We start from the raw sequence: 224100 nt of genomic DNA, 5'->3' as shown, positions 1-224100 counted from the left end.
TTTATCCCTTTGGCCCTTATCTCTCCAGCTATCTCTGCTCCCGCCGTTTCTGGCAGGGTGGGGAAGTGTGCTCTGTCACTAGGCAACTTGGTTAGGCAACTTCCATCACAGCTAGATGTACCTGTAAGTAGGAACCCTTTAGTTCTGAGTTAATTGTTAAGGGTGGATCTAAAACTAGAGATAAGACTTTGGAAAAGAGAAAGTTAAGCTCAATTAGCACATCCGCCAGGCCTTCTCAAATAGTCTGGATGCTTAAGTCTGTTCTTAGAGAATCTGTGAGGTATCTCAGATAAGATACTTTGGTACATCTGGGGATGGTCCTGGCCGGATGCTACTAATGACGATAATTACAGAAAGGCTGTATAAGTTACTGGATCCTGGATCCGTTACTGCACAGAAGGTTATCTAAATATTCCATTAGTAGGTGGGAAATTGTGCCCAGTGAATGATGGAAAAGCTACAATAGCACATGAGAAATTTATAACAGGAAACGGCTGATAATCAAAAGCCAATATCACCAAGGTTCCTTGAGCCTTGACCTCAACCCCTGGAAGAGTTCTTAACTCCTCCAGGTATAGCTTTGTCGTATCAGCTAAATTCTTACTTCATATATTTTTTTTGGCCTTTGGGGGAGGCCAAGGAAAAGTTAGAAATGAAAAGAATTGTTGCCAGAGACTGAGAATGTAGCTTGATCGGTAAAGAACTTTCCTGGCATGCACAGGGCCCTAGTTCAAAATCCAGTACTTCACAAACCTGGTGTGATGGTGCACACCTGTAATCCCATTGGGAAAGTGGAGGGAGAAGGGTGAGAAATTCAAGGTCATCTTCAGCTACAAAGTAATTTGATAAAAAACAACAACAACAACAACAACAAAAAACAAAACAAAAACAAAAAACCCCACCATATATATATATATATATATATATATATATATATATATATATATATATATATATATAGTGAGGTATACCAGTAGTCCCAACACTCAGGAAGCTGAGGTTGGAGAGTCATCTGAGCTCAGGAATTAGGAATTTTGAAATCAGCCTGAGTAGCAAGACTTCATCTCAAAAAATGAGAAAAGAGGGCTGGAGAGGCCTCAGAAGTTAAGAGCACTGGCTGCTCTTCCAGAGGCTCTGAGTTCAATTCCCAGCAACCACATGGTGGCTCAAAACCATCTATAATGGGATCTGATGCCCTCTTCTGTCATTCAGGCATACATGCAGACAGAACACTTGTGTATATAACAAACAATAAATCTTTTTCAAAAGTGAGAAAAGAAAACAATTAGTTTATTCCTGAAATGCAACACAATAAGGCTATTACATAAGAAATCCATCTTTCTCTTAAGATCTCTTGGAATGAGCAAGGTGAAAAATTAAGGGATGAATCACGATAATTCTTTTAAAGTATTTATAATGTATTTGCTTACGTGGAGTCATAATCCTGCTATACAGCCCAGTCTGGCTTCAAGCTCCTCATACTCCTGTGTCTACCAAGGTCTCCCGGCCACCACTGCAGAGCTAGGAATACAGACCTGTACTGCCACATCCAGCCTGCCCAGATTCTTAATCCCCAAGAAGTCCTTGATTATAGAATGAATGGGGAGGGGCGCGGATTTCCCAGTCCCGGAGGACAACTCTGCCCTGAAGTTTTTGGGCAGCCCTTAGAAAATTGCATTTCTAAAGATTATCCTGAAGGTGGCGCCCCTACTGCTGAACTGGAAAAACTGGACTAATTTGGAAATTGGATGTCCCCCAGGGAAAGTGGAGGTATCGCAGTTTAGACAGGTGGACTGGACCATTTCATCAGCCCCTGGAAGAAAGCGGAACATTTCCCACATCTAATAGCACTGTCAGCCCCTCAAAAGTCACCTTAAAATTTATTTGAAACCCTCATTGCCTCAGATCCGAAACAACATTGGTTTAAATACTACACTCCAGTCCCATGTAGTGCTGCTGCAAACCAGTCATCTCCAGCACTGAGATGTGGAGATATGAGAACCTGGGGCTCTAGAGCATCCTTGAGTGCATAGGAAGTTTGAAGCCAGCCTGAGCTGCCTGAGACCCTGTCTCAAAAAACACACATCAACATTTCCAAACAAGCATCCAAAGCCAGCCTGGAGTCCTTCCATGATCGAGTTTAGGAGCTCTTCGGCCTTGGGCATGGTGGTGCATGACTTTAATCCCAGCACCAAGAAGACAGACAGGTGGAGCTCTGTGAGTTCAAGGCCAGCCTGATTTACAAAGTAAGTTCCAGGAGAGCCTCAGCTACATAATGAGAATCTGCCTGAAAGATACAAAAAACAGCCAGGTGGTAGTGGTGCACACCTTTAATCCCAGCACTTGGGAGGCAGAGCCAGGCGGATCTCTGTGAGTTCGAGGCCAGCCTGGTTTACGGAGCGAGATCCAGGACAGGCACCAAAACTACAGAGAGAAACCCTGTCTTGAAAACAACAACAACAAAAAAGATACAAACAAACAAAACACCCTTTCTGATCCAAATGTGCTCTGAGTGTTTCCGGGCAATAGATGTGCTATTACCTTCAGAAGAAGGGCTGCAGGCAGGGCCAGATTGAGGAGTCGGTGACATCCGGTCACATTTTTGTCACCCTGGGTTACTTGGAGCATCTCTTAGCAGCGTGGTCAGCTAGGTGGCAGAGCTGCAGGCTATTTGAAGGATTCCATTCATTCATCTGCCCACTGCTCTGATCAAGAGATTCTGTCTGGGCAAACAGGTTGAGGCAGGTCCAGAAGTCAGCCTTGGGAGCTTCGCCGCTGGAACCCCAGACTGGTTTTCTACACTTGGAGAATGTGGGTGTGGTATGTGCCTGGTGTGGTGTGGTTGAGGGGTATGTGCCTGGTGTGGTATGTGTGGTATGTGCCTGGTGTGGTGTGGTTGAGGGGTATGTGCCTGGTGTGGTGTGGTTGAGGGGTATGTGCCTGGTGTGTGTGTGGTATGTGCCTGGTGTGGTGTGGTTGAGGGGTATGTGTCTGGTGTGGTGTGTGTTGAGGGGTATGTGCCTGGTGTGGTGTGTGTTCAGGGGTATGTGCCTGGTGTGGTGTGTGTGGTATGTGTCTGGTGTGGTATGTGTTGAGGGGTATGTGTCTGGTGTGGTATGTGCAGTGTATGGTAGATGTGTGTTTTACATTAGGTCCAGCCTGGCCATTCCTGGCCTAGGGCAATTTACTTTGTGCACACTTGCATGTGTGTGTCTTTATGCGGGAGAGTGGTAAGGTGTGAATATGTGAAGTGTATGTATGATATATGTGTGCTGTATGGTGTTGTATGTGGGATGAGGGGAGGGAGAAGTGGTAGGAGTGTGGCATGCAGATAGTCTGTGTGTGAGATGTGTGCATGTATGTGGTGGAGGTATGTATATGTGGGAATGTGTGATGTTCCTGGTGTGTGGAATATGTGGTATGTAAGTGGTGTGTCTGTGGGAAGGGTGTGGATGTGGTATGTGTGTAATTTTTGGAGTATGTGGGGTGCATATTGATAGGTGTGTGGTGTGGTGTTGTGTGTTACATGTTTTTTGGTGTATGTGTGAGGTATGATATGCATGTGGTATGTACATGGTATGTGTGTGGTATGTATGTATGTGGGAGACATGTGGGAGGGTCAGAGAATATGTGACTGGTATGTGTGTATGTGTAGTGTGTATGTGGAGAATGTAATAGGGCATGTACCTAATGTGCTATGAACATGGTGTGTGTGTGTGATGTGTGGTTTTTGTGTATGTCTGTGTACTTGTATATAGCATGTGCCTGGTGTGGTAAGTGTGTTGTTTGTGGTTTGCACGTACGCTTGTGTGTCTGTGTGTGTGATGTGCGTGGTGTGTGACGTGGACTGTTGGGAAATGCACACTGCAGGGTAGAGCACAGCCTTGCCTGCAGTCTCAGTTCGTGGACACGCTAGCTGAGACAGAAGAGACCTGCGCCTCCCTAGTCCCCAGCTTCCTGTCTGTTACAGGAAATGAAGAGAATCCTGTGTGCCCCCAGCAGCAGCAGCTGGCATGCGCAGGGCCCATTTCCTGCCTTACCTTCTCTCCCCTAAAACAGAACATATATTTTATGATCAACTGATGTATGCACATTCAGTAATGTCAATAACTGTTAAATAAAATTCTGATTTCCTCAGATGTTAGCTTTACAGCTTCGTGGCTGAGAAAGTGGCATTTGGGCAAGTGGGGTGGCCGTAAAATGGCCCCGATTATCCAATTATCCAAGGTAGCTTTAGTTAAGCAGGAAATAAAAATAGTCTGCTCTCCTATTGTTCCTTGTAAATGACCCACTAGAAAGACCAAATGGTTGTTGTTTTTCTTTTCTTTTCTTTTCTTTTTTTTTTTTTGGTTTTACAAGGCAGGGTTTCTCTATATTACAGTCAGTCCTAGCTGTCCTGGAAGTTGCTTTGTAGACCAGGCTGGCCTTGAACTCATTGAGATCTGCCTGCCTCCCCACCGCCTGGCCCAAATGGGGTTTTCAAAATCAGTGCTTCCTTCACTCTCTGTTAGCCAGTCCCACCAGAGAGCAAGGAAGGCCAAGAGGAGCAGCTTAATAATGGAAGCCTGGTCAGAAGAAAACGGTGTGGGATGTGATGCACGTGTTTGTCATACCTGCACTCAGGAAACCGAAGCAGGAAGATTAGGAATTCAAAGCTGGTCGGTAGTGGCACATGCCTTTAATCCCAGCACTCAGGAGGCAGAGGCAGGTGAATCTCTGTGAGTTTGAGTCTAGCCTGGGCTACAAAGTGAGTTCCAGGACAGGCTCCAAAGCTATACAGAGAAACCCTGTCTTGAAAAACCAAAAAAAAAAAAAAAAAAAAAAAAGATTAGGAGTTCAAGGTCCTTGTCAACATAGCAAGTTTGAGGCTAGCCTGGACTAACTGGAAACTTCTTGTCTCAAAAAAAGAAAAGAAATCACCGGGCTGGAGAAATGGCTCACTCAGTTAAGTGCTGGCCACAGAAGCATGAGGACCTGAGTTCAATTCCCAGCACCAGCATAAATAATTGAGCACAGAGGCTGGAGAGATGGCTCAGTGGTTAAGAGCATTGGCTGCTCTTTCAGAGGACATAGGTTCAAGTCCAAGCATCCACATGGCAGCTGGCAACCATCTGTAATTCCAGACCCGGGGATTTGGCACCCTAGCCGGACAGTGGTGGCGCACGCCTTTAATCCCAGCACTTGGGAGGCAGAGGCAGGCGGATCTCTGTGAGTTCAAGGCCAGCCTGGTCTACAGAGTGAGATCCAGCCAGCCAGAGCTACACAGAGAAACCCTGTCTTGAAAAACCAAAAAAAAAAAAAGCTGAGCACAGAGCACTGGGGAGGCAGAGTTAGGAGGATCCCTGGGACTCCCTAGGCAGCCAGTCTACTCAAAACACCTTCTCTAAAAATAAGAAGGAGCCAGGTATGGTGGTATACTCCCAGGTGTGGTAGTGTACTCCTTTAATCCTACCTAGCATTGGAAGGCAGAAGCACTCCTCTCTGGGAGTTCGAAGCCAGCCTGGGCTACATTGCTAGTTCGAGGCCAGCCTGGGCTACATAGTAAGACCCTGTCTTTTGTTTTCTTGTTTGTTTGTGACAGGATTGCTCTACATCGAGCTGTCCTGGAACTCATTATCTAGGCTCACAGAGACCTACCTGCCTCTGCTTCCAGACTCCTGAGATTAAAGGCATATCACCATCCCCAGCTGATCCTGTTTTTAAACATAAATAAGATGGAGAGATTGAGGAAGACATCTGATATGGACCTCTGACCTCTACACACATATATATGCACATATTTTATGCACATACTATCACATACAGCACACATATACACACACATTCACACATTAATTTTTTATTTATTTTACATACCAACCACAGTTCCCCCTCCTCCCAATCCCCTCCCCCTCCTCTCCCTGACCCACCCCCATCCACTTCTCCAAAAGGGTAAGGGCCTCCCATGGGGAGTCAACAAAGCCTGGTACATTCAGTTGAGGCAGATCCAAGGCCCTCCCCCCTGCCTGGCCTCTTTACTTTAATTGCAGGTTGTGGTGTTGGAAGATCTTCCTGCTTATAAGGCAGACACTTTACTGATATCCCTGACTTTGTGGTTGCATTATCCAAAGGGGGATGTGTATGTGGGACAGGGCGCGGGGAGGGGGTGGGCAGGCCGTGGGGAGGGGGTGGGCAGGCCGTGGGGAGGGGGTGGGCAGCGCAGCTTTTAGGCTGCAGAGACTGATCAGCAGACACGGCGTTTGCTGCCAAGCCTGATGACTTGAGTTTGATCCCCAGGGCCTGTGGTAGGAAAGAACCAACTCCTGCATGTCGTTTTCTGATCTCCACATGTGCACTGTAGCAATTGCACTCATACATATACATACATAATAAATAAGTGTAAGAAAGATTGTTTCAGCGGGGCGGTGGTGGAACACGCCTTTTATCCCAACCCTCCAGGAGGGAGAGACGGTGGAGGTCTGTGAGTTAGAGGCCAGCCTGGTCCACAGAGTGAGGTTCTTCAGTTTTTGTTGTTCATTTGTTTGTTGTAGACAATTTCTCACCATGTAGCCCTGGCTGTCCTGGAATTCTCTATGTAAACCAGGCGGGCTTTGAACTCACAGAAATCTACCTGTTTCTCCCTCCCGAATGTTAAAGGAATGTAACACCCTACCCTGTGACATAGTGAGTTCTATTCCAATCAGGTACCAAAGGTTGGGCCAGGCATGGTGGCACACACCCTTAATTCCAGCACCCTATTTGTAGAGGTAGGTAGATGTCTGAGTTTGAAGCTAGCCTGGTCAACAGAGCCAGTTCCAAGACAGCTAAGGCTACAAAGAGAAACTTTCTTGAAAAACAACAAACAAAAATTGTTTTAGAGAAAGAAAAAAGGCTGGGTGGTAGTGGCTCACACCTTTAATCTCAGAACTTGGGAGGCAGAGGCAAGCAAATTGCTGTGAGTTTGAGGCCAGCCTGGTCTACAGAGTGAGTTCCACTACATGCTTCAAAGCTACACAGAGAAACCCTGTTTTTAAAAAAGAAAAGAAAAGAAAAGCATTTGGCACTAAAAATAAATAAATAAAAGACCCATGTCAACAATATAAATAAATTTAAAAAATCAATTTTTGAAAAAAAAAAAAAGAGCTAGTCAAGAACAAACCTAAGCTAAAGGCCAAGCTTTCATAATTAATACTAAGTCTTTGTGTCATTATATGGGAGCTAGCTGTCAGGACAGAGAACGCTCCTTAGAATGCACTGAATCATGAGTACCATTGTCTGGGATCACATCTTGGTTGGACACAAATGGTGGGTGACTGAGCAGATTATTTCACATCTGTGCTTTGAAAGAACAATCAGACTGCAACCCTCAGAACCAGGGAGGCTACATAGCAGGGGGGACCCCAGGATGACTGTGGCTTATAATAAGCTTTGGTTTTACTCAATCACTGGGCAAGCCTCAGTGAAACATTTCACTATTAGGATATAAATTTGTACTGTATCAAGCTGATAATAGAAAAGTAAATAAATAAATAAAAATGAAAAAAAAAGATTCATATACAAAAAAAAAAGAAAAGAAAAGAAAAAGGTGTGGTATGTATGTGTCTGTCTGTCTGTCTGTGTGATACTGGGGCTTCACACACATCAGATAGGCAAACCCTCTACTCCTGGGCTATATCCTCAGAAAATTAAAAAAAAAAAAAAAAAGACTTTAAACAAAGATAGAGATGAAACTTGTGAGGTGGAGGCAGGAGAATAGAAGGTTCAAAGCCAATCTTGGCTTCCTATAAATTTTAAGGCCTGAGCTACATAAGTTCTTGTCTCAAGAGAAACAAAACCAAGCTGGGGAGTTGGGGGGTGGGGTGGGGTGCTTGTTAGATCTTTAAAAAAAGTTTGTTGGGCTGGAGAGATGGCTCAGAGGTTAAGAGCACTGGTTGTTCTTCCGGGGGTCCTGAGATCAATTCCCAGCAACCACATGGTGGCTCACAACCATCTGTAGTGAGATCTGGTGCCCTCTTCTGGCTTGCAAGAATCTTTAAAAAAAAAATTGTTTATTTATTTTATGGATATGGATATTTTGCCTGCATGTATGCTTGTGGAGCATGTGTGTGCCTGGTGCCCGCAGAGGCCCGAAGATACCCTGGGATTGGAGCTACAGACAATTGCAAGGCACAGTGTGGGTATTGGGAAGTGAACCTGGGTCCCTGGAAGAGCAGCCAGTGCTCTTACACAGTGAGCTGACTCTCTAGACCCTCACTCCCATTTATTTGTTTGTTTGTTTATGTTTGTTTGTTTTGAGATGGTCTCTCACCAACTTGGGATATGGCCAGATAGCTGGCCAGTCAGTCAGTTCCAGAAGTCCTCCTATCTACCCCACTTGGCTTTTTAGCTGGATTTTGGGGGATTTGAACTCAGGTCCTCACGCTTGCATGGTAAGCACTTTGCCATCTGTGGTGGTCTGAATGAGCAGTCTCCCTCATAGCCGGAAGTATTTGAAAGCTGGTCCCCAACTAATGATGTTGTTTTTTTGGGGGGAGGTATGGAATCTTCAGGAGGTGCAGCCCTGCTGGAGGAACTACATCACTGGGGTGGGCTTTGAGGGTTTATAGCCATGTCCCGATTCCAGATCCTTCTCTCAGCTTCCCATGTGTGGTTGGAATCTGCACATTCTCAGCTCTCTGTTCCAGTCAGTCACTGCTGCCACGCCTCCCCCACTGTTAGGGACACTCCTGAAAACTTGAGCCAAACAAAACTTTCTTCCTCAAGTTACTTCTGGTCCCAGTGTTTTGCCATAGCAACAGGAAGAGACTAATATACCATCTCCAAGAGGCGTCTCCATGGCCCACACTTATTTTTGTAATTGTTCTTTATTTACATATAATTAATATAATACAAAATTCACTTACTTATACATTTGCCGTGCTGGGATTGAACCAAAGCCTTCTCATGCTTGGAAAACAGGCTACCACTGAGCCACACCCCCAACCCCAAATTCACCCTTTTAAATAGACATATAACTCAGTAGGTGCTTAATATACTGACAAGGTTATGTAACTGTGAACTCTGTGTAATTAAGGAACGTTTTCATCACCACAAAAGGCAACCTGGGAATCACTGCCAGTCCTCAGTCCCCACCCTCCCCTCTCCTGTTTTTGTTTTTAATTTATTGTTTTTATTTTATGTGTAGGGCACTTTGCCTGCATGCACGTCTGTGCACCACTTGAGTGCCTGGTGCCCATAGAGGCCAGAAGAGGGCGTCAGATCCCCTGGAACTGGAGTTTCAGATAGATAGATGTGAGCTGCCATGTAGGTGCTGGGAATTGAACCTGGGTCCTCTGGAAGAGCAGCCAGTGCCCTAACCACTGAGCCATTCATCTACCTGCCTCCCCTGTCTTTTGGTTCTTTCTCTTTCTTTTGGTTTTTTGAGACAGGGTTTCTCTATGTAGTTTTGGTTCCTGTGCTGGATCTCAGCTGTAGACCAGGCTGGCCTCGAGAGAGATCTGCCTGCCTCTGTCTCCCAATGCTGGTATTAAAGGCGTTGAGGATCAAGTACTTTTAATCTGAGTCATCTTTCCAGCCAGGTAAGTTTTGTTTGTTTGTTAGATTTATTTTCATTTATTTTTTGATGTTTTGAGACATGGTCTATTTACGTAGCCCCAACTGTCCTGGAACTCACTATGTAGATCAGGTTGGCCTCAAACTCAGTGAGGTCTTCTTGCCTCTGCCTCCTGAATTCTGGGATCAAAGACATGCACTAAAACACCTGGCTTGAGATTTGTTTTAAATTATGTCTATATGTGTGCACATCTATGTGCAGGTGTGTGCAAATGCTGGGACTGGAGTTAGATGCAGTTGTGAGCTGCCTATTATGGGTTCTGGGAATGGAAATTCAGGTCCTCTGCAAGAGCAGCTGTATTTTAATTATTATTTTTTTTTTTAACAGAGTTTCTCTGGGTAGCCCTGGCTGTCCTGAAATTCACTCTGTGTTAAACTAGGCTGGCCTTGATGACCTGGAGCTCACAGAGAGTCCCCTGCCTCACAGAGATCTGTGATTAAAGGAGTGTGCCACCGCCATCGGTGGTTTTTTGTTTGTTTGTTTGTTTGTTTTTCCATTTAACCGACAATCCTAGTTTGCAGAGCTGAGAAGTCACGCCATGCAGCATCTGTGGCAATGAGTCCAATCATGTTGTCTTCCATCCTTTCCCGAGTCTGCTAACACACACACACACACACACACACACACACACACACACACACACACACCAAAAAAGCAAAAAACAAAAAACAAAACTGTAAGCCGGGCAGTTGTGGCCCACACCTTTAATCCCAGCACTCAGGAGGCAGAGGCAGGCGGATCTCTGTGAGTTCGAGGCCAGCCTGGTCTACAAAGCGAGTTCCAGGAAAGGCACAAAGCTACACAGGTTTCCTGTCTCGAAAAACAAACAAACAAACAAAAAATTGTAATAATTGTTACTAATTATCCACTAACCTTGGTAAATGATCACTAGGTTTCCAGGTCCCTGCTAGGTTCTTTCTAGGCTTTCTTTCATTTTCTCCTCAAACCAGCCCTATTTTCTACTTCACACACAAGAAAAATGAAACCGATAAGCCTTCTCTGGGGCTGGGGACTAATTGTGAGGTCCAAATTCCTTTGTTTGCTTTTGAGTCAAGGGCTTCTTCCTCTGTGGCCCCTGAGGGCCGGGAAGTCTCGCTTCAACCTCCTGAGTCCTGGGTTACAGGTGTGAACCACCGTGCTTGGCTGGTGATTCACTTTGGAGTAGCAGGGACAAAGTCCTGTGTTCAAACCCCAACACTGAAGAAAGATAAAAAGAAAAGGTCTGGGGGTGGGGAGGAGATAAGAAAGGAGAGGAAGATGGGGAAGGGGAAAGGAAAGAAGAAAGGCCGGGCGGAGTGGCTCAAGCCTTTAGTCCTAGTCCTTGAGAGGCAGAGGTAGGAGGATCACATGGTCAAAGCCAGCCTGGGCTACATGAGACCTGTCCAAATAAGTAAATAAATAAAGTTAGCCAGACGTTGGTGGCTCACTCAGGAGGCAGAGGCAGGAGGATCTCTGTGAGTTTGAGGTCAGCCTGGTCTACAGAGTGAGTTCCAGGACGGCCAGGGCTGCACAGAGAAATCCTGTCTTGAAAAATAATAAACAAACAAACAACTAAATAAAATAAAATAAAATAAAATAAAATAAAATAAAATAAAAACAAGGTGCAGGCAGGGTTCAGTAAAGCAAAGCCTGGCAAAAAATGGGGCCCAGAACTTATCACACTTCACTGTCACCACATTTATTTCTTTGTTGTTTATTTATTTTTCTATGCACCTCAGGATTTTGCTATGTACCTCAGGCTGGCCTGGGCCATGTGATCCTCCTGCCTCAGCCTCCAAATGCTGAGATTACAGGTATGAGCCACAACGCTGGGATTAACAACATCTTTTTTTTGTTTGTTTTGTTGTTTTGTTTTTCCAGACAGGGTTTTTCTGTGTAGCCCTGGCTGTTCTGGAACTTACTATGTAGACCAGGCTGGCCTTGAACTCACAGAGATCCACCTGCCTCTGCCTCCTGAGTACTGGGATTAAAGGCCACCACTGCCTGCTTTATCAACGAATTTTGTTTTTTGTTTTCTTTTTTTGTGTTTTTCGAGACAGGGTTTCTTTGTGTAGTTTTGGAGCCTGTCCTAGATCTCACTCTGTAGCCCAGGCTGGCCTTGAACTCACAGAGATCTGCCTGGCTCTGCCTCCCAAGTGCTGGGATTAAAGGCGTGCGCCACCACCGCCCGGCTATCAATGACTTTTGAAAGGTTGTTGATATCACATCAGTGCTGATTTCAAAGCCTGGTGTTACTATTCACTGTGGGACACCTGCCCAGAGAGCCACTTGGAGATGAGATAAACAATTTTGTAGTGCTCTGCTCTATCACTAGTATGCACTACACACTTAGTAGATGGTTGAGTTTTGTTTTGTTTGAGGGTTTTTTTGTTTTGTTTTGTTTTGCTTTTGGTTTCAGCACTTGGGACCAAACCCAGGGCCTTGTGAAGGTTAACACAAACATTCTAGCCAGGCAGTGGTGGTGCACCAGGCTGGCAGATCTCTGTGAGTTAGAGGCCAGCCTGGTCTACAGAGCGAGTTCCAGGACAGCTAAGGCTACACAGAGAAACCCTGTCTTGAGAAAACAAAACACAACAAAAACAAAGGATAAACATTCTACCACAAAGCATTTTGTGAGCTAGGTTCTCCTTTTGCAAGCGGTGTCTTAGTTAAGGTTCTACTGCTGTGATGAACCGCCATGACCAAAAGCAACTTGGGGAGGAAAGCGTTTGTTTGGCTTACATGTCCTGAATCACAGTCCATCGAGGGAAGCCAAGACAGGAGCACAAACCTGGCAGGAACCTGGAGACAGGAGCTGATGCAGAAGCCATGGAGGGGTGTGGTTTACTGGCTTGCTCTCCCATGGCTTGCTCAGTCTGCTTTCTTTCTTTTTTGTCTGTTTTTTTGTTTGTTTGTTTGTTTGCTTTTTTTTTTTTTTTTTTTTTTTTTTTTTTGGTTTGGGTGCTAGTATGCACTGTGTGACACCTACCCAGAAATCACTATGAGGGTGAGATAAACATCTTTACAGTGCTCAGCCCTAACACTGGTGTGCAGGACACACAGGGTGTCTCCATGGAGCCCTGACTGCCCTAGGAACTTGCTCTGCAGACCTGGCTGGCCTTGAACTCACAGAGATTGGCCTGTTCTGCCTCCCAAGTGCTGGGATTAAAGGCGTGCACCCCCACTACTTGGCCTGCTTTCTTATAGAACCCAGCACCCACAGGCCAAGGGTGGCACCACCCACAATAGGCTGGGCCCTTCCTCTTCAATCACTGCTTAAGGAAATGCCTATTGCTGGGTGGTGGTGGCACACTCCTTTAAACTCAAAACTCAGGAGGCAGAGGCAGGCCGATCTCTGTGGTTTTGAGGACAATCTGGTCTACGAAGTGAGTTCCAGGACAGGCTTCAAAGCTACACAGAGAAACTCTGTCTCAAAACACCCCCGCCCCCCAAAAAAAGAAAGAAAAAAAAAGAGAGAAAGCCCCGGGGGGGGGGGGGGGCACACGCCTTTAATCCCAGCACTCAGGAGGCAGAGGCAGGTGGATCTCTGTGAGTTCGAGGCCAACCTGGGCTACAGAGTGAGTTCCAAGACAGGCTCCAAAGCTCCACAGAGAAACCCTATCTCAAAAAACTGAAAAGAGAGAGAGAGAGAGAGAGAGAGAGAGAGAGAGAGAGAGAGAGAGAGAGGAAAGAAAGAAAGAAAGAAAGAAAGAAAGAAAGAAAGGAAGGAAGGAAGGAAGGAAGGAAGGAAGGAAGGAAGGAAGGAAGGAAGGAAGGAAGAAAGAAAAGGAAGAAAGAAAATGCCTGCCTACATCCCAGTCTTCAGGAGGCGTTTCTTCAACTGATGTTCCCTACTTGTATAAAACTAGTCAGCACACCCAGGCTGTCCTCAAACTCTTGCATTAGCCCAGAATAGCCTTAAACATGCAGTGACATTTCTGCTCAACATCCAGAGTTCTGGGATTATAGGTGTGAGCCACCATGTCTGGCAAAAATCTTGATGGAATACTAGGCAACTGTAAAATTCTAGAAGGGTTTGGTCGAGTCACGTACACAAAGCACTGGGCAAAATTAGGTATCCTCTGAAATATTGCGTATGTAAATAAGCCACAAAAGACCCTGGGCCTCTCGAGCCCGTGGATTGAAATGAGGTCACTTAACCTTGTCCCCAAATTTCATTGCTTCACTGCCCCCACCTGTTCATACAGTCCTCTGCAAATTTGTCAAATGTCTGTGCTTGTGGTCGGACAGATAGCTCGGTGAGCAAAGTTACTAAGTTACTACACAGATCGGAGGACCTGAGTTTGAGTCTTAGCATCCAAGTAGAAAGCTGGGCACACACACACACACACACACACACACACACACACACACACACACCTGCACTTGATGGTCAGAGTTCTTTTTTTTTTTTTTTTTTTTGGTTTTTTGAGACAGGGTTTCTCTGTGTAGCTTTGCGCCTTTCCTGGAACTCACTTGGTAGCCCAGGCTGGCCTCGAACTCACAAAGATCCGCCTGGCTCTGCCTCCCGAGTGCTGGGATTAAAGGCGTGCGCCACCACCGCCCGGCCAGAGTTCTTTTTTTTTTTAAGATTTACTTATGTATACAGTGTTCTGCCTGCTTGTGTCCCTGCACGCCAGAACATGGCACCAGATCTCATTACAGGTGGTTGTGAGCCACCGTGCGGTTGCCGGGAATTGAACTCAGGACCTCTGGAAGAGCAGTCAGTGCTCTTCACCGCTGAGCCGTCTCTCCAGCCTGAGTTACTCTTTTCTTAAACCTTTATCCTTTCAAGGCCTCCTGGTGAGGTGACCCATCCACTTGGCTCATCAGGGACTGAGGAATTTTCTGAAACTCAGGACCTGGTACTCAACTGAGGAGGTCCTTAGCAGGACTGGGGTGAGGAAGCCACTGTCACACACCACCGTGCTGGGGACAGTAGAACGTGTAGATGCTCAGCTAGGGTTTTGTGTTCTCAGATGGAGCCAAACTATATTCCTCACCAGACAGGTTCTGGTGGATTGCTCGGAGTTCTGAGTGAGCTGGGTATGGTGGTTTAAATTAGGGGAACTTTTTTTTTATTCCCGGTGACAGAGAAGTGAGAAAACCAGTCAGACTTTGAAAAGCAATTGGAGCATGGGGTGGAAGGAGAGAGAGACGCTGGTTTGGGAAACGTGAGTATGAGGGGTGGCGACGGGAGCTGTCACGGGAGCGGACAAGAGGACCCAGAGATCTAGACGGAGTCCTGAGGTCAATGCCAGTTGAGGCAACACGCAGCAGAGAGTCCACACAGGAAACCCAGATCAGTGGCCCAAAGCACAGAAGGAAGTCTGCGATACGGGGTTCGTCTTTTTGAGCTAGGGTCTCATGTCGTCCAGACTGGCCTCAGACTTGCTATGTAACCGAGAATGGCTTTGAACTTTGTGATCCTTCTGCCTCCAGCTCCCCAGGGCTGGGATTACAGGTGGATGCCTGGACACCATGCCCGCTTCACGTGGTTCTGGGACTGGACCCACAGCTTCATGCACGCTAGACAAGCTCTCTGCCAGTTGAGCTGCATCCCCGGACCTCTTCCCCTTCTTAGTTTCTGTGTTTGTTTTGATGCTGGCCAAGCGCTCTACCACCGAGCTGTTCCCCCAGCCACTTCCCCTTGGTCCAGCCCTCAAAATGCAAGTGGCTCCCCACTGTCCACATGAGGTGTCCTCTCTCTCTCTCTCTCTCTCTCTCCCTCCCTCCCTCTCTCTCTCTGCATTCTCTATTATAATGGTTCCACTCAGCACTGAGATGGCTAAGTGATTATTAAGAGCATGAGCTGCTCTGGCAGAGGAACTGAGTTTGGTTCTCAGCGCCCATGTTGGGTGGCGACAACTGTCTATGTCCTGTCCCAAGAGGGTCTGATGCCTGTGGCCTCCTACAGCACCTGCATCCACATGGACACATCCATATACAGACACACATACATCATTAAAAAGAATAATAAAGACAAATGCTTGGGGCTGGAGAGGTGACTCAGAGGTTAAGAGCACTGGCGGCTCCTCTTCCAGAGGTCCTGAGTTCAATTCCCAACAACCACATGGTGGCTCACAATCATCTGTAATGAGGTCTGGTGCCCTCTTCTGGCCTGCATGCATACATGCAGGTAGAACACTATACATAATAAATAAATAAATCTTAAAAAGAAAAAAAAAGGTAAATGCTTTAAAATAGTTCAATTAGTCTACCTGATCACTGTTTTTTATATTTAGTTTTTGAGACAGGATCTTACTCTGTAGCTCTGGCTGCTCTAGAACTCTCTATGTAGACCAGGCTGGCTGCCCTCTACTTCAGAGAGATTCACTTGCCTCTGTCTTCCAAGTGGTGGGATTAAAGGCAAATGTTAAGGTAGAGAATAGGACAACTTCCACTTTTTTCTTTCTTTCATTTTATTTATTTATTTATTTTTGAGGCAAGGTTTCTCTGTATAGCCCTAGCTGTCCTGGAACTTACTCTGTAGATCAGACTGGCCTGGAACTCACAGATCTACCTGCCTCCACCTCCTGAGTGCCCAGATTAGAGGAGTGTGCCATCACCACTTGGTGTACTTATAAGACCACTTTTTTTTTTTTGAGCTGAAGATCAAACCCAGGGCCTTGTGCTTGCTAGGCAAGCATTCTACCATTGAGCTAAATCCCCAACCCTTATAAGACAACTTTTAATAGTTATTTCTTTCATTCAACCAGGTGGGGTGTGGGGATTGAACTCAGATTATCTGGTCTGCATCAAGTGCTTTCCCTGCTAAGCCTTCTGGCTGACTCTCAAGCTGTCGTAGTAAGAGTCACGCAGGATCACAGCCGCATACGGTAGCGTGGGAGGAATCACTCACCCATCCCTCCAGGTGCTGGAGCCTCGGCGGTCATCATAACCACCACCGGTGCTACTTGCTGTCTTTCTGTTTGTGTTTTCTTGTTTTTGTTTTTTGTTGCTGTGGTATATGTGGATATGTGTGGATATGTGGTTGTGTGGATATGGATGTCAGAGACCCACATTAGGTATCTTCCTCCATCCCTCTTCATCTTTTTTTTTTTTTCCTTCAAGGGTTTCTCTCTGTAGCCCTGGCTGTCTTGGAACTCACTCTGTAGACCAGGCTGGCCTCGAACTCACAGAGATCCGCCTGGCTCTGCCTCCCGAGTGAGTGCTGGGAATAAAGGTGTGCACTACCACTACCTGGAGCCCCTGACTTTCTGAGCCTTAACTGTAGGCCTGCAATACCTTACCCAAGTCAAGACATGCCTGCTTCTGTCTGTCCCGTCCCTACAATCTCAGGCTTAAGGAACCTTACCTTCCTTCGGCTTTAAACAGTTTTGGTTACTTTTTATTTATTTGTGGATGTCAGAGGGGAAGAGACATGTATGGAGGTGAGGACAACCTGTGAGAGTTGGTTTTCTCCTTCCAACATGTGGATCTCAAGAATCAAACTCCGGTCATCAGACTTGAGGAGAAGCTCCTTGTCCACTGAACCATGCTCCTCTCCCTTTGCCTGTCTGTCTTTGTGATACTGGCGATTAACCCCCGGACCTCACACACGCTGGCTAAGAGCTCTAGCACTGCGCTATGTCCCAAGCACTTGTTTTTGGACAGGGTTTCAGTTAGCCGAGGTTGCCCCTACACTTACTATACACCCAAGGCTGCCCTTGATCCTTCACTTCCGACCTCTTGAACGCCAGGATTACCAGTGTGCACCACCACACCTGGCTGGGTCTTTGGATTTATAAAGACCCTATCTTGGGTCTGGCTAGATGGCCCAGTGGTTAAGAGCACCATCTGTCTGTTCTTCCAGAGGGCCCAAGTTCAATTCGAAGCACCCGCCTGGGGGCTCACATCTGTGACTCCAGTTCCAGAGGATCCAAAGCCACCTTCTGGCCTCCTTAGGTGTCAGGCATGTATACAGTGCACAGGCATATCTATAGGCAAATACCTATATACAAAATTAATTTTGTTTCGTTTTTCAAGATAGCGTTTCTCTGTGTAGCCCTGGCTGTCCTGGAACTAGCTCTGTAGACCAGGCTGGCCTCGAACTCACAGAGATCCACCTGCCTCTGCCTCCCAAGTGCTGGGATCAAAAGTGTGCACCACTACTCCTGGCAATAAATAACATTTTACGAAGGATCACATCTCTATGTGCTGATTTGCTCCATTTTCAGATGACCAGAGGCTTGCCGACGTTGAGCCACAGTGCAGAGCAGGGGTCCCCGGGTCTACATCACAGCACAAGGAGCCCTGATGACTGCAGCTCATGACCTAGTGGACCCCACATCCCACAGCCAGCTATGTACCGGGAGGTCGGACAGAGCCCTGCTGCAGCTCTCAAAGGGAGCCTTGCTCTCTCTGCACGTCCACCCTGCTCTTTCTCGGGATCCGAACGCAGCTTGAAAGTCTGGTGTTCACCCACTGCCAAGTTTATCCTGTGTTCTACTTAGCCATGAAGGGCTGGTAATATTCCCTTCCCCAAGAGCATGTGTGTAAAAGAACAGGCCTGAGCACGTCCCAGAGAAGCACAGGAAAGTGCAACCTCAAGCTCTTTTAACTCCCATCTCGCTACCACTCCCCCCCCTTTTTTTTTTTTAAGATTTATTAATTTATTATGTATACAGTATTCTGCCTGCATGTGTCCCTGCAGGCCTGAAGAGGACACCAGATCTCATTACAAGTGGTTGTGAGCTACCATGTGGTTACTGGGAATTGAACTCTGGACCTCTGGAAGAGCAGTCAGCGCTCTTAACCACTGAGCCATCTCTCCAGCCCTCAGGTGACCTTTCTAAAGTTTATGTGTATGTGTATTTTGTGAATGTAAGCTGAATGTGTGTGTGTGGTGTGTGCACATGGTGCTCACCTGCAGAGGCCAGAAGAGGGCATCAGATCTCCTGGAACTAGAATTAAAGCCGCAGTGAGCTGCCCAATACGGGTGTTGGAAACCTGACTTTGATTCCTCTGGAAGCGCAGGAAGCACTCTTGTTTGTTTGTTTTTGAGACAGGGTTTCTCTGTGTAGCTTTGGTGCCTGTCCTGGATCTCACTCTGTAGACCAGGCTGGCCTCGAACTTGCAGAGATCCACCTGGCTCTGCCTCCCAAGCTGAGATTAAAGTGTGCCACCAGTGCCCGGCTCAGGAAGCACTTTTAACTGATGAGCCATCTTTCCAGCTCCCTTTACAAGATCTTGACAGACAGGCAGGAACAAATCTTCCTAGCACACAAGTGAATTGTGTTCTTCTGGTTCCCTTTGCCACAAGAAGAACTCTCCCAATTCTCAAGCCACATGGTCATGAATTTAGGAGTGTCAAAAAGGATGTATGGGACCATCAAAGAATAGACCTAGAAAGTGAGAGGATTTGTCTTATAAGAGTACTTAACTAGCCCGGGGGTGGAGGCGTGGCACACCCCTTTAATTCCAGCACTTGAGAGGCAGAGAGAGGCAGGCAGATATCCTTGAGTTCAAGGCCAGCCTTGTTCAGAGTTCCAGGACAGCCAGTGCTGTTATACAGAGAACCCAGGTCTTGAACTCCCCTTTCTCCCCCAAAAATTACACTGCTGGGCAGTGATGGTGCATATCTTTAATCCCAGCACTCAGGAAGCAGAGGCAGGTGAATCTCTGAGTTCAAGACCAGCCTGGTCTATTGAGTGAGTTCCAGGACAGCCAGAGTGACACAGAGAAACCCTGTCTCGAAAAACCAACAAGGGAAACAACAACAAAACAAACACTGGCTGCTCTTCCACAGGACCAGGATTTGGTTCCCAGCACCCACATGGTGGCCCGCCATCTGTCACTCCAGTTCCGGGGCATCCAATGGCCTTTTGGCTTCTTCAGGCACAGTTCACAGACACACAGACAGACAGACAGACACACACACACACAGTTAAAGTGGTCTTGTGCAGAGGAAGCTTTAATAAGCGAGTGGACAATACTCACCCATGAGGCTGAGATGTAGTGTAATTGGTAGAGTACTTGTATAACATGCAAAAGTCCCTGACTCCCGACTCCAGCAACATATAAACTGGGCATGGCGACTCACACCTGTAATCTCAGCACTCAGGAGGGGGAGGCAGCAGGATCAGATCTTCAAGGTCATCCTTCCTTGGCTACATAATGACTTTGAGGCCAACTTGTGCTAATTACATGAGAAGAAACATACACAGAGAGAAAGAGAGAGAGAGCACAAGAGAGAGAGAGAGAGAGAGAGACAGAGACAGAGACAGAGACAGACAGAGAGACAGAGAGACAGAGAGAGAGAGAACTGACCTGTGGATCTGAGGTCATGAATGAACAAAGTAACACAAAGTAACCATCAGGGCAGCGACTGATGGGCTCCTCGTGGGGTTGTCCTCTAGAAGGACTTGCCTATTGTCCGGGCTGAGTCAGTTTCAGGAGGAATCATTATGATACCGCCTGTGAAGAGGTTTCCTCCTACCAGCCTGATATATAGGCCAGCAGCACACCTGCCTATTTCAACAATATGGTGACTTCTTCCTCTCTCTCTCTCTCTCTCTCTCTCTCTCTCTCTCTCTCTCTCTCTCTCTCTCTCTCTGAGATAGGGTCTTAGTCCCCTGGGTGTTGGGATTAAAGGTGTACACTGTCCGGAGAGATGGCTCAACACGTAAGAACACTGGCTGCTTTTCTACAGGACTGGGTTCAATTCCTCGAACCTGTATCAAGGGTTCCTACACTTCTTCTAGCCTTCACTGGGTATTGTATACACATGCATGGGGTATGCAGACATACATACAGGCAAAACACTCACATTCACTTAAAAAGAGAAAAGCGCCGGGCGGTGGTGGTGCACACCTTTAATCCCAGCACTCGGGAGGGAGGCAGAGGCAGGCGGATCTCTGTGAGTTTGAGACCAGCCTGGTCTACAGAGTGAGTTCCAGGAAAGGCACAAAGCTACACAGAGAAACCCTGTCTCGAAAAACCAAAAAGAGAGAAAGAGAGAGGAAGAGAGAGAGAGAGGAAGAGAGAGAGAGAGGAGAGAGAGAGAGAGAGAGAGAGAGAGAGAGAGAGAGAGAGAGAGAGAGAGAGAAGCATGCATTACCATGCCTGAAGCCTTTTCGGATTTTATTTATTTATTTTTAATGTTGTCTGTGTGAGGTCTGGGAAGGCCAGAAGAGGGTGTTGGATCCCTGGAGGCGGAGTTACAGGCAGTTGTGAGTCACTAAACTGGGAGCTGGGAACTAAACTCTGGTCCTCTGGGAGAGCAGCAAGTGCTTTTAACCACTGGGCAGTCTCTCCAGAGGCCCCTAACCACGCCCCCTCCACACACGGTACCTTATACATTGTAGCACCCCTAGGAGTCTGACCTTATAGTGACCCTACATGAGAGCCACTGACTTCATGGTGTATGCCTATAACCGGAAGTGGTTGGCGTTCTTTGTCTGTGCTGGGACTCAGGTTCAGACTGGTGGCCCGCTGCTTCTCCGGAACATTAGGCGGATGGAAGTCAACAGTTTCAGAGGCTGGATTCCATTTAGACTCAGAACACACAATTCTAAAGCTCTCTGCATCCTCCTTATGAATTCCTTTCCCGATTCAATGAGCCAGAGCCACTTCTCTGTGGCTGGCACCTAAAAAGTCTAGGTAATGCCAAACATCTCTCTCAGTGGTCCATTAGTATGTTTATAAAGGTTTGGTAAATACATTTTCTTCGCTGTTAGCTTGCAAACTCTGAAAAGCTGTCTCCATTTCTAATAGAATATCCTTGCCTTGCCTACAGTATGGGGAACAGTATAGGTCAAAGGTTACAAAGTTGTAGAGTCTGGGCTGTACCCAGAAAGTACATATTCGGATCAATCTGCAGGGTTGATGTTTTCTGTTGTCTGACTCAATACAGGCCACAGTCTGAAAGTCCAGGATGCTGAGGTCGCAGACCATTTGAATTTGCACCAGACTGGACAGTACTGTGTGACCTTGATGAAAAGAAAAAAAGTCCCAACATTGGCACACGTCTATTCCCAGCGTTAGGGAATAGGCTAAGGCAGGAGGAAGAGCAGTTTCAGGCCAGCCTGTGCTACATCATGACTCTGCTTCAGAAAAACAAAACAAAATAATAAAAAAAGAACTATGGTGTTATATGCCTGTGAGGTAGCAGGAGGAGGGTCAGGAGTTCAAGGACACCTTTAGCTGCATAGCCAGTTTGAGGCCAGCGTAATATTTGGCCTCAAAATAAGTCAATATTTAAGAATATGTTTCTATTATCTTAAAAAAAAAAAAAAACCTGCGCTGGGCGGTGGTGGATCTCTATGCGTTCGAGGCCAGCCTGGTCTACAGGGCAAGATCCAGGACAAGCATCTGAACTACACAGAGAAACCCTGTCTCAAAAAAACATAAACAAAACGGGGCTGGAGAGATAGCTCAGAAGTTAAGATCACTGGCTGTTCTTCCAGAGGTCCTAAGTTCAATTCCCACCAACCACATGGTGGCTCACAACTATCTATAATGAGATTTGGTGCCCTCTTCTGGCCTGCAGGCATACACCCAGGCAGAACATTGTATACATAAAAAAATAAATAAATAAACAAAACAATTTTTTTTTTTTTTTGCTGGGTGGTGGTGGCGCCTGCCCTTGATCCCAACACTCAGGAGGCAGAGGCAGGTAGATCTCAGTATATTTGAGGCCATCCTGGTCTACAAAGCTAGTTCCAGGACAGCCAGGGATACAGAGAAACCCTGTCTCAACCACCCCGTCCAAAAAAGCTTGACATTTAGTTATTTATTTGTGTATGTGTGTTGGCATGTGTATCACAGCCTGAGTGTGTGTCACAGCCTGTGTGTGTCACAGCTTGTGTGTAGAAGTCAGAGGAAAACTTTTGGGAGTTGGAGCTAGATCTCTCTCTTTTATTATTATTATTGTTGTTTTGTTTTGTTTTTTTTTGTTTTTGTTTTTTGAGACAGGGTTTCTCTGTGTAGCTTTGAACCTTTCCTGGAACTTGCTTTTTAGACCAGGCTGTCCTCGAACTCACAGAGACCCACCTGGCTCTGCCTCCCGAGTGCTGTGATTAAAGGCATGCACCACCACCGCCCAGCACTATTATTATTATTTTTGAGACAGGGTCTCTCTGTGTAGCCCTCTGCTTCCTGAGTGCTGGGATTAAAGGCTTGCCACACTGCACAGCAGGTTGTCTTCCTATACCGTGTGAGTTCCAAGGATTGAACACAGGTCAACAGGTGTGGTGGCGGGACCTTTACCCACGAGGCATCTTGTCTGCCCTCTATTAAATAACAGTATTCTCTCTCTTTCTCTACACACACACACACACACACACACACACACACACACATTTTTTTCCATGACTGGGCATGATGGCACGTGTGTCATCCCAGAGTCCAGTTTGATGCCAGGCTAGGCCACTTTAACTAAAAACAAACATGTTTCAGATAAAATCTCCATATGATCTTGAAAAATATAGAAGATAGGGACAGGCATGGAGGGACCTGGGAGACTGAATCAGGAGGATCACAAGTTTGAAGCCCACCAATGCAGGGTGTGGTGACACATGCCTTTAATCCCAGCACTCAGGAGGCAGAAGCTGGTGGATTTCTGTGAGTTCGAGGCCAGCCAGGACTGCATAGTGAGACTCTGCCTTACTAAAACACTCGCCCTTACTAAGGAGGACCTGAAGATCTGCCTATTTTGGGCCTGCATTCCTGTAGCTGCACTCTTTAAACAAAACTCTGGCATTTGTTTGCCAAAGAACAAAGAACTCATGTTGCTCACTTTCTTTCTTTTTGTTTTATTTATTTATTTTTTTGGGGGGAGACTGGGTTTCTCTGTGTAGCTTTGGAGCCTTTCCTGAAACTCACTCTGTAGCCCAGGTTGGCCTCAAACTGACGGAGATCCGCCTGCCTCTGCCTCCCGAGTGCCGGGATTAAAGGCGTGCGCCACCACCGCCGCCCGGCCATGTTCCTCACTTTCTTTACTTTTGTTACTTATGAGGTAAAGTTTACCACACTCAGAGATCAGCAGAAGTAAAGTGAATAAATAATAAATGAATTGGCAATTAGCACTTGCTTTTTAATTTTCACTTAACTTCTATTCACCTAACTATACTGTAATAAGCCATTTAGCGGACTGAGTTCTATTAATTATTTTTCTCCAAATTACTTTTTCAGTTCTCACATCTATCAACAAACACTCATACAGGTTCCTAAAACCTTTCTCTTTTTCCCAGAGGCGACCCCCGACCACATAGGCCTGGACCACCTCAATTTGGTCACTTGGAGGTGCAGGTGCCTGAAATTCCATCAGTGTGACCTGCTCCCTGGGCCAAATTGTGACTGGTGATTTGTCAGGTAGGCATTATTTCCAGGTAACACAAACACACAACTTGGTGAAGCCAATTATAGACAAGACGCCATCCGCCCTCTCGCAAGTTCTCGCTGAGGTGTGGAAGTTCCTAGCTGGGAAGTGGGAAAGGTGCGGGGAGCCTGCAAGGAGCCACGTTCTGGAATTTAACCCTGGCTTTCAGGGTGGGGACTCGGAGAAAGTCTGAGATCCACCCTGGGGGTGTGGCTCCCGGCGTGCAATCCTGGAACAACTTCAGGACCCTCCAGATCCGAGCCCTTGGGCGCTTTCAATCTGGACCGGCTCATCTCCAGCTCCTGTCCCCGCGTGGCTGGGCTTTGCGCGGCGACTGCCCTCCGACTGTAAGTCGCGCCCTTCCGCGACACCTCTCTCCGCGCTTTCTGCATCCATTTCCCCGAAAGGACCGGTGACTTGGGGGGTAACTCCCTGTTTGGAAACCCGGCTCCGAGAGAGACACTTGTAGAGGCCTCCCTGAGCTCCAGCCGGGGGTGGGTGTCCCAGGAGGAGACCCCCCCAAAGCTAGGGGACACCCCACGCCACCCTTCGCCCCTGCGCCGCCGCCGCCCGGCCGCGCAGGGGCGCCCCCGGGGGCCTCCCCGCCCCCGCCGCGCCGCTCCCGCGCTCCCCCTAGCGGCCGCCGCGCCGCCTCGCTCCGTCCCAGGCTCGTCGGGCGGCGCAGCTCACGTGACCGCGCTCCGGGCCTGCGGCCGCTGTCGGTTCCCCCAGTCACCGAGCGAGAGGGAAGAAACAAGATGGCGGCTGCAGGCGATCCGGAGAGGGGCCCCGGCAATTCGGACTGAGCCTTCTCTCTCCACCCCGCCGCTGCCGGGCCGCGCCCCTCCCGCCCGGGCCCCGGCGCCCTCCCCTCCCCCTCGGCCCCGGCGCCCCCCGGCGCCCCTCCCCCCCACTCCTTCCGCTCCCCCCCCCCCCCCAAGCCGCGGCTCCGACATGAGGGGCCGGCGGGGCAGGCCGCCCAAGCAGCCCGCGGCTCCGGCTGCGGAGCGCTGCGCCCCGGCCCCGCCGCCGCCGCCGCCGCCGCCGCCACCACCGCCACCGCCGCCGCCGCCACCGCCGCCGCCGCCGCCGCCGCCCGCGTCCGGACCCATCGGGGGGCTGCGCTCGCGGCACCGCGGCAGCAGTCGGGGCAGGTGGGCCGCCGCCCAGGCTGAGGTGGCGCCCAAGACGCGGCTGAGCTCGCCCAGGGGGGGCGGCCGCAGGAAGCCGCCGCCGCCGCCACCGCCGGCCTCCGCCAGCAGCGCCAGCGGCCCGGGCCGGGGGGGCCGAGGAGGCGGGGGCGGCAGGACGGGGGGCGGGGGCGGCCACCTGGCCCGGACCACCCCGGCCCGCCGCGCCGTCAACAAAGTGGTGTACGATGATCACGAGAGCGAGGACGACGACGAGGAGGAGGACATGGTCTCGGAGGAGGACGAGGAGGAGGAAGAGGACGGCGACGCCGAGGAGACCCAGGATTCCGAGGACGAGGAGGAAGATGACATGGAGGAGGACGACGATGACTCCGATTATCCGGAGGAGATGGAAGACGACGACGACGACGCCAGTTACTGCACGGAAAGCAGCTTCAGGAGCCACAGCACATACAGCAGCACTCCAGGTACCCACCCAGGCCGCCTGGAGACTCCTTCCCCACCTCCTCCCCTCCCCCTGGCTTGCTCCCTCTCGAGTGCAGTGCATCCTGCTTTCCAGCTCCCCCCACCACCACTCCGGCCTGCCCCCCACGCGGAGGCCACGGCGCGTCTAGTGACAAAAAAAAAAAAAAAGACAAAACAAAACTAGATTTGCAAGAGGAAAGAGGCGCATTGTTCAAAATGGAGATTGCATTGTTGCAGTTTGCAGGCCACACACTCGTTCGCTCTCCTTCTCCCCCCCTCCCTCTCCTCTTCAAAATTTGTGCCAAGTGCGGTGTCTGCACCAGGCAGGATTGAAACTTTGGCACACACGTATCCATTGAGTTCGTTTTTCTCCCCTTGTTTTGGTATGAGTATTTTATTTATTATTTTGCAATGAAAGAAGCCTTCTGCTTTGCAAACCGTTGCGTGTCTAATGCGTTTTCTTGTAGATTTGGAAAAATGACCTGTTCCTTAGAAGAGAGAGTTTGGATATTGTGGTAACACGCATAGATGGGCTTCCCTTCCTACCCTTAGTCATAGAGTTTGAAAACTGTTTTGGAGGTTAGCAGGGAGCTTCCTCTGGTCCTGTGCGTTTGTTTGTGTTCTTCGAGTGCTCCTGGGCGCGTGCAACAGTTGCTGGTAAATGGTTGATTAAAGAGCAGACCAGAAAACCAGACCAAATTTGCCAAATTTGGCAAGTCTTCCGATTCAGAAATCGCTTTGGTTAAGTTCCAAATAAAAGTATAACACCAAAGGGCCGTGTGTCCTAACCAGCTTGGTCTTGGCTTTGCGTGGGAGACGCAGTGTCGCGGCACCTGTTGCAGAAGATGTGTAGTTGATCATCTAGGCGTAATTGCTGAAGATGAACATTTTGAAGTCACACAGTGTAGAAATGTCAGCTTGCATCCGACAGAACTTTCTCTTGTTAGTCTATTTCTGAGGGAAAAAGCCCTTCCTGGACGTGTAGTGGGTTTCTCCGTGGTGGCTTCTCGAACGTTTTCTCACCTAGTTTCTTGAGATTGGCCCTGAGATGTGTCTTGTTTAAATAAAACGCACACAAAACAGTTGCTTCTTTGTATTAAGTGAATAGTTATGGGGGGGGGGGGGCGGGGGAGCCTGTAACTTGTAGCAACAGACTGTCAGGTGATTGATTCCTTTATATTTCTATTTACCTAGATTAACAAAATTAAAATCTAATTTTAAGGACATTTACCAAGTAAAAAGTTAAAGAGGACATATGATGGTCTTTCTTATGAGAGCCTGCCATACCATTTTCAGAGAAGACTAGGGTAGTTGAAGTGGTTAAATTTAAATGTTTCCATTTTTAAAAAATAATTGCTTAAATTCTTAACTGCTACAAGTATGAGAATTAAACCAGATTAGATTGTGTTAACGTCAAGTGAAAAAAGCTAATTTCGTTTGCCTGACTCTAAGAACAAGTTGCTTAGCTGAGGGGGCTTGGAGGAGAGCCTTGGAGGGAGACTGTCTTTTAGCAAGTTTAATTTCTTGCCAATTTAGTGCATCTTTTATAGTAATAGATGTTACTTTAAGAAATTACAAGTTGGGCATCTTTGTACCAAGAGCTCCGAATTGAACCGAAGACTGACATACAGCAGTGGAGGAAGTTGGTTTTGAGTTAGAACTGAGGCATTTTGGCAGAACACTTGAGCTAACTTTTAACTCCCTGAAGCCCTGACAGACAGTACTGATGAACTCCTGGGCATATGCTGAATTAAATTGCAGGGTGTGGTTAGGGGGGTCCTTTTTAAACAAACTATTATGTATCTATCTGGGACAGGTCCTCTCTAAATAGCCCTAGCTGTCCTAGTACTCACTATATAGACCAGACTGGCCTCGAACTCACAGACACCCACCTGCCTCTCTGCTTCTCAAGTGCCTAGCAAGCTTGTGTACTTAATTTCAAAGACATTTCTCTTCCAGTGACACTTGTAACCTACCTTGGTGTACACTTGTCCTATATTTATGTGAATTAATAACTTATAAGAGTAAGCTTTGATCTTAAACATTCTGCAGCTCCTAATTGACATGCATATGGCAGATATGCATGAAAGACTGATTGAGGAAGTTGTTAGTGAGAAATTTGATAATTCTGTAGTAGGTGCCATAAGTTAAATGATCAGGTTTTAAGAAACTAAAGTTGGTGTGATTAAATTTTGATGAACACTTCAACTAGTAACTTTCTAACAGCAGAGTATACCTAAAAAAAATTTTTTTTTTAAATAGATGTGGGGTTTGTTGTTGTTGTTTAAATTATGTGTCTGTGTGAGGGTATGTGCAGGTCAGATCCCTTGTCGCTGGAGTTTCAGATGGTCCCAGAGCCATCTGGCATGTGTGCTAGGAACCGAACTCAGGTCTTCTGGAAGAGCAGTAAGTGCTCCTAAGGTTGAGCCGTCTCTACTGTTTTAAACTGTTCTTTCTTCTCCTTTCTCTATTGGCTGTGGAGTTAGCTTTAGTGTTTAGTCTTTTGAAACAAATTACTTCTTCAGATGATGATAAAAGAATGCTACATTTTGTGTTTCCGACTTCCAGGGTATGTCCACTTGTTTGCAGTGAGTATCCATGGCAGCAGTGAGTTGTTTATTGTGCCATTAGTTTTATTCTTGGTACACCTAGGAGGAGACTTCAGGTCAGTGTGTATGTGTATGTCTTGGTTAAGATATACTTAAGCCACTCTGGGACAGCCAGGGCTGCACAGAGAAACCCTGTCTGGAAAAACAAAAAGATACACCGAGGGCAGGTCCAGTTGGGTGTGGTGATGCACACCTTTAGTTAGTCCCATAACTCTGGAGGCAGAGGCAGGAGGATCTTTATGAGTCCAGTCTGGTCTATATAACAACTCTAGCCCAGCCAGGACTACTACATAGAGAGAGACCTGTTTCAAAAAAGAGCAAGTCCAAATAGAAAAGTTGGGGGATGCGTATTGTATAGTCAAGGAAGGCTAAAGAGTTTAGTTGCTTGTTTTAGATTTTTATTGTATGTGAATTGGTGTTTTGTCTGCATGTATTTCTGTGAGGGTGTCCTGTCTCCTGGAACTGGAGTTATAGACAGTAGTGAGCTGCCATGTGGGTGCTGGGACTTAAACCCGGTCCTCTGGGACTTAAACCCAGCCAGTGCTCTTAACCACTGAGCCGTCTCCCCAGCCCTCGTTAGGTTAGTTTCTGTCGTTAGAACGTTGGCTTGAGTATTACTGGCATATTAGATTCCTGGTAAAGGAGCTGCGGATGTAGTTCAGCTGGTACAGTGCTTGCTTAGCATGCTTGAGGCCCTGGCTTCAGTTTCCAGCACACAGACGCCTGTCATCCCAGCGCTCTGGAGGTGCAGACAGGAAGAAGAGAAGTTCGTGGTCATCTTTAGCTACAAAGTGGTATACACAGTCTGGCTGACATCAGATCTTAACTAACTAAATAGTATGCAAGTAGATACCACTAAATAAATTACTTCAGAAGTAAGTTCTTAGTATAACAAGTAATTCATTGACCTATTTATTGAGTACACTGTAAGTAATGTAACTGTTGATGCATGCAGATTGTCTTATTAAGGTTACTATTGCTGTGATGAACCGCCATGACCAAAAGCAACTTGGGGAGGAAAGAGTTTGTTTGGCTTACATGTCCTGAATCACAGTCCATCGAGGGAAGTCAAGACGGGAGAACAAACCTGGCTGGAACCTGGAGGCAGGAGCTGATGCAGAAGCCATGGAGGAGTGTGGTTTATTGGCTTGCTCTCCCATGGCTTGCTCAGTCTGCTTTCTTACAGAACCTAAGACCATCAAGCCAGGGGTAGCCCCACCCACAATGGGCTGCCTCCTCCCCCAATAGATCACTGATTAAGAAAATTCTCTACATACTTGATGACTTATAGCTTGCTCTTTTGGAGGCATTTTCTCCATTGATATTCCCTCCTGTTACCTGATTCCAGCTTGTGTCAAGTTGACATAAAACTAACCTGTACACAGATACTATTAAAGTTACAGATTTTAAAAGTTTACTATTTATTTATTTTGCAGGAGGGCAGGTTTGGACTCAGGGTTTCTCTGTGTAGCCCTGGCTCTCCTGGAACTTGCTCTGTAGACCAGGCTGGCCTCAAACTCAGAGATACCCTCATGAGTGCTGGGATTAAAGGCATGCCCTATTGTGCCAGCTTTAAAAGTTTATTTTGTTTAGCCAGGCGGTGGTGGCACATGCATTCAGTTCTCAGGAGGCAGAGGCAGGCAAATCTCTGAGTTGGAGACCAGCCTGATCTACAGAGCAAGTTCCAGGACAGCCAGGGGTACATGGAAAAACCCTGTCTCAAACAAACAAACAAACAAACAAACAAACAAACAACTCAAAAGTGTCCCCCCCCACCCCACCCCCACCCCCCCCACCCCACCCCCGGGTTTTTCGAGACAGGGTTTCTCTGTGTAGCTTTGCACCTTTCCTGGAACTCTGTAGACCAGGCTGACCTCAAACTGGAAGAGATCTGCCTGGCTCTGCCTCCCAAGTGCTGGGATTAAAGGCGTGTGCCACCACTGCCCAGCTCAAAAGTTTATTTTACTGGGGAAATTTCCTTTTGTGACAGCAGTTTATTTCAGGCTAGCCTGGAACTCATTGCCATCCTCCTGCTTCAGTCTCTCAAGTACTGGGATTAAGGTGTGAGCCATCACACTCTGCTGATTGCTTTCTTTTCATTGGGCAAAAAAGATTTTCTCCACAGGTCAAATACTACTGTAGAGATGTTGATTATAATGCAAACTTGAAATCATCTCATTTTTGCTTGGGGCCTTTGGTTGACGAAAGCGTTTATCAGGGGTTTTTGTTGTTGTTTTATTGGTAAAAGTTTGAGTTAGGGGCCTGGAGATATGGCCCAGTCTTTATTTCTATAGCCCAGTGTTTGTTGCTCTAGAAGAGGTCCCAGGTTACATTCCCAGCACCCACATGGTGGTTCACAACTCCAGTTCCAGAGAATCCATTGCCCTCTTCTGATCTCCTAGGGCATCCGGCACCCACATGGTGTGTGTACGCTACACACATACAGGCAGAAACAGTCATACATAGAAAATAAATAAACCTTAAAGTACATGTGTAAAAAACCTACATAGTTTGTCTAGTAGGCATACTTTCCTGGTGTATTGAGAAAGAGTGTATAGAAAAATCTTCCTTGTTCTACTTTTCCACCCCCTCAAGGACCTGCTTTGTGGTACTGGGGTTTGAACCTAGGTAGGCAAATGTTATACAAATGTACATACAAAACATACCTGGCCTTTTTATCTTTTTTTTTTTTTTTTTTTTTTTTTTTTTTTTTTTTTTTTTTGAGACAGGGTTTCTCTATGTAGCCCTGGCTGTCCTGGAACTTGCTCTGTAGGTAGACCAGGCTGGCCTTGAACTCACAGATCCACCTGCCTCTGCCTCTCAGGTTTAAAGGTGTGCTCCATCACCACCCAGCACCTTTTTAATCTTTGTTTGTTTGTTTTTTGTTTTTTCGAAACAGGGTTTCTCTGTATAGTTTTGGTGCCTGTCCTTGATCTCACTCTGTAGACCAGGCTGACCTCGAACTCACAGAGATCCACTTGGCTCTGCCTCCAAAGTGCTAGGATTAAAGGCATGCGCCATCACCGCCCGGCTCCTTGTTATCTTTTTAAGACAGGGTTTTGTTAAGTTGCCTTGAATTTGGCAAACTTTTTTGCCTTAACTTACCAAGTAGCTCTGAACTACCAAGCCAAACAGAAAATCAAATTTTTCTCCCCCTTCCTTTTCAATCATGACCTCACTTTGTATCCCCTGGCTGGCCTGGAGCTAATTCACTGTGTGACCAGACTGGCCTTGAATTTGTGGTGATCCTCCTGTCTCAGTCTCTCCAGTATTGGGATTACAAGCATGTGCTACCATGTCGTGCTAAGAAAGTGCATTTTCTATAGACGTTTGGTAGAGTTTGGTAGCACTTTGAAATTTAACATATCTGATATAAACAAAAGATTTGTATGGTGCTTGAGACAGAATGTGAGACTTCTGGGACTATTTAGCTATGTTTTTAAAATTTGGCATCTTTTACTACTTCAGAACAAAATCCTAGTATCCTGGGAGCCTTAATGATTTATGTCCTCTGAGGCTTCTGACAGCAGAGATTGGTGGTAGAGATGCTCTGAATGAGCTGGAGATTCCCCACAAATAGTGTAGTATTCCACTGGCTGTATTTATCCTTCAGTGTTACCCCAGTGTCTTTTCAGTGGATCAGTCCCCTGGTTGAGGGGTGGTTGGTATAGGCAGAAGCTTCCTGCATGGGCTTGTCGATTGTAAGAAGGGTGGCAGAGGAGGGAGCAGCCGGATCTCAGCACTGATAGTAAAGTGTGGGCAGTGGCAAGAGATGTTTAGCAAGAGCTGGAGTTGATGAATAGGAAGTCAACTGTGCAGCTGCATTTGATACCCGTGCTGGGCAGTTCCCTGGAGAAGCACGCTGTGGCCAGTACTTTCTTCCCTTGCTTGTTGAATTGGGAAGTAGTTTTTCCTCCTCTGGAACACCGAGCGGATGTGCTATATTCTCATCAGCAGTACCCAGTGTTCAAGCCTGAACTGGTATCACATCAGGTCACAGAAATGTACCATAGGCCACTGGTGTCGCCCTTTCCCCTGCAATGAGAGGTGCACCCGAAAGGTGGCCTGAAGCATTCTGTCTCTTTCTCACAGATCTGTGTTACATGCTTCTTTCTCTGTCCCTGGGATCAATCAGAAAATATGGGAATAGTGGGGTATGACCTCAGTGATATGCTAGACTTCTGTTCTGCGGGATTCACAAGGATGGCTAGGAGGAAAGTGGGATCTGGGTGAGTTTTGTAGCCCTGAATGGCAGCTTAGTCCAGGAGTTTCTTGGCCTTCACTTGTAAATGTAGAGAGTTAAAGCACTAGGCGTGTCTCTGGAAGAAAGCAGTATGGTCAGGGATGAAATTAGACCTGTTCTGACCACCAGCGCCTGTGGAGGTTCAACTTGAGAATTACAGAAAAGGAGGGCCAGGAGAGTCACTCCAGTTAGGCAGCATGCTCTGTTGAGTAGTGAGCGGGGAGTAGGTCCTGTGTCTGTGATCACGAGTAGGTCTGTGTGTGCTTTACACTTGCCTGCTCCTCTGGTCCCTGCCCACAGGCATATTTGGAAATGGGGCTGTGCGTGTACACATGAGCAGCAGAATCTGGGAGTCTGAAGCCAGGAGCTTGGTCCCTTTTGTTAGGCCCTCCTTTTCTCACGCTTGACCCTGTTCTCGCTGTGACTGTGATTTGCAGGGGACATTAAGTTTGACAGAGTGTAATACTGATGGGCAGCAGTATTCCAGTGACAGACAGGCCAGGCACAGCTTGGTCCACTCTGCTTAGACTCATAACCCCCTTGCTATCACTCATTATTTCGATTTCTCTTGCTCATCGTGGTCTGTTTTCTTCACCTGCTTAGAGTAGTTAAAATTTCAGCTTCATTAAAAAATCAGTTATTTCTTTGATGTGTGTGGGTGTTTTGTCTGCATGTTTGTCTGTTCATCACGTGAGTGCTGAGTGCCCTCAGAAGCTGCAAGAGGGTGTCAGGTCCCATGAGACTGGTGGGACAGATGTGAGACACTGTGTGGATGCTGGGAATTGAACCTGGGTCCTCTTAACTGTTGAGACATCTCCAGCTCTATCAGCTGCATAGTTTAGCATGATCCCCATTGTAGGTTTTTTTTTTTTTTAATGTTTTTGGTTATTTGAAGAAATGCCTCAGGAGACAGATTTCTGTTCTTTAAGCTCCCAATCCCCACCCCAGACCAGGTCTCAACTATGTAGCTCTGGCTATACTGGAACTATGTAGACCAGGCTGGCCTTAAACTTACCTGCCTTTGCGTCTGCCCCTGCCTCCCCAGTGCTGGGATTAAAGGCCAGAGGTCACTATACCCAGCTGTCTGGTCATTTTTGTTTTGCTCTTCAGTTTATATATATATTTTTAAAGATATATTTGGGTGTTTTGCCTGCATGTATATATGTGTTCCTGGTACATGCTTGGTGCCTAAGTAGGTCAGAAGAAGGTATTGTGGATGATTATGAGCTTCCGTATGGGTGCTGGGAACTGAACCTGTGGGTCCTCTGTAAGAGCAGCAACTCTTAACTCTTGAGCTACCTCTCCAGCCCCCATGATGATGATGATGATGTTGATGATGACGATGACGATGATGATGATGATGATGTTTTGAGACAGTCTCATTTTGTAGCCCAGTCTGACCTGGAACTCACATCAGTCCTTTCACTTCCGTCTCCCTACTGCTAGGATTGTAAGTAGGAGCTACCACGCCCAGTGTGGAAATGAAACCATACAGCAAGAGTGATGCCCGTTATGCAGAGGCATGCCCGTAATCCTAGAATGGCCATGACCCATGCGGCTTGGCTCTTGGAACCCTGGCCAGGGACCACAGGGGAATGAAGAAAAGACAGAGGTACAATGAAGCTGGGATCAGGTGGGTTTTTTCCTAACTGCTGAAACCTGGAAGGACCCTCAGCATGCTCATTAGGTATAGCATGGGGAGAGGGGTTACTAGTCTCCATTAGGAGGTGTGTGTGGCCAGCAGTCTCAGACTGTAAACGCCCAGGTGGAGGAAGCTGCAGTTGCTATTCTTTGCACACAATGATCAATCATAAACACTTATATTTGAACTTCTGAGAACTTTGCCATTCCTCTTGAGCCTGGTCTATATGGGTAATGGCTTTGCCAATTTCCCATGAGTCTGTTGGCCTTGCAGTCCTTCACAGGCTGAACTCATAACAAAATATACATTCACTTAGGGTTTCCTCCACTGCCTGCACAGAACTTGAAGTCTGAGGCAGGAGGATCATGAGTTCAAGGCTAGCCTGGGTACATAGTAAGATTGTCTAAAAAGAAAGAAAAAAAGGAAGCTAGTACTCGGGAGGTGGAAGCGGGAGTATCAAAAGGAAGGAAAGAAAATTTACATTACTAAATTAATTGTGTTGTTTTACATTTATTTATTTTGCATAGGGTGAGGGGTGCAGATGTGCCACAGGTTTGTAATAGGGTCAGAGAACAGCTTGCAGGAGTCCATCTGTCCATCTACCATGTAAGTTTAAGAACTCAATTAGGTCCTCAGATCATCAGTCTTGGCTGCAAGCACCATAATCTACTGAGCTATCTGGCTGGCCCTAATTATGTTACTTGGTTTCTTTTTTTTTTTTTTTTCTTTTTTTGTTTTTTTGAGATAGAGTTTCTCTGTGTAGTTTTGGTGCCTGTCCTGGATCTGGGATCTGTAAACCAGGCTGGCCTCGAACTCACAGAGATCCACCTGGCTCTACCTCCCGAGTGCTGGGATTAAAGGCACGTGCCACCACCATCTGGCATGTTACTTGTTTTCTTCGCTGTTCCATACATTTTTCTGTTGTGTTGTTTTGCTGCGTAGCATTGAAATATTTTTGATTGACAATGAATACTCAAAATAGTAATAGTAATAGCTAACATTTAATGGATCTTGACTAATTTGATGAATGATTTTAAGCAATATTGATGAAATATTTTAGGTTTTCTTTTTTATGCATGCTGGGTAAGTACTCTATCTCTGAGCATCAGCTCTGTTCCTCCCCCCCCCCCATTTTTTCCCCTGAGGCAAGATTTCATTCATGATGTAGCCCAGGCTGGCTGGCTTTGAACATTCCATACAGAGGGAAGGGACACATAGGCCAGGCATGGTTTGGGACTTGTTATTCTAGCACATGGGAGACTGAGGCAGGAAGATTGTGAGTTGAAGGCCAGCCTGAACTACCTAGTGAAACAGTGTCTTAAAACAAAAAGATTGAATCCTGTATTATGTGGCCTTTTTCATTTAACACAATGTTTTAAAAACTCATATTTTATAGCATGTACAGTATTTGAATAAAACTGTGTTTTGTATGGGTATATCAAGCTTTGCTTGTCCATATCATGAGTCCATAGACATTTGAATTATTTCCATTTTGACTGTTGTAAATAATTTGCTGTGGAATTTATGTGATGTGTGTTGTCTGGCATATATCTTCATTTTTGGGGCGGGGTATATATACCTGGGGGGGGGTAGGTATATCTCTGTTCGAGGCCAGCCTGGTCTACAGAGGGAGTTCCAGGACAGGTTCCCAAGCTGCACAGAGAAACCCTGTCTAGTATCTCACCCCCCCCAAATCACATTTTTATATTATTTGTTGCTATTTTGTTTATTTGTTTAGAGAGAGAGTGAGTGTGTGTAGAGGTCACAGGACAATTTGCTCTCTGCTCATACTGGAAGTCCTGGGGATCGAACTCAGGCCATCAGGCTTGCTTGGCAAGCACTTTTATTCATGTGTTCACTCCTTAGTTCCCTGAAATTAGCCACAGTAGTTTGTTTCTTTTTCTTTTCTTTTCTTTTCTTTTTTTTTTTTTTTAAGATTTATTTATTTATTATGTATACAATGTTCTGCCTACATGTTTGCCTGCAGGCCAGAAGAGAGCACCAGACCTCATTATAGATGGTTGTGTGAGTCACCATGTCGTTGGTGGGAATTGAACTTAGGTCCTCTGGAAGAGCAGCCAGTGCCCTTAACCTCTGAGCCATCTCTCCAGCCCCCTTGTTTCATTTTTTTTTTTTTTTAACTTTATGCTTGTTTTGCCTACATGTATGACTGCACCATGTGCATGGTTGGAGCTTGTGGAAGGCAGAGAATGTCAGGTCCCCTGGAACTGGAGTTAATAGGTGGATGTGAGCTGCCATGTAGATGCTGGGAATTGAACCTGGGTCTTCTGCAAGAGCAGTAAGCAGTCTCAACCAATGAGCTGTATCTTCAGCCACTTCCCCCCCCTCAGAGGCAGTAGGCCGTTGCAGGTGATCAGGAGCCATTGGGTCATTTGCTGTCATCGGCTGTAGGAAGTTTTCTTGGGCTCGCTGCCTCTGTTGGGTCAGTGACCGTTGTCCTTTTGTTTGCCCAGTGTGTGCTGCCTGGGTAGCCCAGGTAGCCTGGCTGTGGTTCCCCTTCACTGAGACTGTTAGCCAAGCGTTCTTTATATGAGATGATGATGCTGTTGTATTATTCTTGTTTCATATATTTTGGTGTTTTGCCTGCATGTTTGTCTGCATATATATGTGTGAGCATGTTGGATCCCCTGGAACTGGAGTTACAGTTTGTTCTGAGCTGCCCTGTGGTTGCCAGAAATTGAACCTGGGTCCTCTGGAGAACAGCCAGTGCTCTTAACAGCTGAGCCATCTTTCCAGCCTGGTGTTGTATCTCTTGCAGTATTATCTTTAGGATACTTATAAGGGTTCTTGGTGGTCAGGAAAGAGGTAGCTAGTTAACAGTGTTAGAAAATTTGACACAAATTTTATCAAGTCCTGATAAAATAAACCTGGAAGTCTGTCTGTCTGTCTGTCTGTCTCTCTCTCTCTCTCTCTCTCTCTCACACACACACACACTTTAGACTTGGTTGAAAAGTTAACTTGATAACTCAGATTTCCTGTGTTGTAACAGTTACTGTATGAACTGAATTTTGAACTACTTACTTAACTGTCTTAGGGTGTTCTCTCTTAATTAGTTAACTAATCATTTCATTCCTTGTTATCTTGGTGGGTCCTTTTATGACCTAGTGATGAAGTTGCTCCCTACATCTGCTAGGAAAGTTACTGTTAGGCTTCTTTTTTCCTGGCCATGGCTGTGTCCTGTGGTTCCCACACTTGAGAGACAGCCAACAAGTGGCGGCGCACACACACTGTGGGCCTGTAGTAGATGCAGCTTCTGTGTGCCCAGAAGTGCAGTTTCCTGCTCAGTCCTGCGTGGTCTCACTGCCTCCTGCCAGGTCTGTTCACAGTGTATTCTGTTATGGAACCTAGAAAGAATTCCAGAATTTGTTTTTTCTAGACAAGGCTTCTCTCTGCAGCCCTGGCTGTCCTGATCTCTTTCTATAGACCAGACTGGCCTCAAACTCACAGATCCACCTGCCTCTGCCTCCTGAGTGCTGGGATTAAAGGTGTGAGCCACTGCTGCCCCAGCTAGAAATATGCATATTAATTGTTCTGCATTTCTTTCGTCCTTTTCCCTTCTGGTTCTTACATGGCTACATACAGATTTGTTTAAAGAAACAATCAAACATTAAAAATAGCTAATAAAAATGTAGCCCTGCCTGTCTGACATCACAGTTGCTTCTCATAATTCTTAAAGTTCTAGTTGGTAACTTTAACTATGGCCATGTTTAGCTTTCAAATCATTATTTAATAACATTTTTAAAATTTGGTTTTGTGTTTAACTTTTTTGAACACTAATATGTGTGTGAGTCACCTGTACCGGGGCTGGGGTGTGCGATGTGAGTGCAGCATGTCAGAATCAGTTCTCTCCTCCGCCGTGGGCTCCAGCTGGGCTTCGGCCTGAGCTCAGCAGACTCGGTGGCAGCGCCTTCACCACTGAGCTGCCCTGCCAGCCCCCGAAGACACATGTCAAAAGTGCATTTGCTGTATCTTCAGATATGCATCAGGGTGTTGATTCGGCATTGCCAGGTAACCCTTGGCAACCTTAGGGTCTGCCTTTTTCCTTTTTGACCCCTTGTCTGTACTGGCATGAGTAGCTTGAGATGTGATTCTGCCCTGTCCTGGGCAGCCTCACAGTGGACACAGGAGCCAGGACCATAAACTGCATGTGTATAGGGTCATCGAATGTATGTGAAGACAGGAAGCACTTTTTATCTTTATTAATGCCTGATTGCATTTGCTATTGATATTTAGCTGTCTTTTGTTTGTTTGTTTGTTTGTTTGTTTGAGACAGAGTTTCTCTGTGTGGCTTTGGAGCCTTTAGCCCAGGCTGGCCTCGAACTCACAGAGATCCTCCTGCCTCTGCCTCCTGAATGCTGGGACTAAAGGCATGCGCCACTACCGACCAGTAGTTGTCTTTTACAAAAGCAGTTTTGAGGGAGTCAAAGAGATAGATAGTTCAGCCAGTAAAAGCCCAATGATGTGAGTTAGATCCTTGGAACTCACATAGTAGGAGGAGAGAACAGACACCCACAAATTGTCTTCTGACTTCCACATGCACGTGTGCGAATGTACACACACACACACACACACACACACACACATTTCCCCAGTGCTGGGGATAGAGCCAGGGGCCTGGTGTTTGCTGCGCTGGTACTCTGCCACTGAGTGTAGGTCCTTAGGCCCTGTCATTTTGTAGCTCAGGCTGGCTTTAACTCAGGGTTTTTCTGCCTCTGCCTCCTGAGTACTGGTACTACAGGCTTGTGCCGACACACCTGGTGTCACCATCAAAATCTAGTAAATACTGATGTTTCATGGTATTTGCTTCAGACCTCTGTTATCTTTAAGGATGAAGAAAATTACAGATTGTTTACCTTTCTCTCTCTGCTTCTCCAGAGGTAGAAGTCCTTGTGAAGTTGGTGTATATTGTTCCCATCCTCAATTTTATACTTGTGCTATGTATGTTTGTATATGAGTGTTTTATGTTTTTATATTAGCATGGTCTGTTGTATTGGTGTTTAGCCTTTTCAGTTTTTAAAAAATTGTTACGGGGGCTGGAGAGATGGCTCAGAGATGAAGAGCACTGGTTGCTCTTCCAGAGGACCTGAGTTCAATTCCCGTCAACCACATGGTGGCTCACCACCATCTGTAATAAGATCTGGTGCCCTCTTCTGTCATGCAGGCATACATGCGGGCAGAATATTGTATACATTTTTATTAAGTATACATCTTATTTAAAAAAAAATAAGAAAGAAAGAAAAAAATTGTTACTTATCATGTTAATAGACCTGACCTAATTCATTTAGTCTCCTGCCTTGTGTCCTGGGGATTAGAACACACAGCCTCTTTTACATACTAAGCACATGCTTGACCACTCCCCCACTTCCCGCCCCACCAGCATATTTATTTGGGATAGTATGTTTCCATGTAGCTCTGACTGGCCTCCCAGAGATCTACCTGCCTCAGCCTCCCAAGTACTGGGATTAAAGGAATGCATCATCACACCCAACCTTCATTTAGTATTTTAAATCTATATTAAAGGTGCACAGAATGGATTTTAGCCTGGTTTTGAGAACATAGAAGGTTATAGTTGAACTTCAGTTACTGTAGTGATCCCTAGGTGTATTTCTAGATCAGAATTGTCCAATAGACAGTTGTGATGGTAGGAATGTTCTGTGTGTATTGTCTGAAATGGTAGCCACTAGCCACGTGCAGCTCTTACAAACTTAAAATGATAGCTCTTGGTGACATTTTGGTTCATGTCTCTTTTTTTGTTTGCTTGTTTTCTTTTTTCTTTTTTGGACACAGACTGTTCCTGGCTGTCCTGGAACTCCTGTGTAGATCAGGCTGGCCTTGAACTCATAGAGAGTCACCTGCCTCTACCTTCCAAATGCTAGGATTATAATCATGCGCCACCACCGCCACTGCCTAGCTTCTTAATCCTTTGTGCTATTTCTCAAAGGCAAGTTCATTGACAATGGACTCAGGTGGTTGGTTTTGACAACGGGGAGGAAGTTCACTGAGTAGTGAAGCAGTTAGATTCAGGGGAAGGTGCAGTGATGGGATGTCGGCACAGCTCTGGTACCTGCTGGTACCCTGGATAAAGCACTTCGCCTCCGTGAGCATCTTTGAAAGGCAGTAATAACAGCAACTATTCGTTGAGCGTGTGTGAGGATAAAATGTGATAATGGTTAAAAAGTGCCTCGAAAGTACTCTGAAAGCTAGCTGCTGCTTTTATATTATTCCTGGCATGAAGAGCCAGGGAACGGTGCAAATGGAATGCACTTGCACATAGCCCTGTGAGTAATAGTCCTGTATTGAATTGGGACACGGTTCCAGATCTGGTGGTGAGTTCTTGTAAAATCTTTTGAATTTGTTTCATAATTTTTGTTTTTGTTTTTCCTAGATGGGGTTTCACTATGTAGCTCTGGCTGTACTGGAACTTGATTTGTAGACCTGGCTGGCCTTGAACTCACAGAGATCCGCCTGCCTCTGCCTCCCAAGTGCTAGGATTAAAGGCATATGCCACCACTGTTTTGGTTTTTTGAGACAGGGTCTGTAGCTCTGGCCTAAAACTATATGTAGACCAGGCTGGCCTCAAATTCACAGAAACCTGCCTGGCTCTTCCTAAGTGTTGGGATTAAAGGCATGTGTCACCACAACCAGTTCTTTCATAAATCTCAAAAGATGACTGTCACAGGATTTGTTTTTGTTTTTGTTTTTTCCCCTGAGACACGGTTTCTCTTTGTAGACCAGGCTGGCCTCAAACTCTCAGAGATCCATCTGCCTCTGCCTCCCAGGTGCTGGGATTTTAAAGACATGTACCACCATACTCGGTGTACATCACAGTTTTTAAAAATTACATCATTCATGGCTTGCATATGTGTAACAACTGGCTAAAATTTAGGTTTTATTAGGCAGGAGAGATGGCTCAGCAGTTAAGAGCACTAGCTGCTCTTACAGAAGACCCAGGTTCAATCCCCAGTATCCATATGGCAGCCCACACCTGTCTGTAACTCTAGCTCCAAGGAATCCAACACCCTTTTCTGGCCTCTGGGCAACAGGCATGAACTTGGTGCACAGATATACCTCTAGGCCAAAGAGCTGTACATATAAACTAATAGAAAAAGAATTAGATTTTATTACTTATTTATTTTTGGTTTTTGAAAACAGGATTTCTCTATGTAGCCCTGGCTGTCCTGGAACTCCTGTGTAGACCAGACTGACTTCAAACTCAAGAGATTGGCCTACTTCTGTCCCCAAGTGCTGGGATTGAAGGTGTGTGTGCAACCACCCCCCGGCTGATTTTATTGATTGAAAAGCAGCGTCACGCAGGAAATGTGCCTTCCTCATCACTGTCCCAGCGCTGACATCCTTCTTTGAGATGTCCCTTAGCGAGCTTCCTGCCATGTTCTCCATGTACTTAGAATGGTTTTTATGGCATCTAGAAGTCGGAAAAGACCAGAAATAGTCCTTTCAGAATTAACAAGATAAAACTTTGATAGTACTGGAAAGTTAACAGTGACTTCTGGATTTCCTCTTGGCATGACCTCTGTATCTCCACTCTGTCACTACCAGATAATGCTAAGTTGTTGTAGTAAAGTCATAACAAATGAGACAGGACTGCACAGTGAGGAAACCAAAGTGCACATGCATAAGGAGGTGAACCGCCCCAGAGAGACCGCTCAGGAGTTGTGGCACCGCACGCACCACGGGGGGGGGGGGGGGGGGGGGGGGGCTTGAGTGGCGCCCTGGAAAGTGCTTCTGCCAGCAAAGCAGCACCAATTTAAAAATGTAAAGGTGGCCAGGCGGTGGCCAGGCGGTGGTGGCGCACGCCTTTATTCCCAGCACTCGGGAGGCAGAGGCAGGCGGATCTCTGTGAGTTCGAGGCCAGCCTGGGCTACCGAGTCCCAGGAAAGGCGCAAAGCTACACAGAGAAACCCTGTCTCGAAAAACCAAAAAAAAAAAAAAATAATAAATAAATAAAATAAAAAAATGTAAAGGTGAGGCTTTGTTTTTTTAACTAAAAAGGAGAATTTAAGTGAAGTTTGTGACCTTGGTGCAGATTTCTAAAACTCAGGCATATGGGAGGACTCCATGCAACAGTTTGAATAGAGAGGAGACAGTCTCTTTTTCAGGGAATCCAAATTCAAATTCTGCGCCCCCCACCCCTCCCGAGCTTCAGGCTCATTTAAAGCATCTGTACGCACGCACGCACGCACGCACGCACGCACGCACGCACGGCCACATGGCCTCCTATCAGGACACCGTTGGGGTGGTCAGCACTCTGCAGTTTCCTCCTCAGGGACTGGAGGGGACTCAGGAGCAGCGGTCTGCCACACTTTCTCTTTTGCAGGCTTTGTCCAGGCCTCAGCTTCCTGTGCATGCTCCGCTGCAAGAGATCCTCCTGAGGCTGCCTTTAACTTTTCTTCCTTAGCTTCTAGTCATCCCGCCTTTCTACTTGTTTCTCTAGTAGTTTTCAAACTTGGGCTGCACTTCAGAATGAACTGAGCAGAAGGGTAAAATACAGACACTTCTCCTCAGGATCTAGGCACTTGGGCTGCATTTGGCAACTTTTTTTTGAGACAGGGTCCTGCCCTCTAACCCAGGCTGGCCTGGGTGATTTTGTTGCATCTCCCCGCAGTTATAGGAAGGAGTGATTGAAGGCAGCTTTTCGATGGCAAGGCCGGAACCCTTATTTCCTAGGTGGGGGTGGGGCAAGAGACTGTGAACCTGACACACTATAGGTGCCGGTTACATTTATTTTGTTTGGTTTTGAGACAGGGTTTCTCTTGCCTGGGCTGTCCTGGACCTCACTGTGTAGACCAGGCTGGCCTCAAACTCACAGAGATCCGCCTCTACCTCCCAAATGCTGGGATTAAAGGTGTGTCCTCCCAGCGGGGTACTCTGTAGTCAGGCTGCCTTCAAGTCTGCCCCACTCTGAGATTATAGGTGTGAACCACCACAGCATTGGAATCTTTGAATTTAGTGTAATCTTTATTTGCATTTACATAAGCTCACCCGTAGTCATTAATAGCAGCGTTACCTGACTCATTCCCCTCTCTGCTTCCTCCCCCTTCCTTTTTTGAGAAAAGGCTGGCCTCACAAGAGCTGCGGTGGTCTTCCTACCCAGGCCTTCCAAGTGCTGGGGGGCCTGTGAGCTGACTCACTCACACTCCCCCTTTTCTTTGAAAACAGAGACAGAAGTGTAGAGGTATCTCAAAGTATAAAGTGTTTAAGTCGCTCATCTTTTTTCATCCCTAGTCTCCCCTGAAGGAACTCCTTTAAAAAGACGCCGCCCCATGGCCAGGGCATCCTTGAGCCCTCCCTTTATCCCCTGCATCTCTGCTCATTGTTCTGGAGCCACGGCTGCTTCCCCGCAGCATTCTAAGGTAGAGAGAATTCCAAGGGGAAGCAGCGTGAGGCCTGGGTTCCACCCCCGGCACCAACAAAGGGAAAGACGTTAGTTTTGATCCTTTTTCCTCTGCCAGTGCCGCCGTTTGCCGGGGTCTTCTGGGGTCTTCTGCCAGGCACGCGCTCACCACTGAGCAGCATTTCCAGCTGCTTTGTTTCACCACATAGATGCATGTAGATGCTTCCTAATTGATACAGATTGAAGTTAAAAAGAAAAAATACAAATCATAGGCTGTTGAATGAAGTGGTTTTTGTGCTCCATTGTGTGTGTGTGTATATCTACTGTGGGATAGATTCAGTAGGCAAAGAGAATTTCTTGATTTTTGCCATGTTGCCTTTTTTGGAGAAAAAAAAAAAAAGAACTCTGCCCAACGTTGTGGTGTGCTCCTTTAATCCCAGTACTCGGGAGGCAGAGGCAGGTGGGTCTTTGAGTTCCAGGCCAGCCTGGGCTATATCAAGAGAGACCCTGCCTCAAACCATGAGTTCTTTTAATGTTCTGGCCAGGATGTTTGGTATATGTATAGGTAGTTTGTGCTTCCAGCTAGACCATGGGCAGTCTGGGGGCTTGCTTTACACAGTGTTTGTTACGTGGGGATTAAACTACAGATCTACTGCCTCAGTTATCCTGTATTCCAAAGAAGCGGAGGGACAAAATAAGGGAATTTATTTACAGTTTTGGCCAAATGGAGGAGGGGGAAGAAATCTAATCTCCTTCCTACAGTGCCAGTGGCCTGTTCAGAATCTGTAGAATCCAGGAGACAAAGGCAGGACGTAATGTAAATGTAACTGTGGGCTAGAATGATTTGTTTTTTCCTGGGTGGGGGAGGGAACTGGGTCTACAACGGCTCCGAAGGGTTTATTTAAATCTCTTCTGAGTAAAATAGGGTCTTACAAGTCTCCATTTTGAAAGAGAAAAGAGCATTTTGTGAGAAGGAAGGTCCCGCCCCGTACCTTGCTGGCGGAATTCTTTGTCCCTAGGTCTACTCCTTTAATAGGTGGAGGTGAAGCGTTTGCTGTCTGTCTTCCTAGGAATTTTGCAAGTAAAAAAAGTTAATTGTCTGAATGAAGGTCAAGAGTTAGTCTTTCAAGACTATTCTCCTGCCCTGCCCTCTCTTGCTGATTGATCACTGCTACAGACTAGATTTTAGCTTCAGGGACTTGAAGAAAACAGTTTTCGTTTATTGTTTTTGTTTTTTTCCTTTTTCTGAGACAAGGTTTCTTTGTGTAGCTTTGGGACCTGTCCTGGAACTGTAGACCAGGCTGGCCTCAAAGTCACAGAGATCCACCTGCCTGTCTCCCGAGTGCTGGGACTAAAGGCGTGCACCACTGCCCATCGAAGAAAACATTTTTAATTTCGTATCTGGATATCTGCCTGTTGTGTACACCATATGAAGAGAAGAAGAAGAAAACGTGGGAGAGTTCCACCACGTGAGTCCTGGGATCTAACTTGGCGGCAGGCGCCTTCACCTCACTAGCCTCTCAGCATCAGGGATATATCTCCTTTCTGTTCTTTTTCTAAGATTTACTTATTTTTATTTTATGTGTATGAGTGTTTGCATGTATGTATGTGCACCATGTATATGCCTGGTCCCCACAGAGTCCAGAAGAGGGTGTCAGATCCCCTGGAACTGGAGGTACAGATGGTTGTGAGTCAACATGTGGGTTATAGAAATTGAACCCAGGTCCTCTGGAAGAGCAGCTATTGTTCTCAACCACTTAGCCATCTCTCCAGCCCCTTCAGGGACTTTCTAACAGACATGTTCAATAAGCAGCTGAGGAACATAGAATTTGCTCAAGAAGCCATTCTCTAGATGTGCTAACTTAGGGGGAAGCAGATGAGTACCAAGTCACACTGAGGACATGGTAGGACTAACTCATTCATTCTGATGCTTACTACACGGTGGTTCTGAACGGTGGCCTCTGACACTTGGATCTCTGTCCTCCTAGTTGTCAGCCTCCTTAGGTGTGTTGGCATGGGGGGAACTGCCTTCTCTTTATGAATGGCCTGCAACCTTGTCTGGCCAACAGGGACCAGATTTCCTTTTATAGAAAGTGATGGCTCTGTTCTTACCTTAAAAATCTGTTCTCCAGATACTTGGAGGTTGGAGTTACATTGTAAACCTTGAAAACCCTTTTTGTTTGTCTTCTCTGGTGCTTCCTTTTCTCGAGGACCTTGTACCACTTTGGTTTGCAGGTAGAAACCTAGGGAAGGTGCTATAGAGCAGTTATAAGTAACTTAGTGTCATGGTTAATAAAACTTAGTTATACAGGAATGAATTTAATCAATTTCATTAACATTACTTTTCTTTTTTTTTGGTTTTTCGAGACAGGGTCTCTCTGTGTAGCTTTGCGCCTTTTCCTGGAACTCACTTGGTAGTCCAGGCTGGCCTCGAACTCACAGATATCCGCCTGGCTCTGCCTCCCAGTGCTGGGATTAAAGGTGTGCGCCACCACCGCCTGGCCAACATTACTTTTCAAAATTAGAAACTTACCATTCCACAGATCCCAGAAATTAAGTGTACACACAGTTTAGAAGTAACTTTTTTCTTTCTTTCTGTCTTTCTCTCTCTCTTTTTTTTTTTTTTTTTTGAGACAGGGTTTCTCTATATAACCCTGGCTGTCCTGGAACTTACTTTGTAGACCAGGCTGTCCTCGAACTTAGAGATCCGCCTGCCTCTGCCTTCTGAATGCTGGGATTAAAGGTGTGTACCATTGCTGCCCTGCAACTTGTTCCTTTTTAACAAGTGTTTCTGAGGTCAGAGGACAACTTTGGAGTTCATCAGATTTGTTTGACAAGCATCTTTACATCTCTTGCTTGTACTGCTTATTTACAAAGTAGGGCTGATTGTCATACCTCAGACTTATTTAAAGTGTTAAATGCTATATGTGAACATGTTACAGACCTAAGTTCTTGGTGTGTTTGTGTGTGTGCATGTGTGCGTGCCCAAGTACACAGAATATGTATGTATGTATATACCCAATGTGTGTGTGCAACACAGAATGTGTTTACATATATAGATAGACAGACAGATCTAGTGCGTGGTCTGTGTGTGTGTACACAGAATGTGTGTTTATACATAGATAGAGACAACAGAGAGCTAGATCTAGGGCATGGTCTGTGTGCGTGTGTGGATGGATGGGTGGACAGATGCAGTGCTTGGCCTGTGTGCACTTAATTGGTTGATTAAAAATTACAGCTCTCTGTGGCCTTCCCAGCCAAGACAGCTTTCTCCTCTCTAGTGCTGGAATTTTTCTGTTCTTTTGCCTCCGTTTCCCCACCTGTCCTAAGCCTGTACTTGACCAGCCCCCTGCAGGCAGTGCTGTCGAAGGGGGCACACTGGGAATTATTTGTTGGTTGTGAGGTGTCTGGCTGATTCAGTCTGAGATCTGCTGCCCCACCCTCCCAGTGCTGGTCACTTTATATGAAGGTAGCTAATTTTTTTTTTTTATTATTTATATTTTGTCAGATTCTTACCAACACATTTCAAAAGGCCAGGTACCTGTAGCTAATTCTTAGGTAGTTGAGTACACTTTAAAGGGTTGAGTGGAAGCTAGGAGTGGAGGTGCACACCTTCCATCCCCGTTTCGGACAGCAGAGCTACACCGAGAAACCTTGTCTTGAAAAACACAAAAGCAGGCAGGCAGGCAGGCAGGCAAGACAGACAGACAGACAGATAGATGGGAAACTTTGGATTTAGATTTTTTTTGTATACTTAACAATCAGAACTAAATTATTGTGTTAGGTATGATGACTTACACTTGTAATTCCAGCCATAAATGGACTATATAGCTCCAGGCTAGCCTGGGGTACAGAGTAGGGCTGTCATAAAAATTAAAGAACTAAGTCATTGAGCTTTATTTCATTGTTGTTATTGTTATTATTATTGAAACTGTGTCTCACTATTTAGACCAGGCTGTCCTGGAATTCACAGAGCTTCACCGCATCCTCTGCCTCCTCCTGAGTACTGGGATTAAAAGCAGCATGTGCTTTCACACGGGCTGGTGTTATTTTTGCTATTTTAATAATTCTGGGGATGAGCTGGGTGGTGGTGGTGCATGCCTTTAATCCCAGCAATCAGGATGCAAAAGCAGGTGGATGAGTTCTAGGACAGCCAGACTGTTACACAAAGAAACCCTGTCTCAAAAAAACAAAACCAAAAAAAATTCTGGGGATGAGCCCCAGCCTAGGCATGTTAAATGCCTACCACTGAGCCATACCCTTTAACTCTGATCTTGACATTAGTATGACTTGAATATTGTACAAAGTCTGATGGCATGTTTGTAGGAGCAAGGTGCCGTATTAACCTATAATGATATTATGTCTTTATTTACAGGTAGGCGAAAACCAAGAGTACATCGGCCTCGCTCCCCAATATTAGAAGAAAAAGACATCCCACCCCTTGAATTTCCGAAGTCCTCCGAGGATTTAATGGTGCCTAATGAGCATATAATGAACGTCATTGCCATTTACGAGGTCGTGCGGAACTTTGGCAGTGTGTTGAGGTTGTCCCCTTTTTGCTTTGAGGACTTCTGCGCAGCTCTGGTCAGCCAAGAGCAGTGCACACTCATGGCCGAGATGCACGTGGCGCTTCTCAAAGCGGTTCTGCGCGAAGAGGATACATCCAACACCACCTTCGGCCCTGCCGATCTGAAAGACAGTGTCAACTCCACCCTGTATTTCATCGACGGGATGACGTGGCCAGAGGTCCTGCGGGTGTACTGTGAGAGTGATAAGGAGTACCATCATGTTCTTCCTTACCAGGAGGCAGAGGACTATCCATATGGACCAGTGGAGAACAAAATCAAAGTTCTGCAGTTTCTAGTTGATCAGTTCCTGACGACCAATATTGCTCGGGAGGAGCTGATGTCTGAAGGGGTGATCCAGTACGATGACCATTGTAGGGTCTGTCACAAACTGGGAGATTTACTGTGCTGTGAGACATGCTCAGCTGTATACCATTTAGAATGTGTGAAGCCACCTCTTGAAGAGGTGCCGGAGGACGAGTGGCAGTGTGAGGTCTGTGTCGCACACAAGGTGCCTGGTGTGACTGACTGTGTTGCTGAAGTCCAAAAGAATAAACCGTATGTTCGACATGAGCCTATTGGGTATGACAGAAGCCGGAGGAAATACTGGTTCTTAAACCGAAGACTCATAATGTAAGTAAATCTGGCCGTCATTTTTGTACTTATTTACAGGGAAAGTGTTTTCCTTCATGATTGCTATAACAGTTGTTGATGTGGAAAACTTGTAATTTAATAATGAATTGTAGTTAAAAACTTTTGAGATGGAAGGAGTATAAGCAGTAACCTGGTATTTTAGAAATTGGGAATCGAGCTGAGTTCTTGAGAGCTGTAGACTGCACACCGTTCATTTCAGCATGCAGAGAAAGAACCAGTGTCCTGGGTGTGATTCTGCGAGCCTTCCTGCGGCCACTGACAGCTTCGCACCGGACTTGTGTGAGGCCTGCAGCCGCCTCTTCAGTTTGCCCACGTGGCAGTTGCATGGATCAGCTGAGCAAACCTGCCCAAGCCTGGGCATTGATTATTGGTTGCAATCCCCCAGGAGATCCCAACACATGGAGGATCAGAGTCTGAGTCTTGTGGTTTCAAGAAACAATTTGGAGTTAGGCTTGTGGGGCACGTGGATCATAAGTTCCAGGCCTGCTCTGCTCTACAGAGTGCATTCAAGGCTAGCCTGGGCAATTTAGCAAGCCCCTGTCTGAAAATAAAAGTGAGAAGAGGCTGAGGATCTAGCTCAGTGTAAAGTGTTTGCCCAGCATATGTGAGATTTTGTGTTTAGTCTCAGGACCACAGAAGTGAACAACGGAAAAGAAGCTTCCGGCATCAGGGGGCAAGTGGGGTCATGGAGCACTATGCTTAGCCTGGTCAGAAAGTCAGGCAGTGTTGAATTCTGGACTGCATATTGAGTTAGAAACCTAGGAGAGGACGTGGACCACCTGGTACTTTGAGCTTTTACAGTTTTGAGGCTTTCTTCCAGTTCTGAGAATTAGGTCAAGAGAAGATGGATGAGATGAATTTCAGGGTGCTGTGTGAGGGAGAGGGATGCTCTCTGAGATCTGACACTTGATTCATTGTGTAGTTTATTGGTTTAGTTTGCTGGAAACCTGTGGGATTGTCTCCAGATTGTGTAGATGTCCAGGGATGGGCCACTTGTGTGGGTCAGGTCCTGTGGTGCTGACAGTGTCTGCTGGCCTCCCTCTCCTGAGCCCTGCTGGACTTGTCCTGTGCTATCACTTTATTGAACACTGGGCTGTTTTTGTCTTTGATTTTTCTTGTCTTTCCTCACCAGTTTTCCTCTTTGAGGTGTGTGTGTGTGGGGGGGGGGGGTTGGTTTTTTTGAGACAGGGTTTCTCTGTGTCGCTTTGCTCCTTTCCTGGAACTCGCTTTGGAGACCAGGCTGGCCTCGAACTCTGAGTTCGTCTTTTTAAGAAGGTTCTTTTTGGTTGTTTTGTTATGTTTTGAAACAAGTTATTGCTGTTTGTGGCAAGCTGGCTGGAACTTGAGATCCTCCTGCCTCAGCCTCATGAATGGTGGGGTTATGAGCCATCGTGCCAGGTGTTCTTCAGCATAGTTTTTTGTTTTGTTTTGTTTTTCAAGACAGGGTTTCTCTGTGTAGCTTTTGGAGCCTGTCCTGGAACTTACTCTGTAGCCCAGGCTGGCCTTTGCCTCCCAAGTGCTGGGATTAAAAGGCATGTGCCACCACCGCCCAGCAGCATAGTATTTTAATTAGTTTTTTTTTTTTTTTTGACATTTATTTATTTGTGTGGAGGGCAGGCAGTCTGTATGCCACACAGTGCCTGTGTGGAGGTTAGAGAACATCTTCTGGGAGTTGGCTGCTTGCTCCTACCGTTTGGGTCCTGGGAATCGAGCTGAGGTTGTCAGAGTTGGTGACGAGCAGCTTTTCCTACTGAGCCTCAGGCTGGCCCCTTGCTTGGCCTTGTAGATGTTGGTTTTCACAGCCTGTCTGTTCCTGAGCAACTCTTTCTGTATAGAGACTAAAGGTGTCCCGTGCGTATTGAGATACAGCTTGATGTCTTTGAGGCTAACAATCAGTGGCCTAGGTCTTCTTTAGATTTGGAAACCTGTGAATAGTAGCTAATTACTTAGATAAAAATAATTCAAAGCCACATTTATTGAGCACCCAATGTGTACTTCACATTGGATGTCCTGAGCATTTTATATATATACAGTTCTTAAATTAATCTTTACAACAATGCTGTAATATAGGTCTGTACCTGCCTGTAACTTACAGATGTGAGACTAAAGCTAAGGGAAATTAGGTAACTTGCCCCCAACACTAAATAGCTGTTAGCAGGTGGAACCTCAAGTTGTTTATAAGAATGTTTTTAATATTGGTTAGAGTAGACCCATTTTGACAGCTCACAGCTACCTGTAACTCAAGCTCTAAGGGAGCTGATACTTCTAGTCTCTGCAGGCATTGAAAACACACACACACACACACACACACACACACACACACACACACACACACAGAGACAGAGAGAGAGACAGAGACAGAGACAGAGAGAGAATTAAAAATAATAAGAACAAATATGTTTTCAAAAGGAAGTTTTTCTAACTGTGCTGCAGTCTAGCTTCCAAACATCACTTTGAAAAGCCTGCAAGTTGAATTATTTTAGCCTTTAAAACCAATACCATGGGGCTGGAGAGATGACTGGTTCAGCAGTTAGGGGCTCGCACTGACTGCTCTTCAGAGGACCAGCACCCTGCCTGTAGCTCTAGTTCCAAGGAGTCTGACGCCCTCTTCTGGCCTCTTTCGGCACTGCATACAAGTGATATAAAGTCCCATATTCAGGCAAAACACTCATCCATACACATTTTAAAAAAAAAGTCTTAAAAAAACAAAACAAAACAAAATGAAAACACACATAACTGGTTTTTGTTCTGTGTGCACAGAGTGTGTCTGAGAGCTTTTCTATTTAGAAATAAAGATGCTTTTAGAAAGCACCAACTAAAATTTAACATTATTGCTTTTAGTTAGTAACTTAAGCAGATACACTCAGATAAAGCAGATAAAATAAGACTTAAAGGAAAGGACTTACCAGTTTGAAAGTGAATATGCATGAGCTTTGGAAACCACAGGCCTGAAGGATTTAAATTACACTTTTAAGCACTTGTGGATTAATCAGTCACACATTATTGATAAAGTTAAATAGTCTCTTAGTGGAACAGCAAATTTGTTCATTTAACTCTGGTTTGGAAATAATGTTTTATAACATTGTATTTAAATATTGGTTTTTATCAGCTCTCATGTCTCAGATTTAATTTCTTGGTGCATAGGCAACGCGCACAAAATTTAATGATCACTTAAACAAATGTGGATTGTTCTTTTAGGTTTTGGGTTTTTGTTTTTTTATTTTGAAAAAATTAGATTTACTTATTTTCATGTGTATAGGTGTTTGCCTGTATGTGTGTGTATCGTGTGTGTGTGTGTGTGTGTGTGTGTGTGTGTGCTTGATGCCTGAATAGGCCAGAAGAAGGCATCAAGATCCCTTGGTGTTTGAGTTAGCTGCCATGTGGATGCTGGGGATGGGACTCTGTTCCTCTGTAAGAGCAATCAGTGCTCTTAAGGTACCGAGGTGTCTTTTTAGCTCTTGTTTTGTATTTTTGAAACAGGATTTTCCTAGGTAGACCATGGTGCTCACAGAGATCATTGTACTTCTGCCTTCAGAAGGTCTGGATCAAAGGCATGCACCACGAACCTGACGAACAATGTTTTTAATGCTCTGATGTTTTGAGTATTTTTTGTGTAACATCAGTGAGGAATCTTGAAATGTTATAGTGATACTAAATGTTTGTGTCAACAATTAGAAGCTAACCTAGAAGAATTTTGCATCATTTATGAAAGTTCGATTAACATACTTTCAGGTTAAGTGTCCTCATGGTAGAATGTATGGAGCAGCTTGGGAAGGGGTCAGGGTCATGTAAACTCTTCAGTCAACTCACTCTAAGTGGAGGGTAGGCATATGTTTTCCCCTGGAAGCCCAGAAACTGAAAATTGGAGAGGCCCTGTTGCTCATAGTAGAGGAAGTTAGTTATCTGAAACAAAGCCTGTCAGTGAGCAGTATTTTTTAATTATAGTATTAGCAATTCATAGAAGTTTTCCCATCATTGCATTTACTTAGTGAGCATTAAAATATGTTAATTGTATAGATTAGTGGCATGTACAATGAGAGAGCAATTCTGTATGAATGTATACCAGCAGATGCCATGTCCAGACTAGATTTTAGGAAACTCCTAATCATCCTCCCAATTCTGTTCCCTGCTTATTAGCTGAAGTAGTCATTTATTTGTTTGTTTGTTTTCGAGATAAGGTTTCTCTGTGTTGTGTAGCCTTGGCATCCTGGATCACACTCTATAAACCAGCCTGACATTGAACTCAGAGATCTGCATGTCCACCACCACCTCCCCGTCTTTTTAAAACTTTCTTTAAAAAAAAAATTAAAGCTTTCTTTCCCCCTTGAGATAGTGTCTCTCGTAACCTAGGCTGGCCTTGAACTCTGTATAAGGCTGAAGATGACCTTGAACTCCTGATCCTTTTTTTGTTTTTGTTTGAGACAGAATTTCTTTGTGTAGCACTGGCTGCCCTGGAACTCATTCTGTAGACCAGGCTGGCGAAGTCATAGAGATCTGTCTACCTCTGTCTACTAAGTGCTGAGATTAAAGGCATGCACCACTACCTAGTTTATGTGTTATTTTTAAGGACTTGATTATTTTACATGTGTGGGTGCTTTGCCTAGATTTGTGAAAGTGCATTTTGTGTGTGCTTGAGGCCTGCAGAGGTCAGAAGAGGGTGTCGGGTCCCCTAGTACTGGAATTACAGGTGGTTATGAGCCACCATGTGAGTGCTGGAGATGGAAATGGGGTTCTCTGCAAGAGCACTCAGTGCTCTTGACCACTGAACCATCTCTCCAGCCCCTTATTTTATTATTGTAAGTTTCTGTGTGTATGGCTGCAGGTGCCCATGGAGGCCAGAGGTGTCTGAATGCCTGAAGCTAGATTTTTAGGCAGTTGTGAGCCATCCACCATGGGTGCTGGGAACCAATCTCAGACCCTCTGCAAAGATAGAGTGCACTTTTAACTTCTGAGCCATCTCTCCGGCCCCCTTTACCTGTTCTATCTAATCCAGGTAGTTCCACAGCAGTACATTGTTGGAAGAACTGTCAGGGTTTTCAGTGAAGACAGAGGAGGGTTGCTTCTTACTCAAGATCCCACAGCTTGGGGTAGAGTCAGGATGGAACCCAGAGGTTCTGGCTAGAGGACGATGGCTCCTGACCTGGTGGGTGCTGGTTCTGTCAGAGGACAGTCACCGTGACAACTCTAGTGGGAATGAAGTCAGTTCTGAAGGCGGGAAGTCAGATCTCAAGGTGTCAGCAAGGCTCTGGGAAAGAGACTCCTTTCTCAGCCTTCCTAGCTTCCGGCGCCCAGGTGGTCCTTGGTTGTTGCCAGCTTAAGTGGACTCCCTTTCTCTATCAAGTGCCCAGGATTTTTCTCTAGCCTCTTGCCCATAGTCAATTATTCCAAAGCCTCGTATTTTAGGATGTTTTACAGAACTAAGATTTGGGCATCTGCTTGGGCTGCTGTGACAAAACACTATAAACAGGACTTTACTGAACGGCTCAGCATCCTGCATCCCGAAGCCTGAAACCCCGAAAGCCAGACTTGGCTCCGTCTGAAGGCTCTCGGAGACTGCCTTGTGCCTCTCTAGCCTTGCACAGACCTGTCACTCTGCACTGTTTCCTACCTCACCTCCATTCCTCCTGTAGAGTCACTGGTCAGTAGAGTCCAGGATGATTCTCTCAAACCCTGTAGGGAAATACATTTTCCAAACAAGGTCACTCCCAGGTTTTAGGTGGACCTGCATTTGGGGGCCAGTATTCAGCCCATTAAAGGGTTTCTTACTCTTCTATGGATTTGTTGAGAGAAGAAACTAGAAACTTACCTGTGAGTCACTTTCAAATTACTGTTGAGCTTCCTAAGTCAGTCCCACTTTCTGTGTAGTCTAGGGAGGTGTCAAGCTGTAATATGTATATTTGCTCATGGTTTTACTTAGGCAAGAACTGTTTTCTTCTCCCTGTCTTCTTCTGTCATCCTGTGAAGTGTGGGGACACTTGGAAGTGAGCACCCTTATGGTAGCTGGGCCAGTTCCAGTGAGCTGGGAGAACTCACCGGCCTTGGAGGAACAAAGCTTCCACCAAAGCCAGGTAGACTCATTGTGGATCAATGCCTTTTTTTTTTTTTTTTTTTTTAGTTTTTTGAGACAAGGTTTCTCTGTGTAGTTTTGGTGCCTGTCCTGGATCTCACTCTGTAGACCAGGCTAGGCTTGAACTCACAGAGATCTGTCTCTGCCTCCTGAGTCCTGGGATTAAAGGCGTGCGCCACTACCGCCGCTGGGCAGATCAATGCTTATTTATATGGGAGGGAGGTCACTCTTGTCACACTCGGAAAGAGGTTTTGATTAGATAGACTGTCAGTAACCCCAGAGCACCCGTGTGAACAGACAGCATCAGCAGTCTGTGTTAGAGTATTTTACCGCTATGTTTGTGATGAATTTACTCTGCTTCCAGAAAAAAAAAGCTAAGTCAGTGAGAATATTATGTTTTTTTTGATGAGCAGAATAAAAGATACTTGCCAGCACCCCGTTTTTTAGAGAGTCTTAACAGTTCCTGGAGAAATGACCAGGGAGTGAGGATGAGGACCGGGAGGGGTTTGCGCATGCGTGGCTGAAAAGAGGAAGTGGAGTAAAAGTGTAGATGCTGTGAGTATTTGAAGGCTTTGTGCGGAGGAGGTGTTAGATAGAGTTCACATACTGCTAGCAGACAGACGCAGAGCTAACTGGTGGTGGAATTACTGCAGCTTTGAGTAATTGCATTATAAGTAAAAACTTTCTAAAAGTGGTGGCACGCACCCTTTAATCCCAGCTCTCAGGAGGCAGAGGCAGGTGGATCTCTAAGTTCGAGACCAGCCTGGTCTACAGAGAGAGTGTCCAGACAGCCAGGACTACACAGAGAAATCCTGTCTCAACAAACCAACAACTGTCACTGAAAGCAGCTGAGTGTAGAGTAGACTTCTGCCTGAAGCAGTTCGTGTGTTATAGAGGGGGATTCCACAGAGACCAGAAGAGAGTGCACAGAGCTGTCAGTTGTTAGGGACCCTTTCAGGAGGTGGTGGCTTACTTGAGGAAATTGACAGAATGGGAGCTGGAGAGATGCACAGTGGCTAAGAGCACTTGCTGCACCTCTAACAGAGGGCAAACTTGGCTTCCTAGCGCCAGGTACTCAGAGCCTCCTGTGTCTCCAGCTCCAGGGGATGGGATGCAGTCTTCTGGCCTTCACAGGTGTGTACACACACACACACACACACACACACACACACACACACACACACTACATAAATGAAATCTAAGGAAATGGACAAAATGTCCACTTAGTTAAGTTTCTTTCTATTATACCATCTTATTTTCATAATTGTTTACCGCTCTAGTTGTCAGTGTGAACCTGGGAGAGTGGAGCCTAGAAATGAGGCGACTAAACTCGCATGCAGTAGCCAGCTTTATTCAGAGAATTAGACAATTTATTCTCTTGAAGGTTAAGAGTCACATGAGTAAAGTATCTAATCACAAGGATAAGCCTCATGGTGGCCCATAACAAAAACATGTTTTCCCAAAGGGGCTTATAAACAAATGACAGTAGTCAGTTGTAATTAATAATCTGAAGTAAACTCACTCCTACCCAGTACACCTGGGAGGGTCACAAAAGCACATTCCAAGAACAATTCTACACCCTCACAAGAACCCATTCTTGGACTGTGTTCTGACACATAATGAAGCCTTATACTACTCCCCAAGTGTGCTTTCTATCCCCTAAACTTAATTCTTTAAAAAATTACATCTATTTATTTTGTATTTGTATCTGTCTGTCTGTCTGTCTGTCTGTCTCTGTCTCTTTCTTTCTCGTGTGTGTGTGTGTGTGTGTGTGTGTGTGTGTGTGTTTTCAGAATATAACTTGGAAGAGTTTATTCTCCTTCACCATGTGGATTCGTGGGATTGAACTCAGGTCATCATCATGCTTGGGGGACAAGTGTCTTTAACATCTAGGGCATCCTTTTTTTTTTTTAAGATTTATTTTTAATTATGTGTTTGTGTGTATCTGTATGGGTACGTGTACAGGAGTTCAGTGCCCGTGGAAGCCAGAAGAGGGCATCAGATCCCCTGAAACTGGAGGAGAACCAAGTGATTGTGAGCCACCTGGTGGTATGTTCCGGGACCCAAACACAGGTCCCCTGCATGAGCAGTGCGTGCTCTGGCTGCTGAGCCGTTGTCTTTAGCACCGCCCCTAAAATAGGTTTTATGTAGAGTATTTTTCTTGCTTATTGAGACATGTAGATGCAAGCCACATAGCTCTTGTCAGTTGGGATATGTTTTGAGAAAAGCATCATAGCTAAGTTGGTCTTCATTGGTGTGAATGTCATAGAATGCACTCTCTAAGATGATGTCACTGGGGTGCACCCTTGTATAGGGTCTCCATTGTCTGTGTTCCCTCAGTGGACTTGAAATGCCATCTTGTGAATGACTGCTTCTGAATAAAGAATAAACACTTAAATACCTATAAGGATTCGGAGTGCAGCCCAGTTGGTAGAGAGCATGCTTATCATGCCTGAAGCCTTGGGTTCTCTCCCCAGTGTTGATTAAACCAGGCACAGTGGTGCACGCTTGCAATTCTGGTGCTCAGGAGTGGAAACAGGGAATTCGGGGAGCGGGGGGGGGGGGGGGGGGGAGGGAGGGAGAGAGAGAGAGAGAGAGAGAGAGAGAGAGAGAGAGAGAGAGAGAGAGAACACGAGAACCAGCTAGCTTCATAACAAGAAAGCTTTAAGATTGAAATTTTAGAAAACAGGGACTGGAGAGATGGCTCAGCAGTTAAGAGCACTGGCTGCTCTTCCAGAGGTCCTGAGTTCAATTCCCAGCACCCACATGGTGGTTCCCAACTGTCTGTAACTTCAGTTCCAGGGGATCTAACACCTTCACACCAATGCATATAAAATATAAATTTTTAAAAATTTAGAAAATAAAAGATATGGGTTATTTATAACTTTAGATAGTCAGAGCTTATGTTGGAGCTCATTAAGCACGTGGCACTGTTAATTTTTGACATGGCATTGTGTTTAAGAACTTTTGTTTGGTTTTGTCTTGTTTCTCCTGGAACAGTCTCTCTGTGTAGCATTGGCTGTTCTGGAACTCGCTCTGTAGACCAGGCTGGCCTCAAACCCAGAGATCCGCCTGCCTCTGCTGGGATTAAAGGTGTGCACCACCACTGCCCGGTGTCTTTAAGAGCTTTTAATAATCTTTCTGCTGTCGTAAGAACTCAGGGGACTCAGTCCCTGTCCATCTTTGCAGCTGCTCCTGGTTGAGGGCTGTGCTGCACCTAAGACAGGAAGATGGTGGCTGCAAAGAAGGTAAAAGGCTCTGGGGTCGATCAGTTCTGGGCTCCACATTGTTAGAAAAAGTAGAAAGTCCGTGCTGGGACAGACAGACTCGGAAGCTGATCAGATAGGCAAAGCCAAGTTGGTTATCCTTGCCATCAGCTGCTCAGCTGTGAGGAAATCTGAAATAGAGAATACTATGCCATGTTGGCCAAAACTGGTGCCCATCACTACAATGGCAATAATATTGAATTGGGCACAGCATATAGAAAATACTACAGAGTATAGTGTGCACACTGGTTATCATTGACCAAATGATTCTGATTACTAGAAACATGCCCAAACGACCTGGTGAAAAGTAAACCAGGCCGAGTGGCAGTGGTGCACGCCTTTAATCCCAGCACTCGGGAGGCAGAGACAGGCAGATCTCTTGTGAGTTCACTTTAGTGAAACTTTGCCAGAGCTCACTTAAAAAAAGAAAAAAAAATCTGGGCGTTGGTGGCGCATGCTTTTAGTCCCAGCACTCAAGGCACGGGCAGGCGGATCTCTATGAGTTCAAGGTTAGCCTGGTCTACAGAGTGAGTTCCAGGACAGCCAGGAGAAACCCTGCTTGGTGGGTAGTGGGGGAACTTAGTAGAAGTATCTATTGGAGCAAAATGAAGAGTAGATTTTTAAAAGTTTTGTGTTTATGACAAATAAAAACCAAAAAGAAAAAAGTGTGTGGGGGAGCTGGGGCGATGGCTCAGTATGAAACACTTGTTGCCTAAGCTGGAGGCCCTGACCTGAGTTCAGATCTCAGCACCCAAGAGCCATGGGCGACTCTTTGTGCCGTAACCTGCGCACTGTGGGCAATGCCAAGAAATCACTGGGGCTCCAGGTTCGGTGCAAGCTCCTGTCTCAGCGGATAAGGTGGAGCTTATGGCGCAGAGTGCTTAACGTTCACCCAGCCTCTGCACACACACAAGAGGATGCACATGCTTGCACCCCTGTTTGCACCTATGCCAAAAGAAGGAAAAATGGTGTGCATGTCGAAAAATGTTTGGTAATTGATCTATGATTAACATATTCCCTTCAGAATTACTGAATGATACATTTCTGAAATTCCTCTATGTTTCTTCTGCCTTTATAATAATAATAATAATATTTTAATACCTTCAAGTCCTATAGTGGCCTGATGGCAGAGGCTGTTTCCTGACCATATAAGTAAGGCACATAGGTGGCTTGGAGAGAGTTTGTCACTGCCATGCCATCTATCTCAAGAGACCGAGCCCATTCCGAGCCAGATCTTTTACAGTTAGTGACCTTGAGCTCTCTACACTGATTGACATTCCTAGACCCAGGTCTGTGTGTGTCTGTCTGTCTGTTCGTCTGTCCATGTGGGTGTATGCACATATTTGTGTTGATGTCCTCCTCTGTTGCTCTCTACCTTTTCTCTCACTGAATTTGGAGCTTGCCATTTAGTAAGATAGGCTAGCTAGCAAGCCCTATGTACCACTTCCCTCCACCCGAGAGGCTCTAGACCTACCACACCTGGCCTAGAATCTCAGACATGTGTAGGTGTGTACACATGCTCATGGAAGCCTAGGGATGATGTCAGGAATCTTCCTTCATCTCTGTCCGCTTTACTCTTTGAAATATCATCTCAGTCAAATCCGGAGGGCAGTGATAGAGTTAGCTTCTAGTCTCCTTAGCCAGTTCATGTCAAGGCTCCCTTTCACTTTTTGGGCTAAAGTTACAGTCAGGCCACCATACCCATCGGAACTCTCTGGTTTGTGAGTCAGGTACTTTAATAACTAATCCACCTCCCAACCCCTAGGTCTTTTCATAGAGCTCAATTCTTTCAGGTCTATCACTTTCCAATTGAGCACACAAGAAAATATGATTCTTGTGTACCTCATGTATACTCCTGAGTTCCTTTTGAATGGGAGAAGAAACTTCATGAGGTATAATCCTCTTTTTTGGGGGTGGTGTTTATCAGGTGTTTTGTTTGTTTTTAATTTTTTGTGACAGTCTCATATAGCCCAGACTGGCCTCAAACTCATGTATATAAAGCTGGCTCTACCTCCCAAGTGCTGGTATAACAGGTGTGTCCCACCACTGCCAGCATTATGGGATGCATTCTTTTTTTTTTTTTTCCTCAGAACTGAGGACTGAACCCAGGGCCTTGCGCTTGCTAGGCAAGCGTTCTACCACTGAGCTAAATCCCCAACCCCATGGGATGCATTCTTTTTGTTTGTTTGTTTGTTTTTTGTTTTTTGAGACAGGGTTTCTCTGTGTAGCTTTGGTGCCTGTCCTGGAACTTGCTCTGTAGACCAGGCTGGCCTTGAACTCACAGAGATCCGCCTAGCTCTGCCTCCAAAGTGCTTGAATTAAAGGCATGTGGCCAGGATGCATACCACTTGCTTGAGGTGGTAATGTGCTTTGTTTTTTTAGTTAGTGACCATCTCCATTGAAGTTTCCAGTTTCGTTAGATGTGATGGAACCTCAGGAAAGTTGGCAGGAAAGGAAATTGTCTCCTCTCATTTGAGCTTTGATTGTCTTTAAGAAGAAAGAAGAGCCAGGTGTTCATACACACCCTCAGTCCTAATACTGGGAGCCAGAGGCAGTGAGTTCGGTTAGCCTGATCTACCTGGCAAATTACAGGTCAATCAGGAATACATGGTTTGACCTTGTTTTAAAAATAAGTTGGGCCTGGAGAGATGGCTCAGCAGTTCAGAGCACTTGCTGCTTTTTCAGAGGACCCAAGTTCAGTTCTCAGCATCCACGTGGCGGCTCACAGCAGTCAGTAGCTCCAGTTCCAGGAGATCCAGTATCCTCTTCTATCCTCTTTGGACACGGCATGGATGTGGTACAGTTACACACTGTCTTAGTTTGGGTTTCTTTTGCTGTTAAGAGACACCATGACCACGGCAGTTCTTATAAAGGAAATGTTTAGTTAATTGAGGGGCTCTCTTACCGTTTCAGAGGTTCAGTCAGTTATTGTCATGGCAGGGAGCATGGTGGCGTGTAGGCAGAGGTGGTGCTGGAACTGAGAGTGCTACATCTTGCAGGCAACAGGAAATCAACTGACTCACTGGGAGTATATGAAACCTCAAAGCCCGCCCCCACATTGACACACTTCCTCCTATGACACACAAGGCCACACCCACTCCAACAAAGCCACGCCTCCTAATAGTGCCATTCCCTATGATATTATGGGATTATGGAGGACAATTACATTCAAACTAACACACACACAGAGGCAACAGATACATAAAATAAAAATAATAAAATCTTCTCTGAAAAGAAAAAGGAGATGGATGATTCACTGTTGTTGAATCTGGGATGATTCCTACAAGGCCCTGGATTTAGTAAAGCCCCCATCATGGTGGCAGTGCTTCTAGACCGTGCAACAGTATGAGTGTGCTTTCTCTTGTGATTTCCCAAGCTTTAGACTTCTGAAGGCTCAGGGTTAGGAGTCTCAGCAGGCTGCTGCAGTAGACTTGTTTGAGGTCTGGGTGGTCCTTGGCCAAGCCCTCGGAGCTCGGCTCTAGATGTTAGCATCATGTTTCTGTTACCTGTTTAGGTGTTTACAAGTGACCTCTCTACTCACTAATACTGAAAATTGTTTGTTCCAAGGAGCAAGAGCTCAGAAATCCAAGTAATTAGAGACTGTTTAGATGAAACAAGAGAACTCAAGCTTCAGCATTAGTCTTCATGTCACACAGTTGAACTTGTTGGGTAGATGTTTATTGGGTAAGTGCTATCTTGTCTAATGTTTTCCCCTCGCTGATTTCACAACAGAGAAGAAGACACAGAAAATGAAAATGAAAAGAAAGTTTGGTACTACAGTACAAAGGTCCAGCTTGCAGAATTAATAGACTGTCTAGACAAAGATTACTGGGAAGCAGAACTGTGCAAGGTTCTAGAAGAGACTCGAGAAGAGATGCACCAGCACATGGACATAACGGAAGACCTGACCAACAAAGCTCGGGGCAGCAACAAATCCTTTCTAGCGGCAGCTAACGGTGAGGCCTGTTCTTGCTTGATTGTTGTGAAATTTGAGACAAGCTCTTGTATGCTTTGCTTTGACTCTATATGTCATTTTTTTTTCTACAGTGATCCTATCCATGCTAACACAAATTAGGGTGCTGTGTTTTATTTCTTGCCTTAGTCTCATGACTAAGTACCTCCTACCCCCCAAAATAATTTATTTCTTGTTTATAACTCAGGCTGGGTTCAATTATTATATAGCCCAAGTTGGCCTTGAATTAATGATTCTTCTGCCTCAGCCATCAGAATGTTGGGACTGTGAGGGGTATTCCACCTTTTTTAGCTCATTTATACCCTCCTCACTCTGTTCCCTCCATACTGTAGACAACTTTAGAGAACATTTTATTTATTTTAGCCAGATAACCCTCACCCCCACACAGAACCACACGGACACACTTGTTATTTCTGTGTCCTTGGCTTTAGACAGCATCTTTTAGACAACTATCTTGAGTGCCCCCAAAAGGTGCCTTCAGCTTGTTAGTGCCAGGGATCGTAAGCTAGACAGGTGCTCTGTTACTGAGGGGCGCCCTCAGTGCCTTGTAGAGGTTTTCTGATTCTGGAAAATGGTCTAGATAACCATAGTTTAAGAAACAAGACAAGTGAAGGTGGAGAACCCTGAAGGAAGGAAATACAGACAGGGACTCCCGAGAGGAGCATTGTGTTCCTTTGTCTTTGTAAACTTGGCTTGTTTCCCGTGAGGATTTGGGTTAGTAATTCTGAAACTGCTTTTCCATGGCCATCCTTAACCAACCACTGGATTCTCTGTGAAGAACATAGCCGGTTTCTCAGTACGAGAAATTATAAAACAAGCCTGGGAACAGTGATGCAGTGAACCAAAGACACATCATATCCACCTTCATCCGGGTACTGCCTTCTTCTGGGTAGATATAGGAATCATATGGATATGGATTAGGGTGCAGGCATTTCCTATTGTTATGAGACCCAGATTGTATGGCTTCCAAGTATCTTCTAATCATAAAAAGAACAAAGATTTGGGTATAGTGACACACGCCTTAATTCCAGCACTTGGGACACAGAGGCAAGTAAATCTCAATGAGTTCAAGGCCATCCTGGTCTACAGAGTGAGTTCCATGACAGTCAGAACTGCACCGTGAGAATCTCTGAGGGGGAAAAAAAGAAAAAAGAAATAGGATTCCTAGGAGAGATGGTCGATTATAGAGCATGGGCAGAAAGAATAGAGGTTACCTGGAAAATCTTGAAATGTTGGATTGTAGGGATGTGTTGAATTGGTGGGTGGATACGACATGTGAAGTGGACAAAGAACTCTGAAGAAAGTTCTCAAAGGTCAAATAATGGAACAGTTTAATGATATTTCGAGAGTGGTGTGGTGGCACATGCCTGTAATCCCAGCTTTTGGTGGGTAAAGGTGGGCGGAGTTCAAGGGCAGGGCCTGGAGAGATGGCTCAGGGTGAAGAGCGAATGTTGTTCTTGCAGAGGATCCGGGTTCATTCCCAGAACCCTCATTGTGGTTTACAACCATTCACAACTCCAGTTCTGATGCTCTCTTCTGACCTCTTAAGGGCACCGAGCACACGTGGTGTACATACATGCAGGCAAAACACACAGACACACATGAAATAAAATGAGTAAATTTTTGTTGTTATTTTTTCAAGATAGGGTTTCTCTGTGTAGCTCTGGCTGTCCTAAACTTGCTCCATAGACTAGGCTGGCCTCAAACTCAGAGATTTGCCTGTCTCTGCCTATAATAGGCATGCATCACCATCTTTTAAAATGAATAAATTAAAAAAAAAAAAAGTTAAGCCAGCCTCAGACACAGTACTGAGTTTGAATCTGGTCTGGGCTTCATGATATTCTGCCTTAAGCAAGCAAACAAACAAGAAAAGGTACTTCAATTGGTAGATGTGATAGCACATCCTAGCTACTCAGGATGCTGAGGCAGGAGAATTATAAATCTCAGCCCAGTCTGGGCCTCATAATAATCCATCCCAAAGGATGTATTTTATCATAACACAAAGACTCTGGCTAGTATCCATGTGTCCATACTGTGTTCCCTTATGCTGGTACCATGCCAGGCTGTCACCCTGACCGAGTTGGAAGAGGGGATGCCCTTAGTTAGGCCCTTAGTGGCTTTCCGAGTAGTTATGAGGCCTGAGAAAGTGTTTCCATATGGCCCTTTCTGTTAGTTTTACACTGGAGGAAGCAGGCTCAGGGAGCAGAGTCACCTCAGGTCTATACTGGCTTCCAGGTCTGTTTTTGATCATTGCACTGTGCTGTATAGACTGAGTCTGTGTGAGTTTAGAGTGTCTGTCTCATGGCAGTGAATGTGACAGTGATGTCCAACAAGTCTCACTTAATTTATTTAACTTTATTTTATGTGCATTGGTGTGAAGGTTTCAGATCCCCTGGAACTGGAGTTAGACAGTTGTGAGTTCCCAAGTGGATGCTGGGAATTGAGCCTGAGGCCTCTGGAAGAGCAAACAGTGCTCCTAACTGCTGAGCCATCTCTCTAGCTTCCCAGGACTCAGTTTTGTTTTTTTGTTTGTTTGTTTTGTTTTGTTGTTTTGGGACAAGGTCTCACTATGTAGCCCTGGCTGTCCCGGAACCTGCTGTATTGACCAAGTTGGCTTTGTACTAGAGATCCACCTGCCTCTGACCACTGAGTGCTTGGACTAAAGGTGTGCACCACCAAGTCCAGCAAACTTTAAAATTCCTAAGCGGCATTTGTTACTAATTTTATATTTGATTATGGGAAGAAAACAATTATATCTGTTTTTCATTATAGAAGAAATTTTGGACTCCTTAAGAATCAAAAGAGGGGAAGATATTGACTGTGACCCGAGCCCGGAAGAAACGGAAAAAGACAAGAGTGAGGTTGAAGCTGACAACTCTAAGGATGCTGAGAAGAGCAAGGAGGAGTCGGAGGACCAGTCCCTTGAGAAGGACAGGGATGACAAAGTCCTGGGTGAAGAGCCTGGGCAAGGAAAACCTGAGGGTAAAAGAATTACTTGGTTTAAAAGAAATAGTTTACTAGTGCTGTTTGTTTGAAACCTCCAATTTTACTTACAAAATAGAAATGGAAATTTTTAGGGCAAACAGCTATTTTTGATTTCTAAAGATATTTAAGAGAGTCTCTCCCTTGTAACATCATAGCCATTGGATGAGTTTTATGTATTGATGGATTTGCAATAATGTAATACTTATATTCCCTAAGAAGTTGGCATCCTTTGAAATCTGTTGATGAAAAATTACTTTTTTATACCAGAATATACACTTTGGTATGTGATCAAATATGTTCTTAAAAGACTACTAAAACATTCTTAATATCTCACTCTTTGTCTTTGGATGACCCATTGCAAAGCTATCTATCGCAGAGTATGAATTGCTTTAAAATGGCCATCAAAGAGAAGCAGGTTTTTTGGTGATTGATGATTTTTAGTAGTTGATTAAATGTGGCCACTTGTCCAAAAGCAATTTTAAAGCATATCTTTAAAGTTTTGTTGTGCGTTTTGCTGTAGAGCCAACAGAAGTTGGGGATAGAGGTAACTCTGTGCCAGCAAATCTTGGGGACAACACAACTAATGCCTCTCCAGAAGAGACTAGTCCCTGTGAAGGGAGGAGCCCCGAGGGCTGTCTCTCAGAAACCCATGAGAGCAGCAACATGGCAGAGAAGAAGGTGGCATCTGAGCTCCCCCCGGATGTACCAGGTACAGAGGGCAGTGTACCAATGCCTCTGTAATGGGGGGAACCCTTCCCTTTGCAGTAAAAGCTGCATGTCACCTAGAACCCGAAAGTCTGCATTCATCCATGCTGCTTGCTCACAGTGCCATTCCTGATTGCTGAACTCTCACCTAACGTTGATGTTTGGCAGATGGTCTTGCAGTTAGTGCCTGGAACTCCCTTAGTCCTCATGCCTGTGTCTGTAGATGACGTGTATGCCTGGTCACCCGAGCCTCCTGGCAGAGATGTGGTTTGAGTTACTCACATAGTGATGCCTGTCTCCATGTTGAGTGACATGGCCCTTCTGGCTCTGTATTATATATACTAACACATTAATTTTCTGTTTGCATGTGCTCATGTAGTGCTACATGTCAGATCATAATATTAGCAGAGACTCCATCATCACCAACATTTTTACAAGGTGCATTGATATGTTAACCAATAATTCTAACTTTAACCTTTTTAACATGGAAATTTTACTTGGAGTAAGTTGTCATACTAAGAATGTGTAATTAATGACTTTTTGCTTTTCAAGAAATCCAAAGTTATTTTTATTACAGCAACGTGTGTGTGTGTGTGTGTGTGTGTGTGTGTGTGTGTGTGTGTGTGTGTATCACATACATATATAAGTCAGATGGTTAAAATCAGAAAATAAACATCAGTAATATCACCAAAAAGTAAGTCATAGTTGGAGGAAATCCTTAAAGGTTCTTTTCTATATATATATAAAAATATTGCTGTTTCTAAGTTTCCAGTTCTGTTATTGCTTTGTGTTAGTTGTGCCGACTGTGTTAGAAGAACTGCTGTTTAGAAGATGTGCAGTCTAGGTCTTGTGCCCATAAATCAATGCCATTCAACCCTTTAAGGGCCCTCAGGTTTCTGATTGGAATGTGAAGGATTTTAGTAGCTTTGCTGACAACTCCACTGAAAGCTTAGGTTGTGTGCAGGCTCGACATGAACCCCAGATGTCGGTAGAACATCTGACACAGTGGACACTGTCGGGAGACTGGGCTCATTAAGCGGTAGGAACCCTGGAAACCATAGTCCAGTGAAGCCCAGCACTTGCCTGCTGTGGTGGTTCATCCTGTAGTGTCAGTGCTGGGGAGGTAGGCAGAAACTCACGGCCTTGGAGTGAGCTCCAGGCTGGTCAGGTTACGAAGTGAGACCCTGCATCAAAACACAAAAAGTTAAGAAAAAAAAAATCCTTTAGCCCAGAAAACTCTAGGTTTTTAGCAGTTGGAAATCTAATATTCCTCAAGTATGTGGGGCACTGAACTGGAGAGCCAGTACGGGTTAGGCTTGCGGGAATGTGAAGTCCGTCACAGAAGGAGATGCTAGAGTGGGGTACTGAATATTAACAACAACTTTTCTAAAATTAGAATTGTTTAGAAAATAGAGCTGTCGGCGAGACAGGTAGTATTTCCCAGGGAGTGTTTCCTCAAGGGGCTAAAGGCACAGAGGTCTGTGATTTCATTCTACAACTGAGTACTTGTAGGTTTTGGTCAGGTTTATTCTCATTTTCACATATTCAGGGCTAAAAGTTTTGAAGGTTGAGTAAAACAAACTTGCATGTTTGTTACTTTTTAATTAGTCTTTGTGCCTTTAGATTGATCAGTACTTAATGTAAATCTTAGATGTACTCGGGCTTCAGGTGGACATAGCCGACCTGTTTTTAACCAACTTTGGTGGCGTTTGATCTGTTAGATCCTCTAGTCTAGTCTTTGTATGCTGTTTTACATTATCTTACACTTGTTTATTGTGTGTGGGCAAGTGTGGGTGAACACGTGCACATGCACACACACACACACACCCATGTAATGCCGAATGTAGAGATCCAAGGACAACTTGCTGGAGTCTGTTTTCTCCTGCCTGGGGATCGAACGCAGGTCCTCAGGCTTGGCAGCAAGCACCTTTACCTTCTGAGCCATCTTGCCAGGCTTCACTTTTTGTTTTCATCAAGTAGTTAATATCATAATAAGTTTCAGGCTCAGTGTCTGGTGGGAATACATCCATGACCAAAGTGGAGTGGAGTCCTTGATGACTGCATTCTGGGGAGCAGCAGTAGATCTAGTAGTGCCCTTCTGACCTCCAGGGAGGATGCCCTGCTGCTGTATGCTGTGGCTCTGCTTCTCCTTGTTCTTACTTGTCCAGCAAGTAATTGTATTACTGTTCTGGGCCTTGGGAGGACTCTGTATGTTTTGCGAAGCCCTCAAACTAATCCTTTTCTCACTGTTGACACTCCCTCTGGTCAGCGGATGAGATTTGGGGTTGTTAAGAGATTTGGGGTTGGAGAATTACTCCAGGCAGATTTAAAATAGCAGCCCTGTAGGGAACATCTCACTCAGTTTTCTTTTCTAAACTTACAGATATATTTAGACACAGCATTTCTTGATTAAAGCATTTTGATACAATAATACTATCAGATTGGGTGGAGAGATGTTCTGGGTGGGCTAGATTTGGAGTAGTAGGTGATGGGTGCTTACAAAGCAGACACAGGGAACAGGCCTGCCAGGGATACTGACTGCTCTGCCTTCTAATATCCTCACCGCACTGGCTTTTTGTTTGTTCTTCTAATTTTTATGGTTCTCTTATTTCATGTGTACAAATATTCTGCCTGCACGTATGTCTGTGTATCATAAGTGTGCCTGGTACCCTAGGAGGTCAGAAGAGGATATCCGAACTGGAGTTTCAGCTGGTTGTGAGCCACCATTTGGGTGTGGGAATTGATAAGAGGATCAAGTGCTCTTAAGAGCTGAGCTGCCTTCCCAGCCTCTGATTTTCCTTTAAGAAGAGATAAAAGGGGGAAAATGTGAATCATACATACAATATAATTTTTAATATCTAATTTTGTTTGTTGAGACAGGGTCTTACTATGTCGTCTTTATGACCTGGAACTTGCTATGTATAGACCAGACTGCTCTTATTCACAAAGATCTGTCCACCTCTAGCTCCCAAGAGCTAGAATTAAAGGCATGGATCTCCATGTCTAGCTGGTATCTGATTTAAAAAAATTTTTTATTCTTTTTTTTAAATTTGTTTATTCATGTATTTTTATGTAAGTTGCATGTGTGCCTGCATGACAGAAGAGGGATCAGATCTCATTACAGATGGTTGTGAGCTACCATGTGGTTTCTGAGAATTGAACTCAGGACCTCTGGAAGAGCAGTCAGTGCTCTTAACCTCTGAGCCATCTCTCCAGTCCCCTTATTCTTAATAAAATACCAGAAAAGCAAAAATACCCAATGTTGTGTAGAGCGTCATTGTATGTTGTCACCCTATTGTATAGATGTACCACGATTACTTTATCGTTTTTATTGGTTGTCATTTAGTGATTTATGTCCTTTTATGTATATCTGCAAGTGCCTGTGTGGGTGCCTTGTGAACTCAGGCCAGAAGGGATAAGAGCCGAAACTGCAGGCCCATGCCAGCCATCTTGTGGGTGGTGAGAACCAAACTCAGATCCTCTGCAAGAACAAGTGGACTTAAGTGCTGTGTCCTCTCTCCAGCTTCTTTCTGATGGTAGTTATTTAAATAGTTCCAGTGTGGGGCCATCGTAAGTAAAGTCCCCGAGGTTTACCAAAGGGCTTGTGCAAGTTGTCCTAACAGTGTGAGAGCTCTGGTTACTGTACATCATTGCCGTTAAGTGGTGCTAACACTGTCCATCATTCTTTGCCTGTGGGGCAAGAGCAGAGGGGAACCTTCCAGTTGGCATGTGGGGGGATTGTATTGTGGTTTGTACCTGTAGTTACCAGGTGACTGGGGACAGTGTGTGTGTGTGTGTGTGTGTGTGTGTGTGTGTGTGTGTGTGTGTGTGTACACACAGGTCATTTGGTTCTCCTCTTTAATGAAGCGCCTGTCATTTTCTTTGTACACTTTCTGTTTGTGTGTGCTTTGTTGGAGAGCATAAGTCTTTTTCCTTAAGGCTGTCTTCACTAAAGCAAAAGTTCCTGTTGTTTGTTTGAATGTCCAATATATAGTCCTTGATTAAGTACAGCTTCGTTATGATTCTTTTTTCATCTGTTACTGTATCCAATTTTGTAATATTTTGGATAGGGTTTTGTATCTACTTTCATAATTGAGATTAGCTTATATTTTCTTCTGATGTTCTTATCTATCTCTAGTAACAAGATTATTTTATCTTCATCAAATTAATCTTGGGGGCTGGTGAGATGGCTCAGTGCATAAAAGCACTTGCCATACAAACTTAAGTTCAAGTCCAGGAACCTCTGGTGGAAAGCAGTAACCAGCTCTTGAAAGTTGTCATCTGAACTCAACATGTGTCCTGCGGCACATACATGCCTACACATGCACCCCGCACACACTAATAATCAATGCAGTTTAACAGTCATAGTAACCTTGAGCTGGAGAGACGATTCATCCATTGAAAGAACCTGAGTTCTTGCCCCAGAATCTATAAATCTATAAATGATGGCGGATAATCTCAGTGCTGGGAAGACTGGCCAGTCAGTCTAGCCTACTTCCAGAGTCCCATGCCAATGAGAAACTATTTCAGAGATCACATTGGGGCTGGTGAAGATGGCTTGGTGGTTCTTGCTGGGCAAGGCTGGCCTGACCAGATGAGTTCCTTCTCCAGAACTCACATAGAGGCAGGTGGCTCTGTGACGTTATTCTCTGTCTTTGCACCCAGCTACTGCATGCTTTTCTCTGGCTTATTAAACTCTGGTCTTCCTTATTTCTTCCCTTTTATTTTTCTTTGCTTCTGAAGTCGGGGCTCTGATGGCCTCCTGTGTCTGCTGTCAGTGCGTCTGTCCGTCCCTCTGGAGGACTAGCTGCAGCTACTGTGCTTTGGCTGTTCTGTCGCCCAGAACTAATCAGGGTGTGATGGGTGTGGGGCCCAGGGCCTGTGGTCAGAGGCAAACACTTTGCCGCTGAGTTATATTCCCAGTGTGAGTTTGACATTGATTATGTCTCATTTACGATTGGTGAAAACACATGCCTTTGTTGTTGGGTACAGCATAAGACAGTTAAGTCCAATTTTTGAATTGTATTGTTCTAATTGAAGTCTCTTCTTTTCCTTCATTGTAAGATGTTTAAAATTATTTGCAACTCTTTGCTATGAAAGTGCCTTACTGTCTGGTTGGTTTGTGTGGTGGTACAGGGGATTGAGCCCAGGAGCTTATGCCAGGCAAGCGCTTACCACTGAGCTACCCCAAGCTTCTCTCTTCATTTTTTTCAGTTCATTTTTACCAGGTGCATCCAAATTTTTATATTTTCTTTTGAATTAATATTTTAATCATTTTGAAGTTTATTATATTTAAAAATATTTTCAAGCTATACTACCTTTCTTCTGGTTGGCATTTCTTTTCTATAGTAGAAAGGTTTTTTTTGAAGTTTTTTTTGAGTGAGTGAGTGAGTGTGTGTTGATGTGAGTGCAGTGCCCATGGAAACCAAAAGAGGGCATCAGATCTCTGAAACCAGAGGTAGCGGCAGTTGTCAGCCCACTGATGTGGATGCTGAGGACTAGACTCAGGTCCTCTGCAAGAGCAGTGCGTGGGCCAAGCCTGAGCTGGTCTGAAGGCCCTGCAGTGGAAAAACTGAAACATGAAAATGCGTTTATCTACTTATTCACTTATTGATTGGCTGTGGGGGCAGAGGTGCCATGCCTGTTAGTAGAGACTTGTGGAGGGCAGAGGACAACTTGTGGGAGTTTGTTTTCTCCCTCTACCATGTGGTTCCTGGGGATGGAACTCATATAGTTAGGCTGGACAGGAAGCACCTTTACCAGCTGAGCCCGCTTGCCAGGCCTTAATACGAAATTTTAATCCCAAAATGCAACCATTTTCAAGATTTTTCCTTGGCATAACATCTCAACAGAGAGCAGTGTCACTTTCAGGGAGTTTGGTAAAAGGAAAAATGACAGATTTAGCCTGAAAAACAAAGGATTCGAATATTAAAGTAGACAAATGCTATGCTAACCACCATATTGGATGCAGTCAGAGATCCACAATATTTCATGTGGTTCAGATGAAAGAAGGCGAGACTTCAAAGTTGGGTGGTGGTGTTTGGAAAGACAGCATTATTTGTACTTACCATAAGCATCTGGATTTAGTGTCTGGAATTTGGCAAGTATCAGTAGCAGATAATAATGACATCATTTCTGTAAGGCCTTTTTCTGTTATGGTTTGATTTGGGTGGGGGTTGAGACAGGGTCTCTCTGTGTAGCTCTGGCTATCCTGGAACTTGCTCTGTAGACCAGGCTGGCCTCAAACTTAGAGAGATCCGCCTGCCTCTGCCTCCGTAAGTGCTGGGATTAAAGGTGTGTGCCACCACCGCCTGGCTGCTCTTTCTGTTCTGCTAGGTTGTTTGTTTTGAGCCTAAGTTGGCCTGCCACTCAGACAGTCTTCCTGTCTCAGCCTGTTGGGATTTCAAGTGTGAGCACAGCTTCAGTTTGCTTTCTTTCGGCTAGAATGAAGTGGTCATATTTCCATATGTTTAAAGGCAACTTTCATTCTTTTGTGATTATTCCTCTGTCCTCTGTTCTCTGTGCTATGGTCCCCATCACATTGGGTTCAGTCAGAGGTCTAAAGCATTTCATGGGGGCACTGTTTCCTTACCATTACCATAGTTCATGTAGTTGGTGTGACCCAATGTCAGTCGCTTTCACTTAGTGTGATGGAAAGAGTACCTTATCGGGACAAAGAATGCTGACAGACTTGCTTTCTGAATTCCTTGGCTGTCTTTTTTTCCTGGTACCAACTTCTGTACTGTTAGGAATTGAACTGCTAGTGATGCTGTGAATTACTCAGAACAAGTGAGCACACTTAGAAAACCTTAGGTAAAGAATCTCTTTAATTCCATTTCTAATAGAGATCTTTGAAAACTCTTGAAATGTGAGAATATAAGCTTCATGTTTTGGGTGCTTTTCTCTCAAAACCACTCCTTCCATATCTGATGTGCCCTGAGTTGTGTGCAGTAGTTGGGTTGGTTGTTTTTCTTTGGCTCTAGACTATTGGAAGTTATCTGCTTTGTGCCGGGGATGATAAAGAGCCTGTGAGCTGATGGACAGGGTTTTAAAGGAGGTGTAGGGCAGTGCTCACCAGTGTCTTCTCACACAGGGCCCTTCATAGTCCTCCATGATCAGCTTTGCTGTGTAACGTGCAGCAGCGTGATGAAGTCCTGCAACCATCAAGTGCTTTGCTGACGTTTAGATTTTGTTGTGATTTTCAGTGTAAAAATCAGATATTTTATTTTTCTAGAAGACTCTAACAAGACATGTGACAGCAGTAACACTAGTGCTACCACTGCCTCCATCCAGCCTAATCTGGAAACCAGTAACAGCAGCAGTGAACTCACTTCCTCCCAGAGTGACTCTGCTAAGGCAGCCGATGACCCTGACCTTGGAGAGAGAGACTCCCACACACCTGTCTCTGGTCAAGAAGAGATAGGTAAGAGCACGCTCATCCACTCAGGGGAGAGTTTTTTCTTTTTCTTTTTTTTTTTTCTTTAAACATTTTCAATTTTTTAAATAAAAGTTAGTGGGTTAGAAAGAATTAGTGTTTTGTTTTGTTTTTGTTTTTATTTTTAATTAACACGAGCTCACTGCTTTTGCTTTACAAAAAATCCTGTAAGAGGAGAAAAATAGAAGCCTTTTTATTCTCCTGAAATATACCCACCATCAGTATTTTGTATTTTCCATTATGTTCATATCTGTATGTTGACAATTTTTTTGGTTTTCTTTCTTTTTTTCTTTTTCTTTTTTTTTTTTTAATATATAAATGGGATCATTCTGCATGTGTTATTCTGCATCTTGTTTTGTTTTTTCCTTTCCCCGCTCAGTGACACATGGTAGGGACTCTTCTGTTAGAGTTAAACCATTGTTTTTAGCTGCTGCACGGTGTTTGGCCATCACCACGGTGGTGCTTTCTACCGGCCTCCACAAGTGTCTCTGTATTCTGCAAGTGTTTCTGGCAGTGTAGGAAACAGTGAGGAGATGACTGGCTGGGCAAATGGTAGGTACCTCTTCCAGATAATGGTAGCTGTTGCTTAATTAATCACCCAAAGGGGACAACCCTACTAATTTCCAAACTTGTATGTTTCCCTATTTGCACACCTAAATTTAATACCATTTATCTTTTTTGCCAGTGGTAAGAAGGTATTTCATGGGAATAAGTGCATATCTTTGCTTATGAATGTGGTTGCTTCTTTTCATGTGTTTAATAATCTGTGTTTTGATGATTCCTGTTTTAGCTCACATTTTCCTATAGAATTTTGATATATTTGCATAAATTTTTGGATTGCCTTTGTATTATGGTCATTAATATCTGCTTCATATATGTGCTTATATATTACTTTCTTGTGCTTAATTCTCTACTGTCTGAAATTTTTACATTATTATGTCGTTAAATTTCATCTCTTTCTGCAGGGTTTTCTCTGTATGTTGTGGGTTTTTTGTTTGTTTTTAAGGAAGACAATCTTATGAAAATAAATATATTTACAGTAATTTCTCATAAGTCTGTAGCACTGTTTTAAATTTATCTTGAGTATAATTTCAAATATGACATAAGGTTGGAGATGTGTTTTACTTAGGACTTTTTCAATTGTAAGTGACCAGACCATCTTCAAATAGTTTAAATGTAGAGGGAATTTAATTAGCTTATAAAATTGGGAAGTCCAGCTTCTCCTGACTCGTAAGTGGGCCCAGAGGTTTAACAACCGCTCTGTCTCTCTTTCTGTCTCTCTCTCCCCCCCTCTCTCTCTTTCAACCAACTTAAATTTGTGTGATAATACCATTCTCTCCTAATACAGACAGGCTTTTTCCAAGTTGCAGGTAAGATGGCACCAGCAATTTGTTTTCATGTCTTTCCAAGGTCTGTGGCCCAAAGGCAAAGCCCTTACTCCTGCTCCAAATCAAAAGTCTTTGAGGAAGGAATTTGAGTGGCTTATCTTGGATCATATTGTTCCACACCTGTGGCCAGGGCAGGCAAGGTATTATTGATGGCTCCACAAAAGTATATGATTGAAATGGGGAAGGAATGATTTTCCAAAGAGCGAGGGCTGGTTCAAAGATAGGAGCAAGCAGGTAGCTGCAGTTCCATCCTTTGGTACGTCAGCACAGCACGCTCACTCATGTCTGTTCCCATAGATCCATTCACAATGCCTCTGCCTCACGTGGTGCATAGATCTCATCCTCACCTGCAAATTTCCAAAAACCCTTGGCCCACAATTGTACCCGATAGCTGTAATTATATTTTAGGCCCCGTCTAAGATTTCTGTGTGCTGTGCATTAAGTTTGACAGGTTTGAGTGTATCTTATCTTAGTTTATAACCCATATGAAATTCTGACTTTAGCTGTTTGCACATTATTGTCCTGATTATGGAGGGTCTATTTTGGCAGATTTGGGATGGTGAAAACAGATGAGAAGTGAAAAGCATATGAGAGGTTCTGGGGGCCATTCTCTAGTTTCTGCTGGCTGTTACACAGTAGGGATTGTTGGGATTGCTGTTGGCTGAACAATCATACACAGCAGCCTGGCAGAGTTGGAGCGTTCTCTGCCCACACTCCCTATGTCTGTATAACATTCCCTTATCATTTGTCGGCATTCCCACTGGTACCTAATACGCAGGAACTTGCTTCAAGCTCCATGGACAGGAGCCCTTCTGCTTTGTCATTTTGTTTGGTGGTCCAGTAGCCTTTGCCCTTTGCCTATGCTCACCAGAGGGCCTGGTTTAGAGCAGATGTTTGTTTTGTCACCAGGCTGCCTGTCTAGATTGACTTCTTAATGACAACAGAGTGTGTTCCATGAGGACCTTCAGCGCTGACCCTTGCAGATGAAGTTGTTCCTTGCTTGTATTTTTGCTAAACTAGCTTTTGCAGAAGGTTGATTCTGAGCAGCATTGAATTGCAGCCGTACACTGAGGGGCTTCTTTCAGAAAGCCCTTGCTCTTCTTTCTCTGTTTTCAGCAAGTTCAGCCTAAACCAGACAGTATCTGTAAAGTCTATTGCAGGATATAATAAGTGGTCCCAAGAGTTCAGCGCCTTGGCGTTAAAGCTTCAGCACATGGAGGCTAAGAGCAGATATCACTGTCCTGGATTACTGGCTTTTCAGCCTGGCCTGGCAAGATACTCAGCCCTTGATCTATCTCGACTTACTCAGTGGTGTGTTTTGTAGGCCAAGTCTTAAAATACTTGTTGGATTATTGAGGATTTACTGCTATTGACAGAAATCTACCTTGCTTAAAACATAGATGAAATTTTATTAATGGCGTTGACAGGAACGTACGTCTAGGGCTGATGAAAGTCCCAGGTGTACTGTCAGGGTCAGGAAGCTAAGAAGGTTAGCAAGACGTCTTCCTCAACTTCCTCTTGTCATATCTGCTCCGGAGTGTTGGGGGATTTTTGTTCCCTGCAAGCGGCAGTCTTTCTACTGTAGAGGTGAAAGTTACAGCCCCTAATTTACACTCTTCCTGCTTACTAATAGAAAAACCAGAATGGTCGGGTGAGGGTTCAGCCCAGTGCAAGAACATGTGCTCCGCATGTGCAAGGCTCTCGATTCAGTCCCGTGGAAGAGAGGAGAAGCCAAATTTAAAAGCCAAAAAATGGAGTAGGATGATAACGGGCTGGTAGAGTTAGCTAATGGGCTGGTGGAGTGTTCTGTCTGGTTCTGTCTGGGTGCTGTAGTTGCTTCCAGTGGCAGGACCCTTGACCTATTATCCTGTTACTGCTACACAGTTAACGTGGGCAGAACATCCCCTCCAGAGAGGAGGACAGGTAGGGAACAGATTGAGCCAGCCAGTGGTAAATACTCCCTTGAAATGAACAGCTAGTTTCTCCATCTGCATGTGTCTCTACTTGCCTAAAATACCAATATATATAATACGATAAATTCCCATCCTTGGACTTACCAATGCTACACTGTTTAATTTCTTTTTTTAAGCTTTAAATTAAAAATCAGGTCTTGTTCAATTTTCTGGCCAATGGAAAATGTACAATGATGAATGACTGGGTATGTATGTTCATTATCCAATGTGAAATTTGCGCATATAGAAAGCAGAAATTGTTTCTGGACATTCAGTCCATCACCGTCAAAAATGAAGTCATAAAGCAGATGTTGATAGATCCTTATTATGTTAAAAAAAATAATTGTTGTAATGAGTTTTCACAAATAATTATGTAACTTCTCTTAAAGAAAAATTCAGTTGGCACTTTTAAAATTCAAGACTATTACTACTTAAATGGGAAATTTTTCTAAAACTAACTATCCTTTTAATACACAAATCCACATTAGTTATACAAGGCATCATTTTTGTATGCATTTGAGTTGTTATGTTTGTTACTTGCAAGTTTTTGGAGGCCACTCCTCTCCAGTAGATGAGTTTCAAAACAGGTAACACTGTTTTCGGCAGAATAATGAATGACACACAGCATTTTTACTTTTGATGTTTCCTCTTGAGGAAAGCATTCAAGAATTGATGACATTTGCTTTGCCTATGGAAGGACTTAATCTGCTTAGTGTTCTTGGACATGAAATATATATGGTATGTAAGTGTTGAATAAGTAAGGCACCCTTAGTTGCTTCCTCCCTGTCAGCAATCACTGTGACGTTTTCATTTGCTCACAGGTGATTTCAGATTGGAGAAGTCTAACGGAGAGATGGCCGAGTCCCCTGGAGCTGGCCGAGGGACGACCGCTTCCACCCGCATCATCACCAGATTGCGGAACCCAGATAGCAAACTCAGTCAGCTGAAGAGTCAGCAGGTGGCAGCCGCAGCCCATGAAGCAAATAAACTGTTTAAGGAGGGCAAAGAGGTGTGTTGTGTTGAAGACAGAGTTCTGTGCACTGTGCATAATTAGAGCTGTGGACAGGAGAGGTGAGGTGGTTCAGAGGTGCAGAGCACTGGCTGCTCTTGCAGTGGTCACCTCCCAACTGGTAACTCCAGCTCCAAGGGATCTGAGCTGATGCCTGTGGCCTCCAAGGCACCTGCACTCATGTGCCAACACTCAGTCAAACACACATTAAACAAATAATTAGAACGGGAATGCACCCTAAAGTCTTTAGAAAAGGAACAGGAAATTTATTGACCTAGTTTTGAATTGTGTTTCCTTCCTTCCTTCCTTCCTTCCTTCCTTCCTTCCTTCCTTCCTTCCTTCCTTCCTTCCTTCCTTCCTTCCTTCCTTCCTTCCTTCCTTCCTTCCTGTTTTTGTTTTTCGAGACAGGGTTCTGTGTAGCTTTGCGCCTTTCCTGGCTCTTGCTCTGTAGACGAGGCTGGCCTCGAACTCACAGAGATCCGCCTGCCTCTGCCTCCTGAGTGCTGGGATTAAAAGCATGCACCAACACCGCCCAGCTGTGTTTTCTTTCTTGTAGTGGGTACCAAGAGCAAAACTGTTAGTCTTGTATTATGGCAAATAAATTTATACACCAAAATTTAGTTCATTTATTAGAAATTCAGTAGTGAGCAGATGATGTTAGAGTCAGCTTTATTTCATACAATTCTTTGTTAGTTCCCCCCTCCCCCCTTTTTAAAATAATGTCTTACTGTGTAGCTCTGGCTGACCTGGACCTTGGTACATAGACAAGGCTGGCCTCAAATTCAGGCAGAGACCCACCTGCCTCTGCCTTCCCAGTGCTGGGATTAAAGGCGTGCACCACCATGACCACCTGTAGCCCATTTCCTGTGACCACTTGAGAAGAACCGTTGTCTCTTGTAGCTCTTGGTAGAGCAGAGTGAGCTGTCTGCATGATCGAAACTGACACTGAACATCTCTACTCATGATCAGCTGTGGCACAGAATGATGATAGCTGTGTCTCTCGGGTGATTATTTACTGGGTAGTTAAGCAGGAGTGAAACCATTAAAGAAGCAGAAACAGGGAAGAGTGTAGCCAGTTTGAGGCAAGCCCGTACTACTGTTGAGTACCAGGCCAACTCGTGCTGTATAACAAGACCCTGTCTAAACTCCTGATACCTCCTCCCATCACCTCTACATTAGCGGAGAAAAATAAACAGTATTGATTTTATGGTCCACTGAAAGACTGAGCCTGGCTTCTTGGAAACAGTAATTTAAAGACCTCAAGCCCCATAGCAACTAAAGTTGGTATAATGAAAAGAGCAGCAGTAGAGGATTTTGAGCCATTTATTTTTTTAGAGATCATTGTGTGTAGTACTCTCCTATTCTGTTAAACTATGTGTTAGAATTTGATAGACTGAGCCGGGCGGTGGTGGTGCACACCTTTGATCCCAGCACTCAGGAGGCAGAGGCAGGCGGATCTCAGTGAGTTTGAGGCTAGCCTGGTCTACAAAGTGAGACCCAGGACAGCCAGGGCTGTTACACAGAGAAACCCGGGGGTGGGATGGGATGGGAGTTTGATAGACTGGTAGCATGCACTAAGATTCATGACCATTCCCAGTGGTGTCTAACCTAGTCCTCAAGGCCTCTCTTCTTTCTGCAGTCAAGTCTTCCTTATTTAGTTATAAATGACCAGCTTTTGCTTTTATTTGTTTGTTTTTTGAAGCAAGGTTTCTCTGTGTAGCCCTTTGTAGACTAGGTTGGCCTCAAACTCAAAAATATATGTGTGTACCAAACGCCCAGATTAATGAGGGGTGTCAAAAGACAGCTTTGTGGAGTTAATTCTCTCATTCCACCATTTTGTGGTATCCGGGGATTAAAGCTGGGTCACGAGACTTGTGTGGCAAGTGTCTTTACTTACTGTTCCCTGCTCTGAGACAGTTTTGCTGTGTAGCCCTGCCTGAGGCTTGAATTCAGTCTTCCTGCCTCAGCCTTCTGAGTGTTGGCACTATAGACACCCAGCCCAGCTCCAACTTTACTTTCAATTTAGCTGCTTTTTTTTTCCTTTTCTTCTTTTTAAGTAACCACACACACACACACACACACACACACACACACACACACACACACACACACACGTTTTTTTTTCAACTTCAACCTCTTGGTCATAAGATGTCTATTGTTAGGAACAATTGATTACAATTATTGAAAGAGAGTTGGTCAGTCAAAATTTTCGTCTTTGGCACAAATACAGCTTTTTTTCCCTCATCAGGTGCTGGTAGTTAACTCCCAAGGAGAAGTTTCACGGTTGAGCACCAAAAAGGAAGTGGTCATGAAAGGGAGCATCAACAATTATTTTAAGCTGGGACAAGAAGGGAAGTATCGCGTCTATCACAATCAGTACTCTACCAACTCCTTTGCCCTGAATAAGCACCAGCACAGGGAAGACCATGACAAGAGGAGGCACCTGGCACATAAATTCTGTCTCACTCCAGCCGGGGAGTTCAAATGGAATGGATCTGTTCATGGCTCCAAAGTCCTTACCATATCTACGCTGAGACTCACCATCACGCAGCTAGAAAGCAACATCCCTTCATCCTTTCTTCATCCCAATTGGGCTTCACACAGGTAAAGGAAACTACAGTTCTTCTGTTGCTGTAAAAATGCTAATTACCTAAAAATGGATCCAAGGATAACTTTGGGTATCAGAATTTTATCCCTGGAGTCAAGTGGAGACCAAAGGTAAAGAATATTGTAGGTCAAGGAATTGAGAGGACTGAGTGATGGCTGGAGTTACTCCTGGTGGATAAAATCTCCAGTTCTCTGAGCTAGGCACCCCCAGTGTGCCTGTGTACATATTCCTGCCACGTAGACCACTTTCTCATTGGAGCTGTGAAGCTGAGTCATGGTAGACTATGGGTATCGTGTTTTCAGTTAAGAACAGTGGAATGAAATGATTTTTCCCTTCTGCAATGCAGGGCTAATTGGATCAAGGCCGTTCAGATGTGTAGTAAACCCAGAGAGTTTGCATTGGCTCTTGCAATTTTGGAGTGTGCTGTTAAGCCTGTTGTGATGCTGCCAATATGGCGGGAGTCTTTAGGACACACCAGGTGAGTGAATTCTGAGCTTTGGGATTGATGGGTATTGGATACTTCTGAAATGCTAGATGATTAATGATCATGGAAAAGCCCAAGAGGTCACAGTAAAGACTAACTATCTCTTCCCAACCTCCATTAATTCCCAGAATGCAAGACTGTAATGAAGATGAAATGAGATCAAATATACTTTTTAGTATTTTAAAATTTTATTTATTTATTATGTGTATATGTGTGTGGACTTGTGCATGCCATGGGTATGAATAGATGGAGAGAAGTTTATTCTTGACAGGTGACTTTACCCCCGAGCCATCTTGTCAGTTCCACATGCGTATTAAAAGATATTACAAGTGAAAACATTTTTGACAGAATGAAAGAGTGTGTGTCTCTATGTCTGTGTCTGCTTTGCTTAGATGTGTGTTTGTTCATCATGTGGATTCCTGGTGTCTGCAGAGGCCAGAAGAGGATGTTAGAACCCCCTGGAGCTGGATTTACAGATTGTTAGCTTTGTGGGTTCTGGGAACCAAACCAGGGTCTTTGCAAGAGCAGCCATTGCTCTTAACTGCTGAGCCATCTCCAGCCACAAGAAGTCACAATTTTGAAGCATTTATTGCAGAATGTTGCCAACACTATGCTAAGGATCAGGCTTCTTTGTACACTTACTTGTCTGCCCAAAGACCACATAGCTACCAAGCAGACTCAGAGGTGTGTACTCGAGCAAGCAGAGCAAGCAGCAGAAGTCTGGGCAAGAGCACTCGCCGCCCTTCAGGGGACTCAGGTTCACTGCCCAGCACACACACCTCCAGTTGAGGTGGCACACACCTGGAAGCCCACTGCTAGGAGTCAGATATTTGGGAAATAGACCAATTATGAAGGCTCTCTGACCTGCCAGTCTAGCTGAAACAATGGTTCGTTGAGAGGCCCTGTCCTTAAAAAACAAATAAGGTGTTAGATCCCTTGTGTCTGCCTCCAGCCTCCAGATGCATGTACATGCCCAAGCATACCTGAGTCCACAGACACACACACCTTAGAAAATAAACAAAAAGTTTTAAAAATTATTACAAGGACTGGACTATATGCACAAGACTTTTCCCAGAATTTGAAGCTATAAATAAATAAACATATGTATGTATTTATGTAGTTAATGCAAGTTGCGGTTGCATATTCCTTTAACTCCAGCACTGAGGCTGAGGTAAGAGGGTCACAAGTTGCAGGATGCTGTCTAAACAAACAAACAATCAAAAGTAGTGTTGCAAATGTGTCTCACTTACTTAGTAACCTTTGAACCCCGAAGAGTCAATCTAACTCTCTGCCCTCCTGCTGGGTCACTCCAGTGGTAGAACCCCTCATTTTCAAAACAGGAATGTGTAAGTAAATAAAACACATTTAAAGCTCAGTATAGTGGCTCATATCTGTAATGGGAGCACTTGGGGAAGCAGGGTCACCTTGAGTTTGAGGCCTGGACTACAGAAACAAGGCTGTCCCCAAACCAAGCAATTAAAACCAAAAAAGTGCCAGGCAGTGGTGCCACACACCCTTAATCCCAGCACTTGGGAGGCAGAGGCAGGTGGATCTCTGAGTTTGAGGCCAGCCTGGGCTACAAAACAAAAACAAAAAGCAAAAGAGAAGTAGAATAAGTCTCTGGGTGATGTCAGTTTTTGTCCTGTTACTATAAAATTTCACTTGTGTGTTTTGGGGGTAGAATTTGGTAAGAAATTGAAAGTTTTATATAGAAAAACACTGTACTAAACTAAAGTACTAAAACTCTGTAAGTTAGGACACACTGAATTGGGTGTACTCTCCATGCTTGTGGGGTGGAGGTAGGCAGAGTTTTGTGAATTTGAGGCCATCCTGGTCTACACAGCAAGGTCCAGGCCAGTGAAGGCTACATGGTAAGACCCTGTCTGGGACGTGGGGATCAGGGATTTGGGGGAAAGGCCGGAAAGTCTCTGTGCTCAGATGTTGAAAGTCATCACTGCTGTAGTTTCATGAGTGCAGTGATCTTGCTGTGTCTAGAAGATGCTGTTCGGGTCTAGTCCTCCCCGACCTCTAGTACTTAGCATCTTTCTTGCCCTCTTTTGTGCTGGGGAAGTGAATCGATACAGATGTGCCATTTGTGACTGAGCAGTGCACAGACATGTGTTCTCTGTATGTGACCAGCTATGAATGTCTGAGTTAACTGCCCTATCCACTGCACAGAAATACTTCTCTGGTAAGGTCTGAGAGCTCACCCTGATGGCCTACACACTCAGGCACTCATAATCCAAACACACATGTATGTGTACACACACACGCACACAACTGAATAAAATACTCTTTTAACATCTTGGGTCTAGTGAGTAGAGGCTCCTGCCAACCCTGATGACCTGAGCTTAGTAAGATCCTAGCTCAGAAAGTGACAAGTCAGCCATGGTGCCACATGCTTCAATCTCAGTACTTGGGACATGGAGGCAGGTAGATCAGGAATACAAGGACAGTTTTAGCCTGAAACTTGAGGCCGTCGTGGGATATATAAGATCCCCTCTCAGGAAGCAAACAACAAAAACAGGGTTTGAAATGATGGCTTCGTAGTTAAGAGCACTGGTTGCTCTTCCAGAAGACTTGAGTTCAGTTCCTAGCACTCAGGTGATGACTAACAACTGTCTCTAACTCCAGGGACCCGGTGTATTCTTCTGGCCTCTGTGGGTCCCTGCAGATGTTAAGTGCATATAAACAAACACATGCTCTCACACCAAAGATCACATTAAGTAAGTAATAAAATAAATAAATATTCATTAAAAAATAGGTATTAGGGCCGGGCGGTGGTGGCGCATGCCTTTAATCCCAGCACTCGGGAGGCAGAGCCAGGCAGATCTCTGTGAGTTCCCGGCCAGCCTGGTCTACAGAGTGAGTTCCAGGAAAGGCGCAAAGCTACACAGGGAAACTCTGTCTCGAAAAAACCAAAACAAACAAACAAAAACAAACAAACAAACAAAGAATAGGTATTAGATTGAGGTGCACAAGCCTTGAATTTAATCTCTTACATAGTAGAGGGTGGAGAATTAAGATCGAGGCCAGCCTGAGCTACATGTAGCTACGAATACATAAACCTTGTCTCAAAAAATATAACAAAACATTGAAGCTGTCAACACTTCTTGGTCAGAAGCAGCAGTACAGTTCACTCAGAGAGTTCTCATATACGCCTTAAGACATTGGCAGCTCCGCCGTGGAGCTGCATGTCATTGAGCAAAGAGGACATGTTTCCTGAGCCAAAGATCAAATTGATGAAGATTAAAAACAACTAAACCAAACCACAATGCTAATAGAAGAAAGACAAAATATGAATTAATTTGTATTTTTGTTCTGATACTTTTCTCTTTAAACAGAACCTCCAGGTGCCATGGAGGAGGAAATTGGACACACATATTTAAAATTCTAAGTGGAAAACCATTATTGTAATCAAATTCAAAAGAGAGATGGAAAATAGAGGGGAAATCTTTGCACCACAAATGGAAATGTCCTCACTTGACAAAGACCTTTTATAAAGGCAAAGGACTAATAGTCCAGCACATGTGAGACAAAGGACTGGACAGGCGTTGTGCAGGAAATCCACGTGAAAGGCTAGCAGACAGGGAATGGTGACTTCTCTCCTAATTAGCAGTCAGGGGAATGGTCCTGTCTCCCTCCCAGTTTGGCTCCTCAGCTCCAAAGGGATGGGCAGCAGTTGGTTTGTGATTGGCAACAGGCCGGGGTGTGCCTTGTGCTCACTTCATTTCGTCAGCATTTCAAGTACAGGAGCTTGTGCTCTCCGCCATCCCATCACTGAGGAGGACGGTGGAGGGCTACTCCCTATGTTCAGGATGAAAGACACACAGTGTTGTGTGTTATAGCTGCAGTAATACCGCAGCACAGAGTCATGGGCACTACCTGGGATTAGGGTGTGGAGCTGACAGTTCATTCTCATGTCTGGCTCTCAGGTGACTATGCAGAGGTGAAAGGAAAATCTGTCAGCCCAGCGTAGTGTAGAATGACAGCTGGCTCACATGGTCCCATCCTGATGGGGCTCTCTTGAGTGTCCAGGGCTTTCTGCCCGACAGACAGGACTGAACTTGTATAGCTGCCTTCCCCCATACAGACTTGGGTGGTGGTGGCCAGAACAATAGAATTTTACTTAGGGTCAGCACACATCACAATGAACTATACCAAAGCAAAGTGAAGCTTTTGTATTTGGTGGTGAGAAAGGATCTGTTGGCTGTGGACTGAAACCGAGGGTGCAAGCTGGCGCCTGGTCACTGTCAGCAGAGGGATCTGCTTTGTCAAAGTGATGGCTCAGTGTCTGAGCTGGAGCTGGCCCTCTGAAATGCAAACGGACGCAGTGGAAACTGCTGGTGGCGGCCTCCCCTGCTCCTGTGCCTGAGGCTGTGTCTCGCTGTGGCTGTAACCCTGCTTTACTCCCTAGTTCTGAGACGGGGAACAGGCATCCCCTGGCACCCTGCCCAGCAATTTGTGAGGACCCTAGAGAGCAGTGTATGAAAGTGTAGGCTGAGGTTGATAAGAAAGAACGGCAGCAAGCCTTCTTAGTATAGTGGGAAGAAGAGTGACTGCCTGCTTCCTTGTTGGTTCCTTTGAGATGGCAGGCACCTCAGTGGATAACCCAGCCCTGTGTGCCCTCAAACTCAAGATTCAAGATACTGCTTTAGCCTCCCGTGTGCTGAGATAAAGGGCTTCTGCTACTGCACATGAATTTTATTAATTACAAAATTGTGTTGTGATATGGAAAAACTTAGTGGTACAGTGCTTGCCTAGAATACCCAAGGCCCTGTGCTTTAATCCCCAGCACCTAAAGCGGAAAAAAGTGTCTGGCCTGAAAGGTCTCCTAATGTTTGTATTTGCTGGTTAAAAGTCAGAGTCTGAGTTGTTTGTGTGGTGTCAGTTCTATTAGAGTGGGTTCCTCATGGGTGTCCGTAGTGGTGGCTTGTGCATGAGACATTACAAGAATAAAACACTAGTGTTTCTTTAGGGACCTGTTTGGAAAGGCTATTCCTTTCTATTGTTTGTTTTCTGCTCTGAGCTCTCCTCTTAGGGAATGCTACACCTACTTATTTTTGTCTGTTGGGAGTGTCTAGGTGTAGGGTTCTAACTAAGCACTCTCTGGTTTTCTTCCTAGTTTTCAGCATTACATTCATATCTTTTTTTGTTTTTCAAAATTAAATGTAATTTTTTGTAATCCGTGTATTCTCAGGTTACATAGGATGACATCAATTGAAAGGGAAGAAAAAGAGAAGGTTAAAAAGAAGGAGAAGAAACAGGAGGAGGAGGAGACCATGCAGCAGGCCACCTGGGTGAAATACACGTTTCCAGTGAAGCATCAGGTAACTGGCACTGGGGTCTGCCCCGTGTGTGCCGTCTCTGCGGGTGTATGCGGAGTTGGCAATGCCCTCGTTCACTTTACCTTGTCACAGTCTTCAATTAACAAGGTGGTGTGAGCACATCTTGTCATTTTGTGAGCTTGGTTTCTCTTAGGATTTGAGACCAGTTTGTTGAAACTAGTTATAAAAATAAAAACATTGTTAAATTTAGTAGGAGTGTTGTGTTCTTACATAAATCTTTAGATTCCTACTGGAAACTGCTTGCTAAATGTAATGAATTTGCCTGATTCTTTTGATGATTGTGCTTTTATCTATTTCTGTGAGTGTCAGAGCACATGCACATAGGGAGGTCACAGCCTAATTGGCAGGAGTTGGTTCTCCTGTTCTCACCCAGTGGGTCCTGGGCATGGAACTCGGGACACCAGGCAGGTGTGCCTGCGCATGCCTCCCACTCTGCCACCTCTGTTCCAGCTTGCTTAATTCTTAGCCTGTGTGCGGCAAGTACATGAATACCTTGTTTAACCGTTGTGATTTTATTTCTCCAGGTTTGGAAACAAAAAGGAGAGGAGTACAGAGTGACAGGGTACGGCGGCTGGAGCTGGATTAGTAAAACACACGTTTATAGGTTTCTTCCCAAATTACCAGGCAATACCAATGTGAACTACAGGAAGCCCCTGGTAGGAGGTGAGTAGGCTACTGGGTAGTACATACAGCTGATAGGAGATCCTTAACGTTCCCAGTGCTGATGGTTGGCTTGTTGATAGAACCACTTCTAATTGGTATTAGTTCTTAGAATTTCAAAGCATGTTGATCTTATTTCAGATAAATGTATCCTTATGAAATTTTTAATAGCATGTGGAAAATACTGTTGTGATTTACTAATTTACAAGTTCTAAATTTTTTTATTTAAGGTTATTTATATTTTATGTTTATGAGTGTTTGCCTTCGTGTATCTATGTGTGACACATACATGGCCCACAGAAGCCACAAAGAGGACATTCAGTCCCCTGGCCCTGAAGTTAGAGATGGCTGTGGGTGTTGGGAACTGAACCCAGGTCCTCTGCAAAACTCACAAATGCTGTTAACCAGCTAAGCTAGCTCTTTAGCCCCAGAAACTCTAAAGATTTTTAAATTACCTTTATAAGGCTTTGATATGTAGGATTTTAGTTAAAGAAAAAATGAGAGAAAATAATTTTTTTAAATATTCAGCCATGTAATTTTTTTCAAAATCTGGATTCTTTTGGTTCCACCTGCCCCAAGACCTTATATTCAGCACTAGTTGACATTTTCAGTACTATTACACCTAGAAACCTAGAAGGGAAGTGAACAGAGACTTCCATGACAGATGAGAACATTTGGAGTCATAGAACTCAAAAATGCCTCCCTTTTGTGTATATTGTGTCTTGAGTGCCCCTCAGGACTTGACATCAACTTAAATGTAAGAAGGTATATGGTACTTCATTTGGGTTTGGTTTTTAATTAGACATAATGAAATATGCTTATTGGATAGTACTTGGTGGTTTTCTATAAACGCGCTATCTTCAGTTCTTCGATTAGGAGGCTGTCGTGCTCTAGTGGTGGCTCAGAGGTTAAGAGCACTTGTAGAGAACCAGAGTTTGGTTCCTAGAACCCACATTCGGTAGCTTACGAACCCCTGTAACTGCAGGGATCTTGATTTCCTCTCTTAACCTCTTCAGGCATCTGCACACAGATATGTGTAAAGACACACAGACACACATAAATAAGAATAAAAATAAGCTGGGTGGTGGTCACACATGCCTTGAATTCCAGCAGAGGAATTCCAGAATTCAGAGGCAGAGGCAGGCAGATCTCTGAGTTTGAGGCCAGCCTGGTCTACAGAGTGAATTCCATGACAGCCAGAGCTACAAACCTGTCTTGAAAAACAAAAACAAACAAAAAACAAAAATGAAACTTATTTTAAAAATTCTAATATTAAGACCATCTATGGCCATACATGTGATTCTTTTTAGCCAAAAATAATACAGATGAAAATAAGGATGAATCAGATAAAAGAAAAAGTCCACGAAGTCCAAAAAAAATGAAGACAGAATGTGATTCTGAGAAAGGTGAGGCAAAAGATGCAGAAGCTGCAGCCGGAGCAGATGAAAGTGCAATGGAACTATCTAAGGTGTCTGAGAAGAAGGACCAAGGTAAGCAGGGTCCAGTGTGGTGGGGCGGGTGATGAGAGTGCCATGGAGCAGGTTCATCAGCAAGGTACCGCACCGTCTCCTAAGAGCGTAAATGGTGTAGTGGGTTATTCACCTCAGTAAGCTGTCAGGGCTGTCGTTGTTCACAGACTTGGTAAGCATTTATGACAATTTGAGGACATTTTCATCATGCCAAAGAAAGTTGCTTTCTGATCCCAACCCATCAGTATATTCTTAGTGGATTTGTCTGTTTTAGACATTTCATTTGAATGAAATTAGGCAGTCTCTTGACCTCCTTTAATCCAGTGTGATGTTTTCAAGGTTCATCCACATTGCAGTGTATTTCAAAGAATACTCCACTATATTGGTAGGGCCACAATGCATCTGCCCAGTCATTGATCAGTGAGTAATTGGGCTGTTTCTGCTTTCTAACTGTTATGAACACTAACACTTTCAGTTTTAGGATTTGTTTCTTGTTTGTTTTGTTTTTTGAGAAAGAGACTCACTGTGTAACTCTGATTGGCCTGGAACTCATTATGTAGAACAGGCTGGCCTGGAATATACAGAAATCTTCCTACTTCTGCCTCCTGAGTGCTGGGATTAAAGGCGCCACCATAACCAGCTAATTTTTTGATTTTTTTTTAAACATTAATTAATTTATTTATTTGTTTTGTGGGTTCCAGGGATCAAACTCAGAACCTCACATACACTTGATAGCAAAGCCTTTACCCTTGAGCCATCTCACCAGTTTTCTGTCCCAAGTACTTCTGTAGGCCCAGGGTTTTACTTCCTAGTGGTATACCCAGGAGTGGAGTTGTTAGATTGTATGGGAGCATGGGAACATGATATGTTAGCTTTTGAGAAAGCTTAGGGCCAGTGAGACATATAAACAAAAAGTGTTTTAAACATTTTTTTTTAAACACATAAACAAACTTGGGAGATGGCCCACTGGATAACGGGCTTGGTGCTTAAGCATGAGGACTAGGAGTTTGTATTCCCAGAGTCCACACACATGCTGGTTGGGCATTGGTGGCCTGCTTGAAATGACTGCACTTGAAGATAGAGCCTCGCTAGCTAAACCAGCTGTATTGTTGAGCCCTGGGTTCAAAGAATAAAACTGAGACATACTGGAAAAGACACACATACACAGGAACGTAAACAAACAGAGATGCATGAAACAAAAGCATAGGCTTGGCATGATGATTCGCACCTATAATCCTAGTACTTAGGTGACTGAGGCAGAAGATTGACTTGAGTCTGAGCTAGCAGGGGCTACTGAGTGAGACTCTGTCCACAAAAACAAAACAAAAACAAAGTTTCTGGCTTGATTGCTAACTGACTCCATGACACACTTTATGGATCACATGTCATTTCTCCACAAATCCAGAAAAGTCTTGACTTTTCTGCTTAAATCAAACACTAATTTTGAAGTGTTTATAAGTAATAAAACTGGAAGGAAATTTTTAACAAATGAAAAAAACACAAATAAGTCATCTGTAATTGTAGCACTCAGGAGGCCGAATCTGAAGAACCATTGCAAACACAGGCCTGATCTACACAGTGAGTTCCAGACCAGCCCTATCTGGGGGGAACTGGGGAACACACACACACACACACACACACACACACACACACACACACACACACACGTATGTGAAAGAAATAAACGGAAGTTTTAAATTCATAGTAGCCTGATAGCACATGTGCTAGAAGTGGTTTTTGTTCAGGTTAGTTTGCTATGTGGCCCAGGATGTCCTCAGACTCGTGCTATTCCTGCCTCTGCCTCCTCCCAGTGCTGGTGACGTATCTCCAGCTCAGCACAGCTGAAACTAACTGTACCTGTAGACATAATATACTCAATAGCCTGTCATAGGCTAAGTCATTTTCCCACTATAGAATCCTGTCAATTTAGGTAGCAAAAAATAGAATCATATAGTATTTGAAATGTATCTATTTTTTAACCCCATTTAAAGTTTAGTAGTGTCCATGACCTTCCTGTATATATGAAAATAGCAATAGTAGATACTTTTTAAAATGAGAATTCTTCATGAGTAAAATTCCTTCAGAATAAAAATTACATTTTTATCAATGTCTTTAATTCACAGATGTCAAAGAAGTTTTAGATTCTGATAATGACAAATCGTTGAAGGAAGAACCAATGGAGATAGATGATACTGTCAGAACAGAGTCCCATATAAACTGTCAGGAGCATACTCAAGTGGATGTGGTCAATGTCAGTGAAGGGTTCCATCTAAGGACTAGTTACAAAAAAAAAACAAAATCTTCTAAGCTGGACGGGCTCCTGGAAAGGCGGATTCGACAGTTCACACTGGAAGAGAAGCAGCGCCTTGAAAAGTTGAAACTGGAGAGTGGGGTGAAGGGAGTAGGCAAGCCCCTCACCAGTGCTCTGAAAAGCCCCTCTGAATCAGCAGTAACTGCAAAGGCCAGCGAAGGGTGTCAGGGTGACTGGCTCAGACAGGAACAAAGCCCCAGTCCGAGCCAGGCTAGCCCTGGGGACTCGGGACAGAGGTGCTCACAAAGTGATCCTAGTCTGAGCACAAACAAACTCTACCAAAAAGATCAAGTGTCAGATGATGCCTCTGTTCAGAGTTCGGGGCCAAACTGTCAGAGACTGAACTCTGCTGAAAGTGCCCTAGATGCCAGTATCTCTGAGCCTGCCAGTAAGGGATTGGCACTAAGTCAAACTAAAACCCAAGGAAGTGACTTTATCATTGACGACGGTAAACCAACCAGTGCAGAGGATGTTGGCACTTTGACCTCTAAGAGCAAAAAGCCACTCCCACAGGAAGATAGCAGCACAACCGTGCCTTCTTCCAAGAGTACTGTACCAGCATCAGTACCTAAAAGTACCAGTGACAGAGATGCCCGGCCCTTCCCCAAAGCAATGGACTTTGGTGGGAAACCAGGTTGTGACTCTGAATATAATAGCACTTTGGAAAACAGTTCTGATACCACGTCTATTCAAGATAGCAGTGAAGAAGATATGATTGTTCAGAATAGCAATGAGTGTATCTCTGAGCAGTTGATAACTCCAGACCAAGGCATGGAGAGTTCGGAGCCGTCAAAATGTGAGTTAGTTCCTAAATCCACTGAAAATTGTGAAGATAAACTACAGGGTAAGGTAACTGAAGCAAATGGTAAAAAAACAGGTCAGCACCAAAAGCTAGATGAGAGACCAGTTAACAAATGCACTGACCAAATAAGTCTAAAACATACCACTGACAGAAAGAATAATGACAATCGAGAGTCTGAAAAGAAAGGACATAAGGCAAATAAATTTCAGATAAATGGCAAAGACAGTAAAGCTAAGGGGTTCCTGAAGGGGCAGTGCCTGAAGGACGGCTCTGAAGGTAAAGTTGTGAGCGGTCCTGCTGAACCAAAGGTCAATAATATCAGTAAAGTCATCCCTGGGAACATCAAGTCACTGGCTGTTAAGGAATCTGCCGTGAAGCCATTTGTTAACGGTGACATCATCATGGAAGATTTCAATGAACAAAACACTTCTGAAACCAACTCACATTCGCTGAGTTCTTTAGATGCCAAAGGTAATCACCAAGACAGCCTCCATACCCTACCGTCTACCAAAGAGTCAGACAGTACCCAGGTAACCATACGCCCAGCCACTTGTCCAGAAAGCAACTCATTTAATCAGGTGGAAGATATGGAAACAGAGAGTCCAGAGGTTAAGAAGGTTACCCCATCTCCTGTTACTTCTGAAGAGATGTCTAACCTTAGTAATGACTTCATGGATGAAAATGGTCTGCCCTCCAGCAAAGACGAGAATGTCAATGGAGAATCCAAAAGGAAAACAATCATCACAGAAGTCACCACGATGACATCCACAGTTGCTACAGAGTCAAAAACTGTCATTAAGGTAGCAAAGGGGGACAAGCAAACTGTGGTTTCTTCCACAGAAAATTGTGCCAGATCCACTGTCACAACTACCACCACCACTGTGACAAAGCTCTCCACACCTTGCCCAGACACTGGAATGGACACCATCTCTGTAAAGGAGCAAAGCAAAACTGTGGTGACCACGACAGTGACGGACTCCCTGACCACTGCAGGAAGCACGCTGGTGACCTCTATGACCGTGAGCAAAGAATACTCCACAAGAGACAAGGTGAAACTGATGAAGTTCTCAAGACCCAAGAAGACCCGTTCAGGAACAGCCCTGCCGTCCTATAGGAAGTTTGTTACCAAGAGCAGCAAAAAGAGCATTTTCGTGCTGCCCAATGATGACTTGAAAAAGCTGGCCAGAAAAGGAGGGATCCGGGAAGTCCCTTACTTTAATTATAATGCAAAACCTGCCCTGGACATATGGCCATATCCTTCTCCTAGACCAACCTTTGGTATCACGTGGAGGTATGTACTTTATATGTTATTTGGGGGAGGGGGAACTAAAGTTTTTTGAAGTCTCATTTTGAAGTAAAATGAGCTCCCAGAAGAGAGGGAAGCATATGTGTAGTGGCCAGGTTAGTGATGGAAAAGATACAGAAAGCTGCTAGCTCTGCCAGCGGGTGGTACTAACATTTACCCAGCAGCCATGGACTTAACGAGAACGTAAGGGATTCTTTTAACATTCATTTCCATTTTAACTTCATGAGCCAAGAGGAACACGCCAAGCTTATTCTCATATCTACCTTTTCAAGTTATTGCATGTTGTTTGCTCTATACCAAGACAGCCACAGAGTTGGATGATCACTTCCTGGGATTCATAAAAACATGCCTGTAAATTCTTAAAGCCTGTCATGTCAGCCCTTCCTAGTAAAATTTATTTGCATGTTAAATGTTTTGGAGTTCTTTATTATTTATGTAAGAAAAGATAGACTGTAATTTCCTTAGGAACTGTCTTAAAATGCAGAAATAGTCTTATTTAAGAATGCTGGGCCTCCATGTTTGCAGAACACATTGTAAGTTCATAGTATTGGCAGTTGTTAATTCATGTTCATTTTTCACTGGGAAGGAGGCCTAGAAGTTCTCCTGTAGACATAGAGTAATTGCCTGTGACCACAGAGGCCAGGTTAAGCCCAGTACCTGATTTTCTTGACCCCAAGCAGCACTTTATGTGCTGTGTGCGTTTCACGTGCTTGTCTGTGTTCTGTCCCTTTTCATGTCTCTGTCTCTACCTTCCACCCTTGTTGAGAGGGATGAACATAGGCATTAAGAACATCAGGCTTGGAAAGCAGCATGGTCTAGGCTACATTTGGTTTTCCATGGTCATTCCAGCAGTTTACTGAGCAGGGCATCATCTCTCTTAAGACTTCATTTCAGGGTGTCTTAAGTATTTCCAGATTCCGTTACTGCCATCCTTCTTTATGTCCTTTATATTATAGTCAGCTAGGTAGTGTCAGAAAAGACCACAAAACCGGTGTAAATGCAAATTCTCTCTAAAGGAATTCATTTACTGTGGTGACCACTCATCATTTGTATGAGCACGTTTTTTATACCTCATCATTGATTTGAAGTAAGATGTCATCACTCCATGGCACATGCACTAGAGACAGCTGAAAAGTCCACTTTCTCTGCAGGGCCTGCAATGAAGGATTTGCAGAATCCTGCAGGGAATCAAGGAACTCTTCATTGCAGTTCATGGAGTGTAGGATTGCTCTGCACTTTTCTGCTTTCTTCATTGAGAGCGGTCCCAAAGTGCATCCTTGACTGTCCTGCAGGTAACTTCTTTCCCACTGGAAAAGTTACTACGTACCTACCAGTAGTTGAACTAAGATGCCCCGGCAGGCAGGGAGCTGCTCTTGCTCCTCCTTATGTTCTGAAATGAAAGGTAGTCACTGGGCCCCAACCCTCACGGGCACCAGAGCCTTTGCGTGCATGGCTGCGGTGCAGACGCCTTGACTCAGAGTATTTTGATATGCGCTAGCATGATCATATCTGTTTGGTCAGTCTCATTTTTTAATGGAAAGAAATACCTTACTGTACAGTCTTATTAACTTAATAATTAGTCACTTCTGACTAATGGGAGCATGGGTAAAAATATGTGTTGTTTTGATTTTAGGATACTTTTTTAAAAATTGCTACAAAAACTATTCATGTAAAGTGCATTTTTATACTAACCCTTGAGTCTCATGTGTTTGCTGCTTAGTAGAATTCTGAGAGCTGATGGTGTGATTCTTATTTATTGATGTATATTTATTTATTTGTTGGGGGATGGTTCTTCTGGGTCTAGCTATACAGCCCAGGCTGGTCTCAAACCCCTGTCCTCCCACCTCAGCCTCATAGGTAATTAAGACTACACATGGGCCCAGCTGCACACGTGGTACATATTTTAAGGTAATGTTAAAGCTGAGTGCTACAGGAAAATGGACACTTATCTCGTGGCTGCAGGAAAACCTTTCATCCTCTGAACGTACATTTCCTTAGATCCGTTTTCCCTGACAAGACTCTGTGTCGCTGTCATTTTTAACTGGCAGTTGTTCTCCATAAAGCTGCTAGAGGGGTCCTGCTAAAATAGCTCTGTGTGGGACTATTTTGAGTGAGTGATGGATGCTGCTCACTACTGCAGGGAAGAGAGGGGAAAGTGTGCGCCACCTGATGATCACTATGTGAGAAGGGAAGCCTTAGTAGAGAGTTTACAAGCTTTTCTTTAAGCCTTCTCTCTAGCATAGCTCATTCTGACCTCTGCTTTCTTCTCCATGCAAGCTCCATCGCCATTTACACCCACCCCTTCCCTCTGGCAATAACTACACAGGATGTAGCGTCTGAGAAGTGTGTGCTTTTTACACACTTTGTTCCTTCTCGTGTGTCCCTTGCCTTCAGTCAGTCAGCCACACTGTCATCCATTGAACACATGCCTTAGACTATGGCAGACCTATGTACTTGCTTCTCTGACAGCTCTTACCAGGTAGATTCTAACACACTTTGTGTCTCTCCCAGCGTCATTCACAGTCCTGACCCTTCAGCAGCACTCCATTGTTGTTGGGATGAATGAATGAGGGAATGAATCGGCAGACTGATAGCCTGTGGGTGTGTTCATCCACTGATGTTAGCTGCATTTCACAATAGGGTTGCTTTTGGGGACCAGGGATATTGATGGTTGGCAGAGTGCTGGTATATCCAAGACCTTGGGTTCTGTCCTCAGTGCAGTGGGGAGGAGACGGTGTTGTGTGTGAGGCAAGGCAGACGGAGTGAGGATTTGAAGTTACTGTTTGACCCTAGAGAACAAGCGGGGGAGAAATGCTTGTTTTTCTCTTGACACACCAAATGGCACAAGGCTTTCCATGGGGGCGTGGCCTGAAGTGACAGACACTTTGTTCCTCCCTGATATCCCTCCACTAGTCAGCATCTCAAAGGCTCTGTTCAGGGTCGAAGCTTCCTGGGGTGTTAACATGAAGAAAACTTGTTATAGGTGGAGCCAGAAATTGGCAGAGGTGCAGGAACCATTCGACTAGAGGTTCATTTCTCACATGATAGGAACAGAAAAAGCATCGCCTTTCCAGTGCAGAATTGTCCTAAGATTTCCCATTTGCCTGTTCGTGGAGGAAGTTACCTTCACTGTCTAGGTTTCCTCTGTGATGCATTCAGCCAGTGTGTTCACTTTATGTAGTTTGAGAATGTCCAAAGGGGAATCTATTTATGAAGGTCTTAACAGGGAACTGACAGCCGTGGGGTGCTTTAATATATGTTACAGTGAATTCCGTTTCAGGATAAAATACTCATTGAAATTGACTAAATTCATTTTCATATGTGCTTTTGGTGTTACTTTTTAAAAGGAAAGTGTATTTAGTAACTTTACACTCAGATTCCCTACTCTGATACAGGACTGTGCATTTCTGGGAATAACTTTCTTAGGATTCCAAAATTACCCACATTGTTAGTATTCATAGTATGTGCAGAAATTGTTTTCAAGAGTCACATGGACTACAGAATTCCTTTTAGTTTGAAAAGATCTTGTTGCATTGGCAGAGTGTTTTAGTCTTGTTTTACTCTTTGATAAAATATAAACGTTTTTAATTCCTTTGTTTTAGCAAAAACCATTTCACCATGATTTTATCTTTAAGACTCCTCTCATATTTAGTAACATGGTTATCGATTTTGTTTTTTCTTGGTAGTTTTTCGTGCAGATATTTTAGTAGATCGATATAAAAATCTTTATAAATTGTTGTCTTATTAATCTTAAGACAAAACACTTACCTATTTATATGGCATTCATTTATATGAATGAATCTAGATGATATAAGATGTTATCCTAGGAACTCAAAGCTGTTAAAGACTGTGTAATGTCACAGTCTTACAGAGCCGTGTTAGAAATACTGCGGTTACAGTGAGCACCAGAACCATGTCCTCCGGGTTCACAGAGAAGAAGAGAGTGTGAGTGAGTGTGTGTTTGTATGTTTATATGTAGTTGATCTGGGTTGTTCTTTCAGGTATAGACTCCAGACAGTCAAGTCCTTAGCAGGAGTGAGCCTGATGTTACGGTTACTATGGGCCAGTTTGAGATGGGATGACATGGCAGCCAAGGCTCCTCCAGGAGGAGGGACCACACGGACAGGTAAGGGGGTTTGGACTTGACGTTTAAAAGATGTAGGCTAAGGAAATAGCTTAGTTGCTACAGTGTGTAGGTCATGCGCTAACATGTGGAGCCGTTTAGATTTCCTAGCATTGGATAACCTGGTTGTGGTGGTACATGCTTGAAACCTTACCACTGAGGAGCTGAAAGAGGAAGGGTCAAAAGTTCAAGGCCATCTTCGGTTACATGAGGCCGTGTAGCAAAAAAAAGTAGCCAGACTTGGCAGCAAAGGCTTGTAATGCCAGCTACTTAGGAGACTGAGGCAAGAGACTTGGTTGGGCTCCTTCTACGTAGCTCAAGGCCAGCTAGAGCAACTGTCTCAACCAAAACAAACCAAGAAACAATAAATGAATCCGTGGCTTTAGCACTCACCTAGCACTGCACAAAAATCAAATCATGTGCCATTCAACTGAATTTATTACATGCTTGTTTTATTTTATAGAATTTAACCTTGCTCAAGTTTTCCGAGTGCCATAAAATCAAGGTTAAGGAGCAAGGTTCACATTCTAGGTGAATTAGCACACATAGACCCATCAAATTTTCAAATGATAGTTGTTACCACAGAGTGTAAGTCAGTTAACCTGGGATTCCTGGGCCCTCAGGCACCACTTTGACTGGGTGCTGCCTCTGCGAGTTAGCTTGGACCTTACTGCAGTTTTTTTTTCTTCCTGCTACTCATGCTGAGGTGGAAGGATTGCCATAAGTTTGATGCCAGCCTGGGCTTAGGTGTCAAGTTCTAGGCAATGGGCCATAGAGGGAAGCTGTGTATTATATCAGAAGGAAAGGGATGGCCCGCCTACACAGCAGCGTGAGATTCCCCAATGCAAAAACAAACAGCAGCACCGCCCACATGCTCTCTGGGTGCAGAAGCTCAGCTTTGTAATCAAGCAGTGATGCTGTGCTCATTAATAAGCCAGATGTTCTGAGAGGACATTTGCAGAGTCACATCTTTAAAGAAGTACCAAGTGCTACATGTTCTGAGTTTCTTTGTATCTCAGATGCTTACTCACAGTGTGTATTATCGTCTTTCCATAGAGACATCTGAAACTGAAATCACAACCACAGAAATAATTAAGAGGCGTGATGTGGGTCCTTACGGCATTCGTTCTGAATATTGTATTAGGAAGATTATTTGCCCTATTGGAGTTCCAGAAGCACCAAAAGGTAAGAAATAGAAAAATATAAATATATCATCACTGGCCTTTTGGCCATGTGTTCCATTAATTGAGATTTAGTACTTGTCTGTTGAACTACTTACCTTACACCACAAACTACTCATGTATTAAGAAGCATATAGAGACTAACAGCTGAGACGTCTGCCTGGCCAACAGAGGGAGACCCTGTTTCAGGAAGCAGACTTGAGGCTGGAGAGCTGACTCAGCAGTTAAGAGTCCCTGCTGCTCTTACAGAGGACCCAGGTTCAGTTCCCAGCACCTACAGTGTGCCTCACAACTCCAGATTAGGGGGCTCTGAGGCAGTTACTTGAACTCCATGGACTCCTGCATGTATGTGCGTATAAACTCATGATAAAAATGCTCAGACTAATGCACCAGCACTTGGGAGGTAGAGGCAAGGTGAATCTCTATGATTTTGAGGCCAGTCTGGTCTACAGAGCAAGTTCTAGGACAGCCAGGACTGTTAAACAGAGAAACTCTGTCTGGAAAAATAAAAAATAAAAAAACAAAACAAAAAAACTAATACAAACTATTCAATATAGTCATAAGAGACATGCACAAATGCATAAATAAAACATTTCAAGTGGGGGAAGTGAAAATGATGTCTTCACAAAGAAACACTTTTTGAAAATTATTCTCCTTAAATACATACCTTTACTGATATTAACTCATAGTTCATTTTAGTGAATGTTGATGGGGAGTAACCCCCATTTGAAAGAATACTGTCCTGGGAGGTGATGGACTATCACAGTGAAAAGTGCTGTCCAGGTACCAAGTGGGCAGCTCAGGAGATGGACAGTGCAGGTCTACTCCTGGCCACCTCTGCTGATCCCAGCAGCTCAGAAAGTGAGAGGAAATGTGGAGTCGACGACTTATCTAAGACATCGAAACCTAACTCTTCTGCTTCTTTATTTTTCTCTTATCCTTTTTATACCACCTAAAACAAACATTTCTACACAAGAAGGAAATCACCTCACAGCCACAAGCTATGTATTTTCCGAAAACAAATTAAATCTTTACACAGGAAGAAATCACATTATGATCACAAGTTACATGTTTTCCTTAGAAGCTCACAAGTAGTTAGACATTTTCCTTTGTATTAATTTTCCCACCATAACATCTTCATCCCAAAGCACTGATTCTTTTATTACTAATTGACAAGGTTTAAGCAAGCCGAGCATATTTCCGCCAGTTCCTTTGGGTGGCAGGCAGCTGTCTGCGGTTTCAGCGCAGCAGATTCCGAGCCTGTTTCGACTCTACAAAGTTTTGCTCAAGTGCTCAGCTAACCGTCTATATGTCTTTTGTCTTTACACACAATAGGGCCATTTAATTTCCTTTCACAACTTTGCTTTTTCAAGGCGCGCACCAAAACCTGTGACTAATTCTGTAAACTACATGACCAAGGAACTCAGACCTAACTTTGGTGTAGGGACGTAATTGTATGAAACTAACTTGTTCTCCTTTTCCATCCTTGACAAATCTCACATCTCTTAAGCCTCATTGCTTTATGAAAATCATCTTCATTATGATCTACAAGTAAATTATGCAGTGAGGAGGGGGATTTTCCCACGAAACAATCACAGTATACTGTTAACTGTTTTTTATTATTTACAGCGGCTGCGCCTTAAGCATCTGATGTCCTAATCAGAGACTGCAAACCTGCTGCTACCAGCAGCAGTTAGGCCGCCGCAGCATAGGGAATGGAATTCCCTTGGGCACTGACTCTTTCAAAGCTATCAAGGGAAATTTTATCCAGATCTCTAGCCCTCCAAAGAACTCACAATTCAAAGGTTGAGGTGGAATTCTGCTCACTCAGAGAGGTTAAAGAGCAAGTAGCTAACCTTCTCCCTTTGCTGGCATCTTCCAAAAAACCCAGCATCCTTCTGCTCAGCCCCCAATAAAGAAACCTCACTACACTTAGCTCCTCCCTACCACTTCCTGTCAGCTACTTGCTGATTCAGCCTCCTGCCCGGAGGTTAATTTTATTTAATCAAACAAATGTAACACATCTTTGTATTGTTAACGAAGCAGTAGGAAAACATGCAACACTCTTTAGAATAATACCCCACAGCACAATACTAGATACAGTGGGATTCTTTCATGTGGACACCACACCATACCAAACGCAGTGGGCACACAAGAGCAGCAAGCAGGAGAGAGAAGCGCGGACGCAAGGGGCATCCTGGGGACAACCCTTCCCCCCCGCCCCCCGGGGGGGGGTGCTTTGCCTCTCTGGGGTGCGTCCATCATAGCTGTGCTGTCCGCCGAGCTGTGCCCCCTCTGCTCCATTGCTGACTGCAGCTTCTCTGAGATGGCCACCGCCACTGTCTCCCATCGCTCTCTGTGGCCCAGACTCTATTGCCCTCTGGGCCCTGGACAAGGCTCAGTGTCAATCCCTCTTTACTGTACAGTGTTTTAAATCTCTCTCTTTTTTAAAGATTTATTTATTATGTATACAGTGTTCTGCCTGCATGTATGCCTGCAGGCCAGAAGAGGGCACCAGATCTCATTACAGATGGTTGTAAGCCACCATGTAGTTGCTGGAATTGAACTTAGGACCTCTGGAAGAACAGCCAGTGCTCTTTAACCTCTGAATCATCTCTCCAGACCCAGTATTTTAAATCTTCCTTTGAGATTTTTGCATGTTCGTCAGCTTTTTGGGTCCCCTTTTTATATTGGGTAAATGTAGACTATCTCCTCAGTGTTATGGAGGGAAATAAGTCTTGCCAGCTCAGCTGTGAAGGACTCTAGGCTTATTTTAGTCTTTCAAGCAAGGAAAGGTTGAGGATGACTGCGACCCCACGATCTGAGCACAGTGGCCCAGACTCAGCACTCGGTCTGAAGCAGAGAGACAGTATGGCTGTGTTTCATAGTGAGTTATGTGCCACGCTGCAGCGTAGGTAGAAGGGCAGTGTTGATAAGGAAGAAGAGGGAACAGACACACACAGTGCGACCAGGGATGCCCTTCCTCTGCCTCAGCTGCTGGGTGGACATGTGAGGTGTCCTCTTCACACGACTCCCCTTCCTCTTCACTGACAAGGAAGTTTCATCAAGCTCACCCCTTTTTGTTCAGACTCTCACCAGGCCAAGGACAAGCAGTCTCAAGTGATCCCTGGAATGGGGATTGCCAGGAATTTGGCCTTCTCTCCCTTCCCTTCCCCGGTGTCCCAGCTCTCAACTTGCCTCCCAGAAATGCTAACTCTTTGAAAGAAATTGTAGTGGTGTTGGAGTCTCAACAATGAATTGCTTAGTCACATGTGGCGAAGGAATGAGGAGTAGTCCTAGACAGAGCAAAGGGTGTATAAGGCCCACCAGCCCTTTCTCAGGGTTGGTGAGCCAGGACCCATGAGCCTTGGTGACTGCCTGCTTTTACAAATGAAGTTTGATTGGAACACAGCAACATGTAGCTCTTAACATTGTTTGTTTTTCCACTGATTCTCTTTAAAAATTGATGTGTATCACTGCTTTGCCTGCATATATGTCTGTATGAAGGTTTCAGATCCCCTGGAACTGGATTTACAGATGGTTGTGAACTGTTGCTGTGTGGGTCCTAGGAATTGAACCCAGGTCCCCTGGGAGAGCAGGCAGTGCTCTTAACCACTGAGCCATCTCTGTAGCCCCCAGACATTGTTTTTTTGTTTGTTTACTTGTTTTAATGATGTATGTGGGTGGGTGTTTTGCCTACAGGTATGCCTGTGTACCATGTGTGTGCCAAGTATGTGTGTGCCAAGTGTCTTAGAGTTGTGAAGAGGGCATTGGATCACCTTAGACTGGAGTTAAGCACAGTTGTGAGCTGCCATGTGGATATTGGGGATTGAACCCAAGTCCTTTGAAAGAACAGCCAGTGGTTTTAACCACTGAGGCATCTCTCCTGCCCACAGGCACTTTGGTTCAGAATTGCACTGTAGACCACTGGCCTATATGGTCTGAAGGGTTTGCAGGAACAAAAGGCTGGTGGTGGCATCCTGGGCAGACCCTATCTCAAATTAAAAAACATAGTTTGCCAACTGCCATGCTTCATGCGATGAGATGTCAGAAGAACTCCATCAAAACAATACTGCTGAAAATACTCTGATTTCTTTCTCCAAGAAACACCCACACCTCAGCGGAAAGGCCTTAGATCAAGTGCACTGCGGCCAAAGAGACCTGAAACACCCAAGCAGACCGGCCCTGTTATTATTGAAACCTGGGTGGCAGAAGAGGAGTTGGAACTCTGGGAGATCAGGGCTTTTGCTGAGAGGTAATCGGCTAATGCCTGGTCATGTTGAGGATTTCATCACTTCAGAGTTAGTGGATTGTCACATTAATAGTCGCTGTAGTTCATTTGGATTCATTTTTCTCTACCTTTTGATTTTATGTACTACTTCTGGATAGTTTATTTAAGTCCTGTTTCTAAATTTTAGTGTGTTAGTATTATACATTTGTTAGTCTTAAAATATCTTAAATGTTCATTTAAAAAAGAAATAGTCCATGTTTCTGTATGATGCCAAAGTCACCCAGATTTTATTTATTAAACGGTTTCTGATAGGTTGCTCCTTTTCCCCCTGCAGAGTGGAGAAAGAAAAGGCTCAGGCGGTGGAGCAGCAGGCTAAGGTCAGTAGACAGACAGCAGGTGGGATCACTGCCAGCGTGGCCTCCCCAGCCAGCGGGGACAGATTGACCTCTGTAGCCAAATTCAGGATTATACATTCACATGGGATTTTTAAAATATACCTCATGTTTCATTTCTTGAAAATATCTCTGTGGTATAATAATCGGTGGTTCTGCAATTCATGCGCATGACTGCAGGGTGTTAAATCCTCCTTCTGATTATTATTATAATTCTTTGAGTAGTTTCTAGAAAGAATTTTTCCTGCTGAACTTGATAATGCAGCCTGTAAAGAAGTAAACTTGAGTAAGGCTCAGAGTTCATTGTAATCAGTGCTCACTAAGTCCTTGGTTGATGTTTGGCATCCTATATGGTGATCAGTATACTCTGTCTGAGAATCAAGGGAAGATTCTTGCTTCTCCTGAACATGTCAACTTAGAGGATGACGGAATGTGCTTGCTTACAGTATTGTCGACATAGCTATACATTTATATTGATGTGATGTGTATGTCTTTTGCCTGGTGTACGTCTGTGCACCACATGCATGTCTGGAGTCCATGATATTCAGAAGAGGGAATCAGGTCCCCTGAAGCTGGAGTTACGGATGACTGTGAGCCACTATCCAGGGGCTGGGAACACTTGGTCCCTGTAACAGCAGCCATTGCTCATAAGTCTTGAACATCTCTCCAGCCCCAGCTGCACATATTTTAAAAACACTTACTTTTTAGGTTTCAAGCTATTCTTTTTTCATATTTTCTAAAGCACAGTTTTGAAAATCTTACGTGTTTTTCAAATTACTATGCATCTTTTTCCTCACTTAAAATTTGAGAAAATAGCACTTTTGAGTTATGTGCTCAATTCTACCATGGAAACTTACAGAAAATCACAAGCAATGGTTGTTACTATAGCAACTGGCTAGTTGTTCTGCTCTGTGCTTGTTCTATTTTGTTTTTCGAGCCAGCGTTTCTCTGTTTAGTCTTGACTGCCCTGGGACTTGCTCTGTAGACTAGGCTGACCTCAAACTCAAGAGATTCTCCTGCCTCTGCCTCTCATTCCTGGGACTAAAGGCCACCACCGCGCAGCTGCTCTTTGCTTTTATAGGTGTCTTTTGTCATCTCTGCAACACAAGCTGATGTGGTACTTCTTCATTTGTTTTAGACTAGCACTTCCAGGTCTTGTTTGTTTGGCGGTTTGTTGGTTGGTTTGGTTTTCTTCGAGACGGTTTCTCTGTGTAGCCCTGGCTGCCCTTGAACTCACAGTAGTCCTCCTGCCGCTCTCCCATGCACTGCAGTTACAGGCATGAGCCCCCATGTCCAGCTCTTGTTTGTGGTTTTGAGACACAGTGTTGCTCTGTATCTTGGGCATCCTCACATTCAAGGCAACCCCCCTACCTTAATTGGCTTATCCCAGGTCCATCGTGTCCTTGGGCCAGGCGCACAGGCGGTCTGAGCCTCAGTTCTTCGTGTTTAGTGTTCCAGTGCCCGCTTTCTGATTTGGTGTATTGCTGGATGAGGTATTGCCCATGAAGGCAGTCCTCCCTCCCCGGTGTCTCTCTCCTGGAGGCCTGTGCTGTTGTCCTTTCGACCGCTGTTGGCTAGCTAACTGGATAAATCCCACCACTCTTGAATTAAAAACATGTGAGTTGTCTTCTCCACCGGTTTTGCTTTGGTTGTTTTTGTTTTATTTGAAACAGGGTCTCTCTATGTAGTCCTTGCTGTCCTGGAACGATGTATACAGAGTAGACTAGAGAACTGCCTCTCTCGGCCTCAGAGTGTTGGGATTAAAGTCATGCCCCACCACATCCAGCCTGATTTTTGAGAGTGGATCCTACTCTGTAATCTAGGCTGATCTTGAATTTGAAAGTTCTCCTGAGAATTGGGGTTATAAATGTGCCTAACACACCCAGTTTAACCCCGTGTTTTCATTTTTATTTCTTGCAGTGCTAAATAATGAACCCAGAGCCTTGTGCATGCCAGGCAAGCACTGTACTGACTGAGCTGTATCCCCAGTAACCCTGGTGTCTGATGAATTTTCCCCTCTGTAGCATTTCAAGTAACTTAATTCTATAGTTCGTGAAGTCATCGTAGTACATAGGAAGCTGAAGCAGGAGGATTGCTCTAAGTTTAAGATCACACTGAGCTATATAGTTTGTACCAGGCCAACTTTGGCTACAGGATGAGACCCTATCTATGAATAAACAATAGCAGAGCCTCAAAACTATTTATAATTTCCATACAGCTTGTTCACAAGTTTGCCAACCTGAATAGTAATAATAAAAACTAGCATCATGCTCTTTTGGCTTGGATAAGCTGAGCTCGCACCATGAAACAGGCCCACCCCTCTTCTTCTGCCCTGACTCTGAGATGCAGGTGTTCTGTAAGAGTTTCCCACATCGGTTTTCACTCCAAAAGCTAGATGTTATATAGTCCATTTTGACGCTTAAATTTTTTATTGAGAACAATTTGCAGTGATGCAAAGACTTGGGAATTGAGCCTTCATGCAGGATTCAGGATAAATTATACAGACATGCTTTCTTTTTGGTGGTTTAACATCGGGAAATCCTGCAAAATGGGGTGCATCACATAGAACTGGAGTTCACGTCTCCTCTCCTTGACTCTCAGAAACGTTTGGAGCAACAGAAGCCTGCGGTCATTGCCACGTCTACCACATCCCCACCAAACAGCACAAGCAGCACCGTCTCTCCAGCTCAGAAGGTGATGGTGGCTCCCTTGAGTGGTTCTGTCACCCCTGGGACGAAGATGGTGCTAGCCACCAAAGTTGGGTCTCCTGCCACAGTTACATTCCAGCAAAACAAGAACTTCCACCAAACCTTTGCCACGTGGGTGAAGCAAGGCCAATCCAACTCAGGTAGAGCCGGGATGAGTGAAACATTGCTTTCCTTGTGGGGGAGAGGGGTCATTCTAACCTTCATTTCCTGAGAGCGCTGTTCTGCTTCTGCTATTGCTTGCCCAGGCAGGCTGTGACAGTCGGTTGTCATCGCTGCTCTTTGTGGCGCTCTCTCTGCAGTCCTCACCTTCAGTATCCACATAGTGCACTTGGAGCAGAGAGCAGTGGCTGCATTCAATACAGAATGAGCCACGTTTCATGCATCGGTGCCCTTCCTAGAAGTCACTGCGCTGCTGGTATTTAAAATCTAAAGCTTATTAAATGTCTTATACCCCATTAGCCACCAGCACAGCTGCCACCTCTGCTACAACCATTGCCAGCACAGGTCAGACGTTCCAAATTACAGGCAATCCCGTCACTATGGCAGGAAAAGTAATTACCAAACTGCCACTTCCTGCAAACAGCAAGATTGTCGCTGTAAATGTGCCAGCAACACAAGGAGGTAAGGGAACCTCACAGAGTTTGAGTTCACCTTCGCCAGATCATGCTGTCGCCATCACTCCATTTCCTTCTCACTGGTTTCAGTCGTCAGGTCTCACATTCTGTGTAGCTCACTCTGCAACCCACCACACGTAGTTTTTCCTCGCACACCGAGCAGCACCTGATGCTTCTCCTTGAAGGGTAGTGGTTCATGTCTCCTTCATCTCTCTTTAAGGCGTGGTCCAGGTACAGCAGAAAGTCCTGGGTATCATTCCATCGACAACAGGTCCAAGTCAGCAAACCTTGACTTCATTCCAGCCCAGGACTGCAACAGTCACAATTAGGCCCAATACCTCAGCCTCTGCAGGAACCACTACCACGTCACAGGTAAGTGCTCTTCTAGGAGTTCTCTGTGACAGAGAAATGTTGAACACATCAGGGGGACATTCCTGTGGCCTCTTTCAACATCAGTTCAGTTCATCTTCCTTCACTGTGATTTCATTTGTGATGAAGTACCATTTTGGAAAAATAGATATAATTTTTTATACTTATAGTGTTTTGTTTTTCTCCCTTGAGATGGGGTTTCTCTGTGTAGCTTTGGCTGTTCTGGAACTTGCTTTGTAGACCAGACTGGCCTGGAACTCGAGGGGACCTGTGGCAAAGGTGTGCACCACCACCACCCGGCAATTCTTTACATAAAAAATGATACACGACGTATTAGCTTTGGCATTTGGTTAATTCCATATTGGTATTGTTCATAAGTAACGACGATTTGCCAAGCTTTTCTATAGAAAACTGTGTCTGACTTGATGAACGGCGCTGGGTGTGGTGCTTCCCTTCCCAATGCCAACCCTCTCGTGAAGCGCCGCCCCTTTTGCAAGAGTTCTCTTCATCTTTGCTTTAATTCATCTGGATTCCTTCTGATTAAAAAAAGAGCAGATTGGGGGCTGGAGAGGTGACTCAGCAGTCTTCCAGAGGATCCAGGTTCAATTCCCAGCACCCACATGGCAGCTCACAACTGTCTGCAACTCCAGTTCCAACGGATCTGGCATCCTCACACAGATAAACTCGGGCAAAACACCAGTGCACATAAAATAAATGAATCTTTTAAAAAAGAACACATTGAAGCCAGGCGGTGGTGGCGCACGCCTTTAATCCCAGCACTCGGGAGGCAGAGGCAGGCGGATCTCTGTGAGTTCCAGGACAGCCTAGTCTTCAGAGCGAGGTCTAGCACAGCCAGGACTGTTTCACAGAGAAACAAAAACAAACAAAAAGAAATATACTGTATATCAACTGATGCATGCACATATGAGGTATAGCATTTCTTTGGTGCTAGTATCATGGAAAAGTTTTAAAGTCAAAATGTTCTAGCTCTCACTATAAAACTGAAGTAATGTGGTCATTATTGTCATGTTTCCAGCTAGAAAAGGCTATGGGATTTGTGTTTATTTATTACAGTCCCCAGGTTCTGGGACTCGACCTCTTCCTTGAGCAGCAGTGACAGAGCTGAGCCTTTCTGTCTGGCTGGCTCCCAGCGACTTTTGTCATCAGTGGCAGCAAATTTCATAGTTCATGTGAATTAAAGTTTCTATCCTCAAATTCCACCTTCATACCAACACTGAATACAATTTCCAATGTGATAGTGGGGAAGCCGAAGCGGGTGGATCTACATAGTGAGTTCCAGGGCAATCAAGGCTATGTAGCAGAACCCTGTCTTAAATACACACACACACACACACACACACACACACACACACACACACACACACACACACACGTATAATCGTGTTGGTTCTCTGCCATCTCTGTAGGATGGTTAATGAACTTGAGTTGTAAGACCAATGTGTTTTAGCCATTTTGAAGCAGTTTTAATTCTTTTTGTTTGTTTGTTTGTTTTATTTTTGTTTGTGAGACGAGTTTCTCTGTGTAGCCCTGGCTGTCCTGGAATTCACTCTGTAGACCAGATATCAGCCTACCTCTGCCTCAGGGTCCTGGGATTAAAGATGTGCACCACTACGCCTGCTGTAGCAATTTTTATTCATTGTCCTTTGCTCTTCACAGGTACTCACGGGGCCTCCGATCCGTCCTGGTATGACTGTGATTAGAACACCACTCCAGCAGTCCACACTAGGAAAGACAATTATTCGAACCCCTGTGATGGTGCAGCCAGGTAGTCCTGCATCCCGTATTACTGTTTTAGTATTTGGACACCAAGTCCAAGAAGTTGTGACACTCCTCTCTATTTGTCACTCTTTGTGTTAGGAAATACCGATTTGAATTAGTACTTAAGGCACGGTAATACTAAGTAATAAGCAGGATCTGTGTTCATGGTGGGATATCATGATCCTTCTTATTCTCTTCCCTGCCAAGAAGAGGAAAAGTGACTTCAAGTTTACTTACAAAGCGAACAAGGGAAACCTCTAATACATGTAAAAGATAGCATCCAGACCCTTAAAGTAAAGAGAACAACAAAGGTTTTGTCAGGCGCTGTCAGACCTTGAATTAATCACAGGTAGTGTAAGCAGGTTAAAACTATGATATTAAGAATCAAAGACTGTTACTTAGGCCTGGTACTTGATGGTAGGCCTTTTGTTTTTTGCATGCAAGGCCCTGTCTTTGGACCCTGGCATGGGGAGGAGCAGGGCATGGTCGGAATTGAAGGTGTAAAATTGAGGGAAAATCCAAAAACAAGGCCTCCAGAGATGAATCATTTGCTAGGACACTGGCTTGAATGTGTGGTTTGATGATATTTCAAAGAGAACATGCATATAGTGGATTATCTCCTTGATCCTCATATTACCGACCAGAACCGGTCTATTTTTAGATTTATTTATCTATTTCACTTTACATGTCTTAGTGTTGTGCTTGAATATGTGTCTGTGCACCCTGGGCATAGCTGGTGCCTGCTGAGGTATAACCCTAGAGTTGGTGTTATGGGCATTTGCAAACTGCCATGTACATGCTAGGAATTGAACTCTGATCCTCAACAAGAGCAGCAAGTCCTCGTAACCACTGACATCTCTCCAGCCCCAAGAACAAGTCTCTTCTGTGTTTTTGTAGTGGTTTAGCAGTACCAATCTTAAGTCGTAACTTTCTGTGTGTTGTTCCCAAATGGTAGTGCGTAGGGCATGGTCCTAGGCCTCTGAAGCTCTCATGTCACAGTGAAATCTTGGGGGTCATCTTAAGTGAATGGAAAGTTTAGGAGGAGCGATAATGGAAAACTTGCTGATTATTAAATCATCTCATAAGGCCACCAATCTTAAGAACATTATTCCCCGGAACTGGAGAGATGGCTCAGCGGTTAAGAACACTGACTGCTCTTCCAGGGGTCATGAGTTCAATTCCCAGCACCCACATGGCAGCTAACAACTGTCTGTAACTACAAGATCTGACATCCTCACACAGACATGCATACAGGCAGAACACCAATGCACATAAAATAAAAATAAGTAAATTTAAGAAAAAAAAGAACATTATTCCCAGGAAAGCACCCAGATAGATGCAGCTCAAGAGCCATTTCACTTGAGAATTGACTACATAACTAAGAAAATGCCTTTTGTCTTGTTGAGACATGGTTTCTCTGTGTGGCCCTGGCTGCCCAGGAACTCACTCTGTAGACCAGGCTGGCCCCAAATTCACAGAGATCCACCTGCCTCTGCCTCCCAAATTCTGTGATTAAAGGCTCCTGCCATATTGCCTGGCCAGACTCTTCTTTCTAAACTCTATGGAAGCCGGTAGGAATCTTTGGCTGTGGTCCTATGTTTAAACTCATCTTGGGTTATTGGCAACCAAATGTTTATTTGAAGATTGAAATTAACTGCATTCATCTGAAGTGTCAGACAATTTTAATTCCAAGTATGCTGAGCGTGTGATCAATAAGGGTATCTTATTGTTTGTGCAGGTGCTCCCCAACAAGTGGTGACTCAGATCATCCGAGGACAGCCTGTTTCCACTGCCATTTCTGCTCCAAGTACGGCTTCTTCAGCGCCCGGGCAAAAAGGTTTAAGTCCAGGAGCACCAGCTGGAACTCTACAGCCTGCAGCCCCACAACCCCCTCGTCCCCAGCAAGGGCAGGTGAAGCTCACCATGGCTCAGCTCACTCAGTTAACACAGGGCCACGTAAGTGACTTGGCTCTCCTTGGCTCTCGCTTGAGAGGCAGCCTTAGTTTTGCTCAAGTTTACATTTGATCTTAGTTCTATTTTGAAGTATGCATCCTTTAAGAAACGGCTACTTGGGGCTGGGTAGATGGCTCAGAGGTTAGGGCACTAGCTGCCTTTACAGGTTAGTTCCCAGTACACACAACTACCTTAAACTTCAGTTTCAGGGGATCTGATGCCCTCTTCTGACCTTCATGGACACCAAGCATGCACAAAGAACACAGATGTACATTCAGGCAAATGCTCATACATATAAGTAAAAACCTTTTAAAATTATGCAAAGAGAAGAAATGGCTGCCTCCTGGTATCAAACAGGAATACTTATTATTGGCAACATAATGTTCTGCTCTTTAGAGTCCTTCAATTAGAAACTGTACAATGAAAGGGATAAGCCTTTATATTACCAAAACTTTATTAGTGGGGCAATTTAAAAAACAGAACAGTGCCAAGTTTGGATACATTAAACTGATGCCTGCAGCTTACAGCGTTGCTGTCCAGTCTTCTGTCAGAGCCCCAGGTTCCCAAAGCTCACTGTAGTTGTTTTGTGGTTTGTTTTTGTTTTTGTTTTTGTTTATTCTTTAGACACCCACCACCCAGCCCCCAAATAAATACAAGGAGACTTATTTTTACTTAGGAATGCTTGGACCTAGCTTGGCTTGTTTCTACCCTGCTTTTTTTTTTTTTTTTTTTTTTTTTTTTTTTTAATTTCATATTTTTATATCTTTTTTTTTTTTTTTTTTCGAGACAGGGTTTCTCTGTGTAGCTTTGCGCCTTTCCTGGAACTCACTTGGTAGTCCAGGCTGGCCTTGAACTCATAGAGATCCGCCTGGCTCTGCCTCCCAAGTGCTGGGATTAAAGGCGTGTGCCACCACCGCCCTCTACCCTGCTTTTCTAACTTAAATTATCCTGTTTCTCTTTAACTACATTTTGCCTCTGGGCTTTTTAACCTTTCTTTATTCTATATATCTTTCTTTTTTTCTTGCTCTGTGGCTGGGTTGTTTGTCCCTGGCTTCCTCCTCTCCTCCTTTTCTCACTCCTCACTTTCTTCTTGCTCTTCATTAAATTTCTCCTCCTATTTATTCTCTGACTGACAGCCCCTCCTCTTTCTTAGACCAGTCAGTTGTTTAGGCAGACAAAGTAACACAGCTTTACAGAGTTAAAACAAATGCAACATAAAAGAATGCAGCACATCTTTGCGTCATTAAACAATTATTCCACATATAAAGATGTTTGGGCTTTTTTTGGTTTTTCGAGACAGGGTTTTTCTGTGTAGTTTGGTTCCTGTCCTGGATCTTGCTCTGTAGACCAGGCTGGCCTTGAACTCACAGAGATTCGCCTGGCTCTGCCTCCCAAGTGCTGGGATTAAAGGTGTGCGCTGCCGCCGCTGCCGCCGCCACCACCACCACCACCGCCACCCCACTCCACCCCCGGCCTGTTTGTCTTTAAAATTTATTTTTATGCCGGGCTACAGAGTGATTTCCAGGAAAGGTACAAAGCTACACAGAGAAACCTATCACAAAAAACCAAAACAAACAAACAAACAAAATTTATTTTGATATGGTATATTGCACCTGTATGTGTGTCTGGGTGAGGGTGCCAGATCCCCAGGAACTGGAGTTACACACAATTATGAGCTGCCATGTGGGTGCTGGAATTGAACCCATGTCCTCTGGAAGAGCAGTCAGTACTCTTAAGTACTGAGCCATCTCTCCAACCCCATAAAGGATGTTTGAAAAGTATAAAATAACGTGACAAAAGTAGTATAAAGTAAGACTCAGGTGTGATGGCTTAAATCTTAGTGAGTTCTGAGTTACCCTGGGGTACTGGTGGCACCCAAACTCACAAAATTTAGTTAGTTAATTGATTGATTGAAATAGAATTTTGGCCTGAACATGCTCCCTGAACTTAGGAAGTAATATGGTTTTTTCCTGCGTTTCTGGCAGATTAGGATAGTTTTGAGACAGTGTCACTCTGAAGCCCAGGGTGGCCTCAGACTCATAATTGCAGGGATCAGTACCTGCTCAGCACCTCATTTTACGAGTTAATTAAATGGCGTCTGGAACAGGTGTGTTGTTTGTAGCTGGGTGGCTGCCCAGTGGAGAGTTTGGACAGGAACTCTGAGGTTTTGACGTATTTCCACTGTACCACGTAAATCTGTTACCTCGGTTTTCCTGGGGCCATTGCAGGGAAGGATCTTTGTAACATAAATGATTTTTTTTAAAACCCTTTACAGATTGTGATTTGAACGCTGTATATTCCATGTTATCGGCTTTTTCCACAGGGTGGCAACCAAGGTTTAACAGTAGTAATTCAAGGACAAGGTCAAACTACTGGACAGTTGCAGTTGATACCTCAGGGGATGACCGTCCTTCCAGGACCAGGGCAACAGCTCATGCAAGCTGCAATGCCCAATGGTACCGTGCAGCGATTCCTCTTTACCCCGCTGTCAACAACGGCCACGACCGCCAGCAGCAGCACAACCACTGCTTCTGCAGCAGCAGCAGCAGCAGCAACAGCAGCAGCAGCAGCAGCAGCAGCAGCAGGTAGATCACTGGGTTGCTGGGCTGTTGTGTCCCAGGGCCCAGTAGTCAGTCTCCAGCGTGCTTAACCACTTCGCTGCTGATACAGTCAACCTCTGTGCCTCCATGCCTTGTTCGTAGGCTCCCTGGACCACTTCCTGACTCAAACAAAAGAGTCACAGAAAGGAGGGGCAGGATATTGGACACCATGGCACCTGTGCCCACACCTTGTACAGCCATGGTGGAGCCCTATTGTGGGGGTGCTAGAAGTGAGGTGAGCTTAGGGAGAGTGAGTCCACCAGGCTCATAACCAGCCCTCTACCAGCCCTCTACCAGCCCTCTACCAGCTGGCAATACCTGTTGCTATACCGTAGCAGAAGAGTAGAGTTGACAGAGCCTGCCTCTGAACGCCTAGATGACATGCAGGGGGCACGCAGCAGGCGATGTCTCCCCCGTCAGTCTGAGTGCACCTGAGTGGAAGGCTTAGCTCTTCTCTGCTGGAGCTTCAGGAAATCCCTTCAGAGGCCTCCTTTACCATCCATTTCCATTCTAAAGCCAAGGAAGTCACTCTGTCTTTCTTTTTACAGGTTCCGGGGAACAAAAACAGAGTAAATTGTCGCCCCAGCCCCAGGTCCAACCAGCCACAACCATGGTGCCCACTCAGTCGTCAAGTGTGAGTCCTGCAGAAGCCCAGCCACAGACTCCTCAGCCTGCAGCACAGCCCCAGCCCCAGCCCCAGTCCCCAGCTCAGCCTGAAGTCCAGAACCAGCCAGCTGTCTCGGCCCATGTCCCTTCTGAAGCACAGGCCTCCCAGACACAGTCATCTAAACCCCAGCAACAGTGTCAGCCTCAGAGCAGTGTCCAAGGACAGTCTCCTGTTCGTGTCCAGAGCCCACCACTGACTCGGATACGTCCATCAACTCCATCCCAAGTGACTCCTGCCCAGCAACCCCAGGTTCAGACTACAACCTCACAGCCGGTTCCAATCCCGCCCCCCACATCTCTGCAGACACCTTCCCAGGGCCAGCCACAGCCCCAGCCCCAGGTACAGTCTTCAACTCAAACGTTAAGTCAAGTTACTGGTTCATCCCCATCCTATCCTCAGCTCCAGCGAGTCCAGGTTCTCTCTCAGACACGGGCTCAGCAAGGTGCTGTGCCCCATCAAATCCAGCTGCAGTTACCCATTCCAGTTGAGCACAGCAGTGCTGTGCAGACTCAGCAGACTCGGAGTGTGGTCACAGTGCAGGCAGCCAGTGTGCAAGAGCACTTGCAGAGGGTTCAGCACCTCCGGGAGCAGCAGCCAAAGCAGCAGCAGCCAAAGCAGATAGCAGTGGAGCGTGGACACACCCTCCACGCTTCTGACCAAAGGGAAGCATTCAGAAATAGGGAAAGTCAAGGAGTCAAAGCAGCCTGTTCAGTAGCCAGAATTATGTGCTGTGCGGTAGACTTAGTGCTTTGGTTGTGGTAGGCTTCCTGAACGAGACAAGGTCACCAGTGGGCAACCTTAGAAGACCAGAAACACTGCTTGCCGCTTCTGGTTTGGAACTCCCTAATGGACATGTAGCATCAGGGCTTATTAGAAACCACTCTTCCCTGGTAGAAAACCAAGTGGTAAGGCCGCCATCACAGCGTAGCGTTTCACGTGAAGTCATTTGATTGCGAGTGCCGTTCTTTCATTTGCCTGTGACTAGGCAAATTGTGGGCAGACTGAGTCCATTTGCATTACTTGTCACACCTTGTAGAAATGCCTTAAACCCAGATGGTTGTCCATAGCTCCCATGTAAGGTGGTGGTGTGCTGCAGGGGCATCTTGGCGTAGTAGCTGGGTGCAGTGAATCACTGTAGACAGCTAGTGTTCTGCCCGAACGAAGCTGGTGACCTGCAGTCTTCCTGAGGACACTCCCGCCAGCAGCCACGTGCCCCCGTTAGTACTAGGCAAGAGGTTTCGAGTCTTATCAAGCTCTGATACACTGTTTTCTCCCTGAGCTGTATCTACATTAAAGCTCGTCTCTTTCCAGCCACATGGGATTGTTAGGATTAAATTCCATCATGTATCTGATTGTGAAGGTGTAAGTTAATATTTCTGTGAGCGTAAGTCCTCTATGACATCTTCAAATCTCAGCTCTTGTATTGTTTCTTCTGTAAACTGAGTGTTAACTCCAGTACCAGTCTTCCAGATCTTTGTAGGGGGCAGGGTCCTCTTGTGATGCCCAGTGGGTGAAGCCCTTTGGAGCTGCGTTACTCGCTATTTAATCTCAAACAAGTTGGTTGATTTCTTTGTGTCTCAGTGTTTATTTAGAGAAAAAATAGGTTACCATGGAGAATAAGCCCTGTCAAGTGCTTGGCTTAGGTCAGTACTTGGTGCATAGTAAGAACCTGGGACCACCTAGCAGGGTCTTTCTATCTGTATTAGTCAATTCTTACCAGTTCCAACACTAGTGTGTGCTGTTTTTCTACCTGTGTGCTAACTGAACTTGTGTCTGTTATAAAATGTGTATTTATGGATTTGTTCTGTTCTCAAGGTGGTGATGAAGCATAATGCTGTAATAGAACATTTAAAACAGAAAAAGACCATGACTCCAGCTGAACGAGAAGAAAATCAAAGGTAGGGAGAGACACAGGGCCCACCTGAGACTGCGCAGTTTGGTTTGGCTTTGGTTTTAGCCAAGTTTCATGCCAGGAGTGGCTCACCGTCACTCCTTGAAACTGCAGTCCGTTTGTCCATCGTCTAGGGATGTAGACAGATCGTGCCTTAGCTTTCAGGGTGAACCCCCAGTGTTACAGAGGTTGTGTGTTTTTCTCTAGAATGATTGTGTGTAACCAGGTGATGAAGTATATTCTGGATAAGATAGATAAAGAAGAAAAGCAGGCGGCGAAGAAGCGCAAGCGCGAGGAGAGCGTGGAGCAGAAGCGGAGCAAGCAGAACGCCAGCAAGCTCTCTGCTCTGCTCTTCAAACACAAGGAGCAGCTCAAAGCCGAGATCCTGAAAAAGAGGGCCCTCCTGGACAAAGAGCTGCAGATCCAAGTGCAGGTAGGAGCAGCGCCACCCTTCTCCCCTCCCATCTCTGCTTCAGCCTGGAGCTGCAGCCCCTTCCTGCGTGTATACCCGTGTGTTTGTAGCATGGAGAGTGAAAGGCATGCTTAGCTTCTGAGATGAGGCAGGCCTTTCTTTCCAAGTGTGTCTTCCTCCCTCCAGTCCGAGAGGGCTGAGCTGTCTTGTTTATTTGTTTTTGATTTTTGAGACAGGGTTTCTCTGTGTAGCCCTGCCTGTTCTGGAACTCACTGTGTTGACCAGGCTGGCCTCAAACTCAGAGATCTGCCTGCCTCTGCCTCCCGAGTGCTGGGACTAAACATGGGCCACTGCCGCCGCCCGGCACGGGGAGAGCTATCTCAGCCGTGCTGTGGCTTTTATGGTCTGTGCCATCACTCACCAAGAACACATTTCAGAAGAATGCAGAGGAGTGTGAACACAGGAAAACAAACGCCCATTCATTAAGACAATTTTTCCTCGCCTTAAAGTGACCCTGTAGGCACTGCTATAATCAATTCGTGCATATTTCCAGAGCTTTCTGATAAACAAGTAGCCTATTGAAAGTATCCCATAAGGTATCCTGTACATGTTAAGACAATACCCATCAGACCAACAAACAACCTTACATAACCTGAAAGCCTGGTGTCTTCCCACAGAAGACAAATCAAACAGGGCCAGCAGTCAGCTTGTTGGTTGGAGGAAGAAAGAAGACAGAATTGGTACCGTGTGTGATGCAGTTACTACAGCGACATCCCCAGGGAAAGCATCCTCACCTTTTTAACAGAATTAAGGTTGCCAGCATCAGTATTAACACAGAGTACAACTGTTGTCACAATATCCTGAGGAAGAGAGCCCATTCACAGTAGAATCAGAAAACTTAAAAGACAGCTTCACTCTTGCTGCCATGATACAGCTCAGGTAAGAGAGCTGTTCACAGAGCATCAACCATGTAAATCACAGCCTCACGCTTGATATTAAGTCACTGTTCAGGGCCTGGTGAGGTGGTGCACACCTGTAATCCCAGCCCTTGGGAGGCATTCAAGGACAGCCAGAGCTACATGGTCAAACTGTCTCAAAAAAAAAGTAACTCAGATATATTAAAATTTTAAATGCAAAACAGAACACAAAAATACTGGGGAAAAAATACAGTTGCCATTTTTGAAGTCTTAGAGAGCAATTCTTGCAATTGTTTTATTCTTTCTTTCATTTCATTTTTTTATAAACATCTACATAATGACTCTGCCTTTGGTTTATTTCAAATAGGATCTCTCTTTAGCCCAGGACTGGCTTCAAGTTCCTGGGCCTCCTGCTGCAGCCTCTGGTTTTTTTTTTTTTTTTAAAGATTTTATTTATTTATTTATTATGTATACAGTCTATCCCTGCAGGCCAGAAGAGGGCATCATATCTCATTACAGATGGTTGTGAGCCACCCTGTGGTTGCTGGGAATTGAACTCAGGACCTTTGGAAGAGCAGCCAGTGCTCTTAACCGCTGAGCCATCTCTCCAGCCCTGCTGCAGCCTCTTGAATGCTAGGATAACGCCTGTTCCTCATGTGCAGGGAAGGCTCTCCTTAGGATGAGTAGGACTCCTTGTGGAGGTGCAAGGAGTCCATGCAGTTGGCCTTACACAGCCACTGTGGAGCCGCTGGGAACTGCATGGCTAGGACTGGAGTGAGAGCAGCAGGCTGAAAGAGGAGGCTAGCTGCACTTCTCACAGCCTTCTTAAGCAGGAGAGAGAGAAAGAGAGTTGGGAGAAGGCACTTATTTTAACTCAGAGGTCTAGGTGCAGTTCATCAAGGCAGAAAAGTGTCAGCAGCAGTAATGAGACAGACGGTTAGTGCATTGTGCTCACAGTCAGGAGATGGGGAGTACATGCGATGGTTAGTGCATTGTGCTCACAGTCAGGAGATGGTTAGTGCATTGGACTCAGGGTCAGGAGATGGGGAGTGCACGCTTACTCAGCAGCGCTCTTGGTTTCTCTGTGTAGCATTAGCTGACCTGGAATTCACTATGTAGACTAAGCTAGCCTTGAACTCACAAAAGATTCACACCCAGATAACAATCTTTTTGTTTTTGGTTGTTTGGTTGGGGTTTTTTTTGTTTGTTTGTTTGTGTGTGTGTTTGTTTTGTTTTTCCAGATGAGGGTCTCACTAATTGTCCTAGAACTCACTGTGTAGACCAAGCTGGCCTTGAACTCACAGAGATCCTCACGCTTCTGCCTGCTGAGTACTGGGGTTAAGGTTCTGCACCTCTCACCCGACTTTTTTTGTTATTCTTCCCACCCCCACCCTACCGCTCAGGGTTTCTTTGTGTATCCTTGACTAGAAAATGGTGTGTGTGTGTGTGTGTGTGTGTGTGTGTGTGTGTGTGTGTGTGTGTGTGTGTGTTTGTCCCTGCCTTTCATCATCTCTGTAGGATTGCTGGGATTGCTGATGTAAGCTGCTACATCTGCTTTTTTACCATTCTGGGCATTGAACTTGGGTTATCAGACTTTTGTGACAAATGAGAGAACCGAGCAGATGCCATAACCTACTGCTCAGTCTCTCACAGAGATCAGGCCTCAGTTTCAGTTTCTTCCTGAGACTGGACAGGCAGTTTCTGAGGATGAGCCACAAACAAAGGACAATTAATCACTGGTGCCCCTGACCACAGGGACAAGGGAGATAGGATGTACCAAGCCTGGGCCACTGAGCCAGCACCCACGATCAGTGCATACTAAGCCAGCCAGCCTCCACAGCATCTCAAGGACAAAGCCTGGGGCTTATCCAGGCCTGCCCCAAAATGGAAACCTATACCCCTGACCAACCTCTAGCTAATTAAAATTAACCCCTGGCTAATTAAAATGTACTAATATGATTGCCACTTGCTTAAGCCAATTGTAGATAAAATGACCTACTAGCTCTAGGACCTTTCCTTGGCTATGCTCAAAAGGAGCCCACACAGACTTCTCGGGATTTTCGCCATCTTGCCTTTGTGTGGGGTGGCCAGCCCCAGCATGATGGAAGCTTTCTCAAGATAAGCGCTCTTGCTGATTGCATACATGGATGGTGTTCTTTTGTGGGACTTCTCTGGGACCCTAACAACAAGCACTTTTACTCACTGAACCATCTCACGAGCCCAGGATCCTAATTTATGGCTAGCCATGTTTAGAGAAACTAGTGTTGTTTTGGGTGATGTTTGTTTATTTGTTATGGGATTTGTTTTGTTTTGAGACAAGGTCTCAGATAGGCTCGACTAGTTGCAAACCTGCTGTGTTGCAAAGGAGGGCCTTGAACTTGTGATCCTCTTGCTCTGTCCCTTGACTGTTAGCACTGTGCACCCAAGTAGAAAATAGTGTATTTTATGCCTAGATCTCCTTTCTTAAACCCAAACAATGCTTGGGAAACAAGGACAGTCTTTCTCTTCTTCTCTTCACTGCCCGCCAGACTGTTTTGGGTCTTGTGTTAGTTCCTATACCGACTCTCTTAGGAGGAGCTACTTGAACTGGCAGTGGTGGCGCACGCCTTTAATCCCAGCACTCAGAAGGCAGAGGCAGGCGGATCTCTGAGTTTGAGGTCTGCCTGGTCTGTGCAGGGAGTTCTAGAACAGCCAAGGCTACACAGAGACCCAAAAAGAGAAAGAAAGAACGTGAAAAGGGGGGCGGTAGGGAGAGCTATTTGGCAGGTGGGGATAATGTCCAGCTCCTGCCCAGGTTGCTCCTGCATGTAACCCTGGTGATCATCTGTCTGTGTTAACTGACCACAGGAAGAGCTGAAGAGAGACCTGAAAATGAAGAAGGAGAAAGATATGGCCCAGGTAGTACCGGTCGGTGCTGCGGCAGTGTCCACACCCTCAGCGCCAGCGCCAGTGCCAGCACCACCACCGGCAGCCCCTGCAGCTCCTCCTCCTCCTCCTTCGCCTCCCTTGGCACACAGCCTGCCGCCTGCAGGCCACCCCGCAGCTCCACTGCCTGTCGCTTCCCAGAAGAGGAAGCGGGAGGAGGAGAAGGACTCCAAGTCCAAGAAGAAGAAGATGATCTCTACCACCTCAAAGGAGGCCAAGAAGGACACCAGGCTGTACTGCATCTGCAAGACACCGTACGACGAGTCCAAGTAAGTGCTTCCCCAGCCTAGTTGTTGAGTGAGCAGTTGGCAGCATGGGTGAGGGCAAGCCAGTGTGAGGCTGGGCTTCCTCTGCATCAGACACCTGCCTTGACACAGTACAGTAAGGGGCTGTCCACACGCTCATGGGTCCTGCTTGTCCTCAGCAATGTCCTTTTCTGTCAAAAACAAGCTTGCTGTGGCTTCTCTGCCTTCCCGAAGCTCTTTGTGGACGTGCTCCTAAGCTGCCAGCACTGCATCTTGCAGAAGGCCATCATCGTGGCACTCTTGGCTTCCTATCTGTGATGGCTGAAGCCCAGAGTCCATCCCAAAATGGGTGGCAGAGGCATCACATCGGTTCCCTTTAAAAAAAAAAAAAAAAAAAGCAACACTATTTTTGTCCAAGTTCCACTGTCTTATTGGAAACAAAAGCCAAAAAAGGTACATAAAGTGTTCCTTTTACCTACTTTGTGAGTTTGACGTTCAAAAATTGGTGAGCACAGCAAATGGAAGCTGTTTTTGACAGTCATGACTTGTATTTGGTGACATAAATGAGATTTAGAGATAGTAGTCCAAATATATGTTCTTGGTCCCCCCCCCCCCCCTTGGTCCTCACTGTTCGTCAGTGTTTAACTCTGACTGGAACGTGCACATGTACGTCAGTGTTCTCAGTACCCACAGTGGACTTGTGCTTTAAAAGACGGGTTAGAACTAGAAAGTCTGTGGTGAGAGGGAAGTCCCTCGGCTCGAGTGGCGCTGCCCAGTCACCATCAGTTTGCAAATGTCCAGTGGAAACTCTGCTGGGAACAAGCTGCCTGTTGAACTCAGCAGAGTGGAAACGTCTTCACTTCCCGCTGTGTGTCCTTCATTGGTGATTGTCCATCATGTCGAGAGTGGCGCCCCGTGCACTAATCTCCCCGGAATGCAGTACAAGTACGTGTGCCTCGCTTTAAGTAAAACCCACTAGAGGATTCCTGAAACACACCGAGGATGAGGGACGTTATATACAGGTCAGCTTTGCGCTGACATAAAGTGTTTGCTCCACAGATCATTTCCACGCAACTTTCTTGGGATACTGATGTTGCTTAAAGTGAGGTACATGTGTACATGTGCTCATTCTATTGAGACTGCCCTGATTTTGTGGCTGTTTCACCTTTTTTTTTAGTTTGCCATTGACATTTCAACATTGCAGGTTCATTCACTCCCCGTCTTAGTTGGAGTAAGTAGTATTTTATCAGTGCTTTGTGACCTCAGACCAAACCAGCTTGGTTTGAGCCTTGGGCCACCAGCTTCTAAGGAGAGTTACTGAAAATTGAACTCAGGTCCCGAAGTCCCTTCCAGAGCACACAGCACCTTAAAGAGGCAACCTCGAAAGTGCTCCAGCTCCTCCCCTGAGGCAGGGGCATGAGGGAGTCGTGGTGCAGAAGAAAAGGTCACTGGGAAGAGGTTGACAACTCACTGTGTGTTACTCCTGCAGTCAGGAGGCATCCCTCTAGCTTACTTTACCAGCACATCTTGATAGCCTGCACGGGTACCAGTGGTGGCAAGGCCAGCCTGGTGGCCTGTGAGCAATGCAGTCCTACACAGGCCCCTCCCACGGCTGTGACTTTCCCCCGAGACCCGATGTCCCCTTCCCTCGAGGACACACACTCCCCTCCCCAGACTCTGGGAGCAGGGGTGACTCCGCACAGGCCCTCCTGGTTCTCCTGTCACCATTGTTCTCCTCTGACCACTCGTCTTCTCCCCGGCTGCCTGCATGCTCCTCATGCTCTCACTTCTCGGTGTTTGCGCTTCGCTTCGTTCCAGCTGTAAATGTGAGCTTCACTTTCAAACCTATCTAAGAAATAGCCCTCATTGAAATGGCTTCTGCAGAATAGGTTTGACAGGTGTAAGTCTTTGATTCTTTGGCTTTGGTTTTTGTGCCTGTTACAGTTTCGCACACATTCATTAAGAGGAAGCCATTACCATCGGTGTGTTGTTAATTTTTTTTTCAAATTCCAGTATGTTTTTCAAGACCCATACTTCACTAAACAGTGTGTCTGTTGAAATCAATGTGAGTGATGACGTGTCCACCCTTGGTACAGTGTCAGATGCTGTAGTTTGCCACTGGTAGGACGGTTGGAGTTGGAGGGTGTAGCTGACTCATTGCAGAAATTACCCTGTAAGAAAGTGAACCAGGGTAGGGAAGACAGGTTTACATGCCATGCAGCTCAAAATGACAACTACATTGTCATTTCATTGTGAATACTTTTAGGTTCTATATTGGCTGTGATCTTTGTACTAACTGGTATCATGGAGAATGTGTTGGCATCACAGAAAAGGAGGCTAAGAAAATGGATGTGTACATCTGTAATGATTGTAAGCGGGCACAAGAGGGCAGCAGTGAGGAATTGTACTGTATCTGCAGGACACCTTATGATGAGTCACAGTGAGTTGATAAGAGCATCTGTTTGACAATTCAGGAAGCCGCATTGCTCAACTGGTCACTTAATCTGAAAATGAAAAGCAGGGCCTCTCTGCTGTGTGTGTTATACACCTACATGACAAAGCCTTTCCAGTGTTTTTTCTCTTTTCCCTCTTTCTCTCTTCTTCAAAATGTATGTTGCTTCCTAGTGAATGATTGAGTTGCATTGGGGGAAATGTGGTTTATAACAGTAGATTTGATTCTTCAATATGTAATAGAAAGTAATGTGATGAAAACAGCCTGACTGTGGGCCTTCACCTTGTCTGAAGTGGTGCTCTGTTACAGACTAGAAAAGCACCCTTTGGGATGAGCTGTGGCTAGTGAAAGATTTTTTATTTATTTATTTATTTATTTTTGCCTTATTTTGTTTTGAGCTTTAAAATCAATCAAATGGTTTGCATTTTTTCCTCAAATTGGTTCTTTAGTAGTACATATACTTTTAATACATGTTTACTATTGTTCTTAACATCTAAAGTACTTGGCTAACACATTAGAATGTCAATCTCAAGACATTCTGAAGTTATGTTATCCCCAGGGCTTAGCCAATTCTCAGTTGCATGATGGCTTTAAAGGTGAATTCTAAACAGAAGGAGCCTGTTCTTCCGGCCTCACATTTCCATTTTGGATCTTGCAGATTTTATATTGGCTGCGATCGATGTCAGAATTGGTACCACGGGCGCTGTGTTGGCATCTTACAGAGTGAGGCAGAGCTCATTGATGAGTATGTCTGTCCACAGTGCCAGTCGACAGAGGATGCCATGACAGTGCTCACACCACTGACAGAGAAGGATTACGAGGGCTTGAAGAGGGTGCTGCGCTCCTTACAGGTGAGAGGCTGCCCAGGTGGCACCTGAAGATGAGACCAAGCCCGCCTGACTGTGAAGACATGTCTAGGGTTTGAACTTTTCAGTCTCCAGTGAGCACACTTGGCTCTCTCCCAGTGCTTGGTGTGAAGGGCTAGACGAAGTGCACTTTGGCACATGCCAGTGCCATGAGTTTCCCGATTGTTGCTTATCTAACGCCATAGAGTCGAGGGCGTTGGTTTCCCTTCAGTTCTACCCACCCCCACCCCCAAGACAGGGTTTCTCTGTGTAGCTTTGCGCCTGTCCTGGACCTCACTCTGTAGCCCAGGCTGGTCTCGAACTCACAGAGATCCGCCTGCCTCTGCCTCCCAAGTGCTGGGATTAAAGGCTCGCACCACCACCGCCCGGCCAGTTCTGCTTTTAAAGAAAACTGTATCTCATAGGCATAGATGAGAAAACAGTTTGATTCGAGTCTGGTTATTATTCTCTCACTGGAAATGAAAGAGGAGGGAAAATTGGGAGTGTTAGAGATGAGTCAAGACAGAATATTGGATTAAATCTCTGCTGTAGCCGCAGTCACAGAGTCAGAGGAACTGGGAAGTCAGTCCCAGTGGGTGGCTGTTTGACAGCCGGCCCTCCCACCTCGTTACCGGCAGTGGTAATCACTGCACACTCGGAACCTTCACCCCAGCTCACTGTAGGGACCACTGTGCCAGCAGGAACCAGAGGGTAGGCGTCATGACTCTCTTGCTGGTACCCCACACCTGTCTCCAGGGGCCTCAAACCAGAGCCACCTTGGAGGATTGTGACTGTAAATCGTGCTCGTTTTAAGAAAGTTTGTGATGACCGTCTGAGTCACCTTGTGTAAACAATTTCATTTTTTGAATGTAAAACTGACTCAAATTCTCAGGCTTCCTTGATCCAGTGAGTCAGCTGAATTGTGTGTGTGTGTGTGTGTGTGTGTGTGTGTGTGTGTGTGTGTGTGTGTGTGTGTTTGTAAAATGAACTTCTGCTGGCGATAACAACACTTGTTCTTTATTGTAGGCCCATAAGATGGCTTGGCCTTTCCTTGAACCGGTAGACCCCAATGATGCACCCGATTATTACGGGGTTATTAAAGAGCCAATGGGTAAGTGCTTGAGCTGAATAGGAACATGCTTCTCAGGAGTTGTGGGCAGCATCTTATCGTCCATGATGCTGAGGTGTCAGGAGAGTATCTTGGGCATGCAGGTGACAGTGTAAACTGTACCAGTCACCAGAGGTAGCTTTTGAAGCTGGGTTTCATAGGCACTGTTAGACCAAACTGTCTCAGACTCCTCTTGCCTGCACCTCCCAAGTGTTGAGGTTACAGAAAGGTACCACTGTGATCTGAGAATATCTATTGAAATTTACATATGCATGCCTTTGAGCTAGCAACTTAACATGGGGACAAGTGTATATTCACAGCAGCAGTGTTTGTGATGGCATAACACTGGAAATGCAGATGCAGTGAAGCACTAGTCCAGGAGTCACTGAGTCACACCCTGTCTGAGTAGAGCTGTACAGCTGTAGAAAGAATGGGTGGGGTCAGGGAAGCCAGCCTGATGATGGACAAGCAGATCTGACAACCACCAGTGGAGAAAGAGCCAAGGGAATGGAGAGCCTTTCCCAGGAGAAAAACCACTAGTAGACAAGCTATAACTGGTTGGACCAAGAGGGCAGCTGTGTGCAGTTGCATTTCACAATAATGCTCCAGCCGAAGATGTTTAAAAAAACTAAAGCAGAAAAATTTCCAAACCGTTGAAGCATTCCCTCCAGCTGATAGAAGAATTGTGTTTTTAAAGCCAATAAAGTGTCCTTCAAAGAAGGGAGAACATGAAGAGGATGGGAGGGAAGACCAGTGAAATCCATCCGAGGGCTGAGCGCTTGCCTTACAGACTTGGAGGCCTGGGACGGTCGGTGATTCCATCTCCTTGTTGGTCTCTTCAGAACAGTGATTCTGCTGACATCTTTGTGTGGCTTAGAGGTTGAATTTATTGGAGCTGGAGAGATGGTCCAAAGGCTAGGAGAGCTGGCCGCCTGCCAGCGGGCCCAGGTTTGAGGCCCAGCACCCAGAAAGATGCATGTGGTTAGCACCATCTGTAGCACAGAGGGACCTGACTCCCTCACCCCCTGCCCAGCGCACGTGGTGTTTTAAAACTGAATAGTACTTAATTTATTAACCAACTTCAACTTTCAAAATTATTTTTGCCTTGTAGTTTCTGAGACATTGCATTCTGTAGCCCAGCTGCCATCTGTTTCTAGGTTTTAAGCAATAAAATATATTCATCTTCACTCCCTTGTTTTGAAATGGGTTCTCACTCTAGTCCTGGATGCCCCAAAACATGTAATCCTCCTGCCTCAGCCCCCTGGGTGCTGGAATTACTGTTGTGTACCACCATTCCCAGAGACAGTTGTATCTTTACTAAAAATGTATATAAAAATGTTTATAGATGGTTTAGAGTAACTTGAAAATGAAGATGGCTTTGAGGGCTGAGGGAACCGGCATGGTGTTACTGAGCCTAATGTAAGATCATAAAGCCCCTACCACAGATGGCATTCAGAATTCTACATTGTGTTCCTCCTTCAGAATCCAGTATGCATAGTTGTGTGTGTTTGCTATTTTACTATGCTATAAAAGATAAAGAAAAGCTGCGTGATGGTGATGGCTGTACACACCTTGAGGCGGATTTTTGTGAGTTTGAGGCCTGACTGGACTACAGAGTGAATCTAGGACAACCAGAGCTACACAGAGAAACCCTGTGAATAAAACAATTTCTGCTGGACGGGGTCATGCATCCCTTTAATCCTAGCATTCGGGAGGCAGAGGCAGGCAGATGTCGGAGTTTGAGGCCAGCCTTGTCTACAGGACAGCCAGAGCTACACAAAGAAACTCTGTCTCTAAACACCAAAAAAAAAAAAAAAAAGGCAGTTGAATGGCAGCTGTTCCGTGTAGTTAATTACAAATGAAAGCACCTTCTCAGCAGCAGCCAGGAGTAGTGTCTTAGAAGTCAAAACAGAAACAGTGTTGACCAGTATAAGGCGGCCTCGACTGCACACACTAGCCTCCAGATGTGGAGTAGCGCCTTCGGAAGGATCGAAGTAAACACACATGTTGAGTTCATGAGAGCTGCAGGACATGACCTCCTTGGGAAAACCGTAAAACTTTGAAAATATTTTATGTTTTGTGTCTTTAAGACCTTGCCACAATGGAAGAAAGGATACAAAAGCGTTACTATGAAAAGCTGACAGAGTTCGTGGCAGATATGACCAAAATTTTTGATAACTGCCGGTACTACAACCCCAGCGACTCCCCCTTTTACCAGTGCGCAGAAGTTCTGGAGTCGTTCTTTGTACAGAAACTAAAAGGATTCAAGGCTAGCAGGTAAGCATGGTGTTGAGTATTCTGACGTAAATCACTGCTCCAGACTCTGTACTGTCCTATTGAGGGACTGGCCAGTGGAGTGTTCATAGTAAGTTTGTTCCTTCAAATAAAAAAATACTATTCGTACAGTGTCAAGACTGCAACATTACACTAGGCGTGGCAGTGTACACCTTTAATCCCAGCACTCAGGAGTCAGAGGAGTTGGTGAGTTTTAAGACCAGCTTGGTCTACCTAGAGAGTGCAAGGCCAGTCAGGGCTACATAGTGAGACCCTGTCTCAACAAAGAAACAAAAAAGACAATGGCATTATGGTCTACTCTTCACGATGGGAGCAGCCCTGTGTCTATGAATGTGGTTAAAGTGAAGTCACTTTGTGAAATACCGTCCCTGGGAATCTTGTCTGCAGGACCTGGGACCAGCAGGGAGGGCTCTGGCTGCCCTTTAGCCACCCAAGGAAACAGCCAGCAAGAGGGCTTTACATACTCTCCTTGAGTCGTGTGTGCTGCATGTTAGAAGTCATCAAATGATGGTTTCTGAGTGTGTTTTCTAGGCTACACTAGTTAGTCCTGGGAATTTTTCTAAACCCTAAAAACATTGTAGCAACTGTGCATGAAGTTTTGTTACTGTGACCTTCTGCCCTTCTGTGTCTTTCTCAACTTCCACCCCATCTGAATCCCATGAAGTTTTCCTCCTGTGGACACGGCTTGGTGCCTCTCCAGTGGTCACAGCTCTCTCCCTGCTACCATCTCCATACCATGTCACCATACCATGTCCACCACCTGCCTGCTCGCTCAGCCCCAGACCTGCAGGACATGTAGACCTTAGGTGGGCTGGAGCCTGGGCATCTGTTATCTAAGGCATTCCTAAAAGATGAGCGTTGTGGGCCGTGAGTGGTGCTCAGTGACAGCACTAGCGTGCCTCCTCAGGCCCTGGGGTCACTCCCCGTTGCACGCACTGACTCAGTGTTCTGCCTGGGAATCTCCCTCTGAGGAAGGTCTTGGGGCAAGGTAGGTGGTTACCGCGAACTGCATTTTAGACAGAGTGTTGGAACTTGTATAGTAGAGGAATATTTTAAAAGATAATAACAGAGAGAACACTGAAATCTCATCAGTAGTGAGCAGATGGGGAAAGATCAGCTCATGAGTCCAGTGCAAACCTAATTCAGATTCTTCTAGAAAATTCAGGAGAGGTCCCAGCATATTGCCCAGAGAACCCCACACATGTAAATTCCAGATTTCAATAGAAAATCAAAGCAGCTTGGAAGTGGTGCTGGCATCTAGTGTGTGGAGGCCAGAGAGGATGCTTGCCAGATTTTGCCGGGCAGGCCAGCCTCCGTGACAAAGAATTAACCATCCCCAGATTGTCACGAGGGACACTAAAAACTCGTCCTTCATCTAAAGTGAGAGTGATCACTGGAGATCACAAGTTGGAGACCTAGCAAGATTCTGTCTCAAATAGCAGAGAAGTAACTGCCCATCAGGGAGCTCTGAACTCATCCACAGTACCTGCCAGGTATCACCTCTTCTGAAGATTGGCAGACACCCAAGACCAGCCAGACATGCATCGGCAAAGGAAAGGTCCATGGTGGAGCAGAAAAATAGAGTCCAGAAAGAACAAGAACTTTTTACAGACAGCACATACCCCTGTATCGTGTCCTAAGCAACTGTCAAGCACACTGCACCTACATCCTGGTGGACAGGTTATTGGAAAAAGACAAAATTGTAAGTGATGAAAGTTCACATCATGAAAATTATGAAATAATTTTATTCTAGAGAAGACAAAGGAAATTACCCAAGGATTCTGGTCAGAAAGTAAACCCATTTAGCACCATCATTCACTGAGCACAGCCATCAAGAACCCGCTCTGTGCTGCCCCAGGGATGCTGCGGAGTGAGGAACCTCAGCATCCTTGTGGGGAGATTGAGGAACACTGCCAGCATGCCAGGGCAGGAGGACAGATGCAGAAACAGCCAGTGCATGTACAGCGCTGTAACGTTTCTAAATGGCAAGGCTAAAAAAGCCTCCAGAAGACAGAACAGAACAGGATTAGACTGGTGATCCATGTTCATGGAAGGGGAGACTATCCCAGCCCTTCAGGAAATGTGGTCAGTTTACATGTGTACAGATGTAAATAGTACAGTGAAAGCGGGACACTTGGGTACTGGTGTAAGGAAAGGCCCTCACAGGTTACGATCTCACAAGGAACAAGACCTAGCCAGACGGTGGTGGCACACGCCTTTAATCCCAGCACTAGGGAGGCAGAGGCAGGTGGGTCTCTGATTCAGGTCTACTAAGCATGGAGTTCCAGGACAGCCAGGGCTACACCAGAAACCCTGGTGGGGGGGAAGGGCGGGGGGAGGACCTTGAGTGCCTGGCATGGTGACTCCTGCCTTGGTGCCGTGTGTCTTTAATCTCAACTATGGAATGAGACCATGTCTCAAGAAACAAAGGAGAAGAAAAGAAAACCAGGCCTTGAGTCCAAGAAACAAGAGGTCCCAGCAACCAACCAAGAATGCCTGAAACCTACAGTGATTATTTTATGGCCAATATGTCTAACAGATATGTGTAACAATATGTGTAACAGAGTGTCCAGATCAGAAGACCACAATGGAATACGCCCAAGATAGGAATGTCTAGGGAGAGCAAAGGTTTTTACATGAGATAATTAGTTGGAGTTCAAAAAACCTCCACTGTGAATTTAACCAAAAACGGGGAAGGGAGTGAGGGTAGGAATAGTGCTTTCTCAGAAATGGCTGGTGCTGCAGAGAAAGAGCAGGGTCCCGAGAGCCTCAGCTGCCCGAGTCAGCCTAAGGGGGGTCAGTGAAAGACAGAATTGGACCTTCTAGGGGAGTCAAGTGGGCTCAAGGAGAGAAGGGGGAGAGTGGCTAGGTGAGCTCACCTCTCCTTTGCCAAAGCAAAATTAAATTGGAAGAAAGGAGAAGCGCAGCTATGGAATGGAGGAGGACACCGTTGCTGCAGGCCCAGTAAGGAGAGCAGAGGCCACTGTTCCCTTCATAAGCCTGTGGGGTGGGGGCATTTCCATTCGTGCCTTGTGCAGTTAGTCGTCCGATGGAATTCTTGTTCAGAGTTGAGGAGGCCTTTGGAAGGAGCTGGGATCTAAAAGCTGGGTGCTTGAATGCTGCCCTTGGTGCCAGATTTGCAGGGAGATTCCCAGAGGGAGGGTGCAGGGAGAGGAAAGACTTGACAGTCCTGGGGCTTGCAGCAAAACAAAAGGATTTGAAGAAGATAGGGGGAGGCTTAGCAACTACGAGGGTGTGTGTGTGTGTGTGTGTGTGTGTGTGTGTGTGAGAGAGAGAGAGAGAGAGAGAGAGAGAGAGAGAGAGAGAGAGAGAGAGAGAGAGAGAGAGAGATCAAACCCAGGGCTTCATTAAGTACATATGGTAGGTAACACTGACCTGCACCCCCAGCCCTAAGGGACCACTAGGACATCTTGCCACCAAGCTGCTTACTTTCCTTGCTGTTCTGTGCTCTGTAGGCTTCTTTCTGTTGTCCTGGCTTAGGCAGGTACAGGGCAGGCAGTCCTTACGCCATCTTCCGTTTCCGATGTCCCTGGCCACACCTTCCATTTTTAATTTGTGATCTCCAAGATTGTGTGCACATTATTTCATTACTTTGTTCTGATTCATTTATACCATCCGTGTTCTTTCTTTTCTTACAGATTGTGATATCTTTAGTCTGAATTTTTAACTGGAATCAGAACTGGATGTTTGGGTCACTGTTTATTGTACCACGTGATTGCCTAATTCAAAATTCCCCTCCCAAAAGTTGAAACTAGTTAATATAATTTTTTAATGTTAAATACAGATGTGTAGATACGTGAAAACTTTATTCTGGCAGCCATGTTGGACAATGTGTTTAAAGAATTGTGAATGCTCGGGATGCCGTACCTACCTGCTATTGCAATATAAAGTGCTGAGTCAGCCCTGCTACCTGTACAGTAATTTGGTTACTAACAGAGTTGTGAATGAAACTGTGAAAAGAAAAGGACTTTCTGGACTTCAGTTGAAAAATGTGATGTTAATATTGCTCCTGTCTTCTGATAGAACTTTCCATTTCCTGCATCACTGTAAATAGACAGGCACACACACCTTTTATTACAGTAATGCTTCTGTAAATGTCTTCGTCCCATTTGTTGAAAATGGTGTAATCTTAATAAACAATATATATTCACTTATATATACATATATTTTTAAACATTGGCTTTTTCCAGCGAGCTACTATGTTTACTGTACAGTGAAAAGTTTTAATACTATAGCTTAAAGATTTCTTAATTGTTAATTTTCTTATAATGCTTGCCAAGGGTGAGTGAACGAGCAGGGCTGCTTCCCCAGACTGGCCTTGGCATCCACATAGAGTATCATTGTCTCAGAAATGAAGGGTGCTTAATTGTCCCCTTTTCTGTATTCTGTAGGTCTCATAACAACAAGCTGCAGTCTGCCGCTCCTTAGAGCTCAGCGTGTCACTAAGCGAGACACAGTGAGAGTCTGGTGGTCTGAACTATTTAAATTAAAGCGCCAGATGTTTTCAGTCAGGCTATCCTGACAAGACTTGACCGTAACCTCGTTCCTATTGGTCACAACAGTCCAATTGTATTCTTGGCCAATTTTGTCCAACGGACAAAGGAAAAGCAAAGTCCACGGCACCATTGTCTTGTCAAGAGCAAATGGCTTTACTGTTGTGGCAGAAGCAGGAAACTTTTGTTTATTGAAAAAAAAAGAAAAAGCAAGAAAAAAAAAGATACTATGGGGTCAAGTGTAACTCCGTGGAAATGCCACGTCTGCTCTTCAGTGAAGAAGCTGCTTAGAGTCACAGAAACCTTTCTGACTGTATTTATTTATTGTTGCAAAAAAGACGCTTTTTTATTGCTGCCCTCATTTGTCAGCTAATTATTTTTTCTTATAAATTCCAGCCCTGGTTACATGTATCCATCCTATATCTTATCATGATTCCTGTAGGTGAAGTACAAGGCGACCTCTAGATGTCTTTTCTTTCTATGAAAGGAGCTGCTATGTACACATGTGCACACACAACTGGGAATCAACAATGAGTTTATTGTTCATGGTAGACACAGATGAGGCGTGCAGAAAGGCTGGGATAAGTGGTCCTGGACTACAGACTTCGTTGCCTTGAATACACCAGTACAAATTGTCATTTACTCTGCACCAGGCTAAATGAGCAGAATCTATTTGAAGGGATCTTGTTTGTAAACATTTGTCAGATTCTAATTTTTTTCTTTTTGTATTAAAATTCAACTATGGATGTATATGAACCGAAATAAATGGAGATAATTTTTCTCCCACAGATGGAGGTCTCTTTGAATGTGCGCTAATATTACTTGTAAGCCCTTGTGGGGAGAGGGAGGGCCACCAGGAATCACAGGCAGGAGGCCTGAGGTTCTCCAGTAGAACAGAGGCCTTTTTCATAAGTCCCAGTCATCACATCAGAAAATCTCTAGGGAGCTGAGCCCACGTATCAGTTGGTCAGACCTCTAATAACAGGAATATGACACAGTGCATTACCTTCACTCCCACCGTCTGTGATTCTAGGCAAGCTACCAGTCACAGACAGACAGCTCCCTATTGGGTGAAGGTGTTTCGATGACCTTGGCCTCTGCTTTGTGTTGCTTGGGTTCTTTGGGTTTTGTTGTTGCTGTAGGGGAGCGTCCCACGAGCAGGGTGCAGGGTAGAGCAGACAGGTGTGTTCTGCATGTGCCTCCTGCTAGTGTCTTCACCTTCCCCTTGTGCTGTGGGGAGACCAGCCGGAGCTGGGTTGTGCAGCTTCGCAGATGTTTTCCTCGACTTTGCACTGGTCCACGTTAGCCTTGTCCTGCTGAGTTTAGAATCTACCTGGCTTTTGTTTGTTTGCTGTCGCCCTGCTATGCAAAGCCTTCCCCAGCCCCTGGTTTCTCAAAAGGAAACTGTGGCAACAGTTGGCAATTCTTCTTCCAGGCTCAGGTGTCCAGGTTCTTCTGGGGTCACACGCTCTGTGGAACCCACCCCCTCTGTACATAAAGATGTCTCTTCAGCCTGTGCTCACGGCCAAAGAGACTAACTGCTCAATATGGTAACAAAGTTTTTGCTTAAACTATTAAGGTGGAAGTAGTTAAATACAGGCTATTTTGTCCTTTTAGTTTACAAAAAGCAAATGTTCCATGTTGTAAGCACCGTGCTGATGCAAGAATTCTACATTTTAATGATAGAAAGTGATTCTGCATCTAGCCACACTGCAGTATTCCTGTACTATCTCTTCATATATCTAGGTATATATGGGCTCAGTCACGTCAGCTTGTTGCAGCAAGAGCTTTCCTACCTGTAGGCAATAGATTGCTATGTTTTTAACAAATTGTAGCAAATTCTAAATAATTCTTTTTGTACGTAATAGAACATTTCATCCTAAAAAAAAAAATAATAAAGTAATGTTTTTGACATTGGATTCTGTGCAGTTTCTAATGAAACAATGGTTGGTTGGTTCACTGTTTGATACATTTTCTGTAGCTGTTGGCATTGCCAAGTTGTACAGAAGGGGGGGGTGGGCTGTGGATTTCTGAGACTGGGAAGATGTTAATTTCATATTGTGTACTTAATGGTATAAAGACTTTTGCAATTTCTATCACCATATAAAGACATTTTATAATTTTATCAGACTATAGAGCTTTAGTCTTTCAAAAGGAATTTTTGAAAAACGTACATTCTTATTTCACAAGCTGCTTTTCTATGACTCTGATATGAGGAACTCCTGCTACTCAGAGAAAAGTGAAACTGTTCGCTCTGGCAGCCTGAGTGCTCCGATGCACACTGGTGGTGTGGTTAGGATGTTTCTGCCCAGGCTTCGCACCTATAATCTGTACGTTCTTTGCTTTGATAGATTTCTTTGGCTAAAAGTATTTTTAGCATTTCCTGTGCTTCATCTCCAAATTCACAATTTGAGACCATTTCATAAGAGATATTTTCATAATGTCTGTAAGGCTTTTTTCTCCTGAGCAAATTCTTCCGGGTTTGTATTACTGTCCTACAGTAGGTCAACGAAATTGTGATCTTTTGGAGATGTTTCTACAGTAAAAATGACCTTTTTCTATTTGGAGTGGCCTGGAGTGCTGTGTAGGAACCCTGACAATGTGTTGCTGTTTGTAACCTTTCCTCTTACGATCTGCAAATAAAACTTCTTTCCCTGTCTCTGTCCATTTGTGTCAGGTCAGATCTTGGTTCTCGCGTTTCTAATTGATAGAAGAGCCAACCTGGTGGTGGCTGTACACTCAGCCTGACAACATTTTGTGTGTGTGTGTGTGTGTGTGTGTGTGTGTGTGTGTGTGTGTGTGTGTGTTTTATTTTTTGTGTGTATGAGTGTTTTGCCTGTGTGTACCGTGTGTGTGTGTGTGTGTGTGTGTGTGTGTGTGTGCGTGCGCGTGTGCGCGTGCTTGCGCACCTGATGTCCATGGGGATCAGAAGAGGATATTGGATCCCCTGGAACTGGAGTTTACTAAGGTTGTAAGCCACCAGATGGGTGCTAGGAACTGAACCCAGGTCCTCTGCAAGAGCAGCCAGTTATTTTTAACTGCTGAGCCATCTCTCCAGCCCCCGTGGTTCACTCTTGTCCCAGTGGAGGCAGATCCCCAGCAGGGGCTTGAACTTAGGGGTGTCATTCTCTCCTGAGCAAGGTACTGGCTGATGTGTCCATGGAGGTGGGGACAAGGGGAAGGGGGATTCTCGTCATCTGGTGTAGTTTTTAGATACATAGAATGAGATTCTGGGAAAGATATTTCTGAGAATAGTATACCCCTTGATCCAGTGTAAACCAAACTTCAACTAACAAAATACTGTATTTTTAGGCTGGAAGAGACCACGCACTAGTCGAGGGGGTGCCCTGCCAGCCATAGGCAAAAAGTCTTGCACATACATTCACCTGGTCACCTTAAAAATGAGTTCAGAAGAGAATTGCACAATGCCATATGATATTCAGAGGCAGGTTTTTTTTGTTTGTTTTTTTTTTTTTTTGGTTTTTCGAGACAGGGTTTCTCTATGTAGCTTTGTGCCTTTCCTGGAACTCACTTGGTAGCCCAGGCTGGCCTCGAACTCACAGAGATCCGCCTGCCTCTGCCTCCCGAGTGCTGGGGTTAAAGGCGTGTGCCACCACCGCCTTCAGAGGCAGTTTTTAAAACTTAGTATCACACACACCAAGAGGCAGGAGGAGGAGGGAGATTGTCTTCTAGACCTTTCCCTAACAAAAGAAAACCATGTCCTTTTCCCTCCTTGAATCCTTGAAGTACCAGCTTAATTTGAAGGACAGATACTGTTGAATTACCTTGAAGGCAACCGGGTATTTTATTGCTGGGGACTGTTGTGTATGTACATAAACACAAAGGGCCTTTTGTCTTTGCAGCACTGACCCATGTACTAGGGGGGGGGGGTAGAATCTATCAATGGGGCAAGAGGATTACAGACAACAATGATTTGCTTATTAAGTTTTTCTATAAAATTAGAAATTGCAACCAAGGTCCTATGTGAATGTGGAAAAGGTGATTCTTCCAACCTCTTTGCTAACCTGGAATGTCCAGGGTTCTTTTCTGTCTTCTTTTCCACTCTCCAGCCCACCACTTACTGACCATAACTGAACTCCACTAACCTTGCCTTGTAGACCCAGTCTTGAGTGGTGGCTTTTATTTTTTATCCCAGCAATCTCTACAACAAGTGGCCTGCATTTCCGCAGTAATCCTGACCTCCAAGTATATTGAACCTGGGGGTCTGACATGGGTGTTTTTGTGTGTATGTGTCTTTCGGGAGGTGTGTGCTCTGGTGCCCGAGAGGGCCAGAAGAGCGTGCCAGATGCCCTAGAGCTAGAAGTACAGGGGATTGAGAGCCACGTGATATAGATGCTAGGATCTGGACTCCAGTCCTCTGTAAGAGCAGCAAGGATCTTAACAACCGTGCAGTCTTTCAAGACCCCACTTTCCCTTTCTGGGCCAGAGTCTCTTGTAGCCCAGGCTGGCCTCACACTATGTAGCCAAGGATGACCTTTACCATCATCCTGCCTCTACCTCCTGAGTAAGCATTATAGGCTTATTCTACCATCCTTAGCATTCAAAACCAAACAGATTTTACTGAATTTGGACACGTTTCATCTGTGGGAACTTCTCTAGCAGACCAGTTTGAGATACAGCTGCAGAGAGCCTTTGTTTGTCCGGGAGCTGAAGTCTGGGCCAGCTGGCTTCCACAGCAAGTACAGGCCCCAAAAAGTCCCTTCGTAATGCTTTATTTTACTCATGATTCCCATGTCTGAGGCCAAAGAGGCAACAGTTACCATACTGCACATAGCTTCCCCCCCCCCAGACAGGCTGTCCTGGAACTCGCTGTAGACCAGGATGGCCTCAAACTCCCAGAGATCCACCTGCCTCTGCTTCTTCAGTGCTGGGACTAAAGGTGTGTGCCACCTCCCCCAGCAGCTTGTTCTTCTTTGAGACAAGGTTTCCTGTAGCTCAGGTTGGCCTTGAACTCTTGATGCACGCACGCACCCCTCAGATACCACCACATCTGGCTACACCTTGTGCCCTAAGATGTTGCTGCTGGCTTCCCAGTCAACTCTCCATGTTCCTCTGTCTTCCCTTTGACAGTCCTCTTTTTGCCCTCCGTTCTCACTGTGGCTCTGGCTGGCCTGGAAGTCACAGGTAGCCACCTGCCTCTGCCTCTGCCTCTCCAGGATGGGGACTGAAGGTTCGTGCATTCTTAGCGTCTATTCTGAAATTAACTGAAGTACATCCTGACCATCTGAAAGAAAATCAGGATGTCCTTGTGGACTCGAAGATAAGGTAATTAAATTGAGCTAGTGATTGAAGGTTTTTCACACATAACGAAATGGCTCCACAAAACTGGCCTGTGCACTGTCACGGATCAACACTGTTTTCAGGGTTTGGGAAGTAAGCTTGAGAAAGGCTTTTTCTCAAATCTTTAGGATCACTGAGGAAAAGAAAGAAAAAATAGCCAGGTGCATCCAAGATCTGATTTCAAGGCAAGATTTCTTGCTTTACCAACACAATGGTGATCCTGAGTCCTAACAGAAAAATGACATCAGATACACCAGAAAATGTGCTGGAATAGAAGCCAGTTTGGTACAAAACAAGTTATTCGGAGCAAGGGTGCATGACAGTGCCCAGAGTTACATCAGGAACACACTTGGAATGATAGTTTGCTTGAATTAGCCCTGGAAACATAATTTTCATACTTAGCCTGGGTTCTGACCCTAGTATATGATCTAAGTGACATTTCATATGTAAATGAATTCTGACAGGGATGTTTACGCTCGTGTGGAATTTAAAACTCAATGCTTTAAATACAAAATCTTGACACATGATAGATACTATTCAAAATTGTATATTTAAATTCAAGAAATGTTTTGTGAACTATTTCTACTGAAAAAAAAATGTATTAAATTAAAATAACTTAAAAAACAACACGAAGTGGTGTGGTCTGTTGACCTGGCAGGTCAGGTGTCTGAGCTGTGTGTGTGTGTGTGTGTGTGTGTGTGTGTGTGTGTGTGTGTGTGTGTGTGTGTGTGTCACTGTAACTTTCCCACTGTGCTCTGGAGCATACCTTGTCAGCGTTTTGTAAGTAAAGTGGCAGCTTTAGAGCTAAGCTGCAAAGTCGTTCTTAAGGTAGCTAGCTGTGGGCCAATTTCAGACAGAAGGACCCCGCTGGGACCAACCACCTTCCGTGTCTTCCTGCTGAGTTCCAAGTCTCTTGGGTCCCACGCGTGCCAGGTTGGTCTGTTCAAATGCACGGGGTGTGGGTGGCACCTCGAACTTGCCACTCCCGTTTTCGGTTAAATCTTTTCACGTAGCTGCTGCTACCCCTGAGCAGTCCGTCTCCTGGCCGCAGGCGTCCTCTCAGGACCTGGAGCAGAGCAGTAGGGAGCTGCCGTCTCTTATGGTAGATGTGGCCCATCACAATATACCGGCTTCCTGAACAAAAGAACCAGAAGAGAAATGGTGTCATTTACATGTTGAGAAATGTGAAATCTGAGCTTGACTTTATCTTGCAATGCATGTGGCAACTTATCTAACCTATAGGCAACAGGTGGACAATCTAAAGAAAAGATAACCTGCAGACAGCTGACATTACAGAACAAAGCCCTGTCTGCCCCAGAACATCTCTAGGAAGATAGGGAACAGGTAGCCCCAACACTACCACCAACCCCAAAAGGCCCTTCTCAACTCAGTGCTGTACAGTTGAGCTCCTGATTCACCACACTTGAAAATGGTGTTTTGAGGCTGGTGAGATGGCTCAGCGGTTAAGAGCACTGGCTATCCTGAGCACTAGAGGTCCTGAGGTCAATTTCCAGCAACCACGTGGTGGCTCAGAACCATCTCTAAAGGGATCTTCTGTATAATGCAGGCATACAGACAGAGTACTCGTAAGTAAGTAAGTAAGTAAGTAAGTAAATAAATAAATAAATAAATAAATAAATAAATAAATAAATGCACTTAAGGGGAAAAATGTGTTTTGTCATGAATATGTGTCAACATATCAGTGTTTGTGATGCTTTGGTTTGGGTTGGTTGGCTGGTGTTTAGAGACAAGGTTTCTCTGTGTGGCCCTGGCTGTTCTGGTACCAAGCTGGCCTCAAACTCACGTAGATCCCCCTGCTGCTGCCTTCCAAATGCTGAGACTCAAGGAATGTGCCATCATGCCCAGCATTTTTTGGTTGGTTGGTTGGTTGGGTTTTGTTTTTTTTTTTTTTCTTTTGAGAATGTATATTAGCCAAAGCTGGCCTTGAACTCTGTATGTAGAGGATTTTGACCTTGAAGTTCTGATCATCCTGCCTCCTGGGTATTGGAGTAGCAGGTGCACACTATCAATCCTGGCCTATTTTGTGCCAATCGCTGTTCTTATCTTTATGGGAGAGCTGAAATGGTACTGTAATCTAAATTCTATTGGTTACACTACTGTCCCACAAAGCTTGGATTGAGCCCCACCAATATCCTAGCATGTGTTTAAGCAGGACAGCCATGAGTTCGAGGCCAGTGTGGGTTCCATATCAACAGCCTATCTCTTACAAATTCTGGGAGTGTAACGGATGGTGTGCTTGCCTGGCACGTGTGAGGCCCTGCTCAATCCCTAGTCTTTGAAATGGGGTTTGGGGGGTATGGTAACCCACAGAAGTTGGGCTGCAGCATTCAGGTCCCCAACAGCAGGATAGAGGACACATATGGCCGGGGTGGTGGTGCACACCTTTAATCCCAGCACTCGGGAGGCAGAGGCAGGCAGATCTCTTGAGTTCGAGGACAGCCAGGGCTACAGAGAAACCCTGTCTGGAGAAACTAAATAAAGGACATGTATGAGCTAGTCTTTGGGTCAGTTTCGATACCAGGTTTAAGTTCTGGACACGGCTTATGGCAATTGGAGGAGTCCAGGGCTAGAATCTGCACGCGGAAGAAAAAGCCGTCGGGAGTGATGTACAGGCGGCTCATCTTGTACAGCCCTTCGGGGTCCACCAGTAGAGTCACCAGCCGCAGGCCCGCGCCCAGCACGTCCACGTCGTGCACGATTCCGTTCACGGCTGCTTTGGGCAAACGGGATTTGGAGAAAAGCATTACAACTAGCGCCAGGGTGGGGACGGGCGCGCGGGCTCCCGGGAGGGTGCGTGCGCTCACCGAATTCGCTGGCGCAGTAGGCCTCGCGCTCGTCCGCGTCCCCGCTGCAGGCGCGCGCGCACGACTGGGTCTCCAGCTCGGCGTCCTCGGGCGGCAGCGCCCGCGGGCTTCCAGAGGGCTGCGCGGCGGCGCGCGGCCGGTTCGGGTGGGCGGGGCCGGCGGCGCGCGCGCCCTGGGGTCGCGGCGCCCGAGAGCGCGCACGCCGCGGGGAGTCCTCGGGCGAGGACGCGCGGTTCTCCGCCTGAGTGAGGCGCGGGCCCGGGAGCCCTGCGGGCGCGCGCGCCGCCTCCCGGAAGCCCGCGCGGTTGTCAGCTGGTGGCGCTTGCTTCCGGCGCCGGGGCTCCGGCCAGGCGCGCGGCCCTGCGTCCGCGGCTCGCGGCCGGCGCGCGAACTCGGGCAGCGGCTGCGCGCGCAGGCCCGGCGTTTCCCGAGCGCCGGGCTTTCGGTGCGGCGGCGGAGCTGCGGGAAAGAGCGAGGCAGTGAGCCCAGGGGAGGTGCGACGGGAGCAGCGGGACCTCGGAGCGAGCACCTGTCCGAGCCCTGCACGGCAGGACCACTGCCTGCAGCACCAAGCCTCGGCTGTGAGTTCGAGGTCAAGCTGGACTGTGAGTTCGAGGTCAAGCTGGGCTACGGTGTCAAACTAGCCTAAGAATAAACAAGCAAACCAAGAATGGAGCCAAAGAACGCCAAATCTTTTCAAATTACAGTCTTCTATTCATTCTAGAGCTAAATACTTCGGGTTACATTGATTAAACTTCTGTCTTTACCCTTCAATACATCACACACACACACACACACACACACACACACACACACCTTTTTGCTGTTTACAGTTTGTTGAGAGAGTAACAAGAGCAAGCCCCCGAGGGGAAGCGTCTCGAGTTACAGGTCTCTCCTAATTGTTTAAGCGCCCCTGACAACAGAACTATTTGGTTTTCCCATCCCTGTTTACACTGTCATCTTGGTCTCCTGCGGCATCAAGCACTTGTGAGTGGATTTTTATCTGGCTTCTTGGACACCACTTACTAGTAAACAACAGCTTGGAAAGGGGTTTTAAGGCTTGGCTGGGAGGCAAATGCCCCTGGTTAAGTATAAAAACATACATTAGTTCTATTACCCCTCCCCATTAGAAGATCTCCCAGATACCATGAAGACATTTTTTTTTTAATTATTAATGATTTTCTCCAGCTCTGCATACAGGTTAGTGCACAAACTTCAGCCAGCTTGAAATCTGGGCAACTTTCCATGCACGGTTACACAATATCACCCCCCAGTGCCCCTCCAGCCAAGCGCAGCCCAGAGCCTGCTTTTCTCCCCATTAGCATTAAAGAGCCTGGTCTGCCCCTTGCAGCTTCGACAACACTTCATTTATCGGGATGTGTCTTGCCAGATGAAGACTCGTGAAAGAGCAGCCTTCTCCCAGTGGGAATGGCTAGTTACACAGTTTATGCTTTTGCAAAGCCATTGGTTCTAACTTCCTGCATTAAACCGGTGCACCGTGCACAGCCAAATAAAGTTCTGGTGGCTCTCCAACTCCTGACTGTCGACTGTTGACCTCAACTGATTCCCCACTGACACCACCATCTGTTGTCATGGGGAAGATGATTTGATATGTGGGTTAAATGCCACTGAAGTCCTTCAATTTCCATGTGGGAGGGAAAAAACCACTGAAATAAATTGCCCGGTGAGGTGTGGAAGCTGTTTTTCCCAGAGATAGTGAACAAAACATCCTAACAAAAGCAGAACCGAGACCGCCTGATTTGTGCCTGTGGGTGCCTGCGTGTGTGTGTGTGTGTGTGTGTGTGTGTGTGTGTGTGTGTGTGTGATATCAAGGTTCAAGTATACCAGAGGCTATACCGGAGCTGCGAGGAGAGAGGTGGGATACCCGGAGCTGTCCCACCATCGCTGGCCTGTGTCACCATGCCTAGCCCGGGAGCCTGTCCACCAGCCAGCCGCGACCCCTTTTGACACTTTCCCTCCTCTGCGATGCAGCTATTTAACATGCAAAGTTTTCTCCAGCCTGCCTGGCTCGCACGCGATCATTTCAGCAGCTGAACCCGCGTCTTTCCTTCCGAAAAGGCTGCCAAGGAACATGAAATCTTGGGGGACCCTTGTCGCTGCTCGCTGGCACGCACGTAGACCCGGAGTCGCCTGTCCCGCAGGCTCTGACCCTTGGCTCGTCCCGCCCTGCATCGCGCCCTTTTCCCGGTCCCTGGGGCGCTGCGTTTCAGCGACCTCACCTTTTCTCTCCGCCACCGGGGCTTCGGGGGACCATCCGATGATCAAACAGAGCAGCCAGAGGGCTCGAGCTGTCATTTTTGTAGACAGGGTTCCCAGGGCTGGAAAACGCAGCAAGGGCTTTGGCTCGCTTCCTCTCCCCCCACCCCTTCTCCACACCCCCCACACCCCCGTTCATGCTAATGAGGGGCAGCCTTTGGGGAAACGGGCATCTCTGGCTGCACAGACCATTGAAAGAAAACCGAGCGGTGGCGGGGATCTCGCCCTCTTCCCGAGGAGGGTCGATGTGTGGTCCCGACTGGGATCTCTGGGCCAGAAGAACACCACCGCCTCGAGCTCTCGCTCTGGATGGGTGGTGTGCTGGGCGGGAGGTGATAGGGCGAGGGGAGAGCGAGGTTTGGAGGGAGTTGAGGGACAGGATAAAGGAAAGTGAGTGATGAAGTCAACAACAAATAAATCAGTGCTTAGAATAGCTTGGGCTTGTGAAGGGGAGGGGACTCCAGATGACAAAAAAACGCATTCCAGAACGTGTGAGGCAATTGCCAGACAAACCAAGTTTGGCAAGGCTGTTTGGCTATATGTGCAATCTTGATATTCCAGAACCAGAAACGGGGGGCGGGGGGGGGGGGACGACAAAATGGTTTTTCCTGCCAGCCCTGCCCTTCTCCTCCTCCCCCTCCTCCCCCTCTTTCATCCATCCATCCACTGATAACTGGTATTCAGCTGACCAGATTCAAGTGTATACTGAATGCAGAAAGACTAGCAACCCACCTTTCCCATTCTGGGGGCATCTCATTGCTTGGGGAAAGGCCGACTTTTTATTTCTAAGAAAAGCAAATTCCTTTCCTGCTTATGTCCCTCAATTGGTCGGGAGTTTAAAGGCCCCTTTCCTTCAGATGAAATAAAACCAGCATTTGCGGAGGGGAGCGTGAGGGGATCACGTTCCCAGAGCAAGTCCGAAGCCTCCGGAGTCACATCTCAGTCCACAGCTTCAAACCGAAATGGAAGCGGGAATGCTGAGGTGAAGGGGCTTTGTGTGAGATACACAGGTTACAGAAGGAAGGCTCTGAGTTCTGTGGCACTCCATCCAGGGGCCAGAAAACACAGTGCTGGTGTACTGAGCGGATGCTGAGGCCGTGTTCTCCGAAGAGACGCGGAAAGGCTAGGGTAGGAAGAGCGGCGCCTAGAGAGCAAGGCTCCATCATGTTTGAGCTCTTTTGAGGGAACCACGGAGAGGCAGCCTTCTGGCCCGCCCATCGGTTATATTCCACGAGGCAGGAGTTATGGAACAACTGGCCCGAATTTAGTTTCCAAAAGAATACTCCAGGGGATGTAGCTCAGTTAGTAAGATGCTCGCCTAGCATGCGTGAAGCACTGGACTGGATTGCACCCACTTCATGAAGAGCCTGCCTGTAACCCCAAACACTCTGAGGCAGAGGCAGGCAGATGAGGGGTCTAAGGACAACCTCAGCTGTACAGGGAGGGAGTTCAAGGCCAGCCTGGGATACATAAGACCTTGTCTCAAAAGTATTTACAGCTAGTATCCCCAAAGAAGCAGACTGTTTTAAAAACAAAACAAAGCTAAGGATGGAGAAATGGCTTATGGGTTAGGAGCATTCACTGCTCCTGCCAATCCAGCCCCCATCATTCCCAAGGCGACCCACAGGTGTCTGTCCCAGTTCCTGGGGACCTGACCCTTCTTCCGACCTCCTTGGGCTCCTGCACACATGCATTGCACTTACATCCACTCAGCCACACACACTTACACAAGAATTTAAGTGAATATTTTTAAAATCTAAACTAAAATACAGAAATCAGTCTGCAGACAGCATGGAGGGTTTGTAACCATGAACTCCTGGCCAGGAAGAGACCCAAAGAGGGAAACCGTAGGCCAGGATCCTGAAGGGGGTCCACTGGGGTCTGAGGGCTGCAGCGAGGCAAACATGTTTACCAGAGAGGCGAAGCGGGGAGGAGGGGGCCAGTTTAATCATGGAGCACTTGTCTAATGTGCGCAACCACACATCAAAGTACTGACAAAAACAGCCAGGCGACTGTGGTGGCGGCGGCGGCGGCGGCGGCGGCGAGATCCAGGACAGGCACCAAAACTACACAGAGAAAAAACAAAAAAATAAAAGAAAGAAAGAAGAGAGAGAGAGAGAGAGAGAGAGAGAGAGAGAGAAGGAAGGAAGGAAGGAAGGAAGGAAGGAAGGAAGGAAGGAAGGAAGGAAGGAAGGAAAGAAAGAAAGAAAGAAAGAAAGAAAGAAAGAAAGAAAGAAAGAAAGAAAGAAAGAAAGAAAGAAAGAAAGAGAAAGAAAGAAAAGAAGGGCCAGGCGGTGGTGGCGCACACCTTTAATCCCAGCACTTGAGAGGCAGAGGCAGGTGGATCGCTGAGTTCAAGATCAGCCTGGTTCTACAGAGTGAGTGAGTTCCAGGACAGCCAGGGCTACACAGAGAAACCCTGCCTCGAAAACAAAACAAAAACAAAAAGGAAAGAGAGCTGGAAATGTTGGAGAGATGGTTCAGCGATTAAGATCTCTCGGTTCCCAGCACTCACTTGTCAGCTCACAGCCATCTATAACTCCAGTTCCAGGGGCTCTGACTGGCCTCTGCTGGTACTGCATGCACGTGGTCCGCACATACATGGAAGCAAAACTTGTACACACACAACTTTAAAAAAGAAAAAGGAAGAATAGCTTCTCCAGTCACACCCGCCTTGCGTACATGATTCAGTGGCTCCCAACTCAGGACATAGCCAGGCAATCACCTTTAGTTTCACGTTCTGGGTGCTCAGACTCTAGATGGGAGCTGATCTCATTTCTCACGTGCTTTTTTCTTTTTCTTTTTTTTTCCACGCCAAGTGGAATTAGGCTTAAGCTTTCTCAGTTACAACCACATTTTAGTCATGCCTTCCTGAGACTACATTCAAGTCACCCAGATCCAGTTTGAGGAGTTGCTTCTGGAATTCTACTATGTTAAAAATGTTGTGAATACCCACAGCTCACACCCAGAAATACAGAGGCAGAGAGTGTGTCAAGATATCTCCCAGGGTTCCTAGAACCTCCCAGGATGGCACCAACTGTGAGAACTTCCCGGAATCCAAGACCAGCTCTTGGCCAGTATGCTGATTAGTCAAACCAGAGTCACCTGGGAAGAAAGAGCCCCAATTAAGGGGATCGTCTCCCTCAGACTGACCTGTGGGCATCTATGGTTCATTTTCTTGATGAACGACTGATATAGGAGGACCCAGCTCACTGGGGGAGGGGGTACTACCCACAGGCAGGTGGCCCTGGCTGTATAAGAAAGCAGGCTGAGCAAACTTTGGGGAGCCGGAGAGCAAGCAGTGTCCCTCCATGGCCTCTGCTTCAATTCCTACATGGAGGTTCCTGCCCTGAGTTCCCTTCATCATGGACTGTTACCTGGAAGTGTAAGATGAAACAAATCTGGTCAGTATTTCATCAAAAACAGCAGGAACCAGACTAAAACAGGAAGTGTCTGGTCTGTAGCCTCATAAGCTATCTAAGTGATAGAGCACTTGCTGAGCATCAGTAAGGCCCTGGGTTCGATACCCAATAACACACAGAAACAGTTCTTGCTAGCCATGGTGGACCATGCCTATAATCCTAGCACTGGGAGCAGAGGCAGCTGGATTGCCCCAGGTTCAAGGACAGCCTGGTTTACAAAGCCAGCCACCAGCCAAGGCTGTGTGGTAAGATACCCGGCTCAAAAGAATAAGAAAAGGAGGAAGAGGAGGGGGAGAAATCTGCTAATGGTTCAGACAAAGAGTTCAAAGGGGTTGATCTACTTAGAATATCTATGAGCTTCTGTTTGTATTTTATTTTATGTACATGGGTGTTGCCTGCGTGTATCTATTTGCACCACGTGCATGTCTTGTGCCTGTGGAGGCCACAAGAGGATGTTGGAGCCCCCTGGAACTCCAGTTAAAGTTATGAGATGCCCTGCAGGTGCTGGGATTTGAACTAGCGTCCTCTGGAAGAGCATCGGGTGCTCTTACCTGCTGAGCCATCTCTCCAGCTCCAAATATCAACTTCTTCATTTCCAATGAGAAATGGACTCGAGCGGATTCTCTGTCTAGAAGTAAGCCATGCTGGGGGATGGGGCAAGCATGTAACTCCAGCACTCAGGAGGTTGAGGAAGGTCTAGCCCAAGTTCACAGTCAGCTGGGGCTACATAACAAGTCCAAGGGAGCCTTGGAATGTGTAATGGGACCTTGTTTCAAAAGAAAAGAAAATAGTTTTCCTTTCCATTGTCTACCCGCAAGTGTTTCGTAATAGACCCCGGAGCACAGAGTTGCTCCTGTGCTTGGAATGTAAGGTCATGTTGGTTCTCATGGCTTCCTGTGTTCACCTGTGTGCTAATACTCTATTCCGGTCAGCTGGAAGAACCCTGGGGCCTGTTTCCCTTCCCCCTGACAATTTCTGATGTTTGAGTGTACCTTCTGCTTGGCAAATATTTGTCGAACGTGTATTATGTTCTGGGATTTGCCAAGGACTAGAAATGTCTCGGTTTCCTGAACTTTGTGGGTCACACCTGCCCTTACAGTAATGAGGCAGAGCAGCCCTTGGAGGGCCCCCCTCCCCCACACCCCATAGCTCAGGATGAGGCTGACCCCAACCCCCACAGCTTCAGGATGAGGCTAAGTCACCAGCATCTGAGGGATGGGACTTGAGCCATCTCCATCACCTCTAAGGAGGAGAAAAAGTGTGATGGAGATTGAGTTCGGTCACATGACCAGTGACTTCATTAGTCACACCTTCTGAGTGGAACCCCAGTGAAATCTCTAGGCTCTAGAAGCCCACTGAAGCTTGCGGATGATGAACTAATCGTGAGGCCGGTATTCAGAAATCAGTTTTGCCTACTCAGGCTTAGTGGTGCATACCTTTGATCTCAGCACTTGGGAGGCAGAGGCAAGAGTGATCTCTGTGAGTTTGAGGCTAGCCTGGGCTACAGAGTGAGCCCTTGTCTAAAAAAAAAAGAAAGAAAGGAAAAGAAAGAAATCACTTTTGCTAAAAAGGACTGGCTTCCCACTCAGCCCCTGAAATAACAGGATAAAAGCTTGGCAGCCCTGTCTAGGGTGTATGCAGGCCAGTTGGTAGAGAGGATGTCTAGCATGCACAAAGGCCTGGGTTCTATCCCCGGCACCTACACAACATGGAGTGATGGACCGCGTCCCTCATCCCAGCACTCAGAAGAGCATGGCTGAGAGCCGGAGGATATCTTGGGCTACAGTGGGTTTGAGGCCAGCTGGGCTATGAGAGATGCTGTCTCAAGAAAAAAAATCTGGGATTGCAGTAAGGAGGAGGGATGAGGAGCGGAGGAAAGGCCTGGGAGTTAGGAGGAATGGGGAGGCTGGATACCAAAATTCATTGCATGTAGGTTTGAAATTCTCAAAAAATTAATTTTGTTTTGTTTTGTTTTGTTTTTTTGAGACAGGGTTTCTAAGTGTAGCTTTGGAGCCTGTCCTGGATCTCACTCTGTAGACCAGGCTGGCCTTGAACTCATAGAGATCCACCTGGCTCTGCCTCCCAAATAAAAATATTTTTGAGACATGATCTCACTACATAGCCCTGACTGTCCTGGCCTCACAATGTAGCCCAGGATGGCCTCAAACTCACAGAGATCTGCTTGTCTCTGCCTCCCGAGTGCTAGCAGTAAAGGTGTACACAATTTTATTTTTTAAAAAGTCAAAGAGCCAGGCGTGGTGGCCCACACCTTTAATCCCAGCACTTGGGAAGAGGCAGGCAGGTCCCTGAGTTTGAGGCCAGCCTGGTCTACAGAGTGAGATCCAGGACAGCCAGGGCTACACAGAGAAACCCGGTCTCGAAACAAAACCAACCTTCCACCAGCTCACGTCAGTACGTGGAGATCGGGCTGCCCTGCTTCCTCTGCCTTCCTAGTGCTGCTATGTGTGGATTACGATCCGTTGCTATGTCGATTATAATCCTTTCGCTGTAGCTTCTGATGGTTGTCTTGGGTGAGTGACCGGACCTGACATATTGGAAACCTGAGATTCCATCTGGCCCTTAGCCTAGGACTCTGGTGACAATTGCTGCCCTGGGAGAAGCTAGAACGTGAGAGTAGAGCAGTGGTTCTCAACCTGTTGGGTGGAGACCCCCCGCATGGTGACATGTCAGATATTTCCATTACAGTTCATAACAGTAGCAAAATTACAGGGGTGAAGTAGCAACAAAATAATTTTATGGTTGGGGGTCACCCCAACACGAAGGGACTGTATTAAAGCGTCGTAGCATCAGGAAGGTTGAGAAGCACCTTACAAAAAGAACAAGAATGATGGTAACAAGATCTCACCACCGAATACTGTGATATAACTGTAGCACTCTTAGCTTTGAAATTCAGTAGAGAAGCAACTGTGTTCCAAATAGCTAAATATGCAAGTCCTCCTCGCAAAGGAAGTTATGAAGTATGGTGCTGTGGGATGTTCTGTATGTCCTGTGGGAGCCCTTCTTGGGTTCTTTGTGGTGTTACCCAGCAGGTCCGCATAGAGGATGATTAGGACCATGGGCCTGAGTGCAGGTGTCTGAGATGGTCTGCACTTGACTGTGCTGGGGGATGATCTGTATGTCAAGTTGTTCTGATTGATCAATAAATAAAACCTGATCGGCTGTGGCTAGGCAGGAAGGATAGGCAGGACTAACAGAGAGGAGAAATAAAAGGACAGGAAGGCAGAAGGACTGACTGCAGCCGCCGCCATGACCAGCAGCATGTGAAGATGCCGGTAAGCCACCAGCCACGTGGCAAGGTATAGATTTATGGAAATGGACTAATTTAAGCTATAAGCACAGTTAGCAAGAAGCCTGCCACGGCCATACAGTTTGTAAGCAATATAAGTCTCTGTGTTTACTTGGTTGGGTCTGAGCGGCTGTGGGACTGGCGGGTGACAAAGATTTGTCCTGACTGTGGGCAAGGCGGAAAACTCTAGCAACAGTATGGGTTTTTTTTTGTTTGTTTGTTTATTGTTTGTTTGTTTATTTGAGACAGGGTTTCTCTGTGTAGTTTTGGTGCCTGTCCTGGATCTCACTTTGTAGACCAGGCTCAAAGAACCAACTCAGTGTGATCTACCTGCCTCTGCCTCCAGAGTGCTGAGATTAAAAGCATGCATCACCACCGCCTGGCTGAAGGTATGGTTTTTACTGCCGCATTCACCAAGAAGTCCATTCATCTCCCCCAGCATCCCAAAGAAGCACACGTTCCGCATGCTGCACCACACACACCACAGGACGGTGGCCTGTAAAACCAGACTTCTTGGCCAGGCCCTCGCCTTTAATCCCTTCTTGGGAGGCAGAGCAGGCAGATCTTTGTGAGTTTGATCCAGCCTGGTCTACAGAGCGAGATCCAGGACAGGCCCCAAAACTACACAGAAACCCTGTCTTGAAAACGACAACAACAAAAAACTGGACTTCTCACTCAGGGCTCTGGCTTGCTTTCTCTTGGGTCCTCATCCAGGAGGGTGGCTCTTTGAACAAACCTCTAACATATGTTTGTACTGTGCTGCCACCCCTGGTCCATGATCACCTCAAGTAGGTCAAGAGCACACATGGACCTCCAGGGAGCCCTCTGGCAAGCCAGAGGAAAGGCTTTTCAAGGTCGTAGTTACCTAGGGCAGAAGACAATAGATTTTTGCCTTCACTTTCGTCCTTGATATTCACTCGGTTGTCACATGACACAATGGGATGTTGTCACACAGGTACCAGTGAGTGGGTACATCTCCATGCCCAGGGTGGCTACATACATCTCAAACTCGCTGGCTACATACATCTCAAACTCGCCCGTCAAGTGGGCACTTTACAAACGTCTTCCTGTACCACCATCACCCACCAGGAATAGCTTGAACAAGACCTGCAGCTCTCTCCCTGTCTGGTCCTATAATTTCTTCTCAATAACAAAATATTAGACAGTTACATTGGTTCCCATTAAGTCACAAACACTTCCTGGTTCTCTTTCAGCATTGTCTTCATGGGGACCATGAAGTCTCCAAGGTCTTCAGACTTGAGAGAGCCCTGTGATTTCTTAATTTGGCATGGAGAGGCTTCAAGCTGGAGAAGTCAGGCTGCAGTTATTAATGAGAAGGTTACCTGGCAGGCACTGGAGAATGAAGCCTGAAAGAAGTGGGTTATCCTTCCTGAACTGAAAGGAAGTGGAAAGGAGTGAAATCTCAACTTCCTTCAAAAGAACAGCCTCTCCAGGGACACTGGGAAAGCTGAGCAGATGAAGGCACTTGCCACCAAGCCAAGAGCCTTGACTTCAAACCCCAGGTGGGAGGGGACCACAGACTCCCAAAGGATCCTCTGGCATCTGCTCGAGTGTTATAGCACATACATGCCCCCACAAAAAGATAAATAAATGTAAATAAAAATCATTCAAGGCCAGTCGGGTTCATAAGAGAGACCTTGTATCAAAGATGGAGGGACTGAGGGTAGAGCTCAAGGGGGGAGCCTAGAAGTGTCCAGGGCATTTGGTTCCATCCCCAGCACCATAAAAATAGACAACAACAAAAGATCATGGGATCCTGTATTTATTGAAATTTAAAGAGTAATAAATATTTAAGAATTTTAAAGCAAGCCTGGCAGTGGAGGCACACACCTTTAGTCCCAGCACTCAGAAACAGAGGAGGCAGAGCTCTGTGAATTTGAGGCCAGTGTGGTCTAGAGTTCCAGGACAGCCAGGGCTACACAAAGAAATCCTGTCTCAAAAAACAAACAAACAAAAATAATAATAAAAAAGGGATTTTAAAGCATGTAATAAAATATGTATGGGGCTGGAGAGTTGGCTCAGAGGTTAAGAGCACTGGCTGCTCTTCCAGAGAACCTCAGTTCAATTTCCAGCAACCACATGGTGGCTCACAACCATCTATAATGAGATCTGGTGTCTTCTTCTGGTATGCAGGCATACATGCAGGCAGAACACTGCATATAAAATAAATAAGCTTAAAAATAAAATATGTATGTTTGTCATCATTCCACATTTGCACATTATATATACACACTTATATATGCATAACAAAAATCTGGAAATTGATACATCAAAATATTTATACTACTAATTTTTAAACAATAGGATTATAATTGGCATTTTCCTTCTCTCTCCCTCTCTCTCTCTTTTATTTTTTTCTTTTGGTTTTTTTGAGTCAGAGTTCTGCTGTGTACCTTTGGAGCCTGTCCTGGAACTCACTCTGTAGCCCAGGCTGGCCTCGAACTCACAAAGATCCACCTGCCTCCAGAGTGTTGGGATTTTAAAGGCATGTGCCACTGAGTTTTCCTTTTTGATCAGTTGTAGCATTTAAATTTTCTGTAATGTGTATCACCCTCCCCCAGCTTTAAATACATGATCCTCCTGCTTCAGCCCTCAGCCTATCAAATTATGGCTTGTCTCTTTGGCTGGAGATTCTACCTTCTAAAGGTCATCACCTCCTAAAGACTCTCCCTCCTAACTCCACCACCTTGAGGGTTAGGTCTTCACCCCTGAGGGGCGGGGAGCGATTCGCTCCTTATACAATGTTCCTTCCTTTACCTATTGGTTCAGCAGCAATAGCATCCCTAAATGACCGGCTGACAGCTTCAGCTCCCAACTGAATGGAGCCAAGACAGTGTTTTGTTTCCCTCCCTCCCTTCCTCCCTCCCTCCCTCCTTCCCTCCCTCTCCCTCTCTCCCTCCTTCCCTCTCTCCCTCCTCCTCCCTCCCCTTTCCCCTCTCCCTCTCTCTTTGTTTTTGGAAACAGGGTTTCTCTGTGTAGCCCTGGCTATCCTGGAACTAGCTCTGTAGATCAGGCTCAAACTCAGAAATCCACCTGTCTCTGCCCCCAGAGTGCTGGGATTAAAGGTGTGCACTACCACCACCACCACCACCACCGAGTGACAGTGTTCCCTGTTCTTAATATTTCTCCCTTGGACACAAGGGCCTCAGGACCTCGAAACCCAGAGTTCTGTTTCCAGTGGCAAATGAAAACTTTTCTTCTAGGGGTTGATTGTTTGTTAGAGACTTTCCTCTATTTTGCCTATTACTGCACAACAAGTTATATTAACATTCTGCAGCTCAAACAGGAAATATTTGCTAATTCACGCTTTCTGTGGGCCAGCAATCTGAAGTAGCTCTGGAAGGCACCAACTCCTCTCCTCTCCTCCTGGAACACCAGCATCTTGGCATTGTTCCATGAACGGCAGCATTCAGCCCAAGCCTTTCCAGCAAAGGAGATCAATCCAGATCCAGGTCTACACATACCCCAGTGTGTCATTATAGGCTTGGGATAGTTTGGGTTTAGGGGCATGACCTTCACCTTGGAGACACGCCCTCTGCTGGCCATTCCTGAGATCCACAGCCACCAGGTTCCTTTCCAATCCTGTTTCTACCTAGGTTCCTCACAACAGCGCTTCTCTCCTTTGGTTTGAAGGTATTCTTGTGTTGTCCATTTCACTGATGGCAATGTTTGTGGTCAGATTCTCACCCCTTTTGGTGAAATGTTACCTAATGACAGGGACATCAGGCTGCCTGGACAGTCTCTGCAACATTTGAGCATCCATCTTTGGCCGACAGGCCTAGCATATCTGACAGACTTTCTTGTAAAGCTGGGAATTTTGTTTTGTTTTGTTTTTTGTTTTATGTATTTTTTTTTTTGAGATAGGGTTTCTCTGTGTAGCTTTGCACCTTTCCTGGAACTCACTCTGTAGCCCAGGGTGGCCTTGAACTCACAGAGATCCTCCTGGCTCTGCCTCCTGAGTGCCGGGCTAATCTGTATTTCTTAATTATACATTACATTTTTAAATTAGTTGCATAAACATAATATCTTAAACAAGAGTAGAAATATACATATAACAAAATTAACTTTAAATTTGTATCAATAAACTAAAATCCATACCAGTATAAATAACCTGAGATTAATAGTTGTTTTTTGGATTAAAATATATTCAATAATAAACTATTTTATCCTATAATTTTGATATTCCCCCTTTTCTTTTCAGAACAAGATCCCTGAATCTAATCTCCTTTGCTTAGCTTTTTTCCTGATCATTATGCATAACAACTTGTAACTGACCCCCCCAACTGATGACAATCATTCATAATTTATTTTTGGGAATATGGGTGTAGTTTTCTAGACTACTTCCTGCTGACTAGGGGTGCTGTTATTCTTTGGAGGGCCTTAAGAAAATTTAGGACTATGGTCAAGTTCTGACTGGAGTAGTCTGTGAGGCTGGATCATCCCAGCTGACAGCATTGAAGCCCTTCTGGATGCAGAACTCAGAGGACACTGCAACAGAGGCACTCTGAGACATTGGATCATCTGATCCACCCATTCCCATTGGAGAGTTTTCAGTGGGTCTTCCTCGATCAAACCTGAGTTTTCTTAATCCTGAATGAATCCACAGCCTCTCATTTCCTGTGAAAATAAAAGCAGAACCTCTTTCCCAAAGTAACATATTTTTTGACTTAAATTTTGAAGTCAAGATATTTTTAAAATATATAGCTTGGTTAATCTAGCAGATTTCATAATCAAATGTCTCTCAGCAATTATCATTGTTCATGAGTAATAAAAAAAATGTAACAGCAACACAATAGCATACAGTATCCAGACTCTCTGTGTATATTCCATCTTTACATGACTTACTATATTTTTTATTACTCTATTTCTTTTTAAGGACTTTCTCTGCCCCTTTTCTCTTCCCTCCCAAGCCTATGTATATTTTTAAACACACTTTAACCCATTTAGAGGTTTGTTTGTTTTTTGTCTGAATCTGTCTTTATTGTATATCTCTATCTTTTGCTGACCACATGAGTCTTTAAACTGCTAAACCACATGGCTAAGACCAAAGCAGTGGCTTTGGTGGCTGGCTCTGCTGCATTTCTTGGTCTTATGGCAGAGGTATGTTTACTGCTAGCTCTGGAAACCATGTTTACCACCCCAACTCTGGGAACTTTTGGGGTGCAGCCTGCCACCAAGTAGTGTGCTACCCACTCTCATAAACTCTGTTTAAGTGTTTGACAGCAGGGCCTCTTAAAAAAGCCACATGGTTTCTGCTGCTAATGCTGAGTCTCTTAAAGGAGCCATGCCTGTTCTCACCCCTAGCAACAGAGCCTAGAGAAAACATGGTTACCAAGAAACTGTGCTTGACTCTGTATGTCTAGAATCCTTTTTTAAGTGTTGTCAGGTTTTATGTGGGAATTTTCACCACACGTTGAAATACCATATGTAAGTTGAAGTTTTCCTGTGCCTTGCAGCTGCTCTTAAATAACCATGCGCAGGCTTAATATAAACTATAAATGCTTGGTTGGTAGCTCAGTCTTGTTACCAGCTAATGCTTACATTGTAAGTCAACACATATTCCTTATTTTTGCTCTGCACGTGGTGGTACCTTCGTTAGCATGGCATGATCATCTCCTGCTCCCTCTGTGTCTGGCTGGTGACTCCTGCCTCTACCCTTCTCCTTCCCATCATTCTTAGTTTGGTCACACTGCCTATACTTCCTGCCTAGTTACTGGCCAATCAGTGTTTTATTAAACAATTTTGAGTGACAAATCTTTACACTGTACAGGAGGATTTCTCCACAGCATTCAGTAATCCACCTGTTCCAGCCTCCCAAATGCTGGGATTATAGGCATGTGGCACAGTGACTCCTGGTTTGTACAGTGCTGGGGGCAGGTTAAAACAAAGGACTTGGTGCATGCTACCAACCAAGCTATATCCCCAAGCCCCTTAAAGTATAATTTTGAAAACTAGTACTATATTTAGTTTAGTATTATGATACACACTTGTAATCCCAGAACTCAAGAGGTAGAGGCAAGAAGATCATCCTTGGCTATATAGCAAAATGGAAGCCAACCTGTTCTACATAAGAACATGTGTAACACCAAAACTAAGCAAGGGGTCTGGAGAGATGGCTCCATGGTTAAGGAAGAGCACTAGCTGCTCTTCCAGAGGACCCTGGTAAATTCCTAGCACCCACATGATGGTTCACAGCCATCTGTAACTACTGTCCTAAGTGATCTACCTTCTTCTGGCCTCTGTCAGCACATATGTGGTGCACAAGCATATACATGCAGGCAAAACACCTGTATACATAAATTAACCAATTAGCCGGGCGGTGGTGGCGCACGCCTTTAATCCCAGCACTCGGGAGGCAGAGCCAGGCGGATCTCTGTGAGTTCGAGGCCAGCCTGGGCTACCAAGTGAGTTCCAGGAAAAGGCGCAAAGCTACACAGAGAAACCCTGTCTCGAAAAACCAAAAAAAAAATAAATAAATAAATAAATTAACCAATTAATTTTATTTTATTAATTTTATTTATTTGCTTATTCATTCATTATTATTATTATTTATTTTATTTATTTATTTATTTATTTTTGGTTTTTCGAGACAGGGTTTCTCTGTGTAGCTTTGCGCCTTTCGTGGGACTCACTTGGTAGCCCAGGCTGGCCTCGAACTCACAGAGATCCACCTGGCTCTGCCTCCCGAGTGCTGGGATTAAAGGCGTGCGCCACCACCGCCCGGCCTATTTTGGTATTTTGAGACAGGGTTTCTCCATGTAGTTTTGGTGCCTGTCCTGGAGCTCACTCTGTAAACCAGGCTGGCCTCCAACTCACAGAGATCCACCTGGCTCTGCCTCCCAAGTGCTGGAATTAAAGGTGTGCGCCCAGTTAATCAATTAATTTTTTAAAATGACCAAAACCAAATGAAGTGACTGGTCACCTGGGAAGTGCTGACTGGAGTGAGATGGCTCAGTGGTTAAGAGCACTGGCTGCTCTTGCAGAGGTCCTGAGTTCAGTTCCCAGCATTCACATGGTAACTCACATCTATAATAGGATCTGATGCCCTCTTCTGGCACACAGGCATATATGCAGACAGAGCATTCCTACCTAAAAATGTATACAAATAAATAAAATTTTAAAAGGGAGACATTGCCATATATTATTATCTTTTTAAAAAAGAGATCAAACAGACTTAGACAAACAAAAGTGAGAGACGGATAGCAAAGGATTTTTATTAAAAATATAAAAATGAATGGGATGGTGGTGGCACACACCTGTAATCCCAGCACCTGGGAGGCAGAGGAGGCAGATCTCTGTGAGTTCAAGGCCAGTCTGGGCTACAGAGTGAGTTCCAGGACAGCCAGGGCTACACAGAGAAACCTTGTCCCAAAAAAACAAAAAAAGAAGACAGTGTCTCGCCGGGCGGTGGTGGCGCACGCCTTTAATCCCAGCACTCGGGAGGCAGAGGCAGGCGGATCTCTGTGAGTTCGAGGCCAGCCTGGGCTACCAAGTGAGATCCAGGAAAGGCGCAAAGCTACACAAGAGAAACCCTGTCTCGGAAAACCAAAAAAAAAAAAAAAAAAAAAAGAAGACAGTGTCTCATAAAGGACAGGTTGGTCTCCAACTTACTACGTAGCTGAGGGTGACCTTGAACTCCAACTCCTTCTACCCCTATCTCCCAAATGCTGGGCTTAAAAACCTGCCACCATACCCCGACCTCAAAATTAACCAGTTTTTTTGGGAGCGAGCAGGGTCTTTTATGTAGCTCTAACTGTCCTAGAACTCACTATGTAGACCAGGCTGGCCTCCAACTCACAGAGATCTGCCTGCCTTTTACCTCCCAAGTGCTGGGATTAAAGGTAAAGCACCACCACACCCAACAAAATTAACTAATTTTTAAGTTTAAACAATTATGAATTTGAAAAACCAACTAAAACCCAAGGAGGAGAAACGTGAAGTTAAACTGTGGTAGAGTCTCTTATGTTGAGGAAGAAGAGAAAGCATGCTTGTAAGTTCAGACGAAACGACGCCTTGTAGGAGATGATGGTTGAGGAAGACAGAGTGTCAGGTGATAAGGAAGTGGGTGGCCCTTGGAGAAGACGCTGGATGTGGGGGCAGCCTGGGGCAGCACGTCTGTGTAGAGAGAGAGCAGCTGCAGGGCTGACAAACGCTGCCACAGAGCCAGGAAAGAACGCTTTGAGTGATGCTGGGGAAGGCTTTGGGGCTCAGAGTCAAGAGCCAGCTCAGGGGCCCCCGCTCAAGACACAGGCAGGAGGGGAAGTTAGGACCCTGTCCTTCTCTGAGAGGCATTGCTAAGTGCTGGCCAGGTTTCCCGAAAAAAAGGGACGAGTCCATCGCAAAGGCCTGACAATAAATCAGAAAAACACTCTCTCCCCTGAGACAGGAGGGGAGGGCTGGAGATGGTGGAGGGGAGGGGAGGAGGAACGTGGCCGCTTGGCCAGGCTCAGTAAACACAAGCTGGGGTATTCACAGGCACTCAGGGAAGTTTGCTGACTTTAGCTCAATGAGCTGTGGTGAGCGAGCTGAGAAACATCTGCCAGAGAGGAGCTGGGGTAAGGAGTTCAAGGAGAGGAATGAGGTGGGAAGAAGGGGTGAGCCCCGTGGAGGACTGAGAAGCCCGGGAAGACAGAGTGCCTGAGAAATCTGCACCTGTTACTCCTGAGTGCAATCTTGCATTTGGTTGACTAGGACACAGTGTCACTGTTATCCCCAATGCTACCCACCAGTAGCAGGCATGAAAGAAATGTCACAGTTTATTTTTTTAATGTTCATTTTTATTCTTTTGTTATTGTTGTTGTTTCTGGGTGGATATGCATGTGTATGCAGATGTCTATAGAAGCCAGAAGAGGGCGCCAGATCGCCTGAAGCTGGAGTTAACAGGCGATTGTAAGCTGTCCCATGGGCGTTGGGAACTGAACTGTGGTCCTCTGGAAGAGCAGCAAGTGGTCTTAACCACTGAGCCATCTCTCCAGTCCCCAGTTTTGAAAGTACCTACGGCATTTTGTGTTGGTTTGTTATTGTTTTTTTGAGACAGGGTTTCTCTGTATAGCCCTGGCTCTCCTGGAACTCACCACTACGACCCAGCCCTACTTCATGTTTTAAGGTTTAATGCAGTCACCAATTCTCAAGAATACAGGTGAAAACGATCCCTTTGTCTTCTTAGTTGTATTAATGCACTTAAGCAATGTATTAATTCAATGTGTTTTAATCCTGTGCGTGTGCACATGTATGCAGGTGCTGGCAGAGGCCAGAAGAGGGCAGCGGATCCCTCTACAGCAGGAATTACAGGCAGTTGCATGGCTGGATCGGGGATTGTGGGAAATCAGTCTTTAAGAGCAGTAAGATCTGGGCGCACGCCTGTAATCCCAGCACTTGGGAGGCAGAGGCAGGCAGATCTCTGAGTTAGAGGCCAGCCTAGGCTACAGAGTGAGTTCCAGGAAAACCAGAGCTACACAGAGAAACCCTGTCTCAAACAAACAACAAACAAAAAAGAACAGCACTAATTCCTAAGCCCTGTGCCATCTCCCCAGGCTGTAGAGTTTTTTAAAAATCTGGAGACATTACAGACACACAGGAAGTTGCAGAGACGGTGCAGAGGGCTCGAATCCTAACTTTCACAGCACACCTGCCCTGGTCATATGTCGTGACTGAGAAACCAACTTCATCCCTGATGAGAAAATTACTGCACTCTGTTTCTGGGTTCCATTATTTTCTACTCTAACAACCCCCTTCTGTTTCAGACCAAAATCCAAAGTCAGGCAGGGTGACACACACCAGCTGTTCTGGGCTTAAGGGGGACAAGTAGGAAAGTCAGGTGTTCAGAGGTCAGCCTGGGCTACATAAGACCTGTCTGGAAAACCACAACATAACAAAACCAGATGGGGCCCAGGTAACCATGTGTGTGTCTTCAGAATAAACTTGCCTTTCGTACAGGAGAGAGCACTATCAGTTGATGGTTTTCTAGGTAACATTAACCATCTTAAACTTTAGAAGCTTTGTTTCTTTTGTCTCACTGACTTGTAAATCACACACATCAAAACAGCAACAAAATGATATCCTAGTACCAAAGCTCAACCATAAAGCAGGGGCTTCCCTTCCAGAGGACCAGTGCCCAGCACCACATGCAGCTCAGGACCACCAATAAATCCAGTTCCAGGGGATCCTGCTCCCTCTTCTGGCTTCCAAGGGCACTGCACACATGTGGTATACATAAATACATTTTTTTGTTTCTGTTTTTGTTTTTGTTTTTTGAGATAGGGTTTCTCTGTGTAGCTCTGGCTGTCCTGGAACTTACTCTGTAGACCAGGCTGGCCTCAAACTCAGAGATCCATCTGCCTCTGCCTCCTGAGTGATTGGATTAAAGGAATGGGCCACCACCATGTGGCTTTTTTGTTTTGTTTTTTGAGACAGGGTTTCTTTGTGTAGTTTTGGAGCCTGTCCTGGAACTTTGCTTTGTAGACCAGGCTGGCCTTAACTCACAGAGATCTGCCTGGCTTTTTTTTTTTTTCTTTTTTTTAATCACTGGAATTATGTCCTAATTACATTTTGTTATTCATAGTACTCGGAGAATAAAAAGCCTTAAATTTTTTTCAAAATTTGATTGTTTTATTAGCTTATTAAATTATGTGTCCTTGTTGTTTGTGTGTGGCTATGTAAGTGCAGGAGCCTCTGATGAGGGCATTGGATCTCCTGGAGCTAGAGTTAACAAGTGAGCCACTCAGTGTGGGTGCTGCAGACCAAACTCAGATCCTCTGCAGGAGTGCTATGCATTCTTGACTGTGCATCTCTCCTTCTCCTTCTCCTTCTCCTTCTCCTTCTCCTTCTCCTTCTCCTCCTCCTCCTCCTCCTCCTCCTCCTCCTCCTCCTCCTCCTCCTTCTTCTTCTTCTTCTTCTTTCTTTTTATTGTATTTTATTTTATTTTGGAGCTGAGGACCTAACCCAGGGCCTTGTGCTTGCTCGGCAAGTGCTCTACCACTGAGCTAAATCCCCAACCCCTCCTGCTCCTTTTTTTTTTTTTTTTTTTTAATTTTTATATAGTCTTTGAAAAATTCATCTGTGTATATAATGTATCTTGGTTATATTCACTTCCATTCTTTCCCTCCAACTCCCCCCAGCTCCTGCCCAACACATCTCCCTCCCAACTTCATGCCTTTGAGCTTAAATAGTGCTGCCCATGGTGCACCGTGTGGCATATGGGATCATCCACTGGGGGCATGGGCCACCTCCTGCTCCATGCTGGAATTTGTAACTGAGAAGCCTTAAATTATGCTTTGTTTGTTTGTTTATTTTTCCCTTGGATTTTCAAGACGGGGTTTCTCTGTGTAGCTTTGGAGCCTGTCCTGGAACTCGCTCTATAGACTCGCTCTGGAATTCACAGAGATCTGACTGGCTCTGCCTCCGGAGTGCTGGGACTAAAGGCATGCGCCACCACGGCCTGGCTTAAATTATGTTTATTACATTTGTGTGCTGTAATTGCTGCTCCTAATTTCTGGGGTCAGCATAGTGGGGTATGTTTACGCATCTCTTGGGGTCGGGATGGGAAGGAAATTTTATGAACTCTGATGCCTATGGGAAACCCCAAGTGAAAAGTTCTACTTGACAGTTTGTGCTAGGTTGTGTGTGTGTGCAGTAGTGATCTGATTTAACTTTTTCTTCCTTCTTTTCTCTCATCTCTCTCTCCTCTCTCCCCTTCCCCTTCCCCACCCCACCCCACCCCTCTCTCTTTTCTTTCTTTTTTGAGCCTGAGTCTGTGTAGCCAGAGGACTGGCTCTGTAGACCACAGAGATCAGTCTGCCTCTGCCTCCCTGAGTGCTGGGATGAAGGCATGCGCCATCACGCCAATATTATTTTTCATGCAAGTCTCAGAAATAATTTCAAGCCTCAAAATCTAAAACGACTGAAAATTAGTATTGAGAAGAAAAACACAAAGAAGAGCAAAATCTCTGTAAATACATCGTTTTGTTAATTATATCTCAATAAAGCTAGGCAAAAACGCTTTTAAAAGAACAGCTATGCTATTAGAAGACAGGTCTTTTATTTAAAAGCCCTGCGTAACTTTTAAAATACTCAGTAGTGCGAGAAACAATAGACTTTACATTATCCATCCTTTTTTTCGTTTCAGCAAAATAAATATTGGCACGACCCAGATGGGACTCGAACCCACAATCCCCAGCTCCGGAGGCTGATGCCTTATCCATTAGGCCACTGGGTCACCACAGGATCCGGCTCCTCACTTCCTCTTCTTATGTGATGTGATCATCGCGGCCCCACCCACCGCCCTCCGATTTCGCGTAGGCAGGATTACAGTTGCCGAGTGCGCTTGCGCACTCCCTTCTGTGCCGCCGGCCTTAGCTCGGAACCCTCAGTGCGCCTGCGCCGCAGCCGAGGTCTGCGGTCTGTTGGTGCGCTCTGGTTTTCCGATGCTCAGCGGCGCAGTGTGGCCTGGGAGAGGGTGCGTCCCACTTCCTTGGAGGGTTTTTTTGGGGGACAGCTCTTGATATTGACTTGTTAGACTCCGCAGGGAAACTTTAAAAGAGTCCCTGCTGTGCCCTCCACTCGAATTCGCATTTTGCAAAGGTCCCGGGACCCTTCTGTCGCTCCCACCTTTGACTCCCTGGGCTTTGCAGCCCCGTTTCCCCATTCTTTCTTGCTTTTACTCAACAAACATTGATTCGGTAACTTATTATGTCTGTGGACTCTTGGCAGATTCCAGGATGAACAGGCTTTTCCAGCCCAACGAAACTTCTAATCTGCCCTCTTTCCCAACAGCCACTTGGCTACACCCAATCCCCCACTCCCCTTCCCCCTAGATTAAAGGGGAAATGAAGACAAGGTTTCTAAATACAAAATAATTTTTTATTTTTCATCCTAAAGGTAGAAATCGGATAACAACTGACTTTCTGGTTTCATGAAATTTGTTTGCTGCGCGTAAAATGTTGCATTGTAGGTTTTAAAAATAGAGTTTCAGAGCTTCCCCCCACATCCCTCGCTCCCGCGCCCCCATGATAGATAATCCCCGTTCTTTGCAATGTAAGAATACATGTATATGGGTAATTCAAATGTGATGGTTAGTGTTGTCAACTCAGGCTAGAATCACCTGGGAGATGGGCCTCTGAGAAGGTCTGGGGGGATTATCTTGATTACATAAATCTGCATGGGAAGACTCTTGGTTGTGTGGGCAAGAACAACCCTCAGTAGGGGAACAGCCAGCATGTAAGTCATCTCTGGTTACTGATTGTGGATGTGTGTGATCAGTTGCTTCAAGTTCCTGCTGCCATGTGTCTCTGACTCTCTGTCTCAGTCTCTCTCTCTCTCTCTCTCTCTCTCTCTCTCTCTCTCTCTCTCTCTCTCACACACACACACACACACACACACACACACACACACACACGATGGACTGATTGTACCTTGAACTGTGAGTTGAACTCTTTCTCTCTTAAATCGATTTTCTCCTAGTATTTCATGGCAGCAACAGGAAAAGTAGGTAAGATATCAAATAGAAAAAATGTGCTGCTGATTTTACCACTTGGAGTTAGTTGGCTAAATGGCTGTGTGCCTTTCACATTTTGTTGAATGATAGTCATTTACTCTTTTATAACTTGTATCTTGTGAGCCTCTATGCATCTGGGAAACAATCTTCTTGCTTGCTTGCTTGCTTGCTTGCTTTTTTTCCTTTAGTTTTTCCAAACAGGGTTTCTCTGTGTAGCTTTGCGCCTTTCCTGGAACTCACTCTGTAGCCCAGGCTGGCCTCGAACTCACAGAGGTCCACCTGCCTCTGCCTCCCAAGTGCTGGGATTAAAGGCGAGCACCACCACGGCCCAGCGAAAACACTCTTCTTAAGCACCAAATTATTATTTAGTGGTTGTAATTTGCCTTGATGATGGTGTGTAAGCAAGAGCGGGTGAAACTGTCTCCTCGGTTACAGTGGTAATCCTCTTCCCCGCACAGTCAGAAAGACGCGGCTTCCCTTTATGCCTTGGTGCTGTTTTCCTACTTTGTCTTCTGTGCAGGTCTTGGGTGTCCTAGGGATCACTATGTAGACCAGGCTGGCCCCGAACTGGCTTCAAGCCCAACAATCCTATTCTACCCCTCCAGTGCTTGGATTTTAAGCCTGTAATATCGCACCTGGCTAAGTCTCGACTCTATTGTTGCTTTGTTTTTCAGGTAGACTGCAAGAGTGCTCCCTGCCTGAGTCTCAACGTTTGAGTATTTTCTTTAGTATTTTGACAAACTGGGAAGGATGCAAAACTCACTTCTTCCTGATACCAAAATACAGTGGTGAAGTGGCTGGGATTGCTTGTTGCTCTTGCAGACATATTGGATCTGCTTTCCAGAACCCACAGGATGGCTCACAACCATCAATAACTCCATTGTCAAGAGATCTGACCCCTCTTCTGACCTCTGCAAGCACTAGGTACAGGCTGTCCATGGCACATATAGACTTCTTTAAAAAAAAAAATGAGGTAGCTGGTGGGGTGAGGGTGGTGCTTAATCCCAGGACAGGGAGGCAGAGGCTAGCCTGATCTACAAAGCAAGTTTCAGGACAACCAGGGCTGTTAGAGAAGCCCTGCCAAAAATAAATAAATAAATAAATAAATAATAAAATAAATAAATAAAATGAAATAAAAAAATTGAGGGAAGAGTACAGAATTCTCAGACACAGTCTCACCTTCTGGAATTCTCCTATGAACAACTTACATTAAGGGATACATTTCTTATGACTGATGGACTCACATTGATACATTGTTAACTAAAGTTCATAGTTAGCACTAGGGTTTTTTCTGTGTGTATTCTATGGTTGGTACCAATGTACACTATTATGTAGTCTCTATTTGCAACACCACACAGAAAAATTTCACTGCCTTAAATATGCCAGGCTTAGGCAGAGAGAGCTGGCTCAGCAGTTAGGAGCCCTTGCTGCCCATGAGTTATGGAGTTTAGATCTCAGCACCCAAATAACAATCAGAACATCCTTGAAAATGCCTACAACCCCAGCTCTAAAGGCAGTGGAGACAGGAGGATCGCTGGAACTTGCAGGTTTATAGCCTAACTAGAAAATGTAAGCCTCAGGTTCAAGAAGAAACCCTGCTGTCATAAGCAGGGTGATGAAGGAGGACATCCAACACCCTCTTCTGGCTCCTATTCTCACACACACACACACACACACAAATAAACACTTAATTTTTTAGATAGACTTATGTTCTGTGTGTGAGTGTTTTGGCTTCATGAATGTGTGTGCACCATGTGGGTGCCTGGTACCCAGGGAGGTGAGAAGGGAGCATCAGATCACCTGGAACTGGAGTTAGGGAGGATTGTGAACTGAATCATGAGGGTACTGGGAACTGAACCCAGGTCATCTTCAAGAACAACAAGTGCTCTTAACCACTGAGCCATCTCTCTAATCCAAATAAAATAGTTTTTGAGACAGGGTTTCTCTGTGTAGACTTGGCTGGTTTAGCACTAACTCTGTAGACCAGGCTAGCCTCGAACTCACAGAGATCCGACTGCTTCTGCCTCCCAAGTGCTGGGATTAAAGGCGTGCACCACCACTACAGCGTGGCTTAAAATAAAATCCTTTTTAAAATGCCATGCTTTTCAGAATGTGAATAGGCAGCAATGTTGGTAACAGAACAGCTTATTGGAAGCTTAATACGTTCCAGTCTAGATTCAGAAGTATCTCTTTTTGTCTCCTCCATAGTGGTAAGAGTTCAAAATTGGTAATTGAATATTACTCAAGGCACCAAATCAACAATAGTTAGGCATCTAGCAGGAGAGGCTGTGGTGATATTTTATTTGTGCTTTAATAAATAAAGCTTGCCTGGAGATCAGAAGAAATAGCAAGCCATTTTAAGTAAATAAAGAAGTCGGGCAACAGTAGCACACACCCTTAATTCTATCTCTTAGCAGCTAATATCTCTGTGTGTTCAAAGCCACACTGGGACCAGAGCCAGGTATGGTGGCACATGCCTTAAATTCCATCACTAGTTAACCATGGAGGTCTGTATAGACAGAGAGGAAGTGTCAGAGTTGGGCAGAAAGAGGAAGGGATGTAGCTGAACGGAGAGAGCAAATCAGATGGCAGATCAGCAAGGCATATGTGCGCGGGTAGACAGGAAGTCGCGGCATTTGGAAGCTGCAGAGTTGGTGAGGTGAGGCTGGCTGGTAGCTCTCCCCATTTCCCTGGTCTCTCCCAGGCTTTCATCCCTCTATATGGCTCTGTGTTTTTTTATTTAATAAGACCATTTAGAAAATCATCTACAAGAGGCAGCCAGTCCCACATCTGTGGCAGGGAATGCATATTGTAGAGTTTATGTTTAGTTTGTTCTGCTACCCTGGCCAGGTATTTTATAGTCCTGCTAAGCAAGAGGATGATGGACATCCACCAAGGAGGTTGTCACAATCTCCAGAATATTAAAGAGCCTACACCACCATGGAGGCCTTTGGGTGAACATTCACAGGACTAAATCTTCAGTTGCTCCTGAGGTCATTCCAAGACACACATACAGCTGATAGAGCCATGAATGTTGATCTGACAGAATTCCAAACCAAGATGGTATCTTGGCCCTGCACCTGTTCCCTCTGACTGCATCCACGCCTCTGTCATCCTGGCTCAGAAGGTTTACCCTGAGCAGCTTCCCGAAGCAGAGATTGCCAGCACCCGCTCTAGCTAGCTTTCCGTGTGCCTTTTAGAGGCATCCCCTGCTGGACTTGCTCCATCCCCCAAGTTTCTCTCTCACTGGGTCACTCAACCTGTCCATTGGCATCAGATGAATTCCGTGGAGTGCTCCTTCCCATAATCAGAACAGTGAATAAAACCAACCTACCTCTCCCTTCCTCTCAGCTGCTGACCTGAACAGTCTGCTCTGTGCCCCTTTGAGTCTCCTGCCGGCTGCTAAGTCCCAGTGCCAAGTTTCCATTCAGTTTGAGAGGTAGGGTTGCTAGCCACAAAATCAATCAATCATCAATCAATCAATCAATCAATCCAGACCTTATTTCTGATAAATTAGGTGGGTGGCAAATGCCTGCCCCAGCACACAGAGATGGAGGCAGGGAGTAGGTGTCCAAGGGCATCCTTGGATGATCCTTTTCTTTTCCATTTCCACTCAAGTCCAATTTTCAATTTAGAATCTGGATGGGTGTTATGGTTTAATTTTTTTTTTTTTTTTAGGTTTTTTGAGATAGCGTTTCTCTGTATAGCTTTGTGCCTTTCCTGGATCTCGCTCTGTAGACCAGGCTGAACTCAAACTCAGAGATCCGCCTGCCCCTGCCTCCCAAGTGCTTAAAAGCGAGCACCACCACTGCCCGGCAGTTTAAGTGTTTGTATCCTCCCCACAAGTCTCCAACCTCAAGCCCTAGCTGCCCGTGCGTGCGACATTTGCAGATCAACCCTTTGGGAGGTAATGAGTGTTGAGGGAGGTCCTGAGGGTGAGTTCTCACAATGGGAGACCCTGGAGGACCTTTCTTCTGTTTCCCCAGAGGCCTCCGTAACCCTGAGTAGGAGTGGTTCTTCCCCTCACTTGGTTTCCTCAGTCGCTCTTCAAGGACCACACATCCATTACTGTATCTGCATCAGTCAACATTGGCAGCGGATGCCAGGAGCGCCACCACCTGGAACATGGCATTCTGCCTGACGACCAGATGCCTGCTGACAGGGCTGTTTGGGGAGGGAAATGACTCACTCCTTTGACACCTTCTCAGGGCAGTGTTTGTAGACATGGAACCCCAGCCGCTGAGGAAGTTTGCAGTGGTACCCCCCACCTGCTCTCCCACCCTAAGCAGCGTATCGCAGACAAAGACGAAGCTGCCATAACTATGCCTGTGCCTGTTGCACTGTAGGGATGTGGTGTTGTCATGGCCACCTTCAAGACCAAGCACAGCATCCACTCTGGGGACCAGGGTCCTATTGGTTTCAAGGTTGGTATTGTCATCCTTCCACTGTGGTAGCAGGTGGAGGCTCGGCCATGGTAGAGAGGACTGAGAAAAACAGCGCCAATGCTCAGGCTTAGCCTCTCCTCCTCGGCCACACATTTGGCATGATGTACGCGGAGTGTGCCTTCCTGCATTTGTATGTGAATGAAGACATGGAGGAAGGACGGTTTTCTGGGGCCCTAGGGAGGATTATGGAAGTTGAACAGGCGGTGCTGAAGGAGACAATGGTGAGGATTAACCCATCTGCTGCAGTCTCACTGTCTCAGAACTGGCTTTGAATTGGTTGTTTTATGGGACTGTCTGTTATAATCCTAAACTATCAGTAAAGGTGACTTTCTATTTTAAATGGCAAAACAAAGAGACCTAGTTAAAGAACTGTAATAGCAGTTCCTCGTTGGCCACCAGCCCATCCTGTGGGATGTTGTAAGACGAACTGCTAAGCAGTCTTATTAATTAAAAAAAAAACCCACAGCCAGATATTGGGTTGAAAACTGAAAGATCTGAGGAATAGGACAAGCCACAGCCAACCTCACTTTACCGACTCCTCAGCGCCCAGAGAGAGCTACTTCCTGTACACGCACTCCTATATGCCTTTCTGTGCCCTGCCATCTTACTTCCCGTCTGTCTGTACAGACTTCCAGACCTCTATGGTTAACTAGTGCTGGGATTAAAGGCATGTGCTACCACTGCCTGACCTCTATATTTAATATAGTGGCTGGCTTTTTCTTCTGACCCCCAGATAAGCTTTATTTGGGTATACAAATGAAATTCCACCACAGGATGTCTTTCTGTACACTGTGAATATGTGTTGCTCTGATTGGTTGATAAATAAAGCTGCACTGGCCTATGGCAGGGCAGGGTGGAGCCAGGTAGAAAATCCAAGAGAGAGAGAGAGAGAGAGGAGAAAGGAGATTGGGGGGAGAAGCCAAACCGCCATCCAAGGAGCAGCATGTGATGGGACGCAGGTGAAGCCATGGAACACGTGCCGATACATAGATGAATAGAAATGGGTTAATTTAAGATGAAAGAGCTAGCTAGCAAGGAGCCTGAGCCATAGACCATACAGTTGGAAATTAATATAAGCTTCTGAATGATTATTTTATTAGCAGCTGTGGGACCTCAGGGCTGGGTGGAACACAAGAAAACTTCCAGCTACAAGCCCACAAATAATGACACAGAGACTTCTTCTTTTGTTTTGTTTTGTTTTTCGAGACAGGGTTTCTCTGTGTAGTTTTGGTTCCTGTCCTGGAATTCACTCTGTAGACCAGGCTGGCCTTGAACTCACAGAGATCTGCCTGGCTCTGCCTCCTGAGTGCTGGGATTAAAGGCATGTGCCACCACCATCTGCGAGACTTCCCATTAATTATGAATGTTCTGTCACGTGGCTCATTACCTTATCTCTCCATACTGCCCATGCTTCTTCCTCTGGCAGTAGACTCTGCCTTCTTCCCAGAGTTCTCTCTCTGCCTGGAAGTCCTTCCTATACCTACTTCTTAACTATTTGCTCTTCAGTTTTTTATTATACCAATCACAGCAATATATTTACATACAGTGTATAAATATCCTACAACATTCCCCTCTTTTGTCTAAATAAAAAGGAAAGGTTTTAACTCTAATACAGTAAAATTATATAGAATGAGAATAATTATCAAGTAAGAAATACATTTACAATGTCCAGTCCATTTATATTTGTCAAATTTGGAGAAAGTACTCTTATTTTCTATCTTATCTTTCCAAAGTTTGATACCTAAACCATTTTCTATCATAGCTTGTATTACCATCCTAAAAATATCTTTTGAGACCTTAAAACATCTCTCTCTCTCTCTCTTTTTTTTTTTTTTTTTTTTTTTTTTTTTTTTTTTTTTTTGGTTCTTCGAGACAGGGTTTCTCTGTGTAGATTTGGAGCCTGTCCTGGAACTCTCTCTGTAGCCCAGGCTGGCCTTGAACTCACAGTGATCCACCTGCCTCTGCCTCCCCGAGTGCTGGGATTAAAGGCATGTGCCACCACCGCCCAGCTTAAAACATATTCTTAGATTAAACAACTTGAGCTTTTAGGTTTTTCAACCTATAAACTTTACATATTTTATGTAAGTCTTTTTTTCTCCTGAATTTGGTAACAAGGAAAACTGTATAATTTGTCTTTAGTCCCCATCAGAGACCCAGGAAGGATAAAATATCACCTGAGTAAACACAAATTGCAGAACAAACAACTTCAAAAACTGTAGAAATGACAAAGACAGCTGGCTGCCTGGACAGTCACCCAAGGTTCCTCTATAATGTTGGGGTATCCAGCTTTGGCCTACAGACCTAGAATGTCCGACAGAGTTTTCTGTCAAGCAGGAAATTTTTGAAGGAGTATCTTACCTTGTCTTGGCAAAGTTTGGCCAAGACACCTTCTTTTGTGTCTTGTTTGTCCAACTTTGAAAGCACACTCTCAGCAGTCAAGGCAGTTTCTTGCCCACTGGCTAACTTTTTGCCACAAAGAAAGTAAACTCCACATGGAGTTTCTTCAATTCCCATCATTTTTCTGAAGTAGATTGATGCTGCCAGGAGCAGACGTGTCTCACAGTCATGAAAAACCTTAGCTTATTAAAACATTTTAAGGGTTGGGGATTTAGCTCAGTGGCAGAGCACTTGCCTAGCAAGCACAAAGCCCTGGGTTTGATCCTCAGCTCAAAACAAACAAACAAAAAAACATTTTAAATGCCATATTCTGTAGGTCTCTAAAGTGTTTGGAAACTGTCTGTCTATCTAAAATATATCTGTTTGACCTTGAAAACATACCTAATATGGCCACAAATTTCATTGTTAGATAACTAACTACTAACCTGTATTTCTTTATTATCCTAAATAGCTTTCAAGGAATAAACTACATTACATTTTAAAATGAGTTGCACAAGTACAATATCTTAAACAAGAGTAGAAACATATATACAATATAACAAAATAACCTTAAATTTGTATCAATATATACAAAAATCCATATCAATATAAAATATTTGGGATTACTGTTGTTTTTTAGTTCAAAAGTAGATTCAATAATTTACCCTTTTATTTTTGCTTAGTCTCTGTGTGGTGGGAAAGTGTAGAGTTATCTAAGTCATGGCTGGAGTAGTTTGTGAGGCTGGACCATCTCAGCTAGCAGCTTTGAAGTGGTACTGGATACAGAACTTCGAGGAAACTGAAACTGAGGCATTTTGAGAGACTGTATCACCAGGGCTACTTCTCTTCATTGGTATCTGGTTCTTTGTTCTGGTAGTTTTAAAGGTAACATATATATTTTCATTAACACAAGTATGGAAAGTGTGGTGTGTACAAGTCAACTAAGGATGACTTTCTGTTTTATGTTTGAGCAGATAAAAGGCATCTGTTAAATTTATAAGTTGTTTGGACTGTGTACCCAAACCTCTATCCATGCCATATGAAAGGCATGGATAATAAGTCATGAGAACTCTGTAGCCAACAAGAATGATCACGTCTCATCCAGTCTCAGAGCTGTTCCCATAGTAGAGGGATCATCTATGTCACATGTCATGTCCTCTTTCTTGTTTTTTGTTTGTTTGCTTGTTTTATGTCTATAGCTAAGATTTTCAGGAGGTCTCCCCCAATCAAATCTGATCTTCATTTCTTCATTAATTTTGAAGAGAACTATAACTTTTCGTTTCCTTTGGAAACAAAGGCAGAAACTCTCCTCCAATGCAACATATTTTCTGACTTTCTTTAGTTTTTCGAGACAAGAGTTTCTCTGTGTAGCTTTGGAGCCTGTCTTGGAACTCACTCTGTAGACCAGGCTGGCCTCGAACTCACAGAGATCCACCTGCCTCTGCCTCCCAAGCACTAGGATTAAAAGTGTGCTTTACCACCACCCTGCAAAACATTCTTGAAATATATAGGTTGGTTTAATTTAGCAGTTTCCATAATCTAATGTCTTTTTGTTACTATTATCTTTTTGTTCATTAGCATTTAAAAAATTCAACAAAGCACTATAGAGGATCCAGATACTCTGTATATTTCCCATCTTTATGTGACTGATTCTTTTTATATTACTTTTTCTTTAAAGACTTTATTACTTTTAAACTATTTTTTCTATGACTATATCCATTTTCTTTTCTTTCTTTAGCATCTAAGCACGTTCTTTTTTTTTTTTTTTAATGTAATGCCGAATGTTGTTTATTGAAGGAAGAGGTCTTAAATATAGGCTTACAGCACAATGGGAGAACCCCAGAGGGCAGAAGTTCGCTACCAATGTTTTACAATCTTGCATCTAAGTTGTTAAGGCCCATTATTCAGGATACACAGACGAGGAACTTCCCTTAAGTATTCAGGTGGGTGGAACCTAGCAGGGAATTAGCGTAGGGAAGATATCAAGGTCAAGGTCAGCAAGCAAGGCAACAGTTACCCAAAACGGGGGCCAGGACCCTACAGGTCCCCCTTTTACTAAAAAATTAGCTTCTGACTTAGGTTGTGTGGGACATCAATAGGTCACCTTACCTGTTGTGGAGACGCCTGCCCAGGCCACACAAGTGCTCTGTCTTAGGTTGGAGAACGCCGCCCCCCCAGGGAATTACCTGTCTCTGAATACTCATTATCATACAGGTTCAATCATGTGTGAGCTGCAGAATTAATTGCTGCCAAAGATTTCAAAGTGGCACTGGGCTAAGCACATTCTTAAGCATACTATACCTTTTTAGAGGTTTTCCCGTGTCTGAACCAGGCTTTACTAAGCACCTGCATTGTTCTCTGACCTCATGAGACAAATCTTAAACTGCCATGTCAGCCACCTCACAGTTTTAGCTTAGTGCATGGTGCTGGCACATGGTGCTGGCAGCTGGCTCTGGCTAGTAGCCCAGCACCTCTGTATGCCGCCAAGCACTGGCCTGTCCGGGTACACCATGTAGTGCAGGTTGGTTGAAGAAAGAAGGCACTCCAAGATGAAATGTTAAGGCCTATGTGGCTGTAGGAAGGTCCAGCCTCTCGGATGGACTGAACCCTGAACAGCTGTATAAAGGTGAATTTATTGATTGTTATAAAAAGTATTTCCTCATAGCAAGGTCCCCAGTGTAATTTACATGTCTTCATAAAGGAGAGCATCACATGCTCCTGTAGCTGGAGTTTTCCAGTCCTGCCTGGCCCGCTGTAAGGACAAATCTCTCTTAACCAATCAGAGCAACACATTTAACATACAGAACATCCAACAGCATGCCCCCATGACTCTAATCCTTTATTATGTATTGTTCACAATACACAATAATACAAGAGCCTCAGGAGTATCTGAGGTGTCTTGTGATCAAAGTCATGGGGTGGCTACAAAGCCCCTTCAGCAAAACAATTCTACAGAGCCGGGTGGTGGTGACGCACACCTTTAATCCCAACACTTGGGAGGCAGAGCCAGGTGGATCTCTGTGAGTTTGAGGCTAGCCTGGTCTACAGAGCAAGTTCCAGGGCAGGCACCAAAACTACGCAGAGAAACCCTGTCTCAAAACCTCCCCCCACAAACAAAACAAAACAAAACAACAAAAACAATTCTACAAATCATGGAAAACAAACACTGTTTTCCATGAGGATTCTTCAAGGTCAAAGTACTTCTAGAAAACAGCTGTTCAAATATTCAACTTCATATGGTAAAACAAAAAACCCAGGATAGCTAAAAGAATCCTGTATAATAAAGCAACCTCTGGAGGCATCACCATCCCTGACCTCAAGCTCTACTATAGAGTTATATTAATAAAAACAGCTTAGTACTGGCATAAAAACCAACATACAGAGCAATGGAATAGAATTGAAGACCCTGACATTAATCCACACACATATGAACACCTGATTTTTAACAAAGAAGCCAAAACTATACAATGGAAAAAAGAAGGTATTTTCAACAAATGGTGCTGGCATAACTGGATGTCAACATGTAAAAAATTACAAATAGATCCATATCTGTCACCATGCACAAAACTCAAGTCCAAGTGGATCAAAGACCTCAACATAAATCCAGTTACACTGAACTTGATAGAAGAGAAAGTAGGAAGTACTCTTAACGCATTGGCACAGGAGATCACTTCCTAAATATAACACCAGTAGCACAGACACTGAGAACAACAATTAATAAATGGGACCTCTCGAAACTGAGAAGCTTTTGTAAGGCAAAAGACATGGTCAATAAGACAAAAAGACAGCCTACAGAAAACAGCTGTGGGGTTGGGGATTTAGCTCAGTGGTAGAGTGCTTGCCTAGCAAGCGCAAGGCCCTGGGTTCGGTCCTCAGCTCTGAAAAAAAAAAAAAAAAGAACAGAAAACAGATGTTCATTCTAGTGTACCCCAGATACAGTGACTCTGTACTCCAGGGAGCACTGGCCGGCTTAAGAGATTGCAGGACTAGGAAGCCACATCTGGCTCTTTATCTAGAACTTTCTTAGCTTTCTCAGGCCCTGTGTTTGGATGTTCAAGCCCCCGGGCTGGAAGCCATATGTAGTAGTAGTTCCTTGTTGGTTTGGTTGCCAGCCCACAAATAACAACATGGAGACTTCTTTTTTTTTTTTTTTTTTTTTTTTGTTTTTGTTTTTTTTTGTTTTTCAAGACAGGGTTTCTCTATGTAGCTTTGCGCCTTTCCTGGAACTCACTTGGTAGCTCAGGCTGGCCTCGAACTCACAAAGATCCGCCTGGCTTTGCCTCCCGAGTGCTGGGATTAAAGGCGTGCGCCACCACTGCCCGGAAAGGGACTTCTTTTTTTATTTGGTTTTTTGAGACAAGGTTTCTCTGTGTAGCTTTATGCCTTTCCTGGAACTCACTCTGTAGACCAGGCTGGTCTTGAACTCACAGAGATCTGCCTGGCTCTGCCTCCCGAGTGCTGGGATTAAAGGTATATGCCCCCACCGCCCGGCTGAGACTTCTTATTAGTTATGAAAACTTGGCCTTAGCTTGCCGCAGACCACCCAGAGGGAGACCACCACTGCGGGAGAACCAGGGAGAAGGCTCGAGGAGAAGTCAGGAATCGGCGAGGAAATGACAGACAGACACACAATAAATAGATTGTTGTGCTGCTGCAGATTTACTTCTGCAAGACCAGTGCTTATATTCTTTTACAATCAAGGAACTTGGCAGGGGGATTACATCAGACTGATAATTTTTACAATCACTCAGAATCAGCAAACTTTTTCAATTTCACAGAATCAGCAAAAAACAATAGCAAAGCATATCAGTATCTATTTCTGTGTAGACAATAGCAAAGTACTTTTAATATCTATTTCTGTGTATCACTTCCGCAGCTTGGCGTTCATTGTGGTTGTTGCTTAAGGGCATGATCTCAGAATTTTGTGAAATCTGTCTCGCGCCAAAGACCACATCTGTGAAAACCAGACGTTTACCAGCCAAGGTTTAAGTCACCCTCTATATACCTTTTGTATAATTTCATTTATTTCTTTCACACTCCTATATATCCACTTATCCTTCCAGTTGTCATATTCCCTTCTATACCAATACCTTAGGGCTGGCTTCATATTTTCTATGATCTGTTGACTTTCTTCCTTACCATGAAGGCACCAAGGCTTTCTAGTCCTGGCTAGCCTTTCCATGAAAGGCAAATCACTCCAAAGTTGTTTCTTTTCCTTCATGATTTACTCCCCACAACACAGAAAAGACATACAGAGAAAAAGCATGATTAGTGCAAACAAGGACTGTCACCCTGAGATCCTCAGGCCGCATGACGACCGTTGGACTTGGGGAAACTGCCTGAGGTCTCACTCCAGGAAGCTTCAACCTCAGCCCTTTTGCTGCCAGACTCTAGTACAGCGGCAAGCTTTCAAGCTTTGCTACAGCTACACAGGTGTCACAGCTGTGGGCGTAGCATTAGCTTAGGCTTGTCTTTCTTTGTCTTATAACATAAATTAGCCCATTTATACTAATCTACATTCTGTCACATGGCTCGTTACCTCCTTTCTCTGTACTGTTCATGCTGCTTCCTCTGAGATGGCTGGCAGCTCCACCTTCTTCCCAGTTCTCTCTCTGCCTGAAAGTCCCGCCTATACCTCCTGCCTAGCTATTGGCCATTCAGCTTTTTATTACACAAGTCACAGCAATACATCTTTACACAGTGTACAAATGTCCACAACAAAGAACCTTTCCTATCCCATTGACTCTACACCTAGCTCCACTATGCTTTATAAAAATGAAAATTTATGGAGCCTTGGGCTTGGGCTGTTTAAGCTGTTCATCAGGATCCACCTTTTCGTTTTTGTTTCTCCGGTTGCTCCTTCTCAAGCCCACATGTGACAGCACACGGTCTGGTGGAAGGAAAGGACACCGCACAGCCGGAAGCCTTGACAAACAGTTCTTTGTATCCTATCTTCTTCATTATGGTCTCAGTCCATTTTCTGTCCCCAGGACAAATACCTGACTTTAAAAAAAATGGTGCTGCCAACTGTTCTGCCCTGGTGAGGGCTTGCTGGGCTATATCACAAAGCAGATGGTGTTGGGCAGGAGTGATTTTCAAAGGGTGTCACATGGTTAGGGGACAAGCAAAAAAAAAAAAAAAAAAAAAAAAAAAAATTTCAGCTTGCCCTAATACCCCACTCTCAGGAACTAGCCCAGGTCTCATATAAACTACACCAACCCCTTCAGAAGGCAAACCTCCTGTAACCATTCCCCTCCCCCAATTGATTCTACCACCTCTGAACACGGCCACACTGGCTGCCAGCCCTGAACCTTTGCTTAACACACTCAAACAGAGCAGCCGCCAAGCAGATCTCAGTTTGGCAGACGGAATGTACAGACAAGGGCCTCCTTCATCCTCATCTAGTGTGTACCTGAGGCAGGAGCATTAGGGCTTTGAAGGCAGGCTGAACTAAAGACCAAATGCATGCACTATGATCATTAAGAGTGGAGGAGCAGCTGGTGCACATTCAGGAGGCAGAGGCAGGCAGACCTCTGTGAAGTAAAGGCCAGCCTGATCTACATAGTGCATTCCAGGCCAGCCTGGTCTACATAGTGCATCCCAGGCCAGCTAGAGTCACACAATGAGATCCTGTCTGGATGGGAGGGTGGGGGGCGGGTAGAAGTGTGCCTCCCTGTGCAGCATTGTGTGTGTGTGGCATTGTGTCTTTCCAGGCAATTTTGTTTTGTTTTTCAGAGCTAAGACTGAACCTGGGGCTTCACAGCTACCCTAACCTCTATTTTTTTTATGTTATTTTAGTAGTGACTTAAACAAAGCAGAGTCTCCTTATGCAGCCCTGGTTGGTTGGCCTAGGACTTGCCAGAGTGCTGGGACCACAGGCTCCCATCAAAGATGGGTTATTTATTTGTTAGTTTGTTTGTGGGTTTTGTCTACATGTATGTCTGTGCACCATAATCTTTCCTGGCGCCAGAAGAACACTAGAGGAGGCCATCTGGAATTATGGGTAATTGTGAGCCACTATGTGGGTGCTGGAACTGAACCCAGGTCCTCTGCAACAGCAGTAAGTACCCTTAACCACTAAACCACCTCTCAAGTCCAATCAGGGACTTTTCCCCCCCAAGAGACATGGTTTCTTTGTGTAAACCTGGCTGTCCTAGAACTAGCTCTTTAGACCAGGCTGGCCTCAAACTCACAGAGATCTGCCTGCCTCTGCCTCCAGAGTTCTGGGATTAAAGACTTGGGCCATCACTGCCCCAATCAGTAATTAAAAAAAAAAAAAGATTTGTTTTTATTTATGTGTCTATATGAGGGGTGGGCACATATGCCACACGCATCCGGTTCCCTCTAGCATTAGTTCTTGGAGCTGGAGTTACAGGTGGTGGTTTTGAGCCATTCCATGCAGATGCTGGGGAATAAACTTATGTGTTATCCAGCCACTGGAGGCCATGCTGTGTTCCATGATGCAGCCACAGGCTGTGGTCATGTCTGCTGTGGTCTATGCTGCTACCAGGCACGGGGTTGATGTCCATGATCCCAGCTGCCACCAGCTGCTATGGGCAAGGAAGCTTCTTTTGCAGTGGTATCGATGACTGCAGACTCCTAACTGAGAATGAGAAACATTGAAGGATTCTGTAACACCCCCCTCACACCATCCCCCCTCGAAAACAAAAAACAAAAACAAACAAAAACAGTTCAGACAGGAAGCTATTGAAGAGAGTCCTTAAAAACTGTGATAAAAGCCAGGTGGTGGTGCATGACCTTTAGTACCAGCACTTGAGAGACAGAGGCAGGGGGGTCTCTAGGAATTTGAGGCCAGACTGGTCACAGAGCAAGTTCCAGGACAGCCAAGGCTACACAGAGAAACCCTATCTTGAAAAACCAAAAAAAAATTTTTTTTAAACTGTGCTAAAGATGCTGAAGTGTAGTTCTTTACATTGATGGACTCGAGATGGGTGAGGAAGGACTCGGTTATCTTTAAGGGATTAGCCGCCATCGGCTGCAAGAAGTAGGGCAAGTTGTTGTTGATCAAAACCCTCAACATTTTTCCTACAATTCCTTATTCAGAGTTCTAAGACCCAACCTCCCTTCAGAAGTTGTTCCTACCTCCAACCACTAAACAAAGGAGAGAGGCTTCCCAAGTGGATGAATTTAGGTCATGTGCCTGCCCCTGAACCATTCACGGTAGCCAAGAGAATGCCTGGTAGTGATTGGTTGAGAACGGATTCCTTCCACATTCTTGCATTTAGCGGGTCAGATTGGGAGCAACTGCCTGTGAACTTCTCGGCCACACAAGAGAGAAACTGTTGAGAATGCCTGGGAGAATAGACCAAGTGGACTGCTGGCAAATGTACAAAATAGACCACGACAACGTTCCTGAAATACTCCTTTAAAGGACCGAGAGAAATTGCAGGGAGAACAAGACAAACAAACAAACAAGAATGCTCATGATCCTGATGCTTTTAAACATCTTTGATGCTTGAAAACAGTTAGACCACAAAGCATGAACATGGACTGATGATAACACGGAAGTTGAATTTTTCCTCACTTTGAGGATTTGCAGTGTGGTTATGTAAGAGAATATTTTTTTTTAAATAATAATTGTTTATTCTTATCTTATGTACATTGGTATTTTGCATGCATGTATGTCTGTGTGAGGGTGTCAGATCTTGGAGTTACAGTTGTTAGCTGCCACATGGGTGGTGGGACTTGAACCCAGGAAGAGCAGCCAGTGCTCTTAACCCCTGAGCCATCTCTCCAACTCCCAGCAGAATGTCTTTTTTTTTTTTCTTTTCTTTTTCTTCCTTTTTTTTTTTTTTTTTTTTTTTTTTTTTTTTTTTTTTTTTTCTGAGACAGGGTTTCTCTTTGTATCCTTGGCTATCCTGGAACTCACTATTGTAGACCAGGCTGGCCTTGAAATCAGAGATCCGCCTGCCTCTGCCTACCCAGTGCTGGGATTAATGGTGTGTGCCACCACTGCCTGGCTTGAAAATGTCTTTTTTTCTTAGCAGATATACTCTGGAATATTTAGGGATAATTAGATAGTTCTGAAATTATCAAAAGGCTCAAAAATACATGTGGCTGGCTGGGCGGTGGTGGCACACGCCTTTGATCCCAGCACTCGGGAGGCAGAGGCAGGAGGATCTCTGTTATTTCGAGGCCAGCCTGGTCTACAGAGTGAGTTCCAGGACAGCCTCCACAGCTACGCAGAGAAATCCTGTCTCAAAAAACCAAAAAGACAGAACAAAACAAGCCCCCCCCAAAAACAAACAAAAAACCCAACAACAATAAAAAAACCCCAAAAACAAAAAAGAACCCCACATGTGTACACTTGTATTACATATAAAGACAAATGGGACAAAATGCTAACATTTGGCAAAGTCTAGGTAAAGATTTGTGATTCTGAATTCAGAATTAATTGAAGGTTTTAAAAGTGTAAGGAGAAAATAGTCATTAATAAACCATTTGTTATCATATTTGCTGCTCCCATTGTCTTTTTTTTTTTTTTTTTTTTTTTTTTTTTTTTTTGGTTTTTTTGAGACAGGGTTTCTCTGCGTAGTTTTGCGCCTTTCCTGGAGCTCACTTGGTAGCCCAGGCTGGCCTCGAACTCACAGCGATCCGCCTGGCTCTGCCTCCCGAGTGCTGGGATTAAAGGCGTGCGCCACCACCGCCCGGCCCCATTGTCTTTTTATTTCCCAAGTAATCTGAAAATTTGATGCACAACCAGGGAAACGTGGACATATCTATAATCCCAGAAATAATGTTGAGGCAGGATTCCAACAGGTTTCAACGCTAGCCTGGGACCCATGGTTGAGACTGTCTCAATCCCACGCCCCATAATAAAAATTAAATAATCAACAACAGTATAAACAACAATATAATAATGATATAACTAATAACGATTATTAAAAGAAACCCACAGAGCCGGACGGTGGTAGTGAACTCATAGCAATCCTCCTGCTTCTGCCTCCCGAGTGCTAGTGCTGGGATTAAAAGCCTACGCCTATTGCACCGGGCTAAACATTTTCTAAAGATAGCGCGTCTAATAATAATGTCGTGTATTTGCTTAAGGACAGCGCACAGAGAGAGCAAACAGCACTGCCCAGGGTTCCGCCTCGGCAGAGTCCGCACACAGCCCGCAGCGCGGCACCGGGAGCTCCGGGGTCACCCTTCTGCAAGGCACTCTGGGATTGCCGGGCCGCTCCCTCGTCTCGCGATGCTTACTCTCCTCACCACCCCACCCCCAACTTTTTTTTTTCTCTTTCCTAAACCCGGTGTCCGTGCTTCCCTCCCCCACCCCAACGTGTTTTTCAAATCTGCCAATGAACGCACAGCTTAGGCTCAAACCAGCCAATCGGGACGCGGCGTCACCGGGAAATTTAAATCGCGCCGGCCGGCAGCACGAGGCACAAAGTCTGAGGGCTGAAGCGCACTGGACGTTTCCAGGGCCGCTGACCCCGCCGCCTGCGAGCCCCGCACCGCCTTTCCTGGAAGCCTGAACCCGCTGTGCAGGTAGGAGCCGAGGCCGGTCCTGGGCGGCAACGGCCGGCCGCGGGGCTGAGCGGGCGGAGGGCGGGAGCAGGCCGCGCCGGGGCGTGTGCTGGGCCTCCCTGCTCCGGCGAGGCCTCGGGGCGGGGTGGTTGACCCGGCGGCTTGGTTTCGCCCTGCCGAGGGGGGGTCAGGCCTGGCGGCACCGGTCGCCGCGGAGGGCGGCGGAGGTCCGGGGTACGGTAGGGCGCGGCGCGGCCCCGAGGGTCGGCGGCGGGGTGACCGGCGGCCGGCGCGCGCACCCGGCTGTCCCCCGCTTCCCCGCTGCTTCTGCCCGGGGAGGGCGGCGGGGCTGTGGGCCGGGGATGGAGGTGGCAGTTAAGACACCCCAGCTAAAAACACGGGACCCGGGTCACCCGTGTCGGCAGTGTCGAGGACGAGCACAGGGCAGTGAAAGCCAGCAGATGGTCAGGGGACTTTTGATTCCTGTCACTTTGTGGCGATCACAGCTGTGATAGCTAGATCGAGCCTCGGGGTCCACAGCTCGTGTCATCCAAACTGAATGCGTGCGCTGGAAACCTCTCGAGTGTGAGATGCCGAAGATGCAGGGCTAATGTCACTGCTGACAGCGGTGGTTGTAGAACCGATTCTTTATGTAACTTGAAAGAAGGTATCAGTATGTATTCATTTTGGCCGTTCGTCAACAACAACAACAAAAAACAGAACTGCATTTACTGCCTTAAGGATGTAGATTGTTAACTGTAAGGCAGCCGGGGTTCTCCTAGTTGGTGTTTTATTAACTAATGGAGTCTGGAGTGTAGAGCCCTGGCTTAATACGCTGCTGGCCAGAGGCTTAAGCCTTTGAGTTTTTGAAAAGCAGCTAATCAGGATTGAGAGGATTTTCAGGTATATTAAAACAGTGAAGCATGTTAATTTTTCTATGTTGATGACATCCTGACATGGATAATATTTTAGCTGTATTAGGTAGAAGTCTTAAATTTTAACTTGTTTCTTTTTAGCCTTTTAAAAACGTTGTTAGTGCAAAATTTAAATTAAGTTTGTTTAAAAATAAGTTTCTGGCCGGTGGTGGCGGCGCACCCCTTTAATCCCAGCGCTCTGGGAGGCAGAGTCAGGTGGATCTCTGGGAGTTCAAGGCCAGCCTGATCTACAGAGTGAAATCCAGAACAGGCACTAAAACCACAAGGAGAAACCCTGTCTCGAAAAAACAAAACAACAGCAAAAAAGAAAAAAAAAGAAAGAAAGAAAAAAATTGGTTTCTGATTCCGTCAGTGGTGGCCTTGACTGCCTTTAATTCCAGCACTGGGGAGGCAGAGGCAGGTGAATCTCTGAGTTCCAAGCCAGCCTGGTATACAGAGTGAGTTCCAGAAGAGGCACCAAAGCTATATAGAAAAACCCTGTCTCGAAAAACCAAACCAAAGTTGTGTGTGTTTCTGATTGACAGTTCCATTGCCAGACTTAACCCCTTTGCAGGAGGGCCTCTATTTAATGCTGTAACCATAATACTGAAAACTTGTGGGTTTTTTGATTTGTTTAACATAGAGATGGAGTCAATATATAGTTGATTTTTGCTATTGTATATTTCCATTTCTTGTTAAGGTAGGGTCTCCTGTGTAACCCTAGCTGGCATGGAACTCTGTGCAGACCAGCTGGCCTCAAATTCAGAGACTTGCCTTCCTCTGCCTCCCAAGTGCTCTGATGAAAGGCGTGTGTTACTATGCCTGGCTTCTGATGTATATCATCCCCCCCCCCCCAGCTTTGGAGCCTGTCCTGGATCTCGCTCTGTAGACCAGGCTGGCCTTGAACTCATAGAGATCCGCCTGCCTCTGCCTCCTGAGTTCTGGGATTAAATAAAGGCTTGTGCCCCCACCGCCTGGCTTTCTGCTGTATTCTTACTAAAATTTTTTTTCTTCTCACCTTCCCTTGTCTACCAGCTTTCTCCCTTATTCCTGCAACCATGTCCACCAATGAGAACGCTAACTCACCAGCTGCCCGGCTCAACAGATTCAAGAACAAAGGAAAAGACAGCACTGTGAGTGCCTTCTGCCGCTTTCCTGTTAAACTTTTAAATGGAAGTAGGAAGGGGGTTTATATATATATAACACACATATTTGAGGTGTTGGACTGAATGCAGTACCTCATTCATGACAGGTGGGCTTTTCTATGCCTGAGCTTTATCTCTAGGCTTGGGTATTAAAAAAGAAAAAGAAAAGAAAACTCTTAAAGTTGAAATTACTTACCTATTGTGTCTGTGAGTGTGTAAAAATCTTTGTGCACACCTGTTGCAGATGCCGAGGTAAGAGGACAGCTTGCAGCCTGGTTCCCTCCTCCCCCGGCTGTGAAGGATTTAAGTCCTCAAACTTGGTGGCAGGGGTGCCTTTACCGGATGAGGGATTTAAAAAAAGAGAACTCAGATGAGATCGACAAAACGAGGTGTTCTCTTTTCTTCAGGAAATGCGGCGCCGCCGAATAGAAGTTAATGTGGAGCTGAGGAAAGCCAAGAAAGATGACCAGATGCTGAAGAGGAGAAACGTCAGCTCATTTCCTGATGATGCCACTTCTCCACTGCAGGAAAACCGCAACAATCAGGTAAATAGATTGGAGTTCACCTACACCTAGAAAATAGGGGTGAATGGCTTTTTGTTTTTCTTCTGTGTAACAGCCCTGGCTGTCCTATAACTCACTCTGTAGCCCAGGCTGGCCTGGAACTCTGCCTGCCTTTGCCTCCTGAGTGCTGGGATTAAAGGCATGTACCATTCCCCCACCCCACAAAGATAACCATTTCTTAGAAATTTGGAATTTTGGGGGGGGTGGTGGTATTGAGACTGGATTTCTCTGTGTGGCCTTGTCTGTCCGAGAATTCTTTCTGTAAACCAGACTGGCCTTGTACTCATATCCATCTACCTCTGCCTCAGGAGTGCTACCACCAATGGCTAAATTTAAACATTCTTGGACATTCCTGGTATTCTACTTTTGACTATTGACTGTGTGAAGGTAGTTTGTTTTGTAAGGTTTTTAGTTTGTTTTTTTTCCCCAGACAGGGTTTCTCTTTGTAGCTTTGTGCCTTTCCTGAATGGCCTCAAACTCACAGAGATCCGCCTATCTCTGCCTCCCGAGTGATGGTTTTAAAGGCGTGCGTCACCACCACCAGGCCGATTTTTAGTTTTTTAAGACCTGTATTTGTGTTTGTGTGTAAATATATGCAGGAGGCCAGAGAGGTTACTGGAGTTACAGACAGTTATAAGCCACTTAATGTGGGTACTATGGACTGAACTTGGGTCATTTGCAGGGTCAGTGCTCAGCCATCTCTTCAGCCCCTGAGAAGATCTTTTTTTTTTTTTCCTTAAAAAATTTTGATGAGTTTTCTTAACCTCCCCTCTATAACACAAGCTGACTCACAGGTTTTTAATTTTTTTTAACTTTTTAGTTTTTGCGATAGACTCTTATTATGTAGCCATAAGTAACTTGGAACTCATAGTAATCTGCCTTTCTCTGCCCACATTTGGGATTAAAGATGTGTGCCACCATGTCTGGCTGCTGTTGTTAGACGTGTGCAGATGTCAGAGGACATCTGTAGAGGGGTTCTCTCCTACCTTTGTACGGGTCCTAGGGATCAAACTCAGGGCACTAGACGTGGGTGGCGGCAAGTACCTTTACCTGCTGAGTTATCTTTTCAGCTCAGTTTGTTATTACTGTTATTTTTTAAATGATTTAGTTTTACGTGTGTTGGTGTTTTTGCCTGCATGTATGTCTATTTGAGGGTATTGGATCCCCTGGAGCTGGAGTTACAGACAGTTGTGAGCTGACATGTAGGTGCTGGGTACTGGACCTGGGTCCTCTGGAAGAGCAGCCAGTGCTCTTAACCAAAGAACCATCTCTTCAGCCCCATTCATTTATTTATTTATTTATTTATTTATTTATTGGCAGTGCTACAGATCAAGGCCAGGGTCTCACACATATATGAACAAGCTCTCCCACAGCTACACTCCAGTGCAAATTTTTTTAGTTCTGACCTTTCTTCAAATTTGCTGCATTTCTAGCTACTAGCTAAATACCTTGACATGTCAGTTCCAATTGAGAAATAGGACAAGTTTTTTTGTTTATTTGTTTTGTTTTTTTGTTAACTAGGGAACTAGGGATCACACCCAGGGTCTTGGGCTTAATAGGCAAGTATTCTACTACCATTTTTTATTTTTATGAGACAGGGTCTCAGACAGTGTCTTGCTGTATAACCCTGGCTGGTCTGATATTTCCTCTGTAGCCCATCCTGGTCTGGAACTCAACCTCAGGTCTGTGGCAGTCACTATACCAGGCTATACAGCATAAAGCAGTGGTTCTCAGCCTTCCTAATGCTTTGACCCTTTCCATTGCTACTTCATAACTCTAATTTTGCTACTGTTAGGAGTTATAGTGTAAATATCTGTGTTTTCTGATGATATTAAGCAACCATTGTGAAAGGGCCATTGGGATCCCCCTGCCCTCCGCCCCCCAAGTTAAGAACTAATTTAAAGTGTAATGTAATGATTTAGGCCTTGACGCTTCACCCAGAGCATCTTCCAGTTCCGAAGCACCATTCATGGAAAGTGCCCCATGATTGATACACACCATTTTTATCTTTTATGCTATCCTTTACTGTACTTTTTTCTACATTTACATGTTTGGATACACGTACACTTCCCATTGTGTTAAAATTGCCTGCAACATTCAGTATAATAACATGCTCTATAGTTTTGTAGCCCAGGAAACAAAATAGGCTTATATTATATAGCTTAGGAACCTGAAACTTACTACAGCAAAGGTGCATGATACCACATTTATTTTTTGGGGGGTGGTTTCGAGAAGGGTTTCTCTGTAGCTTTGGAGCCTGTCCTGGACTAGCTCTGTAGACCAGGCTGGCCTCAAACTCACAGAGATCCACCTGCCTCTGCCTCCCGAGTGCTAGGATTACAGGCCTGCACCATCACTGCCTGGCTATATCACATTTCTTAGACTGTATCCTGTGTTGATTGATATCTGGTTGACATGTTCTTCCTCTTCAAAGGCTGCTCCAGGATGGCCTCCCCATAAATGGGACCCATCTTAGACTTTCCAATACTGTTCTTTGAAGCAAGATGTTATTACACAGTCCTGGCTAGTCTGACTCACAATGTTGTCTCCCCAGTGATGACCTTAACAGGAGTAAGGCAGTGCTGGGCACTTCAGTAGCAATTTTCTTTTACCATTCTATGTCTTATACTTTCTGCTTATTACAATTTTCTTGTTCAATTCTAATCTCAGAGTAAAAGAGGTAATTGTTTTTGAATTAATAGTATATCATTGGATCCCAAACATCCCTTTTTCCCACACTTGTTATTGTTTGTTTTGAGACAGGGTTTCACCATGTAGCTCTGGCTATGCTAGAACTCACTCTGTAGACCAGACTGGCTTCCATGTCACAGAAATCTACCTACCTCTGCCTCCTGAGTGATGGGATTAAAAGCATGGGCCACTATGCGTGGTTCCAAACTTATTTTTTATTCTTTTTCTTTTTTTTTTTTAAGATTTATTTATTTGTTATGTATACAGCATATGTGACTGCAGGCCAGAAGAGGGCATCAGATCTTGTTACAGATGGTTGTGAGCCACCATGTGGTTGCTGGGAACCGAACTCAGGACCTCTGGAAGAGCAGTCAGTGCTCCCAACCTCTGAGCCATCTCTCCAGCCCCATCTTTTATTCTTTGAATGTGTGTGTGTGTGTGTGTGTGTGTAATGAATTTTAGTCTTTTTCACCCTGTTTCCTGCTCTCATCCCACCTTCTGCTGCTGAAACCCTTTTCCCCAACAAGTCTTCCTCTTCATGTCTGTTTTAAGCTTAATTGTGGTGCCTGCATGAGAATGGTGGAAGCTTGTTTACTGGAGCATGAATAGCTTGTCAGTGGCTGTACCCCTGCAGGAAATTCACCCCTTTTCCCAGCTGTCATTAACTGTCAGGAAGGGGTGGGGCCTTCCTTATGAGCCCTTCCCACTTCCATGATGAAGTATTGAAACGGCCTAATCTTCTAAAGGTATGTCAGATTGTAGTGAGTATGAGTGCTTTAGTTAGGTTTCTCTGTTGCGGTGATAGAACACTGCCAAAACCAACTTGGGTGCGGGAAGGGTTTATTTGGCCTACAGGTTAGATAGAGTCCATTATCCAAGGAAGCCAGTGCAAGAAAAACATTGCTTATTGGCTTGCTCAGTTTCTTTGTTCTGAGACAGGGTCTTACTGTGTGCTCCTGGCTGGCCTGGAACTTACTGTGTAGACCAGGGTAGCCTCTCCAGTGCTTGGCTTAAAGGCATATGCCACCACACCTGAATCTCAGGTACCTGGCCTACTTGCCCTTGATGGCACCACCCAGAGTGAGCTGGGTCCTCCTGCATCAGTTAGAAATCAAGAAATGTCCCACAGACTAATCAGTTGTTACAATGAGTACAATTGCTGTGTCGTGTCCAAAAAACAGATTGACAGCATTCTTCCCTGACCACTGGATCTTACATTCTTTCCATTTCGCTTTACTCAATGTTCCCTGAACCTTGAGAGTTGTGTGCATGTGTGTGTGTGAGAGAGAGATACACAGACATTCCTTTTACAGCCGAGCACTTCATCACTCCTTCTCAACACTTTGACATCTGTGAGTCTTGGTATTAACCACCATCTGTTGCCAAAAGAAGCTTCTCTGGGCAAGGCTGAGAGCTGCAGTAACCTATAGCACACTAACCTGTAGGTATAAAGAATAGTTGGTTTCCCTAGGGCTTCGGACCTCTCCACAGGGGTTCATGGCCAGGTGTGCAGGAACAGGTGTGAGGACCTCCCCCCCCCCCCCAAGTGACACATTGAACCACTGGTACACCATGCCGGGCAGGATGCAGGACTACAGCTGGCTAACATGGCTGACTTTTACCCCCAGCAGCTTGCATAGAACCTTCTAACACAATGAAAGTTAGCCAGCAGTGAGGAAAAGCTTCCAGGTCAGTCCCAACTTGATACATTTTTATTTTCTTTCCACATCCTGTGGCCAAAGTGTATGGTGTCTTCATCAGTGAGGTCTTAGCATAAAGTTCCGGTGGGCAACCAAGAGCACTAACTGTAGCTTACATTGTTATGCAGTGATTCACAGCATAAAAATTATCTACTATAGAAACTTATAGATAAGAATATTCATTGGGCTGGTCGTCATGGTGTATGATTTTAGTCCCAGTGCATCCTAGAGGCAGAGGCAGGTGGATCTTTTTGAGTTCTAGGTCAGCCTGGTCTACATAATGAGTTCCAGAACAGCCAGGACTACATGGAGAGATTCTGTGTCAAAAAAAAAAAAAAAAAAAAAAAATCTGAGACATTGCCATATATCTTTGTTAAAAGGAGATTTGAGTATTTGAGACTAACATAAGAATAGCCTTTAGTTTGCCCTAAACTGTTCTTTTAATTAATTAATTTTGACAGGCTTTCTCTGTGTGGCTTTGGAGCCTGTCCTGTAGCCCAGGCTGGCCTTGAATTCACAGAGATCCGCCTGCCTCTGCCTCCCAAGTGCTGAGATTAAAGGCTTGCACTACCACCGCTCAGCTCCCTAAACTGTTCTTAAAATAGTTTTTAAGCTATCCTTTTTTAGTGACAAAAGCATAAGTGTTCTTTTTTTTTTTTTTTTTTTGAGACAGGGGTTCTCTGTGTAGTTTTGGTGCCTGTCCTGGATCTCGCTCTGTAAACCAGGCTGGCCTAGGACTCACAGAGATCCGCTTGGCTCTGCCTCCCGAGTGCTGGGGCATAAGTGTTCTTGACTTGAGAATCCAGTGTCATGGTACCAAGTTTGAGAAGTACAAAACAGTGTTTAGTGGACCAAATTAAATGTAAGGCTAATCTTTCAGCAGTAGACTAAGAGCATAAAAGTATTTTTATAGTGGCCTGGGTACTAGTTTGCTTTCTCTTGACTGAAAAGCGATGTGGTAGCATGAACAGGTTTATTTGGCTTAATTCATTAATGAGGGAATGAGGGCAGGAACTCAGGCAGAGTTCATGATGCAGTGGGTAGGGTGTTGCTGCTTTCTGACTGGCTCTCTGGCTCAGCTGGTTTTCTGTACAACCCAGACCCACCTGCATGGGAGTGGGGCTACCTGTAGTAGTCTGGACTCTCCCACATCAGTCATCCAGATAATTTCAGACATGTTCACTGGCTAATCTGAACAAAGCAATTCTTCATGTTGATTCTATATTTTATGCTAGACTAGGTTTGTCCAGCTGACAACAGAAACTAAACAGCATAGCACAGGTATAAGGCATATAATTTGTATTATTAATAATAATACATAAAATACTACATTTCTTTTAGGGCACTGTAAATTGGTCTGTTGAGGACATTGTTAAAGGCATAAACAGCAACAATTTGGAAAGCCAGCTTCAAGCTACTCAAGCTGCTCGGTAAGTCTGCAGGCTCTGGCATGCATGGCTAACCTAAGAAATGAACCCTCTTAGATGGGTGGGGGTCCTGAATAAAGTAAAGCCATCCAGTCCTGCTTCCGTGAGAATTTATCTTAGGTGAATTTACTTCATTTTTGTGGAAATCCGAGGACAACTTGCTGTTCTCTCCACCTCTGAGTCCTGGGGATCGAACTCAGTTGTCAGGCTTAGTGACAAGCACCTTTACCACTTAAACCATCTCACCATCTCCTCCCCTCTTTAAAAAGTGTGAAACAGGATCTCATGTAGCCTAGGCTGACCTTGAGCATACAATCCTTTTGCCTCAGTCTTGTTTAGATTATATGTGTCAAGCACTATGTACAGGTTTTTAGACATCTTTCAAGGCACGTTGGAAATCAGCTTTAACTTTTGAATTTCTTTTTGTTTCCTCTTAGGAAACTGCTTTCTAGGGAGAAACAGCCTCCTATAGACAACATCATCCGGGCTGGTTTGATCCCAAAATTTGTGTCCTTTTTGGGCAAAACTGATTGTAGTCCCATTCAGTTTGAATCTGCTTGGGCACTTACTAACATTGCTTCTGGAACATCTGAACAGACCAAGGCTGTGGTGGATGGAGGCGCTATCCCAGCATTCATTTCTCTCCTGGCATCTCCCCATGCTCACATCAGCGAGCAAGCTGTATGGGCTCTTGGAAACATTGCAGGTACTTGCACTTAAAATTCTTTGGACTGAATGTGTCCATTGTGATTAAAGAAGGACTGTGTTAAAGGTCGAAATGACTTTTGTGTCAAGCTTTGCGCTTGCTTTGGCCTTTCCAGAGTGGAAGAGCCGTCTAGCATGGCCACTGTGTTAGAGCATGTCTGACTGCAGTCAGCAGCTGGACATGGCTGTACTACTAGATAAGGAGATTCATTCCTCTTGCTTTTTTTATTTTTTGAAACTGGGTCTCACTGTGTACACTGGCTGTAGACCAGGCCAGCTTGGAAATTGACAGAAATAGATCTTAGGATTAAAGGTTTTTGCTGTCATGCCCAGCTAATCTTGCTCTGTTTCAGGTGATGGTTCTGTTTTCCGGGACTTGGTCATCAAATACGGTGCAGTTGACCCATTGTTGGCACTTCTTGCGATTCCTGACCTGTCTTCCTTGGCAGTAAGTTAATAATATCATAGGTGAAGTCACTTAGTGCTGGGTTCTTACTTTCCCATCTACTCGAAGGCGAGCCTCTAATTATAATATTTCTTTCCCCCAGTGTGGTTACTTACGTAATCTTACCTGGACACTTTCAAACCTCTGTCGGAACAAGAATCCCGCCCCCCCCTTAGATGCCGTGGAGCAGATTCTTCCTACTTTAGTTCGTCTCCTGCATCACAATGATCCAGAAGTATTAGCAGATTCCTGCTGGGCTATTTCCTACCTGACCGATGGTCCAAACGAGCGCATTGAGATGGTGGTGAAGACAGGAGTTGTGCCCCAACTTGTGAAGCTTCTAGGAGCTGTTGAATTGCCAATTGTGGTGAGTGCTGACCTTTTATTATGAGTTTGAGTAGTGTAGGAGCATACAGATACTGCCTATGATTTTTGCAGAAGTTTTAGAATAGAGAATTTTTTAGCAGTACTGGAAAAGAATACAGCGTAACTAATCTGCATCAACTTTTTTTTCTATTTAGACTCCTGCACTAAGAGCCATAGGGAATATTGTCACTGGAACTGATGAACAGACTCAGATTGTGATAGATGCAGGAGCACTTGCAGTCTTTCCCAACCTGCTCACAAACCCCAAAACTAATATTCAGAAGGAGGCCACGTGGACAATGTCCAACATCACAGCTGGACGCCAGGACCAGATACAGCAAGTTGTGAATCATGGCTTAGTCCCATTTCTTGTTGGGGTCCTCTCTAAGGTAACGAGAGTGTAGGATTTAGTCAGATGCTATTCATATTTATGACAATCTATATGCCTTTAATTCCTGGGCGTGGGAGGCAGAGGATCTCTGAGTTCAAGGCCAGCCTAATCTACATTTCAAGCTTCAGGATAGCCAGGACTACATAGAGAGACCGTCTTAAAAACCAACAATAGGCTGGGCAGTGGTGGCACACGCCTTTAATCCCAGCACTCGGGAGGCAGAGCCAGGTGGATCTCTGTGAGTTCGAGGCCAGCCTGGTCTACAAAGCGAATTCCAGGAAAGGCACAAAGCTACCCAGAGAAACCCTGTCTCGAAAAACCAAAAAAAACCAACAATAACTACTAAAGAGTCTAAAAGAAGGTCAATGCCTGCTCTCTCCAGCCCTTTGTTAGGTAATAGACAGCACCTCCTAATGTTGGATAGAACCAGCAAGTAGTTGAGTCGGTGTTTGTGGAACTCTACCTTTTGGAGTCTCACCGTTAGGACTTCTGAAGTAAAATCATTTTCTTCTTGTTTATCAGGCAGACTTTAAGACACAGAAGGAAGCTGTGTGGGCTGTAACCAACTACACCAGTGGTGGGACTGTTGAACAGATTGTATATCTTGTTCATTGTGGCATAATAGAACCTTTGATGAACCTCTTAAGTGCAAAAGATACCAAAATTATTTTGGTTATTCTTGATGCCATTTCTAATATCTTTCAGGTAAGTCCTAACAAGGCTATGTTTGCTTGAATTTGGGATTGATAGTTACTATTTAGGACTGGGGAGGGGACAGATAAGTTTGATTACTAATAGTCCACAGAATCAGAAAGTTGTTTGTGTACAGCCTTACTTTACTAATTTACTAATGAATCCTTAGCTGGGCAGTGGTGGTGCACGCCTTCAATCCCAGCACTTGGGAGGCAGAGGCAGGTGGATCTCTGAGTTCGAGGCCAGCCTGGGCTACAGAGCTAAACAGAGAAACCCTGTCTCAAAAATAAGAAATTCTTTACATTTATTCCTTTTGTGTGTATGGGTGGGAACAGGAGTTATACATAGTTGTCAGCTACTGTATGGGTGCTGGGAATCGAACCTGGACCCACCATTCTAGAACAAATGCTATAATCACTGAACCACTTCTGTAGCTCCCTTTAAGGATGGAGGGTATCCTTTATGACAGGGTATCAAGTAGCCTAGGCTGGTTTGAACTCCCTATGTAGCAGAAGATGTCCTTGAACTTCTTTCTGATCCTACTGTTTCCACCTTAGATGTTCTTTTTTTTTAAGATTTATTCATTTATTATATATATAGTGTTCTGTCTGCATGTATGCCTGCATGCCAGAAGAGGGCACCAGATCTCACTACAGATGGTTGTGAGCCACCATGTGGTTGCTGGGAATTGAACTCAGGACCTCTGGAAGAACAGCCAGTGCTCTTAACCGCTGAGCCATCTCTCCAGCCCTTAGATGTTCTTTACACACTTTTTTGTTTGTTTGTTTGTTTGTTTCAAGACAGTGTTTCTTTGTGTAGCTTTGGAGGCTGTCCCGGAACTCACTCTATAGACCAGGCTGGTCTCGAACTCACAGAGATCCACCTGTCTCTGCCTCTCAGAGTGCTGGGATTAAAGGCACCAAGTGGAATCTTACTTTACATAATTTATGACTATTTTTTTTTGTTTTGTTTTATGTGTATGAAGTTTTGCCTGCATGTGTGTAAGTGTGCCATGTGCATGCACGCCTGATATTTGAGGAGTTTAAGAGAGGCCATTGGACCCCTGGGACTAGAGTTAGACGGTTGTGAACTGCAGTGGGGGCTGGGAATCAACCCAGGTCCTCTGCAAGAACAAGTGCTCTGAAGTGCTGAGCTATTTCTAGACATCTACCTGGCTCTAACTCCCAGTCACTGGGATTAAAGGAGAGCATCCTTGTGCCTCGTTGCTTTTTAAAGAAACTGTTATTTTGTGCTTCCCTTGTGCAGTTTTTGAGTGTGATTAACTTTGTGGATAAGAACAGCATGTTTCAGTGTCACAGAGTTGGACATCTTTTGTATACTTCTCCACCTTGACCACTCAGATGGTCTGAGGTAGTGCTTTCACAAAAGAATTTCCTGTTCCTATCACAGACCTGTGAACTGGGAAGTAGTGCTGCTTTGAAGTTGCCCTAGGAGACCGAGGCAAGGAGGAGTTTGAGGCCAGACTGGGCTGCAATGTTTCTAAAAGCTACGTAGTGAAACATTGTCTTGAAAAAAAAAAAATAGCTAGGCATGGTGCAGGAGAGGCAGAGGCTGGCAGATCTCTTGAGTTCAAGACCAACCTGGTCTACATGGCAAATTCCAGGCCAGCCCCAGCTACATAGATAGACCCTGTCTCAGAAACCAAAACCAGACAAAAATAGCTCAAAAATAAATATACAAAACAACTAAAACACCTCATTGGAGCAGGCTGGTATTTATGTCTGATAGATATTAACCCTTGTGGATGTTTTTATTCAAATAGATGAGGGTTAGGATAGTAACCTTGAATTGTGTTTTATTTTAAGGCTGCTGAGAAACTAGGTGAGACAGAGAAACTCAGTATAATGATTGAAGAGTGTGGAGGCTTGGACAAAATTGAAGCACTACAGAGCCATGAAAATGAGTCTGTGTACAAGGCCTCATTAAACTTGATTGAGAAGTACTTCTCAGTGGAGGTGAGTAATGGCCGTCCTTGTTAACTTGGGAAGTATACAGGAATTCACAGGCATCCCCAGGCCCATTAGATTTCAGTCTTTGTGTATGGTTCTTACATGACCCGGTACCTTACACAGAACAGTCAGTGCAGCCAGGACTTTCTCTCTGTGTGTTTGCTCCTCAGGTATTGGCTTTGATGGTGTATGGCCAGCCTAGGACACCTCCAATATCCTGAGACTGAAAGTTTATGGGGTGTCATTGTGAGGGTTATGGAGAAGTTGGCCAACCCCAGGGCCTTACTCTGCTTGATAGGTCTCCTGTGGTACAGTTTGGGTAGACAGACAGTTGTCTGTTTTTGTTGATATCCAGAACCTTCTCCCAGGCACTAAAGCTAAGCTTTTCACCGGCCCTCTTTTTCTCCTCCTTGCAAAGTCACTGTCTTAGAAGTGCAGGTTTTTGCCGGGCGGTGGTGGCGCACGCCTTTAATCCCAGCACTCGGGAGGCAGAGGCAGGCGGATCTCTGTGAGTTCGAGGCCAGCCTGGGCTACCAAGTGAGTTCCAGGAAAGGCGCAAAGCTATACAGAGAAACCCTGTCTCGAATAACCAAAAAAAAAAAAAGTAGTGCAGGTTTTGTATACTGCTAAAGATGTACCATGTTTACAGTTATATCTTATTCTATTTCCAGGAGGAGGAAGATCAGAATGTGGTACCAGATACTACCTCTGAAGGCTTTGCCTTCCAAGTTCAGGATGGTGCTCCCGGGACCTTTAACTTCTAATGTCCAGCTGAGGCACAAAGTTGCTAGCTATGTGCTGTGTTCTTCATAAATTTGTCTTACTGTTTCTCTACTAAGAACTCTTTTTAAATGTGGTTTGTTATTGTAGCACTTTTTACAAAGAAACTATACTTGAACAGTTGTGAACTGTACATACTATATAAAACTGTCCTGAGTTTCTTATTTCTATGTGGAATTTCGTATCCTGCAGTGTCCTGTAAATAAAGTTTAGGTTCCAGAATTCTTTACTCTGTGCTTTGCTGTTTTCTTACTTTAGGCCATTACTGTTGGGAATGAAGGGTGACCTAAGTTATCTGCAGTGGCTGACCAGAGGTGGCCCTGCTTGCAAACACTTTGATGTAAGGTTGTTATCACCAAGGAAGTGGAGTGGGCACTTCAGACCCTGGGCTGGCTGGAACAGCCTTCCTATCCCCTGCAGGACTGGCAGCCAGTGCCAGTTTAATCCAGAGGAGTTCCGATTAAAGCCTAAATTCAGTGACAGATCTTCTGATTCAAGTGGAATTTACTCCTCTCATCTTGAGCCTGGCTGCAGATTCACCCCTGGGCAAGTTACCTGGCATACTGTGTGATAGAGTTTGTGATTAGGAAAAAGAGTTAGTGGTGGGTGGCGGGTCGCTTGACCCAGGGCTGTGTTTAAGCTGTTAATTTAGGCTGTTCTTTCGGGGGAGAGTTCTCGCATCGATGGTGTCCAGCAGCCACTGCAGGCGGCCAAGGTGTCTGCAGTTCAAAAGCAAAAGAATCGGAGGCTGAAGCATACCAAAGGAGTTCAAGGCCAAGGAAGCTGTGGCACTGGGGTCCCATGGCAGTTGTAGTAGTGAGGTGGAGAGGGAGACCCAGGAGAAGATGACTGTCCTCCAGAACTACTTCAGCAGAACAGTAATGAAGTCCTGGATAACCTCTTGACCTTTGGGTGTGACATCCGGCCAGAAATCCATGAACACTAGCGCATAAACGGATGGGAGGCGGAAGCACCTGCCTTGTAGGTTGGCATGGGAGATGCCCAAACCAGGCAGGAAAACCTCCCAGAGTTCTGTTCCGGAAGGCTCTGTAGACCAGGCTAGTCGAACTCAGAGATCCATCTGCCTGCCTCTGCCTCCCGAGTGCTGGGATTAAAGGTGTGCACCACCACTGCCCAGTGATCGCTTCACTTTCTAAGAGTATTAAATCTAGCTTTTTTTTACATCTTAGTAAGTACCTGAAGTTTCATCTTTTTACCTTGTGTGTCTTTAAGGGAGTATATGTTCCCTGGGTGTTTGTGCTAGCAGTAGGTATCACTGTTGATTTTTCTTTTATCAGTCTAATAGGAAAAAAAACCAAAACAATTCTTTGAAGAAAAAAAGGGAATAAATTGTTCCCTTCCACTTTCTTAAAGGGTCAGGGGCATTATTTATGAAAAAGTAGTATACAGCATTTGTAACTATGCAGCAGCAGCCACCCTTCTGGCTAATTTAGGACAGTGAATATGCTTGTTCAGGCTGTTATTAATGTATCTTAACCCAAATTACTAGATACTAGGACTCAAGAATGTGTTCAATGTTATTTGGTGTGCTTGTAATCATTTAAAAACTTTGTCTTGCCTTTCAAAAAAAAAGTTTTGTCTTTCAGGAGCCTGCAGAGTATGGGTTACTGACCGCTGCTCTAAGCACAAGTATGGTTCTCTTGGACAAGAGAAGGAGACAAATCAGTGTTAAATTTCAAGTCGTTTGTAGAAAACAGTGTGTGTGCATTACTATATTTATGAACTTAGTCCATTTCTTAAAAATACTATGTTCTGCCAGGTGGTGGTGGCGCACACCTTTAATCCCAGCACTCAGGAGGCAGAGGCTGGCAGATCTTGTGAGTTCGAGGCCAGCCTGGGCTACCAAGTGCGTTCCAGGAAAAGGCACAAAGCTACACAGAGAAACCCTGTCTCGAAAAACCAATAAATAAATAAAATAAAAATACTGTGTTCTGAGCCGGGCAGTGGTGGCGCATGCCTTTAATCCCAGCACTGGGGAGGCAGAGGCAGGCGGATCTCTGAGTTCCAAGCCAGCCTGGGCTACAGAGTGAGTTCCAGGACAGCCAAGGCTACACAGAGAAACCCTGTCTCGAAGAAAAACAAAACAAAACCAAAAATACTATGTTCTGTGTATTGGTGTTTTGCTTTCATGTATGCTGACCTCTGGTGCCACCTGAGGCCAGAAGAGGAAGTCAGATCCTCTGGAACTGGGGTCAGAGTTGTAAGCCACCATTTAAAGGCTGGAACTCAAACTCAGGTCCTCTGGAAGAGCAGCCAGTGCTGAACCATTGCTCCAAGCTCCCTGTCTTTGTGTGGTCAGATGGTTATCTTACAGAAGTTCTTTTCTCTGAGTTTCCAGCTTTCCAACTCAAGTCTTGAGTCTTGGTGGCAAGCACCTGTCCTCACTGACCCTTCTTGTAGCCCTTAATGTGTCTTTGAAGTACTATAATCAATTTCTGTTCATTTGAATAGCAGGTGCTCCATAGACTTTGCATTTGGCAGGTTACAGGGTTTAAAGTCCCTTCCTTCCATGGTAGTGTGGGTACAGAACTGGAGAACTGTTGCTAGAGTTTTCCGCCTTGCCCACAGTCAGGACAAATCTTTGTCACCCGCCAGTCCCACAGCCGCTCAGACCCAACCAAGTAAACACAGAGACTTATATTGCTTACAAACTGTATGGCCGTGGCAGGCTTCTTGCTAACTGTGCTTATAGCTTAAATTAGTCCATTTCCATAAATCTATACCTTGCCACGTGGCTGGTGGCTTACCAGCATCTTCACATGCTGCTGGTCATGGTGGCGGCTGCGTGCCTCTTGCCTTCCTGTTCTTTTATTTCTCCTCTCTGTTAGTCCCGCCCATACATCCTGCCTAGCCACGACCAATCAGGTTTTATTTATTGATCAATCAGAACAACTTGACATACAGACCATCCCCCAGCACAGCCAAGTGCAGACCATCTCAAACACCTGCACTCAGGCCCATGGTCCTAATTATCCTCTATACGGACCTGCTGGGTAACGCCACAAAGAACCCAAGAAGGGCTCCCACAGGACATACAGAACATCCCACAGCAGAGAACACAGGCTAACGTTTGTCTGGAGCACTCTACAGACAAGTGCCTAACGGAACAATAAGCCCTGGTGCTTAAGCCAAGGGCACTTTGCTTGGATCCCTGAGTCACTAAGCCTTTCCTGGGCAGAGACCTGGGGGTGGGGCAGTGGATGAAACAAAACTGAAGACCTACTTTCAAACCTCTGCCTGCCCCTCTCCTCTCCCTTGTCTCGACTTCTGGAATACTGGGTCTAGAAATCCTCACCTAGGGAAAATAATGTACAAGTCTTGACTCTAAGTTTTTGTTTTAAAAATATTTGTTTGTTTTGTATGCAGTGTTCTGCCTGCATGTATGCCTACATGCCAGAAGAGGGTATCAGATCCCATTATAGATGGTTGTGAGCCACCGTGTGGTTGCTGGGAATTCAGGTCCTCTGGAAGAGCAGCTAGTGATCTTAACCGCTGAGCCATCTCTCCAGCCCAGATTAAATTCTTAACAGGGACTTTCCTCAGATATCCATAGAAGCATGTTGTGTAACGTCTCTGTGGGCCAAATTCTGTATGTTAGAATGGCTTTTTCATACCCACTGAGTTTTCTACCCACAGAAGCTCTCAGAGCCCCTAACTTCTCTCTCAGTCAGGGTCTAAATCACTACAGGTTTACTGCTGTATCATAATTGGTTGTTCGCTACCAATCCTGTTTTATGAATGTGTTTTGTCCATCATTGGAATGCCTGGTGCTCCAGAGCCCAGAAGGGACTGCCAGGTGTGGGTTCTGGGAATTAACCCAGGCCCTCTGCAAGAACAGCACGTGTTCTCAACCACAGCCATCTTCCCAGCCCTGGTTTCTTGCCAATCTTCTGGTTATTTTTGAGACAGGGTCTCTCTGTGTAGTCCTGACTGGTCTTGAAGTCACAGAGATCATCCCACCTCTGCCTTCCAAGAGTTGAAATTAAAGGTGTGCACCACCACCTCATCTGGCCTTTCTTGCAAATCTTATTTTTTTTTAAATTTTCAAGCTTTATTTTTATTTTATGTGTGTTTTGCCAGTCTGTGCACCATATGCATGCAGTGCCTTTGGAGGCCAGAAGAGGGGATCCCCTGTGACTGGTGTTATATTTACCAACTGCTGTGTGGGGTACTGGGAATTGAACCCAGATCCTCTGGAAGAGAAGCCAGTGTTCTTAGCCAAAGAGCCATCTCGCTATCCCTGTAAATATTAGTTGTTAAAGAAAAAGGATATTGCTTCCAACACTTGGGAGGCAGAAACAAGTGAATTTCTCAGTTTCAGGACAGCCAGAGTTACATGGTAAGACCCTGTCTCAAAACAAACATGCCAAGCTGGGCAGGGGGAATGTAGCTCATTGACTAGCATGAGTGAAGCCAGTCCTGGGTTTGATTATCAGTACCATGTAAACTAGACATGGTGGTGGATCTAGTGTGTTTTCTGTGACCAAAGTAATTTGGGGAGGAAAGGGTTTATTAAGTTTTTAGGTTACAGGGAAGCCAGGTCAGGGACCTGGAGACAACCTGAAGTCGAGGAACACTGATAACTGGCTTGTTGTCTCTGGCTTGCTCAACAGTCCTCACACAGGACCACAGTGGGCTGGGCCCACCCGTGACAATGAGCCATCAAGGAGATGTCCCAGACATAATCTGATGGAGGCAGCTGCTCAGGTGAGGTCTCCTCAGCTGTGTCAGGTTGACAACTGTGGCTGGCTGACCATGACAGTGGTGCACTGTGACCCTCCTTGGGATTGGAGGCAGGAGGACCAAGGAAGGGTTTGTGGTCATCCTCCGATATGTAACAAGCTGTCAGCCTTGTCTCAAAGTTTTTTGTTTTTTGTTTTTTTTCAATTTAGCTTTTTGTTTCTTGGCACCACCACCCCCCTTCTTTTTTTTAAGCTTCCCAGAACCAAGTAAATCAAAACCAAAACTGTTCACTGAGATGGTATTAGATTCCTTCCCATCCCACCAAGCTCTTGGGTTTTGTTTATATAAAGCCTGGAAACCTAGTGGTCTGGAGGACCGAGTTCAGAGGCACTAGGGCCTGTAGCTGGCTCTTCCCCTCCCTCCGCCCTGGCAGGAGTTTGCCTAAAGCCAGCTGGCTGATTTTGGGAAGCCTTTGGATCATGTCGTTAGTGGGGCCTTCTTTCGAAATTGGGCTGTTGACCTAATTTGTGATGAACAAAAACCTGGCCAAATCCTGTCATCCTCCCTCCCAGTATTCCCCCTAAGTGTCAGTGAAAAGTGTTCTAACAACATCAAGGGTTAAACAACTTTTATAACCTCAGCTCATAAAAATGATAAAAACCGCCCAGGCTATCAAGTAGGGTGTTGGGAGGACAGTTCAGTTCTGAGCATTGTGTGGTAAATGGCATGCTTTTGGCATAGTTTGAAAGTATCATTCTAATGTCTGCAAACCCCAGTTCCTCCTAATTATTTGGGACAACTTCCTAACACTGTATAAGTTGTATGCACCAAGCCCTCTGAGCTGATGAGATCATACATTGCTTCCAGGTCTCAGTGGAGGGCGTCTGCCCCAGCACTGTGTTGTTGTGGGATGGACTGGTATATGGTAGCCATGTCTGCCTAAGTTCACGTTCTTCAGTGGAATACAACTCTCATGAGGAAAGTACTACCATTAAAAAAAAATCAGCCCGGTGTGGGAGTTTTTAATCCCAGTGTTTGGGAGACAGAGGCAGGCAGATCTCTGAGTTGGAGGCCAGCCTGGTCTACAGAAACAGTTCCAGGACAGCCAGGGCTATGCAGAAGAGAAATCCTGTCTCAAAAACAACAAACAAAACGAAACAACAACAACAAAAAAAAAATCAAGGAACTCAGTAGCTCAGTGGTAAGGGACTTGCCTGGTATTCTCAAGACCTTAAATCTGACTCCCTTAGAACACACTAACACACCAGGCTGTATGCTCGATAGTATTTTACCCAAATGGTGAATGTTATTGGCTTTTGGTGCTTTCCTCCTGACCACTCAATCCCCACCCCGAAGTGCTGGGATTATAAATATGTGGCCACCACGCCTGGTTCAGCACAGCTTCCTTAACTGAATTGTTGGAAGCTACCAATTTGAGCACTGTGGACACTTTCCCCAGGCTCTGAATCAATTAGGGATCACAGCAGGGACCAGGGGAACCACCTCAACCTTGGCTTAGTGCCATACATGGCCAGTGGCAATTTAAGGAAACCCGAGCACTGGTCACGAAAGTTACTGACAAACTGGCCCTGCTCCCAGGGTGGAAGGCCCACCACCCCAATGGCCGGCTTTGCAGCCTCCCCAGGTGACCTCAATGTTGCCTTCTTGTAACCACTGTTCAGTCCTATTTCAGTCCCGCTGGACGGAATAATCGGAGTTTTTCTTTACCTAACTCCTTACTGGCCATTAGAACAGTTGCTTGAGATACCAAAGTCCAGTTTGCCGATGGCTTGCCTGGGAGCTTCTTGGCTCTGATCTCTGCTTGCTGGCTATGATGGAAGCAGTTTTCTCTGCTACACAACCCCTTCCCTTGCCATCCAGCATCCCTGCCAGAGGCCCCAAACCACGAGCCAAAGCAAACCCTTTATAACTTAACTCACCTTGGTTGCTTTGTCAGAGTGACAGCTGACGTTCATTCCAAAAGCTGGATGGAGCCGGGCGGTGGTGGCGCACGCCTTTAATCCCAGCACTTGGGAGGCAGAGGCAGGCGGATCTTTGTGAGTTCGAGGCCAGCCTGGGCTACCAAGTGAGTTCCAGGAAAGGCGCAAAGCTACACAGAGAAACCCTGTCTCGAAAAACCAAAAAAAAAAAAAAAAAAAAAAAACAAAAGCTGGATGGAACGCTGGAGCTCTGAGCTGCCTTTGTCTCCCTAGAAAGGAGGTGTAGGGATTGGCTTCAGGTTCAGCACCCCACCCACGCCCCCCACCCCCATCCCACGTACAGTTTACAGCGGGTGGGAAGGTCACGGGAAAGCATCTGGTTCCTCATCCTCCGCTGACAGCCAGGTCTCTCAGAGGCAGCTGCACCTTCCTCAGTTACTGAGCTGCACTGCCTGGGAGGAAGATTCCTAACTGTAGGAACTGACTGCAGAAGCAGCCTGGACCAGGAGCTCTCTCTCCTGAGGCCCTGCTCTTGGTCCTCACTCTGTAGTGATTACTCTGCTGTGGTCATCATACTGAGGGAATTTGCTAGCTAAGGTCACAGCTGGCTCCCAGGTGCCTCAGCCCCAGCAACACCCCAGTACAGGTTTGCTTGGGCGGGGTGTGTGTGTGTGTGTGTGTGTGTGTGTGTGTGTGTGTGTGTGTGTGTTGTGTTTCACACTTGCTGGAGCGCAATGCTTACCAACCCCCACACTGGAGATTTATAGACAGGCACGGAGAGAATCAATCTCTACAGATAGGACAAGGCCACAGTTTCTTTTTGTGACTTGTTCTAGAATTCTGCCTAAAACAGAAGAGGTTAACTTCATTTTTACCCCAACTGAAGATGGCTCTGGCTGGCCTGGACTCACTGTGTAGACCAGGATGGCCTTGAACTGGCAGCGATCCACCTACCCGCCTCTGTCTCCGGGAGAGGGGAGATCAGAAGTTCAAGGTCATTCTTGACTACAGAACAAGAAGCCAGCCTGAGCTTCACCATACCCTGTCTTAAAAAAAAAAAGGGGGGGGGGGCTGGAGAGATGGCTCAGAGGTTAAGAGCACTGACTGCTCTTCCAGAGGTCCTGAGTTCAATCCCCAGCAACCACATGGTGGCTCACAATCATCTACAATGAGATCTGGTGCCCTCTTCTGGTGTGTAGACATACATACAAACAGAACACTGTATACTTAATAAATAAATAAATAAATAAATAAATAAATCTTTAAAAAAAAAAAGCCGGGCAGTGGTGGCGCACGTCTTTGAACACAGCACTCAGGAAACAGAGCCAGGCGGATCTCTGTGTTTGAAGCCAGCCTGGGCTACAGAGTGAGTTCCAGGAAAGGCGCCAAAGCTACACAGAGAAACCCTGTCTCGATAAAACAAAACAAAAAAAAAGCCTTTTCACTTTCCACGGTGACAATCTATTCTGTTACTTTCAGGTAAAATGGGGGAACAGGGCTCAGACAGTTCCTTGTGCAGAGAAATTATTCAACATCTATTTCCTGGAGCTAATGTGGGAGAAGCTAGCAGGTTTCTGGCATACTTCAGCTGTTCAGGAAATACTTTAAATAATTCCTGCTGCAGTGACTAGGGTTGCGGGGGGAGGGGGGACCAGTACACTGGGAAGGAGTTCTCTCTCTCTGTCTCTCTCTGTCTCTCTCTGTCTCTGTCTCTCTCTGTCTCTGTCTATCTTTGTCTCTATCTCTGTCTCTGTCTCTCTCTCTATGTCTCTCCCTTTCTCTGTCTATCTCTCTGTCTCTGTCTATCTGTGTCTATCTTTGTCTCTATCTCTGTCTGTCTCTCTGGCCTCAAATGCAGTTCACAAGGGCCCTTCACAGTTCACACACACACTGTGCGGTGTGGGAATGTTATTTTTAAGAGTGGCTGTGAGAATCCTGGTACCTTGGACTTCCATTGTATCCTGGCTTCCTAAGGAACCTTACAAATCTGAGCTGATTAAGCCTGGAAAGGCCACCCTCCCATTAATGAAGGGCAGCCAGCTCTGAGGTAGACTGGCCACCCCCCACAACAATTCAAACAGTGGCCAGATGGGAAGCCAGAGGCCCAAAGCAGTTTCGAGGAAGAAGCGCGTTAGACAATGTGTAATTAATCGCCCCCTTCGTTTGCCTCAGCCTGCAGCGGGTCTCAGATGACTGGCGTTTCTAACTGGGTCACTGAAGCATTGGAGCAAGCTTCCAGGCAATGGCAAAAGGAAAAACAAACAAACAAAAAAATAAAATAAAAAGATAAGGCCTAGATTTTAGTTTCTCTAAAGGATTGGTTCTAAAGGCAGATTTTGAAGTTTCCTCTCCCCCAGGGGACATGTCACCGTGTGGAGACGTTTTTATGGTTGTCATATGTGGGGCAGGGCCATGTTACTGCCACTGAACAGCCATAATGTCCATGTTAGCCCCAGTAAAGAGCCGGCCAGTCCAGAAATGCCAATAGCTTGACGGTTACAAACCCTGTGTTGTTGTTCATTGTTGAGTGCTAGCCTTCACTCTGTAGCCCAGGCTGGGCAGGAAATCACAGTGATCCTCCTGCCTCAGCTTCCCAAGTGCTGGGGTTATCGGTGTGAGTCACCACATTAAGCCTGAAAGTCTGGTTTCAAGATTCAAGAGGTGGCTGATTTCCTGATCCGTGAGGTACCCCAGACTGAGCCAGAGTCAGCCACTGGGGAGCGCAGCCCCTAAGGACACCTGGAGATTTGTTTATCTCCTTATTTGATCTGTCTGTTTGAGGCAAGGGCTCACTAACCTGTGTGCTCTTAGCTAGGGAGGGATGTTCCTTTGCAACTAGAAAAATGACCACAGGGAGGCAGTAGAGTTTAGGGCTTCAGAGCCTGCTCTTGAATCACAGTTGAGTTACAGCTGGCCACCTGACTGCTGTGTGGCCTTTAACAAGTTGTTTAACTGTTCTGTGCATCATGGCTTCTGCAAACTAGAGATAAAACTAGTACCCAAGGGAGCTGGAGAGATGGCTCAGCAGTTAAGAGCACCACTGCTCTTCCAGAGGACCTGGGTTCGATCCCCAGCACCCACATGGCAGCTCACAACTGTCTGTAACTCCAGTTCCAAGGGATCTGACATCCTCACACAGGTATACATGCAGGCAAAACACCAATGCACATAAAATAAAAATAAGTAAATCTGAAACAAAACAAAGCAAAAAACCTAGTACCCACTTACTAATGAAGTTATAAACGATATCAGCTCTCACTTAGTGTTCCGTTTAAAAAAAAAAAAAAAAAAAGCCAAGGAAGCGGGGAGGTGCAACAACTTGGATTCAAATTCACTATGTAGCTGAGAATAACACTGGATTCCTGACCTCCATGCATCCATCTCCAATATACCTGGGTTACAAGTGTGCACACTGTGTTATGTCCTTCTTCCTTCTTTCCTTCCTTTCTTTCTTCCTCCCTTCCTTCCTTCTTTCTTTTCTTCCTTCCTTCCTGTCCTTTTCTCTCTCAACAAATCATTTCTATTAGCTTAATGCACCCAAGTGTGCATTTAAGTTAAGAGAAATCACATAGATTCTGCATCCAGTGGCCATCATAGAGAGGTTTCTTAGCAGTTTGGCCTAGACCACACCACTGTTCCTATAGGGCCCATTACCTTCCTTCTGACTGTAGGCTGGCCTGGAGCTCACAGAGATCCTCCTGTCTCTGCCTCTGGATGCTGGAATTAAAGGCGTGCACCACCACTCTTGAGTGTTTACCTGCATACATGTATGTGTACCGGGAGTATGTATGTATGTATACTGTGCCTCTTGCCCACAGAAGAAGGCACGGGATCTCCCTGAACTGGACGCACAGATGACTGACTATGTGTCATCATATGTGTGCTGGTTTTGTCCAGTTTGCCACCGGGAGTTACTGTGGGTCTTCTTTTTAAAGATTTATTTTTATTGCCGGGCGGTGGTGGCGCACGCCTTTAATCCCAGCACTCGGGAGGCAGAGGTAGGCGGATCGCTGTGAGTTTGAGGCCAGCCTGGGCTACCAAGTGAGCTCCAGGAAAGGCGTAAAGCTACACAGAGAAACCCTGTCTCGAAAAAACCAAAAAAAAAAAAAAAAAAAAAAAAAAAAAGATTTATTTTTATTATTTTAAAAATCATGCAAAAGGAAAAGAAAGAAAAAGTATAGAAATAAAAGTCGTGGGTGGTGGTGCATGCCTTTAATTCCAGCACACAGGAGGCAGAGGCAGGCAGATCTCCATGAGTTCAAGGCCAGCCTGGTCTATAAAATGAGTTCCAGGACAGCCAGGGCTACACAGAGAAACCCTGTCTTGGAAAAAAAAAAAACAAACGCCATGTGTATGTTTGTGTGTGAGTATGTACACGTGTTCAGGGGCCTTGAGGAGTCCAGAGGCACCAGATCTGAGTTCGAGTGCCCTATGTGACAGCTGGGAACTTAACTCAGGTTGTTTGCAAGGACAATAAGAACTCTTAACTGAGGGTTCTCTCCAAACTGCCATTTTTTGCTTCATACATATAAGCACATCTCTTGTCCCAGTAGGATTTGGTTTCAGCTTGGGCATGAATACCTTAAAAAAAAAGCCATCCTTTTTCTTTGGTTCCAGGGACCCATTTACAGACTACAGAAACGGCCTTGCATCACGGCCTTCCAGACATATTGCCTTTGGAAGTCCTGTTCCCAGCAGGCCTCCACAGGCAGAAAGAGGTGTTTATATTTTCCATAAAATTTAAATATATATGTGTTTATTTTGGTTAGGCAGGCCTAACCAAATGCCTTAATTTTGAAACTCATAATGCAGAGTCAGGCAGATCTTTATCAATCTGAGGTCAGTCTGGTCTACATAATGAGGACCTGTCTAAAAAAAAAATTTTTTTTTTAATTTTATGTGCACAAATGTTTGTTTGCCTGTATATATGTGCCCCACATGCATGTTTCATGCCTATGGATGCCAGGAGGAGGCATTAGATTCCCTGGAACTAGTGTCACAGAGGTTGGAAACCACCATGTGGGTGCTAGGGACTGAACCTGGGTCCTCTTCTAGAGCAGCAAGTACTCTTAACCTCTGAGCTGTCTCTTCAGCCCCCTATTTATCCTTTTTTTTTTTTTTTTTTTTTTTTTTGAGACAGGATCTCACTAGGGCTGGCCTAGAACTTGCTATGTAGACCAGGCTAGCCTGGAACCCACAGACATCCACCTGCCTCTGCCTGCTGGGTGCTGGGATTCTAAAGGCATAGATCACCACACATACCTGGTTTGATACAATTTTTTTAAAATTTATTTATCTTTATTTTATGTGCATTGGTGTGAGGGTGTCAGATGCCCTGGAACTGGGGTTACAGACAGTTGTGAGCTGCCATGTGGGTACTGGGAATTGAACCCGGGTCCTCTGGAAGAGCAGCGAGTGCTCTTAACCTCTGAGCCATCTCTCCAGCCCTTGACACAATGTTTTGAGCAGGAGTGTTGCGTATGTGTCGGCAGAACCAGGAGGTCAGGTGGGAGGCATTAACCAATTAACCACATTTGACTGTGGTTCAGGTGTACTGGCTTTTGCATTCAGAAAAGCAGATTGAGTGCAGGTGGTGACACCCCCCCCCCTTACTTTCTTTTTTTGTTTTGCTGTTCTGAGTGTGGGTAGCTTAGGCCGGCCTCAGACTCCCTAGGGAACTGAGGATGACCTTGAACCCCGCTTTCCCTACTGGTATCTTTTGGGCCACCATACCCAGCTCCTACTCCTCCTTTCGTGTGGGAAGTCAATGGTTGGTGACCTCTATCCCTAGTGGTTCCAGGGAATCAGAGGGGATCCCATATTCTCTCGGTGTCAGCAGGGATTTCTATGGCCAGAGAGCTGCACATGGTAGCCAGCCTCATAACACTGAGCAGATAGCAAGCCCTTGCTCTGTTCCGGACGCCGTTCTGTGCAGTCCTTTCGCACCATCTCTGGGGAGACGCGTTGCTCTAAGCAGCACTGTACCATGAGTGGTGTCTGGAAGCTCTCCTTCCGGTGAGAAAATCAAGGTGGGGGCAGGGAGACGGCTCAGCAGGTAAAGTGCTCCATTTGCAAACGTGAGGACCTGGGTTGGATCCCTAACACCCATGTAAAAATTGCAAATGGGGCTGCAGAGACAGCTCAGTGGGTCAGAGCGTTAGCAGTGGATCCTGAGGACCTAAGTTGAGATCCCAGCACCCATGTGACAGGCTGAGTGTCTGCGAATCCCTGTAACCCCAGTTCTGAGGGCTCTTCCTCTGGCCCCTGAGGATGCACAGGTACACTTGTACCCACATGTACACACACACGTACACACACACACACGTACACACACACACACACACACACACACACACACACACAGACCACAGACCATTATGAGGCCAGATGATTTGCTGAAGGGTAGCCAGCTTTCCGACATTCTCAAATCCCCAGGGAAGCGGTGTTCTGGATCTTATCCATAAAGGGGTTCCTAGTTTTTGATTTTTGATAAAGAATAGATACAGCCACAGAAACAGAAACCCCAATACTCTGCAGAGCCTGGGGAACAAGCTGGTTTCATCTTGCCAAAGGGTAGTGGCGTGGCTTTGATCTAAAGACAGCAAAAGGCCAGAGAGGACGGGGAGAGTAAGGCCACCGAGGGGTGTCCACAGCCCCAGGGCTTTGGTCTGTCCCACAGTCAACCTAGCTTACGCCTGTCCGCTCCTGATTTACTGAAGGGCCAACGCCAGGTTTTTAGGGTTTTTTTTGTTTGTTTGTTTTGTTGGTTGGTTTTGGTTTTTTGAGACAAGGTTTCTCTGTGTAGCCCTGGCTCTCCTGCAACTCCATCTGTAGACCAGGCTGGCCTCAAACTCACAGAGATCCACCTGCCTCTGCCTGCCAAGTGCTGAGATTAAAGGCGTGAGCCGCCACCGCCCAGCCGCCAATGATGTTTTTAAGGTCCGGTCCCTTTACGACAGTTTTCTCTGGGTCTTCGGTATGAGGCTGGGAAGGAAAATAGTATTCACCCCAAACCATGCCCCTCTCTGGCATATACTTCCTCTCAATTCCCATGAGCACCTGGGAGGCAGGAACAAGAAGAAACAGGCTCAGGGAGATTAACAAAGCCTCCTACAATCACACAGCAAGACTGGCAAGGTGAGCTACTTACTACCTGTCCACCCCCTATCCCGTTCTGCCAGGGACGGTACTGACTACCTGGGTATAAAGCTTAGAAGAAAAGGTCTTTCTCTTGTGTTATTTCCTGAAAATTTTCAGAGCCAATAGGTGCTGCGGGCCGCAGAAATATATCATAAGAACTCAGCTGGTTATGACAAAGTCACTACCTGGAGGAATCAGGGAATTCCTCCAGAGGAAGCCAAATCCCAAGGACCTAACCACTTCTAGGAATATTTAGATAACCTTCTGTGCTAACAGCTATGCTCAGCCAGAACTCCCAGTTCAAGCCTCCCTGTAATTATCATTATTGGTAGCATCCGGCCAGGTCCATCACCGGATAGAGGAAAGTACCTTATTAGAGATACCTCTGTACTCTCTAAGAACAGACTTAAGCATCCAGGCTACCTGTTTGAGAAGGCCTGGTGGATGTGCTAATTTAGCTTAACTTCCTCCTTTCCCAAACCTTACCTCCAGTTCCAGATCTCCCTTTAACTATCACCAGAGGCATCTAGCTGTACACAGGTTGCCTAGAGACTGAGCACACTTTCCCCCACCCTGCAGAAAAACAGCAGACAGCTTGGACAGATAGGAGCCACAGGAAAAAAGAAGACAGTTTTATTTTCTCCCATTGACCTAGCAACTTATAGATTTTTAACATCCTTTACCAAACACATTTAAGATTATAGTTGTGCACGTAAGATCCCTCTTCTTAGATATTACCCGTATTTAGCCTTTAGTTAATTTATTAGTCACTTCCCCTTTGGGTCACAAATGGTAATTAACAACTAGTGCCCTTCTTTGTAATTCTTATCAACCCTCCATTTGATCCTGATAGTGGACAATCACTGCCTGAGGAAGTTCAGGCTGAGTATCCTGGGTGGAGGGGAGGATTGTGATTTTGGGGAGATATATAACTGTAAAGCAGAGGACAGAGGAGAGTGAGAAGAGAATGGAAGAACGAGATGGGTAAGAACTTGAGAGGAACAAACTGAGATGGGGAAGAAGTAGATTGAAGGGCTACAGGAGAGTACTAGAGAAACGAGATGGAAGATGAGGAAGAGCCAGATGAGGGAGAAGGAGACGGGAGAGGAGATGATATGGGAAGGAACAAGATGGATGAGAACCTAGAAGGGACAGAACTATATGAAGGAATTAAGATAGAACATAGAGAGGACAGTAGATAAATATAGAGAAATCAGGCAAGAAAGGAGCTAGACATGAGAACAGAACTAAAGCTGTGTATAAAGGCTGCCAGGAGAATTAAAGCGAATGGACCAAAGAACTCTGCATGCGTAGACTGATTTACCGACCTTAAAGAATAGATTCTCAGCTGGTTGATAGATCCTTCCGCGGACCCTGGAAAGGAGACTATTAGGGGCTGGACCCCAATAGTCCCCAACAAATAGGGAACACAGGACTGGTAACCAAGTGACCAGTAGGAATGGCGGACATGCCTGAGAGCTTTCTGATTCAGAGCTGTGCCTTGTGCACCAACGCTTGAACAGACTTCCCATGGCCCTGGGAAGAAGGAGTCTACCCCTTTATTGCTGGGGAAATGGCCTCAGAGACACTTAGCTAGCTGCCTAAGGCTCCACAGCAATGAGCTGCCCTGCCACACCAGACGAGGCACTCTGGGTGGACAAGAGCGGATGGGCCTCACGCAGAAATGACTCACCCACCAGTCAAAGAACCAGCCTGTCTGGTCAGATGGCACCTGAAGCTGTTTTATATGTTAGGCGGGAGCCGGCTCCACAGAATGTAGTTCTACGCAGAAAATCAGCCTCCTTTCCAATTGCATTCCCTCTGCAAACCCCCTGGGAGCCAGCCAGGCCTGGTGACCCATGGAAGAGGTGACGCTGTGCCCTGGTGTCCGAGCTCCATGGCCTGGCCAAGTCCACTGGGCCTTGGCCAACTGACATACCTGTTTGTTTTTATCCTGCAATGTGAACCAGATGTGGGGCACCTCGCTCTGTAGGAGGCCCCCATGCCCAGCCCTCAGCGCTGGTCACAGCTCACGGGAGGCAGCGGTGGCTGACTGGCCTTCCCTAGCCCTCGGCCTGCCTCACCCTCAAAGCTGGTCTTCACGGACACCCCTGCATCTCCCCATGGGAGAGAAAGCTGGAAAAGACACTGGACAAATGTCCAAAGTCCATATGTCCTGGACGGTCTGTCTAGGAATTTTTGGGATGCTAGCTTGGTCCATGTGTCATGTCCTTTCCACTCATGATACCTGAAAAAAAAAAAAAAAAGAAAGAAAGAAATGAAGACTTGAAAGCAGAATGAAGGCTGACTACCCATCATCTGTGGCTCCACCTCAGCCTGGGCCCTGAAACCAGAGACTGCCTTCTGAGTGCCTCGTGGATTCCATGGGCTATAACCCAGTTACTCCCTCTGTTTACTTTAGCAATTGAGTTCTTCCCGTTTTGGCCAGTGGAAACCTGTTCAGGCTGGTTGTTAGGCCTATTTTGCCATGACCCATCGTTCCTGGACTTTTCTAATACAAGCTGTCCCGGGCTCCTCTGTCTTTTTTCTGTCCTGGCCACGGAATCGCTCCGTTCTCTCCAAGGACTCGGGTTCTGTTTGGTGAGGGTGGTGTTTGGAAGTCAAGTCCTGGTGGCTGAATACGTTCTCAGCTGCTGGGATGAACGGCTCCCTGTCCTCTGCAGCCTGGGCCAGAGCCAACAGATGCGTGGACGCATGTGCGTGTGCACAGACCTTCATGCCTGGGTTATTCTATTTTTAACAGTTCCAGGGGAAACAGGGTGTTATGGGTCACACTAGTAATCCCAGGAGGCTGAGGCTGGAGGATTGCCATGAGTTTGATGTTGGCCTGGTCTACATTGAGAATTCCACCCCAGCAGGGCTACATATAGAGACTCTTTTTAAAAAGTTGAGTTGGGCAGTGGTGGTGCCCTTGTTTAATCCTAGCACTCAGGGAGGCAGAGGCATGTGGATCTTCATGAGTTTGAGTCCAGCCTGGTCTACAGAGCTGGTTTTCTAGAGAAACCCTGTCTCAAAAAAAAAAAAAAATTTGTCCTTTAACTTCCATGTTCACATCATGACACACACACTCACACATACATATATACACACACATACACCATTTACAAACACACATCACTCATAAAAAATTGGGGGAAGTTCAGATGACACCATACACAGAGATACACACATCATCATCTGTAGATGTAACCAACCGTCTTATTAAATAAGAAACACAGAAACAATGTAAAAGAGAAAGCTGAGAGGTCAGAGCTCAGAGCTAAAATCTCACCCTTCCTCCTGCTGTCCCAGCTTCGCGAAAGAGACCTACTTCCTGTCTGTTCGTTTTTTTTTATAGTATGTTGTTCTGCCTTCTCATTGGTTGTAAACCCAAGCACATGACTGCCTCGTCACTGTCTGAATGTACAGCCCCCTAGGTCTTAAAGGCATATGTCTCCAATGCTGGCTGTATCCCTGAACACACAGAGATCTATGGGATTAAAGGCGTGTGCCACCACCGTCACACTCTTGCTATGGCTCTAATAGCTCTGACCGCCAGACAACTTTATTTATTAACATACAATCAAAATAATATTTCAGTACAATTAGATTACCACCACAATCATCATTATCATCATTCACAAACACAAATCACTTACACAAAAACACTGGGGAGAAAAGTTAAGATAACACACACACACACACACACACACACACACACACACTCTGTTTTTTGGCATTAGGATTTGTATGCTAAGTATATACTCTACCACTAAGGTTCCCCTGGCTCTCCCCAGTTTTTTTTTTTTTTTTTTTTTTAGATAGGATCTTGCTAAATTGCCCATGCTGATTTTGAACTTGCAATTCTCCTGCTTCAGCCTCCTGAGTATCTGGGAATACACATATGCACCCCTGCAAATAATGCCTGTTATCTATCATCTGTCTATCTACCCACCTACATGTCATCATCTACCACTATCTCTGTCTTTGATTTTTTACACAGAAATTCTCTATTTTTAATTTTTTTTGAGATTTATTTATTTTTATTTTATGTGAATGGGTATTTTGCACATCTGTGTACTATGTGTGTGCCTGATGCCCAAGGAGGCCAGAAGAGGGCATCAGATCCCCTGAAACTAGAGTTACAAATATGGTTAGCCACCACATGGGGGCTGGGAAAGGAATAGTAAGTGCTCTTAACCACTGAACTCTTTTTCCAAACAGGGTCTCACTACATAGCCCCAGCTAGCCTAGGTAGACTGGGCTGAATTCACAGAGATCTTCCTGCCTCTGCCTCTCAAATCCTGTAATTACACGCTGTTGCCAGCATGCCTGGCTTTATATTCTTTTTGTTTGTTGGTTTGTTTTTCAAGACAGGGTTTCTCTGTGTAGCCCTGGCTGTCCTGGAACTCACTCTGTAGACCAGGCTGGCCTCAAACTCACAGAGAGCCGCCTGCCTCTGCCTCCCGAGTGCTGGGAGGTGCATCACCACCGCCTGGCTCAAAGGACAACTTTGGAGACAAGTCAGTTCTTTCCCCTTACAGTGGGTTCCGCAGATTGAACTCAGGCTGTCAGACTCTTAGATGGCTCATCTATAATGAATTTTGGTCGTATTCACTCTCTAATTACCCTCTTGGTCTCCTAACTCCTTCATCCCTTTCCTCCCCCACAAATAGATCCCTTTTCTTTCATGTCTTTTTTTTTTTTTTAAATCTAGATTCTGCACATGTGAGAAAAAATGATATTTGTCTTTCTGAACCTGGATTATTTTGTTTAACATAGTGAATTCTGGTTCCATTTTCCTCTCTCTCTCCCTCTCTCTCCATCTTTCTTTTCCCCCCCTCTCCCTTCTCCTTCAGGCTTATTATGTAGCCAATAGTGATCTTGAACTCCACATCCCCCTGCCTCCACTTCACAAGCCCTGGATTACAGGTGTGTGATGCAGGCTGGCTGCCCACAATGTGTAAACTACACCTCAGACTCTGCTTAGGTCCCCAGCATCCTCCTTTCCCACTCCGGTATCGGAACCAGGACACAGTCACCGTGTTTTATCGAGTACCCAGGTCTCTGAGTCAGTAAGATCACTTCTTCTTTTCTGGTGTCCTCTCCAGATTAGACCAAGGAAGCAGATCCTTGGGACGGGACTGGGATGAATTACCCGTCTCATTGCACAATAGCACCTATTAGCCATGTCTGAGGCCAGGGCCCGTGGGATTCCACAGCTGACATCTGATTGAGGTCCCACAGCCGTGGGAGGAGTTAGATTTGAACCTGGGCCCCTCTGAGCTTTGCTTTGTCCGTTGGAGACAGATAACATGCTAGTGAGGGAGGTCCCTGGTATTGGATTGGAGGATGAGAGGTGGAGTCTTGTTACCTTCACATTAGGGCTTCATTGTGCTGTCTCTGTAAGCCTAGTCTTCAATTCTCTCCATCCGACACGTGCAGCAACATGGCTTCTCCTTAGACCTGGCAGGACCGTCTGTTGCCCATTTGGGGTTGTCTGGTCTTTGTGCCTCTAGCTCCAGCACGATAGTAATCTGATCATTCACAAAGAGACACATTTTTTTACTGAGTTCTGTGAGTCACATCACCAAAACAGCCAATGGCCCCAGCCTTTGGGCCTGGATGAGACCTCTCCTAAGGGAGCATCCAGATGGAGTTGGCTCATGGCTGCTGGAGAGCCAGAGTCTCCTTCAATGGCTGTGGACTTCTCTGCCTAGCAGGTAAAAACAAACACCACTACTCCACCTCTGAAACTCCAGATAATCCTGCAGTTTCAAAGTTCCAAGCCTTGTCTCTGAGGGGCATTCATCCAGCATGTGTGTTTCATTTGGCCCTCACTTAATTAAAAGAATTTTTAAAAATTAGTTCACAACACGAAAAAAATCAAGAGCGCCTCATAAAAAGTCTAGAGTTTGGCTTCTCGGGAAAAAATCAGATGTAGCAATCAGTGGCCCTCTTTCCCATGGCCAGAGCTGAAGAGTGGCTGTCCCCTTAGCTATGACATAGGTCCTCACTGTACCCAGCTTCTCAACGCCATGGACTGCCTGGCATTCTAAAGTGTTTAAATATACAACTTGATGTACATTTATTCACTCGACAAACATTAAGCCTCCTCCCTGGCCAAGTTCTAGGCTCCAGATCCATTTAGAGTCTACAGTTGACTCTCAAACTGAATGTGACGGTCATGAGGAAGCTTGCTCCGCTAATACGGGAGTGAGGAAGAATGGTCCCGAACTCTGTCTCAGGTGCTTTGAGAGGGACCTCTGGTCCTGGCTGAGCCTGTCTGTCATCTACTTCTCAATGCTTCATCTGTTCTCTCCTGGAGGTCAGTTCAGGACCTTGTGTACACCAGGCAAGCACTCCACCAAATTACCTCCCGGCCTCCACTTTGCATTTTGATTATTTTAAATTATGAACATGTGTGTGAGTCTATGTGCACACGAGTGCAGGTACCCATGGTGACTCGAGGGACTGGATCCCCCTGAGCTGGAGTTACAGCTGGGGACTGAACAGTGCAGGCTCTTAACTGCTGAGCATGCCTCCAGTCCCCATTTCCTCTTTATCTTTTTGTTTTCCTGTTTGCTTTGGGACAATGTCTCTTGCTAGGCAGCCTGGCTGGCCCGGAACTCACTATCTTGCTCCCCACTTTTTGAGACAGGGACTCATGTAATCCAGGGTGGGTATTCTATAGCAGAGGATGACCTTGAACTCCTGGTCCTCCTGCTTCTACCTCCCAAGTGCTGGTGTCCCAGATGTGCACCACCATACCTGTTCATTCCCACCCTTCTATTAATACTTACTACCTCTTCCAAGAACAGATCTTCGTGTTTGTCTTGGGCCCTGGGCAGCCACTCTGTGGTCAGGGCATGGGTGGGGATAATCAGAGAAGGCTCGACTGTGGTATGAGATGACATCAGGGCCCAGTGATGTCTCTGATGATCTCTCACAGGAAGCATGGAGTCTCCATTCTTTGCAGTCTGTGGCTGTAGTAGGAGGTGAGGTAAGAAAGGACCAAAATCTTGGGGTCAGATGATGTAGCGGAAGCCCCGTTCTACCGATTACCCTCCATGTGACCAACTATTATTATATTATTATTATATTCTCTGAGCGTGTCTTTGTCTAGAAAATGGGAGTAGTATTGTGTATTTATAAGACTACTGTCAGCATCATGTGTCATGTGTCTGTTGCTTTCTGTTGCTGTGATAAAAAACACCTTACAAAAAGCAGCTTGGGCTGAGTGGTGGTGGGTATGCCTTTACTCCCAGCACTCAGGAGGCAGGTGGATCTCTGAGTTTGAGGCCAGCCTGGGCTACAGTGCAAGTTCCAGGACAGCCAGGGCCACAGAGAGAGATCCTATCTTGGAAAAAAAAATGAAGACAGTCTTGTGTAGACACTGACATAGGCCAGTCTGATATGAGCAATTCCTCAACTGAGGTTCCTCTTTCCAGGGGACTCTGGTTGTGTTTAGTTGGCAGTAAAAGCCAACCAGGATGGTGCATCAGGTTTGAAGAGCTGCACTGGGTGGGTAGTGTAACTCAGTGGGAGAGTTAACATTCTTAGGCCATAGGTTCAATTCCTGGAGCTGGGGTGGGGGTGGGGGGAGAAGAGCAATGTTTGGAGCATAATAGATGCTCACCAAATTACCTCTCGTCATTGTCTGGGGAAGGGGTATGTACTATGAAACTGTCACAGGCAGAGAGTCAAGTAACCACTGCCACTAAGAGAATCTTCCTGTCACTTCTTAGCCACACTCTTCTCCCAAGCCTACGTTGCCTACACTGGCCTCAGACTCACAGTTCTCCAGCCTCAGCGTTCAAAGTTCTGAGATTTACAGTCATGAACTCAGATATATATTTATATCTGTAATTTTAAAATTACATATCATATGTATGTTTAAAAATATTTAAAATTCTTTTAAGATTTACTTTTTTTTGTTTTTTTCAAGACAGGGTTTCTCTGAGTAGGCTGGCCTCGAACTCACAGAGATCCTCCTGGCTCGGCCTCCCAAGTGCTGGGATTAAAGGCGTGCGCCACCTCCGCCCGGTCAAGATTTACTTTTATTACTTTTTGTCTGTGCCTGTGCACCCTATGTGTGCTTGGTGTCAGAGGAGGTGGGGAGCCTCCCTGTGGTTGACTGGGAATCGAACCTGGGTCTTCCACAACAATAAGAAGTGCCCTTAACCACTGAGTCAGCCCTCCAGCCCTATATTTTGTATTTTTGAAGTAGGATTTCACTGTGTTGCCCAGGTGGGTTGCAAGCTTGTGGGCTCAGGGGATCCCTTCTCCTCAGCTTCCCTAGAGAGGGGCTACAAGTGCATGCCACCACACCTGGCTAAGCTTTTTTAGAATGAAGGCATTTTTATTCTGTGACATAAATACCCAGGAGTGCCATTGTGGGCCCTTAATGGGAAGTACACGTTTAACTGTGTAGGAAGCCATGGAACCCTTTTCTGTTTCGCTGGGCGTAGCGGCGCTTGCTTGAAATAACAGCACTTGGGAGGCTGAGGCAAGAGGATTAGGAGTTCAAGGTCATTATGTAACAAGCTTAGGGCCAGCCTGGGCTACATGAGACCCTGTCTCAAAAAACCAGGCACGGATGGAGGATGGCTGCACCGTTTTACATCCCCACCACTGGCCTTTTTGGTTGGTTTGTCTGCTTTTTGTTCTGATGGCACTGGTTAAGTTGTTAGTTAACTTAGAATGGGTCATCATCTGAAATGCTGAAACGAAGGTGCTCTCCCCTGTTTGTCACGCACATGCTTGTTTTTAACACTCACACGCAGAAGCCAAGTACTAACTAGTCTGTTGCTTCAGTGATCTGAGTTAGACCTGGCCACCTCTGATTTTCAGGTTGGCACCGGGTCCTGCCAGGCCTTTGAATCAGTTGAGTGCAGGGAAGGGTCACCAGGAAACTCGGGCTGCTTGGACCCAACAGGAAGCGTGGGACGAAGCTGACTCTGGCTCCTGGTCAGCCAGGCTGGGGCCTGAGGCTTCCAGGCTGGCTCAGTGTACACTGCCAGGAAACAGCCCAGGCTCTTTAATTGATCCACCCCTGAAAAATAAATTTATAAGCAAGATAGCTCCAAACTCCTTCCTTTGAGAAATAGCATCTGATAGCCTGGATTAAGATTATTTTCGGAGTAATGGTGATGGTGTGTCCTTCAGGCTCCCACATTTGTGTTGGTGGTATGTGGCTTTGGGGTGTCTCCCTGGAGAAGACTCCTGTAGGGTTTTTTTGTTTGTTTGTTTGTTTATTAAGGTTCATCTATGTGTGTGAGTGTTTTGCTTGCACGTCTGTGTGTGCACTGCATGCATGCTTGATGCCCTCGGAGGCCAGGAGAGAGCAGTGGAGCCCATGGAACTGGAATTACAGATGGTTGTGAGCTGTCATGTGGATGTCGAGCACCAAGCCTGGGTTATCTGTATAGTTTTGGTGCCTGTCCTGGATCTCACTCTGTAGCCCAGGCTGGCCTTGAACTCACAGAGATCCTCCTGGCTCTGCCTCCCGAGTGCTGGCTCCCATTATCCTAACATATAATAATAATAATAATAATAATAATAATAATAATAATAGAAAGGATATTGAACTAAACCTCTGAAACTGTATGTAATCCCCAATTAATTTTTTCCTTTATAAGAGTTGCCATGGTCATGGTGTCTCTTCACAACAATAGAACATTCACTATGACACCTAGTAGCATCCACATGCACAAAGCCCTGGATTCACCCTCTAGAACCACATTACCTAGGTATACTTTGCATGCTCACACATGCACACCCACACACCCAAAATCCCAGCAGAAGGTGGAGGCAGGAGGATCAGGAGTTCAAGATCATCCTCAGCTACATTGTGAGTTCCAGGCCAGCCTGTTCTTCATGAGATCTCATCTCAAAGAAAAAAAAATCAACAACCAGAAATCAAACAACAACAACAACAAAAAAAAAAACATAGCTATCTGATTAAAATATGACTACAAGAAATGTAAAGTCATATGTCTTCCATAATGGACAGCCCTGTAGACCAGGCTGGCCTGGAACTCACAGAGATCCGCCTGGCTCTGCCTCCCGAGTGCTGGGATTACAGCATGCACCACCACGCATAGTTTTGAGGGTTATGTGTAGAGCATTTTTAGCTGATGAGCCATCCTGCCCGCCCCTTCCTTTCAATTCTTAGGCCTCTATTGTACCAGCTGCAGACTTGCTGGACCGTATGGTAATTCTATGCCTTACTTTTGGGAACCAGAGTGCCTGTACCATTGACATGCCTCCTGGCAGTGTACGTGTGTGGTGGTATTGTGTTCCCCAAAATATTGTGTACTCTAATAAATTTATCTGGGGTCAGAGAACAGACAGCCACTAGATACAAAGGCTAGAAAATGGTGCCACTCACACCTTTAATCCTAGCATTCCAGAGATAGAAATCCCTCTGGATCTCTGTGAGTTCAAGGCCACATTGGAAATAACCAAGCATGGTGACACACGCCTTTAATCCCAGAAAGCCAGCCCTTAGTCCCAGGGAGTGATGGTAGAAAGCAGAAAGATATATAAGGCGTGAGGACCAGAAACTAGAAGATTTTGGCTGGTTAAGCATTCAAGCTTTTGAGCAGTAATTCAGCTGAGATCCATTCCGGATGAGGACTCAGAGGCCTCCAGTCTGAGGAGACAAGACCAGCTGAGGATCCGGCAAGGTGAGATAGCTGTGGCTTGTTCTGTCTCTCTGATCTACCAGCATGGACCCCAATAACTCGCCTCAGGTTTGATTTTATTAATAAGAACTTTTAAGATTCCTGCTACATACGTGTGTTCTAAATGATCAGTTATCTTCACTTCAGTTATCTTTTGAAACATCTGAGTGCCAAGCAAATGCATACCCCTTACATCAAACACAAAAAATGGTACCAAAGAATCTGATTAGTTGGAGGCAACTCTACTGAGCGTTGGCTATGTCTCTGTTTGATGGTTTTTGTTCTTGTACAAGTAGGCTGTGTCTGCCAGCTTTCATTCTTGCTGCTATGCCCCATCCTCTGTGGGCCCCAGTCACAGTGGGCTGCTTCTTCTTCTTCTTTTTTCCCTGAGACGAGGTTTCTCTGTGTAGCTTTGTGCCTTTCCTGGATCTCGCTCTATAGACCAGGCTGGCCTCGAACTCACAATGATCTGCCTGGCTCTGCCTCCCGAGTGCTGGGATGAAAGGCGTTTGCCACCACCGCCCGGCCACAGTGGGCTTCTTAATACAAAGCAGAACTCTGTTTCCTTGACTGGAACCTGCCTAGGACCTCCCATTTTTTCCCTTGTATCAATGCCAAGTTCAGACAGTAGACTGGATGTCTTCCTAGACTGCATCTCCCCCTCCCCCACCCTCAGTTGTTCTTACACAGCCACACAAGCTTCCCTGATAGTGTTCAAACCGACTAAGCTGGGCCACGGCCACGGATGTGGCTCAGTTAATAGAGTGCCTGCTTAGGCATGGGGCCCCAGGTTCAATAACTAGTAACTGGGTGTGGCAGAACAGGCCTGTAATCCCAGCACTGGGGGGGGGCAGAGATAGAAAGGTCGAGAGTTCAAGGCCATCCTCTGCTACAGAATGAGTGTTCAGTCACTCTGGGCTACATGAAATCCTGTCTCAAAAAAACACCAAACATGTTGTCAAATGGCTCAGCACGTAAAGATTGCTCTCAAGCCTGATGAACTGAGTTCGATCTCCAGGACCCGCTTGGTGAAATGAGAGAACTGACTCCCACAAGCTGTCCTCTGACCTCCACATGTTCACTGTAGCATGTGTGGGCACACACACACACACACACACACACACACACACACACACACACACCAAATAAATCAATGTAAAAAAGTAATGACTTAAAAAAATCATACAAACAAACAAAAACAAGTTTGAGGCTGGAGAGATAGCTCAGCCCTTCTGAGTTAAGAACAAATCCTGTTCTTGCAGAAGAACTGAGTTTTGTTCCCAACACCCAGGTCAGGCCACTCACAACTACCCTGTAACTCCATCTCCATTGAATCTGATACCCTCTTCAGGACTCTTCAGACACTGCAGTCATGTACACACATACACACACACACACACACACACACACACAGAGAGAGAGAGAGAGAGAGAGAGAGAGAGAGAGAGAGAGAGAGAGAGAGAGAGAGAGAGGTTGTTTGTGTGTGGTGCATCTGCAGGACTGGATGTATCTCACTCCTCATCCCTGCCTCCATCAGATCCCTGGGCCAACAGCACCTTCTCAGAAAAGCTTCCCAAGGATGTCCTAGAGCAATGGCTCTCAACCTTTAAATAGAGTTCCTCAGGTCGTGGTGCCCCCCAACCATAAATTATTTTCGTTGCTACTTCATAACTGTAATGAATTGTAAATATTTGTGTTTTCCGATGGTTTTAGGTGACCCCTGTGAAGGGGTTGTTTCACCCCCAAAGGGGTCATGACCCACAGGTTGAGAAATGCTGTCCTAGAGGCTATCCAAGGATCTGATTCACTATTCCAGCTTTCTTTGTCAGTATAGTATAAATGCCATCCCTGGCCCTTGTTTGCAGCCTGCTCATTTTTGGTCTCCTTAGCTCTCCATCTGAATAAGACTGCTTCTGTAGGGGTCTCTGCAGATGCCATGGCCAGCAAAGTTAACGATCCACATGTGGCAAGAAGGAAGTCTGGTTCAACACAACCTCAATTGCTGGTACTGGTTCAAACTTCTGGAGTCTGACACTGGGCAGTTTCTTTTAGGCATATTTAAGTAAAGTACAATTTGGAAAAGAGTTTCCGGGTGTAACACAATCCCATGTGCACAAGGAGGTATAATGACATTGAAACTCTTCTCACAGTACATGTCACCTCTTCCATGAGGATGGATTGTAAAGACAGGCTACAGATGTTACCTTAAGGCCCCAGGGGAAGGATCTGGTGTGGTCTCTGTCTTGCAGCTAGCACCGTCCTGGTTGTGGGAGCATGGGGGGAAGCCAGGTATGGCCTGGCCCTACAGATAACACACAGATCACCGAGGCAGTTAGCCACCTCCAGTTCCAGCCTCTGAGCAGAAGACATGTTTTCTATCTTTTCCCTTGAAGAGACCCTAGGGTGTTTAAAATCCCTGGCTTTCCTAGTGTTATCTGTGAGCACAAAGACCTCTGTGTTCCCAACGTATTTCTTTCTATCACATTCATCTTGTCACGGTGACCAGAATAGTGCCTGGCGGTGACCAGAATAGTGCCTGGCGGTCAGAGGGGGTTCACTCAGGAGCTTCTGTGTGTTGGATAGAAAAATAAACACACACACATGAACCCTGTGCATTTTTATTTACCATTTACAAACCCTTTCAACGTTGGAAATATGACTACCTACCAAAGAATGAGCATGCTCTGTGTTGACCTAAGGACTTCAGTCTTACAAATACCTCCAAGATCATGATGCAGGACTAAGACATGGAGCTGCATTTTAAGTCGTCGTTTGCTTAGAGCTCATTTCTTTCCTACAGTTTGCTGGGTTCTGGGATCAGGTGGTATCACTGTACTACAGCGTAAAAAACTGGATTTCCAGTACAGGGTTTCAGTCTTACTTCCTCAGGGTCTTTGTAGGAGGGCATGATTGGAGCTTCCATCATTCAGCTGCCCTGAATCTCCTCCCATGGGTGAGTCTGGAAAGGATGAGGATGAGCAGAACAGGCCACAAACTCTACTGTAGGTTCTTCAAGGTCTTATCTATCTGTCTGTCTATCTATCTATCTATCTATCTATCTATCTATCTATCTATCTAGGTTTTTCGAGGCAGGGTTTCTCTGTATAACAATCCTGGCAGTTCTGGAACTCACCTTGTAGACCAGGCTGGCCTTGAACTCAGAGATTGCCCCCTGCCTCTGGAGTGCTGGGATTAAAGGCATGTACCATCACCACTTGGTTCTTCAAGGTTTTAAATGGAGGTATGTAATTCGTGGATCACAAAGTTGAGTCCTCACAAGCATATAGGTCATATATACCTTTAGTAAACTCACAGTTTTGCAGCTACTGTGACTATATATGAGTTCAGAGCACTTAGTCAGTGCCAAGAAACTCGGGGGCCCAGGAGATGGCTCAGCGAGCACAGTACTTGTCACACAAGAATGAGGACCTGAGTTTGGATTCTCCAGCAGCCACGTGAAAGCCAGACACAGGAGCATGCACCTATAATCCTGGTGCTGGGTAAAGGGGAGAAAGCTCGCTAGCCAGCCAATCCAGTCAAAATGGGAGGCTCCAGCTTCAGTGAGAGACCCTATTTCAGAAAAGAAGTGGGAGCCCGGAGAGATGGCCCCATGGTTAGGAGCGCTTGCTGCTCTTCCAGAGGACCAGAGTTTACTTTCCGGTATCCACATCAGGCAGCTCATAACCATCTGTAACTCCAGCTCCGGGGGAAATGACACCCTCTTCTGGCCTCTGTGCGTGCCCATACACATGTGTCATATACGAAAGAAATAGAGGACGGCACAGAGTGTTGACCTCTGCTCTTCATATGTATACGTACATACATGCTCATGAATATGCACAGACTCATACACACACATACACACAGACTCGGCACCCATTAGAAGTCACTTCCCACCGTCTCTCCCAGCCACAGTCAAATCATTCACTGTTTCCTACTCCATCTGTAGATTTATCTATTTGGACTTTTTTTTTCCCTTGCAGCTTTTTGAGACAGGGTTTCTTTGTGTGTAGCCCTACTGTCTAGAACTCACTCTGTAGACCAAGCTGACCTCAAACTCACAGAGATTCTCCTGCCTCTGCCTCCTTTGTGCTGGGATTAAAGACATGCACCACCACCACCAGGCTATCTGGACGTTTGATATACACACATGAAACCATAGACATGATCTTTGTGTCTGGTTCATTTCACTTAGCACAGTGTTTTTAGGGGTCACATATTAGGACCCTCCCAGGAAATAGATGGTGCTCAAATGGGGGTTCTGGGTTTATACTGGGCTCATTTGCAAAGGTGTGGATCGATGGCGGAGTACCCCAGGGTTAGTAACAGCAGGGAGCCCCTCCCATAGACTGGAAAGAGCAGGAGAGGCTATCAGTAGGATCTAGGCCTAGAGAAGGCTCTGTAGGGAGAGCTCCTTAGTGGGCCATTTAGCTAAGAGATAAGCCTAGGGCTGGAGAGATGGCTCAGTGGTTAAGAGCACAGACTGTTCTTCCAAAGGTCCTGAGTTCAATTCCCAGCAACCACATGGTGGCTCACAACCATCTGTAATGATATCTGGTGCCTGCAGGGACACATGCAGACAGAACACTGTATACATAATAAATAAACAAAAAATTAAAAAAAAAAAAAAAGAGAGATAAGCCTAAACTGTGGTGACCTGGCAGGGATGCACAAAGGGAATGAGCTTGTGAATTTACTGTCCTGTCTCTTGTGGGTACCATATTCCCACCTAACCGGGACCAGAGGCAAAAATCCCCCTTTGTTTTGGTCTCACAGTCTCTGCACCAGTGACACAGGGCAGGGCATGCGGGGGTGAGACGTGAAACTCAGGCAGACACTTGACTTTCAGCAGAGAAGCTCCCTTCAACCACTGCCGATGCATAGCTTGGTGAGAGGGATCACAGAGGCTCATGTGACGTCATTGCACAGTAAGGTCAGTTTACCACTTCCTGTTGTGTAGCTAGAGTTCTCCTGCCTGGCCACGGTCAGGACAAATCTGTCACCCGCCAGTCCCACAGCCGCTCAGACCCAACCAAGTAAACACAGAGACTTATATTGCTTCCAAACTGTATGGCTGTGGCAGGCTTCTTGCTAACTGTTCTTATAGCTTAAATTAATCCATTTCCATAAATCTATACCTTGCCACATGGCTCATGGCTTACCAGCGTCTTCACATGCTGCTTATCATGGCGGCGGCTGGCAGTGACTCTCTCCGCCTTCCTGTTCCCTCCATTCTCCTCTCTGTTAGTCCCGCCTATACTTCCTGCCTGGCCCCTGGCCAATCAGTGTTTATTTATTGACCAATCAGAGCAATTTGACATACAGACCATCCCACAGCACTGTTGAGTCCTAAAACATTAGCCAGCACCGGTGTCCTTTGTTCAAGCCAGGGAGAGAGCTGTGATGCTCCAGACTGAGCTGTGGTGACGGGTCATCATCGGTCACTGTTGCTATCCAGGTTGCCTTCATCAGTTTTTTGTACATTGCTCTTTTGGCTTGACTGGGAAGAGTTGACTTGAGAAGCTGGATCCTTGGCCTGGGAATTGCTTAGTTAGAGCACTTAGAGTGCTTGCAAGGGTTTGGGTTCAATCTTCCAGCATCATATAAAACAGTGTTGTAGTGCACCCATAACTCAGGAGATACGAGCAGGAAGATCACAAGTTCAGAGTCATCTTTGGCTACATAGTGAGTTAGAGATCAGCCTGAACTGGGTGAAACTTTGACTAAAACAAAGCAAAACAAACAAAATGATGTGTCTAGCAAGGTGGTGGCAGTGCACGTCTTAATCCCAGCACCTGGGAGGCAGAGGCAGGCAGATCTCTGAGTTCAAGGCCAGCCTGGTCTACAGATCAAGTTCCAGGACAGCCAGGACTACACAGAGAAACCCTGTCTCAAACAAAACAAAAAGAAAAATGAGAGCAACAACAACAACAACAACAACCCTTACTGTGTTCATTGGCTGGAGTTGGTGCTGTATGAATTATCCAGTGATGGGCAAGAGGGTGGGATATTGAGACAGAGTCTTGTGCACTCCAGGATGGCCTCAAATTTGTTATATAGCTAAGGATGACCTTGAACTTCTGATCCTGTGGCTTCTACTCCCACGTGCCACCATTCCTGGTTTATGCAGTGCTGGGGATCCACCCAGCATCCCATGCATAATAGGGGAATGCTTTACCAACTGAGCTACATCCCCAGCCCTGCAAATGTTTGGCTGGAGAACCCGAAAGTGGAAATAAGGAACTACATCTTTTTCGTGACACTGAGGCAAATCTCTATGTTGGAAGAAGTCCTATGGCACTAACAGCTGACCAGGTGGCTGGCCGGTTTCACTGGAAATAATACCGTATTGAAATTCCAGTACTGACAGCCTTTGCAGGGAAGAAAGGTCCTTAGCAATGTCTGTGCCCAGATCAGCCTACACAGGGAACAGTCTGTGCAGTCTGGTCCATGCATAGATTCCATCCTAGCCAACAAATTGTGTGTGTGTGTGTGTGTGTGTGTGTGTGTGTGTGTGTGTGTGTGTGTAGACCGGAGGTCAGTCTTGGGTATCATTCCTCACAAGCCATTCACCTTGTTTTTTGAGACAGGGTTTCTTCTTGGGACCTGAGGTTCACCAATTATTCTAGGCTGGCTGGCCAGCAATCCCCAGGGACTCACCTGTCTCTGTCTTCCCTGCACTGGGACTCCAAGCATGTGTTACCACATGGTGCTTTAAAAAAATATTTATTATTATTATTCGTGTGTTTGTGTATTTAATTTTCTTCCATTCATTTTTCCTTTGTGTGTATGGGTGTTTTGCTTGCATGTATGTGTATTCACCATGTGCATGCCTGATGCCCACAGAAGCCAAAAAAAAGTCATCAGATCCCCTGGAACTGGAGATACAGATGATTGTGAGCTGCCATGTGGGTGCTGAGAACCAACCCTGATTCTCTGGTATGTGTGAATGTCCACCCCTGCACTCATGGAGGGGACATCAGTTTCCACCTCATTCTCTTGGGACAGAGTCTCTCACTGAACCTAGAGCTGGGCTGGTGGACAGCAAGCCCAGGGATTCTCTTGTCTCTATCTTCCAGAATGGCTGGGATTCTGGGCATGTATGCAGCCACACCTAGCTTCTCAGATGGGTGCTGAGGATTCAGATTCATGCAGCAAGCTCTCACCCGCTGAGCCAATTCCCCAGCCCCTCTTGTCATTTTTATATCTTATATCCGGGGCTTACATCTTTCAAATAGGAATGGACTCCCCTGCATCTTTCAGGTTTGATGGTCACAGGACTCTCAAAAGGTTCCCTGA

At 45.5% G+C, this 224100-nt stretch overlaps 3 protein-coding genes, 1 non-coding gene and 1 pseudogene across 23 annotated transcripts; 3 read left to right on the top strand and 2 right to left on the bottom strand.

Annotated features, from left to right (window-relative positions):
- The first annotated feature begins 24833 nt into the window (after positions 1 to 24833).
- On the top strand, positions 24834 to 131373 carry Bptf (bromodomain PHD finger transcription factor). 16 transcript variants are annotated; one of them, XM_015994187.3, is made up of 32 exons: positions 24834 to 25512; positions 47753 to 48575; positions 61662 to 61885; positions 64675 to 64884; positions 65408 to 65596; positions 72830 to 73015; positions 77189 to 77376; positions 79625 to 79980; positions 80331 to 80462; positions 85669 to 85798; positions 86341 to 86479; positions 87787 to 87966; positions 90069 to 92349; positions 96366 to 96490; positions 97544 to 97672; positions 101773 to 101923; positions 102234 to 102276; positions 104893 to 105139; positions 105459 to 105620; positions 105834 to 105985; positions 107660 to 107768; positions 109500 to 109717; positions 112038 to 112299; positions 112863 to 113320; positions 114797 to 114879; positions 115080 to 115305; positions 119049 to 119395; positions 121638 to 121811; positions 122482 to 122674; positions 123695 to 123779; positions 125867 to 126053; positions 130484 to 131373. In XM_015994187.3, exons 1-32 carry the CDS (start codon positions 24849 to 24851, stop codon positions 130518 to 130520), a joined length of 9090 nt encoding a protein of 3029 aa, XP_015849673.2. In that variant the 5' UTR covers positions 24834 to 24848; the 3' UTR covers positions 130521 to 131373. The 16 variants fall into 16 exon arrangements, with proteins under 16 accessions (XP_015849673.2, XP_015849666.2, XP_015849684.2 ...); XM_015994180.3 differs by having other exon boundaries at positions 72827 to 73015; XM_015994198.3 differs by having other exon boundaries at positions 72827 to 73015; positions 129731 to 131373.
- Positions 57894 to 58376, top strand: LOC121831489 (large ribosomal subunit protein eL30 pseudogene; annotated as a pseudogene).
- A 5322-nt stretch (positions 131374 to 136695) lies between the features above and the next one.
- On the bottom strand, positions 136696 to 141310 carry C8H17orf58 (chromosome 8 C17orf58 homolog). 2 transcript variants are annotated; one of them, XM_076543585.1, is made up of 5 exons: positions 141178 to 141310; positions 140952 to 141050; positions 138712 to 139170; positions 138426 to 138620; positions 136696 to 137020 (listed from the first exon to the last, which is right to left on the bottom strand). In XM_076543585.1, the coding sequence occupies exons 2-5, from the start codon at positions 141025 to 141027 to the stop codon at positions 136830 to 136832; spliced, it is 921 nt and encodes a 306-aa protein (XP_076399700.1). In that variant the 5' UTR covers positions 141028 to 141050; positions 141178 to 141310; the 3' UTR covers positions 136696 to 136829. The 2 variants fall into 2 exon arrangements, with proteins under 2 accessions (XP_076399700.1, XP_076399701.1); XM_076543586.1 differs by having other exon boundaries at positions 138426 to 138617.
- Positions 141311 to 159879: 18569 nt separating this feature from the next.
- Positions 159880 to 159952, bottom strand: Trnar-ccg (transfer RNA arginine (anticodon CCG)). Its single transcript has one exon. It is a non-coding gene; the product is annotated as a tRNA-Arg (tRNA).
- Positions 159953 to 178377: 18425 nt separating this feature from the next.
- Positions 178378 to 192558, top strand: Kpna2 (karyopherin subunit alpha 2). 4 transcript variants are annotated; one of them, XM_006970490.4, is made up of 11 exons: positions 178378 to 178560; positions 180489 to 180586; positions 181006 to 181143; positions 186894 to 186982; positions 187417 to 187685; positions 188038 to 188132; positions 188233 to 188496; positions 188651 to 188884; positions 189409 to 189591; positions 191406 to 191555; positions 192221 to 192558. In XM_006970490.4, the coding sequence occupies exons 2-11, from the start codon at positions 180512 to 180514 to the stop codon at positions 192311 to 192313; spliced, it is 1590 nt and encodes a 529-aa protein (XP_006970552.1). In that variant the 5' UTR covers positions 178378 to 178560; positions 180489 to 180511; the 3' UTR covers positions 192314 to 192558. The 4 variants fall into 4 exon arrangements, 3 of the variants coding, with proteins under 3 accessions (XP_006970552.1, XP_076399692.1, XP_042138938.1); XR_013041930.1 differs by having other exon boundaries at positions 178421 to 178560; positions 191406 to 191987; positions 192163 to 192558; XM_076543577.1 differs by lacking the exon at positions 178378 to 178560 and adding an exon at positions 178623 to 178773.
- Positions 192559 to 224100: the final 31542 nt, after the last annotated feature.

The sequence above is a fragment of the Peromyscus maniculatus genome, chromosome 8 (genome assembly GCF_049852395.1).
Source record: "Peromyscus maniculatus bairdii isolate BWxNUB_F1_BW_parent chromosome 8, HU_Pman_BW_mat_3.1, whole genome shotgun sequence".
NCBI classification, from domain to species: domain Eukaryota; kingdom Metazoa; phylum Chordata; class Mammalia; order Rodentia; family Cricetidae; genus Peromyscus; species Peromyscus maniculatus.
Note: the sequence above shows the minus strand (reverse complement) of the source record. Positions and strands in the feature narration are given on the sequence as shown.

Excerpts from the sequence above, each read along its gene's own strand:
- Bptf (XM_015994180.3), top strand. The coding sequence starts at position 24,849 with ATGAGGGGCCGGCGGGGCAGGCCGCCCAAGCAGCCCGCGGCTCCGGCT. Across the intron at positions 105,140-105,458 it reads GCAAGGCCAATCCAACTCAG|CCACCAGCACAGCTGCCACC; the intron begins GTAGAGCCGGGA and ends ATACCCCATTAG. Across the intron at positions 114,880-115,079 it reads GAACGAGAAGAAAATCAAAG|AATGATTGTGTGTAACCAGG; the intron begins GTAGGGAGAGAC and ends GTTTTTCTCTAG.
- C8H17orf58 (XM_076543585.1), bottom strand. The coding sequence starts at position 141,027 with ATGACAGCTCGAGCCCTCTGGCTGCTCTGTTTGATCATCGGATGGTCC. Across the intron at positions 139,171-140,951 it reads CCCGGTGGCGGAGAGAAAAG|CTCCGCCGCCGCACCGAAAG; the intron begins GTGAGGTCGCTG and ends TCTTTCCCGCAG. Across the intron at positions 138,621-138,711 it reads CTACTGCGCCAGCGAATTCG|CAGCCGTGAACGGAATCGTG; the intron begins GTGAGCGCACGC and ends GTTTGCCCAAAG.
- Kpna2 (XM_006970490.4), top strand. The coding sequence starts at position 180,512 with ATGTCCACCAATGAGAACGCTAACTCACCAGCTGCCCGGCTCAACAGA. Across the intron at positions 181,144-186,893 it reads AGGAAAACCGCAACAATCAG|GGCACTGTAAATTGGTCTGT; the intron begins GTAAATAGATTG and ends CATTTCTTTTAG. Across the intron at positions 186,983-187,416 it reads CAAGCTACTCAAGCTGCTCG|GAAACTGCTTTCTAGGGAGA; the intron begins GTAAGTCTGCAG and ends GTTTCCTCTTAG.